The 288,358-nt window shown below is 47.1% G+C and overlaps 1 protein-coding gene, 1 long non-coding RNA gene and 3 other non-coding genes across 14 annotated transcripts; 1 reads left to right on the forward strand and 4 right to left on the reverse strand.

The window, feature by feature from the left end:
• Positions 1-46,587: 46,587 nt before the first annotated feature.
• Positions 46,588-61,894, reverse strand: LOC134927485 (uncharacterized). Of its 8 annotated transcripts, XR_010177655.1 has the most exons (10): positions 61,193-61,278; positions 60,763-60,845; positions 55,895-55,952; positions 55,428-55,467; positions 53,312-53,370; positions 52,178-52,204; positions 51,081-51,103; positions 49,530-49,585; positions 48,562-48,594; positions 46,588-47,726 (listed from the first exon to the last, which is right to left on the reverse strand). It is a non-coding gene; the product is annotated as an uncharacterized LOC134927485 (long non-coding RNA). The 8 variants fall into 8 exon arrangements; XR_010177654.1 differs by lacking the exons at positions 60,763-60,845; positions 61,193-61,278 and adding an exon at positions 61,662-61,894 and having other exon boundaries at positions 53,312-53,384; XR_010177653.1 differs by lacking the exons at positions 60,763-60,845; positions 61,193-61,278 and adding an exon at positions 61,662-61,893.
• Positions 48,096-48,241, reverse strand: LOC134932814 (small nucleolar RNA SNORA79). The gene has a single exon (XR_010179488.1). It is a non-coding gene; the product is annotated as a small nucleolar RNA SNORA79 (small nucleolar RNA).
• LOC134932818 (small nucleolar RNA SNORA79) lies at positions 51,711-51,856 on the reverse strand. Its single transcript, XR_010179493.1, has one exon. It is a non-coding gene; the product is annotated as a small nucleolar RNA SNORA79 (small nucleolar RNA).
• LOC134932811 (small nucleolar RNA SNORA79) lies at positions 54,643-54,788 on the reverse strand. The gene has a single exon (XR_010179487.1). It is a non-coding gene; the product is annotated as a small nucleolar RNA SNORA79 (small nucleolar RNA).
• Positions 61,381-159,573, forward strand: ZCCHC4 (zinc finger CCHC-type containing 4). 3 transcript variants are annotated; one of them, XM_063921967.1, is made up of 13 exons: positions 61,381-61,464; positions 69,934-70,052; positions 71,808-71,890; positions 84,598-84,873; positions 86,944-87,024; positions 120,887-120,959; positions 134,839-134,989; positions 136,296-136,393; positions 136,652-136,773; positions 137,189-137,264; positions 146,174-146,225; positions 159,043-159,187; positions 159,278-159,573. In XM_063921967.1, the coding sequence occupies exons 1-13, from the start codon at positions 61,416-61,418 to the stop codon at positions 159,396-159,398; spliced, it is 1,446 nt and encodes a 481-aa protein (XP_063778037.1). In that variant the 5' UTR covers positions 61,381-61,415; the 3' UTR covers positions 159,399-159,573. The 3 variants fall into 3 exon arrangements, with proteins under 3 accessions (XP_063778037.1, XP_063778029.1, XP_063778047.1); XM_063921959.1 differs by lacking the exon at positions 61,381-61,464 and adding an exon at positions 61,980-62,185; XM_063921977.1 differs by lacking the exons at positions 61,381-61,464; positions 69,934-70,052 and adding an exon at positions 61,997-62,185.
• Positions 159,574-288,358: the final 128,785 nt, after the last annotated feature.

Consider the following 288,358-nt stretch of genomic DNA (forward strand, 5'->3'; position numbering starts at 1 on the left):
TCTCATATCCCACCTACAGGCGGCCCTTTTCAGGTAATACAGATTGACTTTATACAACTACCCCCTTGTCGAAATTTGAAATATGTACTTGTTTGTATAGATGTATTCTCAAATTGGGTCAAAGCATTTCCTGCGGCCACAAATACCGCTATGTTTACTGCTAAGAAAATTGTGCAGGAATTTGTATGTAGATACGGTATCCCTAGAATAATTGAAAGTGATAGGGGTACCCATTTTACAGGTGATGTCTTTCAAGGAATGTGTAAGTTGATGGGAATTGATAGTAAGCTGCACACTCCGTATCGCCCCCAGGCGAGTGCGAAGGTGGAAAGAGTGAACAGCACTATTAAAAATAAACTGAGCAAAGTTATGGCAGAAACGGGATTGACATGGCCAGAAGCTTTACCCATTGTACTATACAGCATCAGAACCACTCCCAGGTCCCCTCTTAATCTGTCCCCCTTTGAAATCTTGTTTGGTCGACAACCGCATGTTATGATTAACCCTCAGGATGATTTGAAGTGTAACAATGAAGTGACTGTAAAATACCTGGTTAACATGAGTAAACAGCTAAGGAATCAAAATGATAATTTGAAGTTGGTAATTCCAGATTTGCCAGATAGTAATTGTCATGACATTGAACCTGGGGATTATGTAATGATACGGAATTTTCTACGCTCAGGTTGCCTTATTGACAGATGGGAAGGACCATACCAAGTCTTATTGACTAGCACTAGAGCATTGAAGGTTGCCGAGAGAGAGACTTGGGTTCATTCGTCCCATTGTAAGAAGGTTGCTGATCCAGAGAGGTCCCGTGATAAAGAACAGACGGTAGAGGAAGTTGTATCACTGGAGTGTCTGTTTCAGGAGGACTGAGGCGGCACCTGAGCATTGAAAATCATAAGATCAAAAGCAGTTGTCGATTCCCTGTTCCCTTTTATTGTTTTTCTCCACTTCCCATCCCCTCTCCCTCAATTATTTTTTTCCCCCTTCTCATTCTTCTCCGTTTCCTCCTATAAGATGGACTTGCCCCAAGAGACTGTGATCCGGATTTTCCTGTTGACCATGATGTTGACCAGAGCAGTCTGTTCCGGCGAGAGTACCATAGAGGTCGAGAGAGGTTCTGGAATGGGTTCTGATGACAAAGATGGAGGCATGGTTTTTCAAGAACAACTTAATCAACAAGTAAAGGCGAGTATCAGAAAACGATCCGATAGCATTGACAATAGAAGGAATTGTGAAGGATTGTTAGCTGAAGAAAACTGTATCTGTAGGCTCTGTGACAATGTAGTTGAGGATGGGTGCATCAAGAAATGCCTATCCAGTTTTAATATCCACATGGACCGGCATCCATTGAGTGACTATCACTCCTTAGTGGGTAATGTGTTAAATCAGACAGATTGTTGGGTATGCTCTCAAGGTCATAGCAAATCAGGATTAGTACCATTCCCTTTAACGGTAGGGGAGGTACTTGAGCTAAAGGGTGGGAGACCGGTGGACAGGAGGTTTAATATCTCCAGTCCTCCTAGTTTGAAGCTCCACCAATACCATGTGGATAGATCCCTAACATGTTTTAACATTTCCAATCCCCGAAAGCCGGGAAATTGGGAAGTGTCATGGAGTAACCAAACCATGACCTTTTCATATAGAGCAGATAGAATGCCTACAGATACAGAGCTTATAAGCCACATAGCCAGTAGAGAAAAATCTTTCCGATACAGGTATACCCTAGGAAATAGGATCATGAGAGTTGGAGAGGTATCACCAGGATACTGTGCACATATCATACAAACAGATACGTGTACTAGACAGATGGGAGAATTAGGGTTAGGAGATTTCACATGGAAGATGTGTAAAATGGTTATGTCCTACTCCGTCCCATATGTTCTCCCCGATGATGCATATTTCATATGCGGGAGGAAGGCGTATAAGTGGCTTGCCCCAAACTCTGAAGGATTGTGTTATATTGGAAAAGTACTGCCTGAAGTAATGACTGTATCACATACCAAAATGAAAGATATACACCGTGGTGCCCAAGCTCCTTATACTCACACTCATTACGAGCACGTAGTTAAAAGGCAACTGACAGAAAGGACAGAGCACCCGGCCTCTGATCTGATCCATGAATCCACCGGGATTCAGGTTCTACTTGCGTTAGATTTCACTCGCACCGCTAGAGGAGTGTTGAACTATAAGTATATCTCTGCGCTTGCTAATTTATTAGACAATATCACAGAAATGTATGATGACACTTTTAGGTATACCGGAAGGGAGCTTCAAGCTTATAAAACAGAACTGGTTCAGCATAGAATGGTTCTTAATTATCTCACAGCAGTGACAGGTGGATATTGTGTCACACTGGCAACGCAGTACGGCGTGAAATGCTGCACATATATTACGAATAGTACCGAGGATCCGGTCGAGGTCATAGACCAAAAGATGGACGATATTCTCCAATTAAAGTGGGAATTTCGCAGGAGACACAATCTCACCCTTGCTGCTGTGGGTAATGAGCTGACTGGTTGGGTGTCATGGTTGAACCCGCGAAATTGGTTCTCTGGTTTAGGAGAATGGGCTCAAGGAGTCATAATGGATGTAGGGAAGTTTCTCCTATGTATCTTGGGTGTTGTCATAACGATTGGCTTGATATTTAGATGCAGTCAGGCTTTAACGAAGTGCAAACGTAGTACCAGGGTAATGAGTCTAAGGAGTGAGGAAATCGTAATTCCAGTGGATTTGATTTATGACCCAACGGTAGAGACAATGATGTGATGAAAATGCGATTATACGGTCCGTTTCTTTCACCTGTTTCTCCGTTTTCTCCAAGGTAAAAAGACCCACTTGGACGAGGAATTTGATGATCCTGTATACAGACAACAGATGGATTAAAGAAGAAGTTTTGACAACCTTGTACACAGATAATTGATGAACTATGCCAAAGACCCCCAGTTTCCCTAGAAATTTTAAATTTACGCTAGCCCAACACTTTTGTAAGTCTATGGACATTGACAAAGCTTTTTGCTCGCACTTTTTGGCAAAAGCCCAAAGAAGACTGCATTCAACAGACACCAGACAAGACTTCAACCGACAAATGTTCATTAACCTGACATAGAATACCACTGCATTTACCATAATTGTTCTTTATCTTCATTTCTACAACCTTCAGGTAATGACACACATAGTCGATAGGGAATACAGGCACAGATATCAGCATTCACATATTCCCCCATTCATGTATCATCAACTAAAATGTGCTCCCCCATTTTGTTGCAACCAAAAGCCGAAAAGAGCTCGGTAAAGTTTGACAGCCCATCCACAGACCCGTACCACGGGATAAGAAGGAATTCAAATGTATACTTCGCAATACCTCGAAGCTTGATTTAAGACACGTACGGCACGATGATACATGACCCCCCAAACATGGATTCATACACACATGCTTCTGCTATCTCACTAGGTCATACCCTTTTCTCACCTTCTCCTCTCCTCCCCTACCCAACCATAGAAATATTTACATATGACATATATTTTTCTCTTTTTGAAATGTTTTAGGAAGTGGCAGTTATTGGTGACTGCCAAAGGGTGGACTGTCAAAGTCAGAAAAATATCATGATGCACACTACCATATTTGCACCTCATGCGTGTCCCCGCTGCGCGTGCCCACGCTCTCCCGTGCGTACGCATACCCGCTGGTGCGTGCACCCGCAGGCGCACGGTATGCGCATTTACGGTAGAGTTTGTGTGCGTCTAGCGGGCGACTCGATCGTTACATATTTTTACCATATAATGTATTTTGTAGATTATGGTCCCTTTGATAGAATCTGAAAGTTTAGTTAGTGTAGCATGTTCATAGACAAAGAGATCCCTCTTATACAGTGGTGTTTAGTATCCATCGGAAGAGTATTTAATTAGCAATATTCCGGTGTTGGTTTGAAGCGGATTAATCGCTCGTGCGAATAGTTATGGACATAAGAAGTTTATGTACTTTTACTATTATTTGCACTCACTTATCCATGCGGCGGAAAACCTAGTTTCCCACCCACCTGAGCAGTTGGAAATAGTCACAGCCCACCTGTATGAATCAACCTATGACCTTTTGTTATAGTGCAAAGACGAATTCCTGTGTCCAATGAACAATGAGATTGTAGGGACCATTGTATTGTATCGTGTGTGGTGCATAAATAGACAAGCCGATCTGATCCAGCTCACTCTCTTCAACGGTTCTCATCACTGATAATCGGGAGCTGGATATTCAGAAAGGCGCATGCGATTGTTCCCTTTGTGCGTAAGTTTTCTCCGCAATCATATTGTCTTTATTGTTATTGTGAGCCATATCTCTCTCTCTCTCTTCTCCCCTTTTCCCTCTCTTTTCCTCTTAAAGTGTTATTGTACTGTTATTGTATTTCATGTGTAGTTATCTGGTTAGTTAGTCTATGTTATATTGGTAGTGTATGACTTGTATTGTATTATTCTTTTGCAAATAGAACGTTCATATAAGGTGTTAGAACCTAAGATCGGTATCTGTGTATTTCTTATATTTCTAAGTATTCTCTGAGCGTCGGAGACGCTCGTACAGCTTTAAGTTAATAAGGTTACACTGTGTTACATTTACACCCTATCACTACACCAAGGTTTACTGCATAATACATTGTTTTATGGTATAGATATAAAGGTTTTACACTGTGAGCGTCAGCGCCGCTTGTGATCTCCTCGTGGTCCCGAGCGTCCGCTACGCTAATAGCGTATCATTACGTTAGTCAGCAGCCAATAGCGTGTCTGCCTGTGATCTCTTGGCCGTGAGCGAACGTGACGCTTGAGCGTCTCGACTACGGCTAAGCGATTGTTACGCAACGTGCGTACCCTTACGGTATTCCATACGTCAATAGCGTACTGTGTTCTGTGACCTCTTAAAGGGTTTTAAGTAAGATAAATATTTAGCTTTATCAACAATGATACTTAACCAAGTAACAAAACAGTACTAACCAAGAACTAAGCAGTACTGAACAAAGTAGCCACTGCAGGATCACAAAGCGCTGGGCGGGCGCCCAGCATTCTCTACGGACTACGAGAAAAGGATTTACCAGTAGGTAATTAAAATCCTATTTTCTCTTACGTCCTAGAGGATGCTGGGGTCCACATTAGTACCATGGGGATGGTACCAAAGCTCCCAGAACAGGAGGGAGAGCACGGAGGCTCCTGCAGAACTGATTGACCAAACTTCAGGTCCTCAGCGGCCAAAGTATCGAACTTGTAGAACTTTGCAAACGTGTTTGACCCAGACCAAGTAGCTGCTCGCCAAAGCTGTAAAGCCGAGACACCCCGGGCAGCCGCCAGGAAGACCCCACCTTACGAGTAGAGTGGACCTTAACAGACGTAGGACAAGGCAATCCTGCCGTAGAATATGCATGCTGTATAGTAAACCTGATCCAGCAAGAGATCGTCTGCTTAGAAGCAAGACAACCAAGTTTCTTGGGATCATACAGGACAAACAGAGTCTGATTTTCAGTGACGAGCAGTCCTCTTCACGTAGATTTTCAGAGCCCTTACAACATCCAAGGACTTTGATGAAATTGAGGAGTCAGTAGCAACTGGCACCACAATAGGTTAGTTGATATGAAATGCAGACACAAACTTCGGAAGGAACTGCTGATGTGTCCGGAGCTCAGCTCTATCTTCATGGAAGATCAAGTAGGGGCTCTTACAAGACAAAGCCCCCAACTCCAACACACATCTAGCAGAAGCTAAGGCCAACAAAGTGACAGCCTTCCACGTGAGAAACTTGACCTCAACCTCCGGTAGAGGCTCAAACCAATCTTATTGGAGGAACTGTAACACAACATTAAGATCCCAGGGTGCCGTAGGCGGCACAAAGGGAGGCTGGATGTGCAGAACCCCTTTCAGGAAAGTGTGAACCTCAGGGAGGGAAGCCAATTGTTTCTGGAAGAGAATAGATAGGGCTGAAATCTGGACCTTTACAGACCCCAACCTCAGGCCCATATCCACACCTGCTTGCAGGAAGAGGAGAAACCGTCCCAGTTGAAACTCCACTGTAGGAAACTTCTTGGACTCACACCAAGATACATATTTTTTCCAAATACGATGGTAATGTTTAGACGTTACTCCTTTCCTAGCCTGTATCAGTGTAGGAATAACCTTTTTCGGAATGCCCTTTCGAGCTGATATCTAGTGTTCAACTTCCATGCCGTCAAACGTAGCCGCGGTAAGTCTTGATAGGCGAACGGCCCCTGCTGCAGCAGGTCCTCTAGAAGCGGAAGAGGCCTCGGCTCTTCTAGCAGTAGATCCAGAAGATCCGCGTACCAAGCTCTTCTTGGCCAGTCCGGAGCAATGAGGATTGCCTGAACTCCTGTTCTCCTTATGAGTTTTAGAACTCTTGGAATGAGTGGAAGTGGAGGAAACACGAACACCAACTGAGTGACTAGGGCGTCCACCACCACTGCTTGCAGGTCCCTCGACCTGGAACAAGACCGCCGAAGCTTCTTGTTGAGACGAGAAGCCATCATGTCTATCTGACGTACACCCCAAAGATCTGTTACCTCAGTGAACACCTCCGGATGGAGTACCCACTCTCCTGGGTGGAGATCGTGTCTGCTGAGGAAGTCCGCTTCCCAGTTGTCAACTCCCGGAATGAAGATTGCTGACAGAGCCCACGTGTGTTTTTCTGCCCAGAGGATGATTCTTGTTACCCCTGACATTGCAGCTCTGCTCTTCGTTCCGCCCTATCTGTTTATGTAAGCCACCATCGTTACATTGTCTGACTGCACTGGAATGGCTCAATCTCGCAGAAGATGTGCCGCTTGGAGAAGACCGTTGTAGGCGGCTCTTAGTTCCAGAATGTTTATTGGAAGGCTGGTTTCCAGGCTTGACCACCTTCCGTGGAAGGTTCCCCCCCGAGTGACTGTTCCCCAGCCCCGGAGACTTGCATCAGTGTTTAGAAGGATCCAGTCCTGAATCCCGAACCGGCGGCCCTCCAGAAGGTGAGGTAATTGTAGCCACCAGAGGAGTGAAATCCTGGCTTTCGGCAACAGACTTATTCTCTGGTGCATGTGAAGATGAGATCTCGATCACTTGTCCAGGAGATCCAGTTGGAAGGGCCGAGCATGAAACCTTCCGTACTGTAGATCCACGTAAGAGGCCACCATCTTCCCCAGAAGGCGAATGCACTGATGAACCGAAACCCGGGCTGGCTTCAGGACATCCCGGACCACTGTTTGTACGACCAACGCTTTCTCCTCCGGAAGAAACACCCTCTGCACTTCCGTGTCGAGGATCACTCCCAGAAAAGACAACCTCCTGGTCGGCTCCAAATGTGATTTTGCAAGATTCAGGATCCAACCGTGTTTCCTGATCAGATGAGTCGTGAGAACAATGGACTGCAACAACCTCTCCGTGGACGATGCCTTTATCAGCAGATCGTCCAGATATGGGATTATGTTCACCTCCTGTCTGTGGAGAAGAACCATCATCTCTGCCATCACCTTAGTGAACACCCTCGGTGCTGTGGAGAGGCCGAATGGTAGTGCCTGGAATTGATAGTGACTGTTTAACAGTGCAAATCTGAGATAAGCCTGGTGAGGCGGCCAAATCGGAATGTGGAGGTACGCATCCTTGATATCCAGGGATACCAGAAACTCTCCCTCCTCCAGAAATGAAATCACTGCTCTGAGAGACTCCATTTTGAATTTGAACACCCCCAGGTAAGGTCAACGATTTCAAGTTCAAAATCGGTCTGACCAAACCATCCGGTTTCGGTACCACAAAAATGTTTGAATAATAACCCTTGTTTTGCATATGAGGTGGAACTGGGACAATGACCTGTGACTTTTCCAATTTTAGGATGGCTTCCTGTAGGATAGCCCTGTCTGTAAGCAAAGCTGGCAAGCCTGATTTGAAGAATCGGTGAGGTGGGAGTTCTTGAAACTTCAGTCTGTACCCCTGGGACATAATATGCTGAACCCAGGGATCCAGGCCGGACGACACCCAGGCGTGCTTGAAATGTCTGAGTCTCGCACCCACCAGCCCGTCCTCCAGGCTTTGAGGTCTACCGTCATGCTGAGGATTTTGAGGGACCAGAAGCAGGTCTCTGGTCCTGGGAGCTTGCGGGTGCAGGCTTTTTGGATTTTGCCTGACCACCTCTAAAGAAAGTGGTAGAAGGCTTGGGCTTTTTTGTCTTAGCGGTCCTAAAGGACTGCGGCACAACTGAAGAAAATGGTTTCTTCGTAGAAGGAGTAGCAGAGGGAAGGAAAGGTAACTTGCCCGCGGTTGCTGTGGAAATCCACGCATCCGACGCTTCCCCAAATAGAGCCTGACCTGTGTAGGGTATGTTCTCCACACGTCTCCTGGATTCCGCGTCTGCAGACCATTGGCGCAGCAGTATGCGAGCTGATACTGAATGGAAGATATCCGTGCAGTCAGCGTACCCAGGTTTTTCATGGATTCCACCATGAACCCCGCAGAATCCTGTATGTATGTTACGTAAAATCAATTCAATGTCACTTCTATCCATTGTATCCAAATCCACTAGTAATGTGCCTGACCACTTTACTATGGATTTGAGCGTAGTGTCAATCTTACGATCAGCCGGTTCTTTTAACGCGGTAGAACCAGGGACAGGTAAAACCACCTTTTTAGACAGTCTGGAGACAATTGGTGGGTTTTCCCAATCTTCCTCAGGGAAGGGAAAAGCAGCCAGAACTCTTTTTGGGATCTGGAATTTTTTCTCCAGGTTTTCTCAGGATTTTTCAAATAATAAGATTTTACTTACCGATAAATCTATTTCTCGTAGTCTGTAGTGGATGCTGGGGACTCCGTCAGGACCATGGGGAATAGCGGCTCCGCAGGAGACAGGGCACAAAAGTAAAAGCTTTAGGATCAGGTGGTGTGCACTGGCTCCTCCCCCTATGACCCCCCTCTAAGCCTCAGTTAGGATACTGTGCCCGGACGAGCGTACACAATAAGGAAGGATTTTGAATCCCGGGTAAGACTCATACCAGCCACACCAATCACACTGTACAACCTGTGATCTGAACCCAGTTAACAGCATGATAACAGCGGAGCCTCTGAAAAGATGGCTCACAACAATAATAACCCGATTTTTGTACCAATAACTATGTACAAGTATTGCAGACAATCCGCGCGCCCAGCATCCACTACGGACTACGAGAAATAGATTTATCGGTAAGTAAAATCTTATTTTCTCTAACGTCCTAGTGGATGCTGGGGACTCCGTCAGGACCATGGGGATTATACCAAAGCTCCCAAACGGGCGGGAGAGTGCGGATGACTCTGCAGCACCGAATGAGAGAACTCCAGGTCCTCTTTAGCCAGGGTATCAAATTTGTAGAATTTTACAAACGTGTTCTCCCCCCGACCACGTAGCTGCTCGGCAGAGTTGTAATGCCGAGACCCCTCGGGCAGCCGCCCAGGATGAGCCCACCTTCCTTGTGGAATGGGCATTTTCATATTTTGGCTGTGGCAGGCCTGCCACAGAATGTGCAAGCTGAATTGTACTACACATCCAACTAGCAATCGTCTGCTTAGAAGCAAGAGCACCCAGTTTGTTGGGTGCATACAGGATAACAGCAAGTCAGTTTTCCTGACTCCAGCCGTCCTGGAAACCGATATTTTCAGGGCCCTGACAACATCTAGCAACTTGGAGTCCTCCAAGTCCCTAGTAGCCGCAGGTACCACAATAAGCTGGTTCAGGTGAAACGCTGACACCACCTTAGGGAGAAACTGGGGACGAGTCCGCAGCTCTGCCCCGTCCGAATGGACAATCAGATATGGGCTTTTGTGAGACAAAGCCGCCAATTCTGACACTCGCCTGGCCGAGGCCAGGGCCAACATCATGGTCACTTTCCATGTGAGATATTTCAAATCCACAGATTTGAGCGGTTTAAACCAATGTGATTTGAGGAATCCCAGAACTACGTTGAGATCCCACAGTGCCACTGGAGGCACAAAAAGGGGTTGTATATGCAGTACTCCCTTGACAAACTTCTGGACTTCAGGAACTGAAGCCAATTCTTTCTGGAAGAAAATTGACAGGGCCGAAATTTGAACCTTAATGGACCCCAATCTGAGGCCCATAGACACTCCTGTTTGCAGGAAATGCAGGAATCGACCGAGTTGAAATTTCTTCGTGGAGCCTTCCTGGCCTCACACCACGCAACATATTTTCGCCACATGTGGTGATAATGTTGTGCGGTCACGTCCTTCCTGGCTTTGACCAGGTTAGGAATGACCTCTTCCGGAATGCCTTTTTCCCTTAGGATCCGGCGTTCAACCGCCATGCCGTCAAACGCAGCCGCGGTAAGTCTTGGAACAGACATGGTACGTGCTGAAGCAAGTCCCTTCTTAGCGGCAGAGGTCATGGGTCCTCTGTAAATATCTCTTGAAGTTCCGGGTACCAAGTCCTTCTTGGCCAATCCGGAGCCACGAGTATAGTTCTTACTCCTCTACGTCTTATAATTCTCAATACCTTGGGTATGAGAAGCAGAGGAGGGAACACATACACCGACTGGTACGCCCACGGTGTTACCAGAACGTCCACAGCTATTGCCTGAAAGTCTCTTGACCTGGCGCAATACCTGTCCAGTTTTTTGTTCAGGCGGGACGCCATCATGTACACCTTTGGTCTTTCCCAACGGTTCACAATCATGTGGAAAACTTCCCGATGAAGTCCCCACTCTCCCGGGTGGAGGTCGTGCCTGCTGAGGAAGTCTGCTTCCCAGTTGTCCACTCCCGGAATGAACACTGCTGACAGTGCTATCACATGATTTTCCGCCCAGCGAAGAATCCTTGCAGTTTTTGCCATTGCCCTCCTGCTTCTTGTGCCGCCCTGTCTGTTTACGTGGGCGACTGCCGTGATGTTGTCCCACTGGATCAATACCGGCTGACCTTGAAGCAGAGGTCTTGCTAAGCTTAGAGCATTATAAATTGCCCTTAGCTCCAGTATATTTATGTGGAGAAAAGTCTCCAGACTTAATCACACTCCCTGGAAATTTTTTCCCTGTGTGACTGCTCCCCAGCCTCTCAGGCTGGCATCCGTGGTCACCAGGACCCAGTCCTGAATGCCGAATCTGCTGCCCTCTAGTAGATGAGCACTCTGCAGCCACCACAGAAGAGACACCCTTGTCCTTGGAGACAGGATTATCCGCTGATGCATCTGAAGATGCGATCCGGACCATTCGTCCAGCAGATCCCACTGAAAAATTCTTGCGTGAAATCTGCCGAATGGAATCGCTTCGTAAGAAGCCACCATTTTTCCCAGGACTCTTGTGCATTGATGCACTGACACTTGGCCTGGTTTTAGGAGGTTTCTGACTAGCTCGGATAACTCCCTGGCTTTCTCCTCCGGGAGAAACACCTTTTTGTGGACTGTGTCCAGAATCATCCCTAGGAACAGCAGACGTGTCGTCGGAATCAGCTGCGATTTTGGAATATTTAGAATCCACCCGTGCTGTCGTAGAACTACTTGAGATAGTGCTACTCCGACCTCCAACTGTTCTCTGGACCTTGCCCTTATCAGGAGATCGTCCAAGTAAGGGATAATTAAGACGCCTTTTCTTTGAAGAAGAATCATCATTTCGGCCATTACCTTGGTAAAGACCCGGGGTGCCGTGGACAATCCAAACGGCAGCGTCTGAAACTGATAGTGACAGTTCTGTACCACGAACCTGAGGTACCCTTGGTGAGAAGGGCAAATTGGGACATGGAGGTAAGCATCCTTGATGTCCAGGGACACCATATAGTCCCCTTCCTGGTTCGCTATCACTGCTCTGAGTGACTCCATCTTGATTTGAACCTTTGTATGTAAGTGTTCAAAGATTTCAGATTTAGAATAGGTCTCACCGAGCCGTCTGGCTTCAGTACCACAAATAGTGTGGAATAAATAAGATTTTACTTACCGATAAATCTATTTCTCGTAGTCCGTAGTGGATGCTGGGACTCCGTCAGGAACATGGGGAATAGCGGCTCCGCAGGAGACAGGGCACAAAATTTAAAAGTTTGACCACTAGGTGGTGTGTACTGGCTCCTCCCCCTATGACCCTCCTCCAAGCCTCAGTTAGGATACTGTGCCCGGACGAGCGTACACAATAAGGGAGGATTTTTGAATCCCGGGTAAGACTTATACCAGTCACACCAATCACACCGTACAACTCGTGATTTGAAACCCAGTTAACAGTATGATAACAAAAGGAGCCTCTGAAGAGATGGCTCTCAACAATAACCCGTTTTAGTTAACCATAACTATGTACAAGTAATGCAGACAATCCGCACTTGGGATGGGCGCCCAGCATCCACTACGGACTACGAGAAATAGATTTACCGGTGAGTAAAATCTTATTTTCTCTGACGTCCTAAGTGGATGCTGGGGACTCCATAAGGACCATGGGGATTATACCAAAGCTCCCAAACGGACGGGAGAGTGCGGATGACTCTGCAGCACCGAATGAGCAAACTCCAGGTCCTCCTCAGCCAGGGTGTCAAACTTGTAGAATTTTGCAAAAGTATTTGACCCTGACCAAGTCGCTGCTCGGCAAAGTTGTAAAGCCGAGACCCCTCGGGCAGCCGCCCAAGATGAGCCCACCTTCCTTGTGGAATGGGCTTTCACAGATTTAGGATGCGGCAGTCCTGCCGCCGAATGTGCCAGCTGAATTGTGCTACAAATCCAGCGAGCAATCGTCTGCTTCGAAGCAGGAGCACCCATCTTGTTGGGTGCATACAGGATAAACAGCGAGTCAGTTTTCCTGACTCCAGCTGTCCTGGAAACATAAATTTTCAGGGCCCTGACCACGTCCAGTAACTTGGCATCCTCCAAGTCCCTGGTAGCCACAGGCACCACAATAGGTTGGTTCAAGTGAAACGCTGACACCACCTTTGGGAGACAATGAGGACGAGTCCTCAATTCTGCCCTATCCGTATGGAAAATCAGATAAGGGCTTTTACAGGATAAAGCCGCCAATTCTGATACCCGCCTGGCCGAAGCCAGGGCCAACAGCATGACCACTTTCCATGTGAGATATTTCAAATCTATGGTTTTTAGTGGTTCGAACCAATGTGATTTTAAGAACCCCAAAACCACATTGAGATCCCAAGGTGCCACTGGAGGCACAAAGGGGGGCTGAATATGCATCATGCCCTTTACAAAGGTCTGAACTTCCGGCAGTGAAGCCAGTTCTTTCTGGAAGAAAATTGACAGAGCCGAAATCTGTACTTTAATGGATCCTAATTTTAGGCCCATATTTACTCCTGCTTGCAGGAAATGCAGAAAACGACCCAATTGAAATTCCTCCGTCGGGGCCTTTTTGGCCTCACACCAGGCAACATATTTTCTCCAAATGCGGTGATAATGTTTTGCCGTGACATCCTTCCTGGCTTTGATCAGGGTAGGGATGACTTCCTCCGGAATACCCTTTTTCTTCAGGATCCGGTGTAAAACCGCCATGCCGTCAAACGCAGTCGCGGTAAGTCTTGGAATAGACAGGGCCCCTGCTGAAGCAGGTCCCGCCTTAGCGGCAGAGGCCATGGGTCCTCTGTGAGCATCTCTTGAAGTTCCGGATACCAAGCTCTTCTTGGCCAATCCGGAACCACGAGTATCGCCCTTACTCCGCTCCTTCGCACAATTCTCAGTACCTTTGGAATGAGAGGCAGAGGAGGGAAGACATAAACCGACTGGTACACCCACGGTGTCACTAGAGCGTCCACAGCTATCGCCTGAGGGTCCCTTGACCTGGCGCAATACCTTTCTAATTTTTTGTTTAGGCGGGACGCCATCATGTCCACCTTTGGTCGCTCCCAACGGTTTACAATCATTTGGAAAACTTCCGGATGAAGTCCCCATTCTCCCGGGTGAAGGTCGTGTCTGCTGAGGAAGTCTGCTTCCCAGTTGTCCACTCCCGGGATGAACACTGCTGTCAGTGCCAATACGTGATTTTCCGCCCATCAGAGAATCCTTGTGGCTTCTGCCATTGCGCTCCTGCTTCTTGTGCCGCCCTGTCTGTTTACATGGGCGACCGCCGTGATGTTGTCTGATTGTATCAGTACCGGTTGGTTTTGAAGCAGATGTCTCGCCTGGGTTAAGGCATTGTAAATGGCCCTTAACTCCAGGATATTTATGTGAAGATAAATTTCCTGATTTGACCAGAGTCCCTGGAAATTTTGTCCCTGTGCGACTGCCCCCCAGCCTCGAAGGCTGGCATCCGTGGTTACCAGGACCCAGTCCTGTATCCCGAATCTGCTGCCCTCTAGAAGATGAGCACTCTGCAGCCACCACAGTAACGACACCCTGGTCCTTGGTGACAGGGTTATCCGCCGATGCATCAGAAGATGCGATCCGGACCACTTGTCCAACAGGTCCCACTGGAAGGTTCTTGCGTGGAATCTGCCGAATGGAATTGCCTCGTATGAGGCTACCATCTTTCCCAGGACTTTCGTGCATTGATGCACTGACACCTGTCCTGGCTTTAGAAGGTTTCTTACCAGAGCTGACAACTCCTTGGCTTTTTCCTCCGGAAGAAACACTTTTTTCTGGTCTGTATCCAGAATCATCCCCAGGAACAGAAGACGCGTCGTGGGGACCAGCTGAGACTTTGGGATGTTGAGAATCCAACCATGCTGTTGTAGCACTTCCTGCGAGAGTGCTACCCCCATCAGCAACTGCTCCCTGGACCTCGCCTTTATCAGGAGATCGTCCAAGTACGGGATAACTGAAACTCCTTTCCTCCGCAGGAGAATCATCATCTCGGCCATTACCTTGGTAAAGACCCTCGGTGCCGTGGACAACCCAAACGGCAGCGTCTGGAACTGATAGTGACAGTCCTGTACCACAAACCTGAGGTACTCCTGGTGAGGGGGGTAAATGGGGACATGCAGGTAAGCATCCTTGATGTCCAGAGATACCATGTAATCCCCTTCCTCCAGGCTGGAGATAACCGCTCTGAGCGACTCCATCTTGAATTTGAACTTTTTGATATACTTGTTCAAGGATTTTAAATTTAGAATGGGTCTCACCGAACCGTCCGGTTTCGGTACCACAAACATTGTGGAATAATACCCCTTTCCTTGTTGAAGGAGAGGTACCTTGATTATCACTTGCTGGGAATACAGTTTGTGAATAGCCTGTAACACCGCCTCTCTGTCGTGGGGTGTTATTGGTAAGGCAGATTTTAGGAAACGGCGTGGGGGAATCGTCTCGAATTCCAGTCTGTACCCCTGAGATACTACCTGAAGGATCCAGGGATCCACCCGTGAACGAGCCCACTGTGTGCTGAAATTCTTGAGACGTGCCCCCACCGTACCTAGATCCGCCTTGGAAGCCCCAGCGTCATGCTGTGGACTTGGCGGAAGCGGGGGAGGACTTCTGGTCCTGGGAACTGGCTGTATGCTGCAGCTTTTTTTCCCTTACCCTTTCCTTTTGGCAGAAAAGAGGCGCCTCTTGCTCGCTTGCCCTTCTGGGGCCGAAAGGACTGTACTTGGTAATACGGTGCTTTCTTCTGCTGCGAGGTACCTTGGGGAAGAAATGTAGATTTTCCGGCAGTTGCCGTGGTAACGAGGTCTGCCAGACCTTCCCCAAATAACTCCACCCCTTTATAAGGCAAAATCTCCATGTGCCTTTTTGAGTCGGCATCCCCTGACCACTGCCGAGTCCATAATCCTCGTCTAGCGGAAATGGACATTGCACTTACTTTAGATGCCAGCCGGCAAATATCCCTCTGTGCATCACGCATGTATAAGAGTGCATCCTTTATATGCTCTAAAGTCAATAAAATATTGTCCCTATCTAGGGTTTCAATATTTTCAGTCAGGGAATCTGACCACGCAACCGCAGCACTACACATCCATGCTGAGGCTATGGCTGGTCTCAGTATAACACCAGTGTGTGTGTATATACCTTTTAGGATAGTCTCCTGCTTTCTATCAGCAGGCTCTTTTAGGGCGGCCGTATCCGGAGACGGTAGTGCCACCTTCTTTGACAAACGTGTGAGCGCTTTATCAACCCTAGGGGGTGTTTCCCAACGTGACCTATCCTCTGGCGGGAAAGGGTATGCAGCCATTAACCGTTTAGAAATAACAAATTTCTTATCGGGGGACACCCACGCTTCCTCACACACTTCGTTTAATTCCTCAGATGCAGGAAAAACAACAGGGAGTTTTTTCTCACCAAACATAATACCCTTTTTTGTGGTATTTGGGGTAATATCAGTAATGTTTAACACATTTTTCATTGCCTCAATCATGTAACGAGTGGCCCTATTTGAAATTACAGTCGTCTCATCATCGTCGACACTGGAGTCGGTATCCGTGTCGACGTATGTGTCTGCCATCTGAGGTAACGGGCGTTTTAGAGCCCCTGATGGCCTTTGAGACGCCTGGACAGGCACAAGCTGAGTTGCCGGCTGTCCCATGTCGTCAAGCCTTTTATGCAAGGAGTTGACACTTTCCCGTAATTCCTTCCATAAGTCCATCCACTCAGGTGTCGACCCCGCAGGGGGTGACATCACATTTACAGGCATTTGCTCCGCCTCCACATAGTTTTCCTCCTCATACATGTCGACACAGCCGTACCGACACACAGCACACACACAGGGAATGCTCTAACAGAGGACAGGACCCCACAAAGCCCTTTGGAGAGACAGAGGGAGAGTATGCCAGCACACACCAGAGCGCTATATACACTGGGGTGACACCTATATAGAGTGTTTTCCCCTATAGCTGCATATATAATTATAATTGCGCCTAAATTTTGTGCCCCCCTCTCTTTTTTACCCTTTTCTGTAGTGCAGGACTGCAGGGGAGAGCCAGGGAGCCTTCCTTCCAGCGGAGCTGTGAGGGAAATGGCGCCGGTGTGCTGAGGGAGTAAGCCCCGCCCCCTTTTCGGCTGACTTTTCTCCCGCTTTTTAAAAAAATCTGGCAGGGCCCCCCCCCCCCCAGCGCCCTGCACCCATCAGTGACCGGAGTGTGAGGTGTGCAATGAGGAGCAATGGCGCACAGCTGCAGTGCTGTGCGCTACCTTGGTGAAGACTGATGTCTTCTGCCGCCGATTTCAGGAACCTCTTCTTGCTTCTGGCTCTGTAAGGGGGACGGCGGCGCGGCTCCGGGAACGAGCACCAAGGTCGGGTCCTGCGTTCGATCCCTCTGGAGCTAATGGTGTCCAGTAGCCTAAGAAGCCCAAGCTGGCTGCAAGCAGGCAGGTTCGCTTCTTCTCCCCTTAGTCCCTCGTAGCAGTGAGTCTGTTGCCAGCAGATCTCACTGAAAATAAAAAACCTAACTATACTTTCTTTCTAGGTAACTCAGTAGAGTCACCTAGTTGTGTTTCCAGCTCGGCCGGGCACAGAGATCTAACTGAGGTCTGGAGGAGGGTCATAGGGGGAGGAGCCAGTGCACACCAGATAGTACTAGAACTTTCTTTTTAGCTGTGCCCAGCCTCCTCCGGAGCCGCTATTCCCCATGGTCCTTACGGAGTCCCCAGCATCCACTTAGGACGTCAGAGAAAATATACAATTGCAATGGGCACTGAAATAAACTACAGACTGTAGTGGCTCGTAGGAGTTTGCACTGTATAACATGGCCGTTGGGAGAGGTATACAGAGAGACTGGACCAAGTGTTCCCGGAGATCTGCAGCTTCTGCCTTGTAATTAAAATGAACACTGAGTGGGAGGAGGGTGAAGGAGAAGCAACTCAGACGGGAAGCCATAGTGGAATCACGCTCTGAGCTGGAGTAGAGCTGACGTTAACCTCCAGGGGCTACTGACCCCTAAAAACGCCCCAGGGTCAGTATTTTGATGTCCTGGTGGGGTCGTGGACGGATCAGCGCCCACATCAGTGCCTCCGATCAATCTCCGTGACCAGCAGAAATGCTGCAATGCCTTTTCTCCAAATGCAGCCAGTGGGTCCCCAGGGGGCCTGCTAGCTGAGCTCTGTGGTGCTCGCCATAATCCAGTTCACTTACTGGTGTTGCAGTGGAGAGCTGAAGGAGCATCAGCGCTGGTGTCTGTCGTTTACTCCAACTGTAAAAAAATTTTAAAAAAAATAAGAATTTACTTACCGATAATTCTATTTCTCGTAGTCCGTAGTGGATGCTGGGGACTCCGTAAGGACCATGGGGATAGCGGCTCCGCAGGAGACAGGGCACAAAAGTAAAAGCTTTAGGATCAGGTGGTGTGCACTGGCTCCTCCCCCTATGACCCTCCTCCAAGCCTCAGTTAGGATACTGTGCCCGGACGAGCGTACACAATAAGGAAGGATTTTGAATCCCGGGTAAGACTCATACCAGCCACACCAATCACACTGTACAACCTGTGATCTGAACCCAGTTAACAGCATGATAACAGCGGAGCCTCTGAAAAGATGGCTCACAACAATAATAACCCGATTTTTGTAACAATAACTATGTACAAGTATTGCAGACAATCCGCACTTGGGATGGGCGCCCAGCATCCACTACGGACTACGAGAAAATAAGATTTTACTTACCGATAAATCTATTTCTCGTAGTCCGTAGTGGATGCTGGGGACTCCGTCAGGACCATGGGGAATAGCGGCTCCGCAGGAGACAGGGCACAAAAGTAAGCTTTTAGGATCACATGGTGTGTACTGGCTCCTCCCCCTATGACCCTCCTCCAAGCCTCAGTTAGGTACTGTGCCCGGACGAGCGTACACAATAAGGAAGGATCTTGAATCCCGGGTAAGACTCATACCAGCCACACCAATCACACCGTACAACCTGTGATTTGAACCCAGTTAACAGTATGATAACAACGAAGGAGCCTCTGAAAAGATGGCCCACAACAATAACAACCCGATTTTTGTAACAATAATTATGTACAAGTAATGCAGACAATCCGCACTTGGGATGGGCGCCCAGCATCCACTACGGACTACGAGAAATAGATTTATCGGTAAGTAAAATCTTATTTTCTCTAACGTCCTAGTGGATGCTGGGGACTCCGTCAGGACCATGGGGATTATACCAAAGCTCCCAAACGGGCGGGAGAGTGCGGATGACTCTGCAGCACCGAATGAGAGAAACTCCAGGTCCTCCTCAGCCAGGGTATCAAATTTGTAGAATTTTACAAACGTGTTCCCCCCTGACCACGTAGCTGCTCGGCAAAGTTGTAAAGCCGAGACCCCTTGGGCAGCCGCCCAAGATGAGCCCACCTTCCTTGTGGAATGGGCATTTACAGATTTTGGCTGTGGCAGGCCTGCCACAGAATGTGCAAGCTGAATTGTACTACCAATCCAACGAGCAATAGTCTGCTTAGAAGCAGGAGCACCCAGCTTTTTGGGTGCATACAATATAAACAGCAAGTCAGACTTTCTGACTCCAGCCGTCCTGGAATTATATATATATATATATATATATATATATATATATTTTCAGGGCCCTGACAACGTCTAGCAACTTGGAGTCCTCCAAGTCCCTAGTAGCCGCAGGCACCACAATAGGTTGTTTCAGGTGAAACGCTGACACCACCTTAGGAAGAAACTGGGGACAAGTCCGCAGTTCTGCCCTGTCCGAATGGAAAATTAAATATAGGCTTTTGTAAGACAAAGCCGCCAATTCTGACAATCGCCTGGCCGAGGCCAGGGCCAACAGCATGGTCACTTTCCATGTGAGATATTTCAAATCCACAGATTTGAGCGGTTCAAACCAATGTGATTTGAGGAATCCCAACACTACGTTGAGATCCCACGGTGCCACTGGAGGCACAAAAGGGGCTGTATATGCAATACTCCCTTGACAAACGTCTGGACTTCAGGAACCGAAGCCAATTCTTTCTGGAAGAAAATCTACAGGGCCGAAACTTGAACCTTAATGGACCCCAATTTGAGGCTCATAGACACTCCTGTTTGCAGGAAATGCAGAAATCGACCTAGTTGAAATTTCTTCGTGGGGCCTTCCTGGCCTCACCCACGCAACATATTTTCACCACATGTGGTGATAACGTTGTGCGGTCACCTCCTTCCTGGCTTTGACCAGGGTAGGTATGACCTCTTCCGAAATGCCTTTTCCCTTAGGATCCGGCGTTCAACCGCCCTGCCGTCAAACGCAGTCGCGGTAAGTCTTGGAACAGACATGGTACTTGCTGAAGCAAGTCCCTTCTTAGCTCCCGAGGCCATTAGTCCTCTGTGAGCATCTCTTGAAGTTCCGGGTACCAAGTCCCTCTTGGCCCATCCGGAGCCACGAGTATAGTTCTTACTCCTCTACGTCTTATAATTCTCAATACCTTGGTTATGAGAAGCAGAGGAGGGAACACATACACCGACTGTTACACCCACGGTGTTTTCAGGACGTCCACAGCTATCGCCTGAAGGTCTCGTGACCTGGCGCAATACCTGTCCCGTTTTTTGTTCGGGCGGGACGCCATCATGTCCACCTTTGGTCTTTCCCAACGGTTCACAATCATGCGGAAAACTTCCCGATGAAGTTCCCACTCTCCCGGGTGGAGGTCGTGCCTGCTGAGGAAGTCTGCTTCCCAGTCGTCCACTCCCGGAATGAACACTGCTGACAGTGCTATCACATGATTTTCCGCCTAGCGAAAAATCCTTGCAGTTTTGCCACTGCCCTCCTGCTTCTTGTGCCGCCCTTTCTGTTTACGTGGGCGACTGCCGTGATGTTATCCCACTGGATCAATACCGGCTGACCTTGAAGCAGAGGTCTTGCTAAGCTTAGAGCATTATAAATTTGCTCTTAGCTCCAGTATATTTATGTGGAGAGAATTCTCCAGACTTGATCACACTCCCTGGAAATTTTTTCCCTGTGTGACTGCTCCCCAGCCTCTCAGGCTGGCCTCCGTGGTCACCAGCATCCAATCCTGAATGCCGAATCTGCGGCCCTCTAGAAGATGAGCACTCTGTAATCACCACAGGAGAGACACCCTTGTCCTTGGATATAGGGTTATCCGCTGATGCATCTGAAGATGCGATCCGGACCATTTGTCCAGCAGATCCCACTGAAGAGTTCTTGCGTGAAATCTGCCGAATGGAATCGCTTCGTAATAAGCCACCATTTTTACCAGGACTCTTGTGCAATGATGCACTGACACTTTTCCTGGTTTTAGGAGTATCCCGATTAGCTCGGATAACTCCCTGGCTTTCTCCTCTGGGAGAAACACCTTTTTCTGGACTGTGTCCAGAATCATCCCTAGGACCAGCAGACGTGTCGTCGGAACAACTGCGGTTTTGGAATATTTAGAATCCACCCGTGCTGTCGTAGAACTACTTGAGATAGTGCTACTCCGACCTCCAACTGTTCTCTGGACCTTGTTCTTATCAGGAGGTCGTCCATTTTCTTTGAAGACGAATCCTCATTTCGGTCATTACCTTGGTAAGGACCCGGGGTGCCTTGGACAATCCAACGGCATCGTCTGAAACTAATAGTGACAGTTCTGTACCACGAACCTGAGGTACCCTTGGTGAGAAAGGCAAATTTTGGGACATGGAGGTAAGCATCCCTGATGTCCCGGGACACCATATAGTCCCCTTCTTCCCGGTTCGCTATCACTGCTCTGAGTGACTGCATCTGGATTTGAACCTTTGTAAGTGTTCAAATATTTCAGATTTAGAATAGGTCTCACCTAGCCTTCTGGCTTCAGTACCACCATATAGTGTGGAATAATACCCCTTTCCTTGTTGTAGGAGGGGTAATTTTATTATCACCTGCTGGGAATACAGCTTGTGAATTGTTTTCAATACTGCCTCCCTGTCGGAGGGAGACATTGGTACAGCAGACTACAGGAACCTGCGAGGGGGAAACGTCTCGACATTCCAATCTGTACCCCTTGGATACTACTTGTAGGATCCAGGGGTCCTGTACTGTCCCAGCGTCATGCTGAGAACTTGGTAGAAGCGGTGGAGGGCTTCTGTTCCTGGGAATGAGCTGCCTGCTGCAGTCTTCTTCCCTTTCCTCTATCCCTGGGCAGATATGACTCTTATAGGGACGAAAGGACTGAGGCTGAAAAGACGGTGTCTTTTTCTGCAGAGATGTGACTTAGGGTAAAAAACGGTGGATTTTCCAGCAGTTGCCTTGGCCACCAGGTCCCATGGACCGACCCCAAATAATTCCTCCCCTTTATACGGCAATACATCTTTGTGCCGTTTGGAATCTGCATCACCTGACCACTGTCGTGTCCATAAACATCTTCTTGCAGATATGGACATCGCATTTACTCTTGATGCCAGAGTGCAAATATCCCTCTGCGCATCTCGCATATATAGAAATGCATCCTTTAAATGCTCTATAGTCAATAAAATACTGTCCCTGTCAAGGGTATCAATATTTTTAGTCAGGGAATCCGACCAAGCCACCTCAGCTCTGCACATCCAGGCTGAGGCAATCGCTGGTCGCAGTATAACACCAGCATGTGTGTGTATACTTTTTAGGATATTTTCCAGCCTCCTATCAGCTGGCTCCTTAAGTACGGTCCTATCTGTAGATGGTACCGCCACTTGTTCTGATAAGCATGTGAGCGCCTTATCCACCCTAAGGAGTGTTTCCCAACGCGCCCTAACTTCTGGCGGGAAAGGGTATACCGCCAATAATTTTCTATCGGGGGAAACCCACGCATCATCACACACTTCATTTAATTTATCTGATTCAGGAAAAACTACAGGTAGTTTTTTCACATCCCACATAATACCCTTTTTTGTGGTACTTGTAGTATCAGAAATATGTAACACCTCCTTCATTGCCCTTAACGTGTGGCCCTAAAGGAAAATACGTTTGTTTCTTCACCGTCGACACTGAAATCAGTGTCCGTGTCTGGGTCTGTGTCGACCGACTGAGGTAAATGGGCGTTTTACAGCCCCTGACGGTGTTTGAGACGCCTGGACAGGTACTAATTTGTTCGCCGGCCGCCTCATGTCGTCAACCGGCTTGCAGCGTGTTGACATTATCACGTAATTCCATAAATAAGCCATCCATTCCGGTGTCGACTCCCTAGAGAGTGACATCTCCATTACAGGCAATTTGCTCCGCCTCCTCACCAACATTTTCCTCATACATGTCGACACACACGTACCGACATACAGCACACACATAGGGAATGCTCTGATAGAGGACAGGACCCACTAGCCCTTTGGGGAGACAGAGGGAGAGTTTGCCAGCACACACCAAAACGCTATAATTATACAGGGACAACCTTTATATAAATGTTCCTCCCTTATAGCATTTTAATATATATTCATATCGCCAAATCAGTGCCCCCCCTCTCTGTTTTAACCCTGTTTCTGTAGTGCAGTGCAGGGGAGAGCATGGGAGCCTTCCCACCAGCATTTCTGTGAGGGAAAATGGCGCTGTGTGCTGAGGAGAATAGGCCCCGCCCCCTTTTCGGCGGGCTTCTTCTCCGGAGTCTGTGATATCTGGCAGGGGTTAAATACATCCATATAGCCTCAAGGGCTATATGTGATGTATTTTTCGCCATACAGGTATTATACATTGCTGCCCAGGGCGCCCCCCCCCCGCGCCCTGCACCCTCCGTGACCGCTGTGTGAAGTGTTCTGACAACAATGGCGCACAGCTGCAGTGCTGTGCGCTACCTGATGAAGACTGAAAGTCTTCTGCCGCCTGGTTCCGGACCTCTTCAATCTTCAGCATCTGCAAGGGTAGTCGGCGGCGCGGCTCCGGGACGAACCCCAGGGCGAGACCTGTGTTCCGACTCCCTCTGGAGCTAATGGTGTCCAGTAGCCTAAGAAGCCAATCCATCCTGCACGCAGGTGAGTTCACTTCTCTCCCCTAAGTCCCTCGATGCAGTGAGCCTGTTGCCAGCAGGACTCACTGAAAATAAAGAACCTAAAAACTTTTTCTAAGCAACTCTTTAAGAGAGCCACCTAGATTGCACCCTGCTCGGACGGGCACAAAAACCTAACTGAGGCTTGGAGGAGGGTCATAGGGGGAGGAGCCAGTACACACCATGTGATCCTAAAAGCTTACTTTTGTGCCCTGTCTCCTGCGGAGCCGCTATTCCCCATGGTCCTGACGGAGTCCCCAGCATCCACTAGGACGTTAGAGAAATAGAATTATCGGTAAGTAAATTCTTATTTTCTCTGACGTCCTAAGTGGATGCTGGGGACTCCGTAAGGACCATGGGGATTATACCAAAGCTCCCAATTGGGCGGGAGAGTGCGGATGACTCTGCAGCACCGAATGAGAGAACTCCAGGTCCTCCTCAGCCAGGGTATCAAATTTGTAGAATTTTGCAAACGTGTTTGCCCCTGACCAAGTAGCAGCTCGGCAAAGTTGTAAAGCCGAGACCCCTCGGGCAGCCGCCCAAGATGAGCCCACCTTCCTTGTGGAATGGGCATTTACATATTTTGGCTGTGGCAGGCCTGCCACAGAATGTGCAAGCTGAATTGTACTACACATCCAACTAGCAATCGTCTGCTTAGAAGCAAGAGCACCCAGTTTGTTGGGTGCATACAGGATAACCGCAAGTCAGTTTTCCTGACTCCAGCCGTCCTGGAAACCTATATTTTCAGGGCCCTGACAACATCTAGCAACTTGGAGACCTCCAAGTCCCTAGTAGCCGCAGGTACCACAATAAGCTGGTTCAGGTGAAACGCTGACACCACCTTAGGGAGAAACTGGGGACGAGTCCGCAGCTCTGCCCCGTCCGAATGGACAATCAGATATGGGCTTTTGTGAGACAAAGCCGCCAATTCTGACACTCGCCTGGCCGAGGCCAGGGCCAACAGCATGGTCACTTTCCATGTGAGATATTTCAAATCCACAGATTTGAGCGGTTTAAACCAATGTGATTTGAGGAATCCCAGAACTACGTTGAGATCCCACAGTGCCACTGGAGGCACAAAAGGGGGTTGTATATGCAGTACTCCCTTGACAAACTTCTGGACTTCAGGAACTGAAGCCAATTCTTTCTGGAAGAAAATCGACAGGGCCGAAATTTGAACCTTAATGGACCCCAATTTGAGGCCCATAGACACTCCTGTTTGTAGGAAATGCAGGAATCGACCGAGTTGAAATTCCTCCGTGGGGGCCTTCCTGGCCTCACACCATGCAACATATTTTCGCCAAATGCGGTGATAATGTTGTGCAGTCACCTCCTTCCTGGCTCTGACCAGGGTAGGGATGACCTCTTCCGGAATGCCTTTTTCCCTTAGGATCCGGCGTTCAACCGCCATGCCGTCAAACGCAGCCGCGGTAAGTCTTGGAACAGACATGATCCTTGCTGAAGCAAGTCCCTTCTTAGTATCTCTTAAAGTTCCGGGTACCAAGTCCTTCTTGGCCAATCCGGAGCCACGAGTATAGTTCTTACTCCTCTCCGTCTTATAATTCTCAGTACCTTGGGTATGAGAGGCAGAGGAGGGAACACATACACCGACTGGTACACCCACGGTGTTACCAGAGCGTCCCAGCTATTGCCTGAGGGTCTCTTGACCTGGCGCAATACCTGTCCAGTTTTTTGTTCAGACGGGACGCCATCATGTCCACCTTTGGTCTTTCCCAACGGTTCACAATCATGTGGAAGACTTCCAGATGAAGTCCCCACTCTCCCGGGTGGAGGTCGTGCCTGCTGAGGAAGTCTGCTTCCCAGTTGTCCACTCCCGGAATGAACACCGCTGACAGTGTTATCACATGATTTTTCGCCCAGCGAAGAATCCTTGCTGCCATTGCCCTCCTGCTTCTTGTGCCGCCCTGTCTGTTTACGTGGGCGACTGCCGTGGTGTTGTCCGACTGGATCAGCACCGGTTGACTTTGAAGCAGAGGTCTTCCTAGGCTCAGAGCATTGTAAATTGCCCTTAGCTCCAGTATATTTATGTGGAGAGAAGTCTCCAGACTTGACCACACTCCTTGGAAATTTCTTCCCTGTGTGACTGCTCCCCAGCCTCTCAGGCTGGCATCCGTGGTCACCAGGACCCAGTCCTGAATGCCGAATCTGCTGCCCTCTAGTAGATGAGCACTCTGCAGCCACCACAGAAGAGACACCCTTGTCCTTGGAGACAGGATTATCCGCTGATGCATCTGAAGATGCGATCCGGACCATTCGTCCAGCAGATCCCACTGAAAAATTCTTGCGTGAAATCTGCCGAATGGAATCGCTTCGTAAGAAGCCACCATTTTTCCCAGGACTCTTGTGCATTGATGCACTGACACTTGGCCTGGTTTTAGGAGGTTTCTGACTAGCTCGGATAACTCCCTGGCTTTCTCCTCCGGGAGAAACACCTTTTTGTGGACTGTGTCCAGAATCATCCCTAGGAACAGCAGACGTGTCGTCGGAATCAGCTGCGATTTTGGAATATTTAGAATCCACCCGTGCTGTCGTAGAACTACTTGAGATAGTGCTACTCCGACCTCCAACTGTTCTCTGGACCTTGCCCTTATCAGGAGATCGTCCAAGTAAGGGATAATTAAGACGCCTTTTCTTTGAAGAAGAATCATCATTTCGGCCATTACCTTGGTAAAGACCCGGGGTGCCGTGGACAATCCAAACGGCAGCGTCTGAAACTGATAGTGACAGTTCTGTACCACGAACCTGAGGTACCCTTGGTGAGAAGGGCAAATTGGGACATGGAGGTAAGCATCCTTGATGTCCAGGGACACCATATAGTCCCCTTCCTGGTTCGCTATCACTGCTCTGAGTGACTCCATCTTGATTTGAACCTTTGTATGTAAGTGTTCAAAGATTTCAGATTTAGAATAGGTCTCACCGAGCCGTCTGGCTTCAGTACCACAAATAGTGTGGAATAAATAAGATTTTACTTACCGATAAATCTATTTCTCGTAGTCCGTAGTGGATGCTGGGACTCCGTCAGGACCATGGGGAATAGCGGCTCCGCAGGAGACAGGGCACAAAATTTAAAAGTTTGACCACTAGGTGGTGTGTACTGGCTCCTCCCCCTATGACCCTCCTCCAAGCCTCAGTTAGGATACTGTGCCCGGACGAGCGTACACAATAAGGAAGGATTTTGAATCCCGGGTAAGACTCATACCAGCCACACCAATCACACCGTACAACTTGTGATCTGAACCCAGTTAACAGTATGACAAACGTAGGAGCCTCTGAACAGACGGCTCACAACAATAACAACCCGATTTTTTTGTAACAATAACTATGTACAAGTATTGCAGACAATCCGCACTTGGGATGGGCGCCCAGCATCCACTACGGACTACGAGAAATAGATTTATCGGTAAGTAAAATCTTATTTTCTCTGACGTCCTAGTGGATGCTGGGACTCCGTCAGGACCATGGGGATTATACCAAAGCTCCCAAACGGGCGGGAGAGTGCGGATGACTCTGCAGCACCGAATGAGAGAACTCCAGGTCCTCCTTAGCCAGGGTATCAAATTTGTAGAATTTTACAAACGTGTTCTCCCCTGACCACGTAGCTGCTCGGCAGAGTTGTAATGCCGAGACCCCTCGGGCAGCCGCCCAAGATGAGCCCACCTTCCTTGTGGAATGGGCCTTGACAGATTTAGGCTGTGGCAGGCCTGCCACAGAATGTGCAAGTTGAATTGTGCTACAAATCCAACGAGCAATCGTCTGCTTAGAAGCAGGAGCACCCAGCTTGTTGGGTGCATACAGTATAAACAGCGAGTCAGATTTTCTGACTCCAGCCGTCCTTGAAATATATATTTTCAATGCTCTGACAACGTCCAGCAACTTGGAATCCTCCAAATCGCTAGTAGCCGCAGGCACCACAATAGGCTGGTTCAGGTGAAACGCTGAAACCACCTTAGGCAGAAAGTGAGGACGCGTCCGCAGTTCTGCCCTGTCCGAATGGAAAATCAGATATGGGCTTTTATACGATAAAGCCGCCAATTCTGACACTCTCCTGGCTGAAGCCAGGGCCAGTAGCATGGTTACTTTCCATGTAAGATATTTCAAATCCACCGATTTGAGTGGCTCAAACCAATGGGATTTGAGAAAATCCAAAACTACATTAAGATCCCACGGTGCCACTGGGGGCACAACCGGGGGCTGTATATGTAGTACTCCTTTTACAAAAGTCTGGACTTCAGGAACTGAAGCCAATTCTTTCTGGAAGAAAATCGACAGGGCCGAAATTTGAACCTTAATGGACCCTAATTTGAGGCCCATAGAAAATCCTGTTTGCAGGAAATGTAGGAATCGACCCAGTTGAAATTCCTCCGTCGGGGCCTTCCTGGCCTCACACCACGCAACATATTTTCTCCAAATGCTGTGATAATGTTGTGCAGTCACCTCCTTCCTGGCTTTTACCAGGGTAGGGATGACCTCTTCCGGAATGCCTTTTTCCCTTAGGATTCGGCGTTCAACCGCCATGCCGTCAAACGCAGCCGCGGTAAGTCTTGGAATAGACACGGTCCCTGCTGAAGCAGGTCCCGTCTTAGAGGTAGAGGCCACGGATCTCCCGTGAGCATCTCCTGAAGTTCCGGGTACCAAGTTCTTCTTGGCCAATCCGGAGCCACGAGTATCGTTCTTACTCCCCTTTGCCGTATAATTCTCAGTACTTTTGGTATGAGAGGCAGAGGAGGAAACACATACACTGACTGGTACACCCATGGTGTTACCAGAGCGTCTACAGCTATTGCCTGAGGGTCTCTTGACCTGGCGCAATACCTGTCCAGTTTTTTGTTGAGGCGGGACGCCATCATGTCCACCATTGGTCTTTCCCAATGGACCACAATCATGTGGAAGACTTCTGGATGAAGTCCCCACTCTCCCGGGTGCAGATCGTGTCTGCTGAGGAAGTCTGCTTCCCAGTTGTCCACTCCCGGGATGAACACAGCTGACAGTGCTAACACATGATTTTCTGCCCAGCGGAGAATCCTTGCAGCTTCTGCCATTGTCCTCCTGCTTCTTGTGCCGCCCTGTCTGTTTACGTGGGCGACTGCCGTGATGTTGTCCGACTGAATCAACACCGGCTGACCCTGAAGCAGAGGTTTTGCCAGGCTTAGAGCATTGTAGATTGCTCTTAGCTCCAGTATATTTATGTGAAGAGACGTCTCCAGGCTTGACCACACGCCCTGGAAGTTTCTTCCCTGTGTGACCGCTCCCCAGCCTCTCAGGCTGGCATCCGTGGTCACTAGGACCCAGTTCTGTATGCCGAATCTGCGGCCCTCTAACAGATGAGCACTCTGCAACCACCATAGCAGAGACACTCTTGTCCTTGTGGACAATTTTATCCGCTGATGCATCTGCAGATGCGATCCGGACCATTTGTCCAGCAGATCCCGAAGCTACCATTTTTCCCAGGACTCTTGTGCATTGATGCACAGATACTTTTCCTGGTTTTAGGAGGTTCCTGACTAGATCGGATAACTCCCTGGCTTTCTCCTCCGGAAGAAATACCTTTTTCTGAACAGTGTCCAGAATCATCCCTAGGAACAACAGACGTGTCGTCGGGATCAGTTGGGATTTTGGAAAATTCAGAATATACCCGTGTTGTTGGAGCACTACTTGGGTTAGTGCTACTCCGACCTCCAGCTGTTCTCTGGATCTTGCCCTTATCAGGAGATCGTCCAAGTAAGGGATAATTAAGACGCCTTCTCTTCGAAGAAGGATCATCATTTCGGCCATTACCTTGGTAAAGACCCGGGGTGCCGTGGACAATCCAAACGGCAGCGTCTGAAACTGATAATGACAGTTTTGGACCACGAACCTGAGGTACCCTTGGTGTGAAGGACAAATTGGAACATGAAGGTAAGCATCCTTGATGTCCAAGGACACCATAAAATCCCCTTCTTCCAGATTCGCTATCATTGCTCTGAGTGACTCCATCTTGAACTTGAATTTTTGTATGTACAGGTTCAGAGATTTTAGATTTAGAATCGGTCTTACCGAGCCGTCCGGCTTCGGTACCACAAATAGCGTGGAGTAATACCCCTGTCCCTGTTGTAGGAGGGGTACCTTGACTATCACCTGCTGAGAATACAGCTTGTGAATGGCCTCCAATACCGTCGCCCTGTCGGAGGGAGACGTTGGCAAAGCAGACTTTAGGAAACGGCGAGGAGGGGACTTCTCGAATTCCAACCTGTAACCCTGAGATACTACCTGCAGGATCCAGGGGTCCACCTGCGAGTGAGCCCACTGTGCGCTGAAATGTTTGAGGCGACCCCCCCACCGCCCCTGAGTCTGCTTGTAAGGTCTCTCGTTTGGAATCCGCATCACCTGACCACTGGCGCGTCCATAAACTTCTTCTGGCAGATATGGACATCGCACTTACTCTTGATGCCAGAGTGCAAATATCTCTCTGTGCATCTCGCATATAAAGAAATGCATCCTTTAACTGCTCTATAGTCAGTAAAATACTGTCCCTATCCAGGGTATCAATATTTTCAGACAGTGACTCCGACCAAGCCACGCCAGCACTGCACATCCAGGCTGAGGCGATTGCTGGTCTCAGTATAACACCCGTATGTGTGTATATACTTTTTAATGTATTCTCCAGCCTCCTATCAGCTGGATCCTTGAGGGCGGCCGTATCAGGAGACGGTAACGCCACTTGCTTTGATAAGCGTGTGAGCGCCTTATCCACCCTAGGAGGTGTTTCCCAGCGCGCCCTAACCTCTGGCGGGAAAGGGTATAATGCCAATAACTTCTTTGAAATTAGCAGTTTTCTATCTGGGGTAACCCACGCTTCATCACACACTTCATTCAGTTCCTCTGATTCAGGAAAAACTATCGGTAGTTTTTTCACACCCCACATAATACCCCTTTTTGTGGTACTTGCAGTATCAGAGATATGCAAAGCCTCCTTCATTGCCGTGATCATATAACGTGTGGCCCTACTGGAAAATACGTTTGTTTCTTCACCGTCGACACTGGATTCAGTGTCAGTGTCTGGGTCTGTGTCGACCGACTGAGGTAAAGGGCGTTTTACAGCCCCTGACGGTGTCTGAGACGCCTGGACAGGTACTAACTGGTTTGCCGGCTGTCTCATGTCGTCAACCGACTTTTGTAGCGTGCTGACACTATCCCGTAATTCCATAAACAAAGCCATCCATTCTGGTGTCGACTCCCTAGGGGGTGACATCACCATTACAGGCAATTGCTCCGCCTCCACGCCAACATCGTCCTCATACATGTCGACACACACGTACCGACACACAGCAGACACACAGGGAATGCTCTGATAGAAGACAGGACCCCACTAGCCCTTTGGGGAGACAGAGGGAGAGTTTGCCAGCACACACCCAAGCGCTATAAATATATATAGGGACAACCTTAATAAGTGTGTTCCCTTTATAGCAGCTGAAATATTATAAATATCGCCAATAAGTGCCCCCCCTCTCTGTTTTTACCCTGTTTCTGTAGTGCAGTGCAGGGGAGAGTCCTGGGAGCCTTCCTCGCAGCGGAGCTGGGCAGGAAAATGGCGCTGTGTGCTGAGGAGAATAGGCCCCGCCCCCTTTTCGGCGGGCTTCTTCTCCCGGTTTTTTTGGAACCTGGCAGGGGTCAAATACATCCATATAGCCCCAGGGGCTATATGTGATATATTTTAGCCAGAATAGGTATATTACATTGCTGCCCAGGGCGCCCCCCCCAGCGCCCTGCACCCTCAGTGACCGTTGGTGTGAAGTGTGCGGAGAGCAATGGCGCACAGCTGCCGTGCTGTGCGCTACCTCATGAAGACTGAGACGTCTTCTGCCGCCGGTTTCTGGACCTCTTCTCTATTCGGCATCTGCAAGGGGGTCGGCGGCGCGGCTCCGGTGACCCATCCAGGCTGTACCTGTGATCGTCCCTCTGGAGCTAGTGTCCAGTAGCCTAAGAAGCAAATCCATCCTGCACGCAGGTGAGTTCACTTCTTCTCCCCTAAGTCCCTCGTTGCAGTGAGCCTGTTGCCAGCAGGACTCACTGAAAATAAAAAACCTAACAAACTTTTTCTAAGCAGCTCTTTAGGAGAGCCACCTAGATTGCACCCTGCTCGGACGGGCACAAAAACCTAACTGAGGCTTGGAGGACGGTCATAGGGGGAGGAGCCAGTACACACCACCTAGTGGTCAAACTTTAAAATTTTGTGCCCTGTCTTCTGCGGAGCCGCTATTCCCCATGGTCCTGACGGAGTCCCAGCATCCACTAGGACGTCAGAGAAATACCCCTTTCCTTGTTGTAGGAGGGGTACTTTGATTATCACCTGCTGGGAATACAGCTTGTGAATTGTTTCCAATACTGCCTCCCTGTCGGAGGGAGACGTTGGTAAAGCAGACTTCAGGAACCTGCGAGGGGGAGACGTCTCGAATTTCCAATCTGTACCCCTGGGATACTACTTGTAGGATCCAGGGGTCCACTTGCGAGTGAGCCCACTGTGCGCTGAAACTCTTGAGACGACCCCCCACCGCACCTGAGTCCGCTTGTACAGCCCCAGCGTCATGCTGAGGACTTGGCAGAAGCGGTGGAGGGCTTCTGTTCCTGGGAAGGGGCTGCCTGCTGCAGTCTTCTTCCCTTTCCTCTACCCCTGGGCAGATATGACTGGCCTTTTGCCCGCTTGCCCTTATGGGGACGAAAGGACTGAGGCTGAAAAGACGGTGTCTTTTTCTGCTGAGATGTGACTTGGGGTAAAAAAGGTGGATTTTCCAGCTGTTGCCGTGGCCACCAGGTCCGATGGACCGACCCCAAATAACTCCTCCCCTTTATACGGCAATACTTCCATGTGCCATTTGGAATCTGCATCACCTGACCACTGTCGTGTCCATAAACATCTTCTGGCAGACATGGACATCGCACTTACTCTTGATGCCAGAGTGCAAATATCCCTCTGTGCATCTCGCCTATATAGAAATGCATCCTTTAAATGCTCTATAGTCAATAAAATACTGTCCCTGTCAAGGGTATCAATATTTTCAGTCAGGGAATCCGACCAAGCCACCCCAGCGCTGCACATCCAGGCTGAGGCGATCGCTGGTCGCAGTATAACACCAGTATGTGTGTATATACTTTTTAGGATATTTTCCAGCCTCCTGTCAGCTGGCTCCTTGAGGGCGGCCGTATCTGGAGACGGTAACGCCACTTGTTTTGATAAGCGTGTGAGCGCCTTATCCACCCTAGGGGGTGTTTCCCAACGCGCCCTAACTTCTGGCGGGAAAGGGTATAACGCCAATAATTTTCTATCGGGGGAAACCCACGCATCATCACACACTTCATTTAATTTATCTGATTCAGGAAAAACTACAGGTAGTTTTTTCACACCCCACATAATACCCTTTTTTGTGGTACTTGTAGTATCAGAAATATGTAACACCTCCTTCATTGCCCTTAACATGTAACGTGTGGCCCTAATGGAAAATACGTTTGTTTCTTCACCGTCGACACTGGAGTCAGTGTCTGTGTCGACCGACTGAGGTAAATGGGCGTTTTAAAGCCTCTGACGGTGTTTGAGACGCCTGGACAGGTACTAATTGGTTTGCCGGCCGTCTCATGTCGTCAACCGACCTTGCAGCGTGTTGACATTATCACGTAATTCCCTAAATAAGCCATCCATTCCGGTGTCGACTCCCTAGAGAGTGACATCACCATTACAGGCAATTGCTCCGCCTCCTCACCAACATCGTCCTCATACATGTCGACACACACGTACCGACACACAGCACACACACAGGGAATGCTCTGATAGAGGACAGGACCCCACTAGCCCTTTGGGGAGACAGAGGGAGAGTTTGCCAGCACACACCAAAACGCTATAATTATACAGGGACAACCTTATATAAGTGTTTTCCCTTATAGCATCTTAATATATTATAATATCGCCACATAAAATGCCCCCCCTCTCTGTTTTAACCCTGTTTCTGTAGTGCAGTGCAGGGGAGAGCCTGGGAGCCTTCCTAGCAGCGGAGCTGTGTAGGAAAATGGCGCTGTGTGCTGAGGAGAATAGGCCCCGCCCCCTTTTCAGCGGGCTTCTTCTCCCGTTTTTCTGACAACCTGGCAGGGGTTAAATACATCCATATAGCCCCAGAGGCTATATGTGATGTATTTTTAGCCAGCATAGGTACTTTCATTGCTGCCCAGGGCGCCCCCCCCCAGCGCCCTGCACCCTCAGTGACCGTTGGTGTGAAGTGTGCTGAGAGCAATGGCGCACAGCTGCCGTGCTGTGCGCTACCTTAAGAAGACTGGGAAGTCTTCAGCCGCCGATTTCTGGACCTCTTCTCTCTTCAGCATCTGCAAGGGGGTCGGCGGCGCGGCTCCGGTGACCCATCCAGGCTGTACCTGTGATCGTCCCTCTGGAGCTAGTGTCCAGTAGCCTAAGAAGCCAATCCATCCTGCACGCAGGTGAGTTCACTTCTTCTCCCCTAAGTCCCTCGTTGCAGTGAGCCTGTTGCCAGCAGGACTCACTGAAAATAAAAAACCTAACAAAACTTTTACTCTAAGCAGCTCTTTAGGAGAGCCACCTAGATTGCACCCTTCTCGGCCGGGCACAAAAACCTAACTGAGGCTTGGAGGAGGGTCATAGGGGGAGGAGCCAGTGCACACCACCTGATCCTAAAGCTTTTACTTTTGTGCCCTGTCTCCTGCGGAGCCGCTATCCCCATGGTCCTTACGGAGTCCCCAGCATCCACTTAGGACGTCAGAGAAAATAGAAAAATAAAAAACTTGGAGCTGCTTAAAAATAGGATGTTTATACTTACCGGTAAATCCTTTTCTCCAAGTCCGTAGAGAATGCTGGGGACTCCAAAAGGACCATGGGGTATAGATGGGATCCGCAGGAGACATGGGCACTTTAAGACTTTAAATGTTTGTGTAACATAAGGAAGAACTAAAGCAAGTACTGCAGATAGAGTCCGCACTGGGACGGGTGCCCAGCATCCTCTACGGACTAGGAAAAAAGGATTTAACAGTAGGTATTAAAATCCTATTTTCTCTTACGTCCTAGAGGATGCTGGGGACTCCAAAAGGACCATGAGGTTTATACCAAAGCTCCAGACCGGGCGGGAGAGTGCGGACGACTCTGCAGCACCGATTGAGCAAACATGAGGTCCTCCTCAGCAAGGGTATCAAACTTGTAGAACTTAGCAAACGTGTTTGAACCCGACCAAGTAGCTGCTCGGCAAGTTGAAGCGCCGAGACTCCTCGGGCAGCTGCCCAGGATGAGCCCACCTTCCTGGTAGAATGGGCCTTGACCAACTTCGGTAATGGCAATCCCGCAGTAGAATGAGCATGTCGAATCGTATTACAGATCCAGCGTGCAATAGTCTGCTTGGAAGCAGGAGCCCCAAGTTAGATGGGAGCATATAGGACAAACTGAGCCTCTGACATAAATTTTCAAAGCCCTGACTACATCGAGAGACCTTGAAACAGCCAAGGCTTCCGTAGCCACAGGCACCACAATAGGTTGGTTTATGTGAAACGAAGAAACCACCTTTGGCAGAAATTGTTGACGAGTTCTCAACTCAGCTCTATCCTCATGGAAGATCAAATAGGGGCTCTTGTGAGACAAAGCCGCTAATTCAGACAACCGCCTCGTGGACGCCAAGGCCAAAAGCATGACCACTTTCCAAGTGAGAAATTTCAACTCAACCTTTCGCAAAAGGTTCAAACCAGTGTGACCTAAGAAATTGCAACACCACGTCAAAGTCCCATGGTGCCACAAACGGAGGTTGGATGCGCAGCACTCCTTTCACGAAAGTCTGAACCTCTGAAAGAAAATAGATAAGGCCGAAATCTACACTTTAGTGGAGCCTAATTTTAGGCCCGCATCCACCCCTGCTTGCAAAAAATGGAGGAAACGACCCAGCTGAAATTCTTCTTGGATTCGCACCAAGACACATACTTTCTCTAAATACGGTGATAATGCTTCGCCGTAACCTCCTTTCTAGCCTTAAGCACAGTGGGGATGACTTCCCCAGGAATACCCTTGCGAGCTAGGATTTGGCGTTCAACCTCGACGCCGTCAAACGCAACTGCGGTAAGTCCTGGAACAGCACGGCCCTTGCAGTAACAGGTGCTCTCTCAGAGGATGAGGCCAGGGATCTCCTATGAGTAATTCCTGAAGATCCGGATACCAGGCCCTCCGTGGCCAATCTGGAACAATAAGTATCGCTTGAACCCTTGTTCTTCTTAGGATTCTCATCACCTTTTGAATGAGCGGAAGTGGAGGGAACACATATATCGACTGAAACACACACGGAATTACCAGGGTGTCCACTGCACTGGCTTGAGGGTCCCTCAACCAATATCTCTGAAGCTTCTTGCTGAGGCGAGACGCCATCATGTCTATTTGAGGAATTTCCCAACGACTTGTCACTTCTGCAAAGACCTCTTGATGAAGACCCCACTCTCCTGGATGGAGATAGTGTTTGCTGAGGAAATCTGCTTCCCAGTTGTCCACACCCGGAAGGAAGACCGCTGACAGAGCGCTTACATGTTTTTCCGCCCAGCGGAGAACTTTTGTGGCCTCCGCCATCGCCGCTCTGCTCTTTGTTCCACCCTGGCGGTTTATGTGCGCCACTGCTGTTACGTTGTCCGACTGAATCAGGACAGGCAGACCGCGAAGGTGGTGTTCCGCTTGTAGAAGACCATTGTAGATGGCTCTTAATTCCAGAACGTTTATGTGCAGACAAGCTTCCGGGCTTGACCATTTTCCCTGGAATTTTTTTCCATGTGCGACTGCTCCCCAGCCCTGGAGGCTTGCATCCGTGGTCACCAGGACCCAATCCTGGACCCCGAACCTGCGTCCCTCTTGGAGGTGAGAACTGAAGCCACCACAGGAGAGATATTCTGGTCCTGGAAGATAGGCTTATTTTCCAGTGCATGTGCAGGTAAGACCCGGACCACTTGTCCAAACAGGTCCCACTGAAATACCCGGGCATGAAATCTGCCAAATGGAATGGCTTCGTAAGCTGCAACCATCTTTCCCAGCACCCGAGTGCATTGATGAATCGACACACTTGCCTGTTTCAGGATCTCCTTGACCATGGTCTGGATTTCCAGAGCTTTTTCTGCTGGGAGAAACACTCTCTGCAGTTCCGTGTTCAGAACCATGCCCAAGAAAGACAGCCGAGTTGTCGGAATCAACTGTGACTTTGGTAAATTTAGAATCCAACCATGTTGTTGCAGAACTGTCAGGGAGAGCGCAACGCTTCTCAGCAACTGCTCCTTTGATCTCGCTTATATTGGGAGATCGTCTAAGTATGAGATAATTGTGACACCTTGTTTGCGTAGGAGCACCATCATTTCCGCCATCACCTTGGTGAAAACCCTCGGAGCCGTGGAAAGACCAAACGGCAACATCTGAAATTGGTAATGACAATCCTGAACAGCAAACCTTAGGAAAGCTTGATGTGGAGGATATATTGGGACACGTAAGTAGGCATCTTTGATGTCGACTGATGCCATAAAACCCCCCCTTCCAGACTGGCAATCACTGCTCGAAGAGATTCTATCTTGAACTTGAAACTTTTCAAATATAGATTGAGGGATTTTAGGTTCAGGATCGGTCTGACCGAGCCATGCGGCTTTGGGATGACAAACAGGCTCGAATAAAACCCTTCTCCCCGTTGTGACGGGGGTACCGTGACAATGACACCCTGCTGACACAGCTTTTGGATGGCAGCGCACACTACTTCCCTTTCTGGCAGAAAAACTGGCAAGGCAGATTTGAAAAATCGGTGTGGGGGGGGGGGCATGTCTTGAAACTCCAGTTTGTACCCCTGGGACACTATTTCTAACACCCAAGGATCCAGGCCCGAGTGAAACCAGACCTGACTGAAGAGTTGGAGAAGTGCCCCCACCGGTACGCACTCCCGTAAGGGAGCCCCAGCGTCATGCGGTGGACTTGGCATTAGCAGGGGAGGACTCCTGCCCCTGGGAACCTGCCACAGCAGGTGACCTTTTCCCCTTCCTCTACCTTTAGAGGCAAGGAAGGACGACCCTCTTCCCTTTTTGTATTTATTGGGCCGAAAGGACTGCATCTGATAGTGAGGCGTCTTTTTCTGTTGTGCAACGACATAAGGAAGAAATGATGACTTACCCGCGGTAGCTATAGACACCAGATCAGCGAGGCCGTCACCAAACAAAACACCACCTTTATATGGGAGAGCCTCCATAGCCTTCTTAGAGTCGGCATCAGCATTCCATTGATGAATCCACAGTGCTCTCCTGGCCGAGACTGCCATGGAATTGGCCCTCATCCCAAGAGGCCAATATCCCTCGCCGCATCTTTTAGGTAAGCAGCAGCGTCCCTGATCTAACCGAGAGTCAAAAGAACGTTATCCCTATCCAGTGTATCCATGTCAGATGCCAAGTTATCTGGCCACATACCAATAGCGTTACTCACCCATGCCTACGCCACGGCAGGTCTGAGCAGCACACTCGTAGTGACAAATGGATTTTAAGGTAGTTTCATGTTTATGATCCGCAGGGTCCTTTAGGGCAGCTGTGTCCGGAGACGGCAGCGCCACCTTTTTGGACAGACGTGATAGAGCCTTGTCCACATTGGGAGATGACTTCCACTTTTCCCTATCGTCAGAGGGGAAAGGATATGCCATTAGAATTCTCTTGGGAATCTGCCACCTTTTGTCAGGAGATTTCAAAGCTTTTTCACAAAGAGCGTTCAGTTCATGAGAGGGGGGAAACGTCACCTCAGGTTTTTTACCCTTATACAAACATACCCTTGTATCAGGGAATAGTAGGTACTTCTGAAATATGTAAAACATCTTTAATTGCCACAATCATGTACTGAATACTCTTAACCAGTTTCGGATTTAAACTGGCCTCACTATAGTCGACACTGGAATCAGAGTCCATGTCGGTATCAGTATCCGCCATCTGGGCAAATTAATGATTTTGTGACCCTGAGGGGGTCTGGACCTGTGACAAGGCGTCCTCTATGGATTTTCTCCATGTTTGGGTCTGAGAATCAGATTTATCCAGCCTTTTAGTCAATAACGCCACATTTGCATTCAATGTACTCAACATATCCACTCAATCAGCAGTCGGTGGTGCCAACAGTCACTCCCAGCGCCTTACCCGCCCCCACCGTAACCTCCTCCGGGGAGGAGTACTCAGCCTCAGACATGTCGACACACGTACCAACACACTGGCTATAGTGGACAGACCCACGGAAAGTCTGTTAGAGAGGGAGTCTACCAGCTCACACCCCAGCGCCTATCCAGGTACTGAGACCCAAACCCCCCCCCCACCGTTACTTGTGCAGGAGTGTGGAGGTCTGGGCCAGCGTCTCTGTATCCTGTGAAGAGAAAATGGCGCTGGGCAGCTGTGAGGGCTAAGCCACGCCCCCTCACCGGCACCCTGTAGTCCCGCTCAATCTAGTGCCTAGGCACTGGCAATATATATTTTAGCCAGTTTTATTGTAAAAACTTCAGTAATAATGCTGCCCAGGGAAACCCCCCTGCACGTGCCGCCGTATGCGTGTGGGAGCATGGCGTGCTGCGCGGTACTTCAGTACTGAACTCTTCTTGCCTTCTTAATACTCACCCGGCTTCTATCTTCTGTCTCTGTGAGGGGGGGTGACGGCGTGGCTCCGTGAACGAGCAGCTAGGCGCACTAAGTGATCGGACCCTCTGGAGCTAATGGTGTTTAGTAGCCTAAGAAGCAGATCCTTTGAACTCACAGGAGTATGTCTGCCTCTCTCCCCTCAGGCCCACGCTGCAGGGAGCCTGTTGCCTGCAGTGCTCCCTGAACACCAAAACACCTAACAAAAAGTCTTTACAGAGAAACTCAGGCGAGCTCCCCTGTGAGTGTCCAGTCTCCAGCGGATCCCGTCTATACCCCATGGTCCTTTTGGAGGCCCCAGCATCCTCTAGGACTTAAGAGAAAACTGGCTGGGCCAGGTATAGGGGAGGAGGGACCGAATTATCCGAGGAGCTTAAAATAAGAATTTACTTACCGGTAATTCTATTTCTCGTAGTCCGTAGTGGATGCTGGGGACTCCGTAAAGACCACGGGGAACAGGCAGGCTCCGCAGGAGGCTGGGCACTTGAAAGAAAGATTAGGTACTATCTGGTGTGCACTGGCTCCTCCCCCCATGCCCCTCCTCCAGACCCCAGCCAAGGAAACTGTGCCCGGAAGAGCTGACATTACAAGGAAAGGATTTGGAACCCAGGGTAAGATTCATACCAATCACACCGTACAACTTGTGATAAACTTACCCAGTTAACAGTATGAACATAAACTGAGCCTCACTGAACAGATGGCCCATAACAAAAAACCCTGTATTACGCAATAACTATATACAGGTATTGCAGAAAGTCCGCACTAGGGACGGGCGCCCAGCATCCACTACGGACTACGAGAAATAGAATTACCGGTAAGTAAATTCTTATTTTCTCTAACGTCCTTCGTGGATGCTGGGGACTCCGTAAGGACCATGGGGATTATACCAAAGCTCCCAAACGGGCGGGAGAGTGCGGATGACTCTGCAGCACCGAATGAGCAAACGCAAGGTCCTCCTTAGCCAGGGTATCAAACTGGTAAAACTTAGCAAATGTGTTTGACCCTGACCAAGTAGCAGCTCGGCACAGCTGTAATGCCGAGACCCCTCGAGCGGCCGCCCAAGAAGAACCCACCTTCCTTGTGGAATGGGCTTTCACAGATTTTGGATGCGGCAGTCCTGCCGCCGAATGGGCCTGCTGGATCGTGTTACAGATCCAGCGAGCAATAGTCTGCTTTGAAGCCGGTGCACCCACCTTGTTGGGTGCATACAATATAAACAGCGAATCAGTTTTCCTGATTCCCGCTGTCCTGCAAACATAAATCTTCAAAGCGCGGACTACATCCAGTAACTTGGAAACTTCCAAGTCCCTAGTAGCCGCCGGCACCACAATCGGCTGGTTCAAATGAAATGATGACACCACCTTTGGCAAAAAATGCGGACGAGTCCGCAATTCTGCCCTGTCTACATGGAAAGTCAGATAGGGGCTTTTACATGATAAAGCCGCCAATTCTGACACACGCCTCGCCGAAGCCAAGGCCAACAACATGACCACTTTCCAAGTGAGATATTTGAGCTCCACTGTCTTCAGTGGCTCAAACCAGTGGGATTCCAAGAAGTCTAAGACTACCTTCAGATCCCATGGTGCCACAGGCGGCACAAAGGGGGGCTGAATGTGTAGCACACCCTTCACAAAAGTCTGAACTTCAGGCAGTGAAGCCAGTTCCTTCTGAAAGAAAATGGATAGAGCCGAAATCTGGACCTTTATGGAACCTAATTTCAGGCCCATAGTCACTCCTGACTGTAGGAAGTGCAGGAATCGCCCAAGCTGGAATTCCTCAGGTGGGGCCCTCCTGGCCTCGCACCAGGCAACATATTTTCTCCATATTCGGTGATAATGCTTTGCCGTCCCATCCTTCCTAGCCTTAATCAGCGTAGGAATTACTTCATCCGGAATGCCCTTTTCTGCTAGGATCCGGCGTTCAACCGCCATGCCGTCAAACGCAGCCGCGGTAAGTCTTGGAACAGGCAGGGCCCCTGCTGCAACAGGTCCTGTCTGAGAGGCAGAGGCCACGGGTCCTCTGAGAGCATTTCTTGCCGTTCCGGGTACCAAGACCTTCTTGGCCAATCCGGAACAATGGGTATTGGCCCTCATTCCGAGTTGTTCGCTCGGTAAAAATCTTCGCATCGCAGCGATTTTCCGCTTAATGCGCATGCGCAATGTCCGCACTGCGACTGCGCCAAGTAAATTTGCTATGCAGTTAGGATTTTTACTCACGGCTTTTTCATCGTTCTGGCGATCGTAATGTGATTGACAGGAAATGGGTGTTACTGGGCGGAAACAGGCCGTTTTATGGGCGTGTGGGGAAAAAACGCTACCGTTTCCGGAAAAAACGCAGGAGTGGCCGGAGAAACAGAGGAGTGTCTGGGCAAACGCTGGGTGTGTTTGTGACGTCAAACCAGGAACGACAAGCACTGAACTGATCGCAGATGCCGAGTAAGTCTGGAGCTACTCAGAAACTGCTACGAGGTGTGTAATCGCAATATTGCGAATACATCGTTCGCATTGTTAAGATGCTAAGATTCACTCCCAGTAGGCGGCGGCTTAGCATGAGCAAATCTGCTAAAATCCGCTTGCGAACGAACAACTCGGAATGAGGGCCCTTGTTCTCACTCCTCTTTTTCTTATGATTCTCAATACCTTGGGTATGAGAGGTAGAGGAGGAAACACGTAGACTGACTGTTCTTGTACCGCCCTGTCGGTTTACATGGGCGACAGCCGTGATGTTGTCCGACTGGATCAGCACTGGTTGGTCTCGGAGCAGAAGTTCCGCTTGCGTCAGGGCGTTGTATATCGCCCTTAATTCCAGGATATTGATGTGTAGACAAGATTCCCGACTTGACCACAGACCCTGGAAGTTTCTTCCCTGAGTGACTGCCCCCCACCCTCGGAGGCTTGCATCCGTGGTTACCAGGACCCAGTCCTGTATGCCGAACCTGCGACCCTCGAGTAGGCGAGAGGTTTGCAGCCACCACAGCAGAGACACCCTGGCCCTGGGGGACAGGGTGATCAGCCGCTGCATCTGAAGATGCGATCCGGACCACTTGTCCAGCAGATCCCACTGAAAGATTCTCGCATGGAACCTGCCAAAGGGAATTGCGTCGAATGACGCCACCATTTTCCCGAGTACACGCGTGCAGTGATGCACCGATACATGTTTTGGCTTCAAGAGGCCTCTGACCAGAGTCGTGACCTCCTGAGCCTTCTCCTCTGGGAGAAATACTCTCTTCTGGTCCGTGTCCAGAATCATGCCCAGGAAGGGCAGACGATTGGTAGGAATCAGCTGCAACTTCGGGATATTCAGGATCCAGCCGTGCTGTTGTAACACCTCCTGAGAGAGTTCTACGCTGCTCAACAACTGCTCCCTGGACCTCGCCTTTATAAGGAGATCATCCAAGTATGGGATAACTAACTCCTTGCTTTCGCAGGAGAACCATCATCTCCGTTATCACCTTGGTAAATACTCTCGGTGCAGTAGATAGGCCAAACGGCAACGTCTGGAACTGGTAATGGCAATTCTGTACCACAAACCTGAGGTACTGCTGGTGAGAAGGATAAATGGGGACATGCAAGTAAGCGTCCTTGATGTCCAGCGACACCATGAAATCCCCCTCTTCCAGGCTTGCAATGACCGCTCTGAGCGATTCCATTTTGAACTTGAATGTTCTCATGTACCTGTTCAGGGACTTTAAATTCAAAATGGGCCTGACCGAACCGTCCGGTTTCGGTACCACAAACAAGGTGGAATAGTACCCCTTCCCCTGCTGGAGCAGGGGGACTTCCACCACCACCTGCTGTAGAAATAGTTTGTGAATTGCTGCCACCACTACTTCCCTCTCCATGGGGGAAGTCGGCAAGGCGGATTTCAGGAAACGCTGAGGGGGCGTCTCTTCGAATTCCAGTTTGTATCCCTGTGACACAATTTGTATCGGCCAAGGATCCATCCGTGAATATACCTACCGGTGGCTGAAATGTCTGAGACGCGCCCCCACCACTCCTGGCTCCGCCCGCGAGCCCCAGCGTCATACGGCCGACTTAGAGGATGCCGGGGAGGACTTTGGCTCCTGAGAACTGGCTGCATGATGCAGCTTTTTTCCCTTACCTCTGGCAAGGAAAGATGCTCCTCTAACCTTTTTTCTCTTCTGGGAACGAAAGGACTGCATCTGATAATAAGGTGCTTTTTTAGGTTGAGGAAACATACGGCAAAAATTTTGACTTCCCATCCGTGGCGGTGGAGACCAGGTCCGAGAGCCCTTCTCCAAACAATTCCTCACCCTTATATGATAAAACTTCCATATGCTTTTTGGAATCAGCATCCCCTGTCCACTGCCTGGTCCATAAGCCTCTTCTGGCAGCAATGGACAGTGCGTTCACTCTAGAACTCAAAGAACAAATGTCCATCAGGGCATCCCGCATATACAGAACAGCATCCTTGATATGCCCCAGGGTCAGCAAGATAGTATCCCTTTCTAGGGTATCTAACTCGTCCGTCAGAGTATCCGCCCACGCTGCTACTGCGCTGCACATCCATGCCGACGCAATGGCTGGTCTCAGTAGAGTACCAGACAGTGTATACACAGACTTCAGGATTGCTTCCTGCCTCCTATCTGCAGGATCCTTTAGGGCGGCCGTATCCTGAGACGGCAGAGCTACCTTTTTAGATAGGTGCGTTAATGCTTTGTCTACCCTGGGAGGGGATTCCCAGCGTAACCTGTCCGTTAGCGAGAAAGGATACGCCATTAGTAATCTCTTGGGAATTACTACCTTCTTTTCAGGACATTCCCAGGCTCTCACACAATTCATTTAACTCATGTGACGGGGGAAAAGTCACTTCTTGTTTTTTCTCCCCAAACATATGAATCCTCTTGTCAGGGACAGGGATTTCTTCAGTAATATGCAATACCTCTTTCATTGCTATAATCACGTATCGGATGGCTTTAGAGATTTTTGGCTGTAATTTAGCCTCATCATCGTCGACACTGGAGTCAGACTCTGTGTCGCCTAAGTGAGACAATGGACGCTTATGAGACCCTGAGGGTCTCTGCCCTGTGGGATCAGGCAGTGGGTGAGCCCCCGACTGTCCCAAGGCCTCAGCTTTGTCCAACCTTTTGTGTAATGAATTCACATTATCATTTAACACCTTCCACATATCCATCCAATCCGGTGTTGACACCACATCCATATGCACCTGCTCCGCCTCTACATAACCTTCCTCATCAAACATGTCGACACCAACGTACCAACACACCGCACACACACAGGGGACGCTCTGACTGAGGACAGGGACCCCGCCAAGGCCCTTGGGAAGACAGAGGAAGAGTATGCCAGCACACACCACAGCGCTATTTTACCTAGGAATGACACCAACTCAGTGTGACCCCAGTAGCTGCTGATATATACTTTTCTGCGCCTAAATTTATGTGCCCCCCCCCCTCTCTTTTTGCCCCTGGAGTACCTGGATACTGCAGGGGAGAGCCCAGGGAGCTGCTTCCAGCGGAGCTGTGAAGTGGAAATGGCGCTGGTGTGCTGAGGAAGAAGGCCCCACCCCCTCAGCAGCGGGCTTCTGTCCCGCTCAGTTTCTGTGTAAAAATGGCGGGGGTATTCCCCATATACAGTCTAGGACTGTATATGTGGGTACTTTTGCCAAAAAAGGTATTAAATTGCTGCCCAGGGCACCCCCCAGCGCCCTACACTGACCGGAGTGTGTAGTGTGCTGCGGGAGCAATGGCGCACAGCTGCAGTGCTGTGCGCTACCTTAATGAAGGCTGACATCTTCATGCCGCCGCTTTCGACGTCTTCGGGTCTTCAGTGCTTCTGGCTCTGTGAGGGGGACGGCGGCGCGGCTCCGGACGACCAAGGACTGCTGCCTGTGTTCGATCCCTCTGGAGCTAATGGTGTCCAGTAGCCAAGAAGTGCAAGCTGGCTGCAAGCAGGTTTGCTTCTCTCCCCTCAGTCCCTCGTCGCAGTGAGTCTGTTGCCAGCAGAGCTCACTGAAAATAAAAAACCTAACAAATACTTTCTTTTTCCAGCAGGCTCAGGAGAGCCCACTGGGTGCCTCTGCTCTGCTCGGGCACATATTCTAACTGGGGTCTGGAGGAGCGGCATAGGGGGAGGAGCCAGTGCACACCAGATAGTACCTAATCTTTCTTTCAAGTGCCCAGCCTCCTGTGGAGCCCGCCTGTTCCCCGTGGTCCTTACAGAGTCCCCAGCATCCACAAAGGACGTTAGAGAAAAGCTTTAACTGTTTGGCACCTGGTCCCCTCCAACCACCTACAGCCCCAAGGTATTCCCTGTGGAACCACATGGACCTTGAAGTAGAAAGATGAGGGGGGAGTTCGTATTCAGCAGGCCACCTCCTCCCCATACCTGTGCTGGCAGGGAAAGGAGGTATGCCTGTCCATGCGGCTGTACATATGCTAGGTTACAGCAAAACCACCATCTTTACAACGGTGTTCTGAAAGATGGCACATGTGCAGAAGAGAGAAGTGTTGTTCAGCACCATCTTTCTGAATACATAGCCACACTGCTGTGTAGAATAGGGTAGGTATCAGGTGCATGGACATTGGCAAATACCCAGAATCATGTGCACCCATTATGCAACTGTCCTTGCTGTTCTTACACTAGTTCGGTGCACCTCACCAGTGCTTGACTGCAACATGAAATGTCTACCGGGAGAAGACATTGTGTAGGGGCCCATCCTTTAGGGGTGTGGTCAGCCACCAGAGGAATGGCCAATCATTATAGAAAACCCAGCCTGTCAAAGGATACTAAAGTGCATGGTCTGTGGACCATGTTCCTGCTTTACCAGGTAACTGACCCTGTAATATAACAGCAATGTAATTTGAGCAGACCATCTAAAACCTATGAGATGGGTCCATCCAGGATTTTTTATTGCACTGCACCTCATTTATCCCTGGCCTGTACCACCACCATTATTATGAGGGTGTAGTTATATGAAACCAGACATACTAGTGCTGCAAACAAAATGTTAGGATCTCAGCTGTAGCATCATGTTTGTAGCGCCTCAAGATAAGACAGGTCACATTAGATAGCAGTACTAAAACATCAGCTTCAACATACTGCTACCCCAAAAACCCCCACCAGTGACAGTTTGCTGATCAGTCATCTCATATTCGGTGTTACACTCACACAGATCAGTCTGAACAAAGGACACTTTGGAGGTGGTTCAATTGTTTATTGGATGCCCAGAATGGCATCTTCCCCATCACTTGGGGCAGTATGCAATTGTTTTATTGTACCAAGAAGTAACATGTTTTTGTGGCATAAACCAGCTAAATTGACTAAATCAGTTGAATGCAAATGGCGGGATTCAAATCTTGCATCTCCCCTCCCGCTTCAAATGTTACTGCTGATGCGCGAGATATCAGCATTTCAGCTCACCACCCCCTGGGTGGCGAGCTGAAATGCATGAAAAGTGACCCGTTTGGATGCCCAAATAGGACTTTTCACAATTGTGCCCATGACTTTAGTCAGGTTTAGCTGCTAAATCCGTCTTATGGACACGATAACAGGGGGCCAGAGAATATCGCCCCGCGGCCTCCCGTAACTTCATACGGGAGATTGGGGGTAATAAAAGATTTGAATCCCACCCAAAGTATCCCATTGGGTGTCCATGTGTACACAATATATGTGACAGATATTGGGCAGTGTGTACCCATGATCAAATGATCGTATATACCAGTCCATTCAAAAGTAGGCAGGTATATTTAAATAGTTTTTCAGGCTAGATATAAGGTGTCAATTGATAAGCGTCTATGTGTACCAAAATCTGAAGATAGTCCGTGGTCCAAGGGCAAACCCCACGTTCGACTCATCCCACCTGTTCCAAATGTGAGGCTTACCGCCTGCTTGCAGGGGAGCACTGGGGTTACACTTTGTAGATTTATATGTACATTGATCATTCAGACCAGAATAGAGCGCCATATGGACAACGCTACACTGAAGGAACCCATGCTAAAGTATGACTATAATGCTGTAACCAACACTTGCAATATGTAGGTCACATTTTAATAACTGTTTGCCTAGAGGTGCTTAGGCCATGTCAGATACCTGTAGGGGATTAACCATTTTCTGCACTGTGATGAACTTCTTGTATAGATTTAAATCAAGTAGTTTATTTTAGGTTTTGCTTAGAAGGAGCAAACTATATAATTTGTTTATAAACAATATAAGCTCAAGTAACCCTTTAACACTTCAACAAAGTCATTAACAGATACTTATTACACAACAGATGCCACAAAGCCTTTTATCTTCAGCAGGAGCTTCACACAACTGCATCGTCTTCAGGTCATTCAATGCCTTTAAAATAAATAAAAAATGTAATCTTTTCATCTAACCACACATTAATGACGTTTTGTATGTATGCTTCAAAGAGTTAAGTTGTAATGAGGTAGCTATCTATTGCCATATTAATACTTTGTTCTATACATCCTATCGCAAAACAGCTTTGATAATTCAATAGCTGGATACCACCCATCATGCAGATCACAGTGAGAACCTGGGGTAGATGCATGAACTGATATGGGGGAGCAGTGGTATCAGCATTGTGCGCTGATACAGCTTCTCCCCCCATGTATGACAGCAGCACTGTAAACAAGGTGGCAGGGGCAAGAGCCATTCCAGCACGATATGTTCCTGGTTAATACATTTCCCCTTTGTTCTATGAAGTTCTGTCTTGCCCCGCAAAATTCAAGAAGTGTGGAGAGGCAGCCAACCCACCATTACACACCCCTGAGTGAAAAAGGCAATTTTAATCTGCGACAACCTAAAATCCCATAGCCCATATCTTGGGACTGAGAGAGGAACAGTTGTCGCATGGCACAGCAATAAAGAGATCAGATGATGCTTGTGTATAAAAGGTGCAGAATTAAGATTAATAGGTTATCCTGAAGGACAACAAAGTTGGGCCTATAATTTTTAAACACCTAGGGGGCTCGTATGCAATATAGCTTGCAAAATTCCAAAGGGTCAATAATTTAAGAGGCAAGCTGGTTACCCTTCAAATTACCAATTTAAAAAAAAAAAAATGTCCAGACTTCCTGTAAACACGCAGGCTATTACATAAATTTTAGTGTTTAACCCAGTTAATTGCTCGGATACTGTGAACTGAAAAACCATGAACGTGTTGCATTACCTCACTCAGTCGGCTATGTGCAGTCCACTTTACCTAAGAAAATAAAAACACAATTAGCCTTTAGTACGACTACTATGCAAAATAAAAAAATTATTGGGGATTCAACAGAATCTCATGCACTAGTACAGGCCTGGCCAACCTGTGGCTCTCCAGCTGTTGTAAAACTACAAGTCCCATCATGCCTTGCCACAGTTTTGCTATTAGGGAATGCTAAAACTGTGGCAGGGCATGCTGGGATGTGTAGTTTCACTACATCTGGAGAGCCACAGGTTGGCCAGGCCTGCACTAGTACAACACGGGCTATCCCATAGAGGTGCCCCTTCCTTTGGGAGTGTGCAGCAGTTGGAACCTCCATATATGTATTGCTCAGAGCATGAAGTATAATCAGATTTCAGGTGAAACACGGACTATGCAAAACTCATCACAGAATACACATTTTCTAAACAATCTCTAGCATGATGCATGTTAAATCACTACAAAGCACGAAGTAACTCGAAATGCTCCAGATTTACCCGAGAACAGACTGGATCAGCCATAGGTAAGGTTACTCATTAGGTGGGTACACACTAGTCAATGTGCTCTATGAGCGACATCATCTAGTGTTTCCCCCTCCTGGGCCAGGCGGTCGGCAGCCAGGCATACACACTGAGCGATATGATGTTCATATCGCTCAGTGACATCACGCAGTGGCAGGGCCATGAAGGCAGCTCTTGAACGATAGTCCAGATTGAGCTGCCTGCACAGTCGATAGCGAGGGCAGGTAACGACCCATGCATCGCTGTTCAGTGGCATACACACTTGCCGAGAACATGAGACGTCACTCAGGAATGGAGAAAATAAGTAACACTCGTTTTCTCAACAAGTGTGTATGCACCGATAGACTTTAAGGTCACTTTAAGAATGAATTTAAGCCAGCACAGCTGTAACAGGCAGACTAGTATACTATGCAGAGTGATAGTAAATCTTACCTGACAGTGTGACAAGCACCGAGTGGACCCAGGATACTTGGTCCCAAAGCAGTCATCTAGAGGAAAATACCATTTAGCAAAATCATAGCAGACTATTTACATATACAAAAAAAACCTGCTCAGGGCATGGACATAATCATAGTAGTTTCAGGTGAAACACGGACTATGCAAACTCATCATTGCAGAATACCAACAAGTTTTCAAACATTGTACTCATAGGTATAAATAATTACCATCTTATAAGGAAAAACAAAATAAATAAAAAACCACACCACTTGGCAGACAATAGGATATCCTCACTCCATCGTGGGAGCTGAACTGCACTGCGAAACCAGTAACCACTGTGGGACTAGGAACAAAACTCCACGTTCTCAGAGTGGGATGCTGTCAGGATCCAGACACAAGGTGAGTATGATGGGTTGGGTTAAGCTGTGGTAGGGCGGGTTAGGTGTAAAATACGAAAGCTATCTGCATTCTCAGCGTTTGGATTCCATACATAACCCCTCAGAGCTACAGCACACTATATGTACACACCTACTGGCAGGATTAGCTGACTGGCTCCTCATTGAGTTGGCCCCTCTGACTGAAGGAGGGAGAGAGGCTAGCAAGGAGGAGCTAACGGACCAGGAAATGGCAACTTCCTGAAAGCTATTTGTTGTTTTACCAATACTGAAACAGTTGTGAAACTATTGTTTAGTGTGTATAAATAAAAGTGGAGAATCAAGAACCTAAATCATGGCCACCAGTGCATTCTGCAAAATACCTACTTTCTGGCTAAGTGAATTTGTAATGTTCTAGGTTGAAGGATAGCACATCAATTGACAGAACAGATTCTAGATATCCATAACAGATGTGGATATAATACACATCTAGTATGGCTGCATGTTTCTCCCATTATCGCCAGCTACCCCATCCCTCTAGGTTGTAAATTCTCACAAGAGCCCTCACTACTTTATATCTTGTGCCCCCATTTTACCCACTTGCGCCTACAGATGTATCCACTTACATATATAGTCTCCCTGCACATTAAACAACCCTTATAGTCATGCCATGGTGTGACTGTAGCGCCGAGCGCCTGTACGTGCAAATTATTCCATTAAACTACATCTTATTCAGAAAATGATGCGAATAGGACGCACAGTCATCTTATGCAGATTAAAATGATATGCGGCATGCCTATATTCTGTGTATGACCGCGGCTGTATCTGTATACAAAATGGTACGCTAGTGCTTTCATAGAACACTAACATACCTTTCATATGCAATTACAGCCGCATACACAGACTATAAGCATCATTTTTATAGCAATGCAAATAAGCATTTTCAGTAAAAGATGTCAGATGCTAACAAAGTTGTACAGGACCTGTCAGCTCACTCAGCCAGGCACCTCCTGCTACACAGTGTAGTGTATGGAGTAATCAGTTACTGGGCCACTACATTTGTTTGGCAATAAAAACATTGAGCATAAAAAAAGCCAGAAACCGGTTTATAGATATTTGTAGCTACTTGTGGCTTAAGCATGTTACCTTCAGTGATCGCATAAATTGTTACCTGTTTTTTTTTCTCGTCTGCATCTGGAGGGGAGAAGAGTACTGTTATAATCACATACTACCGCATTATGATGCCTCAAATGCATACTTTACTGAACTTGTAACACATGCAATATGGAACTGACCCCCACATGGAAACCTAGATCACAAGTACTTTGTGCCTGTAGTTCGCTACTGCGACATTGGGCTCGATTCGGAGAAGGCCCTAAACATGATATTTTAGGAGTGAAGCAATCATGGTCTGCACAAGTGTACGAGTCACACTATGCATGTGTTAAGTTACATTACAGTCTGTCGCAGCACGATTTACAGAGCATTTGCGGGAAGTAGAATGACGGCTCAAACTTAGACATGCCCCAACTGTTTTGGCTCCAGCATCTTTGTTTCTGTGCCTATTCTGGGTTACCACAGACTGTCCTGCATCCAATGCAGTGGTCCTCCTATGCAAACGATTGTATTTGTGTAGTCACCGGTAGGCCTCTCAATGGAGATACCAGTTGTTGCAAAACTTGCGTATCACAAATTCACAGTAGCTTAACTGAGTCAGGCCGATTATCCTCTGTTCATACAAAATTATGGACCGTTTTGTGTAAAAAAAAAACCTGGCCTAACATACAGATCAGAATCCAAATTCAGTATTCCCCCGCAAAATTCAGGAGGTGTGGAGAGGCAGCCAACCCACCATTACACACCCCTGAGTGAAAAAGGTAACTTTAATCTCCGACAACCTAAAATCCCATAGCCCATATCTCAGGGCTGAGAGAGGAACAGTTGTCACACACACACACACACACACACACACGTGATGAGATGGTGCCGGCATGGTAGAACATTGGTAGCACACACACTTAGATTACGTTTAAGCACAAACTAATGCCCTTATTTATCAATGAGTGATGAATTGCAACAGCCAGTCTACTCCTGTAACAACCTGCCCCAGCCTATAACATGGCAGTTAAGAGCAGATTGGCTGGTGCAATTTATCACTTATTGATAAATAAGGAAATAAGATATGTAATTTTCAGACATCTTGTGTATCATATCAGAGCTTACTGCTCTATTACTGTGCACTGCAAAGTCTTCAACACCCCGACTTACCTCTACATCCAGCTGCATTCAGTTCACCTTGCCCAATTAGAGAGAAAAAAGGAAGTCTTTATTTGGAGGTTAGAGGACCATTTATAAAAGATAAAATGCAAGGTATTGCTCAGAGCATAAAGTATAATCACAGATTTCAGGTGAAACACGGACTATGCAAAACTCATCACAGAATACACCCTTTTTTAATATACCCAACTCGGCAGCGCAATTACTAGGCCTGGTAGGATACAATTGGTCAGATGTATTAAGCCTGGAGAAGTGATAAAGCAGTGATAACTGCAAGATGATCATGCACCAGCCAATCAGCCCCAATATGTAAGTTGACAGTTCAGAGTCAACTGGCTGGTGCATTATCACTTCTCCAGGCTTAATACATCTGCCCCATTGTTACATCCCTATACCATATGTGGCTGCACAAATGTCCTGGGACTCATTAGCAGTTCCTGCTATCTGAAATAGTAACACTTCTCTAGAGAATGCACTGGTTTAACTAGATCAGTTTCACAAATCCATTCCTCATACCCTTAACAGCTCATGTTTTCAGGATTTCTTCAATCATACACAGGCAACTACTTTTCAGGGATAGTAATTATGGGTGTGGTCGACAGGTTCTCTAGGTCAACACGAGCGTTTTTTGGTGTTGTTTTCTTCGTAGTGTGACCGGAAACCCCAATTAGTGCACCGTGTCCCCTCGCATGGCGAGTGAAGCTTCGGGCAAAGTACCCCGCCACCGCTCGGCACAGATTACCGTTCCAATCATAGTCCACGTGGATCGTTAAGTATGAAAAGGTTAAGAAAAAAAAAGAAAAAATTGTGAAGATACCGCGTCAACCTAGATACCGGATCCCGTAATTATCCTCCCTGTATCAAACAGAAATCCTGAAAACCTATTTGGTTGTGTTAAAACTACTTGGAAAGTGGCTCCCATCTTAAGTCCCTTTCCACAACCATGACCTTTGGCAAGTGCGACTGTAAATTTAGGCCTAATAAACTCTGCAGCTGTTGGGAAACAAGTCCCAGCATGCTTTACTAGTGATCAATGGGAGGATATACTGGGACTTGCTTCCAAACAGCTAAGTAGTCACAGGTTGGACAGGCCTGATGTAGGGAAGTCATTAAAGCAAAACTCACCTGCAACTCTGAATCCATGAAGACAAGTCTGACACAGTGAACACAGGATATGTGGTCACCTAAAGAAAAAGACCTTTAGTCAATCATTAAAACATCCATATATGGTGTAAAAGCCTGCTCGGACATTACTATTTGTTAAAAAAAAAAAAAAAAAAAAAAGACTCCCTGAGGAAGACCTAGAAAGGTCGACACGCGTAGGAGATAACAGGACACCGTTTCAAACAGACTGCCTTAATCATATTCAACACAGCAGAGCTCTCTACTCCTGGACACATTTATCACCCACGGCGCTGAAGACTGCTGAGGAACAGGAACAGGTCACGTGACCGCGAGGTACAGGAAAGTGAAAGTGAAACCGGACGAAAAACTGCAAGACTGACAAGGAAGCAAGGTGACAGCGGAAGTTGGGAATCGAGCACAGAAGAACAAGGTAAGGGCTCTGTAAGTGGGGAGGTGCACTGCGGACAGTCCCGCTCCGGGTCTCGAAGTCAGTGACACTTTCCCCCCCCAGAGACACGACCGCACTCCTCGGATCTGGCCGGCGGCAGACGCCTGTCTACACGGGCGCCTTCCGCAGCCACAGACCGAGTCAGAGAGCGGAGAGTCCAGAGCCAATAATTACCTATCTCCTGCAACTCATCCCTCCCGCTTAGCCACCTGGGGTACCCCTTCATTTGCTAGCACCGTCAGAAGATCACCTCACCCCCCCTCCCTCTCAAGACAAGATCAAGCTGCTGCAACAGACTCTTTGACCGTGACCCCCATATATTACTGAACGAGCTCCTCTGGGACTGTGTTGTTTATGCCCCTCCACACATTGTGGTAGAAGTTTGAGCACAATTAAACGAGGTGGGACGCCACACTATTGTACTGGACTGCGGACCAAAATATACATAGATTTCTTATACATACATACATATATATATTAATATACACACACACTCTTTCATTAATGTATTAATTTTCTATTTTTTCACATCTTTTTCCATTTATTCTCTCTTTGTCATTTTGTTTTAGAATAAATACACTTATTCTTCATATATACAGTGTATACTTGTCATTTAGTATTACAACCATTACCACCACATATTCAGGCGCAATTGTGTACCCCTATGTTACACACACACACATATATACACTTAAGTACAATACCCTACAAACATTTTACTGACCTATTAATGTATATGGAAACAGATCATATGCCACAGAAAGTGGCTTGTTAGGTTGAACACCAATGAAAAACTGCATTACTGCCATAAAATAGCTTTGTTAAATAAATAGCTCTCTATCTGGGTAACAATCACCTACTCTCCAAAACCTATCCTAAAAAGTGTTGTCTTACCCCGCAAAGTTCAAGAGGTGTGGAGAGGCAGCCAACCCGCCATTACACACCCCTGAGTGAAAAAGGTCATTTTAATCTGCGACAACCTAAAATCCCATAGTCCATATCTCGGGGCTGTGAGAGGAACAGTTGTCGTATGGTACAGTGGTAAAGCCATCAGAGGATACAAATGTGTGTAGCATTTAGCATGGAGATAGAAAACGTAGGGCCAGATTCTAATGTTACACGCCCCTTATCTCCCGTCTAAAGTGACAGGATAGAGGGGCGAAATTCAAAATGTCCCTCGTTTTAGTCAGTATCGCGCTCAGTACAGTTGGGCTTTGACACGCAAAGCACCTTAACCTGATCAAACTAATAGGCGTGATTGTGAAAAAGACTCATTCGGTCGCCTGAACGGGTCTCTTTACACGCATTTCAACTCGCTACTTCTGTCCGGAGGTAGCAAGCTGAATTGATCTTGTCGCGCCCCGGTGGCAGTAACGTTAGAACACCACCGGCGAGCGTGATCACGGCCGGGAGGGGAGGAGAGCACATTTGAATTTGGCCCACTGAGATAAAATGTCAAGAGCTGATTGGTACTTTTCAAACCCAGCCTGTAAAATGTAAGGCAGAAGATGAATGGCTAATACTTTCTCACAATTACATTTCATTCCAAGCTTAAATAGTTTTTAAATGATGTCATTAAAGACCAACTCTGGTCTATCATTTTTATCTTATGTTTTAGCCAAGTTAATTGTTAGTGTGTACTACAAATCTATGGATGCCTTGAGTTACCTTTTCATTCAGCAGTCCGCTACATGGAATCCACTTTTAGCTAAAATGCAAACACAATGAACAAAGTTAACCATTACATCGAGATGCAATATACTCTTTCTGCAAAAGAAGGGGAGGAGGGATACATTACTACCTCACTTTTAAATGACCCCTCAACGTATTGCTCAGAGCATTAAGTATAATCACAGATTTCAGGTGAAACACGGACTATGCAAAACTCATCACAGAATACACATCACCTAACACCTCTAAATCTAAAATTTCGCAGCGAAAAATTAATTGGGGCATTGTGGTCCACTGACTGCAATCCCTGACATATGAGACACTGAAAGACTGAGTATTTACCCAAGAACTGACTGGGTCAGTCACAGGTAAGGTCACTCGCTGACTTCTGCAAGCATGCATTTCAGCCAGCACACCTGTCTTAGCCAGTCTAGTATACTACGCAAGGCGATAGCAAACCTTACCTGACATTCTGATGCATACACAGGGGGGACCCAGGATGCTTAGTCCTATAGACACCATCTAGAGGAAGAGACCATTTAGTCATTTCATAGCAGACAATTCATTTACATTTATATAAACACACAATTATAAAAAGCCTGCTCAGGGCATGAACATAATCATAGTAGTTTCAGGTGAAACACGGACTATGCAAACTCATCAGAGCAGACTACAGACACTGTACTTGATATACAGGTAGGAGATATTTACAAGAAAACAAAAGGAGGGGGGGCTAACAGGTTAACCTCACTTCACCCTGAGAACTAAACTGCACTGACCAATACCAGTAACCACTTATCTGCTGCATTAGAGTCCTCCAGTCACCCAGCTCACACCTTCACCCACAGCACAACTCACAGGTGCCAATAACTACATAAGATGCCAAGTAGCAGCTAACGCACCAGGAAAAGAGGATTTTGGTACTTACCGATAAATCCATTTCTCTGAATCCTCTAGGGGACACTGGAACATCAGATACATTAGGGGTGTGAAGCCTTGCAACCGGAGGTGTGGCACAATCTAAAATTAAAACAGTCTGCACAGCCAGCTCCTCCCCCTTCACGCCCCCTATCCCTCAGTTTGGAAAATTTGACGGAGAGACTAGGACATGAGACTATAAAACCAATGGCGAGGAGCCCACCGTACAGCAAGGTCAAACAGCAACCTATAAGTCTGTTAACAGAAAACCAATGCTGTTTGCACGAACAGTTCAACAAGAACCTGTAACAGCAGGTTGACAGCACCGAGGCGGGCGTCCAGTGTCCTAGAGGATTCAGAGAAATGGATTTATCGGTAAGTACCAAAATCCTCTTTTGTCTTTCATCCACTAGGGGACACTGGAACATCAGATACATTAGGGGACGTCCCAAAGTTACTCCCAAGGGTGGGAATGCTGTCAGTAACCTGTAAAACCAGACGTCCAAACTTCGAATCTCTGGACGCAATAGTATCAAACATGTAGAAGCTTGTGACCGTGTGTCTGAAGACCACGTTGCCGCTCTGTAATGTTCAGTAGTAACTGCACCTCTGGCTGTCACCAATGAGGTGCCCACTGATCTGGTGGTATGGGCACTAGCCTGAACCGGAAACCGTATACCACAGGATAATTACTGCATATGTAGACGCAGACAAACTGCTCCTTGTACTATCAAAGAGAACAACAATCGGTCCTATAGTCAGATGGACGACTCAAATTGCACGGATATCCGTAGAGCTCGTACAACCTCTAAAGACACTGTCCCATTGAAAAGATGGCATCACCATAGGCTGGCCTACGGAAAAACACCCAACAACCCATGGGAGAAAACTCTGTCCGTGTAAGGAGTACTACCCTATCGCCCTGGAAAAATAGAAAGTGGACACTGGTATCATAGTGTTCCCAATCAGAGACCCATGTGGTCCCGACGAAGGCAACAACAGGACTGTCCTGGAGAGATAATTCCTCCTGCCCTCTACTAAAAACTCAGAGGTCGTTGAATTGAAACATTCCCACCTCAAGGTTAGGCCCCACGGCGCCGTGGAGAGCCAGGAAAAGAGATATCCTCAGAACTTTCCTTAAAAAAGTCTGACCTCCTGTAACGATGCTAAGCGCTGTCGAAAAAGGATGGAGAGGTTAAAATCTTAAACACAGGCCACCCTGTAAACCGGACCGGAGAAACGTAAAAGTCTAGACAGAGGAAATCCCCTGGAATCCAACTCGTAGTCCTGACACCGGTCCATCTTCTGTAACAATGCAAGGTCGTGACCGGCTTTCGCTATCACTGTAGGAATAGACGCCTCAGTCTTCTCTCTGAAAGATAGTCTCCAGGGGTATTCCGTTAGAAGACCTCGCAAGATCGAGCACAAACTGCTGCGGAACCAGTGTGGTGGAATGATAAGTCGCCCACACGCCTTCCCGTTTGGCTGTTAATACCCTGGGTAGAAACTGAAATTATGGAATCTTTTAAACACTTCTGGAAGACCAAGGAAGTGTCATGCGTCCAGTTCGTGTCGAGAGGCCAGTAGGTCTACAGGAGGTAGCCCTCTCACCCTATTACCATCTCGATTCCTGGATGCATGTTCCGTCAACTGAGAGTCTGTGTCCCAGTGCTCCATTCCCGGAATGAACTATACTGAAAAGGACGATTTTGCGCATTCCTGCCCACAACAATATCCTTGTGGCTGCTTTTAATGCCCTCATGTTCCTTCTTGATGGTTTAGGTATGCTGTCGTTGTGACATTGTCCTACTGCATATTTAAGTGGTGACCCATCACTAGGTTTTCGGGTAAAAGAAGTTGTATTGTAACCGCACTCAGTTCGAGAATGTCTATGGGTAGACTACTTTCTCGTGACGTCTATCCGTTCTGAAACTGATGTTCCTCTAGGATGGCACTCCAGCCTTTGAAACTGGCATCCGTTGTGAGGATCCCCCAATTCTAAAAGCCGAATCTCTTCCCTGCTGCGAGATTCGTTAGTAACGACCACCAATATGAGGGAAGCTTATGAATGAAATCAACCACCTGTGATATCGAAAACCAACGCGAACCTGCTCCCTGAGCAATGAGGTTCACCTGGAAAGGCTGGTAGTGAAAACTGCCGTACTGCAGAGTCTCCAAAGATGGCAACATCTTCCCGAGAAATTGTACCCCCGAGGTCGAGAAACCGTCAGTGGTTGTAGTACCTGAGCTACTCGCCTCAGTATGTCCTGGATCTTGCTCTGTATTTGTACAGTCTCCAAGATGAAACCTGGAAATTGAACCCCTTGAATTGGCAGTAGGGTGGATCCCTGGAACTTCCAATCCACCCACATTTAGCGAGAAATCGAGAAGTCTGCTTCCTTGAGCAGCTGTTCCTGGAAGATGGCTTATATCAGCAGAGCATCCTGATCGTACCTCCAACGATCTCAAACTTGTGACCCTTATCACCCTGATTCCTGTCAAAATTTGTTAGGGCTGAGGATAGACCAAATGGCGAAGTCACAACTGGCAATGATCTCTGACCCGTACGAATCCTAAGTATGCTTGTCCAATGTGGGATAGGAAGGAATGCATCCTTTATGTCCAAAGACACTATGACTCCTCCAAACCCAGTCCTGCAATGAGCGTTTGGGTTGATTTCTCCGGAATAAGTAGGTCAGTATAAATTGGGTCAAAAAAACGTGAAAATGAATATCAGTGTGACCGTTATTGGTTACGACAAAACAGGATTCGAAGAGAACCCTTTTCCTCCCCGAGAGTAGGGATAATAATAATAGCGCAGCCCGCTGGATAACTTCTTGTGGACAGACACTGTATTAGTTTGGTCCCAGACAATCTTACTGTTGTCAATATCTATCCGCAATATAGGGAGACAAACCCTTTTGATACCAAATTGTCTTCTCAAGTCTCGAATCCGGTCTCTCTAGACCTTCCAATCCTTACCCCCCATAAGAGGTTCAAGGAGCGTTTCGTATAGACCTGTAATTGGCCATTGCGAATAGCCTCACCAGCCCGATTCGAGAACTAAACTAGTTGAATAATTTGTCAGAATAACTGCTACAGCCTATTGGTATATTTCTATGAAATCCGGTAGGCAGAATCTGATTTCAGTTGTCTGAAAATTATTGGGACAAAGAAGGCTTACCCTCCCATGGAAATTGCCTTCCAACTTGGTAACCTTAACCCTTTTACCGAAACAGCGATCTCTCAGTTCCGTTTGAGATGGTCTTGAAACTAAGGGTTATATTTTCTTGTCAATGTCAGCCTACACATGACCCCTGTTTTGCAGTGGGACTGTAATGAGTAAGAATGTCACGTTTGAAAACTAGGCCGAGGTGCGCTACCCACAATATGAGATCCTTTTCCCCTTCTGTGGAAACCAAAATTCTGTTGACACAGAAAACTAGAGAGACATAGCTGAGATCAGGATGTTAACCTCCCTAACAGCCTGGTAAGTACATGTGGTTAACCTTCGGATATGTTCCGCTAATCAAAGAAAAACTTATTTAGACAGATGGAAGCATGTACTGATCGCCTCTAGTTAGTTACGCCTCTAACGGTTCGCACATCGTTACGAGAGCCAGCACATCTTACCACTCGTACTCAAAGGCAGGAAAAGGGGTCTTATTGATGTCTTAGGACATCTTGTTACATATGTGCAGATGGAGGAAGTCTTAAGCATGAAAACCTCCCTGTTTAGGATGGGCTCACAGCCCCTACTCAATCAGTGCAATATATGTCAGGTTATTCTTTTCTTAACCTTGATGGATCACTGGCCCCCTGGTTATTTGCCCAGTCTCGTCATGCCCCCGAGGGCTGTCAACCGTAGTGCTTATTTATTGAAGCCTCCAAATTAATCTCTTGCGATTTATCTTAGAGAAAACATACATACCAACTCCACCCAACCTTCACCCCCTTAGCATAGGCGGAGAAGGGCCGTAGAAAGATTAGGAGCTCTGAAGAATATTCTCAACCAGTTAGACATCTTTCCGTCTAGTAAGAAATAATAAATACTCACTCAATTATTCCCCACCAGACCACCCACTGTTGATGAGTTGGGTGACATTGTCTGCAGCTCCCTCCCCCGCCAGACCTGTCAGCAGCGTCCGTTGGAGGCAGTATGTACCTATAATATATAATTTGAGATGCCAAAGGTAACTGGAGTTACCGTGCTGGTAAAAAATTATTGGTTTGTGCATTTGAGGGTGAAAATGCAGCCCCAGAGAATACTTGTAATGCATCTCATCTGTATAATAGGTAATGGAATAACGTAATATATATGACGGGAACAATTGTACACTGGATTCAGAGAGAAAAAATAAATAAAATTAAAATAATAATTTATTCTAAACAGCTTTGTTACAACCCCGCACACCTAACTGTGATTCAGTACTGAGGTCGGGGTTGATATCCAGAACGTTCCCCTTTTTTTCACAGGATCTTTGTAGTAGAGGTCCACTGAAAAAATATTGCATAAACATGCTTGATTAAAAACACCTGGAAAATCCTTTGCAGCAGAGACCTAACATAAAAACTACCAGCAGAGGGAGTAGTAAACTATTTTTATTTATTTTAAACCTATCTACTAGGTAAAAAAACCCTCCCTCAATTCTGACTGGCCGAAGAAAAATGGCTCCACTAAAGGGGGCGTTATAGGATTATGAGAAGCAATTTTAGGCGCCTCTGAATATATTACAGATGGCTGCCATTCAAAATATACAGTCACATCATGAAAAAACACAACCTTCTCTCTATATATATCCCCCATAATGTACAGCCCGACCGCCCCGCGCTCTGTAAAGTACCCCGCCAGCTCCCCTCAGCCCTCCGCTCCCAGTGCGGCCGGCGGGAGGGGCCGTCTTGCGGGCAGCTGCGCTCCACTAGCGGGCGGCGGGGAGTGCACACTAGAGCGGCTGGCGGGAGGGGCTGTGTTATGGGATCCCTAACGGGCGGCTGTTCTTCAATTAGCGGGCGGCTGAAGGCGATGTGCTAGCGCTCCCTCGAGCGGCCGGCGGAAGGGGCCGCGTTATGTACTATTTCTGGCGGGCGGGAAGTCCTTGGAGACCCCTAGGAGAAGGTAAGCTGCCTCTCCCTGATGTTGCCGCTGATCATGTCTGCGGACGGAGGGGGGCGGGCGATGCTGCACTTGTGAGGAAACAGCGTCTCACAGTACAGGTCTGCAGGGACTTCTGAGCTGCCTTTATTCCACGCCATCTCTATTATGCAGGGAGCCACAGCCATATAAGTTTAGATGTCCCTCTAGGGGCTACTCACTGTCTCTGTGCTCCGGATTTTCTGTGAAGAGAGCAGCAGATCCCTTTAGCTGGGATTTTAGTCTCCTTCCAGTGATTCCGGCACCCTCCATTTGTTAGGAGGGATTGGGCCTCTCAAATTAGGTTCTGCCTTAGAGAGAGAGTCCTGTATGCTGGAGCAGGAAGCAGAGAGAGAAGGCCGGAAAAGGAGGGGCGGATAAGGAGAGCAGGTGCCGAGGGGTGGAGCTGGCCAGCAGGAAGTACGGCAGTTCTTCTCAGCAACTAGATAGGATTAGGATCAAGGGATCATGTGACTGTCTCTCTCACCTGTGTATGGTCACCGCGGCAACCTCCCGGGGGTTGACCAATCACAGTGACCAATCAGCGAGCGGCTCCTGAGTCCTTAGCAGCCAGGCCACGTGGTTAGCAGCATGGAGGCGGCAGAGGAAGCAGCACATGTGCCCGGTTCTGACATGGCGGAGGGGATCCAGGTGCTGCTGGGAGATCAGAGCTGTGACGGTGCTGCCCCTCCTCACTGCCCGCACGGTGAGACTGGCAGCAGCCTGATTCTTTGTTCCCAGACTGTAGTATATCACACATAAAAGTGTAACCACACTTACTGTAGTATAAGCAGGAGTATACTTACATTATGTGTTCTGCACCCTTATCCTTATTATTGTTGTTGTTGTTATTTCATGTGTAAGGTTTATATTTTGTGAAAATCCAGACTGGTATACATAGAGACACTACTGCCTAAGGGGGATCAAACTATTAAGGGAGATCAATCATGGCAACTCAGGCACGTGAAAGCAGCCTTCACCCTCTCCAGCTGATGTGGAAACACAAATACGAGCACAATGAGGGTCATTCCGAGTTGCTCGCTAGCGCTGCGATCAGGTTAAATCTCGTCTAAACTGCGTATGCACCGCAGTGCACAGGCGCGTCGTTCGGGTACAAAGAGGATCGTTGCTGAGCGATGGATTTAACGAAGAATCCATTCACAGCCGATCGCAAGGTGATTGACAGGAAGAGGGCTGTTTGTGGCTGTCAACGGACCGTTTTCTGGGAGTGTTTGGAAAAACGCAGGCATGTCCAAGTATCTGCGGGGCGGGTGTCTGACGTCAATTCCGGGACCAAAAAGCCTGAAGTGATCGCAGCGGCTGAGTAAGTCCAGAGCTACTCAGAAACTGCAAAAAACATTTTTGTTCCGTCGGCTGCAAAAGCGTTTGCACACTTGCAAAGCGAAAATACACTCCCCCATAGGCGGCGACTATCTGATCACAGCGCTGCAAAAAGTTGCGAGCGAGCGATCAACTCGGAATGACCCCCAATGTTCTTATATACCCCTGCATATTTGGATTGTGCCTTGAAGTTGAGTACACTACAATATATCGGACGATGTTGCAATCTGCAATGAACTGCAACAACCATTGTCTAGGGCAGTGGTCTCCAACCTTAATTGGGGTGTGAGCTACTTTCAGAAAATAAAACCTCTGAAAGAACTATCCCCTCCCCCCAATGCGCGTGTGTTCCTGCGAAAGTGTGTGTGGCCTCACAAAAGTGGGTGTGCCCTCATAACTACAAGTAATGCCCCCCCGCGTAGTGCCAGATACCCAAACAATGCCCCCCCCACGTAGTGCCAGATACACAAATAATGCCCCTCCTGCGTATGGCCAGATACACAAACAATGCCCCCCTGCGTACTGCCAGATACACAAACAATGCCCCCCCAGCAGTGCCAGATACACAAACAAGGCCCCCCACCAGTGCCAGATACACAAACAATGCCCCCCACCAGTGCCAGATACACAAACAATGCCCCCCCCCACAGTGCCAAAATCGGTGCCCCCACCAGTGCCAGATACATTGCCTTCCCTGCAGTGCCAGATACATTGCCCCCCCGCAGTGCCAGATACAATGTCCCCACCAGTGTCAGATACAATGCCCCCCACACAGTGCTCACCTGCTGCTGCTCCTCCTGTATGAGGGACGGAAGGGGAGGAGAGCGCAGCGCGCGGCTCTCCTGTGACTTCCGGAGAGTGGCTGCGGTGAGGGTCTCCTGCGGCGGCGGGCATTTGAAATATGGCACCGGTAAGTAAGCCATTTAAAGCTTGCAGTCCGCCAGCTAATCTGGTGTTGCCGCTGCCGATCCGCGAGCTCTGATTGGCTGGCGTCCGGCTCCATATTAAAAATGAAGGGAGAAGGAGTGCCACTACCAGTGATTGGCCAAGCCCGTGCGCTCTGCGAGCTACCGAAAATGCTACGGTGAGCTACCAGTAGCTCGCAAGCAGCGGGTTGGCGATCACTGGTCTAGGGTGTACACTGAAATACACCCAATGTATTGTTTGGTGAATTGGGTGCTTGCATCGTCTCATCTGATGTGCTGCACTTCAGATAGGACAATGCCATAGATGCCGCAGTTTTGTGATGTGATGCCATCGCTGTGGCGTGTATCCAGCTTTATATGGGTACTGTCTATTAACACACATTCTTGTTAATATCATGTCTTGAATAACTTAATATGGCAATATACCCTCATCAGTGTAACAAACAGTTTTGTAATTCTTGTTTCTCTATCGTCCTAAGTGGATGCTGGGGTTCCTGAAAGGACCATGGGGAATAGCGGCTCCGCAGGAGACAGGGCACAAAAAAGTAAAGCTTTTACCAGATCAGGTGGTGTGCACTGGCTCCTCCCCCTATGACCCTCCTCCAGACTCCAGTTAGATTTTGTGCCCGAACGAGAAGGGTGCAATCTAGGTGGCTCTCCTAAAGAGCTGCTTAGAGAAAGTTTAGCTTAGGTTTTTTACTTTACAGTGAGTCCTGCTGGCAACAGGATCACTGCAACGAGGGACTTAGGGGAGAAGTAGTGAACTCACCTGCGTGCAGAGTGGATTTGCTGCTTGGCTACTGGACACTAGCTCCAGAGGGACGATCACAGGTACAGCCTGGATGGTCACCGGAGCCGCGCCGCCGGCCCCCTTGCAGACGCTGAAGAGAGAAGAGGTCCAAAATCGGCGGCTGAAGACTCCTGAGTCTTCATAAAGGTAGCGCACAGCACTGCAGCTGTGCGCCATTTTCCTCTCAGCACACTTCACACAACAGTCACTGAGGGTGCAGAGCGCTGGGGGGGGCGCTCTGAGAGGCAAATAAAAACCTTATTAGAGGCAAAAAATACCTCACATATAGCCCACAGAGGCTATATGGAGATATTTAACCCCTGCCTAACTTCAAAAATAGCGGGAGACGAGGCCGCCGAAAAAGGGGCGGGGCCTATCTCCTCAGCACACAGCGCCATTTTCTCTCACAGAAAAGCTGGAGAGAAGGCTCCCAGGCTCTCCCCTGCACTGCACTACAGAAACAGGGTTAAAACAGAGAGGGGGGGCACTGATTTTGGCGATATTGTATATATATAAAAGATGCTATAAGGGAGAAACACTTATATAAGGTTGTCCCTATATAATTATAGCGTTTTTGGTGTGTGCTGGCAGACTCTCCCTCTGTCTCCCCAAAGGGCTAGTGGGTCCTGTCCTCTGTCAGAGCATTCCCGGTGTGTGTGCTGTGTGTCGGTACGTGTGTGTCGACATGTATGAGGACGATGTTGGTGAGGAGGCGGAGAAATTGCCTGTAATGGTGATGTCACTCTCTAGGGAGTCGACACCGGAATGGATGGCTTATTTAGAGAATTACGTGAGAATGTCAACACGCTGCAAGGTCGGTTGACGACATGAGACGGCCGACAATCTATTAGGACCGGTCCAGGCGTCTCAGAAACACCGTCAGGGGTTTTAAAAAACGCCCATTTACCTCAGTCGGTCGACACAGACACAGACACGGACACTGAATACAGTGTCGACGGTGAATAAACAAACGTATTTCTCATTAGGGCCACACGTTAAGGGCAATGAAGGAGGTGTTACGTGTTTCTGATACTACAAGTACCACAAGAAAGGGTATTATGTGGGAGTGAAAAAACTACCTGTAGTTTTTCCTGAATCAGATAAAATAAAATGAAGTGTGTGATGATGCGTAGGGTTACCCCGATAGCAAATATTGGCGTTATACCCTTTCCCGCCAGAAATTAGGGTACGTTGGGAAACACCCCTTAGGGTGATAAGGCGCTCACACGCTTATCAAGTGGCGTTACCGTCTCCAGATACGGCCGCCCTCAAGGAGCCAGCTGATAGGAAGCTGGAAAAATATCCTAAAAAGTATATACACACATACGGTGGTTATACTGCGACCAGCGATCGCCATCAGCCTGGAGATGCAGTGCTGGGTTGGCTTGGTCGGATTCCCTGACTGAAAATATTTTATTCATGTAGAGCATTTAATAGGATGCATTCTATATATATGTATGTGAGATGCACAGAGGGATATTTGCTCTCTGGCATCAAGATAAGTGCGTTGTCCATATCTCCCAGAAGATGTCAGGGACACGACAGTGGTCAGGTGATACAGATCCCATACGGCAGATGGAAGTATTGCTGTATAAAGGGAAGGAGTTATTTGGGGGTCGGTCCATCGGACCTGGGGACCACAGCAACAGCTGGGAAATCCAACCTTTTTTACCCCAAGTTACATCTCAGCTAAAAAAGACACCGTCTTTTCAGCCTCAATCTTTCCTTTCCCATGAGGGCATGCAGGCAAAAGGCCAGTCATATCTGCCCAGACATAGAGGTAAGGGAAGTAGACTGCAGCAGGCAGCCCTTTCCCAGGAAAAGAAGCCCTCCACCGCGTCTGCCAAGTCCTCAGCATGACGCTGGGGCCGTGCAAGCGGACTCAAGGTGGGGGGGTAGTCTCAAGAGTCTCAGGGCGCAGTGGGATCACTCGCAAGTTGACCCCTAGATCGTACAAGTATTATCCCAGGGGTAAAGATTGGAGAGTCGAGACATCTTCTCCTCGCAGCTTCCTGAAGTCTGCTTTACCAACGGCTCCCTCCGACAGGGAGGCAGCATTGGAAACAATTCACAAGCTGTATATCCAGCAGGTGATAATCAAAGTACCCCTCCTACGACAAGGAAAAGGGTATTATTTTTCCACACTATATTGTGGTACTGAAGCCAGACGGCTTGGTGACACATAGTCTAAATCTAAAATGTTTTGAACACTTACATAAAAGGTTCAAATCGAGATAAAGTCACTCAGAGCAGTGATAGCGAACCGGAAAAAAGGGGACTATATGGTGTCCCTGGACATCAAGGATTACCTCCATGTCCAAAATTTGTCCTTCTCATCAAGGGTACCTCTGGTTCGTGGTACAGAACTGTCAATATCAGTTTCAGACGATGCCGTTTGAATTATCCACGGCACCCCGGGCCTTTTTACCAAGGTAATGGCCGAAAAGATGTTTCTTCAAAGAAAAAAGGCATCTAAATTATCCCTTACTTGCACGACCTAAAAAGGGCAAGTTCCAGAGAACAGTTGGAGGTCGGAAGAGCACTATCTAAAGTAGTTCTTCGACGGCACGACTGGATTCTAAATATTCCAAGAATCGCAGCTGTTTTCCGACGATACGTCTGCTGTTCCTAGGGATGATTCTGGACACGGTTCAGAAAAAGGTTTTTCTTCCCGAGGAAAAAGCCAAGGAGTTATCCGACCTGTCAGGAACCTCCTAAAACCAGGAAAGGTGTCTGTACATCAATGCACAAGAGTCCTGGGAAAAATGGTGGCTTTTTACGAAGCAATTCCATTCGGCAGATTCCATGCAAGAATTTTCCAAAGGGATCTGTTGGACAAATGGTCAGGGTCGCATCCTCAGATGCACCTGCGAATAACCCTGTCGCCAAGGACAAGGGTATATCTTCTGTGGTGGTTGCAAAAGGCTCATCTATTGGAGGGCCGCAGATTCGGCATACAGGATTTGATCCTGGTGACCACGGACGCCAGCCTGAGAGGTTGGGGAGCAGTCACACAAGGAAGAAACTTCCAGGGGGTATGGACGAACCTGGAAAAGTCTATTCACATAAACATTCTGGTACTAAGAGCAATCTAAAATGCTCTAAGCCAGGCGGAACCACTCCTGCAAGGAAAACCGGTGTTGATTCAGTCGGACAACATCACGGCGGTCGCCCATGTAAACAGACAGGGCGGCACAAGAAGCAGGAGTGCAATGGCAGAAGCTGCCAAGATTCTTCGCTGGGCGGAGAATCACGTAATAGCACTGTCAGCAGTGTTCTTCCCGGGCGTGGACAACTGGGAAGCAGACTTCCTCAGCAGACACGATATACACCCGGGAGAGGGGGGTCTTCATCCAGAAGTCTTCCACATGCTAATAAACTGTTGGGAAAGACCAATGGTAGACATGATGGCGTCTCGCCTCAACAAGAAACTGGACAAGTATTGCGCCAGGTCAAGAGATCCACAGGCAATAGCTGTGGACGCACTGGTAACACCTTGGGTGTACAAATCAGTATATGTGTTTCCTCCTCTGCCTCTCATACCAAAGGTATTGAAGATTATACGGTGAGGAGGAGTAAGAAATACTAGTGGCTCCGGATTGGCCAAGAAGGACTTGGTACCCGGAACTTCAAGAGTTGGTCACGGACGACCCGTGCCCTCTACTTCTGAGAAGGGACCTGCTACAACAGGGTCCCTGTCTCTTTCAAGACTTACCGCGGCTGCGTTTGACGGCATGGCGGTTGAACGCCAGATCCTAAAAGGGAAAGGCATTCCAGAAGAAGTCATTCCTACCTTGATTAAGGCAAGGAAGGAAGTCACCGCGAAACATTATCACCGCATTTGGCGAAAATATGTCGCGTGGTGCGAGGATCGGAGTGTTCCGACGGAGGAATTTCAACTGGGTCGTTTCCTACATTTCCTACAATCAGGATTGTCTAGGGGTCTCAAATTGAGATCTATTAAGGTTCAAATTTCGGCCCTGTCAATATTCTTCCAAAAAGAATTGGCCTCAGTTCCTGAGGTACAGACTTTTGTTAAAGGAGTACTGCATATACAGCCTCCTGTGGTGCCTCCGGTGGCACCGTGGGATCTAAATGTAGTTTTAGATTTCCTCAAATCCCATTGGTTTGAACCATTGAAAAAGGTGGATTTTAAATATCTCACATGGAAAGTGACTATGTTACTGGCCCTGGCTTCCGCCAGGAGAGTATCTGAATTGGCGGCTTTATCTTATAAAAGCCCTTATCTAATCTTCCATTCGGATAGGGCAGAACTGAGGACTCGTCCGCATTTTCTCCCTAAGGTGGTATCAGCGTTTCACCTGAACCAACCTATTGTGGTGCCTGCGGCCACTGGCGACTTGGAGGACTCCAAGTTGTTGGACGTTGTCAGAGCCTTAAAAATATACATTTCAAGGACGGCTGAAGTCAGAAAATCTGACTCGCTGTTGATACTATATGCACCCAACAAGTTGGGTGCCCCTGCTTCTAAGCAGACGATTGCTCGTTGGATTTGTAACACAATTCAACTTGCTCATTCTGTGGCAGGCCTGCCACAGCCTAAATCTGTTAAGGCCCATTCCACAAGGAAGGTGGGCTCATCTTGGGCGGCTGCCCGAGGGGTCTCGGCATTACAATTCTGCCGAGCAGCTACGTGGTCGGGGGAAAACACGTTTGTAAAATTCTACAAATTTGATACCCTGGCAAAAGAGGACTTGGAATTCTCTCATTCGGTGCTGCAGAGTCATCCGCACTCTCCCGCCCGTTTGGGAGCTTTGGTATAATCCCCATGGTCCTTTCAGGAACCCCAGCATCCACTTAGGACGATAGAGAAAATAAGAATTTACTTACCGATAATTCTATTTCTCGGAGTCCGTAGTGGATGCTGGGCGCCCATCCCAAGTGCGGATTATCTGCAATACTGTACATAGTTATTGTTAACAAATTCGGGTTATATTGTTAAGGAGCCATCTTTAAGAGGCTCTTTCTGTTATCATACTGTTAACTGGGTTTAGATCACAAGTTGTACGGTGTGATTGGTGTGGCTGGTATGAGTCTTACCCGGGATTCAAATTGCCTCCCTTATTGTGTACGCTCGTCCGGGCACAGTACCTAACTGGAGTCTGGAGGAGGGTCATAGGGGGAGGAGCCAGTGCACACCACCTGATCTGGTAAAAGCTTTACTTTTTTGTGCCCTGTCTCCTGCGGAGCCGCTATTCCCCATGGTCCTTTCAGGAACCCCAGCATCCACTACGGACTCCGAGAAATAGAATTATCGGTAAGTAAATTCTTATTTTTTCATGTTGCTACCTTGTTCCTACTTCTTACCACTTAGCACTGATATGTATGAGTGATAAGCACATTTTGATAATGCATTATTTCCACCTATTGCTACAGGCCCAACGTTATTATTTGTAAAGGCGTCTCAGGGTTCAGAACCGGGCAGAAGATTCTATGCGTGTTCAGCCTGTCGGGACAGAAAGGAATGTCATTTTTTTCAATGGGCTGACGAAAAGGTTAATATGTGTTATGCTCATTGTGCATGTCGTGTCTTTGTGCTTTATTTAAAGTGCTATAGAATTAGGGCCTGATTCAGGTTGGATTGCAAAGTAGAATAATTTGCAATCCATAAGATTGCATGCTGGGGGCCGCCCCTCACAGGGCAAAGCCACTGCTCCCCCCCCCCCCACCTCGATGAAGGAGAAATTAGGGTTGCATCCCGCTGGCACCGCCCCCGCAAAGCTCCGTCTCTGCCTATTAAACGGAGCATTGCCCGGCAAACGCCGCTGCCCGCTTGACAGGCGGGCCGCATTAAATGCGGGCGCTGCGCATGCACCCGCATCCTTTTCGTAACATTTGCATTTGGATCGCATTTTGTGACCCAACCTGAATCAGCCCCTTAGCGCAACAAAGACTGGACCTGTTTATCCTAAGGCTAGAAGGCCCTAATCTGGGCTACGTGCCTGATTCAGCTATGTACATTCATTCAATGTAAATGCACATCTCCAGTGTTTTAAGATTTGCGCAGAAGTTGCACTGCACATGTGTAGATCCAGGGCTGCAATGTTGCTCCCATGCCCCAGATGCCTCAGCATGATTGACATGTTGCTGGCGTTTGGAGGGCGGGGACAGTCAGCTTTCCAGAAAATGAAGGGGTGTCAGCCCTATTTTCTGGCCATGCTTAAGCCAGTGGCTACATCCTTGGGTGCAGTTTCACTGGATCAGCAGTGTGATTTCACTGGACACTCAGTAACCTGAGGGTTAGATGTCTGATGGTCACACAGATGATCCAGTGCTGTGTCTTGGGATGCAGCAGCGGATCAGAGAAGCCGGCAGTGAGTGTATTTTTACTTGCGATATTTCCTGTGGCATTTGCATCATTTTGAACATCTGCTGCTTACAAAGATCCAATCGCCTTTACATTAACGAGTATCAGAATCTTATCTAAGTGATTGCTGGAAATATGTATTGCTCAGTCCAGTAATCATCATTTATTATATATAATACTGTAGACTGAGCCCAACACATACAACACAGTAGGTTCTCCTAAAAATGTCAGGTTATTAACCGTGTGTCTTGACAAAAAGATTACACTGGCCTGTCCCCACAAAAGCACCTACAGATGGAGCCACGCTCATGTGATGCGGCTCCATCGCAAACGTGCACTCCCGTGTGACTAGGCGATTTGGTGCCTAGCCACGCTACAGGAGTGCTCAGAAGCTGCTATTGCAGTAAATGGGGTGCATGCACGTCTTACATGCACGTGCGTCCCAGACCCTGCGATCGGCGCGCCTAGGTGGACTGCATCTGTATGGTCACCCGAAAAGGATGACTTATAGTCTGTGTCCCCATATATACATGTCCTTATCTCCATATAATTATTGTTTGAAGAGCAGGAATTGAACTCCAGCTTGTGATCACTCCAACCATCAAAATAAAATTGCGCATGTGTCTGTGATTTCAGTATTTCCCCTGTGTGTCATCAGGGGCACAGTAAAATGCCAGTTCCAATGTTAATGGTTTCCAGCAGGTGCACTGGAGATGCTTCATCCGCACTTGTGTTCAGTGATGGGCAATAGGCAGTGCGCACAGAGCAGGGTTACGTTCTCTCTGGCTGCCATGGTGAGCGGTATTTGTTCAGTCCTGGAGGTATAGTAGCATATTGGCTTTTAGAGGGAATGTTATTCACCATACACATGACTGATTCAACCACAAAAGTGTTAGTTATAAAACAATTACCCCCCCCTTCTCTTCATACAAAATGTTGGCAGGTTTCACAAGTCCGACTTCTAGCAAGAGAAGAGTATAATCGCAGCTGTCAGCCCCCCATGACACACGACCAGTGCATGACAAGGTACCTTATTAAAGAAGATCTTTTGATGTATTTGTCTCTTGATATCCTTTAAAAAAATACCAAACTCATAATAGAGGTGTAGTTCTGACCGTCCCTAAGTTACTGTGGCTGAGATCACCCTAATTGGAATTATTGTGCACATCTATAGATTTATTTATTTTATTTTTACACAAACATTAATTGTGTTTCATGACTGTTTGCTACTGGATCACATTTCTGGAAAGCTGCTGGTCACGTTTTTTGTGGATTAAACTTCATAAGAGGCAAATTTAAACCTAAATAAGTGTTAATCTGCTTTAAAGATGCATTGCTCTGTTTCAGGAAATGGCTTTACGAGCTCAGTGAAAGGTCTAATTTCTGCAGCGGGGTACACTGGGTTCCACAGGGATAACATCGGGGTGTACAGTAGGATCTTGATCCGAGGCACCAACAGGCTAAAAGCTTTGACTGTTCCCAAGATGCTCAGCGCCGCCTGCTCTATAACCCTGCCTCCGTGCACAGGAGCTCAGTTTGTAAATTGGTGCCTGCAGTGCAAGACACTAACAGGCAGGGCTGCTCCAGCAGCTCTGAAAAGAGTTTTCTCTTACGTCCTAGAGGATGCTGGGGACTCCGTAAGGACCATGGGGTATAGACGGGATCCGCAGGAGACATGGGCACTCTAAGACTTTATAATGGGTGTGCACTGGCTCCTCCCTCTATGCCCCTCCTCCAGACCTCAGTTAGATCCTGTGCCCAGAGGAGACTGGATGCACTGCAGGGGAGCTCTACTGAGTTTCTCTGAAAAGACTTTTGTTAGTTTTTTTATTTTCAGGGAGCACTTCTGGCAACAGGCTCCCTGCATCGTGGGACTGAGGGGAGAGAAGCAGACCTACTTAACTGATAGGCTCTGCTTCTTAGGCTACTGGACACCATTAGCTCCAGAGGGTTGGAACACAGGTGTCGTCCTCGCTGTTCGTCTCGGAGCTGCGCCGCCGTCCTCGTCACAGAGCCGGAAGATAGAAGCCAGGTGAGTATAAGAAGAAAGAAGACTTCACAGGCGGCAGAAGACTTCAGATCTTCACTGAGGTAGCCATTGCTCCACACACACACATAAGGCACTGTAGGGGGGGCGCCCTGGGCAGCAATAATAACCTCAAGGGACACTAGCCAGCATAATAGATACTGCAGAGGCAGTATATTACAAAACCCCCGCCAGTATAAAGAATTTGAGCGGGGCCGAAGACCACCGTTGAGGGGGCGGATCTTGATCCTCCAGCACTAACCAGCGCCATTTTCTCCACAGCAAGCTGCAGAGAAGCTGCTCCCCCGGACTCTCCCCTGCTGAACACAAGTACAGAGGGCAAAAACGCGGGGGGGGGGGGCACATTTAATTGGCGCATTAAGTTTATTATATATCCATAAAAGCGCTGTACAGACTGGGACGTTGTTCCAGTGTCCAGTGGCGCGGGGTGTGTGCTGGCATACTCTCTCTCTGTCTCTCCATAGGGCCTTATTGGGGGGCTGTCCCCATATTTGTATATCCCAGTGTGTGTGGGGATGTCAGTACGTGTGTGTCGGCATGTCTGAAGCGGAAGGCTCGTCTAGGGAGGAGGCAGAGCAGATGATTGTGGTGTCTCCGTCGGCACCGCCGACACCTGATTGGTTGGATATGTGGAAAGTTTTAAATGCAAATATGACTTTATTACATAAAAGATTGGGCATAGCAGAGTCCAGGGAAAAAGCTGGGAGTCAATCCATGGCTTTGACTGTGTCACAAGGCCCTTCGGGGTCTCATAAACGTCCCCTTTCCCAGATAGCAGACACTGATACCGACACGGATTCTGACTCCAGTGTCGACTATGATGATGCGAGGTTATACCCAAGGGTGGCCAAGAGCATTCATTATATGATTATTGCAATAAAAGATGTTTTGCATATCACAGAGGACCCCTCTGTCCCTGACACGAGGGTCTGCATGTTTAAGGAAAAGAAACCTGAGGTAACGTTTCCCCCATCTCATGAGCTGAACGCCTTATTTGAAAAAGCTTTGGAAACTCCAGACAAGAAACTGCAGATTGCCAAGAGAATTATTATGGCGTATCCTTTCCCCTCACAGGACAAGTTATGGTGGGAATCCTCGCCCACGGTGGACAAAGCTTTAACGCGCTTGTCCAAATAGGTGGCGCTAACATCTCCGGACACGGGAGCCCTCAAGGATCCTGTTGATCGCAGACAGGAAACTACCTTAAAATCAATTTATACGCATACTGGTGCCTTGCTCAGACCGGCAGTAGCGTCGGCATGGGTGGGCAGCGCAATTGCTGCGTGGGCAGATAACTTGTCATCTGACATTGACACCTTAGATAAGGATAGCATTTTGTTGACCTTGGGTCACATTAAAGACGCAGCGTTATATATGAGAGAGGCTGCGAGAGACATTGGGCTGTTGGGTTCAAGAGCCAATGCCATGGCAATTTCTGCTAGACTGTCCCTGTGGACCCGCCAATGGACGGGTGATGCCGATTCAAAAAGACATATGGAAACTTTACCTTACAAGGGTGAGGTTTTATTTGGGGAGGGCCTCGCGGACCTGGTTTCCACGGTAAGTCTTCTTTTTTGCCTCATGTTCCCCCACAGCAAAAGAAAACACCTCAATATCAGATGCAGTCCTTTCGGTCGCATAAGTTCAGAAAGGGTCGGGGCTCTTCCTTCATCGCCAGACGTAAAGGTAGAGGGAAAAGAACGCCTGCTACGGCTAGTTCCCAGGAACAAAAGTCCTCCCCGGCCTCTACAAAATCCACCGCATGACGCTGGGGCTCCGCTGAGGGAGTCCGCACCGGTGGGGGCACGTCTTCGACTCTTCAGCCAGGTCTGGGTTCATTCGGATTTGGATCCTTGGGCGATCGAAATTGTATCCCAAGGCTACAAACTGGAGTTCGAAGAAGTGCCTCCTCGCCGATTTTTCAAATCGGCTTTGCCAGCTTCTCCCCCAGAGAGGGAAATAGTTTCAGCTGCCATTCAAAAGCTGTGTCAACAGCAAGTGATTATCAAAGTTCCCCTAATGCAACAGGGAAAAGGGTACTATTCAACCCTGTTTGTGGTCCCGAAGCCGGATGGCTCGGTCAGACCCATTCTGAATCTAAAATCCCTGAACCTGTATTTGAAAAGGTTCAAATTCAAGATGGAATCTCCGGGCAGTGATCTCCAGCCTGGAAGGGGGGGATTTTATGGTATCACTAGACATAAAGGATGCATACCTTCATGTCCCCATTTATCCCCCTCATCAGGCATACCTGAGATTCGCTGTACAGCATTGTCATTACCAGTTTCAGACGTTGCCGTTTCGACTTTCCACGGCCCCGAGGATTTTCACCAAGGTAATGGCGGAAATGATGGTGCTCCTGCGCAGGCAAGGAGTCACAATTATCCCATACTTGGACGATCTGATAAAAGCGAGATCGAGAGATCAATTACTGAAAAGCGTGTCGCTCTCCCTGAGAGTGCTGCAGCAACACGGCTGGACCCTAAATCTACCAAAGTCGCAGTTGATTCCAACAACTCGGCTATCATTTTTGGGTATGATTCTGGACACGGAAATGAAGAGGGTTTTTCTCCCAACGGAAAAACCCCAGGAACTCCAGAACATGGTCAGGGACCTGCTAAAACCAAAAAGAGTGTCATTTCATCAATGCACTCGAGTATTGGGAAAAATGGTGGCGGCCTACGAGGCCATCCCCTTCGGCAGGTTCCATGCGAGGACGTTTCAGTGGGACCTTCTGGACAAGTGGTCGGGGTCCCATCTACAAATACATCAGAAAATAAGCCTGTCCCCCAGGGCCAGGGTGCCTCTCCTGTGGTGGCTTCAGAGTGCTCGCCTCCTAGAGGGTCGCAGGTTCGGCATTCAAGACTGGGTTCTAGTGACCACGGACACGAGCTTCTGAGGATGGGGAGCAGTCACACAAGGAAGAAATTTTCAGGGACTGTGGTCAAGCCAGGAGGCTTGTCTACACATCAACGTGCTGGAATTAAGGGCCATATACAGCGGCCTACGACAAGCGGAGAATCTTCTTTGCGACCAACCTGTTGATTCAGTCAATGTCACAGCCGTGGTGCATGTAGGAACAGAGTGGCAATGGCGGAAGCCACCAGGATTCTTCGCTGGGCGGAAAATCACGTAAGCGCTCTGTCAGCAGTCTTCATTCCGGGAGTGGACAACTGGGAAGCAATTATCTGGGAGGCATTATCACCGTATCTGGAGGATATATATGTCTAGGTGTGAAGCCAAGCATGCTCCTACGGAAGATTTTCAGCTGGGTTGTTTTCTCCATTTTCTACAGACAGGAGTGGATATGGGCCTAAAGTTAGGCTCCATTAAGGTGCAGATTTCGGCCTTATCTATATTCTTTCATAAGGAATTGGCTTCTCTCCCAGAAGTCCAGACTTTTGTAAAGGGAGTGCTGCACATCCAACCTCCTTTTGTGCCCCCAGTGGCACCGTGGGACCTTAACGTGGTGTTACAGTTCCTTAAGTCACACTAGTTTGAACCTCTTCAAATGGTTGAATTAAAATTTCTCACTTGGAAAGTGGTCATGTTGTTGGCCTTGGCATCTGCGAGGCGGGTGTCCGAATTGGCGGACTTGTCTCACAAGAGCCCCTATCTGATTTTCCTTGTGGATCGAGCGGAGTTGAGAACTCATCCTCAATTTCTACCTAAGGTGGTTTTGTTGTTTCATATGAACCAACCTATTGTGGTGCCTGTGGCTACGGGTGACTTGGAGGATTCCGAGTCCCTTGATGTGGTCAGGGCATTGAAAATTTATGTAGCCAGAACGGCAAGGGTGAGGAAAACAGAGTCTCTGTTTGTCCTGTGTGCAGCTAACAAGGTTGGCACTCCTGCTTCTACGCAGACTATTGCTCGCTGGATCTGTAACACGATTCAGCAGGCTCATTCTACGGCTGGATTGCCGGTACCAAATTCGGTAAAGACCCATTCCTCTAGGAAGGTGGGCTCTTCTTGGGCGGCTGCCCGAGGGGTTTCGGCATTACAGCTTTGCCGGGCAGCTACTTGGTCGGGTTCAAACGCTTTTGCAAAATTCTACAAGTTTGATACCCTGGCTGATGAGGACCTCATGTTTGCTAAATCGGTGCTGCAGAGTCATCTGCACTCTCCCGCCCCGTCTTGAGCTTTGGTATAATCCCCATGGTCCTTACGGAGTCCCCAGCATCCTCTAGGACGTAAGAGAAAATAAGATTTTAAACCTACCGGTAAATCTTTTTCTCCTTGTCCGTAGAGGATGCTGGACGCCCGTCCCAGTGCGGACTATTTCTGCAAGGCTTGTATATAGTTGCTTACATAAGGGTTATGTTACAGTTGAGATCAGTCTCTGGCTGATGCTGTTTTGTTCATGCTGTTAACTGGTTTAGGTATGTATGGTGTGGACTGGTATGTATCTTGCCCTTAGATTAACAAAAATCCTTTCCTTGTACTGTCTGTCTCCTCTGGGCACAGCCCTAACTGAGGTCTGGAGGAGGGGCATAGAGGGAGGAGCCAGTGCACACCTATTCTAAAGTCTTAGAGTGCCCATGTCTCCTGCGGAACCCGTCTATACCCCATGGTCCTTACGGAGTCCCCAGCATCCTCTACGGACTAGGAGAAAAAGATTTACCGGTAGGTTTAAAATCTCATTTTTTTAAAGTGAAGATAGAAGACTTCAAGGGCTGCAGCAGAGGCACTCTCAGTGCTAGATGTCATCCTGACATCTCCTGCTGCAGCTCCATCACCTCCCCCGGCGGCGCTGTATACTCCCGCGCCCTGGTTGCCGAGTACTTACAGCGCAGTGCTCCGGTTTGGCAGGTCAGACACACACACCAATCTCTCCGGGATCACATGGCCGCATCTAGGGAGGAGGTAAGAGGGTCCCCCAGGCGGGACCCGCTGGAAATCACATTCCGGCGCGGCCATTAGGAGGTGAGCCGCGCGCGCTGGCGTGGACACTGTGTTGGTACAGGTACCCCACTAGACCAACAGAGCAGCGGCACAGGTCGGTTTCACTAAAAAACATCTTACTATGGCCCACAGTATCCAGTGGTGAAGTCCAGCAAGGGGATAAGGCTCTGACCTGTAGCCCCTCCTCTAGTCCCAGTGCGCCATTTAGAGTAAATGTTCCCGCCCTGGAGCTGCATCTCTCTCTCTCCCCCACTCCCTGTCAGCGTTTGGGCGCCATCTTCACATGCTGAGCTGATACTGCGACTGTATGGGCAAAGCCTCCTCTGTGCATTTTACAGGACACTTAAGTATTCTACATGTCTGTTGACAGTGTTAGTTAAGAAACAATGCATTACTTCAGGGTTATGTAGTACAAGTACCCTATGATATACATCCAGTCTTTACTGTGCATTGATATATCTATAAGTCTCTATAGCTTTACTTAGTATTGCTAGTACAGTGCATTTTTATTGTTTGTCATTTCTTCATTGTACATATGTGTTTGTGTGTGTGCGTGCATATAGCTGCTGTGTGATTTCTACTCCGTATATATCTCACTCAGATTGTTACCCCTGTATCTGTACCCTGAGGGTGGCTAAGTGCGTCAGGGTTATTGTTTGATATAGGTATTTCACAGGATATACTTAATGTGTATTTTTCTCTGTGATTTTCAGTCACTATATACCTCTTGAATCCTGTTTGTGCTATCACACTGCACAGGGGGTTCCTGGTCAGGTACTATACTGCTGATATTGTACTGTTTTGCCCATGGTTCACGCTGTCATATTATATCAGCTTCAAGGGGCGACTGTTCTGTGGCTGATCCCGCAATATACGGTGGTGACGCCGCAGACCATTAGAGGAAAACATAGCAGTGGAGGGTTCAGGTTCTGGGGGTTTTCTACCCCCTAGTCAGTCTGTAGCAACGGGGGTACATAATGACCCGCCTTGGTCTACTTTCTCTACTTTACTAAACACGCTGGTAACTAGACTTACACCCCCTATGGGACCTCACGTGTCTGTACAGCCACATCTTGTCCCTGCAGTTAATCCGCCTTGGGTAGATCTCCTATCCACTCAGTTACAGCAATGGAATCACTCTCTGAACAAACAGAAACCTACCCTTCGCCTGCCTAAGTCCAAGGGATCCTCTAAGCGGGCCATTACTTCCTCACAATCCACACACATTTCAGACACTTCGTCTGATGAAGATGGCGTGTATACTGTCCCCTCGGACACTGACCCAGATGCTTCTGATGGGGAATCTGTTTCACAGGTGGATGTTCCTTACCTATTAGAGGCTATCGGGCTGATTCTTCAAATTGATGATGACGGCATACGTCAGGAATCCTGGGAAAATCCAGGAAAGAAATTCACACCTCACAAAAAGATGCTATCCCCTCGCTGCGGAGTTAAGTAAAAATTGTGAAACACCACCGCCGGTGTATTCGCAAGTAGCTCGGCTGGTGGTGTCCTCTGCTCTGCCTGTAACTACCGTCACCTCTCTGAAGGATCCGACGGATAAGCTTGTGGAGGGTTGCTTGAAAGCTATTTATACACTTGTGGGAGCTGCGCATCGGCCCACTATTGTTGCTGCTTGGGCTGCAGACGCTATTGAAGCATGGGTTCAGGAGTTGGAAGCAGAGCTGCCGTCCAATTTTTCTGATAATGCTAGACAATGTCTTCTGTATATTGGCCCTCATTCCGAGTTGTTCGCTCGCTAGCTGCTTTTAGCAGCATTGCACACGCTAAGCCGCCGCCCTCTGGGAGTGTATCTTAGCATAGCAGAATTGCGAACAAAAGTTTAGCAGAATTGCGAATAGAAATTTCTTAGCAGTTTCTGAGTAGCTCCAGACTCACTCCTACATTGCGATCAGTTCAGTCAGTTTCGTTCCTGGTTTGACATCACAAACACACCCAGCGTTCGCCCAGACACTCCCCCGTTTCTTCAGACACTCCCGTGTTTTTCCCAGAAACGCCAGCATTTTTTCGCACACTTCCAGAAAACAGCCAGTTTCTGCCCAGAAACACCCACTTCCTGTCAATCACACTACGATCACCAGAACGATGAAAAAGCTTTGTTATGCTGTGAGTAAAATACCTAACTTTTGTGTAAAATAACTAAGCGCAGTAAGCGACTAATCGCAGTATAGCGAACAACTTGGAATGACCCCCATTGTCACAGCCTCTCATTACATTAAGGAGGCAGCTTCTGATGATGGTGTTCTGGCGGCCAAGGCTTCTACTACGTCCATTCTGGCTCGCCAGATTCTCTGGTTAAGGTCCTGGTCTGTGTTTCTGGACTCTAAGAAAACCCTGAAGGTGCTTCCTTTTAAGGGAAACAACCTTTTTGGTGAGGATCCCAACATGATTGTTGCTGACTTAGCTTCAGCTAAGACAGAGTGTCTACCTAGGACTGCTCCTTCGGTCCCGAAGGTTAAGAGTACTTCCGTTCGACCTCCAGGTAAACCAATGGGTCAGGCGTACCCGAAACAGGCTCGCACTTCCAAAACCACTAAGCCCAAACCTAAACGTGCCTGGGCTGCCCATCAGCCTACTCCAAATCAGACAAGCCTACTGCATGACGGGGCGGGCCTCCCCCTGGGGGATCCCAGGGTGGGAGGCCGACTTCTAGGGTTTACCCAGGTATGGTTGAAGACCACTTCCGACGCCTGGGTAAGGGAAGTCGTCACTCACGGATATGCCATATCCTTCAAGAATCGTCCCCCTCATCATTTTTGCCTGACAAACGTCCCTTCGGATCAGGTGAAGGCAAAAACTCTTCATTTGCTGGTACAGTCCCTCCTGGACACCAGAGTGTTAGTGCCGGTGCCTCTAGTCCCGAAACCGAATGGTTCCTCCCGGGCCCATTCTCATCCTTAAGTCCTTGAACAAATTTGTGAGGGTATCCAAGTTTCGTATGGAAACTCTTTGCTCTATTGTTCTGACTTTGGAGCCCGGGGACTATATGGTCTCCCTGGACATACAGGATGCTTACCTCCATATTCCTATTGCCATGTAGCATCAGCAATACCTGCGGTTTGCTATTGGGAACCTCCATTATCAATTTCAGGCCTTACCTTTTGGATTGACCACGGCTCCGCGAGTATTCACGAAGGTCATGGCGGTAATGACGGCCCTACTCCGCCATCAGGGTGTCAGGATCCTACCGTATCTGGACGACTTGCTGATCCTGGCGAATTCCCCAGAAATTCTCCTCCGTCATCTGGATCTGACGGTCCAGTTTCTGCAAGCCCACGGGTGGCTCATCAACTGGAAGAAATCTTCCCTGGTCCCTGCTCAGAGCATGGTGCACCTGGGGGCATTGTTGGACACTCACAACCAAAGGTTGTTTTTGTCTCAGGAGAAGGTCCTGAACCTTAAGGACAAAATTCAATGCTTCCTCTCTCGCCCGCGGGTGTCATTACACTCGGCGATGCAAGTACTAGGCCTCATGGTGTCGGCTTTTGACATGATAGAGTGTGCTCAATTTCACTCCCACCCCCTGCAGAAGCTGATTCTTGTCAAGTGGAACAGCCTGCCTCACCGGATCAGGGCTTACATGATATCCTTGTCTCCGGAGGTTCGTCTGTCACTGAGCTGGTGGCTACGGGACCATCAATTGAGAAGGGGTGGTACCTTCTGGATCTCCAACTGGGTCCTTCTGACGACGGATGCCAGTCTGCGGGGTTGGGGCGCGGTGTTGGAGCAACACTCTCTTCAGGGTCGGTGGACCATGGAGAAGTCTCTCCTTCCGATAAACATTCTGGAATTGCGGGCTGTGTTCAATGCTCTGAACCTGGCCCAGCATCTCACACAGAACAGGCCTGTTCAAGTACAGTCGGCCAACGCCACCACCGTGGCGTACATAAATCATCAAGGCGGCACTCAAAGCCGCATGGCAATGAAGGAAGTGTCAAGGATTCTTCAGTGGGCTGAACGCCATCTGCCACCCATATCGGCTGTGTTCATTCCGGGGGTCCTCAACTGGGAAGCGGACTTCCTCAGTCGTCAGGACGTACACGCCGGAGAGTGGAGCCTCCATCCAGAAGTATTTCAACTCCTAGTGGAGAAGTGGGGCCTACCAGATGTAGACCTGATGGCGTCTCGACACAATCACAAGGTTCCGGTCTTCGGAGCAAGGACAAGGGATCCTCAAGCAGCGATCGTGGACACACTGGCAATTCCATGGAACTTTCGGCTGTCATACGTGTTCCCTCCGGTGTCACTTCTGCCCAGGGTGATAAGGAAGTTCAAGCGAGAAGGAGGAATCCTACTTCTGATCGCTCCAGCGTGGCCCAGACGGCATTTGTTCTCCAGCCTACAGGGTCTCTTATTAGAGCGTCCGCTTCTGCTTCCGCAACGCCCAGACCTCCTCGTTCAGGGCCCTTGTGTATATCAGGATTTGTCCAAAGGATTTTATAAAGGCGGTCATTCAAACCATGTTGAAGGCCCGTAAGCCGGTTTTGGCCCGGATTTATCATAGGGTCTGGAATTCTTACTTTGCTTGGTGCTCATCTATCAATCATGACGCTTACAAGGTTAGTACGGCCAAACTTTTGGCCTTCCTACAACGGGGCCTGGACTTAGGCCTTCATTTGGCCTCCATCAAGGTTCATATTTCTGCCTTGTCGGTATAGTTTCAGAGAAAAATTGCGACTCTGCCTGATGTTCATACATTCACTCAGGGTGCGTTACGTATTCAACCTCCCTATGTCCCGCCTGTGGCTCTTTGGGATTTGTCGGTGGTTCTGGAGGCCTTGCAAGAGTCTCCATTTGAACCTCTTGAATCTATGTAACTTAAGTGGCTTACTCTTAAGGTCTTGTTTCTGCTGGTTTTTACCTCTGCTAGACGGGTTTCAGACTTGGGTGCCTTATCCTGTCTGTCATCCTTTCTGATTTTTCACCGTGACCGGGTGGTTCTTCGGACACACCCTGGTTATCTACCTAAGGTTGTGTCTTCTTTCCACCTTAACCAAGAGATTGTGGTTCCGGCCTTTATCTCTCCTGATTTGTCCTCCAAAGAGCGGTCTTTGGATGTGGTACAGGCTCTCCGTATCTATGTAATGAGGACAGCCTCCGTTAGGAAGTCTGATTCTCTTTTTGTACTTTTTGGTTTTCACAAACGTGGCTGGCCTGCGAATAAGCAGGCCTTGGCCAGATGGATTAGAATGGTGATTGCACAAGCTTATGTACAGCCTGGTCTTCCAGCTCCTGCTACCATCAAAGCCCATTCTCCATGGTTGGTTTCACCTTCTTGGGTGGCCCGCCGTGGTGCGACCCTTGAACAATTGTGCAAAGCGGCTACGTGGTCCTCAGTGAACACGTTCATAAGGTTCCATGCCTTCGATACTTCCACCTCCCAGGATGCTTCCTTTGGATGCCGGGTTCTTGTGCCCGCTACAGTGCGTCCCCTCCCATGAGGAACTGCTTTAGGACATCCCCGATGTTATCCCTGTGGAACCCAGTGTACCCTGCTGCAGAAAAGGAGATTTATGGTGAGAACTTACCCTTGTTAAATCTCTTTCTGCGAGGTACACTGGGTTCCACAGTGTGGCCACCCTGATGCGCTTAGCTTCTTTGGTTATGTGTGGCATTAGCCGCTGATACCTTCTCCTGTCATGAGAATGTGGTGTACGTGGCTACTAACGGTTGTTGTCTCTTTTACCTGCTACTGCATTGGACTGGTTAACAAAACTGGGCTCCTGTGCACAGAGGCGGGGTTGTAAAGGAGGCGGTGCTGAGCTTCTTGGGAGCAGTCAAAGCTTTTAGCCTGTTGGTGCTTCGGATCAAGATCCTACTCTACACCCCAATGTTATCCCTGTGGAACCTAGTGTACCTCGCAGAAAGAGATTTAACAAAGGTAAGTTCTTACCATAAATCTCCTTATTTCTTACTTACGCTACAGATAGAAGGGCGAGTTTAATATGTTCCTAATGTGTGTTCCAAACAACCTTTTTTGTGTGTGTGTGCTGCCTCTTATAGAGAGAATGTCAAATTTCCATGAAATATATAACGTTAAAGGACAACTCTGCCCAAAATTCCAACTTTTATCATTGATTGTCGTCAAATAGCTTATGCTAGAAAACCACATTCTGCTTACCAGGGCTCCAGCAGTTGCTTTGATTTGGTAGGTACCCCAGTAGAGTCAGCAATAAGGCAGACACCAATTGTCTGCCCTGAAACTTCCCATTTACATGGAGAATTCCGTAGGTCTGCTAAAGCCCATGTAAGAAGAATTACTTAATTAAGAGTGACCTGAATTCAACCCAAAGCCAAAGTAAAGTATTTTATTTGGTTCTTTAAATAAGACATTCTATCAATGCAAGAAAGCATAGCATGACCGTTATGGTCAGCACACAACCTGAGGACCATATGTGGCCCTTGAAGCAATCACCTTGGCTATCACTGCAGTAGAAGCTAGTGTAGTGACCTAAAGCTCTCTATGGCAGTCATGTTTTCCCTGTCACTAAATAACATTACAGACAGGTGCTGTAGCTGTTGGAGACCTGCATGCAGCTTTATCTCAGCTGGATTCCTATGGAAGGCTGTAAGTCACTAACATACTGTAGCTTCCTGGCTTGGGAAACAGCTCACAGGTCATGTGCTCATTTCACAGATTTTCTTTGCTGCAGTATTTCCCTTTATTATGAAAACTACACTCTCATTTCCTTATGAGGTGGCACATATGTGTTTTCTTTATTCAATATATTGTTTCCAATAATTTATCTTTATACAACAGGTTTCAAGAATTCACTGGTCTCCCATTGGCAAAAAGAAAGTTTTGCAAAAGCTGCCAGCAGCTGTTATTGCCAGGTGACTGGAGAACACACTCTGGTCACAGTCTGCTTGCTGATGTCTCCGCAGCTCAGTTGAAGAGTCCCAGTCAGCTGCTGCATCCACTGGAGAATAAAAAAAGTAACGCACAGTACCTGTTTACTGATAGAAGCTGCACTTTCCTCCTGGACACAATTATCAGACTAGGATACAGAAGGGTTTTGTGTGTCGGCACTCCCAGGTATGTTATAGGTTATTAAGTAGGGTGTCCACCTTCAGATAACTGTAATTAATAAGCTTGTACATGATATCCTCATAATTTAATTAAATGCCTTCTTTTAAGCTGGGTACACACCTATACAATTGTTGGCCCTATACAGTTGTTGGCCCGATCAACGGGCGTTGATTGTATAGGTGTGTATGCAGCACCGATGCAGGATTGTTAGCCGATAAACGACTTATAATGCTCCTGCAACAGTCCGGACCAGGAGGTTGCATCTTATGTGCTGCACATGCGACCTCCCGATTCTCATGGTGGAGCCGCTATCAAATCCCACCACTTTGCAGAGCAAATTTCTCGTATTTAAACCTCTAGCAATTCGCTCCTGGCCTCCACCTCTTGGGATTCCCTTCTAAAACCAGTTGAAGCTTACACTCTGGGGTCTCTGTGCCATTCTAGCAGGGGCAGATTCTCTTTATGGCTTTGTTTGAAGCTGGGGACCTGGTCCTGTGTAGACAACTCTAGCTCTGGAATACAAAATGTTAGGAAGAAAGCTTCACACTCTGCTGACCCAAGTGTCTGTCAGGGGTCTGGATGTTTGACCCCTGCTGTGTTATTCAGATTTCACCCTCTGATTATTGCCCCATACAGGATTCTAGGGTTATTACCCGCTGACTCTGAAGTTCTGTGGCTATAATGAAATACTAGCAAGGCAATTAACTTCCAACCGTTTGTCATCCACAGACATGTTTCTCAATACAAAATACAGTAATACATCAGGTCATGCGAATAATGAATTTTTTTAATCATGCCCAATCCGATATAAAATTGGGTGGGCACTACAGGGAGCGTTTTACCTGATCAGCCATGTACCCAGCTTTATGCTTCTCCCTTCTGTGTGTTTCAGCCATGTATTTGTATGATCAAGCATAGTTTTTATTTATTTTTTATCCTCATTGGCCGTGGACAATTCACAAGGGCAGAGCAGAGATTTCTCATAGCGCAGGGCAATGTCAATTATGTACTATACATGGCTGAAAAATATAGACAGAAGTTGCTGAGCAAGTCATCTGCAGTAAATTAAAGGTAGAAAGAACTTTTGCAAAGTGCCGATCGCACAAAATTCGGTAGGTAAGAAAAATACAAACCTAATATCAGAGAGGTTGTCATTGTATTTTCTGTGCCCTCCACAATGACAAATCAAAGGTTTTGCAAAGCATGCTCTATAGCGACCTTTCTTCTGGTAGCCTTTTCCAATACGTATTTTATTTTATGGGCAGTCTGTAGGTAAACAATTGTCATATAAGAAAATACACATCTTCCTGACTTTTCTAATACTTAGATATTCATTATTTACTCACAGGCAGCTGATTGGCTACACGGTGGGATTAGATCATTTAACCCCATGCTGACAGCCTGCAGCAGAGGAGCAACATAGAGCATGGTGGACTTATACAGTACAGTGTTCTCCTCTGGAATGTTTCCCAGTCGGGTAGCATTATCATGTAGTTCAGGGGAGGACAGAGTGAAGACTGGTGCCTACAGGGCAGACTGTCCCTATCCTAGGAGGTAAGCAGAAGGACATCCTGCTGGCTTCACACAGGGGAAGACTGTGTGTCTGCCGTGCTTGCCTTCAGTGTGAGGTGGGTCAAGATCAGGCACAGCAGAGAGGGGAAACCCTCAGGATCTTTTTTCTGGTGGGTGCGGCCCAATGCAGTGAGCATTTCTGTGCCTCACAGCTGCTTATGGTGCCCTCTGCTTGGTCAGCGTACTCTTGTATAGGTTAACCTGACCCTTGGTGCCTAATGCCGCAACTCCCTAGCTGTCAATCACGGGCATTGGTATGGATTGACAGCTGGGTGATTTGGGAAAAAGGTCCTGGGGAGAACACTGCAGTAATGTATAAACACCCCAGTTATTACATGTATAATATACAGCCTTGTAATACGCAGCCTCTCATTTGTATTGTCACATCTGCTTTACTTGCTTTTAGCATGTCAGTGTTCCTTGCGTTACCAGGACCCCTTTACAGTTGCATTTCATCTGGCAGTATTACATTGAGCAGTTTTCTCTGTGTACCTTTTACCGCAGGTTACATGAATGGGTCAGAATTCAGAGTTGCAAAGGCTCCAAGCCAAAAGTGAAAAGTCTCCTATTAGATATTGATTTCAGGTAAACATGACATTGATGTATCCTGCACAGTTGTGTGATTGTTGCAGTTTATGTATTCGATTACATTCAATTATTGCTTACAATGAAATAGTTATCTTATAGCCCAGGTTCAAACCGGTTTTTTTTTGGAAATCTAGGGGCTTATTTTGAGTTGGGGGCAAAGATTAATATGCAGGTAACTGCACCTTGGTAAAATCATGTTGCATTGCACATGGGGGAGATGTAACGTGCAAAAGCAGGCACCATTTACCCTGCATGCAGAAACAATAAATGCAGTGCAGCATGGTTTGTTCTAGATACAGAAGTTACTTGCTTTTTTGTACTTAATTATTTTTTGATCCCAATTCAGAAATCCGCACCACAATGACTCAGACAGAGGGGGGAATTCAGTTGTTTGAAAAGCCGGTTGGGTGTCTGTGTTTTCCTGTCTATTAGGTAAAAACAGACACCCAACTGACTTTTCAAACAACTGAATATCCCCCATAGTCCTCTTTTAATTTCGTATTTAAATATATTATTGTAAAACTGCAAATTATGGTACATACGCGTTAATGTCCCTCGCATCGCTGGTCGGCGGCAGCATATAGATTTGCCGGGAAAATGAGCAATGTTGCTCATTTTCACCCTTCCTGAGCGACGTTGCAAATTTTTTGGCAAGTGTGTATGCCGCCGTCGATCAGCGAAGGGCGGGTCATTAACGGCCCTCACTGTCAACCGTGCAGGCAGCTCAATTTGGACTGTTGTCCAGGAGCTGCCTGCACAGTGGTCATATCGTGATATGGTCATCATATCGCTTAGTGTGTACGCCCTGCCGCCGACCGCCCTGGCCCGGGAGGGGGAAACACTAGGCGACGTTGCTCATAGAGCACGTTGCCTAGTGTGTACCCACTTTTACAGTTATTAAGCTTTGTCCTTCTATATGACTTATTATCAAAAAATACAAAATGAAACTGAAAGAATCCACTACAGTGTGCGGCATACATAAGATGCTTGGCTAAACGTAATAGCCTCCAAGTTGCCGGAGGTACGGGACTTTGCGGCTTTAAAAAAAAACGGCCAGACGCGCACAAAGTTCCGGCAACTCGGAGGCTGAGGCCCATTGAGCGAGAACTAGACATAGGGTCATCTATAAACACAGGAGCAAATTGTCACTAAAGGCAAACTAATAAAAAATAATCGTTATGGTAGACTTACCGTTGATATCTCTGTTTCTCTGGTATCCATAAGGGAGGGGTTCATTTAATACGATGGAGCCAGTGCTCTTTAAATTTCTTCAACTGGGTGTGCTGTCTCCTCCCCTCTACGCCCCCTCCCACAGGCAGTTTAGAATAAAGTGCCCTCAGGAGAGGATGCACACTCTGGGAGTCCAAGAGGATTTTTCTTCAGTTTCTTTTGAACTAAATTATTTTGGGTATACTTACTGGGCAACAGTATACCTGCACCGTGGGAGTTGGGGGGAGGGGCGGTCACTGGCCTCTGTAAGGTGTCAGAGCCACTTCCCCGCTGCAGAACCACCGTCCTGAGAGGTTGTTAGTTCCGCGGGGCACTGCGCTTTTGGCGGTCGCAATCGCAGCACACCGCACACCCCTAACTAAGCCTGAAGGTGACATCAGTGGTGAGTACAAACCGGGGGCCCCGCTAGGGGCGTCCCTCGGTTCTTGGTTTGGCAAAACGCGGGAGCGGCATACGTGACCTTCTACGGTGGGACCCGCTATAGCCCCCCATGTACACTGGCAGCAGTAGTGCAAACTAGCAGTCTCCGTGATGTTTGCACATGGTAGGGAGACTTTGCCAGTAAAAATATTCTCTGTAGCTCTGGCGCCATTACAAGGGGCGGAGCTTCCTCTGAGCGGGACCAGCAGCACTTTGGCGCCTTCCTCTGCCCAGCGCTGCAGCAGCAAGGACACACAGCTCCTCCAGACACTCTGGGATACACAGGAAACTGGTACAGGGGTGTATTACAAGGGGGAGAGCCGCTATTGTGCACAATCTAATGTCCTGAATAGGCCAAGAAATTAGCTTTTTTACTGGGATAAAACTATATTCAGCGTGCAGATTTCCTAAGTCTGCAAGGCTGGGGTGTGCTGTCCTCCTCTCTCTCTAGGGGGTAAATTTACTAAGATGGGAGTTCTATTTAAGACGGGATGTTGCCCATAGCAACCAATCAGATTCTACTTCTCATTTATCTAGCACCTTCCAGACGATAATACCTGGAATCTGGTTGCCTTGGGCAACATCCCATCATAAATAGAACTCCCATCTTAGTAAATTTACCCCTAGGTCTTCATCTCACACACAGTAAGGGCAGGCTTGTTATTGTACTGGTCTGTGTGTATGTGTGTGAGTGTTGTTACTGTAATTATGGTCAAACACGCAGTATGCAACACCAGATTCTCCCCTTCTACCACTGGTTCCCTATCGCGTGACCAATGCAGTCAGTCTTCCCAAGTTAGTGTGGAGACTGGGGGGGAGAGTCGGGAGCCATCCTGGCTCGATGCCATAAAGACTATAAAGGCAGACATGTCATCCCAGCTCAATGCTAATAAACAGACGCCACAACAACTGCAACAGGCTGTTGCAGACCTGGCTGCTAAGGCTGATGAAAGACAGCCCCCCTCACTGGTTCAGGGCCTCTTAAGCGGGGGCTGCCTGCTCTACACTTAGAATCTGATGAGGATATTCAGGAGGAGGGGGAGGAATTAGAACCTGATATAGAAGATGCCACTTCAGCCCAGGGTATTGAGCCCCTCATTCTTGATATCAGGGATGTATTAAAAATCCCTTTGAAAAGAAGCTGCTGCTCCGCATTCGTTTTTCCCAGCGCAGAAGAAGCTTAACATGACTTTCTCTTACGTCCTAGAGGATGCTGGGGTCCACATTAGTACCATGGGGTATAGACGGGTCCCTTGGGAACCATGGGCACTTTAAGAGTTTAATAGTGTGGGCTGGCTCCTCCCTCTATGCCCCTCCTGCCAGACTCAGTTTAGAAAATGTGCCCGGTGGAGCCGGTCACAGCTAGGGGAGCTCTTAGAGCTTTTCTAGTTTTCTTATTTTTTTAAGAGCATGTTAGGTACAGGGAGGCTGCTGGCAACAGCCTCCCTGCTTCGTGGGACTTGGAGTAGGATCCAAACCTTGAGGTTAGAGGCCCCTATCTGCGCTGACAGGACACTGAGCTCCTGAGGGTGTCGATCGCAAGCCCCCGAGGCGACCGCTCGCTCCCGCAGCACTGCCGCCACCCCCTAACAGCCAGAAGATGTGGTGGTGAGCATGACGCCCGCGCCCCAGTAAGCGGGGCGCCAGCGGGAATGGCGGCACAAGGGTGGCTGGAGGGCTCAGAGGTACTGTTGTGCGGCGCTGTGAGGGGCGTCCTGGGCCAGCGCAATACCCTAACACTGGTCATCAGAGCTAATAGGGGCTAATCCCACTGTTAGCAACAAAAACACCTCAGGCCAGTATAAAATAACAGCAGCGGGAAGACATGCCATTACAGGGGGCGGGGCTTCTCCTCAGAGCGGATCCAGCACTCACCAGCAACATTTTCTCCCTGCAGATCACACACACAGATGCTGACAGGGAGCGCTGCCCTCCACTCCACTCCAGTTATCCTCTGCGGTACCAGGGTGTTATAGAAGGCGGGAGGAGAGTGTTATTCACTGTTTCTCTGACGTCCTAGTGGATGCTGGGAACTCCGTAAGGACCATGGGGAATAGCGGCTCCGCAGGAGACAGGGCACATCTAAAGAAAGCTTTAGGATCACCTGGTGTGCACTGGCTCCTCCCCCTATGACCCTCCTCCAAGCCGCAGTTAGATTTTCTGTGCCCGACGAGAAGGGTGCACACTAGGGGCTCTCCTGAGCTCTTTGTGAAAGTTTTAGTTTAGGTTTATTATTTTCAGTGAGACCTGCTGGCAACAGGCTCACTGCATCGAGGGACTAAGGGGAGAAGAAGCGAACTCACCTGCGTGCAGAGTGGATTGGGCTTCTTAGGCTACTGGACATTAGCTCCAGAGGGACGATCACAGGTTCAGCCTGGATGGGTCACCGGAGCCGCGCCGCCGGCCCCCTTACAGAGCCAGAAGAGCGAAGAGGTCCGGAAAAATCGGCGGCAGAAGACTTTCCTGTCTTCAGATAAAGGTAGGCGCACAGCACCGCAGCTGTGCGCCATTGCTCTCAGCACACTTCACACTCCGGTCACTGAGGGTGCAGGGCGCTGGGGGGGCAGCGCCCTGAGACGCAATAAATCGTTAGAAAACCTTTTATGGCTAAAATAAATGCATCACATATAACTCCTCGGCTATATGGATGCATTTAACCCCTGCCAAAACATACAAGAAAACGGATGATAGGCTCCGCCCCTTTCTCGGCGTCCTTATCTCCTCAGCACACTGGCGCCATTTTCCCTCACAGCTCAGTTGGAGGGAAGCTCCCTAGCTCTCCCCTGCAGTCACTACACTACAGAAAGGGGTTAAAAAAGAGAGGGGGACACAAATTAGGCGCAGTATAAACAATACAGCAGCTATAAAGGGAAAAACACTTATATAAGGTTATCCCTGTATATATATAGCGCTCTGGTGTGTGCTGGCAAACTCTCCCTCTGTCTCCCCAAAGGGCTAGTGGGGTCCTGTCCTCTATCAGAGCATTCCCTGTGTGTGTGCTGTGTGTCGGTACGTTTGTGTCGACATGTATGAGGAGAAAAATGATGAGGAGACGGAGTAGAGTGTCTGTAATAGTGTTGTCACCCCCTGGGGGGGTCGACACCTGAGTGGATGTACTGTGGAAATTGCGTGACAGTGTCAGCTTTGTATAAAAGACAGTGGTTGACATGAGACAGCCGGCTACTCAGCTTGTGCATGTCCAGACGTCTCATATAGGGGCTCTAAAGCGCCCGTTACCTCAGATACAGACGCCGACACGGATACTGACTCCTGTGTCGACGGTGAAGAGACAACCGTGATTTCCAAATAGGGCCACACATTGCATGATTGAGGCAATGAAAAAAGTTTACACTTTTCTGATAAGAATACCACCAAAAAAAAGGGGTATTATGTTGGGAGGAAAAACTTCCTGTAGTTTTCCTGAATCTGAGAAATAAAATGCGTGGGTTTCCCCCCGATAACAATTGATAATTTCTAAAAAGTTATTGGCAGTATACCTTTTCCCGCCAGAGGTTAGGGTGCGTTGGGAAACACCCCCTAGGGGGGATAAGGCGCTCACACGCTTGTAAGAACATGGGCTCTACCCTCTCTTGAGATGGCCGCCCTTAAGGATCCTGCTGATAGAAAGCAGGAGGGTATCCTAAAATGTATTTACACACATACTGGTGTTATACTGCGACCAGCAATCGCCTCAGCCTGGATGTGCAGTGCTGGGTTGGCGTGGTCGGATTCCCTGACTGGAAATATGATATCCTAGATAAGGACAGTATATTATTGCCTATAGAGCAATTAAAAGATGCATTTCTATATATGCATGATGCACAGCGGAATATTTGCCGACTGGCATCAAGTATAAGTGCATTGTCCAATTATACCAGTAAAGTGGTCAGGTGATGCGGATTCCAAACGGCATTTGGAAGTATTGCCTTAAAAGAGGGGATGTACCCCAGGTCGCCTCTCAAAATAAGACGCCGTATTATCAGGCGCAGGCCTGGTTGGCAAGCGGACAAAAGGGTTCCTCTTTTCTGCTCGTGACAGAGGGAGAGGAAAATGGCTGCAGAGATCAGCCAGTTCCAAGGAACAGAAACTCTTTTCCGCCTCTGCCAAGCCCTCAGTATGACGCTAGGGCTTTACAAGTTCAGGCACGGTGGGGTCCCGTTCTCAATGAATTTCAGTGCGCAGTGGGCTCACTCGCAAGTAGACCCCTGGATCCTTCAGGTAATATTTCAGGGGTGCAAATTGGAATTCGAGACGTATCCCCCTCGCCGTTTCCAAAGGTCTGTTTTACCGACGTCTCCCGCTGACAGGGAGGCAGTTTTGGAAACCATTCACAAGCTGTATTCCCAGCAGGTGATAATCAAGGTACCCCTCCTGCAACAGGGAACGGGGTATTATTCCACACTATTGTGGTACCGAAGCCAGACGGCTCGGTGAGACCGATTTTAAAATCTAAAATCTTTGAACACTTGCATACAGAGGTTCAAATTCAAAATTGAGTCACTCAGAGCAGTGATTGCAAACCTGGAAGAAGGGGACTACATGATGTCTCGGGACATCAAGGATGCTTACCTTCATGTCAAAATTTACCCTTCTCACCAAGGGTATTTCAGGTTATGGTACAGAACTGTCACTATCAGTTCGGACGCTGCCGTAGGGATGGTCCACGGCACCCCGGGTCTTTACTGAAGTAATGACCGTAATGATGATATTCCTTCGAAGGAAGGGAATTTTAGTTATCCGTTACTTGGACGATTCCCTGATAAGGGTAAGATCCAGGGAACAGTTGGAGATCGGTGTAGCACTATATCAGGTAGTGTTGCGGCAGCACGATTGGATTCTCAATATTCCAAAATCGCAGCTGGTTCCGACGACTTGTCTTCTGTTCCTAGGGATGATCCTGGACACAGTCCAGAAAGAAGGTGTTTCTCCCGGAGGAGAAAGCCAGGGAGTTATCCGACAGGAACCTCCTAAAACCGAACCAAGTCTCAGTGCATCAATGCACAAGGGTTCTGGGTAAAAATGGTGGCTTCCTACGAAGCAATCCCATTCGGCAGATTCCACGCAAGACTTTCCAGTGGAACCTACTGGACAAATGGTCCGGGTCGCATCTTCAGATGCTTCAGCGGATAACCCTGTCACCGGGGACAAGGGTATCCCTCCTGTGGTGGTTGCAGAGTGCTCATCTTCTAGAGGGCCGCAGATTCGGCATTCGGGACTGGGTCCTGGTGGCCAGGGATGCCAGCCTGCGAGGCTGGGGAGCAGTCACACAGGGAAGGAATTTCCAGGGCTTATGGTCAAGCCTGGAGACATCTCTTCATATAAACATTCTGGAACTAAGGGCCATTTACAATGCCCTAAGTCAAGCGAAACCCCTGCTTCAGGGTCAGGCGGTATTGATCCAATCGGACTACATCACGTCAGTCGCCCACGTAAACAGACAGGGCGGCACGGGAAGCAGGGGGGCAATGGCAGAAGCTGCAAGGATTCTTCGCTGGGCGGAAAATCATGTGATAGCACTGTCAGCAGTGTTCATTCCGGGAGTGGACAACTGGGAAGCAGACTTCCTCAGCAGACACGACCTTCACCCGGGAGAGTGGGGACTTCACCCAGAAGTCTTCCACCTGATTGTAAACCGTTGGGAAAAACCAAAGGTGGACATAATGGCGTCCCGTCTAAACAAAAAACTAGACAGATATTGCGCCAGGTCAGGGGACCCTCAGGCAATAGCGGTGGACGCTCTGGTAACACCGTGGGTGTACCAGTCAGTGTATGTGTTCCCTCCTCTGCCTCTCATACCAAAAGTACTGAGAATCATAAGAAGGAGAGGAGTAAGAACTATACTCGTGGTTCCGGATTGGCCAAGAAGGACTTGGTATCCGGAACTTCAAGAGATGCTCACGGACGAACCGTGGCCTCTACCTCTAAGAAAGGACCTGCTCCAGCAGGGGCCTTGTCTGTTCCAAGACTTACCGTGGCTGCGTTTGACGGCTTGGCGGTTGAACGCCGGATCCTGAAGGAAAAAGGCATTCCAGATGAAGTCATCCCTACCCTGGTCAAGGCCAGGAAGGACGTAACCGCAAAACATTATCACCGCATTTGGCGAAAATATGTTGCGTGGTGGGAGGCCAAGAAGGCCCCTACAGAGGAATTTCAACTGGGTCGTTTCCTCCATTTCCTGCAAACAGGACTGTCTATGGGCCTAAAATTAGGGTCCATTAAGGTTCAAATTTCGGCCCTGTCGATTTTCTTCCAAAAGGAACTGGCTTCAGTGCCTGAAGTTCAGACATTTGTAAAAGGGGTACTGCATATACAGCCTCCTTTTGTGCCTCCAGTGGCACCTTGGGATCTCAATGTTGTGTTGAGTTTCCTAAAGTCACATTGGTTTGAACCACTCACCACTGTGGACTTAAAATATCTCACATGGAAGGTGACGATGCTGTTAGCCCTGGCTTCAGCCAGGCGTGTGTCAGAATTGGCGGCTTTATCATATAAAAGCCCTTATTTAATATTTCATTCTGACAGGGCAGAATTGAGGACTTGTCCTCAATTTCTACCTAAGGTGGTTTCTGCATTTCACATGAAGCAACCTATTGTGGTACCTGCGGCTACTAAGGACTTGGAGGATTCCAAGTTGCTTGACGTGGTCAGGGCCCTGAAAATATATGTTTCCAGGACGGCTGGAGTCAGAAAATCTGACTCGCTGTTTATCCTGTATGCACCCAACAAACTGGGTGCTCCTGCTTCTAAGCAGACGATTGCTCGTTGGATTTGTAGTACAATTCAGCTTGCACATTCTGTGGCAGGCCTGCCACAGCCAAAAATCTTAAAATGCCCACTCCACAAGGAAGGTGGGCTCATCTTGGGCAGCTGCCCGAGGGGTCTCGGCTTTACAACTTTGCCGAGCAGTTACTTGGTCAGGAGCAAATACGTTTGTAAAATTCTACAAATTTGATACCCTGGCTGAGGAGGACCTGGAGTTCTCTCATTCGGTGCTGCAGAGTCATCCGCACTCTCCCGCCCGTTTGGGAGCTTTGGTATAATCCCCATGGTCCTTACGGAGTTCCCAGCATCCACTAGGACGTCAGAGAAAATAAGAATTTACTTACCGATAATTCTATTTCTCGTAGTCCGTAGTGGATGCTGGGCGCCCATCCCAAGTGCGGATTGTCTGCAATACTGGTACATAATTATTGTTACCAAAAAATTCGGGTTATTGTTGTAGTGAGCCATCTTTTATAGAGGCTTCTCTATTATCATGCTGTTAACTGGGTTCAGATCACAAGTTGTACAGTGTGATTGGTGTGGCTGGTATGAGTCTTACCCGGGATTCAAAATCCTTCCTTATTGTGTACGCTCGTCCGGGCACAGTATCCTAACTGAGGCTTGGAGGAGGGTCATAGGGGGAGGAGCCAGTGCACACCAGGTGATCCTAAAGCTTTCTTTAGATGTGCCCTGTCTCCTGCGGAGCCGCTATTCCCCATGGTCCTTACGGAGTTCCCAGCATCCACTACGGACTACGAGAAATAGAATTATCGGTAAGTAAATTCTTATTTTAATCTATTAAGGTTACTCAGTCAGCGCCAGGCATTTATTTATAATAACTGCCTACTGGGGCGCTGTGTGTGCTGGCTCCTTATACTCTGTGTCTCTCTGAAGGTACTTGGGGGAAACTGTGTCTGACATTTTCCTGTGTATGTGTATGTTATATATCTCACATTACCATGTCTAGGGATTCTGTATATTGTGCTGCAGAGTGTGTGTCCTCTCCAGAGGAGTCTGTTCTATGTACTCAGGAATGCAGTGTACTGTCTAAGCCTTCTGAATCCGAACCCCCATGGGTGGCTTCTCTTAAGGGAATGATATCCAAGATTTCATCTAGGATAACTCATAATGGGGGAAATGTACTAAGCCTGAGAAGTGATAAATTTCACAGTGATAAACTGCCAGCCAATCAGCTCCTAACTACCATGTCACTGGCTGTGTTTGAAAAATGACAGGAGCCGATTGGCTGGTACTTTATCACCGTGATATTTATCACTTTTCAAGGCTTAGTACATCTGGCCCAATTATTGAGACTGAAACACAGGTTTTGAAAAGATCTGTAGAGGTTTTGTCGTATTCTGCTCCCGCTACCTCTTTCAAGACCCTGATATATAGCCTAAGAAACGTGCTCTTGCCCAAATAATGCAAGTCCACACGGATACCGACTCTGATGGAGGAGACGGTGAGGGAGGTGAGGCATCCCTTGCTAAGGGGGTGCATCTCATGATTGAGGCTATTAGGGACATTTCTCTTACGTCCTAGAGGATGCTGGTGACTCCGTAAGGACCATGGGGATAGACGGGCTCCGCAGGAGACATGGGCACTAAAAAGAACTTTAGATATGGGTGTGCACTGGCTCCTTCCGCTATGCCCCTCCTCCAGACCTCCGTTTGATACTGTGCCCAGGGGAGACTGGGTGCATTACAGGGAGCTCTCCTGAGTTTCCTGAAAGAAAGTAATTTTGTTAGGTTTTTTATTTTCAGGGAGCTCTGCTGGCAACAGGCTCCCTGCATCGAGGGACTGAGGAGAGAGAAGCAAACCTACTTACCTGCTAGGCTCTGCTTCTTAGGCTACTGGACACCATTAGCTCCAGAGGGAGTCGGAACGCAGGTCTCTCCTAGCTGTTCATCCCGCAGCCGCGCCGCCGTCCTCCTCACAGAGCCGGAAGATAGAAGCCGGGTGAGTATGAGAAGAAAAGAAGACTTCAGAGGCGGCAGAAGACTTTGGATCTTCACTGAGGTAATGCGCAGCGGTAACGCTGCGCGCCATTGCTCCCGCACAACACACACACGGCAGGCACTGTAAGGGTGCAGGGCGGGCGCCCTGGGCAGCAATTAAACCTCTGATCTGGCAAAATCTGGGCATATATGGGCTCTGCATTATATATAAGAGATCCCCCGCCAGTTTTTGAAAATAATCGAGCGGGACCGAAGCCTGCCGCTGAGGGGGCAGAGCTTGATCCTCAGCACTCACCAGCGCCATTTTCTCCACAGCACACCGCTGAGAAGCTGGCTCCCCGGACTCTCCCCTGCTGAACACGGTGAGAGAGGGTTTAAAAGAGGGGGGGGGGGGCACATAATTTGGCGCTGTGTTTTATTTATATATATATATATATATATATATATAGAAGATAATAACAGGCGGCACTCACAGCTTGATGGACACTGACATCCTGACGACAATTTTGTAAATTGAAACGTTGATCTATCTTCACGGAGTCTGGCCGTTTATTTACCAGTGTCCATCAAGCTGTGAGTGCCGCCTGTTATTATCTTCTATTCATCTTCATTTGGCTGTGAGGGCACCGGGCGTGTTTCAAGTTAGTATTGGAGTGCCGGACATCGTGTGTGTATATATATATATATATATATATATATATATATATACATATACATATATATATACATATATATATATATTAAAAGCGCTATCTGGGTCATTTTTTCCCTCGGTCATTGGCGCTGGGTGTGTGCTGGCATACTCTCTCTCTCTGTCTCTCCAAAGGGCCTTGTGGGGGAACTGTCTCCAGATAGAGAATTCCCTGAGTGTGTGGTGGGTCGGTACGCGTGTGTCGGCATGTCTGAAGCGGAAGGCTCTTCTAGGGAGGAGGTGGAGCAAATGAGTGTGGTGTCTCCTTCGGCAACGCCGACACCTGACTGGTTGGATATGTGGAATGTTTTAAATGCAAATGTGAATTTATTGCACAAAAGATTGGACAAAGCTGAGTCCAGGGAGTGTACAGGGAGTCAAACCCTGCCTTTCACTATGTCGCAGGGATCTTCTGGGTCTCAAAAGCGCCCACTATCCCAAATAGTGGACACTGATACCGACACGGATTCTGACTCCAGTGTCGACTACGATGATGCAAAGTTGCAGCCAAAATTGGCTAAAAGTATTCATTATATGATCATTGCAATAAAAGAGGTGTTGCATATCACAGATGACCCCTCTGTCCCTGACACGAAGGTGCGCATGTATAAGGAAAAGAAACCTGAGGTAACCTTTCCCCCATCTCACGAGCTGAACTAATTATTTGGTAAGGCTTGGGAATCTACAGACAAAAAACTGCAGATTCCCAAAAGGATTCTTATGGCGTATCCGTTCACAACTAAGGACAGGTAATGGTGGGAATCCTCCCCGAGGGTGGATAAAGCATTGACTCGCTTATCCAAAAAGGTAGCGCTGCCATCTCAAAATACGGCAACCCTCAAGGATCCTGCTGATCGCAGGCGGGAGACTACCTTGAAGTCTATTTACACACATAGTGGTACCTTACTCAGACCGGCGATAGCGGCGGCTTGGGTTTGTAGCGCTGTAGCAGCGTGGACAGATACCTTATCTGCTGATATAGATACGCTGGATAAGGAAACCATTTTATTGACCCTGGGTCATATTAAAGATGCTGTCCTGTATATGAGAGATGCTCAGAGAGACATTGGCCTACTGGGTTCCAGGGCCGCTATGGCGATTTCGGCTAGATGAGCCCTATGGACCCGACAATGGACGGGCGATGCCGACTCGAAGAGGCATATGGAGGTTTTACCTTACAAGGGTGAGGAATTGTTTGGTGAAGGTCTCACAGACCTTGTTTCCACGGCTACGGCAGGTAAATCAGCTTTTTTGCCTTATGTTTCCTCACAGCCTAAGAAAACACCACATTATCAGATGCAGTCCTTTCGGTCGCAGAGACCCAAGAGAGTGCGGGGATCTTCCTTTCTTGCCAGAGGTAAGGGCAAGGGGAAAAAGCTGCCAACCACAGCTAGTTCCCAGGAGCAGAATTCCTCCCCAGCCTCTACAAAATCCACCGCATGACGCTGGGGCACGTCTTCGACTTTTCAGCCACGTCTGGGTTCACTCACAGGTGGATCCCTGGGCAATAGAAATTGTTTCCCAGGGTTACAAGCTGGAATTCGAAGAGGTGCCTCCTCGCCGGTTTTTCATATCGGCCCTACCGGATTCTCCCCCAGAGAGGGAGATAGTGTTAAAAGCAATTCAAAAATTGTGTCTTCAGCAAGTGGTAGTCAAAGTCCCCCTGCTGCAGAACGGGATGGGGTATTACTCAACCCTGTTTGTAGTCCCGAAACCGGACGGTTCGGTCAGGCCCATTTTTAATTTAAAATCCTTAAACCTATACTTAAAAAGGTTCAAGTTCAAGATGGAGTCGCTCAGAGCGGTCATCGCCAGCCTGGAAGGGGAAGATTATATGGTGTCCCTGGACATAAAGGATGCATACCTTCATGTCCCCATATATCCGGCTCATCAGGCGTTCATGAGGTTTGCTGTACAGGATTGTCATTACCAATTTCAGACGTTGCCGTTTGGGCTTTCCACGGCCCCGAGAATTTTCACAAAGGTGATGGCGGAAATGATGATGCTCCTGCGCAAGCAGGGTGTCACAATTATCCCGTACTTGGACGATCTCCTAATAAAAGCAAGATCGAGAGAACAGTTACTGAACAGCGTATCACTCTCCCTGAGGGTGTTGCAACAGCACGGCTGGATTCTCAATGTCCCGAAGTCACAGTTGGTTCCAACGACTCGTTTACCTTTCTTAGGCATGGTTCTGGCTACAGACCAGAAAAGGGTTTATCTTCTGACGGAAAAGGCCCAAGAACTCGTGTCTTTGGTCAAGGACCTATTGAAGCCAAAAAGGGTGTCGGTGCATCACTGCACTCGAGTTCTGGAAAAGATGGTGGCAACTTACGAGGCCATTCCATTCGGCAGGTTCCATGCGAGAACATTTCAATGGGACCTTCTGGACAAGTGGTCCGGGTCTCATCTACAGATTCATCAGATGATCACCCTGTCCCCCAAGGCCAGGGTATCTCTCCTGTGGTGGCTGCAGAGTGCTTACCTTCTGGAGGATCGCAGGTTCGGCATTCAGGACTGGGTTCTGGTAACCACGGACGCGAGCCTCCGAGGTTGGGGAGCAGTCACACAGGGTAGAAACTTCCAGGGTCTCTGGTCAAGCCAGGAGACTTGTCTTCACATCAACGTACTGGAGTTGAGGGCCATATACAACGGCCTTCGTCAAGCGGAGACTTCGCGACCTACCGGTTCTGATTCAGTCAGACAACATCACCACAGTGGCTCATGTAAACCGCCAAGGCGGAACAAAGAGCAGAGTGGCAGTGGCGGAAGTCACCAGGATTCTTCGCTGGGCGGAAAATCATGTAAGCGCTCTGACAACAGTCTTCATCCCGGGAGTGGACAACTGAGAAGCAGACTTCCTCAGCAGACACGATCTACATCCAGGAGAGTGGGGACTTCATCAGGAAGTCTTCGCAGAGATTGCAAGTCAGTGGGGACTGCCTCAGATAGACATGATGGCGTCACGCCTCAACAAAAAGCTACCGAGGTATTGCGCCAGGTCGAGGGACCCTCAGGCGGTAGCAGTGGACGCCCTGGTGACACCGTGGGTGTTCCAGTCGGTCTATGTGTTTCCTTCTCTTCCCCTCATCTCCAAGATATTGAGAATCATAAGACGAAGAGGAGTACAGACAATTCTCATTGTTCCAGATTGGCCTCGAAGGGCCTGGTATCCGGATCTGCAGGAAATGCTCACAGAAGATCCGTGGCCTCTTCCTCTCAGAGAGGACCTGTTACAACAGAGGCCCTGTCTGTTCCAAGACTTACCGCGGCTGCGTTTGACGGCATGGCGGTTGAACGCCGGATCCTAGCGGAAAAGGGCATTCCGGATGAGGTCATTCCTACTCTGATAAAGGCTAGGAAGGACGTGACAGCGAAACATTATCACCGTATTTGGAGGAAGTATGTCTCTTGGTGTGAGTCCAGGAATGCTCCTCCAGAAGAATTCCATCTGGGCCGTTTACTTCACTTCCTACAGACTGGAGTGAATTTGGGCCTAAAATTAGGCTCCATTAAGGTTCAGATTGCGGCCCTATCCATTTCTTTTTCATCCACTAGGGGTCACTGGAGTACTCTTGGGATATGGACGGCTTCCACAGGAAGTAGGCACTGAATAAATTAATTTTGGAACTATACCTCCCCTCCATATCCCTGAGTACCTCAGTGTTTTTTCTGTGCTCAACACAGTTCGTAGGCTTGTGGCTTTGCTGCCACAGAGGTCCACATTTCATTGGATTTTTTCTAAGTTTTTTCTTTTTTCAACGATTTACCACATCCCTTTCCCCCTTCCAATAGGCGTGGGTCCGGGATAAGTGAAGGCTGCTTTAGCAGCTGTGGGTGTCGGACCTCTCTAAAAAGAGCTCCCTCACTACCACCTGCAGGACTAAAACCTGCAGTAAAGGCTGGACGGAACTTACAGAGAAGCCCCGTCATAGCCCTCACCACAGGGTCCAGGTATGTTGAACGGGGCGGTCAGCTCACGCTGCCGCCCCACTGTGTGGGATACTGTGTGTGTGTGTGTGTGTGTGTGTGGCCCAGGCCCTCGATGCCGCTTCGGGCTCCCTCTCCACCATAGCCCGGCTCCGTGTATAGAGAACGGTATACGGAGCATGGGGGGAGACACAAATGAGAGTCAAAAGGCAGGTTTCTTAGCCTAGTGAGTAACTTTGCTGCCACAGTGATGTTCCCTGCACACAGAAATGTCAGGGTCACTGGATAAAATCTCATGATTCAACTCTTATTGATAAGGGAATACAGCAGCGCTGCATATGTATTACAAAAGGCTATGAAGTCTTTGTTAAAACAAGATTAACCATGTTTCCTGTTGTATTTCCAGAATTTCCTGTGTTACATCTCTCCTCCATTGAAGGCGCAGGGGTGTTAAGGGGAATTTGGGAGCAGGCATATGGCTGGCGTGCACTGCACTTGGCCAGATATATATTTATAGAGACACCTTAGTGCTATTTACTGAGTCGTGCAAGTTGTCTGTCTTTGTTTTTTTTTTTTTGTTTTTTTTCGTATTGTCTGTCTGCATGAGTAAGACACCAGCAATTACTAATAAGCAGTTTCGCTGCCATGTCTAAAACATGGATATACATAATTATTTATATCATAACTGTTTATAATGATATTATCCTAAAGACTGCAAATCTGAATCATGGTTGTGGCAGCCAAATACTGGCTTTGTTCATTGTTGTAAAGTAAGATATGTTATAACAATTGGTCAACACATGGTGCTTATAAAACAGTATCTGTGGAGCCGTGTGAGTTCAGGTCTCACCTGCAGCAGCTTTGGCTTAATTCACTTGGCCACACCACACTGGATACGCCCAATCTCATCTGATTTTGGAAGCTAAGCAGTGTTGGGCCTGATTAGCCACCTGGGAGTACAAGGTGCTGTAGGTATTTTTAATCTACAGCCACACCACACTGGATACGCCCAAACTCATCTGAGCTTGGAAGCTAAGCAGGGTTGCATACTGTTTTGCCATCTGGGGGAAACTGGTGATCCAACTAGATTGCATATTAATACATGCTAGTTTAAACTGTGAAAAATAGCTCAGTTTGGGCTTACACTATCAATATAAACCTACCATAGGTTTTACAGTCAGGATAGCTCTCCAGAGCGCGCTCCCGGCGCCGGCCACTAGAAGGGCACATTAACTAAGCTGTGGTCAAGCAGCAGTCATCTCAGGTTTTAAGCCTGTGCGAGGTCACATTTAGTTTCAGACTTGTAAAAATGTGTTATACCTGTGTATCAGGATATGTGTATAGGGGTATATATATATATATATATATATATATATATTTCTCTAACGTCCTAGTGGATGCTGGGGACTCCGAAAGGACCATGGGGAATAGCGGCTCCGCAGGAGACTGGGCACAAAAGTAAAAAGCTTTAGGACTACCTGGTGTGCACTGGCTTCTCCCCCTATGACCCTCCTCCAAGCCTCAGTTAAGATTTTGTGCCCGAACGAGAAGGGTGCAATCTAGGTGGCTCTCCTGAGCCGTTTAGAGTAAAAGTTTAAATAGGTTTTTTTATTTTCAGTGAGACCTGCTGGCAACAGGCTCACTGCATCGAGGGACTAAGGGGAGAAGAAGCTAACTCACCTGCGTGCAGAGTGGATTGGACGTCTTAGGCTACTGGACATTAGCTCCAGAGGGACGATCACAGGCCCAGCCATGGATGGGTCCCGGAGCCGCGCCGCCGTCCCCCTTACAGAGCCAGAAGACTGAAGAGGTCCGGAAAATCGGCGGCAGAAGACGTCCTGTCTTCACTAAGGTAGCGCACAGCACCGCAGCTGTGCGCCATTGCTCTCAGCACACTTCACACTCCGGTCACTGAGGGTGCTGGGGGGGGGGGGCGCCCTGAGACGCAATAAAAACACCTTTTTTGGCAAAAAATACATCACATATAGCTCCTGGGCTATATGGATGTATTTAACCCCTGCCTATTTTTACATAAAAAAGCGGGAGAAAGGCCGCCGAAAAAGGGGCGGAGCCTATCTCCTCAGCACACTGGCGCCATTTTTTCCTCACAGCTCCGTTGGAGGAAGGCTCCCTGACTCTCCCCTGCAGTCCTGCACTACAGAAACAGGGTAAAACAAGAGAGGGGGGGCACTAAATTGGCATATAAATATATACAGCAGCTATATTAGGGAAAAACACTTATATAAGGTTATCCCTGTATATATATAGCGCTCTGGTGTGTGCTGGCAAACTCTCCCTCTGTCTCCCCAAAGGGCTAGTGGGGTCCTGTCCTCTATCAGAGCATTCCCTGTGTGTGTGCTGTGTGTCGGTACGTTGTGTCGACATGTATGAGGAGGAAAATGGTGTGGAGGCGGAGCAATTGCCTGTGTTAGTGATGTCACCCCCTAGGGAGTCGACACCTGACTGGATGGTCTTATGGAAAGAATTACGTGATAGTGTCAGCACTTTACAAAAGACTGTTGACGACATGAGACAGCCGGCAAATCAGGTAATACCTGTACAGGCGTCTCAAACACCGTCAGGGGCTCTAAAGCGCCCGTTACCTCAGGTGGTCGACACAGACCCAGACACGGACACTGACTCCAGTGTCGACGGTGAGGAAACAAACGTATTTTCCAGTAGGGCCACACGTTACATGATCACGGCAATGAAGGAGGTTTTGAACATTTCTGATACTACAAGTACCACAAAAAAGGGTATTATGTGGGGTGTGAAAAAACTACCGGTAGTTTTTCCCGAATCAGATGAATTAAATGAGGTGTGTGATGAAGCGTGGGTTTCCCCCGATAAAAAAACTGCTAATTTCTAAAAAGTTATTGGCATTATACCCTTTCCCGCCAGAGGTTAGGGCGCGTTGGGAAACACCCCCTAGCGTAGATAAGGCGCTCACACGCTTATCAAAACAAGTGGCGTTACCGTCCCCAGATACGGCCGCCCTCAAGGAACCAGCTGATAGAAAGCTGGAAAATATCCTTAAAAGTATATACACACATACTGGTATTATACTGCGACCAGCAATCGCCTCAGCCTGGATGTGCAGTGCTGGGGTGGCTTGGTCGGATTCCCTGACTGAAAATATTGATACCCTAGACAGGGACAATATATTATTGATTATAGAGCATTTAAAGGATGCATTTCTATATATGCGAGATGCACAGAGGGATATTTGCACTCTGGCATCAAGAGTAAGTGCGATGTCCATTTCTGCCAGAAGAGGATTATGGACACGACAGTGGTCAGGTGATGCGGATTCCAAACGGCATATGGAAGTATTGCCGTATAAAGGGGAGGAGTTATTTGGGGTCGGTCTATCGGACCTGGTGGCCACGGCAACGGCTGGAAAATCCACCTTTTTACCCCAAGTCACCTCGCAGCAGAAAAAGATACCGTCTTTTCAGGCTCAGTCCTTTCGTCCCCATAAGGGCAAGCGGGCAAAAGGCCACTCATATCTGCCCCGGGGCAGAGGAAGGGGAAAAAGACTGCAGCAGACAGCCTCTTCCCACGAACAGAAGCCCTCCCCCGCTTCTGCCAAGTCCTCAGCATGACGCTGGGGCCTTACAAGCGGACTCAGGCACGGTGGGGGCCCGTCTCAAGAATTTCAGCGCGCAGTGGGCTCACTCGCAAGTGGACCCCTGGATCCTGCAGGTAGTATCTCAGGGGTACAAATTGGAATTCGAGAAGTCTCCCCCTCGCCGGTTCCTGAAGTCTGCTTTACCAACGTCTCCCCCCGACAGGGAGGCGGTATTGGAAGCCATTCACAAGCTGTATTCCCAGCAGGTGATAATCAAGGTACCCCTCCTACAACAGGGAAAGGGGTATTATTCCACGCTGTTTGTGGTACCGAAGCCGGACGGCTCGGTGAGACCCATTTTAAATCTGAAATCCTTGAACACTTACATAAAAAGGTTCAAGTTCAAGATGGAGTCACTCAGAGCAGTGATAGCGAACCTGGAAGAAGGGGACTATATGGTGTCTCTGGACATCAAGGATGCTTACCTCCATGTCCCAATTTGCCCTTCTCACCAAGGGTACCTCAGGTTTGTGGTACAGAACTGTCACTATCAGTTTCAGACGCTGCCGTTTGGATTGTCCACGGCACCCCGGGTCTTTACCAAGGTAATGGCCGAAATGATGATTCTTCTTCGAAGAAAAGGCGTCTTAATTATCCCTTACTTGGACGATCTCCTGATAAGGGCAAGGTCCAGAGAACAGTTAGAGGTCGGAGTAGCACTATCTCAAGTAGTACTACGACAGCACGGATGGATTCTAAATATTCCAAAATCGCAGCTGATTCCGACGACACGTCTGCTGTTCCTAGGGATGATTCTGGACACAGTACAGAAAAAGGTGTTTCTCCCGGAGGAGAAAGCCAAGGAGTTATCCGACCTAGTCAGGAACCTCCTAAGACCAGGCCAAGTGTCAGTACACCAATGCACAAGGGTCCTGGGAAAGATGGTGGCTTCTTACGAAGCGATTCCATTCGGCAGATTGCACGCAAGAACTTTTCAGTGGGATCTGCTGGACAAATGGTCCGGATCGCATCTTCAAATGCATCAGCGGATAACCCTGTCTCCAAGGACAAGGGTGTCTCTCCTGTGGTGGTTACAGAGTGCTCATCTCCTAGAGGGCCGCAGATTCGGCATTCAGGATTGGGTCCTGGTGACCACGGATGCCAGCCTGAGAGGCTGGGGAGCAGTCACACAGGGAAGAAATTTCCAAGGCTTGTGGTCAAGCATGGAAACGTCACTTCACATAAATATCCTGGAACTAAGGGCCATTTACAATGCCCTAAGTCAGGCAAGACCTCTGCTTCAGGGTCAGCCGGTGTTGATCCAGTCGGACAACATCACGGCAGTCGCCCACGTAAACAGACAGGGCGGCACAAGAAGCAGGAGGGCAATGATGGAAGTGGCAAGGATTCTTCGCTGGGCGGAGAATCATGTGATAGCACTGTCAGCAGTGTTCATTCCGGGAGTGGACAACTGGGAAGCAGACTTCCTCAGCAGACACGATCTTCACCCGGGGGAGAGGGGACTTCACCCAGAAGTCTTCCACATGATTGTGAACCGTTGGGAAAAACCAAAGGTGGACATGATGGCGTCCCGCCTCAACAAAAAACTGGACAGATATTGCGCCAGGTCAAGGGACCCTCAGGCAATAGCTGTGGACGCTTTGGTAACACCGTGGGTGTACCAGTCAGTGTATGTGTTCCCTCCTCTTCCTCTCATACCAAAAGTACTGAGAATCATAAGAAGGAGAGGAGTAAAGACTATACTCGTGGCTCCGGATTGGCCAAGAAGGACTTGGTACCCGGAAATTCAAGAGATGCTCACGGAAGACCCGTGGCCTCTACCTCTAAGAAAGGACTTGCTCCAGCAGGGACCATGTCTGTTCCAAGACTTACCGCGGCAGCGTTTGACGGCATGGCGGTTGAACGCCGGATCCTGAAGGAAAAAGGCATTCCGGATGAAGTCATCCCTACCCTGATCAAAGCCAGGAAGGATGTAACCGTACAACATTATCACCGTATTTGGCGTAAATATGTTGCGTGGTGCGAGGCCAGGAAGGCCCCTACAGAGGAATTTCAACTGGGTCGTTTCCTGCATTTCCTGCAAACAGGACTGTCTATGGGCCTCAAATTAGGGTCCATTAAGGTTCAAATTTCAGCCCTGTCAATATTCTTCCAAAAAGAACTGGCTTCTGTTCCTGAAGTTCAGACGTTTGTCAAGGGAGTACTGCATATACAGCCTCCTTTTGTGCCTCCAGTGGCACCTTGGGATCTCAATGTAGTTTTGGGATTCCTAAAATCACATTGGTTTGAACCACTCACCACTGTGGACTTAAAATATCTCACATGGAAAGTGGTAATGCTGTTAGCCCTGGCTTCAGCCAGGCGTGTCTCAGAATTGGCGGCTTTATCCTATAAAAGCCCTTACCTAATTTTTCATACGGACAGGGCAGAATTGAGGACTCGTCCTCAATTTCTCCCTAAGGTGGTTTCAGCTTTTCACTTGAACCAGCCTATTGTGGTGCCTGCGGCTACTAGGGACTTGGAGGATTCCAAGTTGCTGGACGTAGTCAGGGCCCTGAAAATGTATGTTTCCAGGACGGCTGGAGTCAGAAAATCTGATTCGCTGTTTATCCTGTATGCACCCAATAAGCTGGGTGCTCCTGCTTCTAAGCAGACGATTGCTCGTTGGATTTGTAGTACAATTCAGCTTGCACATTCTGTGGCAGGCCTGCCACAACCAAAATCTGTTAAAGCCCATTCCACACGGAAAGTGGGCTCATCTTGGGCGGCTGCCCGAGGGGTCTCGGCTTTACAACTTTGCAGAGCAGCTACTTGGTCAGGGGCAAACACGTTTGCTAAATTCTACAAATTTGATACCCTGGCTGAGGAGGACCTGGAGTTCTCTCATTCGGTGCTGCAGAGTCATCCGCACTCTCCCGCCCGTTTGGGAGCTTTGGTATAATCCCCATGGTCCTTTCGGAGTCCCCAGCATCCACTAGGACGTTAGAGAAAATAAGAATTTACTTACCGATAATTCTATTTCTCATAGTCCGTAGTGGATGCTGGGCGCCCATCCCAAGTGCGGTTTGTCTGCATTACTTGTACATAGTTATTGTTACAAAATCGGGTTATTGTTGTTGTGAGCCATCTTTTCAGAGGCTCCTTCTGTTATCATGCTGTTAACTGGGTTCAGATCACAAGTTGTACGGTGTGATTGGTGTGGCTGGTATGAGTCTTACCCGGGATTCAAAATCCTTCCTTATTGTGTACGCTCGTCCGGGCACAGTATCCTAACTGAGGCTTGGAGGAGGGTCATAGGGGGAGGAGCCAGTGCACACCAGGTAGTCCTAAAGCTTTTTACTTTTGTGCCCAGTCTCCTGCGGAGCCGCTATTCCCCATGGTCCTTTCGGAGTCCCCAGCATCCACTACGGACTATGAGAAATAGAATTATCGGTAAGTAAATTCTTATTTTATATATATATATATATATATATATATATATATATATGTATGTATGTGTGTATATATATATATATATATATTTATTAAAGTCTGAACATGTGTGATTATACATTGTTGTATGTGTGTGTGTGTGTGTGTATATATATATATATATATATATATATATATATATATATAATATGCTGACATTAAAAGTCTATTTTGCAGTAAGCAAGAATAATTGGTCAGCACTCAGTGCTTATTAACAGTATCTGTTGAGCACTGCAAACATGGCCACACCGCAGCAGCTTTGCTTATTGTTTTTACAGGTGGCTCTGTAGCCAAGTGGTTAGGCTTTCCGGCCACAGTGAACATTGTGTTTGCATGGACACTGGTTCAGATCCTGGTTTAACAGGTGTTTAAAAAAAAAAAAAAACCATGGTAGGACAACTTTTTCTTTTAATGTTACTTCCTGGTTCTTTCTCGGAAGTTGCTGCCCTACAACACTTAGACTCTGGAGGAGCGGGGTGTTGTTAGGAGTTTAATTTATTAATTGTTTTTGTACAGCATGACTCTACAGGAAGATTCACTATTGCTGGTAACCACATGCACGGTAATGCAGGTTTATACACACGTTACTTCCGTGGTGTACTTACTGGTTGGAGTACATGATCTCTTGCACTTACATGTGCAGCATAGTACTGCAATGGAAGCATGCTGGGCCCATAACCCAGAGGTAGGCAGATTGAAACTATCCTCTGCTATATGCATTTATGCATAATCAAACAAGCAGCTTCGCTGCAAAGTCGGTCACACAGTGTGTCGGACAAATACGAATCTGGGCCAGTGGCGCAATGTATAACGCATCTGACTATGCATAACAAGATTGTAGGTTCGTCTCCTACCTGGCTCGTTTAAGTTGCCGTGATCGTATAGTGGTTAGTACTCTGCGTAAAGACTGCACAGACAGTTTCAGTTACATTGTTGCGGTCGATTTGCCGCCAGCCCTCATAGCACCAGGCCAGTACGTCAGGTTCTCAGCGAAGGCTGAACAATTTCCAATCAGAGACAATTGCATTTATTGGGTGTTTTACTACATATCGGAGTATACCCTACACAGCAGTAGGGCTGTTGCTTCGCCCTGCTTTGGTAAGGGTTTGAGGTAACAAGGCTGTAGTGGCAGGGCATTCCAGTTCAGGTTTGCCCTAAATAAAGACCACCTTACACTTCTTGCTGCCTACAGCTTCTTTGGACGTTGGCAGTTGGTTCTTGCGTTTTCAGCTTCGCTAGTAGCGCATAACGTCCACTTTGGCTACGTTCCTAACAGGCGGAGTCGGATTCCAAACGAGATAGATCGCAGACCAAGTGGGGAGGAAAATCTGATTTCCTACCATTGTCTACGCGAATTCCTGAATGATTCCGTCTCAACGACTTCCTAGGTATGATTCTCAATACGGTAAATCAAAGAATTTACATACCCGAACAGAAAGTACAGGTCATTCGTCATCTGGTACAATTAGTGCTCAAGCCACGCACAGTCTCGGTTCACTTGTGCATTCGCCTATTAGACAATGGTGGCGGCTTTCGAAGCGCTTCAGTTCGGAGGACTTCACTCACGTCCTTTTCAATTGGATGTGTTCGCACAGTGGTCGGGCTCGCATCTGCAGATTTACTGCAGAAGTGAGGTTGTCTCCAAGGGCCAGAGAGTCTCTACTCTGGTGGCTCAAAGTACAGAATCTAACCGCAGGGAAACGGTTCGGTGCCTGGAATTGGATAATTCTCACGGCGGATGCAAGTCTCAGAGGTTGGGGAAAGTTCAAAATTATCAGCTCCAGGGTCTCTGGGCGGATCACGAAAGATTGCTGTCTATAAATGTCCTGGAACTCCGGGCAATTTACAATGCGCTACTATAAGCAGTGCACAGGCTGCAGGCTCAGGCTGTTCAGGTGCAGTCAGACAATGCGACAGCAGTCGCATACATCAACAAACAAGGAGGAACGAAAAACCGTATGGCAATGCGGGAGGTACAGATGTGTCCACGTGCATCTTTGCTGTGTCCCGTCATGTATGGCACGGTTTTGCATGCTATATACTCAGAGATTTAGTCATGTCTTGTGTTTTTTTCTTAATTTGCTGCCTTAATATGTTACTTTATACATATTCTTTTATGGCAAACAAAAATTTTAAAATTCATCCACTGACTTCTCATGAAAAACAGTTTAGCTGTGTTTTGCATGTTGTGCCAAATTTGTAAAAAAAAAAAAAAAAAGCAAAGATGTAAGCAGTCACATCTGTAGCTTGAATCCTCTATTGGGCCGAGTATCACCAAATGATATTGTCGGCAGTAGTCATTCCGGGAGTGGACAACTGGGAGGCGGATTATCTCAGCCGTCTGAATTTTCATCCAGGAGAATGGGCATTAAATCCAGAAGTATTTCACATGCTGGTCCAGAAGTGGAGTTACCCGCAGGTGGACCTGATGGCATCTCGCCACAATCATCAAACGCCCTAGGTCGTGTCCAGAACGAGAGATCCAAAGGCAGTGGCGGTGGATGCTCTCACAATCGCGTGGCCATACAGTCTCGCGTATCTATTTCCACCGTTTCCGCTGCTCCCTCTGTGGCTAAAACGGATCAAAGGAGAGTCCGTCACAGTTATACTAGTGGCGCCTCTTTGGCCTCGGAGAGCTTGGTTCTCGGATCTCCGCGGTCTACTCGCAGTCGGTCTTTGGCCGCTCCCACTACGTTCTGACCTGTTACAGCAGGGTCCGTTCCTTTTACCCGATTTAGCGCGGCCGCGTTTGACGGGGTGGCTGTTGAGACAGCCCTCTTAAGAAGAGAGGGCATTCCAGAATCGGGTATTCCAACCATGTTACGAGCTAGGAAGCCGGTTACGGCAGCTCATTATTACAGAATTTGGCGTGCCTAGGTTAGATAGAGGTCTGAGTTTATCCACACTAAAAGTGCGGATATCGGCGTTGTCCATTTATTTTCATAGTAGATTGGCCCTATTGCCGTCGGTTCACACCTTTTATGCAGGGTGTCCTCAGAGTTCAGCCTCCATTCACTCTACCTACTGCGCCATAAGACTTGAATCTGGTTTTTAGATTTCTTAGTTTTTTTATTATGAACCCTTACAACAAGTGGATATTAAATTTCTCACTTGGGAAAATAATGTTTCTTTTAGCCTTAGCGTCAGCAAGGCGTGTTTCAGATTGGGTGCTTTGTCGTGCAAACCACCGTATTTAGTGTTTCATGATGACAGAGCGGAATTCCGAGCGAATTCTGCTTTTCTACCAAAGGTAGTGTCATCTTTTCACATCAATCAACCAATAGTAGTTCCTATGTTAACAGGAGACTCTGGTAGGTTGGATGTGGTACGCGCATTACGCATTTATGTATCCCAAACGTCGACCGTTCGTAAGACGGATACGTTGTTTGCTCTCTATGATGCTGCCAAGATGGGTTGGCCAGCTTCTAGGCAGACCTTATCCAGTTGGATTAAAGTGACCATACGTCAGGCTTACCTTCATGCTAGGTTACAGCCGCCTACATCGATAACAGCTCATTCCACACGTGCTGTGGGAACATCATGGTCAGCGAGTCGTGGAGCTTCTACGACACAGCTTTGCCGGGCGGCTACATGGTCTTCGGTGCACACGTTTGTGCGCCTCTACAAGTTTGATACGTTTGCGGCATCAGCATCTAGCTTTGGCCGCCTAGTGTTACAGGTGCCAAACAGCTCTCCCGCCTGCGGGGGAAACTTTGGTACGTCCCAAGAGTACTCCAGTGACCCCTAGTGGATGAAAAAGAAAATAGGATTTTGGTACTTACCAGGTAAATCCTTTTCTTTGAATCCATAGGGGGCACTGGACGCCCACCCAGAGCAGTTTACCTGGTTTGGGGTAGGTTCAGTAGATCTTATGGTAACACACTTTCACCGACTGGTTCAGATTAACAAGTTATGGTGTCAACTGTTTAGTTGTCAGTAATGTTGGGTCAACTTTATTGTTGTCCGTTATGTTATATGTAATGCTCCATTGTCAACCTCTCTATCGCTCCTGTTCGGCTCAGTAAAAAACACTGAGGTACTCAGGGATATGGAGGGGAGGTATAGTTCCAAAATTAATTTATTCAGTGCCTACTTCCTGTGGAAGCCGTCCATATCCCAAGAGTACTCCAGTGCCCCCTATGGATTCAAAGAAAAGGATTTACCTGGTAAGTACCAAAATCCTATTTTTCTTTCAGAAGGAATTGGCTTCTCTTCTGGAAGTACAGACTTTTGTGAAGGGAGTGCTGCATATCCAGCCTCCTTTTGTGCCTCCAGTGGCACCCTGGGACCTTAAACGTGGTGTTACGTTTCCTTAAGTCTCACTGGTTTGAGCCTTAAAACGGTGGAATTTAAGTATCTCACTTGGAAAGTGGTCATGTTGTTGGCCTTGACATCGGCAAGGCGAGTGTCGGAATTGGCGGCTTTATCTCACAAAAGCCCCTATCTGGTTTTCCATGTGGATAGAGCAGCGTTGCGGACTCGTCCTCAATTTTTGCCCAAGGTGGTTTCGTCTTTTCATATGAACCAACCTATTGTGGTGCCTGTGGCTACGTGGGACTTGGAGGCCCGAGTCCCTTGATGTGGTCAGGGCATTGAAAATTTATGTAGCCAGAACGGCAAGGGTGAGGAAAACAGAGTCTCTGTTTGTCCTGTGTGCAGCTAACAAGGTTGGCACTCCTGCTTCTACGCAGACTATTGCTCGCTGGATCTGTAACACGATTCAGCAGGCTCATTCTACGGCTGGATTGCCGGTACCAAATTCGGTAAAGACCCATTCCTCTAGGAAGGTGGGCTCTTCTTGGGCGGCTGCCCGAGGGGTTTCGGCATTACAGCTTTGCCGAGCAGCGACTTGGTTGGGTTCAAACACCTTTGCAAAGTTCTACAGGTTTGATACCCTGGCTGATGAGGACCTCATGTTTGCTCAATCGGTGCTGCAGAGTCATCTGCACTCGCCCGCCCGTTTGGGAGCTTTGGTATAATCCCCATGGTCCTTACGGAGTCCCCAGCATCCTCTAGGACGTAAGAGAAAATAAGATTTTAAGCCTACCGGTAAATCTTTTTCTCCTAGTCCGTAGAGGATGCTGGGCGCCCATCCCAGTGCGGACTACATTCTGCAAGACTTGTATATAGTTATTGCTTACATAAGGGTTATGTTACAGTTTTGATCAGTCTCGGACTGATGCTGTTTTGTTTCATACTGTTGACTGGTTCGTATATCCAGGTTATACGGTGTGGATGGTGTGGGCTGGTATGAATCTTGCCCTTAGATTAACAAAAATCCTTCCTCGTACTGTCCGTCTCCTCTGGGCATAGTTTATCTAATAGAGGTCTGGAGGAGGGGCATAGAGGGAGGAGCCAGTGCACACCCATAGCTAAAGTTATTTTTAGTGCCCATGTCTCCTGCGGAGCACGTCTATCCCCATGGTCCTTACGGAGTCCCCAGCTTCCTCTACGGACAAGGAGAAAAAGATTTACCGCTAGGTTTAAAATCTTATTTTTACACATTACTGATAAGGTACCTGAGCACATCGTGTAGGTTAGCAATTTTATTTTGGAACCATACAGTCAATGCTGACTCTTGCACTCTCAAGGAAGCCACCCTTAGACCTTTGTCCATTCCTAACTGAAAGAATGCTAGGACTCTGGAAACTCTGAAAGACCTAGGATCAAATTTCCAGTCACTGCACCATTGAATATAGGCCTGCCATATTCGGTGATAAATGTTAGCTGAGGAAGGTTTCAATGCTCTGGACATTGTTTGAATTACCTGTTGTGAGACTCCTCTTGCTTTCAGGATGGAAGTCTCAAGAGCCACGCCGTCAAAGACAGTCAATCCAGGTGCTTGTGATAGCAAGGACCCTGAGACCATCGACAACCTCTGCAGATCTGTGTACCAATGTCTTCTGGGCCAAGCCGGAGCTATTACAGGGTATCACGGCGCCCCTTCCCTGTTTTGTCTTTCGTATCACCCTGGGTAACAGGGCGATTGGTGGAAACACATAGGCCAGACGAAAGTCCCATCTCACTGACTGGGCATCCACAAAAATTGCTTTGGGATCCATTGTTTTTGACCCATATGCGGGAACTTTGTCGTTCTGACGGGACGACATGGATCTTTCTCCAGTATCCCCCACTTGTCTACCAGAATTTGTAAGACCTCGGGGTGTAAAGACCTTTCATTTGCCTGAATGGCGTGTCAACTTAGAAAATCCGCTTTCCAGTTTAGGACTCCCAGAATGAACACTGCGGACAAGGCTGGATGATGAAGTTCTGCCCACTTTAACATGTGACTTACCTTCATTGCGTTTTAGCTGCGAGTTCCTCCCCAATGGTTGAGGCACGCTACTGCTGTTGCATTGTCCGAGCGGATTTGGACTGGTTTCCCCTGAAGGATGTCCTTTGCCTGAATAAGTGCCATATATATGGCCCGAAGTTCCAAAATATTTGACAGGCAACTCTCTTCCTTGGTCCACTGCCCCTGAAAGCTGGCATCCGTTGTCAGAATTTCCCAATCTGATACCCAAAAGGGTCTCCCTTTGTTCAGATGGGATGTCTTCAGCCACCAGGCTAATGACCTCCTTACTTCCAGAGGAAGGACCATAGTCTGCGTTTTTATTGTCTGATGAAAACAATTCCATTTGGCAAGGATCAGACGTTGCAGAGGCCTAGAGTGGAACTGCGCATACTCCACCATGTTGAATGTCGACACTATTAACCCTATCACACCCGTTGCTGCGTGAATGGATACCCTTTGACTGTGTAGCAGCTCCTGAATCCTTGACTGAATTTTGGATATTTTGTTCAGAGGTACATTTACTCTCTGAAGACTCGAATCCAATACAGCCCCCAAGTGAGCTAACCGTGTCTCTGCAAACAAGCTATTGTCTTCCACAGATGATACTGAAGCAATTCCTGAGATTGTGCCAGGATTAATAAGTCGTCGAGGTATGGAAAAATCCTTATCCCCCGCTAACAGAGATAAGATGCCATTACCACCATAATTTTGGTGAACACTGTGGGAGCTGCGGCCAGTCCAAATGGTAGGGTCTAAAGCTGAAAATGTTGCTGGAGGATAGCACACCTGAGATAGCGCTGATGGGACAGTGCAATAGGAACATGAAGGTAAGCATCCTGGATATCCAGGATACCATAAAATCCTCCGGCTCCATGGCCAAAATAATGGAACGTAAAGTCTCCATATGAAACCAAGGCACCCAAATGTACTTGTTCAGCACTTTGAGATTGAGTATGTGCCAGAACGACCCATTTGGCACTCTGGCCTAGAAACAGGTTGGAATAACAACCTTGTCCTCGTTGTACAGGAGGAACTGGAATTATCACTCCTGACTGAAGCAACTTCTGAACTGCCTCTTGCAAAGTCCTGTCCTCTGTTTCCACTGAAGATGTGCTGGTACAAAAAAAAAAAAACCTTTGAGGAGGGTGTTTCTTGAAAGCAAATGCATAACCATGAGATACCGCTTCTTGCACCCAGGCATCTGTTGTAGACTGCTGCCAGATCTGTGCAAACTGAAGAAGTTGGCCTCCCACCCTGGGTTACCCCAGGTGGAGGCCCGCACCATCAGCCTGATGGTTTATTTCTGATTTGGAAGCCAGCCATCTGGTAGCCCAATGCTTTTTTTAGTCTTACCAGACTTGTCAGATTGAGACTGTTTGCCATAACCCTTTCCTTGGTTCGCTTCTGACTCCAAAATACTGTTTAATTCTTTACCAAAAATCTCCAGTAAAAGGCAAAGACTCTAGAACCTTCTTAGATTCTGAGTCCGCTTTCCATGTACTTAGCCAAACAGCGCTGCTAGCCGCTACTGCTGAGGCTGATGCCTGAGAGACAATTGTACCTATATCCAAGGCTGCTTCTTCCATAAAAATAGCTGCCTGTTTGATATGGGATTTTTGCTCTCTAGATGCCTTTGAAAGGTCATCCTCCAATGCATCAGCCCAGGCTGCCACTGCTTTTGCCATCCAAGCCGAAGCCATGGCTGGTCTTATGATTGCCCCAGACAAGGATAAAATGGTTTTAAGAAAACCGTCTATTTTCCTATCCGTGATGTAGATTTTCGCACCAATAGGATGACATGCATATCTACTTTGGGAGCCAACTCCCTTTTTAAACAGTCCCCAGCCGGAAGAGGATAATGGGAATTCCATTTCATTGGAATTCTAAACTTCTTACTGGGTGTAACCCAAGCCTCTTGCATAACTTCCGTCAGCTGTTCTGACCCAGGAAACTCAGTCTAACTATTTTGGGATGTTTAAACACTGGTGCCTTAGATTTTGATAAAGGCTCTGCTGCCTCCTCGAAGGATAGCATGGCTTTCATAGCACTAATTAACTCCGGAATGTCCACTGAGCTGTGGCCTTCCTCCTCGTCTCTGTATGCAGATCCAGAGTGCGATGAGTCCTCATCCTTGTCTGCGTCCGGAGTCTTACCGGTACTCTGGGGCCGCGGGGCTGGCTTCCTTGGCGATGTGCGGGCAGCGGCGGAGGTGGGCTGCTGCGCCGGATCCGTGGGCAGCAGTAGCGGCAGTGAGGGGGTCCGCTCGGGACGCCGCTACAGCGGGTCGCTCTTGCTGAGCCGTTGCTAGGAGACATGGGGCAGTGAGCAATGTGGCTTTGCAAAAAGGTCTGCATTACTGCGCGACGCCATGTTGGGGACCAAGTTTTAAGCATAGTTCCTGTTTCTTCCAGCCAATCCAGGGGAAGCTCTCCCTATGAAAGGGGGCTGGTTTAGGACAGGGACGCCAGTGCTTCAAGTTACAACCCTGTTGTAGGTGCTTTAGCCTGTGCTCCCAGGATTCCTGCTATATTCTGGTTCCTCCTGATCCTGCTTGGTCGGTTCTCTGTTGCTGCTGCAGCCCTGCCGTTTCTAGCCTGCTACTGCCTGTGGAAACGCTCCTGGAAAACCCGGTCCAGGAAGACTCTTTGGGCACAGTCGGCCCGGGTCTTCTGCCTCGTCTTTCAAGCCTCACTCCACAGATCTCCTTCACCAGCCATGCCTTTGTACCACCGACCACAGCCTGCAGATTATTATCTTCAGCTTTGTTTTCCAAGCCACAGTCCTTGTCTCCAGCCACATCTTCAACCACCATCCACAGTTCCACAGTTCATCATTTACAGTCTCGTCTTTCAAACCACAGTCCACAGTTCTTCGCCTCCAGCCACGTCTTTAACCACTATCCTCAGTTCATTAATCACAACCTCGTCTTTCAAGCCACAACCCGCAGTTCTTTATCCGCAATTACGTTCCTTAACATCGTACTCCAGCCTCAGTTCTCTACCTCAGCCCTGTACATAATAAATACTTTCTGTTGACTCTCAAACCCCGCCTACGTTCTTCATTGCCCTGTGTCCCATGCGAAGGAACTATATCCAACCCCCTCATCTTGTTCATCCACAGCCTGCTACCTCCTCGGGCAAATCTCAGCTGCCGGATCCTCAAACTTTGATAGACGTGACAATCCTCTGACGAGTCTTCATCTGAAACGTGTAGACTGTGAAGATGTTGTTTCATGTCCTTTCAGACTGTTTCTGTTGAGAGTCTGCCGATTCCTGTACTGGATGTGATAACCCTCAGGTGGAATGTTGCATGCAAGGCTTAATAGGGTAACCTATCCATGGTATAGGAGCTGGCATTATCCGCTCAGCTGTACTGGGTAATGTCTGTGCAAAAGTAGCCCATGGTGGTTCAACCTGAACCTGTGCCTGCCTCGGATTATTCAAGAGGCTTTGATGAAAGCTAAAACAATTTGCACATAATCCATTTTGAACCAGGGGGGTTATTCCAAGTTGATCGCAGCAGGATTTTTGTTAGCAGTTGGGCAAAACCATGTGCACTGCAGGGGAGGCAGATATAACATGTGCAGAAAGAGTTAGATTTGGCTGGGTTATTTTATTTCTGTGCAGGGTAAATACTGGCTGCTTTATTTTACACTGCAAATTGGATTGCAGATTGAACACACCACACCCAGATTTAACTCTCTGCACATGTTAAATCTGCCTCCCCTGCAGTGCACATGGGGGGGTAATTCCAAGTTGATCGCAGCAGGATTTTTGATAGCAACTGGGCAAAACCATGTGCACTGCAGGGGAGGCAGATATAACATGTGCAGAGAGAGTTAGATTTGGGTGTGGTGTGTTCAATCTGCAATCTAATTTGCAGTGTAAAAATAAAGCAGCCAGTATTTACCCTGCACAGAAATAAAATAACCCACCCAAATCTAACTCTTTCTGCACATGTTATATCTGCCTCCCCTGCAGTGCACATGGTTTTGCCCAGTTGCTATCAAAAATCCTGCTGTGATCAACTTGGAATTACCCCCATGGTTTTGCCCAACTGCTAACAAAATTCCTGCTGCGATCAACTTTAAATTACCCCCCAGGTCCTGAGAGGTTAACCCAGCTTTGCAAGACAAACAGGACATGAGTTTTGATGCTGCTGTGGAGAGTGTATCCTCCTCACCTTTGCCTCTCTTAGACAAATTATTAGGGGGGAATTCTATTGTTTTTGCGTGCCTGATCTCCCATCTAAAGCGAAGGTAGATCGGGAGTTGCAATTGAAATGTTTTTATTTTTTATTGTGCTGCTTGTGCCCAAATAGATGGGGTTTAGCTGCCAACAGCGGCTTATCCCATCTGAAGTCCTGGCTAGGGCGCCCAAACACCCGTTTGGGCACCTAAACCACAAGCTTTACACACATTACTTCTCGCACCTTAGGAGGCTGCTAGAAGAGATATCACCACTGCGAATAACGGGCATCTAAACGAAGCAACAATTGAATTGCTCCTTTTGCGCTCCCCCCAGTGGTAGCTGCGAGGAACAACCAGTGATTCCCCCTCCCCCCTTAGAGCCTGTAGATGCTCCAGTAATAAAACTCAATCTATGGCTAGAAAAGGCACGATGCAATAACATAGTCCTCTTTTAATAGCTGTCGTTTGTAGTCTACATCCTGAGTAAAGCCCTAATTGCAATGTATGAGATTCTGCTATAAATATGGGCTCCCCTCTCTTTTCATCACTTGTGGCTAAAGTTTCATGAGCACTATTTAAATGGACTGTTGAGTAAAAATCCCTTTGACACAAGTCACGTGACCACTTAGAGCCAATTGGTGAATCCTGGCAGACCTCCAGGGTCTGATGTCACTGCCTTCCTCCATAGCGTATTGCATATGTTTTCGCCAATAAATGGTATATTGACACTCATTAGTTTTGGACGTTATCCAATTAAACCCGATAGCCGGAAAATATATATATTTCTCCTAAAAAAACGGGCTGTAATTGGGTAGCCCAATAATGACCATAGGTTAAAATCATGCTATCAGTCGTTTTTTTTGGTTGGGAAAATTATCTTGGCTAACAGGATCCCCCACTTTGGATTGATACCTGATCATAAGACTGAGGAGGCAGGCGTTTATAAGAGACTACAGCTGTAGCACATATTATTGTATGTTTATTTATATGTTCTTTGCTCCCATATATGCTGATTTATCTTTATAAAGAACATGATGCTCTGCATTGCATGTGATTTCCTGATTTTATTCAATTTGCGTTTATCATATTGGAACAATGTATCAATGACAGTAGTGGAAATAGTTTTAGTCAGGTACCGAAGTTGCCTATACTGTGTTTGGGTAACAGGTGCAAAACAGAAACAGGCATAAGTATAGCTGATTTATATATTTACAATGGGGAGCATGCATAGACATGTATAAATGTAATGAGTATTCTATGCAGGCCGGTAATATTGCAGTCGCTGTTTATTGTCAAACTGATGAATGATTTTGTTTTTCAGATATTCTCAGTTCTACAGCCAGGAGGAATTTTGTCATTACAACATGTTTAATCATCATTTCTTTGGTGGAGAGGTAAAAAATTTAGGTGTCTAAAAAGGTGTACTCTGTTTTGCCATATTACGCACCTCTCTCCTGCCTGCAGTCTTAGAGCAGGCACCTTACATGTCATTACTTATTGCGTCCCATATCAGCACACATTCTAGCATAGAAGAACTCTTTGATATAAGAACCATCATCTATATTATGTTCCAAGTGACTTCCGCACAATTTACCAGACTAAATATCTGACTTCACACTAAAGGGAAAAGCATTTATACTACTTCAACAATTTTAATATTTTGTTTACATTTCTACCATTTTCCACTTACAGTAATTATAATGCTGGGAATAATTTTTAATTGCATGGATGGTGTTTTTCTTAAAAAAAATAAATTTTTCATTTGCTTTATTAAATGTAGATGGAGAGAGTTAATCATAATAAAAAGGAAAAAAATATTTTAAAATAAATTTAGCTTCCTCTTGGCCACAACATGGCCACAACAATGTTTTTTGTTTTTTTTTCATTTTTATAAAACCAATGATCAAGGTCAGTCATTTTGATTATAGACATATTTACTGTAGTTCTTGGGTGCCCTACCACCGCAACAAGTGGTCCCAATACAAAGCTACTGAAGTTGGGGAAAGTAGACCAAATGAAAATATTAAGAAGGGATTCAATTAGCCGCAGTATTTTTTTCCGCAAAAAAACCCCAAAACCTGTCTTTCTCTGTCATCCGCTAGGGGACACTGAAACTTGTACAATTGTGGTGTGCAGAATGGAGTCAGGTAGTGGCACAATATATATAAATTAATTGAAGTGCACAGGTGGATCCTTCCCCTTCACGCCCCTCTCTCTCCAGTTTGAAAAATTGTTCTAAGGAGGAAGAAGCACATGAGGGAGCTCAGGCTCCTGTTAGGAATTTCTTTTATTTAAAAGCATACAGAAGTGCAATAACTTACTCCCACCCAATAAAGGGTGAGACCACGGTTTCTCGGTTACTCTGCTGGGTAACGGTGACCAAGATCCTGTCACAAAGGATCCGCTGATCACAGTTGGATGCGCAGTGAGTATTTCTTCCCCCCTTCTCCTGCAGCGTATTGGCTATTTAGTGACTATATTCCATGTATCGCCAGCATAGGTCCCACAAGCAGGGCCCGTCTCCTAGCCACCGGCGGCTAGCATGGCGTCTCCGGTCAGTTTAGACTGCCGGAAATGTGGAGAATCAGGCAGCAGCGGCGGCGCAGGTCCTTTTCAGACGGGGAACATTGCGCTGTGGGGGCCACGGAGGAGAGGCGCCGATCAGAATGGGAGGCAGGGGGAGCTGCTCTGAGGTAGGATGTAGCTTCTGCTACTTTTGTTCAAGCGCTTTCCCCCTGCATTACTGACAACGATGTGATATATATATTGAAGTGGTGGCCATTTTAAAAGTTATTCAGTGGCGCTCTGCAAGCGGGAGAGGCAGGGGGAGGGAACTGCTCCTCAGTTCTAATCATAGGTTTTGCCTATCTCTCAAGAGCTCTGCTGACAGGTCCAGCAAGAGAGGCATCAGAGAGGCAATCATTTCGTGCCTGAGGGAGACAGAAAAGACAAGCCTGAATCCTCCTGCAATTACAGCGGCGGTGTGGGGTTTGTAAATCAGACGCTGGTACATAGTGTTTTTATTTTTACAGATAGTCAGATCCAGCGCGCGTGTGGGCAGAGCCGGGGTGTGCGATGCATGCTTGGAACAGGACACACAGGCTGGGAGCAGTAGTTCCTCTAGTTCGTGGCAAAGTGCCTTGGCGAATTTGTCCAAGGAGATGAGGTGGTTGAATCTTGTGGGCAACATCAGGAATGGGCTGCGGGATTCTCTAAAACCATGGAAGAATTTTTGATAAGGCTTACCCCCCCCAACACAGGTAAAGAGACCTGTCCGAACGGCAGTCAAAAGACCCCTTCAAGTTGTACAGGAGGAGTCGGAGGAAGAAGAGGGCCCCTTGGTAGATGAGGAGGACAGGGAGTCGGGGGAGGAGATTGTAGATATTTCTCCATCAGAAGAGAATTCCGATATGAAGGGATTAGAATCCCTTTATTGATGCAGTGAAACAGGTCCTTGGCTTCAAAGAAGATGAAGTCAAGGAACCAGAAGAATTTGATTTGTTTGAGTCCTAAAAACCTCAGACAGCCGTATTTCCCATACCAAAGACACTGCAAGAACAAATGGGTCAGGCCTGGAAACATTTCCAATTGCCAAAGAAATTTACTACTAACTGTCCCTTACCGATAGGGGTTATGGCAAAATGGGAAAGCCCACCAGTGGTAGACGCTTCCCTAGGTAGATTGTCCAGGAAGACAATTTTACCTATTCCCAATGTTACTACATTGAAGGATGCCTCTGACCGTAAGTTGAACACAGCACTTAAGTCCATTTTTGCAGCAGCGGGAGCATCACATAGACCAGCGCTAGTGAGTGCCTGGGTGAGTAAGGCTATGGTGGCTTGGGCTGGTCAGATAGTCAGTACGGTTACCGAGGACGGTAACCAGTAAGAGATTTCCCGTTTAGCGGAACATATCTGCGAGTCAGCCTCTTATCTCTGTCAGACGGCAAAAGATGCAACTAGAATAGCCTTGCGTATTTCCGCGTCTGCAGTGTCGGCAAGGCGCATTTTATGGCTCAGAGAGTGCCAGGGGGATTCGGAATCCAAGAAGGTGGTAGAGGCCATACCTTTCGTTGGAGATGCCTTGTTCGGTCCAGAATTGGACAAATGGATCTCACAGGCTACAGCGGGAAAATCAACCTATTTGCCTACTCCATATCCTAAATCCACACCCATGACCAGACGAGGGTACTCAGGACCAACCTTCTCTTTGTTCAGGACTCAATCCTTTCGTTCCAGAGGTAGAGGTTATGGAGGACTATCCCGTGGTAATAGAGGCAGAGGACATTCCCAGCCAACCGGCTAAAAACAGGACCCTAAGCCTGCGGAAAAGTCTGTGGCATGACGGTCTCCCAGCTCACCTTGGATCTCCCAAGGTGGGCACATGGTTTACAGAGTTTCTGGAAGCTTGGTCCGAAACCACTCGAGATCTGGGTCAACAATATTATTTACCAGAGTTACAAGATAGCGTTCCACATGCGTCCTCACAGCCAATTCTTGAGTGCGGGTCTACCTCAGTGCCCTCGAAAGGCAAGGGCATTGACATCGGCTATCCAAAAATTAGTCTTATCAGAGGTCATAGTGGCACTGCCGGTACCACAAAGAGGATTGGGATTTTATTCCAATCTTTTTGTGGTACTCAAACCAGACGGGTCAGTCAGACCCATTCTAAACCTGAAGGTCCTAAACCAATTTCTTATATTTTCCCGCTACAAGATGGAATCGATACAGTCTGTCATAGCAGGGTTGGAGCAAGAGGAATTCATGATGTCGATGGACATAAAGGATGCGTATCTGCACGTATCCAGTCCGGAGCTATCAGGATTAGCCACGTTCTTTCCTTCTTTACCTTCTTTTTAATACTCATGGTAGTAGAGGAAACGGTGGGAATATGTATGTCAGATTGTAACGCCAAGGTAGTGACAGCGCATCCACCACTACTGCCCCGGATCCCTTGTCCTGGAAACGTAGTTTGGAAGTTGATGATTGTGTTAGGAGGCCATGAGGTTCACTTGAGGTAACTCCCACCTTCTTACAATCATGTTGAAGACCTGTGAGTGTAGGCCGCACTCTCCTGGATGCATGTCTTGACGGTTTAAATAATCCGCCTCCCAGTTGTCTACCTCGGGAATGAAGGTTGCCGACAGAATTATGTTGCGATTTTCTGCCCAGGATAGGATTCTTGTTGCTTCCTTTAAAGCCATTCGGCTCTTTGTTCCTCCCTGTCGGTATATATAAGCCGTTGCCAGAGCCGGCCCTAACCAATATGATGCCCTAGGCAAGGTTTTGGCTGGTGCCCCCTAGCACCACTGCTGGTTCCGCCTCTTACTTTGTACCCCCTATATTTTAAATAGGAACAGTTTGCACATTTGGCGCACAGCCCAAAAAGGGGTGTGTTTTTGCTGCCAAGGGGCATGGCCACGCAATAACCCAAGTTCCAATTACGCCACACAGTACTGCAACTTTATTCATATATGATCATGCAATAGTGTCCATAATTCATATTACATCCCACAGTAGTATCACTTTACCTTATAAACGTTACTCCTCACAGTAGAGACCCTTATTCACATTCCATCACACTGAATTGCTCCTTATTCACATTACACCACACCCTGTTGCTCTTTATTCACATTAGATGACACAGTAGTGCCCTTTCTATACGCAACGCCACATAGTAGAGCACCTTATACGCATATTGCCACACATTAGTAATGCATTTACACACATTCCACACAGTAATGCCCCTTACACATATGAGACACCTTATTATTGTCCTTATAAACATAATGGACCTTACACATTATGACAACCTTTATTAATGCCCTTTTACACATAATGTCCCTTACACATATGCCACACATTATTAATGCCCTTATACACATAATGACACACAGTGCCCCCTACACATTTGCTGCACATTATTAGTGCCCCTATACACATAATGACACACATACAGTAGTACCCTGTTACACATATGCCGCACATTATTAATTCCCTTATACACATAATGACACACATAGTGCCCCTTACACATATGTTGCATATTATTAATGCATTTTTACATGACACACAGAATGCACCTTACACATATTTCGAACACTACTGCACAACCAACCCACTCACATGCACACAGCACTCACACTGCCACTAACACTGTGACCTCTGCCTGGATACAGATGTGTCCTCATAAATATTGCCTCAATGCTAACGTCAGGCACACCTTTTTTTATGAAAATGCATCTTATTTGCATTGCTATGTGGCTGGGATGCACAAGCAGCTTCTGCTGATTAAAATGATATGCAGCATGCCTATATACTGTGGGAGACTGTGGCTGTATCTGCATATGAAATGCTACACACAGAATATAGGCATGCTGCATATCATTTTAATCAGCATAAGCTGCTGATGTCTCTAGGCATATCAAACGCCCTAGGCATTGCCAAATTTGCATATGCCTATGGCCGGCTCTGGCCGTTGCTGTGACATTGATTGAATTCTCACATGCTGACTTCTTACTAGACTCTCTGCTTGAAGGAGAGCATTGTAGATCACTCGAAGTTCTAGTAGGCCTCGCAGGAGTTGGTATTCCGATCTGATAAGTCTACTTGCGGAGAAACTTTGGAGGATGCCGCAGAGAGAGGATCTGTTATCGCAGGGTCCATTCCTGCATCCAGACCTGAACCATCTTCGTTTAACGGCTTGGCTCTTGAGACCAAAATTCTAAGGGGAAAAAGGTATTCCCAGTTCGGCGATTCCTACTATGATTGCAGCAAGAAAGCCGGTTATGGCGGTTCACTATCATCGTATTTGGAATATACATGGATTGGTACCAACCTAAGGGTTGGAACCCCAGACAGCTCCGTTTTATCAGATTATTGTGTTTTCTCCAGGATGATTTGGAAGGGGGTTTGAGATTGGGATCTTTGAAGGTGCAGATCTCGGCCCTTTCCATTTTCTTTCAGCAGCGTCTGGCTTCCTTGCAGGAAGTGCAGACATTCTTGCAGGGTGTGTTGAGGGTTCAACCACCTTTTCGACCTCACACGGCTCCGAATCTGGGTTTAGAAGATCTGACGCTTTTGAACTGTTGGAAAGAGCTGACCTTAAATATGTGTCTTGGAAGACTGTTATGTTGCTTATATTGGCTTCAGCAAGGAGGGTTTCAGAACTGGGAGCCTTATCTTGCAAAAGCCCCATTTTGTTTTTTTCACAAGGATAGAGCAGAACTTCGTACTAAGGCGGAGTTCCTGCCCAAGGTAGTTTAGAGTTTTCACATCAACCAACCTGTTGTGGTTCCGTCTTTTCGGCTGTCAGCTGGCGATGGCTCGCTGGATGTCGTAAGGGCTCTACAAGTGTATGTACGAGCAACTAACTCCGTTAGACGGTCGGATGTGTTGTTTGTCTTGTACAATGGGCCCAGAAGAGGTTGGCCGGCAACAAAGCAAACCTTGTCCAGATGGATGAGACTCGCTATTCGTCTGGCTTATGGAGCCAGTGGTAAGAGTGTCCCGTTTCGGGTTGGTGCTCATACCACCAGGTCAGTAGGGGCTTCCTGGGCATCTGCCAGGGGAGCCTCTACGAGTTAGTTTTGTAGAGCTGCTACGTGGTCTTCGGCCCATACATTTACTAGTTTTTACTAGTTTGACACGTTTGTGGCTAAAGATGCTACTTTTGGCCGTTTGGTTCTTCAAGCTTCGGACAGCACTCCCGGCCATGGGAGTATCTTTGGGACGTCCCCAACTGTGTAAGTTCCAGTGTCCCCTAGTGGATGACAGAGAAAAGAAGATTTTGGTACTTACCGATCGATTTCTCTGAACACTGGACGCCCACCGCGGTCCTGTGTGTGTTTTCTTGTTAAATTGCTTCAGTCTGGTTTGCTACCTGTTTAAGTTACGAATTCTTCTGTTACCGTGTTATTGGTTTACGCCATGGCGTGTTTGGTTCTTTCCTGTTTATCTTTTGCATGTTTCCTATTCTCTCCAGACAATTTTCCAAACTGGAGGGAGAGGGGTGTGATGGGGAGGAGCCAGCTGAGCACTTCAATTAATTTACATATATTGTGCCACCTGCGGACTCCGTTCTTCACACCCCAACTGTATAAGTTCCAGTGTCCCTGAGTGGATTCAGAGAAATCGATTTATCGGTAAGTACCTAAATCATCTTTTCTCTGTCATCCGCTAGGGGACATTGGAACTTATACACTGGGGACGTCCCAAAGATACTCCCATGAGCGGGAGTGCTGTCCGAAGCTTGAAGAACCAAACGGCCAAAAGTATAAGTTCCAGTGTCCCCGAGTGAATTCAGAGAAATCGATTTATCGGTATGTACCAAAATGTTCTTTTTTCACAAATTTTTGCCCAGTGTTCTTTTGGGCCAATACAGTTAATGCCTCTCATTTCTTTTGCAGCAAAATTAACCGTTTCCATGCAAAAAAACACAGGATCCAGCATAAGTTTCCGGATCCATGTGTTTTCGCAACCAAGAAAAAAATGGCACTTATTGCTGATTTTGTTTTTGCTACCTCCTGCAGGTGAAACAAAATTGGCGAAAGTGCTGGCTATCTGCATCAATTGAATTACCCCCCCGGGGATCAGTTGAACTCCCCCCTAAATATATAAAATACTGTTGGTATTTGGTCCTATTGCATTTGATGTGCCTAGTGTATGTTGCACCTGCCAAGCGCCATGATCTAGAGCAGTGGTTCTCAAACTCGGTCCTCAGAACCCCACACAGTGCTTGTTTTCCAGGTCACCCAGCAGGTGCTCTGTGTATCATCTACTGTCAAATTTTAAAAATCTACAGGTGATCTGCAAAACATGAACCGTGTAGGGTCCTGAGGACCGAGTTTGAGAATCTGTGATTTAGAGTAACTTAGGAAAAGGTGATGTTTTATATAATGCATTGTTGATGAATATCATTTTCACAAAATAGTGTAATTGTTTAATCCTATCAACCTAAATTCTCCTCTAATAGCTCACAGAAGGTAGCCCTCCGTTGCTGAACTTGCTGCTCTTTACTTGACATAAAGTCTGTAACCAGGATTTTGTTTTAGTTGCATAATTGTGACAGATATCGGTAAAAATCTGTTGTAGTCAATGTCCATTGACCACTGCAGATTTACCATCTGTCACCCGTAACAGATGCACGGGTAGATGTAAGATTAGTCATTATGGGGGAGTGCCGCTTCTCACCCATATTACTAATACCATGTAATACTATGGAGATGTGTGCTAAATGACTATGCACCCCTGTCATTATGTTTGCTGCTATCTACAAGATAGCAAGCCGATGTCCTAGCCCATGTAGTCAGTAGCACTGACCGTTCCGACACCTGCAGCTATCGCGGTCTGGGCTGCATAGGTGATCTTGCGAGGCTTCAAAAATCTCGCATATGTCCACCGGAGCCGACCGGGGTCACCAGAGGGGGAGTTAAACACCCCCACTGTGGCAACCGAGATGTTAATACATCTTGTCACTACTGCGAAGCAGGAAGCGAAATACTGTAATATTTCTCTAACGTCCTAGTGGATGCTGGGGACTCCGTCAGGACCATGGGGATTAGCGGCTCCGCAGGAGACAGGGCACAAAAATAAAGCTTTAGGATCAGGTGGTGTGCACTGGCTCCTCCCCCCATGACCCCCCTCCAAGCCTCAGTTAGGTTTTTGTGCCCGTCCGAGCAGGGTGCAATCTAGGTGGCTCTCCTAAAGAGCTGCTTAGAAAAAGTTTTTAGGTTTTTTATTTTCAGTGAGTCCTGCTGGCAACAGGCTCACTGCATCGAGGGACTTAGGGGAGAGAAGTGAACTCACCTGCGTGCAGGATGGATTGGCTTCTTAGGCTACTGGACACCATTAGCTCCAGAGGGAGTCGGAACACAGGTCTCACCCTGGGGTTCGTCCCGGAGCCGCGCCGCCGACCCCCCTTGCAGATGCCGAAGATGGAAGAGGTCCAGAAGCAGGCGGCAGAAGACTTTTCAGTCTTCCTGAGGTAGCGCACAGCACTGCAGCTGTGCGCCATTGTTGTCAGCACACTTCACACAGCGGTCACGGAGGGTGCAGGGCGCTGGGGGGGCGCCCTGGGCAGCAATGTATAATACCTTTTTATGGCTAAAAATACATCACATATAGCCCTTGAGGCTATATGGATGTATTTAACCCCTGCCAGATCTCACAAACTCCGGAGAAGAGCCCGCCGAAATAGGGGGCGGGGCTTATTCTCCTCAGCACACAGCGCCATTTTCCTGCTCAGCTCCGCTGTGAGGAAGGCTCCCAGGACTCTCCCCTGCACTGCACTACAGAAACAGGGTAAAACAGAGAGGGGGGGCACTTTTTTTGGCGATATTACTATATTTAAGCTGCTATAAGGATACAACACTTATATAGGGTTGTTCCCATATATATTATAGCGCTTGGGTGTGTGCTGGCAAACTCTCCCTCTGTCTCCCCAAAGGGCTAGTGGGGTCCTGTCTTCAATAGAGCATTCCCTGTGTGTCTGCTGTGTGTCGGTACGTGTGTGTCGACATGTATGAGGACGATGTTGGTGTGGAGGCAGAGTAATTGCCGGTAATGGTGATGTCACCCCCTAGGGAGTCGACACCGGAATGGATGGCTTTGTTTATGGAATTACGTGATAATGTCAGCACATTACAAAAATCAGTTGACGACATGAGACGGCCGTCAAACCAGTTAGTACCTGCCCAGGCGTCTCAGACACCGTCAGGGGCTGTAAAACGCCCTTTACCTCAGTCGGTCGATACAGACCCAGACACGGACACTGAATCTAGTGTCGACGGTGAAGAAACAAACGTATTTTCCAGTAGGGCCACACGTTATATGATCACGGCAATGAAGGAGGCTTTGCATATCTCTGATACTACAAGTACCACAAAAAGGGGTATTATGTGGGGGGTGAAAAAACTACCTGTAGTTTTTCCTGAATCAGAGGAATTGAATGATGTATGTGATGAAGCGTGGGTTAACCCAGATAGAAAAGGGCTAATTTCAAAAAAGTTATTGGCTTTATACCCTTTCCCGCCAGAGGTTAGGGCGCGCTGGGAAACACCCCCTAAGGTGGATAAGGCGCTCACACGCTTATCAAAACAAGTGGCGTTACCGTCTCCTGATACAGCCGCCCTCAAGGATCCAGCTGATAGGAGGCTGGAAACTACCCTAAAAAGTATATACACACATACTGGTGTTATACTGCGACCAGCCATCGCCTCAGCCTGGATGTGCAGTGCTGGGGTGATCTGGTCGGATTCCCTGACTGAAAATATTGATACCCTGGACAGGGACAGTATTTTACAGACTTTAGAGCAATTAAAGGATGCTTTTCTTTATATGCGAGATGCTCAGAGGGATATTTGCACTCTGGCATCGAGAGTAAGTGCGATGTCCATATCTGCCAGAAGAAGTTTATGGACACGACAGTGGTCAGGTGATGCGGATTCCAAACGGCATATGGAAGTATTGCCGTATAAAGGGGAGGAATTATTTGGCGTCGGTCTATCGGATTTGGTGGCCACGGCAACTGCCGGGAAATCCACCTTTTTACCTCAGACCCCCTCCCAACAGAAAAAGACACCGTCTTTTCAGCCGCAGTCCTTTCGGTCCTATAAGAAGCGGGCAAAAGGACAGTCATATCTGCCCCGAGGCAGAGGAAAGGGTAAGAGAGGGCAGCAAGCAGCTCCTTCCCAGGAACAGAAGCCCTCCGCGGGTTCTGCAAAGCCCTCAGCATGACGCTGGGGCTTTACAAGCGGACTCAGGAACGGTGGGGGGTCGACTCAAGAATTTCAGCGCGCAGTGGGCTTGCTCACAGGTGGACCCCTGGATCCTGCAGGTAGTATCTCAGGGTTACAGGTTGGAATTCGAGAAGTCTCCCCCTCGCCGGTTCCTAAAGTCTGCTTTGCCAACGTCTCCCTCAGACAGGGCGACGGTATTGGAAGCCATTCACAAGCTGTTTTCTCAGCAGGTGATAGTCAAGGTACCCCTCCTACAACAGGAAAAGGGGTATTACTCCACGCTATTTGTGGTACCGAAGCCGGACGGCTCGGTAAGACCTATTCTAAATCTGAAATCTTTGAACCTGTACATACAAAAATTCAAGTTCAAGATGGAATCACTCAGAGCAGTGATAGCGAATCTGGAAGAAGGGGACTTTATGGTGTCCCTGGACATAAAAGATGCTTACCTGCATGTCCCAATTTGCCCTTCACATCAAGGGTACCTCAGGTTCGTGGTGCAAAACTGTCATTATCAGTTTCAGACGCTGCCGTTTGGATTGTCCACGGCACCTCGGGTCTTTACCAAGGTAATGGCCGAAATGATGATTCTTCTGCGAAGAAGAGGCGTATTAATTATCCCTTACTTGGACGATCTCCTGATAAGGGCAAGGTCCAGAGAACAGCTGGAGGACGGAGTAGCACTAACCCAAGTAGTGCTGCAACAACACGGGTGGATTCTGAATTTTCCAAAATCTCAGTTGACCCCGACAACACGTCTGCTGTTCCTGGGAATGATTCTGGACACGGTTCAGAAAAAGGTGTTTCTTCCGGAGGAGAAAGCCAAGGAGTTATCCGAACTTGTCAGGAACCTCCTAAAACCAGGAAAAGTGTCTGTGCATCAATGCACAAGAGTCCTGGGAAAGATGGTGGCTTCTTACGAAGCAATCCCATTCGGCAGATTCCACGCACGAACTTTTCAGTGGGATCTGCTGGACAAATGGTCCGGATCGCATCTGCAGATGCATCAGCGGATAACCTTATCGCCACGGACAAGGGTGTCTCTTCTGTGGTGGTTGCAGAGTGCTCATCTGTTAGAAGGCCGCAGATTCGGCATACAGGACTGGGTCCTGGTGACCACGGATGCCAGTCTGAGAGGCTGGGGAGCGGTCACACAGGGAAGAAACTTCCAGGGAGTATGGTCAAGCCTGGAGATGTCTCTTCACATAAATATACTGGAGCTAAGAGCGATTTACAATGCTCAAAGCCTGGCAAAACCCCTGCTTCAGGGTCAGCCGGTGTTGATCCAGTCGGACAACATCACGGCAGTCGCCCACGTAAACAGACAGGGCGGCACAAGAAGCAGGAGAGCAATGGCAGAAGCTGCAAGGATTCTTCGCTGGGCGGAAGATCATGTGATAGCACTGTCAGCAGTATTCATTCCGGGAGTGGACAACTGGGAAGCAGACTTCCTCAGCAGACATGATCTACACCCGGGAGAGTGGGGACTTCATCCAGAAGTCTTCCACATGATTGTGAACCGTTGGGAAAAACCAAAGGTGGATATGATGGCGTCTCGCCTCAACAAAAAACTGGACAGGTATTGCGCCAGGTCAAGAGACCCTCAGGCAATAGCTGTGGACGCTCTGGTAACACCGTGGGTGTTCCAGTCAGTGTATGTGTTTCCTCCTCTGCCTCTCATACCCAAAGTACTGAGAATTATACGGCAAAGGGGAGTAAGAACGATACTCGTGGCTCCGGATTGGCCAAGAAGAACTTGGTACCCGGAACTTCAGGAGATGCTCACGGAAAATCCGTGGCCTCTACCTCTAAGACGGGACCTGATTCAACAGGGTCCGTGTCTATTTCAAGACTTACCGTGGCTGCGTTTGACGGCGTGGCGGTTGAACGCCGAATTCTAAGGGAAAAAGGCATTCCAGAAGAGGTCATTCCTACACTGGTTAAAGCCAGGAAGGAGGTGACTGCACAACATTATCACCGCATTTGGAGAAAATATGTTGCGTGGTGTGAGGCCAGGAAGGCCCCACGGAGGAATTTCAATTGGGTCGATTCCTACATTTCCTGCAAACAGGATTGTCTATGGGCCTCAAGTTGGGGTCCATTAAGGTTCAAATTTCGGCCCTGTCGATTTTCTTCCAGAAAGAATTGGCTTCAGTTCCTGAAGTCCAGACTTTTGTAAAAGGAGTACTACATATACAGCCCCCGGTTGTGGCCCCAGTGGCTCCGTGGGACCTTAATGTAGTTTTGGATTTTCTCAAATCCCATTGGTTTGAGCCACTCAAATCGGCGGATTTGAAATATCTTACATGGAAAGTAACCATGCTACTGGCCCTGGCTTCAGCCAGGAGAGTGTCAGAATTGGCGGCTTTATCGTATAAAAGCCCATATCTGATTTTCCATTCGGACAGGGCAGAACTGCGGACGCGTCCTCATTTTCTGCCTAAGGTGGTGTCAGCGTTTCACCTGAACCAGCCTATTGTGGTGCCTGCGGCTACTAGCGATTTGGAGGATTCCAAGTTGCTGGACGTTGTCAGGGCAGTGAAAATATATATTTCAAGGACGGCTGGAGTCAGAAAATCTGACTCGCTGTTTATACTGTATGCACCCAACAAGCTGGGTGCTCCTGCTTCTAAGCAAACGATTGCTCGTTGGATTTGTGGCACAATTCAACTTGCACATTCTGTGGCAGGCCTGCCACAGCCTAAATCTGTCAAGGCCCATTCCACAAGGAAGGTGGGCTCATCCTGGGCGGCTGCCCGAGGGGTCTCGGCATTACAACTCTGCCGAGCAGCTACGTGGTCGGGGGAGAACACGTTTGTAAAATTCTACAAATTTGATACCCTGGCTAAAGAGGACCTGGAGTTCTCTCATTCGGTGCTGCAGAGTTATCCGCACTCTCCCGCCCGTTTGGGAGCTTTGGTATAATCCCCATGGTCCTGACGGAGTCCCCAGCATCCACTAGGACGTTAGAGAAAATAAGATTTTACTTACCGATAAATCTATTTCTCGTAGTCCGTAGTGGATGCTGGGCGCCCATCCCAAGTGCGGATTGTCTGCAATACTTGTACATAGTTATTGTTACAAAAAAATCGGGTTGTTCTTGTTGTGAGCCGTCTGTTCAGAGGCTCCTACGTTGTCATACTGTTAACTGGGTTCAGATCACAAGTTGTACGGTGTGATTGGTGTGGCTGGTATAAGTCTTACCCGGGATTCAAAATCCTTCCTTATTGTGTACGCTCGTCCGGGCACAGTATCCTAACTGAGGCTTGGAGGGGGGTCATGGGGGGAGGAGCCAGTGCACACCACCTGATCCTAAAGCTTTATTTTTGTGCCCTGTCTCCTGCGGAGCCGCTAATCCCCATGGTCCTGACGGAGTCCCCAGCATCCACTACGGACTACGAGAAATAGATTTATCGGTAAGTAAAATCTTATTTTAGTACTTATCCGTTTTACTAGAAGTATCCCGTAATGAAGGAATAACTATTAATGACCGCTGACTTCACTTAGCTTAATAAGAATCCTGTGATGTGTTACAGGGGGCACAGGACACATGTAAGAGGTTCCTACAGGAAGATGGTGGTGAAGGGGTCCTCATGGTGACGGACCCTCCATTTGGAGGCTTAGTGGAACCACTGGCTTTCAGCTTTAATAAAATAAGTAAAATGTGGATGACCTCATCAAACATAGGTAAGGTATGCTTGGTACTAAATCCATATGTTTTGTTATTGTTTTCGTTTGGCCGTCATCCCTTTTTTTATACATGAAGTTAGGAACCACTGGTTTGAGCTCCTCTGCTCTAGGACAGTTGATCTATGGGTGTTCGTAGGTGCGATTTTGGAACCTTGGAACTTCCATCTGATTTACCCGTTTCCTCATTAGTGACATGGAAGATTAAAAACAGGATGATCAGCTGATGTCCATTTTGGCACCTGCCTCTAACACCAGCCCAACTAAGGGGGTAATTCAGATCTGATCGTAGATGTGCTAAATTTAGCACATCTACCATCATTTACTCAGACATGCGGGGGGACGCCCAGCACAGTTGTAGTCCACCCCGCATGTCTGGCACTGCGGCGATGCTTTTGCACCCGGCAAGTAGGTCCCTGCCTGGCAGGTGGCTTCCCTCCACGTCACCGGTCACAGCGGCTGCGTGTGACGTCATGCAGCCGCCACAGTCCGCCTCTGCAACAGTCCGGACAAACCTGCGTTGTCCGGACCACGCCCCGCCACCGGCGTTCTAATGCCGTTGGCACGCCCCCTCCCGCCCTGCGACTGCCTCTGCCTGTCAATCAGCCAGAGGCGATCGCAACCTAGAAATGTTGTTAGCATCTGTTAGCACTCCACAAAGGGATTCAGACTGCGATCGCGGTCGCTGCAGCGATCCAGTCTGAATTACCCCCTAAGTCATGGATACTTTCATCCCCAAGTATACCTTGGCTGACTTTAATGGTGTGGATATTGAAGCCAATGATCCTTAAAGCCTAAGGCTTCCCAGACGGCGTTATTCAGACCATGGTTTGGGAGACCCCTTAACATCCAGGTGTGAAAGGAAAAGGGTTTCAGACTTCTTCTTTTCATTTGGCTTGTTTATTTACTTACAGGAGGATCTGAATTGAGGGCTTGAGATTTAACTCCTTGAAAGTTCAGTTTTCTCTACTAATATTTTCTTTTCAGAAAAAACTGGCACAATCCTTACTGGGTATGACACGTGCATCCTCCATACATTGGGAGCCTTGGGATATCGGAGGGCCTTGCAGCATCTTCTTTTTGAAACCTTGAATTCAGTGTCCTTCTTTTGGTTTTAAAAAAGAACTAAAAATAACATAAATATGCAAATCAAATTTTTATTTTCATTTACTCAAAATGATAAATAATAATATAATTTTGGGCCTTTGGAGGTCAGGTTGGCCACCACATATGTCCATGTGAAAGTGTTTTTAGATTGGAGGGCAATACAAAAAAATAAAAAATAGGTTTGTTGTTTTTTTCCCAGGAAATTCTAAAATGCTGCCTGTGTTTTGGATCTTCCCCTACTTCTTTGAACCTCGTATTGTGCAGTGTTTTCCTGATTTCAGCATGTTGGATTATCAGGTAAGTGTTTGCGTTTCCAACTTTCGTCGCTTTTCCTACTATAATAACTGAAGATTTACACATATACATGATGCCATATTTCAGCGAATACTGTACACACTGAGACATTTCATAACATTTTAGTCTAATGAGATCTACAGCAGGACATAGGCTGCTTTTTAGAGTTATGTTGAAGTCACTAGAAATTTAACAGCTCACAATCTGAAATTGCAAATTGTGACAAAAAAGAAAATGTGAATCTTGTATATTATGTTTCAGGTGGATTATTTTAACCACACCATGTACAAGCATGGGAAAACTGGAAGGAAACAGTCGCCTGTCCGTATTTTCACCAGTATTTCCCCAGAAAATATTGTGCTTCCAGCAAGTGAAGGCTACAGGTACACTATGTGTTTCACAGACGTTATATTGGTAACTTATTGGATAAAGATTCTTAATGTTTTCATATCCAGACAGTTGTATTGTGTACATTTGCCTTTTTTTACCTTTTATAATTCTCTCTTTTTGGCTCTCAAAAAGAATTCTATCCAATAGCTAGGAAGTACTTTTTGCACGTTAAAGCCCATACCCATTTAGAGACTATTGCAGTATTGCCCCTTATATTGCTTGGCTGCACTGTTCCTGTCTCTCTGTGGCTCACTGTGTGGTCTGTTAACAGCTTCCAGCACCTAAGCTGAGGAAACTGCTCATCTATAACTTTATTGCTCCTATTGACTGCATCGATTATTCATTCACAGTTTTTGTTGTTAGTCTGTTACATTTTTATTTAGCATTTCATTTCTATTTCATTTTTAGGTACTGCTCCGTGTGTAAGAGATATGTGTCTTCTGAAAATAAGCACTGTGACGTCTGCAATGCATGTACTTCTAAGGTAATACAGTGTGTACATTACCATGTGTTGTCACATTATACAGTGTGTACATTACCATGTGGTGTCACATTATACAGTGTGTACATTACCATGTGGTGTCACATTATACAGTGTGTACATTATCATGTGGTGTCACATTATACAGTGTGTACATTACCATGTGGTGTCACATTATACAGTGTGTGCATTACCATGTGGTGTCACATTATACAGTGTGTACATGACCATGTGGTGTCACATTATACAGTGTACATTACCATGTGGTGTCACATTATACAGTGTGTACATGACCATGTGGTGTCACATTATACAGTGTGTACATGACCATGTGGTGTCACATTATACAGTGTACATTACCATGTGGTGTCACATTATACAGTGTACATTACCATGTGGTGTCACATTATACAGTGTGTACATGACCATGTGGTGTCACATTATACAGTGTACATTACCATGTGGTGTCACATTATACAGTGTGTACATTATCATGTGGTGTCGCATTATACAGTGTGTACATTATCATGTGGTGTCGCATTATACAGTGTGTACATGACCATGTGGTGTCACATTATACAGTGTACATTACCATGTGGTGTCACATTATACAGTGGGTACATTACCATGTGGTATCACATTATACAGTGTGTACATTACCATGTGGTGTCACATTAAACAGTGTGTACATTACCATGTGGTGTCACATTATACAGTGTGTACATTACCATGTGGTGTCACATTATACAGTGTACATTACCATGTGGTGTCACATTATACAGTGTGTACATTATCATGTGGTGTCACATTATACAGTGTGTACATTACCATGTGGTGTCACATTATACAGCGTGCACATTATCACGTGGTGTCACATTATGCAGCGTGTACATTATCACGTGGTGTCACATTATGCAGCGTGTACATTATCATGTGGTGTCACATTATACAGCGTGTACATTACCATGTGGTGTCACATTATACAGTGTGTACATGACCATGTGGTGTCACATTATACAGTGTACATGACCATGTGGTGTCACATTATACAGTGTGTACATGACCATGTGGTGTCACATTATACAGTGTGTACATTACCATGTGGTGTCACATTATACAGTGTGTACATTACCATGTGGTGTCACATTATACGGTGTCACATTATACAGTGTGGGCATTACCATGTGGTGTCACATTATACAGTGTGGGCATTACCATGTGGTGTCACATTATACAGTGTGGGCATTACCATGTGGTGTCACATTATACAGTGTGGGCATTACCATGTGGTGTCACATTATACAGTGTGGGCATTACCATGTGGTGTCACATTATACAGTGTGGGCATTACCATGTGGTGTCACATTATACAGTGTGGGCATTACCATGTGGTGTCACATTATACAGTGTGGGCATTACCATGTGGTGTCACATTATACAGTGTGGGCATTACCATGTGGTGTCACATTATACAGTGTGGGCATTACCATGTGGTGTCACATTATACAGTGTGGGCATTACCATGTGGTGTCACATTATACAGTGTGGGCATTACCATGTGGTGTCACATTATACAGTGTGGGCATTACCATGTGGTGTCACATTATACAGTGTGGGCATTACCATGTGGTGTCACATTATACAGTGGGCATTACCATGTGGTGTCACATTATACAGTGTGGGCATTACCATGTGGTGTCACATTATACATTGTGGGCATTACCATGTGGTGTCACATTATACATTGTGGGCATTACCATGTGGTGTCACATTATACAGTGTGGGCATTACCATGTGGTGTCACATTATACAGGAATTTGCATCATTGCGTTTGATGAGTTGGGCAGGAATCTAAAGGGTGTCGCTTTCCAGTGTATTCAGTCATTGCAACCCTACTTCCATTCGCTGCCATGCATCTATTTGTGTATCGAGGATGGGAACATTAATTTAGGTGGGGTTTAAAGAAAGGATAACTAAACATAGAAACTAGATGGCATACACAGTGGCTGTAGTGCTGGCAGTTCTAGAAGCCAGATTTACCACTTTATATCAATGTTAGTATACTTTCAACTACATGTGCAGTCAGAAACCTGTGCCACCATTTGGTTTTACTCCGGGCGCTGCAACTGTCATCATACGTTTCGGCACTTCACCAGCCTCATACATGGTGGAAGAGATCGAACAGAAACAGGCTTCCATTTCCTGTCCCCATGTGTGAGAATCACATGCAGCTATTGATGCACGCCATGACACTCCTACAAGTCAGCGTGGTTACGTGTTGCTATCTCCCAGTTCCTGCCCGAAACGCTGTTATTTCACGGAAAGACAATTTTGCCTCAATGCATGGGCTGTATGCAAAAACTCACTGTTTGCGTCCATGAAGAGAGATCCGTGCGACACAGAAGCATCCCCTAGATCAGTGTTTTTCAACCACTGTGCCGTGGCACACTAGTGTGCCCTGAGCAGTCTCCAGGTGTGCCGCCATAGAATCACAACCAGGCCCGTCAGTGTTTTGCTGCTACTGAGGCCCTGGAACGATCAATACTGGTGGGTTTAGTGGTTGCAGAGCCAGTTCTAATTTTGGGCCCAGGCAGTGTTGGGCTCTAATGGCTTTCTCAGATGTGGCTCAGGAGTTACCTATGGAGATGCTGCGACATGACATCCTAGGACACACAGCTGCACCATGCATCACCATTATATTTAAATGTGCCTTGGCAATATTTAAATCTTGTTCAGTGTGCCGCGAGTTGTAAAATGTTGAAAATGTCTGCCCTAGATGTTTTTTTTTTTTTTGTTTAAACGTTTTATTGAAATTTTCAGATAGGTACAGTGCCATGTGTCAAAAGTTTTTCAGAAAATTTTCGATTAGATATTGGCTTTGTTGATTCAAATAGGTACATAGACAGTAAAACTGGGTTAGACATAGACAGATACAAAGGGGGAGAAGCGAAGGGAGGAGAAGAGAGATGGGGGGGGGGCGTATTGAAAATACATGTGGAACATATATGCTATTATGATACATCTAGGGATTTTTGAAACAAAACAGAGGATAAGAAGCTCCCTCCCGTAGGAGGCCCAACTCCAGATATAAGGGGGGGGGTCATCAAAGGGGAAAGTAAAGCTGCGATTGGGTCAATGTCGCTACCTGGTTTTATCTATTAAAGCTTTAGCTCTAGACCATTCTTGCGATCCAAAGAATGTGGATATAGTCTTACTGGAGTCTTCATCCAATGAGGATATAAATTGGTCCCATCTAAGGTGGAATGAGGAGATTGGGGATGTAGGGTTCAGTAGTTGGGTTCGTATATCAAAGTATAGTAGAAGAAGAAGTCGGTTTTTGAGTTCTTGGATTGTCGGTGCAGATTTCTTGATCCAGTGTATGAATATTAGTTTCTTAGCTAATGTGAGGACAGTTACAATAAAGGGGATACAGCTAGCAGGTTGAGTGTTAAAGGACCAGTGATTAAAATCTAATAATAGGCAGGCTTCAGGTAGAGGGGTTAATGAGGATTGCAATATACCATTTAAATAACAAACAATTTTAGCCCAAAATCTTCGAACCTTGGAGCACTCCCAAACGCAATGGAATAGTTTGGCATTTGACATTGAGCATTTCATACATTTCCCCGAATCGGAAAGGACCATGTATTTTCTCTGAGCTGGGGAAACATATGCTCTATGCAGGAACCGGAAATGTGTTTCCTGTAAGTAGGCCGATTTTAGGTGTTTGGATTGTTTATTATAGTTGTAAAGTATGGACTCAGGGGTATGTATCCAATTTGGGATATCAACAGTCCATCTGGTAAGCATTTTCTGAGCATGTAATGAGGGGTTGATATTCGCTAAGGTTAATTGGGGGTAGAGATGTCGAATCTTATAGGTAACCGTGGGTCTCAGCTGCAGCACCTGTAGTATAACATGTGTCTCCTTGGGCAAAGGGTAGGTAATTGGGAGTGTCTGGACATAGTGCCTGACCTGTAAGTATAAGTAGAAGAGATTGTTTGGGATGGAATAGCGCCTTTGTAGGTCGTCGAAGGAGAGGACGAATCCTCCCGGGTCAAAGACTCTGTTCACAAGAGATAGCCCCTTTTGTCTCCAAACTTGGAAGGAGGGGTTGTGGAGTGATGGTGGAAAATCTGGATTCCCACACAAAGGAAGGTAGGGTGAGAATCTAAAGTCTCTACGTAACTTTTTATGTAAGAGTATCCAGTGAGTGTATGTGTCATGAAAAATGGGATGTGAATAAATCTGGGGTGGAATAGAACTAGATTTGAGGTGTAGTAATGCAGATGGGGAATAAGGATGAAATATAGCTTGATCTAACTTGGTATCAGTGAAAGAGGAGCTTTCCAGCAACCAGTCTCTGGCATACCTGAAAAATACCGCCATAGTATATGATTTAAAATCTGGGAGACCAAGGCCTCCATGAGATTTAGGAAGCATTAATTTTGAGAGAGCAATTCTAGAACGTTTGCCATTCCACAGGAAATTGGATATAGAGGCATTAACCATGATTATGTCTCTATGGAGTAACGCTAGGGGGAGCATCTGGATTGCGTAGAATAATTTTGGGAAGATTATTGATTTAACCGCGACCGCTCTGCCAAGAAGTGAGAGGGGGAGAGAAGTCCATGTTGACATTAACGTTGTAATTTTACTTACTAGAGGAGAAAAATTTGCTTTGTATAGGTCTTCGACTTTATTTGTGATATATATACCCAGGTATTTCAAGGGGGCTGTAGTAATTTTAAAATTGGAGAATATGGGGGCTGAGGGAAGATGCAGGGAATAGTCACCTATGGGAAGGATCTCTGATTTTTCAACATTAATCTTATATCCAGAGATCGCGCCAAAGTTATCAATAATAGACATAATTGCAGGGATTGAGGTCATGGGTTCAGAGACAAAAAGTAACATGTCATCTGCAAATAGTGACACTTTAAGTTCATAATTGGAGATGTTTATTCCTTTAAAAGCAGGTGATTCACGAAGCAGTATGGCTAAGGGCTCTATGGCTATTGCGAATAAGAGAGGGGATAGGGGGCAGCCCTGTCTCGTTCCTTTATGTAACTGAAAACGGTCCGAAAATTGGCCATTGCACATAATCTGGGAGAGAGGGTTAGTATAGAGCGTTTTGATATAGGTAAGGAAAGAGGAGGGAAAGCCAAATCTGTCCATAGTATGGAATAAATGGGGCCATAGGACAAGGTCGAAGGCCTTCTCAGCGTCTAAAGACATTATCACACCAGGGGGAGCTATACCCTTAGTGTTTTGGAGGTGGTGGATCGCCGAGATGACCTTCCTGACATTAAGGACTGAGTGTCTACCGGCTATAAATCCTGTTTGGTCGGGGTGGATGATCTCTGGTAAGACAGTTTTAAGTCTATCAGCCAGGACTTTTGCTAATATTTTGTAGTCAGAATTAAGGAGGGATATGGGTCTATATGAGCCCGGGAGAGTTAGATCACGATTTGGTTTGGGTAAGAGTTTGATATATGCTGCATTGAAGTATAGTGGTGCGGTGCCCGTGGTGAGTATATGATTGAATGTTAGCACAAGAGTGTTAAGAATGTCAGGAAGCATAGTCTTATAGAAGTCTCCTCCCAACCCATCAGGACCTGGAGCTTTATTATTCTGTAAGGATTTAATTATCTTGGATATTTCCTCCGGCGTGACAGGTGTCAAGAGCTTATCGCTCATCTCAACAGTAAGTTGAGGGACAGTGATACTGTGGCTGAGGGGAGAGGGAGGATTGGGAGGCGTGGGAGGGCCATCAGTTGCTGGAGGGGTGAGAGAGTATAGCTGGGAGTAAAATTCTTTCATATAAAGCGCAATCTGCTTGTTAGAGGAGGTGAGAGACCCATCTGGGTATCTAAGGGGGTGGACCGTCGTGGCAGATCTAGTTCCATTTAGAATGTTGGTGAGCAATTTGCCTGATTTATTTCCGAATCTGTGATATTTATAATTGATTCCATATAAATGTCTGTTACCTTGCTTATTAAGGTATTCATTAAAGTGTGTTTTTGCTGTAGAATATTTAAGTTTATTTGCTAAAGTGGGTTTCCGGCTGAAAGTGGTGTAGGCAGCGGTGAGATTTTGTTGTAGGCGGAGATAGGTGTCTGCATAGGCTTTGTTAAGTTTGGCAACATAGGATATTATATCGCCTCTAATGACCGCCTTGGCTGCTTGCCAAAATAGGGAAGGGTCTGAGGCAGCCAGAGACTGGTTGCTAGAGGCATAATTCTGCCAGCTAGCAGACAGCAGGGACTTAAAATTCGGGGATACCAAGAGGTGGGAGGGGAAGCGCCAGGAGATCTGTGAAGATTGCTCAACTGAGAGGTGTAATATAAACCTCTGTAAGGCATGGTCAGAAACAGAGATGGGTTCAATTTCCACGGAGGATACTCTTGCGAACAGTGTCTGAGATAGTAACATATAGTCAATTCTTGACAAGGTCTGGTGTGCAGCCGAGAGACACGTATATTCCTTGACGGTGGGGTTAAGTGCTCTCCAGATATCTACTAGGTTCAATTGGGAGGCTAAATGGGGTATCCCATATTTTGGCAATGTTAATGGGCGTTTGGGTGAGGAGGATCTGTCTAGATGAGTATCTGAGATTAGATTAAAATCACCACAAACTATTAGTGATTCATGGCTGTAGTTTGTAAGATCAGAAATGAGTTTTAAAATAAAATGCTTACTGTAAGCTGTAGGGGCATAAACATTACACAGTGTAAAAGATTTGGATAATAATGTAACTTGTGCAATAACAAAACGTCCCTCAGGGTCAGAAATAACTTTAACTATGTCTAGGGGGATTGTTCGTTTCACCAAGATCACAACACCTCTAGCTTTAGAGGTATAAGGTGAACAAGCCAACAATTTCCACCCCAACATTTGGAGCTTAACCATTTCAGAGTGCACAAGGTGAGCTTCCTGCAGAAAAATTAACTCAAGCTTCAGCTTATTGCAGTATACCAATATTTTTCTTCGCTTGGCTGGCGAATTGAACCCTCCTACATTAAGGGAGCCTACCTTAATTGATGCCATATTTGGGGCGATGAGAGATTCCATGCATCTATGTGATACCTTGTTATTGAGAATGAAGGGGAGAGAGAGGGGGAGGAAAGAACATCAGGGAGGAGGGGGAAACAAAAGACACAAAATATTGAAACAGGCATAACATAACATGACATGCGCAGCATGTCCAAAGAGGGTAGTAAATAGTAATAGGCCTTCCAGAAAATTACAAAAACTTGTAACCTAACTAGGTATAAGTAACGATCCAACATGACCCGGAGCATAGCTCCCATCCCCTCCGGCTGAGGGGGCAGATTTTTCTCCCTTGAGTGCAAAACTGAATCAAAGTCACTGAGGGGCAGCTGCAGGAGGAATGGAAAATCCTTCAGCTATAGGTCGGTATCTGGTTTGGCATAAGGTGAGTAAGTGGGTCTTAAGACTTAAAACTCAGGGAGTCCCTGCGTAGTAGGCAGTAAAATGGCACCTTAAATTTGGTCTGTGATATCAGCTTCTGTGGTTTTTCCCTTGTCACAGAGAAAGTCCGCAGCGTCATCCGGGGATAAAAAGTCATAATGTTTTTTGTTGTAAAAGATACGTAGTTTAGCTGGGTAGATCAACGCAAATTTCTGTTTATCTGCTATTAAGCGAGAGCAGATGGGGGAGAACGCTCTTCGTGCCTTGGTTAATTCCACAGAAAAATCTTGAAAGAGGCGTATGCTGAGGCCTTCCCATTTAATGACTGGCTGTTTTCTGGAGGCTTTCCAGATTTCTAATTTATGAATGTAGCTGAGGCATTTAAATATAGTGACTCTAGGTCGGGAATCATTAGGGCGAGGGGGAGGGCCAATTCTGTGAACCCGTTCTATAACCATATCTTTGCATAAGTCTTGGATCCCCAGGATTTGGGGGAGGGTTTGCTTTACAAATTGATCCAAAGATGGGCCCTTAAATGTTTCAGGGAGACCGACCACCCTGATATTATTGCGCCTAGAGCGATTTTCAATTTCCTCTAGGCGGTTTATAATAGCATAGTTTTCTTTCTCCAGCCTTTTAACATCCCCCTGGAAGTCTGCCAGGTTGTGAGCTATAGAGCCTATTCTGTTCTCTGCTGTGGAGACTCTCATGTTAAGTTGCTGTATTTGAGTGGAGATGTCACTTACCGCTTTTGAAAGTAGCGGTCCCACTGTGGAAGAAATTGCGTCCACTAGGTCTCCATATGAAAGCGGGAAATCGCGATGAAGGTGCTGTGTAGCGTTATCAGCGTCCTGACTGTCAGTGGCTTGTTTCTTTGAAACCGGAGAGGTAGCCAGCGTGTCCGTGCCCGGCGCCATGACAGGGTCAGGGCTCCTTTTCACCTGGCGCAGCGCTTGCTGCTGCGTACGCGGCGGCTGAGAGGAGGTGATGTATTTATCCATAGTTCTGTGTGCAGAAGCCCAGGGTACAGATTAGGGAGAATGGAGGCTATTTAAAGCCTTGTAATAGCAGCAAATCAGCCGGAGAAGGAGAGGAGCTGTGAGACACGCTGCTCACTCCATGCACCCGGAACCGGAAGTGGTCTGCCCTAGATGTTTAATAAAGCTAGAGAGGTGTGAATGTAAAATATGGGCCTGTGTCTTTAGTTTTTCATAAGGGGGTGTGTAGACCTAGAAGGTTAGCTGTGGCCCTGCCTCTGTGTAGGTAAGACATGTGCTGTCATAAAGATAGGTGCTGCCTTGCCCTCTTTTACAGGAGAGTTGATACCTGGCATCATGGCCTACACGTCACTACCTAGGTTGTATGTAAGAAAGAGATTTCCATCGTATATTTTTTTTATATTGTCCTATAATAACAGTTATGCTATTCCAAGAGAAGTCACTGAATCTGGACAGGTTCTCATTAATGTTTGTTTACAGGATGGTAGGGAATGGAAGCACTGTGACCTATGCAACAAATGCGTGAAGCCATGTAAGTACCAAACCATAATTCCCTCCCGTAAACTTACACCTGCTCTGATAAGTACACTATCGGCTGCCCTCCTGCAGCCTTCCAGTGATGTTGTCCTTGTATGTGTTACCCCAGCACACCAAGACTGAAGAGTACACATCACAGGCCCTTTCTGTAGGCGTTGCACTTCCACCCCCACAATCCAGCAGTTGTCACAGCGAATCCTCCCAGAAACATTGTTCCTTTACTAAATATACTGCTGACCTATTAATTCATGCGTTACGTGTTTCCCAGCTCTGTTGTCTTAACCTGCTAGCTGGCCTACCATCTCTAGCTAGCTCCACTCCAACCCTACTAATCTATCACTACTAATTCTGTGAATCATAGCACTGGCTACCTGTTTCCGACAGGACACAATTCTGAATACTGCCCTCATCTGTGCTGTGCTATATCTCTACAGCAGGGGTATTCGACAAGCAGTCATTCAACCGCTGTGGAACTAACATCCCAGCATGTCCTGCTACAGATGTACACATATGTACTCCTACATCTAACCTCAATACGCCATGAACCATGAGATACTGGCATGAATGTGCTGGCAGGTCCCATGCTACCCCGCTAGCGTCGGGAGTCTTTTTTTTTTTATAAAAACGTATCTCAGTCCCAACATGGTGCAGCTAGGGTGCACCAGGAGACTGTGCTGATTCATTTGATATGTGACACTTCTAAATTAGCAAATTCAGAGATTCGGTCGCACAAAGGGGGTATTTCAGATCTGATTGCAGCAGCAAATTTGTTAGCTAATGGGCAAAACCATGTGCACTGCAGGTGGGGCAGATATAACATGTGCAGAGAGAGTTAGATTTGGGTGGGTTATATTGTTTCTGTGCAGGGTAAATACTGTCTGCTTTATGTTTACACTGCAATTTAGATTGCAGATTGAACACACCACACCCAAATCTAACTCTCTCTGGACATGTTATGTCTGCCCCCCTGCAGTGCACATGGTTTCTCTAACGTCCTAGTGGATGCTGGGGACTCCGTAAGGACCATGGGGAATAGACGGGCTCCGCAGGAGACTGGGCACTCTTAAAGAAAGATTAGGTACTATATCTGGTGTGCACTGGCTCCTCCCTCTATGCCCCTCCTCCAGACCTCAGTTAGAATCTGTGCCCGGCCAGAGCTGGATGCACCTAGTGGGCTCTCCTGAGCCTGCTAGAAAAAGAAAGTATTTGTTAGGTTTTTTATTTTCAGTGAGCTCTGCTGGCAACAGACTCACTGCTACGAGGGACTGAGGGGAGAGAAGCCAACATACCTGCTTGCAGCTAGGTTGTGCTTCTTAGGCTACTGGACACCATTAGCTCCAGAGGGATCGAACACAGGCACCTGTCCTCGGTCGTCCGTTCCCGGAGCCGCGCCGCCGTCCCCCTTGCAGAGCCAGAAGCACTGAAGTCCAGGAGAAGACAGAAGACATCGAAATCGGCGGCATGAAGACTCCTGTCTTCACATAAGGTAGCGCACAGCACTGCAGCTGTGCGCCATTGCTCCCACTGCACACCACACACTCCGGTCACTGTAGGGTGCAGGGCGCTGGGGGGGGGGGGCGCCCTGGCCAGCAATATTAATACCTTTGGGCAAAAAATACACATAAATATAGTCCCAGACTGTATATGTGTAAAACCCCGCCATTTTTTCACACAGAATAGCGGGACAGAAGCCCGCCGCTGAGGGGGCGGAGCTTCTTCCTCAGCACTAACCAGCGCCATTTTATCTTCACAGCTCAGCTGGAAGCAGCTCCCCAGGCTCTCCCCTGCAGTATCCAGATACAACAAGGGCAAAAGAGAGGGGGGGGGCACATAAATTTAGGCGCAAAAAGGAACATTATTGTGTTTATATCAGCAGCTACTAGGTGAACACATCTGATAGTGTTATCACTGGGTATATAGCGCTGTGGTGTGTGCTGGCATACTCTCTCTCTGTCTCCCCAAAAGCCTTTGTGGGGTCCTGTCCTCAGTCAGAGCATTCCCTGTGTGTGTGCGGTGTGTCGGTACGTAAGTGTCGACATGTTTGATGAGGAAGGGTACGTGGAGGTGGAGCAAGTGCATATGGATGAGGTGTCGCCGACGACGGCGACGATACCTGACTGGATGGATATGTGGAAGGTGTTAAATAATTGACACAGATGTCGACACGGAGTCTGCCTCCAGGGTCGACTATGATAATGCAAAGTTACAGCCTGATTGGCACTAAAGTATTCAATATATGTTTATTGTAATAAGATGATTTGCATGTCACTGGTGACTCATCTGTCCCTGACACAAGGGTACACAGGTGTAAGGGGAAGAAAGCTGAGGTGAATTTCCCTCCTCTCATGAGGAAAAAGAGTGGGAATCTCCAGACAAAAGACTGCAGCTTCCCTCAAAGATTTCTCAGACAGTATCCTTTCCCCACTAGGGCCAGGATAAGATGGGAATCTTCCCCTAGGGTGTCACATAAGGCAGACCTGATGTTACAGCTATTCTCAGGGATCCTGCAGATAGCGTGCACATTCTGGTACACTACTCAGACCGACGATTGGGTCGGCATGGGGTTGTAGCACTGTGGCAGCGTGGAAGGTACCTTATCAGCAGAGATAGAGACCCTAGTATGTATGTAGATTTATATGGATATATGTATGGGGATATATATATATATATATATATATGTATATATTTACGATGCTGTCTTGAGAGATATGTATGTATGTATATATATATATATATATATATATATAACATGCCATAGAGACATGAGTATATTGGGTCCTAGTGTCAAAGCTATGTCGATCTCTGCTTGACGTGTCCGGTACAATATGCAGTGGACAGATGATGCCGACTTAAGAGGGATTGTGTGGAGAAGGGTTTGGTCTCCACGGCTATATCTGGGAATTCGGATATTTTGCCTTATATCCCTGCATGGCCTAGGAAAGCATGACATTATTAAATGCAGCTTTCGAATAAAGAAACAAGAAAGTCCGAGATGCGTCCTTTCTTGTCAGAGCCATGGGCAGAGAAAACAGAAGTTCTCCTCGGCCTCTACAAAAATCCACCGCAGGTCGCTGGGGCTCCACAGGCGGAGCTAGGCCCGGAGGGGGCACGCCTTAGGAAGTTCAGCCACAGGTAGGTTCGCTCCCTGTTAGATTCCTGGGCAATAGTTATTGTGTCTCAGGGATACAAGCTGGACTTTGAGAAATGCCCACTCACCGATGACCCTGCCGGCTTTCCCCCACGAGAGGAAAACAGTGTTAACTGCAATTCACAAATTGTATCTTCAACAGGTGGTGGTCAAGGTTCACCTCCTTCAACTAGGAGGGGGTTATTATTTGACCATGTGGTAGGCCCGAAACCAGATGGTTCGGTCAGGCCTATATTGAATTAAAATCCCTGAACATATACCTGAAAAGGTGCAAGTTCAAGATGGAATCGCTAAGAGCGGTCGTTGTAAGCTTGAAGGGTGACTCGGGACATATAGGATACATACCTTCAGGTCGCCATTTATCCACCTCATCAGGCGTACCTCAGAATTGCGGTACGGGATTGTCATTACCATTTTCTCTATCGTCCTAAGTGGATGCTGGGGTTCCTGAAAGGACCATGGGGAATAGCGGCTCCGCAGGAGACAGGGCACAAAAGTAAAGCTTTTACAGGTCAGGTGGTGTGTACTGGCTCCTCCCCCTATGACCCTCCTCCAGACTCCAGTTAGATTTTTGTGCCCGGCCGAGAAGGGTGCAATTCTAGGTGGCTCTCATAAAGAGCTGCTTAGAGAGTTTAGCTTAGGTTTTTTATTTTACAGTGATTCCTGCTGGCAACAGGATCACTGCAACGAGGGACAGAGGGGAGAAGAAGTGAACTCACCTGCGTGCAGGATGGATTGGCTTCTTGGCTACTGGACATGAAGCTCCAGAGGGACGATCACAGGTACAGCCTGGATGGTCACCGGAGCCACGCCGCCGGCCCCCTCACAGATGCTGAAGCAAGAAGAGGTCCAGAATCGGCGGCTGAAGACTCCTGCAGTCTTCTTAAGGTAGCGCACAGCACTGCAGCTGTGCGCCATTTTCCTCTCAGCACACTTCACACGGCAGTCACTGAGGGTGCAGGGCGCTGGGGGGGGGGGGCGCCCTGGGAGGCAAATGAAAACCTTTAAAAAGGCTAAAAATACCTCACATATAGCCCCAGAGGCTATATGGAGATATTTACCCCTGCCTAAATGTACTAAATAGCGGGAGACGAGCCCGCCGAAAAAGGGGCGGGGCCTATCTCCTCAGCACACGGCGCCATTTTCTGTCACAGCTCCGCTGGTCAGGAAGGCTCCCAGGTCTCTTCCCTGCACTGCACTACAGAAACAGGGTGTAACAGAGAGGGGGGGCAAAATAAATGGCAATATATTAATATAAAAGCAGCTATAAGGGAGCACTTAATCATAAGGCTATCCCTGTCATATATAGCGCTTTTTGGTGTGTGCTGGCAGACTCTCCCTCTGTCTCCCCAAAGGGCTAGTGGGTCCTGTCTTCGTATAGAGCATTCCCTGTGTGTCTGCTGTGTGTCGGTACGTGTGTGTCGACATGTATGAGGACGTTATTGGTGTGGAGGCGGAGCAATTGCCAAATATGAGGATGTCACCTCCTAGGGGGTCGACACCAGAATGGATGCCTTTATTTGTGGAATTACGGGATAGCGTCAACTCGCTTAAGCAGTCGTTTGCCGACATGAGGCGGCCGACACTCAATTAGTGCCTGTCCAGGCGCCTCAAACACCGTCAGGGGCTGTAAAACGCCCCTTGCCTCAGTCGGTCGACACAGACCCAGACACAGGCACTGATTCCGGTGGTGAAGGTGACGAATCAACCGTATTTTCCAGTAGGGCCACACGTTATATGATTTTGGCAATAAAGGAGATGTTACATTTAGCTGATACTACAGGTACCACTAAACAGGGTATTATGTGGGGTGTGAAAAAACTACCAGTAGTTTTTACCGAATCAGAAGAATTAAATGACGTGTGTGATGAAGCGTGGGGTGCCCCGATAAAAAACTGCTAATTTCAAAGAAGTTATTGGCTTTATACCCTTTCCCGCCAGAGGTTAGGGAGCGCTGGGAAACACCTCCTAGAGTGGACAAAGCGCTAACACGCTTATCAAAACAAGTGGCGTTACCCTCTCCTGAGACGGCCGCACTTAAAGATCCATCAGATAGGAGGATGGAAAATATCCAAAAAGGTATATACACACATGCAGGTGTTATACTACGACCAGCTATTGCGACTGCCTGGATGTGCAGTGCTGGGGTAGTTTGGTCAGAGTCCCTGATCGAAAATATTGATACCCTGGACAGGGACAATATTTTACTGTCGTTAGAACAAATAAAGGATGCATTTCTTTATATGCGTGATGCACAGAGAGATATCTGCACACTGGCATCACGGGTAAGTGCTATGTCCATTTCGGCCAGAAGAGCTTTATGGACACGACAGTGGACAGGCGATGCGTAGAGGAGTTATTTGGGGTCGGTCTATCGGATTTGGTGGCCACGGCTACGGCCGGGAAATCCACCTTTCTACCTCAAGTCACTCCCCAACAGAAAAAGGCACCGACCTTTCAACCGCAGCCCTTTCGTTCCTTTAAAAATAAGAGAGCAAAGGGCTATTCATATCTGCCACGAGGCAGAGGACGAGGGAAGAGACAGCAACAGGCAGCTCCTTCCCAGGAACAGAAGCCCTCCCCGGCTTCTACAAAAGCCTCAGCATGACGCTGGGGCTTCGCAAGCGGACTCGGGGGCGGTAGGCGGTCGTCTCAAGAATTACAGCGCGCAGTGGGCTCACTCGCAGGTAAATCCCTGGATCCTGCAGATAATATCTCAGGGGTACAGGTTGAAATTAGAGACAGAGCCACCTCGCCGTTTCCTGAAGTCTGCTTTACCAACGTCCCCCTCAGAAAGGGAGACGGTTTTGGAAGCCATTCACAAGCTGTATTCTCAGCAGGTGATAGTCAAGGTACCTCTTCTACAACAAGGGAAGGGGTATTATTCCACTCTTTTTGTGGTACCGAAGCCGGATGGCTTGGTAAGGCCTATTCTAAATCTGAAGTCCTTGAACCTGTACATAAAGAAGTTCAAGTTCAAGATGGAGTCACTCAGAGCAGTGATAGCGAACCTGGAAGAAGGGGACTTTATGGTATCCTTGGACATCAAGGATGCGTATCTCCACGTTCCAATTACCCCTCACACCAGGGGTACCTCAGGTTCGTTGTACAAAACTGTCACTATCAGTTTCAGACGCTGCCGTTTGGTTTGTCCACGGCACCTCGGGTCTTTACAAAGGTAATGGCCGAGATAATATTTCTTCTTCGAAGAAAAGGCGTATTAATTATCCCATACTTGGACGATCTCCTAATAAGGGCAAGGTCCAGAGAACAGCTAGAGATGGGTTTAGCACTATCTCAAGAGGTGCTAAAGCAGCACGGATGGATTCTGAATATTCCAAAATCCCAATTAATGCCGACAACTCGTCTGCTGTTCCTGGGGATGATTCTGGACACAGTTCAGAAAAAGGTTTTTCTTCCCGAAGAAAAAGCCAAGGAGTTATCTGACCTGGTCAGGAACCTCCTAAAACCAGGAAAGGTGTCTGTACATCAATGCACAAGAGTCCTGGGAAAAAATGGTAGCTTCTTACGAAGCAATCCCTTTCGGCAGATTCCATGCAAAGGGATCTGTTGGACAAATGGTCAGGGTCGCATCTTCAGATGCACCTGCGGATAACCCTGTCGCCGAGGACAAGGGTATCCCTTCTGTGGTGGTTGCAGGAGGCTCATCTATTGGAGGGCCGCAGATTCGGCATGCAGGATTGGATCCTGGTGACCACGGATGCCAGCCTGAGAGGCTGGGGAGCAGTCACACAGGGAAGAAATTTCCAGGGAGTGTGGTCGAGCCTGAAAAAGTCTCTTCACATAAGCATTCTGGAACTAAGAGCAATCTACAATGCTCTAAGCCAGGCGGAACCTCTGCTTCAAGGAAGACCGGTGTTGATCCAGTCGGACAACATCACGGCAGTCGCCCATGTAAACAGACAGGGCGGCACAAGAAGCAGGAGGGCAATGGCAGAAGCTGCCAGGATCCTTCGCTGGGCGGAGAATCACGTGATAGCACTGTCAGCAGTATTCATCCCGGGCGTGGACAACTGGGAAGCAGACTTCCTCAGCAGACACGACCTTCACCCGGGAGAGTGGGGACTTCATCCAGAAGTTTTCCACATGCTATTAAACCGTTGGGTAAAACCAATGGTGGACATGATGGCGTCTCGCCTCAACAAAACACTGGACAGGTATTGCGCCAGGTCAAGAGATCCGCAGGCAATAGCTGTGGACGCGCTGGTAACACCTTGGGTGTACCAGTCGGTATATGTGTTTCCTCCTCTGCCTCTCATACCAAAGGTATTGAGGATTATACGGCAAAGAGGAGTAAGACTAGTGGCTCCGGATTGGCCAAGAAGGACTTGGTACCCGGAACTTCAAGAGATGGTCACGGACGATCCGTGGCCTCTACTTCTGAGAAGGGACCTGCTTCAGCAGGGTCCTTGTCTTTTTCAAGACTTACCGCGGCTGCGTTTGACGGCATCGCGTTTGAATGCCAGATCCTAAAAGGAAAAGGCATTCCAGAAGAAGTCATTCCTACCTTGATAAAGGCAAGGAAGGAAGTCACCGCGAAGCATTATCGCCGTATTTGGCGAAAATATGTTGCGTGGTGCGAGCAGCGGAGTGCTCCGATGGAGGAATTTCAACTGGGTCGTTTTCCTACATTTCCTGCAATCAGGATTGTCTATGGGTCTCAAATTGGGATCTATTAAGGTTCAAATTTCGGCCCTATCAATATTCTTCCAAAAAGAATTGGCCTCAGTCCCTGAGGTCCAGATTTTTATCAAAGGAGTACTGCATATACAGCCTCCTGTGGTGCCTAAGGTGGCACCGTGGGATCTAAATGTAGTTTTAGATTTCCTCAAATCCAATTGGTTTGAACCACTAAAGAATGTGGATTTGAAATATCTCACATGGAAAGTGACTATGTTACTGGCCCTGGCTTCGGCCGGGAGAGTATCTGAACTGGCGGCTTTGTTTTATAAAAGCCCTTATTTAATTTTCCATTCGACATAGGGCAGAGCTGCGGACGCGTCCGCATTTTCTCCCTAAGGTGGTATCAGCGTTTCACCTGAACCAGCCTATTGTAGTGCCTGCGGCTACAGACGACTTGAAGGACTCCAAGTTGTTGGACGTTGTCAGAGCCTTAAAAATATACATTTAAAGGACGGCTGGAGTCAGAAAATCTGACTCGCTGTTTATACTGTATGCACCCAACAAGTTGGGTGCACCTGCTTCTAAGCAGTCGATTGCTCGTTGGATTTGTAACAAAATTCAACTTGTACATTCTGTGGCAGGCCTGCCACAGCCTAAATCTGTTAAGGCCCATTCCGCAAGGAAGGTGGGCTCATCTTGGGCGGCTGCCCGAGGGGTCTCGGCATTACAACTCTGCCGAGCAGCTACGTGGTCAGGGGAGAACACGTTTGTAAATTTTTACAAATTTGATACCCTGGCAAAGGAGGACCTGGAGTTCTCTCATTTGGTGCTGCAGAGTCATCCGCACTCTCCCGCCCGTTTGGGAGCTTTGGTATAATCCCCATGGTCCTTTCAGGAACCCCAGCATCCACTTAGGACGATAGAGAAAATAAGAATTTACTTACCGATAATTCTATTTCTCGGAGTCCGTAGTGGATGCTGGGCGCCCATCCCAAGTGCGGATTATCTGCAATACTTGTACATAGTTATTGTTAACTAATTCGGGTTATTGTTTAGGAAGCCATCTTTCAGAGGCTCCTCTGTTATCATACTGTTAACTGGGTTTAGATCACAAGTTGTACGGTGTGATTGGTGTGGCTGGTATGAGTCTTACCCGGGATTCAAAATCCTCCCTTATTGTGTACGCTCGTCCGGGCACAGTACCTAACTGGAGTCTGGAGGAGGGTCATAGGGGGAGGAGCCAGTACACACCACCTGACCTGTAAAAGCTTTACTTTTGTGCCCTGTCTCCTGCGGAGCCGCTATTCCCCATGGTCCTTTCAGGAACCCCAGCATCCACTACGGACTCCGAGAAATAGAATTATCGGTAAGTAAATTCTTATTTTCAGACGTTGCCATTAGGTCTCTCCACGGCCTGGAGAATATTCACCAAGGTAATGGCGAAAATGATGGTGCTCCTGCGGAAGCAAGGTGTCACTATTATCACGTATCTGGACGATCTCCTCATAAAAGCGAAATCAAGAGAGCAGTTGCTGAACAGCATATCACTTTCTCTGGAAGTGTGACTGCAACACGGCTGGATTATATATATATATATATATATATTCCAAAGTCGCGGTTGGTTCCTACAGCTCATCTGCCTCTCCTAGGCATGATCCTAGACACAGAGATCGTGACACTGGTCAGGAATCTATTAAAACCAAAACAGGCGTTAGTGCATCACTGCACTCGAGTCCTGGGAAGGATGGTGGCATCATAAGAGGCCATTCTCTTCGGAAGGTTCCATGCGAGGACCTTCCAGTGGGACTTACTGGACAAGTGGTCCGGATCACATCATCAGATGCATCGGTTAATCACCCTATCCCCCAGGGCCAGGGTGTCTCTCCTGTGGTGGCTGTAGAGTACTCACCTTCTCGAAGGTCGCTGATTCGGCATTCAGGACTGGGTCTTGGTGACCATGGATGCAAGCCTCCGAGGGTGGGGGGCAGTCACACAGGGAAGATATTTCCAAGGGCTGTAGTCAAGTCAGGAGACTTGTCTTCACATCAATATCCTGGATCTAAGGGCCATATACAACGCCCTCCGTCAAGCGGAGTCCCTGCTTCGTTACCAACCGGTTCTGATTCAGTCAGACAATATCACCGCAGTGACTCATGTAAACCGCCAAGGCGGCACAAGGAGCAGGGTGGCGATGGTAGAAGCCACCAGAATTCTTTGCTGGGCGGAGAATCACGTACGCGCACTGTCAGCAGTGTTCATTCCGGGAGTGGACAACTGGGAAGCAGACTTCCTCAGCAGGCACGACCTCCACCCGGGAGAGTGGGGACTTCATCAAGAAGTCTTCATGCAGATTGCAAGTTGGTGGGAACTGCCACAGGGGGACATGATGGCATCCGGCCTCAACAAAAAGCTGCAGAGATATTGCGCCAGGTCAAGAGACCCTCCGGAGATAGATGTGGTCGCGCTGGTGACACTGTGGGTGTTCCCGTCGGTCTATGTATTTCCTCCTTTTCCTCTCATACCCAAGGTGCTGAGAATTATACGGAAAAGTGGAGTGAGAACAATACTCTTTGTTCCGGATTGGCCAAGAAGGATTGGTATCCAGATCTGCAAGAGATGCTCACAGAGGACCCATGGCCTTTGCCTCTAAGACAGGACTTGTTGCAACAGGGGTCCTGTCTGTTCCAAGACTTACCGCGGCTGAGTTTGACGGCATGGCGGTTGAGCGCCGGATCCTAGCAGAAAAAGGCATTCCGGATGAGGTCATTCCTACGCTGATAACGGCTAGGAAGGACGTGACAGCAAAACATTATCACCGTATATGGCGAAAATATGTTGCTTGGTGTGAGGCCAGAAAGGCCCCTACAGAGGAATTCCAGCTGGGAAGATTCCTACACTTTTACAGTCAGGTGTGACTATGGGCCTAAAATTGGGGTCCATAAAGGTCCAAATTTCGGCCCTATCCATTTTCTTTCAAAAATAACTGGCGTCTTTACCGGAGGTTCAGACGTTAGTTAAGGGAGTGCTGGACATTCAGCCTCCTTTGGTGCCACCAGTGGCACCTTGGGATCTCAACGTGGTGTTGAATTTCCTAAAATCTCACTGGTTCGAACCACTTAAAACAGTGGAGCTGAAATATCTCTCTTGGAAAGTGGTCATGCTGTTGGCCATAGCTTGTGTCAGAATTGGCGGCTTTGTCATGTAAAAGTCCCTATCTGATTTTCCGTATGGACAGGGCAGAGTTGCGGACTCGTCCTCAATTTCTGCCTAAGGTGGTGTCATCTTTCCACCTAAACCAACCTATTGGGGTGTCTGCGGCTACTGGTGACTTGGAGGACTCCAAGTTGCTGGACGTAGTCCGGGTTTTGAAGATCTATGTGAGTAGAACGGCTGGAGTCAGGAAAACTGACTCGCTATTTATACTGTATGCACCCAACAACCTGGGTGCTCCTGCTTCAAAACAAACTTTTGCTCGCTGCATCTGTAACACAATTCAGCAGGCTCATTCTGCGGCAGGATTGCCGCAGCCAAAATCAGTAAAGGCCCATTCCACAGGGAAAGTGGGCTCTTCTTGGGTGGCTGCCCAAGGGGTCTCGGCATTACAGCTTTGCCGAGCAGCTACTTGGTCAGGGTCAAACACTTTTGCAAAGTTATACAAGTTCGATACCCTGGCTAAGGAGGACCTTGAGTTTGCTCACTCGGTGCTGCAGAGTCATCCGCACTCTCCCGCCCGTTTGGGAGCTTTGGTATAATCCCCATGGTCCTTACGGAGTCCCCAGCATCCACTAGGACGTTAGAGAAAATAAGAATTTACTCACCGGTAATTCTATTTCTCGTATTCCGTAGTGGAGCTGGGCGCCCGTCCCAAGTGCGGACTTTCTGCAATACGTGTATATAGTTATTGCTTTATAAAGGGTTATTGTTATGTGGCATACTTTTGAGTGATGCCTAGTTGTTGTTCACACTGTTAACTGGATAAGTGATCACAAGTTGTACGGTGTGATTGGTGTGGCTGGTATGAGTCTTACCCTGGATTCCCAAATCCTTTCCTTGTAATGTCAGCTCTTCCGGGCACACTTTCCTTAACTGAGGTCTGGAGGAGGGGCATAGAGGGAGGAGCCAGTGCACACCAGATATAGTACCTAATCTTTCTTTAAGAGTGCCCAGTCTCCTGCGGAGCCCGTCTATTCCCCATGGTCCTTACGGAGTCCCCAGCATCCACTACGGACTACGAGAAATGGAATTACCGGTGAGTAAATTCTTATTTTTGTCCATTAGCTAACAAATTTGCAGCTGCGATCAGATCTTAATTAAGCCCTCAGTTACACAAGTTTCATATATCAAATAAGTCTCCTGGTGCCTCCTAGTCACATTCCATTGCAACTAAGATGCATTTTCTGCAAAAAAAGAAGCCCAATGCAAGCAGAGTCTCACAGGACCTGGCATGTCAAAAGGGTTGTTTGACATAACTGCAGCAATAATGTATGAGGGCACATCTGTAGCATGCCATAATAGCAAAACTGTGGCAGGGCATGTTGGAATCTGTAGTTCCACAACATCTAGAGGGGTGCATGTGGATTACCCCTGCTCTACACCTTTCATCATTCACACTACAACCTATTCTCACCTTTTAAGACATCTACCATGCTGTACTTATCCTGCGGAAGGTGTTCCATCAGGTGTCAGACTGGCCGCACACTACTTGAACACCAGCAATATCGATCCAATGGCACAATTTCACCCAATATGCTGTCACAATGCAAGCCAGAATGTTCTCCTGGGTGTGTTGTAAGGAGACTGCAGTACACCTATGTGATTATATTCATGTTCCAATCACAGTAGAGATGCCCCAGAGTGATACGGATGTTCTGGCTGCTTGACCTGAGGTTGGCTAAGTCTTGTCAAAGTGATAGAATACATTCCTGCTGATCGTATGGAGCAAATGTCACAGCACATATCTTTTTTTGCATTTTTCTTTATCACCTGATTAAATTGGGGACTTATTTATCCTTCTTTGTAGCCTGGTCTCACTGCTCTTCCTGTGGCCACTGTGCCCTGAGGGATCACTCCTGTGGCAGTGTTGTGGACGGCTGTTTTCTGTGTGGAGGAAAAGGCCACAAGCGCAGTAACTGTCCTCGCCGTCATACGACTGGGAAACACAAGAAGTGAGTTATGACGAGGCCGCTTTGTGTGTCTAAACGCCTCAGTCGTATATATGTTATGTGAACCATCTTTCATTACATGGTCTTTTCCAGAATGAAAACTCTTCGTAAAACAAATGTAAGAGTAAACTTGAAGAAGAATATCCATGTTTCATCTGGTCACAAGAATAAGAAGAAAGGCAGGAAGAGTAAGAAAAACGTTCACCCCAGATAAGCAGAAAGGACTACTGAACATCACATTACTCAGGATGCATTATCTGTAGTGCAGGCTGGGGTTTGAATCCACGATTTGCAGTGATTGGATATATTTTTATATCCTGTCCGACATAGTGTATTCTGTCTTTTGAGTTGTCATTAATAAAAACTGTCTATGGACTTGGTTGGCATAACTTCTTTTGAATGTGATTTATTATGGAACAACTAAATATGCAGAACACCAGTAACTAAAAATGTTGCTGGGAGTAGAGTTCAAATAATAAATATATGAGAGAGAGAGATTTGCCGATCTCTGGATTCAACAGAAAGGGGTGTAAATCTGCACAAATGTACTAAGCAGTGATAAGCGTGGAGAAATGAGCCAGTGCTCTGTATAATTTGAAAGTATGCAAATTATAAATGTTACTGCAATGCTGATTGGTTGCCATGGTCAACTTCTCCACTGGCTCACTTCTCTGCTGTTTTCACTGCTTAGTACATATCCCCCTAAGTATGTCCTATATTGTCCAACATGGAGGCTTAATACTTAAGTGAAAATTTTATATAACACTAGGTTAGTGATGCTCCCAAGGTTTAGTATGGAATACTAGATGTGTTTAAATTTCGAAGAGGAGACAGACATGATGTAGTTAGGATCCCGATGCTGAGGACGCCGGTGGACAGAAGACCGGCGTCATAATCCTTACACCAAACAGAATCCCGACATCTGACATACCGAAACATAAGTATCGGGGAGGTTATGGTTAGGCTGAGGGAGAGGAGGGTTAGGGATAGGGTAAGGAGTAGGCTTACCTTCCTTACAAAGAACTGTCCAGATGCCGGTGCCGGGATCCCATACCACACCCCAACATACAACTCTTTTTCAGGCACACTTGAATAATTAGCTAGATAATATATTAAAAGTTAAGTTTCAAATATATTAATCCCAATAAAAGTGATATATGAATCATTAGCATAAAATCGTATTAAAACTCCATATTGGTCTAATTCAGATTGTCATAACATACATAGGGGTTAATTCAATTAGCTGTGGTAAATTACCTAATTGATCCCCTGGGTTTCTCCAATTGGCCTCGGAAGCTGGCACTGTTGGGGACTTTTTTTTTCCCCCTGCCCATATGCAGGAGAGAGAAAAAAAATCGCTGAGAACTGGCCAGTTTTTGTGGTCGCAGCCGCAAAAACACATTGATTCGAGAATTTATCCCGGATCTTGTGTGTTTTCACCCAAAAATGGGTAAATATAAAAAAAAAGAAGAAGCTGTAATTGAATTGCCCCATTAAAACCATCAGGAAAAGGGGAGAGGCCGCATGGGATGGGCTGGGGGAGGCTCTGTGTACTGATGCTGGAGGCAGATGCTACAGCACTTGTGGGATGTATCTGGATATACGCAGTCTGGCACGATCACCTGCATGTATCCAGGGGCACTTTAAGAGAGGAGGAGGCCCGGGTGCAGCCTCCTCCGTTCGGGCCCCCTCCTCTCTGCCAGCAGCGCTGAGAGTCTGAGCACTAGAGGGCTAGACTCTACTACGCATGCACAGATCTCCGGGAAAATGGCGCGGCAGCTATTTTCCCTGAGCTTTCTCTACTGCGCATGCGCAGAACTCCGTGAAAATGACCACTGGGCCATTTTCACAGAGTTTTAATACCGCCGTGGACGTCGCCGCGGGACTCCGGAGGGGTGAGTATTTAGAAAATGGGTGCAGCGTCTGCGATGGGACCCCCTCTGGACCCAGGGGCCCTGTCTGCACCGCACACAATGCACCCAATATAGAAACGCCAGTGCATGTATCGCATCACTGATGGACACTAGTCTGCAGCTGCCACAATCATGCTGAACCTCATGCTTTGTCTCTGGTGTCAGAACACTGTTGCTCACTGTTTTTCAGCACAGACTCTGCGTGACATAAGAGTTTGTAATGGGTTACAGATACAGTACATAGGGATAGATATATTAACCTGGAGAAGGCATAAGGAAGTGATAAATCAGTGATAAATGCAAGGTGATAAACCCACCAGTCAATCAGCTCCAATATGTAAAGTAACAGTTAGGAGCAGATTAGCTAGTGCGTTTATCACCTTGCATTTATCACTGGTTTATCACTTCCTTATGCCTTCTCCATGTTAATACATCTGCCCCATTGAGTGATGTTGCAGTTTCTTTCATTAGTATGGAACAATGGGGCAGAAGTATTAAGCCTGGATAAGTGATAAGGCAGTGATAAGTGGAAGGTGATAACGCACCAGCCAATCAGCTCCTGTCATTTTTTTAAGCCCGTAATGATTGGCTGGTGCGTTATCACCTTCCACTTATCACTACCCCAGGCTTAATACATCTGTCCCACGGTTCTGTATCTAATGTTTAAAAGTGGCAATGGGCTGTATTCTGCCTTGTAGTTCTATAAAATAATACCCCTTTCAGACTGCCTGAGGCGAGTCGCACCTGGGAGCTGACAAGGGTGCTTCCCGTGTAAGACCCACCTCAGGCCCAACGCCGCTGCTGTCCCCAACCTGGCATACTGCCAGGTTAGTGACGTCAGCGGTGACACAGCGGGGGGGGCGGCGCTTAGAGATCACATGATCTCCAAGCGCAGCCTGTCCACACAGAGTGAATGGGAAACGGGTCGCATCGACCCGGCTACCCGTTCACACAGCACAGCGAGCCGGGTTGATCATGTGTTCAACCCTGCTCGCTACCCAAGTTGGAAGCTTGACCCGGATTATTCCAACTGGGCCCTTTCAGACCGCACAACAACACGGGTTATACTCGCTCATTTGCAATAACCTGTGTTAAAAGCTGCCGGTCTAAATGGGGTATAAGCAGGCAGCAATGCTATGTGATCCTGATGATTTAACCTGAAAGCTACTTTTTGAAAGAATCCCACTATTTTGGTTGTCAGAGAAGTGGTGAAAACTGCTTCTCTGTGCAGTCACATGACCTACTGTATTCTACTCATTACCACATGCTGGCTGATATTCTGAGTAACACATATATGTATATTTCAGAAAAGCTTAGAAATAATAACCGTTATCAAGCTGTATTAAATATATGTTGATATTTGTTATTCTATATTAGTGGGGGAAATAAATTATGGGCAAAGGGAGCAAATTGCCGTTGCTGCAGTGTTTAACCAATAGCAACGGCAGTCTTAGTCGCCCCCTGTCCCCGGCCTACCGCATGCAGTGTTCACCGAAGCAAGATCCCTGCCCCTGTAAAGTGCGGCAGTGTCGGGTGGATTCGCCATGCAAATCCATATGGCACCTACTGTAATTTTATTCCCCACTATGTTTGATTTTTATTTTCTCTAACGTCCTAGTGGATGCTGGGGACTCCGTAAGGACCATGGGGAATAGACGGGCTCCGCAGGAGACATGGGCACTTTAAGAAAGAATTTAGATTCTGGTGTGCTCTGGCTCCTCCCTCTATGTCCCTCCAGACCTCAGTTTGAATCTGTGCCCGGACGAGCTGGGTGCTGTTCAGTGAGCTCTCCTGAGCTTGCTGTAAGAAAGTATTTTGTTAGGTTTTTTATTTTCAGGGAGCTCTGCTGGCAACAGACTCCCTGCATCGTGGGACAGAGGGGAGAGAAGCAGCTCTACTCTTTGAAGAGAAGCAGCCCTACTCTTTGAAGCTAGGTCCTGGTTCTGAGGCTACTGGACACCATTAGCTCCAGAGGGATCGTACACAGGATCTCACCCTCGTCGTCCGATCCCTGAGCCGCGCCGCCGTCCCCCTCGCAGAGCCGGAAGACAGAAGCCGGGTGAGTATGAGAAGCAAGAAGACTTCGAAATCGGCGGCAGAAGACTCCGTTCTTCACATGAGGTAACGCACAGCACTGCAGCTGTGCGCCATTGCTCCAAACACACCTCACATACTCCGGTCACTGTAAGGGGGGGGGGGGGGGGCGCGCCCTGGGCAGCTTATGGACCTCCGTTGGCAAAAGTACTCATATATACAGTTGGGCGCTGTATATATGTATGAACCCCCTGCCACAAAGAGATGTATTTTAGCGGGACAGAAGCCCGCCGTTGAGGGGGCGGGGCTTCTCCCTCAGCACTCACCAGCGCCATTTTCTCTCCACAGCTCCGCTGAGAAGAAGCTCCACAGGCTCTTCCCTGCAGTTCACGGTAGAAAAGGGTAAAAATAGAGGGGGGGGGCACATAATTAGGCGCTAAAAACACAATATACAGCAGCTACTAGGTTAACATTAAGTTACTGTGTTATTCCTGGGTTATATAGCGCTGGAGTGTGTGCTGGCATACTCTCTCTCTGTCTCACCAAAGGGCCTTGTGGGGGAACTGTCTTTAAAAAGGGCATTCCCTGTGTGTGTGGTGTCGGTATGCTTGTGTCGACATGTCTGATGAGGAAGGCTATGTGGAAGCAGAGCGGGAGCAAATGAATGTGGTGTCTCTGCCGATGGCACCGACACCTGATTGGATGGATATGTGGAAGGTTTTAAATGATAATGTTAATTCCTTACATAAAAGGTTAGAAAAAGCTGAAGCCTCAGGACAGTCAGGGTCCCAACCCATGCCTGATCCTATGTCGCAGAGGCCGACAGGGTCTCAGAAGCGCCCACTATCCCAAATTATTGACATGGATACTGACATGGATTCTGACTCCAGTGTCGATTACGATGATGCAAAGTTACAGCCAAGATTGGCTAAATCCATCCATTATATGATTAAAGCTATTAAGGATGTGTTGCACATCACAGAAGAAACCCCAGTCCCTGACAGGAGGGTTCATATGTATGGGGAAAAGAAGCCGCAGGTAACTTTTTCCCCCTCACACGAGCTCAATGAGTTATGTGAAAAGGCTTGGGAATCTCCAGATAAAAAACTGCAGATTTCCAAAAGGATTCTTATGGCGTATCCTTTCCCGCCAACGGACAGGTTACGCTGGGAATCCTCCCCTAGGGTGGACAAAGCTTTGACACGCTTATCCAAGAAGGTGGCCCTGCCGTCACAGGATACGGCTACCCTCAAAGATGCTGCGGATAGAAAACAGGAGGGTACCCTGAAGTCTATTTATACACATTCAGGTATCTTACTGAAGCCGGCAATCGCGTCGGCCTGGCTGTGTAGTGCTGTAGCAGCATAGACGGATACCTTATCTGAGGAACTTGATACCTTAGACAAGGATACTATATTAATGACCGTGGGGCATATTAAAGACGCTGTCCTTTATATGAGAGATGCTCAAAGAGACATTAGCCTACTAGGTTCTAGAATAAATGCTATGTCGATTTCTGCCAGAAGGGTCCTGTGGACTCGGCAATGGACAGGTGATGCCGACTCAAAAAGGCACATGGAGGTTTTACCTTACAAGGGTGAGGACTTGTTTGGGGAGGGTCTCTCGGACCTGGTCTCCACAGCTACGGCTGGAAAGTCAAATTTTTTGCCATATGTTTCCTCACATCCTAAGACAGCACCGTATTACCAAATGCAGTCCTTTCGATCACAGAAAAACAAGAGAGTCCGAGGTGCGTCCTTTCTTGGCAGGGGCAGAGGAAAGAAGCTGCACAACACAGCTAGTTCCCAGGAACAGCAGTCCTCCCCGGCTTCCACTAAATCCACCGAATGAGCAAACACAAGGTCCTCCTCAGCCAGGGTATCAAACTTGTAGAACTTTGCAAAAGTGTTTGAACCTGACCAAGTAGCAGCTCGGCAAAGCTGTAATGCCGAGACCCCTCGGGCAGCCGCCCAAGAAGAGCCCACCTTCCTTGTGGAGTTTGGGCTTTCACTGATTTTGGAAGCGGCAATCCAGCCGCAGAATGAGCCTGCTGAATCGTGTTACAGATCCAGCGAGCAATAGTTTGCTTTGAAGCGGGAGCACCCAGCTTGTTGGATGCATACAGGATAAACAGCGACTCAGTTTTCCTGACTCTAGCCGTACCTTCAAAGCCCTGACAACATCTAGTAACTCGGAATCCTCCAAGACACGAGTAGCCACAGGAACCACAATAGGTTGGTTCATATGAAAAGATGACACCACTTTTGGCAGAAATTGTGGACGGGTCCGAAATTCTGCCCTGTCTATATGGAAAAACCAGATAGGGGCTTTTATGTGACAAAGCCGCTAATTCTGACACACGCCTAGCTGAAGCTAAGGCTAATAGCATGACCACCTTCCACGTGAGAAATTTTAACTCCACGATTTTGAGTGGCTCAAACCAGTGTGACTTCAGGAAACTCAACACCACGTTAAGATCCCAAGGTGCCACTGGAGGCACAAAAGGAGGCTGAATATGCAGCACTCCCTTTACAAAGTCTGAACTTCAGGAAGAGAAGCCAGTTCTTTTTGAAAGAAAATGGATAGGGCCGAAATCTGGACCCTAATGGAACCCAATTTCAGGCCCAAAGTCACTCCCGACTGTAGGAAGTGAAGGAAAACGGCCCAGCTGGAATTCCTCCGTAGGGGCATTCCTGGCCTCACACCAAGCAACATATTTTCGCCATATACGGTGATAATCACATCCTTCCTAGCCTCTATCAGCGTAGGAATGACCTCATCCGGAATGCCTTTTTCTGCTAGGATCCGGCGTTCAACCGCCATGCCGTCAAACGCAGCCGCGGTAAGTCTTGGAACAGACAGGGCCCCTGTTGCACAAGTCCTGTCTTAGAGGCAGAGGCCACGGGTCCTCTGTGAGCATTTCTTGCAGATCTGGATACCAAGTCCTTCTTGGCCAATCCGGAACAAAGAGTATTGTTCTCACTCCACTTTTCCTTATGATTCTCAGCACCTTGGGTATGAGAGGAAGAGGAGGAAATACATAAACCGACTGGAACACCCACGGTGTCACTAGTGCGTCCACAGCTATCGCCTGAGGGTCTCTTGACCTGGTGCAATATCTCTGCAACTTTTTGTTGAGGCGGGATGCCATCATGTCCACCTGTGGCAGTTCCCACCGACTTGCAATCTGCATGAAGACTTCTTGATGAAGTCCCCACTCTCCCGGGTGGAGGTCGTGCCTACTGAGGAAGCCTGCTTCCCAGTTGTCCACTCCCGGAATGAACACTGCTGACAGTGAGCTTACGTGATTCTCCGCCCAGCAAAGAATTCTGGTGGCTTTTACCATCGCCACCCTGCTCCTTGTGCCGCCTTGGCGGTTTACATGAGCCACTGCGGTGATATTGTCTGACTGAATCAGAACCGGTTGGTCACGAAGCAGGGTCTCCGCTTGACTTAGGGCGTTGTATATGGCCCTTAGTTCCAGGATATTGATGTGAAGGCAAGTCTCCTGCCTTGACCACAGCCCTTGGATATTTCTTCCCTGTGTGACTGCCCCCCACCCTCGGAGGCTTGCATCCGTGGTCACCAGGACCCAGTCCTGAATGCCGAATCTGCGACCTTCGAGAAGGTGAGCACTCTGCAGCCACCACAGGAGAGACACCCTGGCCCTGGGGAATAGGGTGATTAATCTGAAGATGTGATCCGGACCACTTGTCCAGTAAGTCCCATTGGAAGGTCCTCGCATGGAACCTGCCGAAGGGAATGGCCTCGTATGATGCCACCCTCCTTCCCAGGACTCGAGTGCAGTGATGCACTGACACCTGTTTTGGTTTTAATAGATTCCTGACCAGTGTCACGAGCTCCTGAGCTCTCTCTATCGGGAGATGAACCCTTTTCTGGTCTGTGTCTAGGATCATGCCTAGGAGAGGCAGATGAGCTGTAGGAACCAACTGCGACTTTGGAATATATAGAATCCAGCCGTGTTGCCGTTACACTTCCAGAGAAAGTGATACGCTGTTCAGCAACTGCTCTCTTGATCTCGCTTTTATGAGGAGATCGTCCAAGTACGTGATAATAGTGACACCTTGCTTCCGCAGGAGCACCATCATTCCCGCCATTACCTTGGCGAATATTCTCAAGACCAAACGGCAACGTCTGAAATTGGTAATGACAATCCCGTACCACAATTCTGAGGTACGCCTGATGTGGATAAATGGGGACATGAAGGTATGCATCCTCTATGTCCCGAGTCATCCATAAATCTCCCCCTTTCAGGCTTGCAATGACCGCTCTTAGCGATTCCATCTTGAACTTGAACCTTTTCAGGTATATGTTCAGGGATTTTAAATTCAATATGGGTCTGACCGAACCGTCTGGTTTCGGGACTACAACATGGTCGAATAATAACCCCCTCCTTGTTGAAGGAGGGGAACCTTGACCACCACCTGTTGAAGATCCAATTTGTGAATTGCAGTCAACACTGTTTCCCTCTCGTGGGGGGAAGCCGGCAGGGCCGTCGGTGAGAGGGCATCTTCTCAAAGTCCAGCTCGTATCCCTGAGACACAATATCTATTGCCCAGGGATCTAACAGGGAGTGATCCCACTTGTGGCTGAACTTACGAAGGCGTGCCCCCACCGGGCCTAGCTCCGCCTGTGGAGCCCCAGCGACAGGCGGTGGATTTTTGTAGAGGCCGGGGAGGACTTCTGTTCCTGGGAACTAGCTGTGTTGTACAGCTTCTTTCCTCTGCCCCCGCCACTGGCAAGTAAGGACGCACCTCGGACTTTCTTGTTTCTTTATTCGAAAGGCTGCATTTGATAATGTTGTGCTTTCCTATGCTGTGCAGGAATATAAGGCAAAATATCAGAATTACCAGCTATAGCTGTGGAGACCAGGTCCGAGAACCCTTCTCCACACAATCCTCAGCCTTCCATATGCCTCTTAAGTCGGCATCATCTGTCCATTGCATATTCTACAGGACACGTCAAGCAGAAATCGACATAGCTTTGACTCTAGGCCCCAGGATACTCATGTCTCTTTGGGCATGTTTTATATATACATATCTCTTAAGACAGCATCTTTAATATATATATATATATATATATATATATATATATATACATATGTATATCTATATACATACTAGGGTCTCAATCTCTGCTGATAAGGTACCTGTCCACGCTGCCACAGCGCTATAAATCCATGCCGACACAATCGCCGGTCTGAGTAGTGTACCAGAATGTGCACGCTATCTGCAGGATCCCTGAGAATAACTGTTACGTCAGGGCTACCTTTTGGGCAAACGTGACACCCTAGGGGAAGATTCCCATCGTATCCTGGCCCTAGTGGGGAAAGGATACTGCCTGAGAATTCTTTGTGGGAAACTGCAGTCTCTTGTCTGGAGATTCCCGCTCTTTTTCCTCATGAGAGGAGGGAAATTTACCTCGGCTTTCTTCCCCTTAAACATGTGTACCCTTGTGTCATCGACAGATGAGTCATCAGTGATGTGCAAATCATCTTTTATTACAATAATCATATATTGAATACTTTTCTGCCATTTTGGCTGTAACTTTGCATTATCGTAGTCGACACTGGAGTCAAACTCTGTGTCGATATCAGTGTCTATTATTTTGGATAGTGAGCATTGAGAGAATCTGAAGGTCTCTGCGACATAGGGACAGACATGGGTAGATTTCCTGTCTGTTCTCTAATCTTTTGTGCAATAAATTCACCTTAGCACTTAATTACACATATCCAAACAGGTGTCTGCGTTGTCGACGGAGACACCCTCTCACACACATTTGCTCCATCTCCTCCTTAGGGGAACCTTTTACCTCAGACATGTCGACACACACGTACCGACACACCACACACTCAGGGAATGCTCATCTGAAGACAATTCCCCCATAAGGCCCTTTGGAGAGACAGAGAGAGAGTATGCCAGCACACACCCCAGCGCTATTAACCCAGGAATAACACAGTAACTTAATGTTAACCCAGTAGCTGCTGTTTATATTGATTTTTGTGCCTAATTATGTGCCCCCCCCCCCTCTCTTTTTACCCTCTTCTACCGTGTAACTGCAGGGGAGAGACTGGGGAGCTTCCTCTCAGCGGTGCTGTGGAGAAAAAACATGGCGCTGGTGAGTGCTGAGGAAGAAGCCCCGCCCCCTCGACGGCGGGCTTCTGTCCCGCTTTCATGTACAATTTTGGCGGGGGCTCATACATATATACAGTGCCCAACTGTATATTATGCAAACTTTTGCCAAAGAGGTCTCTAATTGCTGCCCCGGGCGCCCCTGCGCCCTGCACCCTACAGTGACCGGAGTATGTGGGTTTAGTGTGGGAGCAATGGTGCACAGCTGCAGTGCTGTGCGCTACCTCATATGAAGACTGGAGTCTTCTGCCGCCGATTTCGAAGTCTTCTTGCTTCTGTCACCGGCTTCTGTCTTCTGGCTCTTCGAGGGGGACGGCGGCACGGCTCCGGGATCGGACGACCAAGGGTGCGATCCTGTGTACGATCCCTCTGGAGCTAATGGTGTCCAGTAGCCTAAGAAGCAGGACCTATCTTCAGTGAGTAGGGCTGCTTCTTTCCCCTCAGTCCCACGTAGCAGAGAGCCTGTTGCCAGCAGATCTCTCTGAAAATAAAAAACCTAACAAAATACTTTCTTATAGCAAGCTCAGGAGAGCTCACTAAGTAGCACCCAGCTCGTCCGGGCACAGATTCTAACTGAGGTCTGGAGGAGGGACATAGAGGGAGGAGCCCGTCTATTCCCCATGGTCCTTACGGAGTCCCCAACATCCACTAGGACGTTAGAGAAAGGATTTGTTTTGAATTGCCTCCATTCATTTACTCATTCATTTTTAGCAGTATTTTGCAGCAGCAATTTTATGGTCCAAGGAACCTGTCCAGTCTGTAGTGATACAGTACTGTAACTGATTTCATGGACTGTGCTTTACATTTACACTCTCATTACTGTAGGTAAGGGACTAAAGGGAAGATGTATCAATGTTTGCAGAGAGATAAAGTACTAACCAATCAACTTCTCCCTAATATTTTTCAAATACAGCTTGTAAAATGACAGGATCTGATTGGTTGGTACTTTATCTCTCTCCCCTTTCTGTCCAATATTTTATACATCTCCCCCTAAAATTTTACAAAATATTAAGGCCCAAATGTATTAAGCTTTAACAAGAGATTAAGTGGAGACTGATAAAGAGTGATAAATGACCAGCCAATCAGCTTCCTAACTGCCATGTAACAGGCTGTGTTTGAAAAATGACAGTAGCTGATTGGCTGGTACTTTATCTCTCTTTATCCGTCTCCACTTTATCTCTTGTTAAAGCTTAATACATTTGGGCCAGTGTCACAAAATGCATCATTTCATCACTGTACACACACCGTTGTGTAATGAGATTTATATGCTCATCTCCATTTTTGGAGGTCGGCCAACAGGAGTGCTCTCAAAGGTTTGAATACTTTTTGTAGTTATGGAAACCCAACTTCAACATAGAACTAAGGACAAATAGTTGTATGCGATTACATTTTAGTTAAAAGTATGGGTTTCATAATACCTTTTAAAAAACAAAAAACAAAAAAAAACTGCCAAACATGATGTGTAGATTGGTCAACCCACAGATGAAACCAAAACTTGTTTCTTGATGCAAAATCTGGTGAGACTGCTGTAGATCAGTGTTGCAAAAAGGAAGGTTGATATGGAGCTAAGAAAAATCAATCCACTGTTTTATCGCAATTCGTGAAAATGGACCTACCCAGTTATTCGCAGAACTTTACAAGTGATAATTCTCCGTAACTTTTGGTGGAGGTTTCTTTTCACCATCTCTTGAGCAGGTTATTGCTGCTAATTGAATTCCCCCCTAAATGTCATGTTTGTATTCCGTACCACATTTCTCTAACGTCCTAAGTGGATGCTGGGACTCCGTAAGGACCATGGGGAATAGCGGCTCCGCAGGAGACTGGGCACAAAAGTAAAAGCTTGAACTAGCTGGTGTGCACTGGCTCCTCCCCCTATGACCCTCCTCCAAGCCTCAGTTAGATTTTTGTGCCCGAACGAGAAGGTTGCATGCTAGGTGGCTCTCCTGAGCTGCTTAGAGTAAAAGTTTATTTTAGGTTTTTTATTTTCAGTGAGTCCTGCTGGCAACAGGCTCACTGCATCGTGGGACTAAGGGGAGAAGAAACGAACTCACCTGCGTGCAGAGTGGATTGGGTTTCTTAGGCTACTGGACATTAGCTCCAGAGGGACGATCACAGGTTCAGCCTGGATGGGTCCCGGAGCCGCGCCGCCGGCCCCCTTACAGAGCCAGAAGAACGAAGAGGTCCGGTGAAATCGGCGGCAGAAGACGTTCCTGTCTTCAACTAAGGTAGCGCACAGCACTGCAGCTGTGCGCCATTGCTCTCAGCACACTTCACACTCCGGTCACTGAGGGTGCAGGGCGCTGGGGGGGAGCGCCCTGAGACGCAATAAAAACAGAAATACCTTAGGATGGCAAAAGAAATACATCACATATAGCTCCTGGGCTATATGGATGTATTTAACCCCTGCCAGTTTTCCAGAAAAAAGCGGGAGATAAGGCCGTCGTGAAGGGGCGGAGCCTATCTCCTCAGCACACAAGCGCCATTTTCCCTCACAGTTCCGCTGGAAGGACGGCTCCCTGACTCTCCCCTGCAGTCCCTACAGAATCAGGGTAAAAACGAGAGAGGGGGGGCACTATTGGCAGCTAAATTATAAACAGCAGCTATAAAAGGGAGTAACACTTATATAAGGTTATCCCTATATATATATATAGCGCTCTGGTGTGTGCTGGCAAACTCTCCCTCTGTCTCCCCAAAGGGCTAGTGGGGTCCTGTCCTCTATCAGAGCATTCCCTGTGTGTGTGCTGGGTGTCGGTACGATTGTGTCGACATGTATGAGGAGGAAAATGATGTGGAAGCAGAGCAATTGCCTGTATTAGTGATGTCACCCCCTAGGGAGTCGACACCTGACTGGATGGTTGTATTTAAAGAACTACGTGACAATGTCAGCACTTTACAAAAAACTGTTGACGACATGAGACAGCCGACAAATCAATTAGTGCCTGTCCAGGCGTCTCAGACACCGCCAGGGGCGATAAAACGCCCGTTACCTCAGTGGGTCGACCCAGACACGGATACTGAGTCCAGTGTCGACGGTGAGGAGACAAACGTAATGTCCAGTAGGGCCACACGTTACATGATCACGGCAATGAAGGAGGCATTGAACATTTCTGACACTACAAGTACCACAAAGAAGGGTATTATGTGGGGAGTGAAAAAACTACCAGTAGCTTTTCCTGAGTCAGATGAATTAAATGAGGTGTGTGATAAAGCGTGGGTTTCCCCCGATAAAAAAGTGCTAATTTCTAATAAATTATTGGCACTATACCCTTTCCCGCCAGAGGTTAGGGCGCGTTGGGAAACACCCCCTAAAGTAGATAAAGCGCTCACACGTTTATCTAAACAAGTAGCGTTACCGTCTCCTGATAAGGCCGCCCTCAAAGAACCAGCGGATAGAAGGCTGGAAAATATCCTGAAGGGTATATACACACATACTGGTGTTATACTGCGACCAGCAATCGCATCAGCCTGGATGTGCAGTGCTGGAGTGGCGTGGTCGGATTCCCTGACTGAAAATATTGATACCCTGGATAGGGACAGTATATTACTAACTATAGAGCATTTGAAGGATGCATTACTATATATGCGTGATGCACAGAGGGATATTTGCACCCTGGCATCAAGAGTGAGTGCTATGTCCATTTCTGCCAGAAGAGCGTTATGGACGCGACAGTGGTCAGGGGATGCGGATTCCAAACGACATATGGAAGTATTGCCGTTTAAAGGGGAGGAGTTATTTGGGGCTGGTCTATCGGACCTGGTGGCCACGGCAACGGCCGGAAAGTCCACCTTTTTACCCCAGGTCACCTCTCAGCAGAAAAAGACACCGTCTTTTGAAACTCAGTCCTTTCGTTCCCATAAGTACAGGCGGGCAAAAGGCCACTCATTTCTGCCCCGGGGCAGAGGAAGAGGAAAAAGACTGCACCAGGCAGCCTCTTCCCAGGAGCAGAAGCCCTCCTCTGCTTCTGCCAAGTCTTCAGCATGACGCTGGGGCTTTACAAGCGGACTCGGACACGGTGGGGGCCCGTCTCAAAAATTTCAACGCGCAGTGGGCTCACTCGCAAGTGGACCCCTGGATTCTGCAGGTAGTATCACAGGGGTACAAACTGGAATTCGAGACGTCTCCCCCTCGCCGGTTCCTGAAGTCTGCTCTACCAAAGTCTCCCTCCGACAGGGAGGCAGTTTTGGAAGCCATTCACAAGCTGTATTCCCAGCAGGTGATAATCAAGGTTACCTCTCCTACAACAGGGAAAGGGGTATTATTCCACGCTGTTTGTGGTACCGAAGCCTGACGGCTCGGTGAGACCAATTTTAAATCTAAAATCCTTGAACACTTACATAAAGAGGTTCAAATTCAAGATGGAGTCACTCAGAGCAGTGATAGCAAACCTGGAAGAAGGGGACTATGTGGTGTCTCTGGACATCAAAGATGCTTATCTCCACGTCCCAATCTACCCTTCTCACCAAGGGTACCTCAGGTTTGTAGTACAAAACTGTCATTATCAGTTTCAGACGCTGCCGTTTGGGTTGTCCACGGCACCTCGGGTCTTTACCAAGGTAATGGCCGAAATGATGATTCTTCTTCGAAGAAAAGGCGTTTTAATTATCCCTTACTTGGACGATCTCCTGATAAGGGCAAGGTCCAGGGAACAGTTAGAAGTCGGAGTAGCACTATCTCAGTTAGTGTTACGTCAGCACGGGTGGATCCTAAATATTCCAAAATCGCAGCTGATTCCAACGACACGTCTCCTGTTCCTAGGAATGATTCTGGACACAGTCCAGAAAAAGGTGTTTCTCCCAGAGGAGAAGGCCAGGGAGTTATCCGAGCTAGTCAGGAATCTCCTAAAACCAGGCCAGGTGTCAGTGCATCAGTGCACGAGGGTCCTGGGAAAAATGGTGGCTTCTTACGAAGCGATTCCATTTGGAAGATTCCATGCAAGAACGTTTCAGTGGGATCTTCTGGACAAATGGTCCGGATCGCATCTTCAGATGCATCAGCGGATAACCCTGTCGCCAAGGACAAGGGTGTCTCTTCTGTGGTGGCTGCAGAGTGCTCATCTACTAGAGGGCCGCAGATTCGGCATTCAGGATTGGATCCTGGTGACCACAGATGCCAGCCTGAGAGGCTGGGGAGCAGTCACACAGGGACAAAATTTCCAGGGCTTGTGGTCAAGCATGGAAACATCTCTTCATATAAACATTCTGGAACTAAGGGCCATTTACAATGTCCTAAGTCAAGCAAAACCCCTGCTTCAGGGTCAGGCGGTATTGATCCAATCGGACAACTTCACGTCAGTCGCCCACGTAAACAGACAGGGCGGCACGAGAAGCAGGAGGGCGATGGCAGAAGCTGCAAGGATTCTTCGCTGGGCGGAGAATCATGTGATAGCACTGTCAGCAGTGTTCATTCCGGGAGTGGACAACTGGGAAGCGGACTTCCTCAGCAGACACGACCTTCACCCGGGGGAGTGGGGACTTCATCCAGAAGTCTTCCAAGAGATGGTAAACCGTTGGGAAAAACCAAAGGTGGACATGATGGCGTCCCGTCTCAACAAAAAACTAGACAGATATTGCGCCAGGTCAAGGGACCCTCAGGCAATAGCGGTGGACGCTCTGGTAACACCATGGGTGTACCAGTCAGTGTATGTGTTCCCTCCTCTGCCTCTCATACCAAAAGTACTGAGAACCATAAAAAGGAGAGGAGTAAGAACTAAACTCGTGGTTCCGGATTGGCCAAGAAGGACTTGGTACCCGGAACTTCAAGAGATGCTCACGGAGGACCCGTGGCCTCTACCTCTAAGAAAGGACCTGTTCCAGCAGGGACCTTGTCTGTTCCAAGACTTACCGCGGCTGCGTTTGACGGCATGGCGGTTGAACGCCGGATCCTGAAGGAAAAAGGCATTCCAGAAGAAGTCATCCCTACCCTGATAAAGGCCAGGAAGGATGTAACCGCAAAACATTATCACCGCATTTGGCGAAAATATGTTGCGTGGTGTGAGGCCAAAGAGGCCCCTACAGAGGAATTTCAACTGGGTCGCTTCCTACATTTCCTGCAAACAGGACTGTCTATGGGCCTAAAATTAGGGTCCATTAAGGTTCAAATTTCGGCCCTGTCGATTTTCTTCCAAAAAGAACTGGCTTCAGTGCCTGAAGTCCAGACGTTTGTCAAAGGGGTACTGCATATACAGCCTCCTTTTGTGCCCCCGGTGGCACCTTGGGATCTCAATGTGGTTTTGGGGTTCCTAAAATCACATTGGTTTGAACCACTCACCACTGTGGAATTAAAATATCTCACATGGAAGGTGGTAATGCTGTTAGCCCTGGCTTCAGCCAGGCGTGTCTCAGAATTGGCGGCTTTATCTTATAAAAGCCCTTACCTGATTTTTCACACGGATAGGGCAGAATTGAGGACTCGTCCTCAATTTCTCCCAAAGGTGGTTTCAGCGTTTCACGTGAACCAGCCTATTGTGGTGCCTGCGGCTACTAGGGACTTGGAGGACTCCAAGTTACTGGACGTAGTCAGGGCCCTCAAAATATATATTTCCAGGACGGCTGGAGTCAGGACTCGCTGTTTATCCTGTATGCACCCAACAAGCTGGGTGCTCCTGCTTCTAAGCAGACGATTGCTCGTTGGATTTGTAGTACAATTCAGCTTGCGCATTCTGTGGCAGGCCTGCAACAGCCAAAATCTGTAAAAGCCCATTCCACAAGGAAGGTGGGCTCATCTTGGGCGGCTGCCCGAGGGGTCTCGGCTTTACAACTTTGCCGAGCAGCTACTTGGTCAGGGGCAAACACGTTTGCTAAATTCTACAAATTTGATACCCTGGCTGAGGAGGACCTGGAGTTCTCTCATTCGGTGCTGCAGAGTCATCCGCACTCTCCCGCCCGTTTGGGAGCTTTGGTATAATCCCCATGGTCCTTACGGAGTCCCAGCATCCACTTAGGACGTTAGAGAAAATAAGAATTTACTTACCGATAATTCTATTTCTCATAGTCCGTAGTGGATGCTGGGCGCCCATCCCAAGTGCGGATTGTCTGCAATACTTGTATATAGTTATTGTTACAAAATTCGGGTTATTATTGTTGTGAGCCATCTTTTCAGAGGCTCCTTCGTTTATCATACTGTTAACTGGGTTCAGATCACAGGTTGTACGGTGTGATTGGTGTGGCTGGTATGAGTCTTACCCGGGATTCAAGATCCTTCCTTATTATGTACGCTCGTCCGGGCACAGTATCCTAACTGAGGCTTGGAGGAGGGTCATAGGGGGAGGAGCCAGTGCACACCAGCTAGTTCAAGCTTTTACTTTTGTGCCCAGTCTCCTGCGGAGCCGCTATTCCCCATGGTCCTTACGGAGTCCCAGCATCCACTACGGACTATGAGAAATAGAATTATCGGTAAGTAAATTCTTATTATTGCATTCATGTATTCTGTAATGCATGCTTCAAAATGTAACAGTTTTTATTAAAAAAAAATCTTTGTTGCTTTTTTTTGCGTGCTTTTTCATCTGTCAAGTCTGATTATAGAAAGTGCTCTATTTATGCCAAATGTGCAGTGTTCTTATATGAAGTGTTTACAGAAGAGTTAAGAGTTTAAATATTTCCAGATCCTTTTTGAAGGACTCTTAAGAACAACCAGGAATTCCTCATCCACAGAGACCTCTCAGGGCCACTCAGTAGGCTTTGGCACATTCTACAGTTCTCTATCGAAACTACAGACATGTGACTGAACAGTGTTATATTTTGGTACTGAAGTGGCTTTAAGGAATTCTACTTTTCTCCTTCATCCACTAGGGGCCACTGGAGTGCAGATACAATGGGGAAATAGTAGGCAGTAACTGGGAGCTGGCACTTTAAATTTATAACCATGTGACTAGCTCCTCCCCTACTATGTTCCCCATCCAAGCCAGTCTTATTTTAGTGCCCGAGGGAGCTGGTCACTTTTGGGCTTTCTCTTGAAAATTTTTATTTATTTATTTTTATTCTTGCACACACAGCCTGGCAGCTCTGCCAGTCTGCACCGCGGGAGCTGCCGGCGGGGTCCCATCGCAGCTGCGTGCGGCTCGGGATGGGCCCCGGCTGAAGGAGACACTGAGCTCTCCGGAGCTGGCCGGACACCGCTGCGAGATTACGGCAGCGGTAAGTATCAGTGTCCGGACACCGCTGCGTGCGGCGCGTGTCGGGGCCACTCCATCAGGACAGCGGTGAGTACAAACTCTCCCCATCCACACTATAATCTTTACTACCTGGTTTTTTTCAGTGTACCATGTCTGATTGTTTGCTTGTGCAATAGCACATTTACTCCCTGAAACCAGAGCCCATGCCACAAAGCACACGTAGGATCAAGCTGGGTCCACAGACATTGAGGAGTTCAGTCTCCCAATAGCCTCCACAGTCACAGCTCTCCCTCTAATAGAGCACCCTAATGGATGTGGTGGAACGGGAGAATTACAGCGTAAATGTGCACCCACCAAATCTTCAGTAGTGTTGGTGTATTTATTTTGCTTTCTCTCCCCTTTTATTTACAGCGCCTTTTACTAGTTTAAACTTGGCGCTATTGAGGGGGGGCGGAGCTTCAGCCCGCTCTGCACAGCGCCCGCTCTGCAGCGGGCTCAGCGCTCCCCGGCCGTGGCATACGTTGCTGGCGGGGGATACAGGGCGCTCGCCGCTTTGTTCAAACTGAAGCGGGTTTGTTTGAATTAGGCGCCGAAACGAGGGGGCGGAGTTAACTCCCGCTATGTACAGCGAACGCTCCCCGGCCGCTGCACGCATTGCCGGAGGGGGATACAGGGGCACTCACGGCTCCGTTTAAACTGCACTCCCCGCTCCCCAGCCACTGCACGCTTTACTGGAGGGAGAGACAGAGGGCTCACCGATACGTTTAAAATTTGAGTTCGAGGGAGGGGGAGGAGCTTAATCCCGCTTTACTCAGCGGGCTCCCCAGCCGCGGCTCACATTGCTATGCAGGCATCACATAGTATAGATAGGAGCCTGCTCTATATCAGGAGCTGTGGCTCAGCTCATTAATGCTTCCAGTAGGCACAGTGTAATAGCAGTGCATATTAAGCATAGGAACCCTGGTTCATCCACTATGTATGTGTGTATATATATGTATATATATAGATATATAGATATCTCTAACGTCCCAGTGGATGCTGGGGACTCCGTAAGGACCATGGGGAATAGACGGGCTCCGCAGGAGACAAGGCACTTTAAGAAAGAATTTGGATACTGGTGTGCTCTGGCTCCTCCCTCTATGTCCCTCCTCCAGACCTCAGTTAGAATCTGTGCCCGGACGAGCTGGGTGCTACTTAGTGAGCTCTCCTGAGCTTGCTATAAGAAAGTATTTTGTTAGTTTTTTTTATTTTCAGAGAGATCTGCTGGCAACAGACTCTCTGCAGCGTGGGACTGAGGGGAGAGAAGCAGCCCTACTCACTGAAGATAGGTCCTGCTTCTTAGGCTACTGGACACCATTAGCTCCAGAGGGATCGTACACAGGATCTCACCCTTTGTCGTCCGATCCCGGAGCCGCGCCGCCGTCCCCCTCGCAGAGCCGGAAGACAGAAGCCGGTGACAGAAGCAAGAAGACTTCAAAATCGGCGGCAGAAGACTCCAGTCTTCAAACTGAGGTAGCGCACAGCACTGCAGCTGTGCGCCATTGCTCCCACATTAAACCCACATACTCCGGTCACTTTAGGGTGCAGGGAGGGGGGGGGGGGGGGGGTAGGCGCTCTGGGCAACAATTAGGAACCTCTTGGCAAAAAGTGAGCATATATACAGTTGGGCACTGTATATATGCATGAGCCCCCGCCATTATTTTACACAGAAACGCGGGACAGAAGCCCGCCGCTGAGGGGGCAGGGCTTCTTCCTCAGCACTCACCAGCGCCATTTTCTCTCCACAGCTCCGCTGAGAGGAAGCTCCCCAGGCTCTCCCCTGCAGAAACACGGTATAAGAGGGTAAAAAGAGAGGGGGGGCACATATATTAGGCGCAAAACCTTTATATACAGCAGCTACTGGGTTAACACTAAGTTACTGTGTGATTCCTGGGACACATAGCGCTGGGGTGTGTGCTGGCATACTCTCTCTCTGTCTCTCCAAAGGGCCTTGTGGGGGAACTGTCTTCAAAAAGAGCATTCCCTGTGTGTGTGTGGTGTGTCGGTACGCTTGTGTCGACATGTTTGACGAAGGCTATGTCGAAGCAGAGCGGGAGCAAATGAATGTGGGGTCGCTGCTGACGGCGCCGACACCTGATTGGATGGATATGTGGAAGGTTTTAAATGATAATGTTTATTCCTTGCATAAAAGGTTGGATAAAGTTGAAACCTTAGGACAGTCGGGGTCGCAGCCCATGCCTGATCCTATGTCGCAGAGGCCGTCAGGGTCTCAGAAGCGCCCACTATCCCAAATTGTTGACACAGATACCGACACGGAGTCTGACTCCAGTGTCGACTATGATGATGCAAAGTTACAGCCTAAATTGGCTAAAGCTATACGTTATATGATTATAGCAATGAAGCAGGTGTTGCACATCACAGAGGAAACCCCAGTCCCTGACAAGAGGGTTCATATGTATGGGGAAAAAAGGCAGGTGGTGACCTTTCCCCCTTCACATGAGCTAAATGAGTTATGTGAAAAGGCTTGGGAATCTCCAGATAAAAAAATGCAGATTTCTAAACGGATGCTCATGGCGTATCCTTTCCCACCAACGGACAGGTTACGCTGGGAATCCTCCCCTAGGGTGGACAAAGCTCTAACACGCTTATCCAAGAGGGTAGCCCTGCCGTCACAGGATACGGCCACCCTAAAAGATGCTGCGGATAGAAAGCAAGAGGGTACCCTGAAGTCCATTTACACACATTCAGGTACCTTACTAAGGCCGGCAATTGCGTCGGCCTAGGTGTGTAGTGCTGTAGCAGCATGGACGGATACCTTATCTGAGGATCTGGATACCTTAGACAAGGATACTATATTAATGACCCTGGGGCATATAAAAGACGCCGTCCTGTATATGAGAGATGCTCAAAGAGACATTAGCCTACTGGGCTGTAGAATAAATGCAATGTCGATTTCTGCCAGAAGGGTCCTGTGGACTCGGCAATGGACAGGCGATGCCGACTCAAAAAGGCACATGGAGGTTTTACCTTACAAGGGTGAGGAATTGTTTGGGGAGGGTCTCTCGGACCTGGTCTCCACAGCTACTGCTGGAAAGTAACATTTTTTGCCATATGTTCCCTCACAACCTAAGAAAGCACCGTATTACCAAATGCAGTCCTTTCGTTCACAAAAAGGCAAGAAAGTCCGAGGTGCGTCCTTTCTTGCCAGAGGCAAGGGTAGAGGAAAGAAGCTGCACAACACAGCTAGTTCCCAGGAACAGAAGTCCTCCCCGGCTTCTACTAAATCCACCGCATGACGCTGGGGCTCCCCTGCGGAGCTAGGCCCGGTGGGGGCGCGTCTCCGAAATTTTAGCCACAAGTGGGTTCACTACCAGGTGGATCCCTGGGTAATAGAGATTGTGTCTCAGGGATACAAGCTGGAATTCGAAGAGATGCCCCCTCACCGATACCTCAAATCGGCCCTGCCAGCTTCCCCATTAGAGAGGGAAATTGTGTTAGCTGCAATTCACAAATTGTATCTTCAGCAGGTGGTGGTCAAGGTTCCCCTCCTTCAACAAGGAAAGGGTTATTATTCGACAATGTTTGTGGTTCCGAAACCGGATGGTTCGGTCAGACCCATATTGAAATTAAAATCCCTGAACATATACCTGAAAAGGTTCAAGTTCAAGATGGAATCGCTCAGAGTGGTCATCGCAAGCCTGGAAGGGGGAGATTTTATGGTGTCTCTGGACATAAAGGATGCATACCTTCATGTCCCCATTTATCCACCTCATCAGGCGTACCTCAGATTTGTGGTACAGGATTGTCATTACCAATTCCAGACGTTGCCGTTTGGTCTCTCCACGGCACCGAGAATATTTACCAAGGTAATGGCGGAAATGATGGTGCTCCTGCGAAAGCAAGGGGTCACAATTATCCCATACTTGGACGATCTCCTCATAAAGGCGAGGTCCAGAGAGCAGTTGATGATCAGCGTAGCACGCTCTCGGGAAGTGTTACAACAGCACGGCTGGATTCTAAATATTCCAAAGTCGCAGCTGATTCCTACGAGACGTCTGCCCTTCCTGGGCATGATTCTGGACACAGACCAGAAGAAGGTTTATCTCCCGACGGAGAAGGCTCAGGAACTCATGACACTGGTCAGAGACCTCTTAAAACCAAAACAGGTGTCGGTGCATCACTGCACGCGAATCCTGGGAAAGACGGTGGCATCATACGAGGCCATTCCCTTCGGCAGGTTCCATGTGAGGACCTTTCAATGGGATCTATTGGACAAGTGGTCCGGATCACATCTACAGATGCATCGGCTGATCCCCTTATCCCCCAGGGCCAGGGTGTCTCTTCTGTGGTGGCTGCAGAGTGCTCACCTTCTCGAGGGCCGCAGATTCGGCATTCAGGACTGGTTCCTGGTGACCACGGATGCAAGCCTCCGAGGATGGGGGGCAGTCGCACAGGGAAGAAATTTCCAGGGTCTGTGGTCAAGTCAGGAGACTTGCCTTCACATCAATATCCTGGAACTAAGGGCCATATACAACGCCCTAAGTCAAGCGGAGACCCTGCTTCGCGACCAATCGGTGCTGATTCAGTCAGACAACATCACCGCAGTGGCTCATGTAAACCGCCAAGGCGGCACAAAAAGCAGGGTGGCGATGGCGGAAGCCACCAAAATTCTTCGTTGGCGGAGAATCACGTAAGAGCACTGTCAGCAGTGTTCATTCCGGGAGTGGACAACTGGGAAGCAGACTTCCTCAGCAGGCACGACCTCCACCCGGGAGAGTGGGGACTTCATCAAGAAGTCTTCGCGCAGATTGCAGGTCGGTGGGAACTGCCACAGGTGGACATGTTGGCATCCCGCCTCAACAAAAAGCTACAGAGAGCCTGTCAAGAGAGCCTCAGGCTATAGCTGTAGACGCACTAGTGACACCGTGGGTGTTCCAGTCGGTTTATGTATTTCCTCCTCTTCCTCTCATACCCAAGGTGCTGAGAATCATAAGAAAAAGAGGAGTGAAAACAATACTCATTGTTCCGGATTGGCCAAGAAGGACTTGGTATCCAGAGCTGCAAGAAATGCTCACAGAGGACCCATGGCCTCTGCCTCTAAGACAGGACCTGTTGCAACAGGGGCCCTGTCTGTTCCAAGACTTACCGCGGCTGCGTTTGACGGCATGGCGGTTGAACGCCGGATCCTAGCAGAAAAAGGCATTCCGGATGAGGTTATTCCTACACTGATAAAGGCTAGGAAGGACGTGACGGCTAAACATTATCACCGTATATGGCGAAAATATGTTGCTTGGTGTGAGGCCAGGAATGCCCCTACGGAGGAATTCCAGCTGGGCCGTTTCCTTCACTTCCTACAGTCGGGAGTAACTTTGGGCCTGAAATTGGGTTCCATTAAGGTCCAGATTTCGGCTCTATCCATTTTCTTTCAAAAAGAACTGGCTTCTCTTCCTGAAGTCCAGACGTTTGTAAAGGGAGTGCTGCATTTTCAGCCCCCTTTTGTGCCTCCAGTGGCACCTTGGGATCTTAACGTGGTGTTGAGTTTCCTGAAGTCACACTGGTTTGAGCCACTCAAAACCGTGGAGTTAAAATTTCTCACGTGGAAGGTGGTCATGCTATTAGCCTTGGCTTCAGCTAGGCGTGTGTCAGAATTGGCGGCTTTGTCACATAAAAGCCCCTATCTGGTTTTCCATATGGACAGGGCAGAATTGCGGACCCGTCCACAATTTCTGCCAAAAGTGGTGTCATCCTTTCATATGAACCAACCTATTGTGGTGCCTGTGGCTACTCGTGACTTGGAGGATTCCGAGTTACTAGATGTGGTCAGGGCTTTGAAGGTTTATGTAGCCAGAACGGCTAGAGTCAGGAAAACTGAGTCGCTGTTTATCCTGTATGCACCCAACAAGCTGGGTGCTCCTGCTTCAAAGCAAACTATTGCTCGCTGGATCTGTAACACGATTCAGCAGGCTCATTCTGCGGCTGGATTGCCGCTTCTAAAATCAGTAAAGGCCCACTCCACAAGGAAGGTGGGCTCTTCTTGGGCGGCTGCCCGAGGGGTCTCGGCATTACAGCTTTGCCAAGCGGCTACTTGGTCAGGTTCGAACACTTTTGCAAAGTTTTACAAGTTTGATATCCTGGCTGAGGAGGACCTTGTGTTTGCTCATTCGGTGCTGCAGAGTCATCCGCACTCTCCAGCCCGTTTGGGAGCTTTGGTATAATCCCCATGGTCCTTACAGAGTCCCCAGCATCCACTAGGACGTTAGAGAAAATAAGATTTCTCTGACGTCCTAAGTGGATGCTGGGACTCCGTAAGGACCATGGGGAATAGCGGCTCCGCAGGAGACTGGGCACAACTATAAAGAAAGCTTTAGACTACTGGTGTGCACTGGCTCCTCCCACTATGACCCTCCTCCAGACTTCAGTTAGAATCTTGTGCCCGGCTGAGCTGGATGCACACTAGGGGCTCTCCTGAGCTTATATTTTAGGTTTTTTATTTTACAGTGAGATCTGCTGGCAACAGACTCACTGCAGCGAGGGACTAAGGGGGAGAAGAAGCGAACCTACCTAACAGGTGGTAGTTTGGGCTTCTTAGGCTACTGGACACCATTAGCTCCAGAGGGATCGACCGCAGGACCCGACCTTGATGTTCGATCCCGGAGCCGCGCCGCCGGCCCCCTTACAGAGCCAGAAGCAAGAAGTGTTCCGGAAAATCGGCGGCAGAAGACTTCGGTCTTCACCAAGGTAGCGCACAGCACTGCAGCTGTGCGCCATTGCTCCTCATGTACACCTCACACTCCGGTCACTGATGGGTGCAGGGCGCTGGGGGGGGCGCCCTGAGGGCATTATATGACACCTTGGCTGGCAAATCTACAACATATATAGTCCTAGAGGCTGGATGGATATGTGGAAGGTTTTAAATGATAATGTTTATTCCTTGCATAAAAGGTTGGATAAAGTTGAAACCTTAGGACAGTCGGGGTCGCAGCCCATGCCTGATCCTATGTCGCAGAGGCCGTCAGGGTCTCAGAAGCGCCCACTATCCCAAATTGTTGACACAGATACCGACACGGAGTCTGACTCCAGTGTCGACTATGATGATGCAAAGTTACAGCCTAAATTGGCTAAAGCTATACGTTATATGATTATAGCAATGAAGCAGGTGTTGCACATCACAGAGGAAACCCCAGTCCCTGACAAGAGGGTTCATATGTATGGGGAAAAAAGGCAGGTGGTGACCTTTCCCCCTTCACATGAGCTAAATGAGTTATGTGAAAAGGCTTGGGAATCTCCAGATAAAAAACTGCAGATTTCTAAACGGATGCTCATGGCGTATCCTTTCCCGCCAACGGACAGGTTACGCTGGGAATCCTCCCCTAGGGTGGACAAAGCTCTAACACGCTTATCCAAGAGGGTAGCCCTGCCGTCACAGGATACGGCCACCCTAAAAGATGCTGCGGATAGAAAGCAAGAGGGTACCCTGAAGTCCATTTACACACATTCAGGTACCTTACTAAGGCCGGCAATTGCGTCGGCCTAGGTGTGTAGTGCTGTAGCAGCATGGACGGATACCTTATCTGAGGATCTGGATACCTTAGACAAGGATACTATATTAATGACCCTGGGGCATATAAAAGACGCCGTCCTGTATATGAGAGATGCTCAAAGAGACATTAGCCTACTGGGCTGTAGAATAAATGCAATGTCGATTTCTGCCAGAAGGGTCCTGTGGACTCAGCAATGGACAGGCGATGCCGACTCAAAAAGGCACATGGAGGTTTTACCTTACAAGGGTGAGGAATTGTTTGGGGAGGGTCTCTCGGACCTGGTCTCCACAGCTACTGCTGGAAAGTAACATTTTTTGCCATATGTTCCCTCACAACCTAAGAAAGCACCGTATTACCAAATGCAGTCCTTTCGTTCACAAAAAGGCAAGAAAGTCCGAGGTGCGTCCTTTCTTGCCAGAGGCAAGGGTAGAGGAAAGAAGCTGCACAACACAGCTAGTTCCCAGGAACAGAAGTCCTCCCCGGCTTCTACTAAATCCACCGCATGACGCTGGGGCTCCCCTGCGGAGCTAGGCCCGGTGGGGGCGCGTCTCCGAAATTTTAGCCACAAGTGGGTTCACTACCAGGTGGATCCCTGGGTAATAGAGATTGTGTCTCAGGGATACAAGCTGGAATTCGAAGAGATGCCCCCTCACCGATACCTCAAATCGGCCCTGCCAGCTTCCCCATTAGAGAGGGAAATTGTGTTAGCTGCAATTCACAAATTGTATCTTCAGCAGGTGGTGGTCAAGGTTCCCCTCCTTCAACAAGGAAAGGGTTATTATTCGACAATGTTTGTGGTTCCGAAACCGGATGGTTCGGTCAGACCCATATTGAAATTAAAATCCCTGAACATATACCTGAAAAGGTTCAAGTTCAAGATGGAATCGCTCAGAGTGGTCATCGCAAGCCTGGAAGGGGGAGATTTTATGGTGTCTCTGGACATAAAGGATGCATACCTTCATGTCCCCATTTATCCACCTCATCAGGCGTACCTCAGATTTGTGGTACAGGATTGTCATTACCAATTCCAGACGTTGCCGTTTGGTCTCTCCACGGCACCGAGAATATTTACCAAGGTAATGGCGGAAATGATGGTGCTCCTGCGAAAGCAAGGGGTCACAATTATCCCATACTTGGACGATCTCCTCATAAAGGCGAGGTCCAGAGAGCAGTTGATGATCAGCGTAGCACGCTCTCGGGAAGTGTTACAACAGCACGGCTGGATTCTAAATATTCCAAAGTCGCAGCTGATTCCTACGAGACGTCTGCCCTTCCTGGGCATGATTCTGGACACAGACCAGAAGAAGGTTTATCTCCCGACGGAGAAGGCTCAGGAACTCATGACACTGGTCAGAGACCTCTTAAAACCAAAACAGGTGTCGGTGCATCACTGCACGCGAATCCTGGGAAAGACGGTGGCATCATACGAGGCCATTCCCTTCGGCAGGTTCCATGTGAGGACCTTTCAATGGGATCTATTGGACAAGTGGTCCGGATCACATCTACAGATGCATCGGCTGATCCCCTTATCCCCCAGGGCCAGGGTGTCTCTTCTGTGGTGGCTGCAGAGTGCTCACCTTCTCGAGGGCCGCAGATTCGGCATTCAGGACTGGTTCCTGGTGACCACGGATGCAAGCCTCCGAGGATGGGGGGCAGTCGCACAGGGAAGAAATTTCCAGGGTCTGTGGTCAAGTCAGGAGACTTGCCTTCACATCAATATCCTGGAACTAAGGGCCATATACAACGCCCTAAGTCAAGCGGAGACCCTGCTTCGCGACCAATCGGTGCTGATTCAGTCAGACAACATCACCGCAGTGGCTCATGTAAACCGCCAAGGCGGCACAAAAAGCAGGGTGGCGATGGCGGAAGCCACCAGAATTCTTCGTTGGCGGAGAATCACGTAAGAGCACTGTCAGCAGTGTTCATTCCGGGAGTGGACAACTGGGAAGCAGACTTCCTCAGCAGGCACGACCTCCACCCGGGAGAGTGGGGACTTCATCAAGAAGTCTTCGCGCAGATTGCAGGTCGGTGGGAACTGCCACAGGTGGACATGATGGCATCCCGCCTCAACAAAAAGCTACAGAGGTATTGCGCCAGGTCAAGAGAGCCTCAGGCTATAGCTGTAGACGCACTAGTGACACCGTGGGTGTTCCAGTCGGTTTATGTATTTCCTCCTCTTCCTCTCATACCCAAGGTGCTGAGAATCATAAGAAAAAGAGGAGTGAAAACAATACTCATTGTTCCGGATTGGCCAAGAAGGACTTGGTATCCAGAGCTGCAAGAAATGCTCACAGAGGACCCATGGCCTCTGCCTCTAAGACAGGACCTGTTGCAACAGGGGCCCTGTCTGTTCCAAGACTTACCGCGGCTGCGTTTGACGGCATGGCGGTTGAACGCCGGATCCTAGCAGAAAAAGGCATTCCGGATTAGGTTATTCCTACACTGATAAAGGCTAGGAAGGACGTGACGGCTAAACATTATCACCGTATATGGCGAAAATATGTTGCTTGGTGTGAGGCCAGGAATGCCCCTACGGAGGAATTCCAGCTGGGCCGTTTCCTTCACTTCCTACAGTCGGGAGTAACTTTGGGCCTGAAATTGGGTTCCATTAAGGTCCAGATTTCGGCTCTATCCATTTTCTTTCAAAAAGAACTGGCTTCTCTTCCTGAAGTCCAGACGTTTGTAAAGGGAGTGCTGCATTTTCAGCCCCCTTTTGTGCCTCCAGTGGCACCTTGGGATCTTAACGTGGTGTTGAGTTTCCTGAAGTCACACTGGTTTGAGCCACTCAAAACCGTGGAGTTAAAATTTCTCACGTGGAAGGTGGTCATGCTATTAGCCTTGGCTTCAGCTAGGCGTGTGTCAGAATTGGCGGCTTTGTCACATAAAAGCCCCTATCTGGTTTTCCATATGGACAGGGCAGAATTGCGGACCCGTCCACAATTTCTGCCAAAAGTGGTGTCATCCTTTCATATGAACCAACCTATTGTGGTGCCTGTGGCTACTCGTGACTTGGAGGATTCCGAGTTACTAGATGTGGTCAGGGCTTTGAAGGTTTATGTAGCCAGAACGGCTAGAGTCAGGAAAACTGAGTCGCTGTTTATCCTGTATGCACCCAACAAGCTGGGTGCTCCTGCTTCAAAGCAAACTATTGCTCGCTGGATCTGTAACACGATTCAGCAGGCTCATTCTGCGGCTGGATTGCCGCTTCTAAAATCAGTAAAGGCCCACTCCACAAGGAAGGTGGGCTCTTCTTGGGCGGCTGCCCGAGGGGTCTCGGCATTACAGCTTTGCCAAGCGGCTACTTGGTCAGGTTCGAACACTTTTGCAAAGTTTTACAAGTTTGATATCCTGGCTGAGGAGGACCTTGTGTTTGCTCATTCGGTGCTGCAGAGTCATCCGCACTCTCCAGCCCGTTTGGGAGCTTTGGTATAATCCCCATGGTCCTTACAGAGTCCCCAGCATCCACTAGGACGTTAGAGAAAATAAGATTTCTCTGATGTCCTAAGTGGATGCTGGGACTCCGTAAGGACCATGGGGAATAGCGGCTCCGCAGGAGACTGGGCACAACTATAAAGAAAGCTTTAGACTACTGGTGTGCACTGGCTCCTCCCACTATGACCCTCCTCCAGACTTCAGTTAGAATCTTGTGCCCGGCTGAGCTGGATGCACACTAGGGGCTCTCCTGAGCTCCTAGAAAGAAAGTATATTTTAGGTTTTTTATTTTACAGTGAGATCTGCTGGCAACAGACTCACTGCAGCGAGGGACTAAGGGGAGAAGAAGCGAACCTACCTAACAGGTGGTAGTTTGGGCTTCTTAGGCTACTGGACACCATTAGCTCCAGAGGGATCGACCGCAGGACCCGACCTTGATGTTCGATCCCGGAGCCGCGCCGCCGGCCCCCTTACAGAGCCAGAAGCAAGAAGTGTTCCGGAAAATCGGCGGCAGAAGACTTCGGTCTTCACCAAGGTAGCGCACAGCACTGCAGCTGTGCGCCATTGCTCCTCATGTACACCTCACACTCCGGTCACTGATGGGTGCAGGGCGCTGGGGGGGGCGCCCTGAGGGCATTATATGACACCTTGGCTGGCAAATCTACAACATATATAGTCCTAGAGGCTGGATGGATATGTGGAAGGTTTTAAATGATAATGTTTATTCCTTGCATAAAAGGTTGGATAAAGTTGAAACCTTAGGACAGTCGGGGTCGCAGCCCATGCCTGATCCTATGTCGCAGAGGCCGTCAGGGTCTCAGAAGCGCCCACTATCCCAAATTGTTGACACAGATACCGACACGGAGTCTGACTCCAGTGTCGACTATGATGATGCAAAGTTACAGCCTAAATTGGCTAAAGCTATACGTTATATGATTATAGCAATGAAGCAGGTGTTGCACATCACAGAGGAAACCCCAGTCCCTGACAAGAGGGTTCATATGTATGGGGAAAAAAGGCAGGTGGTGACCTTTCCCCCTTCACATGAGCTAAATGAGTTATGTGAAAAGGCTTGGGAATCTCCAGATAAAAAACTGCAGATTTCTAAACGGATGCTCATGGCGTATCCTTTCCCGCCAACGGACAGGTTACGCTGGGAATCCTCCCCTAGGGTGGACAAAGCTCTAACACGCTTATCCAAGAGGGTAGCCCTGCCGTCACAGGATACGGCCACCCTAAAAGATGCTGCGGATAGAAAGCAAGAGGGTACCCTGAAGTCCATTTACACACATTCAGGTACCTTACTAAGGCCGGCAATTGCGTCGGCCTAGGTGTGTAGTGCTGTAGCAGCATGGACGGATACCTTATCTGAGGATCTGGATACCTTAGACAAGGATACTATATTAATGACCCTGGGGCATATAAAAGACGCCGTCCTGTATATGAGAGATGCTCAAAGAGACATTAGCCTACTGGGCTGTAGAATAAATGCAATGTCGATTTCTGCCAGAAGGGTCCTGTGGACTCGGCAATGGACAGGCGATGCCGACTCAAAAAGGCACATGGAGGTTTTACCTTACAAGGGTGAGGAATTGTTTGGGGAGGGTCTCTCGGACCTGGTCTCCACAGCTACTGCTGGAAAGTAACATTTTTTGCCATATGTTCCCTCACAACCTAAGAAAGCACCGTATTACCAAATGCAGTCCTTTCGTTCACAAAAAGGCAAGAAAGTCCGAGGTGCGTCCTTTCTTGCCAGAGGCAAGGGTAGAGGAAAGAAGCTGCACAACACAGCTAGTTCCCAGGAACAGAAGTCCTCCCCGGCTTCTACTAAATCCACCGCATGACGCTGGGGCTCCCCTGCGGAGCTAGGCCCGGTGGGGGCGCGTCTCCGAAATTTTAGCCACAAGTGGGTTCACTACCAGGTGGATCCCTGGGTAATAGAGATTGTGTCTCAGGGATACAAGCTGGAATTCGAAGAGATGCCCCCTCACCGATACCTCAAATCGGCCCTGCCAGCTTCCCCATTAGAGAGGGAAATTGTGTTAGCTGCAATTCACAAATTGTATCTTCAGCAGGTGGTGGTCAAGGTTCCCCTCCTTCAACAAGGAAAGGGTTATTATTCGACAATGTTTGTGGTTCCGAAACCGGATGGTTCGGTCAGACCCATATTGAAATTAAAATCCCTGAACATATACCTGAAAAGGTTCAAGTTCAAGATGGAATCGCTCAGAGTGGTCATCGCAAGCCTGGAAGGGGGAGATTTTATGGTGTCTCTGGACATAAAGGATGCATACCTTCATGTCCCCATTTATCCACCTCATCAGGCGTACCTCAGATTTGTGGTACAGGATTGTCATTACCAATTCCAGACGTTGCCGTTTGGTCTCTCCACGGCACCGAGAATATTTACCAAGGTAATGGCGGAAATGATGGTGCTCCTGCGAAAGCAAGGGGTCACAATTATCCCATACTTGGACGATCTCCTCATAAAGGCGAGGTCCAGAGAGCAGTTGATGATCAGCGTAGCACGCTCTCGGGAAGTGTTACAACAGCACGGCTGGATTCTAAATATTCCAAAGTCGCAGCTGATTCCTACGAGACGTCTGCCCTTCCTGGGCATGATTCTGGACACAGACCAGAAGAAGGTTTATCTCCCGACGGAGAAGGCTCAGGAACTCATGACACTGGTCAGAGACCTCTTAAAACCAAAACAGGTGTCGGTGCATCACTGCACGCGAATCCTGGGAAAGACGGTGGCATCATACGAGGCCATTCCCTTCGGCAGGTTCCATGTGAGGACCTTTCAATGGGATCTATTGGACAAGTGGTCCGGATCACATCTACAGATGCATCGGCTGATCCCCTTATCCCCCAGGGCCAGGGTGTCTCTTCTGTGGTGGCTGCAGAGTGCTCACCTTCTCGAGGGCCGCAGATTCGGCATTCAGGACTGGTTCCTGGTGACCACGGATGCAAGCCTCCGAGGATGGGGGGCAGTCGCACAGGGAAGAAATTTCCAGGGTCTGTGGTCAAGTCAGGAGACTTGCCTTCACATCAATATCCTGGAACTAAGGGCCATATACAACGCCCTAAGTCAAGCGGAGACCCTGCTTCGCGACCAATCGGTGCTGATTCAGTCAGACAACATCACCGCAGTGGCTCATGTAAACCGCCAAGGCGGCACAAGGAGCAGGGTGGCGATGGCGGAAGCCACCAGAATTCTTCGTTGGCGGAGAATCACGTAAGAGCACTGTCAGCAGTGTTCATTCCGGGAGTGGACAACTGGGAAGCAGACTTCCTCAGCAGGCACGACCTCCACCCGGGAGAGTGGGGACTTCATCAAGAAGTCTTCGCGCAGATTGCAGGTCGGTGGGAACTGCCACAGGTGGACATGATGGCATCCCGCCTCAACAAAAAGCTACAGAGGTATTGCGCCAGGTCAAGAGAGCCTCAGGCTATAGCTGTAGACGCACTAGTGACACCGTGGGTGTTCCAGTCGGTTTATGTATTTCCTCCTCTTCCTCTCATACCCAAGGTGCTGAGAATCATAAGAAAAAGAGGAGTGAAAACAATACTCATTGTTCCAGATTGGCCAAGAAGGACTTGGTATCCAGAGCTGCAAGAAATGCTCACAGAGGACCCATGGCCTCTGCCTCTAAGACAGGACCTGTTGCAACAGGGGCCCTGTCTGTTCCAAGACTTACCGCGGCTGCGTTTGACGGCATGGCGGTTGAACGCCGGATCCTAGCAGAAAAAGGCATTCCGGATGAGGTTATTCCTACACTGATAAAGGCTAGGAAGGACGTGACGGCTAAACATTATCACCGTATATGGCGAAAATATGTTGCTTGGTGTGAGGCCAGGAATGCCCCTACGGAGGAATTCCAGCTGGGCCGTTTCCTTCACTTCCTACAGTCGGGAGTAACTTTGGGCCTGAAATTGGGTTCCATTAAGGTCCAGATTTCGGCTCTATCCATTTTCTTTCAAAAAGAACTGGCTTCTCTTCCTGAAGTCCAGACGTTTGTAAAGGGAGTGCTGCATTTTCAGCCCCCTTTTGTGCCTCCAGTGGCACCTTGGGATCTTAACGTGGTGTTGAGTTTCCTGAAGTCACACTGGTTTGAGCCACTCAAAACCGTGGAGTTAAAATTTCTCACGTGGAAGGTGGTCATGCTATTAGCCTTGGCTTCAGCTAGGCGTGTGTCAGAATTGGCGGCTTTGTCACATAAAAGCCCCTATCTGGTTTTCCATATGGACAGGGCAGAATTGCGGACCCGTCCACAATTTCTGCCAAAAGTGGTGTCATCCTTTCATATGAACCAACCTATTGTGGTGCCTGTGGCTACTCGTGACTTGGAGGATTCCGAGTTACTAGATGTGGTCAGGGCTTTGAAGGTTTATGTAGCCAGAACGGCTAGAGTCAGGAAAACTGAGTCGCTGTTTATCCTGTATGCACCCAACAAGCTGGGTGCTCCTGCTTCAAAGCAAACTATTGCTCGCTGGATCTGTAACACGATTCAGCAGGCTCATTCTGCGGCTGGATTGCCGCTTCTAAAATCAGTAAAGGCCCACTCCACAAGGAAGGTGGGCTCTTCTTGGGCGGCTGCCCGAGGGGTCTCGGCATTACAGCTTTGCCAAGCGGCTACTTGGTCAGGTTCAAACACTTTTGCAAAGTTCTACAAGTTTGATACCCTGGCTGAGGAGGACCTTGTGTTTGCTCATTCGGTGCTGCAGAGTCATCCGCACTCTCCCGCCCGTTTGGGAGCTTTGGTATAATCCCCATGGTCCTTACGGAGTCCCCAGCATCCACTAGGACGTTAGAGAAAATAAGATTTTACTTACCGGTAAATCTATTTCTCGTAGTCCGTAGTGGATGCTGGGCGCCCGTCCCAAGTGCGGACTTCTTCTGCAATACTTGTATATAGTTATTGCTGCAATAAGGGCTATGTTATTGTTGCATCAGGGTTGCACTGATGCTCTGTTGTTGTTCATACTGTTGACTGGGTAAGTTTATCACAAGTAATACGGTGTGATTGGTGTGGCTGGTATGTATCTTGCCCTGGATTCCCAAAATCCTTTCCTTGTACTGTCAGCTCTTCCGGGCACAGTTTCTCTAACTGAGGTCTGGAGGAGGGACATAGAGGGAGGAGCCAGAGCACACCAGAATCTAAATTCTTTCTTAAAGTGCCCATGTCTCCTGCGGAGCCTGTCTATTCTCCATGGTCCTTACGGAGTCCCCAGCATCCACTACGGACTACGAGAAATAGATTTACCGGTAAGTAAAATCTTATTATATATGTATTTATATGTATATATGTGTGTATATTGTATGTATGTGTATGTACTGTTACAATATCATATATAGTGGATAGGTCTAAACACCTCCGCAATGTTTTATAATAACACATCCAAGTACAGACCTGGGTTCACATTTCCACATAGCTCCGCCTTGCCACATAACATTTTTCCTCTGCTTTTCTCGCAGGCTGGCCGCCATTTTGGGAAACCAGCGGAACCTCCGAGAAACATGTATTGCATCTTCCTAATTAGCAGTACAATACATACAGGGCGGGTGTTGCCTTCCCTTTATTATTCCTTTGTTTCATGGTAATAATACTGTTTGTAATTTGGGGAATGTGTGTGGCATCAGACAAATAGCCGCTGTGGCTGAGTACGCTAGTAGTGGGGACGTCTCATCACGGAGACCCGGGTTTGAAAACCAACTTTAAGGGTAGCTCCTATAGCCTAGTGGCTAAGACTCCTGAACCGCAGCGCAGCAACTACCGGTTCCAGTCTCTGCTGCTCCACAAAGTTGAGTTGAACCGTGTCTGTCATTGCACGTTATAGTGCAGACATTACTTAGGGCTGCACTTCCTTAACCCACCTTTCTCCTTTCGTTTGTATAACCTCAGAGAAATCCCTGTTAGGTGTGGATGGTGCGATGGAGCCATTTGCTCAGCCCTCCACGCAGATGCAGGACGCTCCTGTTTGAACAGCTCAGCTTATGCAGGTAATGTCACTGTTAACCAGAGACCTTGTACGTAATTTCTCCTCTCCAGGTTGCTGGAAGAAGCTTGCTAACCTCCATGTTACACGACTCTGCGGAGTGAGAGATGTCCAGGAAACTAATGTTTGTTTTACTAATGTTTGTTTTCCTATCCTTTCCCTGCAGACAGGAGGAAACGAGATCAGACCTCTCCAAGGGTATGCCCCGCGATGTATCGGTCCAACAAGCTGCCGTTTTCCTGGAGCAACCTTGCTGAGAGAGCTGTCTGAGAGAGCTATGCGGCAGCAGGGGTTCTACCTTGTCCGTAGCAGGTAGGTTGTGGAACAATTGTCCTCTAGGTTACGGGATGGTTTGCAGCACGATCAACTGATTCTTTGGGCGATTCGGATTCATATTCTTTTGAGGTCTCCAGGGACGTCTGTATACTCGGAGCCTGAATTTTCACTTAGGCTGTCTTACCCGATCTTTGGGGCTGCGACAGTGACAGGCGGATATTGACTCCTAATGGTCAGCAGGTTCACGGGAAGGATCTTCCTGCCTGGATTTCTCAGGCCATTGTGGGTAGGTCCACTTTGCTTTCCCCTACTGCTGCCCTGGGTCCAAGAGGGTCCTTTACCGGTCTTTCCTTTAGATCTTTCCATGCCCCTTCCAGGTTCGAGTCCATGACAGGGGCGGTATCTCCGTCACCAAGGGATCTCAAAGTAAGAGGCGGAGGCAGAGGTCCAGCATCCTCGGACCAGTCTGATTGTAGGTCCTCCAAGACCCTCCTACCACTTAGGAGATCCCAGGGTGGGCGCATGTCTGTGGTCTTTCTGGGTTAGTTTTCTCATCATGGTACATACTCGATTTTGGAGTCCAACCACCTCAGTGGTTCCTCACCACGGGTCTGCCAGTTTATGACGACAAGGGCGTCGTACTGCAGGCGGCGTTCCAGATGCTTCTGACCGCAAGGGTGCTGGTCCCTGTTTCCGCACATCATTGGAATCGGGGCATTTTTTCAGGCCTTGGTTTTCTTTTCCCGTACCGAAGCCAGATTGCTCGGCTAGGCCTATTCTGACCTTAGAATCCCTTCAGTCTGTGATTGCTAGTTTGATGAAAAAGGGGTTTTACACGTCCTTAGTCATCAGGGATGCCTGTTTACTGGTTTCCATTGGGCTTCTTCGTCTGGCTTTTCTCCGATTCGTAGTACAAGATACTCATTTCCACTGTGAGACCTTTCCATTCGGTCTCTCTTCAGCTCCCACCGTGTTCATGAAGGTCACAGGATGGCCTTGCTTCAGAGGCAGGGAGTGACATTTTTTCCCTAACGGGACAATCTACTGCTGGAAACCTACTCTTCAGATTAGGTTGCTTCTGAATATCCGGAGGATCCAGGATCTTCTGATTCGACACAAGTCCCTTTTGTGCGCCTCGTACTGTTTTTCTGTGTTTGGGATGGTTCTCAACTCGGTACGTCAAAAGATTTTTTCCTTCCTCAGGACCAGTTCCTCTCTCTCTCTTCAGTCAAGTTGCGGCGCTAAGAGAGGTTGCCTACATTCTTCTCTGAGCAGAGGACGACAATCTTCATTCCAGGTCAGGCACCCGGGTGAGTGGACAGTCCCCGGAGTTTTGTCAGCTGACTGCTGTTGGCGGTGAATTCAGATCGACATCATGGTGTTCTGACTGACTCTTCAACCTTTTACTACTCTCGGACGTGAGCTCTGGCGGCAGTAGCCGAGGATGCCCTCGCGGCTCCTTGGAGTTTCTGGTTAGTCTATCTTTCCTCCTTTTCTATTTCTACCTCCTTTTCTGCAACACATGAAGGGAGAATGCGCGCTAGTCCTCCCGGTGACTCCAGTTTGGCCGCGCATGACTTGAAGATCCACCCTGCACCTGTTGTCAGTAGAGAAGCCTTGGCTCCTACTTCTGCGGAACTGTCTACCTCAACAGGGTCCTTTTCCTTGTTCAATCTTACACAGGCTTAGTTTTAACGGCGTGGCTGTTCACGAAACCTCAGAAGTACGGAGTTCCCTAGTTCGGTTATACCTACTGGGCCCCGATTAGGAAGTCGGTTACCTCTTCTCGCTTTTGCCACTTTTGGAAACCTTGTGGCCTAGTGTGGATGACTAGAGTTTTTCCCTTTTGGTTTTTCATTTAGCCGCCTTCTTTGCTTTCTCCGGGTGGTTTGCTTGGCTGCGCTTTATTTGACTAGGTTGACCTGAATTTTAGGTCTCTGCTCTTTCGGTTTTATTCCAAAGGAAATTAGCCTGGCGGCCGTAAGTTCAGGCTCTCTTTCAGGGAGTACTCTACTGGCAACCCGCCTTGCGAATAAGGTTACGGCTGAGCTTCATACTCAGCGGTCGTTTCTTCCAGGGGTGATGTCCGCTTTTCATATAACTGACACTTGTGTTTTCGGCCCTCTTTGAATGTTGTCAGGGCTTGACGACTCTCTCTACAGAGGTCTTCGGTTATTTGAAAAATTGATTTCTTCTTTGTTCTATACGAAGCTCCCATCCTAAATGTCCGGGGTTCCAGCATAAGTTGGGCCGTTGGATACATCTGACCATCAGACAGTCTTATTTGGCGGTTGCTCGAGAGCCTCAGTTTTCCATTTCGGCACACTCCGCGCGCTCTGGGGGACCTTCGGGGGCGGCGCCCACGGGGCTTCCATGAGGGTTTTGTTGCAATGCCGCTTAGTCGGGACATCAAACGTTTATCACGTTTTACGGATTTCACATTTTTGCGGTCTCTGTGTCACAGGTGGCCGACCGGTTTTGCAGGATTCTCAGCGCTCTCCCTCCCGTTTTGGGAGCTCTGGGACGTCCCCATTGTATCTGCACTCCAGTGGCCCCTAGTGGATGAAGGAGAAATCAGGATTTTGGTACTTACCGATAAATCCCTTTCTCCGATTCCACAGGGGCCACTGGACGCCCACCCAGCGCTGTTTCCTCCTTCTACACTTATCGGGTTGCATGTCACTGTGTGACTGCGCGTATTGTTCAGGTTACCCTCTCACTATGTTTCCAGGTTTCCCTGGTGTTATCCTGTTTTAGTTGACTTAACGAACCTCCTCTACTTTGACGTTGGTCTTTTTCAGCTCTCCTCGGGCACAGTTTTAACTAGACTGGCTTGGTGGGGGAACGTAGTAGGGGAGGAGCTAGTCACATGGTTATAAATTTAAAGTACCAGCTCCCAGTTACTGCCTACTATCTCCCCATTGTATCTGCACTCCAGTGGCCCCTGTGGAATTGGAGAAAGGGATTTATCGGTAAGTACCAAAATCCTGATTACTGGACGCATTCTTTATACATTAAATGTGGGAATTCAATTATCGGCAATGTACAGCTGTGCATATCGCAGAAAGTTAGAGTACTACAACATTGCACATTTTCCTGCGACCTCTATGGGGTTTACATTATTGGATAATGGGGGCCAACCCCTCTCAGCCCTACATCATCCTCACTTGCAGTGCAGCAACAAGTAGTTTGGCAACTGCTCTTATCCAATTAGTAATGTCATCCAGGAGCATGAAAGTGAGGGGTTATTCTGAACAAGAAACACACTGGATGACATCATCAACAGGATTTAATATCTACATGGTGGTAGCAATTTCAGAAATCTCAGTTGCATACATTTGCAAAGGTATGGGAAGTCCCCAGGCCAACTACAAGGCGTGATACTCCACAAACCGGCAAGGGCCAGACACCCTAGGGCAGCACACCAGTGTGAGGTGAAAGTGAATATTAGGAAGCAGAGGCTATATATATATATATATATATATATTTCTATATATATTTCTCTAACGTCCTAGTGGATGCTGGGGACTCCGTAAGGACCATGGGGGAATAGACGGGCTCCGCAGGAGACGGGGCACTTTAAGAAAGAATTTGGATACTGGTGTGCTCTGGCTCCTCCCTCTATGTCCCTCCTCCAGACCTCAGCTTGAATCTGTGCCCGGACGAGCTGGGTGCTACTTAGTGAGCTCTCCTGAGCTTGCTAAAAAGAAAGTATTTTGTTAGGTTTTTTATTTTCAGAGAGATCTGCTGGCAACAGACTCTCTGCTACGTGGGACTGAGGGGAGAGAAGCAGCCATACTCACAGAAGATAGGTCCTGCTTCTTAGGCTACTGGACACCATTAGCTCCAGAGGGATCGTACACAGGATCGCACCCTTGGTCGTCCGATCCCGGAGCCGCGCCGCCGTCCCCCTCGCAGAGCCGGAAGACAGAAGCCGGTGACAGAAGCAAGAAGACTTCGAAATCGGCGGCAAAAGACTCCAGTCTTCATATGAGGTAGCGCACAGCACTGCAGCTGTGCGCCATTGCTCCCACACTAAACCCACACACTCCGGTCACTGTAGGGTGCAGGGTGCAGGGCGCAGGGGGGGGCGCCCTGGGCAGCAATTAGAGAACCTCTTGGCAAAAGTTTGCATAATATACAGTTGTGCACTGTATATATGTATGAGCCCCCGCCAAAATTGTACATGAAAGCGGGACAGAAGCCCGCCACCGAGGGGGCGGGGCTTCTTCCTCAGCACTCACCAGCGCCATGTTTTTTCTCCACAGCACCGCTGAGAGGAAGCTCCCCAGTCTCTCCCCTGCAGTTACACGGTAGAAGAGGGTAAAAAGAGAGGGGGGGCACATAATTAGGCGCAAAAATCAATATAAACAGCAGCTACTGGGTTAACTTTAAGTTACTGTGTTATTCCTGAGTTAATAGCGCTGGGGTGTGTGCTGGCATACTCTCTCTCTCCAAAGGGCCTTATGGGGGAATTGTCTTCAGATGAGCATTCCCTGAGTGTGTGGTGTGTCGGTACGTGTGTGTCGACATGTCTGAGGTAAAAGGCTCCCCTAAGGAGGAGATAGAGCAAATATGTGTGTGTGAGGGTGTCTCCGTCGACAACGCCGACACCTGTTTGGATATGTGTAATTAAGTGCTAAGGTGAATTTATTGCACAAAAGATTAGAAAACAGACAGGAAATCTACCCATGTCTGTCCCTATGTCGCAGAGACCTTCAGAGTCTCTCAATGCTCACTATCCAAAATAATAGACACTGATATCGACACAGAGTTTGACTCCAGTGTCGACTACGATAATGCAAAGTTACAGCCAAATGGCAGAAAAGTATGCAATATATGATTATTGTAATAAAAGATGATTTGCATATCACTGATGACTCATCTGTCCCTGACACAAGGGTACACATGTTTAAGGGGTAGAAAGCTGAGGTAAATTTCCCTCCTCTCATGATGAAAAAGAGCGGGAATCTCCAGACAAGAGACTGCAGTTTCCCACAAAGAATTCTCAGGCAGTTTCCTTTCCCCACTAGGGCCAGGATAGGATGGGAATCTTCCCCTAGGGTGTCACGTTTGCCCAAAAGGTAGCCCTGACGTAACAGCTATTCTCAGGGATCCTGCAGATAGCGTGCACATTCTGGTACACTACTCAGACCGGCGATTGTGTCGGCATGGGTTTATAGCGCTGTGGCAGCGTGGACAGGTACCTTATCAGCAGAGATTGAGACCCTAGTATGTAGATATATATATATGTATATATAGAGATATATATATATATTAAAGATGCTGTATTAAGTGATATATATATATATATATATATATATACAGAAAGTCCACACTCACTGCTCCAATTTGCAACCTGGGCGGTGCTCCATAAGAGATTCACAAGAAATCCAAAAATATATCCAAAAAGATACAGGCACTCACCACTTCCTTGATGATGAAAACTTTATTGGTGTGTCTCACATAGAGACAGTTAACAGCATGTCAGCAAAAGGTGTCGACGTTTCGGCTCCATCTGAGCCTTTTTCAAGACTAACAAGATTACAGCAGGTTCTCACCCAGCAGCCCATGACACACATCAAACCCTGGAGCACTTTTATAGCAGAGGCATATCACAAACCCCGCCCATCAATCATCCAACAGGAAGTAACAAAAACACTGGTATTCAAGTGTTTAACATGTTTAATCAAGGATATATGTACAGCCAATCGAATGTCCTATGACATCAAAGAGTTACACAACATGTGAACACAATCACAACTATTTAGAACCAAGGAAACAACCGATAGCGGCTAATAGCCGCGTTACCGGAAGTGCTGTGCGTTCCATTGCCAGTGGAACGCACACGTCTATCCGGCGGAAGTGGATTTAGCGGACGTGACGTGCGCTCCACTGTGTATGTGGCCGGAGGTATAGATGGCATAGGACGGCTGTACGTCGTCGCTAAGCAACCCGACTGACGCCAGTATATACGATCACATGACCGACCAAAACACATAAGTGAATATGGATTAGTATAGTCATACATAGTGTGTAATAAGGCGCGCAAGCACGGGAATAATTCATAGATGTATTAGACATAGGGCAGGGGCTCCATATAGTCCTGAGTGCGGAACAAGCATTAACCACATTAAACATCTTCTTAGTTTGATTCCAATAGATGACAAGTAATTGTTACATAATAATTCATATTTACTGTTGTCAAAACTTCATTCCTGAGATAAAAGCTTGTTAACCGCCTATCACTAACCAAAAGATCCACACATTCTCGCCTTTATAAGTATATATAGAATAATTCATAATGACTTATACAGCTTAGCTGAGAAATGTGTAATAGAAGTTTAAAACACATAATATGGATATAGATGGAACCCAGGACTTAATGGAGACCGTATTGGGTGTGTGATATTGCCTCTGCCACTAGGTGAACCAGAGTGATCACCAACACAAAAGACAGGAAAATCACAAACAAGACAACACACATAATTGTAAACATACATTATGAAAAATACCGATATTGTCTTGAACAAGTGTTCGCTAGACCTCATCCTCCTCGTTATTGAGGAGGTTGGGGTTGAATTGAAACAAGTGCGAGAGGATTTGGCTGTGTTTAATTCTACACATTTGTCTACATTGGTGGTGGACACTGCTGACAAGTGGCTTGATCGTTTGACTGAACAAGTAAACACTTACCAGCAGGACCTTATCACGTTTAAGCGGAAGAAATTGGTTACCGTAAATGCCGATTACACAAACAATCAGGTTTATAGATGGTTGAGGGGTGAACCCAAAGGTTATACTGGTCGGAGACCACGCTTACAAACTAGAAATAGATATCAAGGTCCCTTAGACAATTCTTCATCCCAATCAAACTCTGAGAGTGAGGTGACTGATAATAGACCCTCCTCTGGCGCTTTTTTAGGGAAGAGCGCCCGGACCAATACCATCCCAACAGAAACGTAGAACGAGGTTCCCCTCGAGGAGGGGTGGCTATAAGGCGAAGGGGACACCCAAGAAAATACCAATAGATACTGTCTTTAACCTGTCAGAACACACGCTCTCTCCTGTGGAAACAGAAGTATTAGCACTAGGTCTTTCGTTTGTGCCCACTGTTCCACACAATAAATTTGGTTGGGTTGTAGACCATTACAAATTCGGGAGAAAACTCAGATTGCGTGAGTTTTTCTCTAATAAATCTAATGAAATGACCCAAATTACTGGTTTAGCCAGACCGAGTGTCTTTGACCCTCAGTCAACCAATTCGAGTATACGAACATTTCTCCGTTTGACTAACAATGAGATGAGTACCGGGGTTGTACCACCACGGTACAGTAACCTTTCTCCCGCACAAAGGGTGCATTAAAGAGCTTGATTAATAATGAACAGATCGTGATTCGACAAGCCGATAAGGGCGGCGCCGTGGTGGTACAGGACTGGTGTAAATATAATGCTGAGATACTCAGACAATTAGCAGACCCCATGGTATATGTGAAGTGTAGAGGCAACCCAATGTTGCAGATTAAAAAATTGGTGGATATCACCATCAATCGGGCTTTGGCGTGTGGATGGTTGGACCAAAAAATAGCTGGCTATTTGACAGTGGATAGTCCAGTATGTCCAATCATCTACACGCTACCTAAAATACATAAGTCTATGATTGATACCCCGGGTCGCCCAATTATCTCGGCAATGGGCTCTGTCTTACAGCCATTGGCAATCTTTATTGATTCATTTCTCCAACCACTTGTATCCAAGATGCCAAGTTATATTAGGGATACGGCAGACCTGCTTGATAAGATTGATTCCATTGGCATTATACCTGAAGATGCCTGGTTAATAACTTTAGACATTCAGTCCTTATATACAGTCATACCGCATACAGAGGGCCTAGAGGCCATGCGTGAAGCTTTGATCACAGGTCCACACGATGGTCCACCGTCTGAATTTTTGTTGGAGCTTGCTAGCTTGGTATTAAACAAAAATAATTTTGCCTATGGCAAGGATTTCTTAATGCAGTGCAGTCCTATGCCATCTATACCTCCGGCCACATACACAGTGGAGCGCACGTCACGTCCGCTAAATCCACTTCCGCCGGATAGACGTGTGCGTTCCACTGGCAATGGAACGCACAGCACTTCCGGTAACGCAGCTATTAGCCGCTATCGGTTGTTTCCTTGGTTCTAAATAGTTGTGATTGTGTTCACATGTTGTGTAACTCTTTGATGTCATAGGACATTCGATTGGCTGTACATATATCCTTGATTAAACATGTTAAACACTTGAATACCAGTGTTTCTCTGACGTCCTAGTGGATGCTGGGGACTCCGAAAGGACCATGGGGAATAGCGGCTCCGCAGGAGACTGGGCACAAAAGTAAAAGCTTTAAGACTACCTGGTGTGCACTGGCTCCTCCCCCCATGACCCTCCTCCAAGCCTCAATTAGATTTTTGTGCCCGAACGAGAAGGGTGCAGTCTAGGTGGCTCTCCTGAGCTGCTTAGAAAAAAGTTTAGTTTTAGGTTTTTTATTTTCAGTGAGACCTGCTGGCAACAGGCTCACTGCATCGAGGGACTAAGGGGAGAAGAAGCGAACTCACCTGCGTGCAGAGTGGATTGGGCTTCTTAGGCTACTGGACATTAGCTCCAGAGGGACGATCACAGGCCCAGCCATGGATGGGTCCCAGAGCCGCGCCGCCGTCCCCCTTACAGAGCCAGAAGAGCAGAAGAGGTCCGGAAAAATCGGCGGCAGAAGACGTCCTGTCTTCAATAAGGTAGCGCACAGCACCGTAGCTGTGCGCCATTGCTCTCAGCACACTTCACACTCCGGTCACTGAGGGTGCAGGGCGCTGGGTGGGGGCGCCCTGAGACGCAATATAAACACCTTAGGGGGCAAAAAATGCATCACATATAGCTCCTGGGCTATATGGATGCATTTAACGCATGCCTGTTTTTCCATAAAAAAGCGGGAGAACGGCCGCCGAGAAGGGGGCGGAGCCTATCTTCTCAGCACACTGGCGCCATTTTTCCTCACAGCTCCGTTGGAGGGAAGCTCCCTGACTCTCCCCTGCAGTCCTGCACTACAGAAACAAGAGAGGGGGGGCACTAATTTGGCAGATAAATCTATACAGCAGCTATATAAGGGAAAAACACTTATATAAGGTTATCCCTGTATATATATAGCGCTCTGGTGTGTGCTGGCAAACTCTCCCTCTGTCTCCCCAAAGGGCTAGTGGGGTCCTGTCCTCTATCAGAGCATTCCCTGTGTGTGTGCTGTGTGTCGGTACGTTGTGTCGACATGTATGAGGAGGAAAATGGTATGGAGGCGGAGCAATTGCCTGTATTAGTGATGTCACCCCCTAGGGAGTCGACACCTGACTGGATGGTCTTATGGAAGGAATTACGTGATAGTGTCAGCACTTTACAAAAGACTGTTGACGACATGAGACAGCCGGCAAATCAGTTAATACCTGTACAGGCGTCTCAAACACCGTCAGGGGCTCTAAAGCGCCCGTTACCTCAGGTGGTCGACACAGACCCAGACACGGACACTGACTCCAGTGTCGACGGTGAGGAAACAAACGTATTTTCCAGTAGGGCCACACGTTACATGATCACGGCAATGAAGGAGGTTTTGAACATTTCTGATACTACAAGTACCACAAAAAAGGGTATTATGTGGGGTGTGAAAAAACTACCCGTAGTTTTTCCTGAATCAGATGAATTAAATGAGGTGTGTGATGAAGCGTGGGTTTCCCCCGATAAAAAACTGCTAATTTCTAAAAAATTATTGGCATTATACCCTTTCCCGCCAGAGGTTAGGGCGCGTTGGGAAACACCCCCTAGGGTAGATAAGGCGCTCACACGCTTATCAAAACAAGTGGCGTTACCGTCTCCTGATACGGCCGCCCTCAAGGAACCAGCTGATAGAAAGCTGGAAAATATTCTAAAAAGTATATACACACATACTGGTATTATACTGCGACCAGCAATCGCCTCAGCCTGGATGTGCAGTGCTGGGGTGGCTTGGTCGGATTCCCTGACTGAAAATATTGATACCCTGGACAGGGACAATATATTATTGACTATAGAGCATTTAAAGGATGCATTTCTATATATGAGAGATGCACAGAGGGATATTTGCACTCTGGCATCAAGAGTAAGTGCGCTGTCCATTTCTGCCAGAAGAGGGTTATGGACGCGACAGTGGTCAGGTGATGCGGATTCCAAACGGCATATGGAAGTATTGCTGTATAAAGGGGAGGAGTTATTTGGGGTCGGTCTATCGGACCTGGTGGCCACGGCAACGGCTGGGAAATCCACCTTTTTACCCCAGGTCACCTCTCAGCAGAAAAAGACACCGTCTTTTCAGGCTCAGTCCTTTCGTCCCCATAAGGGCAAGCGGGCAAAAGGCCACTCGTATCTGCCCCGGGGCAGAGGAAGGGGAAAAAGACTGCCTCTTCCCAGGCAGACAGCCTCTTCCCAGGAAGGGGAAAAAGACTGCCTCTTCCCAGGCAGACAGCCTCTTCCCAGGAACAGAAGCCCTCCCCCGCTTCTGCCAAGTCCTCAGCATGACGCTGGGGCCTTACAAGCGGACTCAGGCACGGTGGGGGCCCGTCTCAAGAATTTCAGCGCGCAGTGGGCTCACTCGCAAGTGGACCCCTGGATACTGCAGGTAGTATCTCAGGGGTACAAATTGGAATTCGAGACGTCTCCCCCTCGCCGGTTCCTGAAGTCTGCTTTACCAACGTCTCCCCCCGACAGGGAGGCGGTATTGGAAGCCATTCACAAGCTGTATTCCCAGCAGGTGATAATCAAGGTACCCCTCCTACAACAGGGAAAGGGGTATTATTCCACGCTGTTTGTGGTACCGAAGCCGGACGGCTCGGTGAGACCTATTTTAAATCTGAAATCCTTGAACACTTACATACAAAGGTTCAAATTCAAGATGGAATCACTCAGAGCAGTGATAGCGAACCTGGAAGAAGGGGACTATATGGTGTCTCTGGACATCAAGGATGCTTACCTCCATGTCCCAATTTGCCCTTCTCACCAAGGGTACCTCAGGTTTGTGGTACAGAACTGTCACTATCAGTTTCAGACGCTGCCGTTTGGATTGTCCACGGCACCCCGGGTCTTTACCAAGGTAATGGCCGAAATGATGATTCTTCTTCGAAGAAAAGGCGTCTTAATTATCCCTTACTTGGACGATCTCCTGATAAGGGCAAGGTCCAGAGAACAGTTAGAGGTCGGAGTAGCACTATCTCAAGTAGTACTACGACAGCACGGATGGATTCTAAATATTCCAAAATCGCAGCTGATTCCGACGACACGTCTGCTGTTCCTAGGGATGATTCTGGACACAGTACAGAAAAAGGTGTTTCTCCCGGAGGAGAAAGCCAGGGAGTTATCCGACCTAGTCAGGAACCTCCTAAAACCAGGCCAAGTGTCAGTGCATCAATGCACAAGGGTCCTGGGAAAAATGGTGGCTTCTTACGAAGCGATTCCATTCGGCAGATTCCACGCAAGAACTTTTCAGTGGGATCTGCTGGACAAATGGTCCGGATCGCATCTTCAAATGCATCAGCGGATAACCCTGTCTCCAAGGACAAGGGTGTCTCTCCTGTGGTGGTTGCAGAGTGCTCATCTTCTAGAGGGCCGCAGATTCGGCATTCAGGACTGGGTCCTGGTGACCACGGATGCCAGCCTGAGAGGCTGGGGAGCAGTCACACAGGGAAGAAATTTCCAGGGCTTGTGGTCAAGCATGGAAACGTCACTTCACATAAATATCCTGGAACTAAGGGCCATTTACAATGCCCTAAGTCAGGCAAGGCCTCTGCTTCAGGGTCAGCCGGTGCTGATCCAGTCGGACAACATCACGGCAGTCGCCCACCTAAACAGACAGGGCGGCACAAGAAGCAGGAGGGCAATGACGGAAGTTGCAAGGATTCTTCGCTGGGCGGAAAATCATGTGATAGCACTGTCAGCAGTGTTCATTCCGGGAGTGGACAACTGGGAAGCAGACTTCCTCCACCCGGGGGAGTGGGGACTTCACCCAGAAGTCTTCCACATGATTGTGAACCGTTGGGAAAAACCAAAGGTGGACATGATGGCGTCCCGCCTCAACAAAAAACTGGACAGATATTGCGCCAGGTCAAGGGACCCTCAGGCAATAGCTGTGGATGCTCTGGTAACACCGTGGGTGTACCAGTCAGTGTATGTGTTCCCTCCTCTGCCTCTCATACCCAAGGTACTGAGAATCATAAGAAGGAGAGGAGTAAGGACTATACTCGTGGCTCCGGATTGGCCAAGAAGGACTTGGTACCCGGAACTTCAAGAGATGCTCACGGAAGACCCGTGGCCTCTACCTCTAAGAAAGGACCTGCTCCAGCAGGGACCATGTCTGTTCCAAGACTTACAGCGGCTGCGTTTGACGGCATGGCGGTTGAACGCCGGATCCTGAAGGAAAAAGGCATTCCGGATGAAGTCATCCCTACCCTGATTAAAGCCAGGAAGGATGTAACTGTGCAACATTATCACCGTATTTGGCGTAAATATGTTGCGTGGTGTGAGGCCAGGAAGGCCCCTACAGAGGAATTTCAACTGGGTCGTTTCCTGCATTTCCTGCAAACAGGACTGTCTATGGGCCTAAAATTAGGGTCCATTAAGGTTCAAATTTCGGCCCTGTCAATATTCTTCCAAAAAGAACTAGCTTCAGTTCCTGAAGTTCAGACGTTTGTCAAGGGGGTACTGCATATACAGCCTCCTTTTGTGCCTCCAGTGGCACCTTGGGATCTCAATGTAGTTTTGGGGTTCCTAAAATCACATTGGTTTGAACCACTCACCACTGTGGACTTAAAATATCTCACATGGAAAGTGGTAATGCTGTTAGCCCTGGCCTCAGCCAGGCGTGTCTCAGAATTGGCGGCTTTATCCTATAAAAGCCCTTACCTAATTTTTCATACGGACAGGGCCTCAATTTCTCCCTAAGGTGGTTTCAGCATTTCACTTAAACCAGCCTATTGTGGTGCCTGCGGCTACTAGGGACTTGGAGGATTCCAAGTTGCTGGACGTAGTCAGGGCCCTGAAAATATATGTTTCCAGGACGGCTGGAGTCAGAAAATCTGACTCGCTGTTTATCCTGTATGCACCCAACAAGCTGGGTGCTCCTGCTTCTAAGCAGACTATTGCTCGTTGGATTTGTAGTACAATTCAGCTTGCACATTCTGTGGCAGGCCTGCCACAGCCAAAATCTGTAAAAGCCCATTCCACACGGAAAGTGGGCTCATCTTGGGCGGCTGCCCGAGGGGTCTCGGCTTTACAACTTTGCCGAGCAGCTACTTGGTCAGGGGCAAACACGTTTGCTAAATTCTACAAATTTGATACCCTGGCTGAGGAGGACCTGGAGTTCTCTCATTCGGTGCTGCAGAGTCATCCGCACTCTCCCGCCCGTTTGGGAGCTTTGGTATAATCCCCATGGTCCTTTCGGAGTCCCCAGCATCCACTAGGACGTCAGAGAAAATAAGAATTTACTTACCGATAATTCTATTTCTCATAGTCCGTAGTGGATGCTGGGAGCCCATCCCAAGTGCGGATTGTCTGCAATACTTGTACATAGTTATTGTTACAAAAAATCGGGTTATTATTGTTGTGAGCCATCTTTTTAGAGGCTCCTCTGTTATCATGCTGTTAACTGGGTTCAGATCACAAGTTGTACGGTGTGATTGGTGTGGCTGGTATGAGTCTTACCCGGGATTCAAAATCCTTCCTTATTGTGTACGCTCGTCCGGGCACAGTATCCTAACTGAGGCTTGGAGGAGGGTCATGGGGGGAGGAGCCAGTGCACACCAGGTAGTCTTAAAGCTTTTACTTTTGTGCCCAGTCTCCTGCGGAGCCGCTATTCCCCATGGTCCTTTCGGAGTCCCCAGCATCCACTACGGACTATGAGAAATAGAATTATCGGTAAGTAAATTCTTATTTTTTGTTACTTCCTGTTGGATGATTGATGGGCGGGGTTTGTGATATGCCTCTGCTATAAAAGTGTTCCAGGGTTTGATGTGTGTCATGGGCTTCTGGGTGAGAACCTGCTGTAATCTTGTTAGTCTTGAAAAAGGTTTAGATGGAGCCGAAACGTTGACACCTTTTGCTGACATGCTGTTAACTGTCTCTATGTGAGACACACCAATAAAGTTTTCATCATCAAGGAAGTGGTGAGTGCCTGTATCTATTTGGATATATATATATATAAAACATGCCAAAAGGGACATGAGTCTACTGGGTCCTAGAGTCAAAGCTATGTCGATTTCTGCTTGACGTGTCCTGTAGAATATGCAATGGACAGATGATGCCGACTTAAGAGGCATATGGAAGGCTGAGGATTGTGTGGAGAAGGGTTCTCGGACCTGGTCTCCACAGCTATAGCTGGTGATTCTGATATTTTGCCTTATATTCCTGCACAGCCTAGGAAAGCACGACATTATCAAATGCAGCCTTTCGAACAAAGAAACAAGAAAGTCTGAGGTGCGTCCTTTCTTGCCAGAGGCGGGGGCAGAGGAAAGAAGCTGCACAACACAGCTAGTTCCCAGGAACAGAAGTCCTCCCCGGCCTCTACAAAAATCCACCGCATGTCGCTGGGGCTCCACAGGCGGAGCTAGGCCCGGTGGGGGCACGCCTTCGTAAGTTCCGCCACAAGTGGGTTCACTCCCTGTTAGATCCCTGGGCAATAGATATTGTGTCTCGGATACAAGCTGGACTTTGAGAAGATGCCCCCTCACCGACGGCCCTGCCGGCTTCCCCCCACAGAGAGGGAAACAGTGTTAACTGCAATTCACAAATTGTATCTTCAACAGGTGGTGGTCAAGGTTTCCCTCCTTCAACAAGGAGGGGGTTATTATTCGACCATGTGGTAGTCCCGAAACCGGACGGTTCGGTCAGACCCATATTGAATTTAAAATCCCTGAACATATACCTGAAAAGGTTCAAGTTCAAGATGGTATCGCTAAGAGCGGTCATTGCAAGCCTGAAAGGGGGAGATTTCATGGTGACTCGGGACATAAAGGATGCATACCTTCATGTCCCCATTTATCCACCTCATCAGGCGTACCTCAGAATTGCGGTACGGGATTGTCATTACCAATTTCAGACGTTGCCGTTTGGTCTCTCCACGGCCCCGAGAATGTTCACCAAGGTAATGGCGGAAATGATGGTGCTCCTGCGGAAGCAAGGTGTCACTATTATCACGTACTTGGACGATCTCCTCATAAAAGCGAGATCAAGAGAGCAGTGGCTGAACAGCGTATCACTTTCTCTGGAAGTGTAACGGCAACACGGCTGGATTCTATATATTCCAAAGTCGCAGTTGGTTCCTACAGCTCATCTGCCTCTCCTAGGCATGATCCTAGACACAGACCAGAAAAGGGTTTATCTCCCGATAGAGCGAGCTCAGGAGCTCGTGACACTGGTCAGGAATCTATTAAAACCAAAACAGGTGTCAGTGCATCACTGCACTCGAGTCCTGGGAAGGATGGTGGCATCATACGAGGCCATTCCCTTCGGCAGGTTCAATGCGAGGACCTTCCAATGGGACTTACTGGACAAGTGGTCCGGATCACATCTTCAGATGCATCGGTTAATCACCCTATCCCCCAGGGCCAGGGTGTCTCTCCTGTGGTGGCTGCAGAGTGCTCACCTTCTCGAAGGTCGCAGATTCGGCATTCAGGACTGGGTCCTGGTGACCACGGATGCAGGCCTCCGAGGGTGGGTGGGCAGTCACATAGGGAAGGAAGTTCCAAGGGCTGTGGTCAAGTCAGGAGACTTGCCTTCACATCAACATCCTGGAACTAAGGGCCATATACAACGCCCTACGTCAAGCGGAGTCCCTGCTTCACGACCAACCGGTTCTGATTCAGTCAGACAATATCACCGCAGTGGCTCATGTAAACCGCCAAGCCGGCACAAGGAGCAGTGTGGCGATGGTAGAAGCCACCAGAATTCTTCGCTGGGCGGAGAATCACGTAAGAGCACTGTCAGCAGTGTTCATTCCGGGAGTGGACAACTGGGAAGCAGACTTCCTCAGCAGGCACGACCTCCACCCGGGAGAGTGGGGACTTCATCAAGAAGTCTTCACGCAGATTGCAAGGCGGTGGGAACTGCCACAGGTGGACATGATGGCATCCCGCCTCAACAAAAAGCTACAGAAATATTGCGCCAGGTCAAGAGACCCTCAGGCGATAGCTGTAGACGCACTAGTGACACCGTGGGTGTTCCAGTCGGTTTATGTATTTCCTCCTTTTCTCTAACGTCCTAGTGGATGCTGGGAACTCCGTAAGGACCATGGGGAATAGCGGGCTCCGAAGGAGGCTGGGCACTCTAGAAAGATCTTAGACTACCTGGTGTGCACTGGCTCCTCCCACTATGACCCTCCTCCAAGCCTCAGTTAGATTTCGTGCCCGGCCGAGGTTGGATGCACACTAGGGGCTCTCCTGAGCTCTTAGAAAGTTATAGTCTTAGAATTTGTTTTTTTTCAGTGAGACCTGCTGGCAACAGGCTCACTGCAGCGAGGGACTAAGGGGAGAAGAAGCGAACTCGCCTGCTTGCAGCCGGATTGGGCTTCTTAGGCTACTGGACACCATTAGCTCCAGAGGGATCGACCGCAGGCCCAGCCTTGATGTTCGGTCCCGGAGCCGCGCCGCCGTCCCCCTTACAGAGCCAGAAGCAGGAAGATGGTCCGGAAAATCGGCGGCATGAAGACATCCTGTCTTCACCAAGGTAGCGCACAGCACTGCAGCTGTGCGCCATTGCTCCTCATACACACTTCACACTCCGGTCACTGAGGGTGCAGGGCGCTGGGGGGAGGTGCCCTGAGGCAGCAATAAAAACACCTTGGCTGGCTAAAATACCTCAATATATAGCCCCTGGGGCTATATATGAGGTAAATACCCCTGCCAGAATCCCCAAAAAAGCGGGAGAATAGGCCGCGAAAAAGGGGCGGAGCCTATCTCCTCAGCACACTGGCGCCATTTTTCCCTCACAGCTCGGCTGGAAGGAAGCTCCCTGGCTCTTCCCTGCATTTCTACAGTACAGTAAGAGGGAAAAGAGAGGGGGGGGCACTAAATTGGCACTGTATACAGTATAAGCAGCTATTAGGGACATAACTCAGTTAGTCCCTGTATATATATAGCGCTCTGGTGTGTGCTGGCATACTCTTACTCTGTCCCCCCAAAGGGCTTTTGTGGGTCCTGTCCTCTATTTGAGCATTCCCTGTGTGTGTGGAGTGTGTCGGTACGGCTGTGTCGACATGTTTGAGGAGGATAATGATGTGGAGGGGGAGCAGATGCCTTTAGCAGAGATGTCACCCCCTGCGGGGCAGACACCTGAGTGGATGGTATTATGGCAAGAAATGAGTGCACGTATAGACTCCTTACATAAAAAATTTGACGACATGCCGACTGTGGGACAGCCGAGTCTTCAGCTCGTGCCTGTCCAAGGGCAGAGGCAGGGGAAAAAGGCTGCAGCAAACAGCAGGTTCCCAGGAACAAAAGTCCTCCCCCGCTTCCTCTTCCAAGTCCGCCGCATGACGGTGGGGCTTCACAAGCGGAGCCAGGTACGGTGGGGGCCCGCCTCTGGAATTTCAGCGATCAGTGGGTTCGCTCACAGGTGGATCCCTGGATCCTTCAAATAGTATCTCAGGGATACAGGCTGGAATTCGAGGCGATTCCACCCCGCCGTTTCCTAAAATCCGCCTTGCCGATTGCTCCCTCAGACAGGGAGGCAGTGCTAGCGGCAATTCACAAGCTGTATTCCCAGCAGGTGATAATCAAGGTACCCCTACTTCAACAAGGCCGGGGTTACTATTCCACACTATTTGTGGTACCGAAACCGGACGGTTCGGTGAGACCCATTCTAAATTTGAAGTCCTTGAACACATACATAAAAAAATTCAAGTTCAAGATGGAATCGCTCAGGGCAGTTATTGCAAGCCTGGACGAGGGGGATTACATGGTATCCCTGGACATCAAGGATGCTTACCTGCATGTCCCCATTTACAATTCTCACCAGGAGTACCTCAGATTTGTGGTACAGGATTGCCATTACCAATTCCAGACGCTGCCGTTTGGACTCTCCACGGCACCGAGGGTATTTACCAAGGTTATGGCGGAAATGATGATACTCCTTCGAAAAAAGGGAGTTTTAATTATCCCATACTTGGACGATCTCCTAATAAAGGCACGATCCAAGGAACAGTTGTTAGTGGGAGTAGCACTATCTCAGGAAGTGCTGAGCCAGCACGGTTGGATTCTGAATATCCCAAAGTCACAGCTGGTCCCCACGACACGTCTAATGTTCCTGGGAATGATTCTGGACACGGCCCAGAAAAAAGTGTTTCTCCCGGAGGAGAAAGCCAGGGAGTTGTCTTCTCTAGTCAGAGACCTCCTAAAACCAAAACAGGTATCGGTGCATCACTGCACGCGGGTCCTGGGAAAGATGGTAGCTTCTTACGAAGCAATTCCATTCGGCAGGTTCCATGCCAGAATCTTTCAGTGGAACCTGTTGGACAAGTGGTCCGGATCGCATCTTCAGATGCATCGTTTAATAACCCTGTCTCCACGAACCAGGGTGTCTCTTCTGTGGTGGCTGAACAGTGCTCATCTTCTGGAGGGCCGCAGATTCGGCATACAGGACTGGGTCCTGGTGACCACGGATGCCAGCCTACGAGGCTGGGGGGCAGTCACAAAGGGAAGAAATTTCCAGGGACTATGGTCCAGTCAGGAGACTGCCCTTCACATAAATATTCTGGAACTAAGGGCCATTTACAATGCCCTAAGTCAAGCAAAATCCCTGCTCCTACACCAGCCGGTGCTGATCCAGTCAGACAACATCACGGCAGTCGCCCATGTGAATCGACAGGGCGGCACAAGAAGCAGGACGGCGATGGCAGAAGCCACAAAAATTCTCCGATGGGCGGAGAATCATGTACTAGCACTGTCAGCAGTGTTCATCCCGGGAGTGGACAACTGGGAAGCAGACTTTCTCAGCAGGCACGACCTCCACCCGGGAGAGTGGGGACTTCATCCAGAAGTCTTCCAAATGATTGTAAATCAATGGGGTCGTCCACAGGTGGACATGATGGCGTCCCGCATAAACAAAAAACTAGAGAAGTATTGCGCCAGGTCAAGAGACCCTCAGGCGATAGCGGTGGACGCCCTAGTGACACCGTGGGTGTACCGGTCAGTGTATGTATTCCCTCCTCTACCTCTCATACCAAAGGTACTGAGAATAATAAGAAAGCGAGGAGTTAACACAATTCTCGTGGTTCCGGATTGGCCAAGAAGAGCGTGGTACCCGGAACTTCAAGAGATGATCTCAGAGGACCCTTGGTCCCTGCCGCTCAGACAGGACCTGCTACAGCAGGGCCCCTGTCTGTTCCAAGACTTACCGCGGCTGCGTTTGACGGCATGGCGGTTGAATGCCGGATCCTGAAGGAAAAGGGCATTCCGGAGGAAGTCATTCCTACGCTTATTAAAGCCAGGAAAGATGTTACGGCAAAACATTATCACCGCATATGGCGGAAATATGTTGCATGGTGCGAGGCCAAAAAGGCCCCAACAGAGGAATTTCAACTGGGTCGATTTCTGCATTTCCTGCAAGCAGGAGTGAATATGGGCCTAAAACTAGGCTCCATTAAAGTACAGATCTCGGCTCTGTCGATTTTCTTTCAAAAGGAACTAGCTTCAGTACCTGAAGTTCAGACATTTGTGAAAGGAGTGCTGCATATTCAGCCCCCATTTGTGCCTCCTGTGGCACCGTGGGATCTCAACGTGATGTTGAATTTCTTGAAATCACATTGGTTTGAGCCACTAAAAACCGTGGATCCGAAATATCTCACGTGGAAAGTGGTCATGTTATTGGCCCTGGCATCAGCCAGGCGAGTGTCAGAATTGGCGGCTTTATCATGTAAAAGCCCTTATCTGATTTTTCATATGGATAGGGCAGAATTGAGGACTCGTCCCCAGTTTCTCCCTAAGGTGGTGTCAGCGTTTCACCTGAACCAGCCTATTGTGGTGCCTGCGGCTACTAAGGATTTGGAGGACTCCAAGTTGCTAGACGTTGTCAGGGCCCTGAAAATATATGTTTCCAGGACGGCTGGAGTCAGAAAATCTGACTCGCTGTTTATCCTATATGCACCCAACAAGCTAGGTGCTCCTGCTTCTAAGCAGACTATTGCTCGTTGGATTTGTAGTACAATTCAGCTTGCACATACTGTGGCAGGCCTGCCACAGCCTAAATCTGTCAATGCCCATTCCACAAGGAAGGTGGGCTCATCTTGGGCGGCTGCCCGAGGGGTCTCGGCTTTACAACTTTGCCGAGCAGCTACTTGGTCAGGGGCAAACACGTTTGCAAAATTCTATAAATTTGATACCCTGGCTGAGGAGGACCTGGAGTTCTCTCATTCGGTGCTGCAGAGTCATCCGCACTCTCCCGCCCGTTTGGGAGCTTTGGTATAATCCCCATGGTCCTTACGGAGTTCCCAGCATCCACTAGGACGTTAGAGAAAATAAGAATTTACTCACCGGTAATTCTGTTTCTCGTAGTCCGTAGTGGATGCTGGGCGCCCATCCCAAGTGCGGTCTATCTGCAATACTTGTACATAGTTATTGTTAACAAAATCGGGTTATTGTTGAGCCATCTGTTGAGAGGCTCTATCGTTTCATACTGTTAACTGTGTTTCATATCACGAGTTGTTCGGTGTGATTGGTGTGGCTGGTATGAGTCTTACCCGGGATTCAAAATTCTTCCTTATTGTGTACGCTCGTCCGGGCACAGTACCTAACTGAGGCTTGGAGGAGGGTCATAGTGGGAGGAGCCAGTGCACACCAGGTAGTCTAAGATCTTTCTAGAGTGCCCAGCCTCCTTCGGAGCCCGCTATTCCCCATGGTCCTTACGGAGTTCCCAGCATCCACTACGGACTACGAGAAACAGAATTACCGGTGAGTAAATTCTTATTTTCCTCTCATACCAAAGGTGCTGAGAATCATAAGAAAAAGAAGAGTGAGAACAATACTCATTGTTCCGGATTGGCCAAGAACGACTTGGTATCCGGATCTGCAAGAAATGCTCACAGAGGACCCATGGCTTCTGCCTCTAAGACAGGACTTGTTGCAACAGGGGCCCGGTCTGTTCCAAGACTTACCGCGGCTGCGTTTGACGGCATGGCGGTTGAACGCCGGATCCTAGCAGAAAAAGGCATTCCGGATGAGGTTATTCCTACGCTGATAAAGGCTAGGAAGGACGTGATGGCTAAACATTATCACCGTAAATGGCGAAAATATGTTGCTTGGTGTGAGGCCAGGAATGCCCCTACGGAGGAATTCCAGCTGGGCCGTTTCCTTCACTTCCTACAGTCGGGAGTGACTTTGGGCCTGAAATTGGGTTCCATTAAGGTCCAGATTTCGGCTCTATCCATTTTCTTTCAAAAAGAACTGGCTTCTCTTCCTGAAGTCCAGACGTTTGTAAAGGGAGTGCTGCATATTCAGCCCCCTTTTGTGCCTCCAGTGGCACCTTGGGATCTTAACGTGGTGTTGAGTTTCCTGAAGTCACACTGGTAAGAGCCACTCAAAACCGTAGAGTTAAAATTTCTCACGTGGAAGGTTGTCATGCTATTAGCCTTGGCTTCAGCTAGGCGTGTGTCAGAATTGGCGGCTTTGTCACATAAAAATTTTCAACATCAAAGCAGCACTTTAGAAATATATGATAGAAAGTCAAACTTATCCGTTGTCGACCTCTGTCATTTAATGACCGTCAAAGACTCCTGCATCCAAGCACAGATCACCCCGTTGCCACTGCCATCCACACACCTCTCTGGGAACAAGTCCTATATACCATATGAACAAAGGTAATTCAATTACCCTAATTCACAACTGCCCATCTCACAGGTGCTCCGAACATGCCCCTCGTCAAGCCAGCGTGCGTTCCAGCACATTGCGCATGCGCCGACCCCGGCCAAACAAATCACTTCCTATACCAGCGTCTCCTAGTTGTAAACAAACCGCTCACCCGTCCTTCCTACGTGAGTCATCACCTACCTCACGTCCGGGGGCGGTGCTTGCTCCTGCTGCTCAATATTCAAATTAGCGGTTACCATGGTAACCCGTTGTAAGTGAACCACCGGTACAATCCCGTGGCTCACAAACAGGGGAACCATACCACCATCAGTGCCCAGCATATATCATCTCAGTTACAAATAACATTCATATTCCAGCAGGTCTTCAGGATGACATGGCATATTCATGTTGTTATTATCCACAGCTATCACTGTGTGCTTGCTCCAGGTACAATCCTGATGCTCACATCACAGCAAGCTATGCTACCACTGGTAGACGCTTATCATTGAAATACAACATGTAGACCGGGTCGGCACACCGTTCCGCTGTCAGCACCACTGGATAACGAGTAAAGCATATTTCATAGAGCCTCCTATGTATACCACAATGAATCAATCAAATGCTCCAAAGAACACTGTTTGTAAATGATGCTTCAAACATCAATATATTCCTATATCCCCGAATGTGTGTGGCGTGCATTGTGACAACAATTATTTAAAAAAAATTTTTTACCCAATGTAACAAATATCATACCATTCTATATAAAAACTTAATATACAAATATCCTAGGACTGACACATACAAAAGTATAATATGTTATTCCCTAGTTACTTAGTAATCCCTGTTTTAATCTAATTTTGAGCATGTGATGCATATGCAAACTGTCCGTATCATTACTAAGTAACTAGGGAATAACATATTATACTTTTGTATGTGTCAGTCCTAGGATATTTGTATATTAACAGTTTTTATATAGAATGGTATGATATTTGTTACATTGGGTAAAAAATTTTTTTAAAATAATTGTTGTCACAATGCACGCCACACACACTCGGGGATATAGGAATATATTGATGTTTGAAGCATCATTTACAAACAGTGTTCTTTGGAGCATTTGATTGATTCATTGTGGTATACATAGGAGGCTCTATGAAATATGCTTTACTCGTTATCCAGTGGTGCTGACAGCGGAACGGTGTGCCGACCCGGTCTACATGTTGTATTTCAATGATAAGCGTCTACCAGTGGTAGCATAGCTTGCTGTGATGTGAGCATCAGGATTGTACCTGGAGCAAGCACACAGTGATAGCTGTGGATAATAACAACATGAATATGCCATGTCATCCTGAAGACCTGCTGGAATATGAATGTTATTTGTAACTGAGATGATATATGCTGGGCACTGATGGTGGTATGGTTCCCCTGTTTGTGAGCCACGGGATTGTACCGGTGGTTCACTTACAACAGGTTACTATGGTAACCGCTAATTTGAATATTCAGCAGCAGGAGCAAGTACCGCCCCCGGACGTGAGGTAGGTGATGACTCACGTAGGAAGGACGGGTGAGCGATTTGTTTACAACTAGGAGACGCTGGTATAGGAAGTGATTTGTTTGGCCGGGGTCGGCGCATGCGCAATGTGCTGGAACGCACGCTGGCTTGACGAGGGGCATGTTCGGAGCACCTGTGAGATGGGCAGTTGTGAATTAGGGTAATTGAATTACCTTTGTTCATATGGTATATAGGACTTGTTCCCAGAGAGGTGTGTGTGGATGGCAGTGGCAACGGGGTGATCTGTGCTTGGATGCAGGAGTCTTTGACGGTCTTTAAATGACCGAGGTCGACAACGGATAAGTTTGACTTTCTATCATATATTTCTAAAGTGCTGCATTGATGTTGAAAATCTCTTGGATTGGAGAGAAGCGTTTTTGCATTTTTTGCTTAAGAATTTATGGATATATAAGCATTTTTCCTTCACCATTGCCATTTGATATGGTTTTTTTAAAAAGTGTCTTTTTTGGAAATAATAAACTTTCACATAATAATTAAGAAGTTTGAGTGCCCTTTGACTACAAAATTTAAATATCCTGTACCTGCGAAGGAACGGACTTAAGGGGGCACCATTTGAGAATTGCTGGAGAGTGTGCATTTGTTCAAAGTCTCTCTCTCTCTCTCTCTCTCTATATCTATATATATATATAGCCTCTGCTTCCTAATATTCACTTACACCTATAACTGGTGTGCTGCCCTAGGGTGTCTGGCCCTTGCCGGTTTGTGGGGTATCACGCCTTGTAGTTGGCCTGGGGGCTTCCCATACCTTTGCAAATGTATGCAACTGAGATTTCTGAAATTGCTACCACCATGTAGATATCAAATCCTGTTGATGATGTCATCCAGTGTGTTTCTTGTTCAGAATAACCCCTCACTTTCATGCTCCTGGATGACATTACTAATTGGATAAGAGCAGTTGCCAAACTACTTGTTGCTGCACTGCAAGTGAGGATGATGTAGGGCTGAGAGGGGTTTGGGATGTAGGGGTTTACATTATCCAATAATGTAAACCCCATAGAGGTCGCAGGAAAATGTGCAATGTTGTAGTACTCTAACTTTCTGCGATATGCACAGCTGTACATTACCGATAATTGAATTCCCACATTTAATGTAGAAAGAATGCGTCCAGTAATCAGGATTTTGGTACTTACCGATAAATACCTTTCTCCAATTCCACAGGGGCCACTGGAGTGCAGATACAATGGGGAAATAGTAGGCAGTAACTGGGAGCTGGTACTTTAAATTTATAACCATGTGACTAGCTCCTCCCCTACTACGTTCCCCCACCAAGCCAGTCTAGTTAAAACTGTGCCCGAGGAGAGCTGAAAAAGACCAACGTCAAAGTAGAGGAGGTTCGTTAAGTCAACTAAAACAGGATAACACCAGGGAAACCTGGAAACATAGTGAGAGGGTAACCTGAACAATACGCGCAGTCACACAGTGACATGCAACCCGATAAGTGTAGAAGGAGGAAACAGCGCTGGGTGGGCGTCCAGTGGCCCCTGTGGAATCGGAGAAAGGGATTTATTGGTTAGTACCAAAATCCTGATTTCTCCTTCATCCACTAGGGGCCACTGGAGTGCAGATACAATGGATATATAAGCATTTTTCCTTCACCATTGCCATTTGATATGGTTTTTTTAAAAAAGTGTCTTTTTTGGAAATAATAAACTGTCACATATTAATTAAGAAGTTTGAGTGCCCTTTGACTACAAAATATATATATATATATATATATATATATATATATATGAAGATACACATAAAAATGTGTAATTAAAAAAGTGCTTAGTAGAAAATTATATGAAAGTGACATACAGAGTGCTAAATTAAATGATACAGTGTACTACCCCAAAGCAGCCCAGCCCCACCAGTCCAGGGAGCACCACACCCCAAACTCATCCTCAGAACTAATAACAGCATATATTTGCTTAGTACTGCACATGGCCACATGACAATGGCACATACACAAATGAAACTAATTGGGAGCAAGCTTACCTGGAGGTAGCCCTATATTCTCCTGTGGCACTGCAGGAACCAGCATGCCCTCCTAATGCTGGTCCCATCCGTGCCTCTCAGAACAGCAACAAGAAGTAACTGCTCTCATCCAATTAGTAATGTCATCCAGGTGCATGAACAAGAAACAGTGGTGTCCCCCAGCACACTGGATGACATCAGCAACAGGATTTGATAACTACAAGGTGTAATGTTACTTTTTTTTCTCCCAACTCCGAATCAGCACAACTGCCTACATTTCTGGTGCTACTACCAGTGTGTTTCTACAAGAGAGCAGAAATACACACCATTAACTTTGGTTCTTGGCATTTAAATATCTTCTGACAAAATTTGCCTCACAAACTGCCATTAATATTACACACTAGTGCCCGGCAGGGCCCTGCTATTATGTACTATTATCATAGATATCAATCTTACATTTGCGCTATTGGTATCCGCACTGATCTATAGAAGAGTCAGGTGAGCAAACTGTGATCAGTAGTAACTAATGGCAGCTCCAGAGTTGGGGCTGCAGTGTAGTCCAAAACTAAAGTAGGGGAGTCACACCAACTGCCACACCAAACACGGCCAAACATCACTGGCTGGAACTCACTGGCAGTTGGTGTTGGTTTCCTATTTCAATTTTGGACTGTGCTGCAGCCCCACTTCTGGAGCCGCCATTAGTGTTACCGAACTATAGTAAAGCGATCATTTATCAGTGATGTCATCAAAACCACGTTGCATGTTCAGACCGCTATAAGTATCCAGTAACCTGTGCTCTTAAATTACCAGATTATTGACTCCCCTTAATCTGTGCCCAGTACTTACCTGGCTGGGCACTGAACCTTGGCCTACTTCCTAACCTATTATTATTATCCTTTATTTATATAGTGCCACAAGGGTTCCGCAGCGCCCAATGACAGAGTACATAAATAATCAAAACAGGAAAACAGCGATTTACAGTTGAAGACAATATAAGACAAGTACAAGGTATATAAACATACAGTAGCTACATCAGCAGATGACACTGAAATAAGTATCAGGGGGCAAAAAAACACGGGATGTGTTTCATTCGATGATTATTAAAGTAAGAAAAGGATAAGCACCTAAGCTACACTCTTCCATGTGTAGCAAACTCTGGCTTGTCTTTTGACCTACATTATTCCTGGTACATAATATACATAATAATTCTGCCTATACATAAGTTTAGCTAGATCCCTGTGTACCAGATGGAAACCATAGGCCACTAGTGTTAGTCATCAATGCTGCATCCGCCTCTAAATCAGGCCCATTATATGTGTATGGGAATGTAGTGCCGACAGTACAGGCACTGAAGGGGAAAACCTGTTATCACCATCTGCGATACTGAAGGGGAAAACCTGTTATCACCATCTGCAGATACTGAAGGGGAAAACCTGTTATCACCATCTGCAGATACTGAAGGGGAAAACCTGTTATCACCATCTGCAGATACTGAAGGGGAAAACCTGCTTGTCGCCATCTGCAGATACTGAAGGGGAAAACCTGCTTGTCGCCATCTGCAGATACTGAAGGGGAAAACCTGCTTATCACCATCTGCAGATAGAGATAGTCTCTGTAAAGCGCCGCGGACTATTTGTGCGCTATATAAATAACTGGAAATAAATAAATAGAGATATGTTTGTTTTGGGGTATTGTTTTTAAAGAGATAAGCATCTCTTCTCCAGTTTATATAAATATCCTCTGGAGAAACCCCATTAGATTCTATGAGGGAGGCAGTGTGTTCAGGAAACAGTGAAAAGTGACATCACGTGATTTTTCCATACTTTTCACTGCAATTAAATATGGAGAAAACATAAATATCACATTTTCCAGCTATTATGCCGGACAAATGAGATAACTGTTTCCTCAATCACTAATTTTATCAATTCTAGTGATACAACGTGCGTTTTTTTACAAGGTGTGATATAATAGTTAGAAGGAAAGGAAATGTTGAGTTGTGTGTTTCGGGTTCTCCTCCACCCAGTGGGATAGACACGTTTATACACACGTTTGTCTGGCAAATACTGGTTTACACAAAGTATTTTAGCTAGCAGATGATTAAAATGTAATCTAATGTTGTTTTATCATCTTATTTGGAATTTATAATTTGTTGTTACATATTACTAGAGCTTGGGTTTGAAACTACAATGTTGTTCTTTGCTATTCTCTATACTTGTTTTATTTAGTTTGGAACAAAGTTCTTGGGAAAGCGTCTAATGACATTGTATGAAGTCTGTGGCTGTGTGTTATTCATTTGCCTAGCTGTTAGACAAGTGTGTGCAGTAAAGTGTGATGAAGTTCACTTAGTTATGCATTGACACCTTAATGGGCAGTCCAGTTTTACAATGTATTTTCTGCACTGAAAATAACTTCTTAATTAAAGTCAACCCAAGATTACCCATTAGCCCCCAAACTATACTAAGCTGCTATAGGGACACTACAAAGCGCTATATCCAACGTTATATTAAATAACATCTCCTGCTATCACCAACAGTTGGATCTGTTTGAAACTTTTTTCAAGAACCCCTTCTAGGTCTCCTTTAAGTAATGTATTTGAAGTGAAACTGATTTGCCTCTGGGAAAACAAAGGTTACATATGAGGCAGTTGTAATGTGCTATTCACTATATAAGTGGTAAGGTTCTTATGTCAGGGCCATAAAGAGGAGCGTGTGACCGGTGCTGCCAATTAAGGAGCAAGGCCAAGAGGGCAACGTGGTCACTACCCTGGTGGTACCTGGCAGAACTGTTCTACCTTGCATGGTTTTAGGATAGGCACCTTGCAGCGAGGAAAGCGCCCTTCCTGTGCCACGTCTGCTCCCTGGCACTTGCTCTTTGGGGTGCCGGAACAGGGCATATAATACGATTCCTCCTATGGCACTGACTTGTAAACCCATTTTGTGCAATGTAAAATACTGTTTTTTAACCTGTTTTTTATATGAATGGACTTTGTTATGTTCTTTATAAGGGAAGATATATATATTTTAATTTAGAACTAATGCTTTTTTATGTGCCTCAGCTTCATTAGAATTGATTACATGTTAATTATCACTGATACAACAGATATTACAGATACCGGTAACAGGAAATACTGACAGTGCTGATACTGAAGATATGCAGGTAACATGATTAGAGAGACAGCAACCAAGAGAGCAAAGTCCAAAAGCAGGCCCAGGTCATGGTTTCCAAAAATCCACACGGTTAAGGTAAAGCTACAAGACTTCTCACAGTGCAAAAGGCCCTTTATAAAGTGTAATGCTCAGAAAAACTTGCTGGAGAGTGGTGAGAACAGACCAGTGACATGTGGTCAGGTGAGGCAGGGCCTCTTCTGTCATACTCCAGTATTGTCACAATCCGGGTAACTGGACGCCATTATTTACCTTTCAAGTGTCTCCTGAGGATGGCTCAGCGTTCCAGGGCCGGATCCCAGCTGCATTGCTGATGTCCTCACTTCACATCTCCTCCCTGTGATCCCGCAGCGCTGTATTAGCAGTGTCATAATCCTAACTTGCTAATTCCAAGAATGGCGTCTCCTGCCTTCTGCGGCCTCTGCCGCCATCACTGTGGTTCCTGTATGTATATATGCAAGAATGGCGTCTCCTGCCCTCCGTGGACTCCGCCGCCATTACTGACGTTTCACAAACTGACTTTCCCTCCAAATGCTAACATGGGCGCAGCCATGTTTTTTCAGTCACATACTATTGCTTCAACCTATCCGCTGTGCTGCTGGACTCTGCATAATCAGCCAGCCAATGCCTGCTTCCCAGCAGGTATAAATATTCTGTTCCTGGGCTGGAAAGATGTCAGTGCTTTGGTTGTCAAACCCCAGTGATACTAGGCTCTCCTCCTTGTGGTTGTTCTGCTATTTCTCCAGGTATAACCAACTCCAGTGTTCAGCTCCACTAGAGACCCGCACCTATCACCACCTTGCGGTGCAGCCTGACTCTGCAGTGTTCTACCATTGCGTCCTGCGACTGGCAGTTCTCAAACACCGGCTTCCAGCGGTGCTCTGTCTCCAGTTACCATCGGTGCTCCACCATCGATCTCCAGTTACCATCAGTGCTCCGCCATCGATCTCCAGTTACCATCGGTGCTCCGCCATCGATCTTCAATTACCATCGGTGTTCCACCATCGATCTCCAGCATCACCAGTGTCGCTTCATCTACTCTACTGCTACATTGGTGCACTTGCACTCTCTCACAGTTCACCCATGGTGCTCCTTTCATCAAACCATCACTCCATGTGGTGAGCTCCGTTGGACCTCCACCATCTGCTCCGGTTCCACCCGGCATACCCGGCAGTTACCTTGTGCTCACCCAGAACCAGTGTTCAACAGTACCTCCAGCTTCTAGTGTGACATCTGCTGGTCAGTTCCTATTCTCATTCCATTACTCAGCGGATGGGTGCTGGTTAAGGACTTACCACCTCTAGGTCTCTCAAGACTGTATTGTAATGTTACCGCACCCAAAAGGCATCCTAACCACTGCTGCATTCTAGGAACTGTTTACTTTGCTTGTTTGTTTTATCATATACCTGAGCACTGCTACTTTTTCGTCAACTGCCGATGTACAACTTGAACTGTGCTGAAATAAAACTCATTAACTTTTACTTTGTTGTCCTGGTCACGCCTTCGGGCATTGGTACTACAAGCTTCTCTGCATGTCAAAGAATCCCATATTCCCTCCCAGGTTCACGTACACCTCAGCCCCTACAATTGAGGCCTCCCCTGGTCAGCACCAGTCCTCAGTTGTGACAGGTATACTCCAGAGTTTTGACTATAAAAAATTAGAGATGAGCGGGTTCGGTTTCCCAGAAACCGAACCCCCCCGAACTTCACCCTTTTTACACGGGTCCGAGGCAGGTTCGAACCTTCCCGCCTTGCTCGGCTAACCCGAGCGCGCTCGAATGTCATCATCCCGCTGTCGGATTCTCGCGAGATTCGGATTCTATATAAGCAGCCACGCGTCGCCGCCATTTTCACTCGTGCATTGGAGATGATAGGGAGAGGACGTGGCTGTTGTCCTCTCCGTTTATTGTTGAACTTGATTGCTTTATTGCTTAATTGTGGGGAGGACTGGGGAGCAGCTGTTAGGAGGAGTACAGTGCAGAGTTTTGCTGATAAGTGACCACCAGTTTTTATCCGTTCTCTGCCTGAAAAAAACGCTCCATACCATATCTGTGCTCAGTGTGCTGCATAATATATCTGTGCTCACACTGCTTAATTGTGGGGACTGGGGAGCAGCTGTATTATATAGCAGGAGTACAGTGCAGAGTTTTGCTGACAGTGACCACCAGTATACGTTGTCTGCCTGAAAAACACTCCATATCTGTGCTCAGTGTGCTGCTTTATTGTGGGGACTGGGGACCACCAGTATAATTAATATTATATAGGAGGAGTACAGTGCAGAGTTTTGCTGACACAGTGACCACCAGTATACTATATATAGCAGTACGATACGGAAGGCCACTGCTGTGCCTACCTCTGTGTCGTCATTCATTAAGTATACTATCCCTCTACATTCTATACCTGTGGTGCATTTTAGTTTTGCAGTTTGCTGACATAGTGACCACCAGTATACTATATATAGCAGTACGGTAGGCCACTGCTGTACCTACCTCTGTGTCGTCATTCATTAAGTATACTATCCATCTACATTCTATACCTGTGGTGCATTTTAGTTTTGCAGTTTGCTGACACAGTGACCACCAGTATACTATATATAGCAGTACGGTAGGCCACTGCTGTACCTACCTCTGTGTCGTCATTCATTAAGTATACTATCCATCTACATTCTATACCTGTGGTGCATTTTAGTTTTGCAGTTTGCTGACACAGTGACCACCAGTATACTATATATAGCAGTACGGTAGGCCACTGCTGTACCTACCTCTGTGTCGTCATCCATTAAGTATACTATCCATCTACATTCTATACCTGTGGTGCATTTTAGTTTTGCAGTTTGCTGACACAGTGACCACCAGTATACTATATATAGCAGTACGGTAGGCCACTGCTGTACCTACCTCTGTGTCGTCATTCATTAAGTATACTATCCATCTACATTCTATACCTGTGGTGCATTTTAGTTTTGCAGTTTGCTGACACAGTGACCACCAGTATACTATATATAGCAGTACGGTAGGCCACTGCTGTACCTACCTCTGTGTCGTCATCCATTAAGTATACTATCCATCTACATTCTATACCTGTGGTGCATTTTAGTTTTGCAGTTTGCTGACACAGTGACCACCAGTATACTATATATAGCAGTACGGTAGGCCACTGCTGTACCTACCTCTGTGTCGTCATCCATTAAGTATACTATCCATCTACATTCTATACCTGTGGTGCATTTTAGTTTTGCAGTTTGCTGACACAGTGACCACCAGTATACTATATATAGCAGTACGGTAGGCCACTGCTGTACCTACCTCTGTGTCGTCATCCATTAAGTATACTATCCATCTACATTCTATACCTGTGGTGCATTTTAGTTTTGCAGTTTGCTGACACAGTGACCACCAGTATACTATATATAGCAGTACGGTAGGCCACTGCTGTACCTACCTCTGTGTCGTCATCCATTAAGTATACTATCCATCTACATTCTATACCTGTGATGCATTTTAGTTTTGCAGTTTGCGGACACAGTGACCACCAGTATACTATATATAGCAGTACGGTAGGCCACTGCTGTACCTACCTCTGTGTCGTCATCCATTAAGTATACTATCCATCTACATTCTATACCTGTGGTGCATTTTAGTTTTGCAGTTTGCTGACACAGTGACCACCAGTATACTATATATAGCAGTACGGTAGGCCACTGCTGTACCTACCTCTGTGTCGTCATTAAGTATACTATCCATCCATACCTGTGGTGCATTTCAGTTGTGCGCAGTAAATATAGTAGTAGGCCATTGCTATTGATACTGGCATATAATTCCACACATTAAAAAATGGAGAACAAAAATGTGGAGGTTAAAATAGGGAAAGATCAAGATCCACTTCCACCTCGTGCTGAAGCTGCTGCCACTAGTCATGGCCGAGACGATGAAATGCCATCAACGTCGTCTGCCAAGGCCGATGCCCAATGTCATAGTAGAGAGCATGTAAAATCCAAAAAAACAAAAGTTCAGTAAAATGACCCAAAAATCAAAATTAAAATCTTCTGAGGAGAAGCGTAAACTTGCCAATATGCCATTTACGACACGGAGTGGCAAGGAACGGCTGAGGCCCTGGCCTATGTTCATGGCTAGTGGTTCAGCTTCACATGAGGATGGAAGCACTCATTCTCTCGCTAGAAAAATGAAAAGACTTAAGCTGGCAAAAGCACAGCAAAGAACTGTGCGTTCTTCTAAATCACAAATCCCCAAGGAGAGTCCAATTGTGTCGGTTGCGATGCCTGACCTTCCCAACACTGGACGGGAAGAGTTTGCGCCTTCCACCATTTGCACGCCCCCTGCAAGTGCTGGAAGGAGCACCCGCAGTCCAGTTCCTGATAGTCAAATTGAAGATGTCACTGTTGAAGTACACCAGGATGAGGATATGGGTGTTGCTGGCGCTGGGGAGGAAATTGACAAGGAGGATTCTGATGGTGAGGTGGTTTGTTTAAGTCAGGCACCCGGGGAGACACCTGTTGTCCGTGGGACGAATATGACCATTGACATGCCTGGTCAAAATACAAAAAAAAATCACCTCTTCGGTGTGGAATTATTTCAACACAAATGCGGACAACAGGTGTCAAGCCGTGTGTTGCCTTTGTCAAGCTGTAATAAGTAGGGGTAAGGACGTTAACCACCTCGGAACATCCTCCCTTATACGTCACCTGCAGCGCATTCATCATAAGTCAGTGACAAGTTCAAAAACTTTGGGTGACAGCGGAAGCAGTCCACTGACCACTAAATCCCTTCCTCTTGTAACCAAGCTCCTGCAAACCACACCACCAACTCCCTCAGTGTTAATTTCCTCCTTACCCAGGAAAGCCAATAGTCCTGCAGGCCATGTCACTGTCAAGTTTGACGAGTCCTCTCCTGCCTGGGTTTCCTCCGATGCATCCTTGAGTGTAACGCCTACTGCTGCTGGCGCTGCTGTTGTTGCTGCTGGGAGTCGATCGTCATCCCAGAGGGGAAGTCGGAAGACCACTTGTACTACTTCCAGTAAGCAATTGACTGTCCAACAGTCCTTTGCGAGGAAGATGAAATATCACAGCAGTCATCCTGCTGCAAAGCAGATAACTCAGGCCTTGGCAAGCTGGGCGGTGAGAAACGTGGTTCCGGTATCCATCGTTAATTCAGAGGCAACTATAGACTTGATTGAGGTACTGTGTCCCCGGTACCAAATACCATCTAGGTTCCATTTCTCTAGGCAGGCGATACCGAAAATGTACACAGACCTCAGAAAAAGAGTCACCAGTGTCCTAAAAAATGCAGTTGTACCCAATGTCCACTTAACCACGGACATGTGGACAAGTGGAGCAGGGCAGACTCAGGACTATATGACTGTGACAGCCCACTGGGTAGATGTATTGCCTCCCGCAGCAAGAACAGCAGCGGCGGCACCAGTAGCAGCATCTCGCAAACGCCAACTCGTTCCTAGGCAGGCTACGCTTTGTATCACCGCTTTCCATAAGAGGCACACAGCTGACAACCTCTTACGGGAACTGAGGAAGATCATCGCAGAATGGCTTACCCCAATTGGACTCTCCTGGGGATTTGTGACATCGGACAACGCCAGCAATATTGTGCGTGCATTACATCTGGGCAAATTCCAGCACGTCCCATGTTTTGCACATACATTGAATTTGGTGGTGCAGAATTATTTAAAAAACGACAGGGGCGTGCAAGAGATGCTGTCGGTGGCCCGAAGAATTGCGGGCCACTTTTGGCATTCAGGCACCGCGTACAGAAGACTGGAGCACCACCAAACATTCCTGAACCTGCCCTGCCATCATCTGAAGCAAGAGGTGGTAACGAGGTGGAATTCAACCCTCTATATGCTTCAGAGGATGGAGGAGCAGCAAAAGGCCATTCAAGCCTATACATCTGCCCACGATATAGGCAAAGGAGGGGGAATGCACCTGACTCAAGCGCAGTGGAGAATGATTTCAATGTTGTGCAAGGTTCTGCAAACCTTTGAACTTGCCACACGTGAAGTCAGTTCAGACACTGCCAGCCTGAGTCAGGTCATTCCCCTCATCAGGCTTTTGCAGAAGAAGCTGGAGACATTGAAGGAGGAGCTAAAACAGAGCGATTCCGCTAGGCATGTGGGACTTGTGGATGGAGCCCTCAATTCGCTTAACCATGATTCACGGGTGGTCAATCTGTTGAAATCAGAGCACTACATTTTGGCCACCGTGCTCGATCCTAGATTTAAAACCTACGTTGTATCTCTCTTTCCGGCAGACACAAGTCTGCAGAGGTTCAAAGACCTGCTGGTGAGAAAATTGTCAAGTCAAGCAGAACGTGACCCGTCAACATCTCCTCCTTCACATTCTCCCGCAACTGGGGGTGCGAGGAAAAGGCTAAGAATTCCGAGCCCACCCGCTGGCGGTGATGCAGGGCAGTCTGGAGCAAGTGCTGACATCTGGTCTGGACTGAAGGACCTGCCAACGATTACTGACATGTCGTCTACTGTCACTGCATATGATTCTCTCACCATGGAAAGAATGTTGGAGGATTATATGAGTGACCGCATCCAAGTAGGCACGTCAGACAGTCCGTACGTATACTGGCAGGAAAAAGAGGCAATTTGGAGGCCCTTGCACAAACTGGCTTTATTCTACCTAAGTTGCCCTCCCTCCAGTGTGTACTCCGAAAGAGTGTTTAGTGCAGCCGCTCACCTTGTCAGCAATCGGCGTACGAGGTTACTTCCAGAAAATGTGGAGAAGATGATGTTCATCAAAATGAATTATAATCAATTCCTCCGTGGAGACATTCACCAGCAGCAATTGCCTCCAGAAAGTACACGGGGACCTGAGATGGTGGATTCCAGTGGGGACGAATTAATAATCTGTGAGGAGGGGGATGTACACAGTGAAAGGGGTGAGGAATCGGAGGATGATGATGAGGTGGACATCTTGCCTCTGTAGAGCCAGTTTGTGCAAGGAGAGATTGATTGCTTCTTTTTTTGGTGGGGGCCCAAACCAACCAGTCATTTCAGTCACAGTCGTGTGGCAGACCTTGTCGCTGAAATGATGGGTTCGTTAAAGTGTGCATGTCCTGTTTATACAACATAAGGGTGGGTGGGAGGGCCCAAGGACAATTCCATCTTGCACCTCTTTTTTCTTTCATTTTTCTTTGCATCATGTGCTGTTTGGGGACAATTTTTTTGAAGTGCCATCCTGCCTGACACTGCAGTGCCACTCCTAGATGGGCCAGGTGTTTGTGTCGGCCACTTGTGTCGCTTAGCTTAGCCATCCAGCGACCTTGGTGCGCCTCTTTTTTTCTTTGCATCATGTGCTGTTTGGGGACAATTTTTTGGAAGTGCCATCCTGCCTGACACTGCAGTGCCACTCCTAGATGGGCCAGGTGTTTGTGTCGGCCACTTGTGTCGCTTAGCTTAGTCACACAGCGACCTTGGTGCGCCTCTTTTTTTCTTTGCATCATGTGCTGTTTGGGGACAATTTTTTGGAAGTGCCATCCTGCCTGACACTGCAGTGCCACTCCTAGATGGGCCAGGTGTTTGTGTCGGCCACTTGTGTCGCTTAGCTTAGCCATCCAGCGACCTCGGTGCAAATTGTAGGACTAAAAATAATATTGTGAGGTGTGAGGTGTTCAGAATAGACTGGAAATTAGTGGAAATTATGGTAATTGAGGTTAATAATACTATGGGATCAAAATGACCCCCAAATTCTATGATTTAAGCTGTTTTTTAGGTTTTTTTTTAAAAAACACCCGAATCCAAAACACACCCGAATCCGACAAAAAAATTTCGGTGAGGTTTTGCCAAAACGCGTCCGAATCCAAAACATGGCCGCGGAACCGAATCCAAAACCAAAACACAAAACCCGAAAAATGTCCGGTGCACATCACTATAAAAAATACAAAGATATTATAAATATCTTCTTTGTAATATTCTAATCATTTTTATAGTCAAAACTCTGGAGTATACTGGAGTACGACAGGAGAGGCTCTGCCCCACAGGAATTCCACACACCTGCACCCACTCCACTGTAATTACACATATTAATAATGGGTTGTGTTTTCTTTTACATCTGTCAGTGGGGAGAAGTGAAGGGCACTGAGATGGGACCAGGCAGCACGGAGCAGCAGTGGGCAGGTCCTCCAGACGGGAATGCGACGTGCAGTGCGTGACCTATGAGTCACCATAGGTCACGGGCCGGCTCTCGCGGGAGTGCAGCATTGCTCGAGCTGGTTATCGCCGGCGACGGCGGCACACCTGGCAACTGCTCGTGGCACACAAAACTGCTCCAGGCGTGACCGTGGGACCCGGAAGCAGCCGCTGGAGACACCACTGCCGCCAGAAGCAGGTAACTCACGTCTAGACCACCAGCAGTGTCCACGTGATGATTGTCAACATGCTAAGCCTGCTAACATGATGTTGACATGTCAACTTCATGAATGTCATCCTTATGTACCTCATATACCACATCCCGCTAGATGGCTGAATGTCCAATACAGGGAATACAGCAAGGCTGTCTTTAAACCGGTTGTAATGAAAATAAAAGGTCAGCATCACTGGGCACTGTTTTAATTAGGAACAAATCCTGATAAAGGGAGCATATTTGCATATGGATAAGAAGCAAAAAGCAGTTATCTTTAAAAGTACAGGATGGGTGAGGTAGTCCAGCCTGGTGCTGATTAACTGGATAAATGGTTCAGTAGGAACAGCGCCAGTGGTGTCTCCAAAAGTGGGGCTGCAGTGCAGTCCCAAGTTCAAATAGGGAAGCCACACCAACTGCCAGTGAGTCCCGGCCAGCAATTTGTGGAGTTCCAGTTGGTGTGGCTCCTTTTTGAATTTTGAACTGTGCTGCAGTCCCCCTCTGGAGCCACCACTGGATGACGCTATACGAATGGTGTAATGGTTAGCATTACTGCCTCACTGCCTGATGTCATGGGTTCAATTCCCACCACTGCTCTAACTGTGTGGAGTTTGTATATTCTCTCTGTACTTGTGTGGGTTTCCAATGGGTACACGTTTCCACCCACAGTCCAAAAATATGCTGGTACTGTAGGTTAATTGGCTCCCAACAAAAATCCTGCCATCAAAATGCTTTGATTGCATGACACTTAAACCTATTGTAACCAATGCATGTGAAAAATAGCAAAATATTATATTCAAAAATATTTTTTGTTCAAAACATCAAAATAAAATGTACACTAAAAACTAATAGATTTTTCTATGAACCAGGAAATAATGCCAAAATGAGTCCAGGATTGATTTTTAGTAGGTGACCGCTTTACTCACCTGTATGGGGAGATCTAGGCCATCGCCCTGTCAGTGATTCACATCCCTTTCTCTCCCCACTAGCCATATAAACTCCAACTAGATGCTTCTTTGCAGTTTTTTAGTCACATTGATATTTAGGTGTGTGTTTACATAATGGAGCTTTAATTGACTTTAAAAACTATGAAAGAAAACTCGACTAATAATGTCATTAAAGTAATTGCATTTTGTTTGTATGATCGCTGTGTGCTAGGTTAGCTTAGCTACTAGCTGATGCCCCTACTCCCCACATGGACAAATCAGTACCGGCTTCTTGCTAGATATGTCCCCCAGTTCTAATTTCTTTCTATTTGTTACTGTACATGGGTCTTCAACCTGTGGCATTCCAGCTGCTTATGGAACTACACACCCTAGCATGCCCTGCCTTAGTTTTACTATTAAGGCATGTTAAAACTGAGGCAAGGCATGCTGGGATGTGTAGTTTTACAACAGCTTGAGGGCCACAGGTTGAAGAACCATGCTGTACACCAGTCAGGGGTTAAAGTGGAGTTCATCCACCTGTAATGGTAGGGGGAACTAGTTCCCCCTCCTCCCAGGGCCGGCGTCAGGGGCGGTCAAAGGGGATACTTGCACCAGGCCCCAAGGATACACAGCTTTGTGCCTGGAAGGGGTGTAAGCCATCTTTTCCAAATAAGGCAGCAAGCTGTAAGCGATGTGGGTGCGGTCTCAGAGTGACAGGAGCAACTCACACACACTGACTGTGTGGTACAAGTGTGCATCCACTCTTCCGAGTCCAGCTCTCTTGCAGGCATTTACGGGACATGGCAGAAGCTACGCTGCCAGGACTCCTGTGCTCTGCGCCGGCCTCTTCTGGTGGGGTGTGAGCGCCGTCTGGTACCTGCTACGCAGTGTGAGAATTTGTATACTGGGGAGCGTAGCGCAGGTGTGCGTTGGTGAGGGGATACAGGGCTTTGGGATCGGGTGGGGAAGTTGTGAATGCAGCATGGAGTAATTCAGAGAGACAGACTTTGGGGTGTGGGAGGAAGGAGAGAGGGAGACAGACTGTGGTGTGTGTGTCGGGGAGGAAGCAGAGATATACATATTTATATATGTGTATAAATAAATATTTGTTTAATAAGTTTCTTATATAGCGCAGCAAATTTAGAATTCAGTATATATATGTGCCCTGACGAAAATGCTGCTGCATTGAAATGTTGGCTGAAAGTGGCTGTCGTTGTGTGTTTTATTCCTGAGTGCTGCTGTTGAAACTTGTTTATTTATACTGTGTATACAGTATATAAAATCTAAGGAGGCTCCAGAGATATCACTGTACCGGGTCCCAATATTTCTATTGCCAGCCCTGGTTGCAATTACCTCTTTATCTGTTCCTACATCCCTACTTCCTCTCTAACTGTCCCTACGGCCCTACTGCCTCTCTATCTGTCCCCACGTCCCTGCTGCCTCTCTATTAGTCCCTAGGTCTCTGCTGCCTCTCTATCTGTCCCGATGTCCCTGCTGCCTCTCTCTGTCCCTACGTCCCTGCCGTCTCTCTATCTGTCCCTACGTCCCTGCTGCCTTTCTCTCTCTGTTTCTATGCCTCTGCGTCCTCTTCCAGTCCCTACATCCCTGCTGCCTATATCTGTCCCTATGTCTTTGCGGCACTCTCTCTCTCTCTCTGTCCCTTCTGCCAGTCATTCTGCCTCTGTGTTCCAGCTGCCACTCTTTCTGTCTCTATGTTCCTGTTGCCTCTATTTGTTCCTACATCCCTGCTGCCTCTCACTTTGTCCCAACTGTATCTCACCAAATCCCTGCTGACCCTCTATCTGTCTCTATGTCCCTGCTGTCTCTCTATCTGTCCCTACGTTCCTGCTGCCTCTCTGTTTCTATGCCCCTGCTGCCTCTTCCTGTCCCTACGTCCCTTCTGCCTCTCTCTGTTTCTATGCCCCTGCTGCCTCTTTCTGCCCTGCTACCTAACTATGGGGGTAATTCCAAGTTGATCGCAGCAGGAATTTTGTTAGCAGTTGGGCAAAACCATGTGCACTGCAGGGGTGGCAGATTTAACATGTGCAGAGAGAGTTAGATTTGGGTGTGGTGTGTTCAATCTGCAATCTAATTTGCAGTGTAAAAATAAAGCAGCCAGTATTTACCCTGCACAGAAACAAAATAACCCACCCAAATCTAACTCTTTCTGCACATGTTATATCTGCCTCCCCTGCAGTGCACATGGTTTTGCCCAACTGCTAACAAAATTCCTGCTGCGATCAACTTGGAATTACCCCCTATGTCTCTATGACTTTGCCGGCACTCTCTCTCTGTGTCCCTGCCGCCACTCTCTCTGTCTCTATGTCTTTGCTGCCATTCTCTCTCTGGAAATCTGAGTTGGGAGGCCCCTTAAAAATGTTGCTATGGGACCCACAAAGTTCTAATCACGCCCCTGCCTCTATATAAACATGGTGCTGATTTAGAGGTGGACGCTAATGGCACCTCTGCAGAATTATGCAAAAGCTACATGAGGTGTATTAAGTAAAAAGTAACCCAGGATTCTGTGATGCGCTGCTGCATCTGAAGGGGCAGCACGGGATCATCTGCGTGCACATAGGACATCTAGTAACCCTGAGGTGACTCAGGATGTTGTGGGACCAGATCTGCACATGTGCAGTGCGGTGCGTGCTCATGTGCAGATCATTAAACATCAGAGTTTTATGTAAATCTCAGAATCAGGCTCTATATCTTTAACCAAATATCTCCCCCTATTAGCTAATAACACTGTTCTGTAACATGACTTTTTTCTTTTATCTTTGGCCTAATCTGAGCCATGCCAGTTCAGGAACTCCAACGGCACATCATGTCCTACCGGCATTACAACATGGAGGTGCGAGAGAAAACATGAGATTTGGGCACTACCATAAGTGCCCGATATGTGCTCAGCTGGGCAAGGGAGAGATGTGGCAAATCTTCTAAAGAGTTTGTTGTCCATAGCAACCAATGAGCTTCTAGCTATCATTTATCAAATATATTCTTTAAAATGATAGCTAGAACCTGGTTGGTTGCTATGGGCATTGTATGGTGGTCACTGGGATACTCCTTGTTTTGAATATCTCTCACTGGAATGGTAGACGGAGACATTGTGATTTATTTTTTCTTCTACACCGCAAGGAAAAATGTGAGACCAGTGGGTGTTTAACAATGGATGAGACCCCAGTCAGAATGATCTATTTTATAGTGATTTTTTACCAAGTCGGTGCTAATCTTTGGAATCCCAGCTGTTGGATTAAGTAGTAATAATCATTTAATGTGTCTACTTGTCACCCTGGTGTGCTGACTCTGCCTACCAGTACAATGCCTCACCTACTGGTGTGATCACCCACTGTGACACAATCTTTCTGCTGAGGCCACGACATGAGGCCACTTTTCATATTTTTCTAGGGCCACTTTAAATTCCCAATCCACCCTTGACTGGCATAGGAGAAACGTGAATGATAAATCAAAGTAAATGTACCAGGAGGGTATTGACAAGCCATTAGAAAGTTATCGGAAGATGGAAACCCTTTTTAACATTATCTGATACTGTGAATTCCTTACCGTTTCCAAGACAAAGACATTGTCAATTATTAGGTTAACTTGATAATTAAGTGAAAGGGAGACATGATATTTTCCGGGAGATGTATCAAGCCGCGGATAGAGAGAAAGTTGGGTATTTTCCCAAAGTAAATTATGCTTCTAACTACAGGTATAGTTATATGCACTGTGCTGGATAAGTGACAGAAGATGATTGGGTGCCTTGGACATTTCCACTTTCTCTCCAAGGCTTGATACCATGAGTGCTGTATTGTATATAAAATATATGTCTAGCTGCTATAGAGCAGGTCAGGAGCACCAGCAGGACAGTAGAGTAACAGTCATATCAGTAATAATTTGCGGAGCCTGTGAAATTATCATACAATAAAGAACGGAGACTCAGTCAATTAATACATAAAACATATTTTCTCTAACGTCCTAGTGGATGCTGGGAACTCCGTAAGGACCATGGGGAATAGCGGGCTCCGAAGGAGGCTGGGCACTCTAGAAAGATCTTAGACTACCTGGTGTGCACTGGCTCCTCCCACTATGACCCTCCTCCAAGCCTCAGTTAGATTTCGTGCCCGGCCGAGGTTGGATGCACACTAGGGGCTCTCCTGAGCTCTTAGAAAGTTATAGTCTTAGAATTTGTTATTTTCAGTGAGACCTGCTGGCAACAGGCTCACTGCAGCGAGGGACTAAGGGGAGAAGAAGCGAACTCGCCTGCTTGCAGCCGGATTGGGCTTCTTAGGCTACTGGACACCATTAGCTCCAGAGGGATCGACCGCAGGCCCAGCCTTGATGTTCGGTCCCGGAGCCGCGCCGCCGTCCCCCTTACAGAGCCAGAAGCAAGAAGATGGTCCGGAAAATCGGCGGCATGAAGACTCTGTCTTCACCAAGGTAGCGCACAGCACTGCAGCTGTGCGCCATTGCTCCTCTCACACACTTCACACTCCGGTCACTGAGGGTGCAGGGCGCTGGGGGGGGCGCCCTGAGGCAGCAATAAAAACACCTTGGCTGGCTAAAATACCTCAATATATGGCCCCTGGGGCTATATATGAGGTAAATACCCCTGCCAGAATTCCATAAAAAACGGGAGAATAGGCCGCGAAAAAGGGGCGGAGCCTATCTCCTCAGCACACTGGCGCCATTTTTCCCTCACAGCTCGGCTGGAGGGAAGCTCCCTGGCTCTTCCCTGCAATTCTACAGTACAGTAAGAGGGAAAAGAGAGGGGGGGCATTAAAATTGGCACTGTATACAGTATATTATATAAAAGCTATTAGGGACATAACTCAGTTAGTCCCTGTATATATATAGCGCTCTGGTGTGTGCTGGCATACTCTTACTCTGTCCCCCCAAAGGGCTTTTGTGGGTCCTGTCCTCGTTTAGAGCATTCCCTGTGTGTCTGCGGTGTGTCGGTACGGCTGTGTCGACATGTTGAATGAGGAGGCTTATATGGTGACAGAACAGAGGCCAATATATGTGATGTCGCCCCCTGTGGGGCCGACACCAGAGTGGATGGATAGGTGAAAGGTATTAACCGACAGTGTCAACTCCTTACATAAAAGGGTGGATGACGTAACAGCTGTGGGACAGCCGGCTTCGCAGCCCGCGCCTGCCCAGGCGTCTCAAAGGCCATCAGGGGCTCAAAAACGCCCGCTCTCTCAGATGGCAGACACAGATGTCGACACGGAGTCTGACTCCAGTGTCGACAAGGTGGAGACATATACACAATCCACTAGGAACATCCGTGACGTGATCCCGGCAATAAAAAATGTGTTATACATTTCTGACTTTAACCCAAGCACCTCTAAAAATGGGTTTTAGGTTTGGGGAGAAAAAACAGGCAGTGTTTTGTTCCCCCATCAGATGAATAAATGAAGTGTGTGAAAGCGTGGGTTCCCCCGTTAAGAAACTGGTAATTTATAAAAAGTTACTGATGGCTTACCCTTTCCCGCCAGGTGGATAAGTTACGCTGGGAGATATCCCCTAGGGTGGATAAGGCGCTCACACGTTTGTCAAAAAAGGTGGCACTGCCGTCTTAGGATACGGCCACTTTAATAGGTACCTGTTGATAAAAAACAGGAGGCTATCCTGAAGTCTGTATTTACACACTCAGGTACTAGACTGAGACCTGCAGATAGTGCTGCTGCAGCGTGGTCGGTGGCCCTGTCAAACAGGGATACTAGTTGGCAAACATAAAAACATATTAAAGACGTCGTCTTATATATGGGGGATGCACAGAGGGATATTTTGCCGGCTGGCATCCAAAATAAATGTAATGTCCATTCTGTCAGGAGGGTATTAGAGACCTGTCACTGGACAGGTGATGCTGACTTAAAAAGCGCATAGAGAGCCTTATAAGGGTGAGGAATTATTTGGGGATGGTCTCTGGGACCTCGTATCCACAGCAACTGCTGGGAAGAAATAATTTTACCTCAGGTTTCCTCACAGACAAAGGTACAGTCCTTTCGGCTTCAGAAAAGCAAGCGGGTCAAATGGCGCTTCCTTTCTGTACAGAGACAAGGGTAGAAGGAAAAAAGCTGCACCAGTCAGCCTGTTCCCAGAATCAAGATTCTTCCCCCGCCTCCTGTGAGGCCACACCATGACGCGGGTGCTCCACAGGTGTAGCCAGGTACGGTGGGGGGCCGTCTCAAAAATTTCAGCAATTAGTGGGCTCGCTCACAGGTGGATCCCTGTTTCTTTCAAGTAGTATTTCAGGGGTACAAGCTGGAATTCGAGATGTCTCCCCCCAGCCGTTTCCTAAAATATGCCTTGCTGACAACTCCCTCAGGCAGGGAGGCTGTGCTAGAGGCAATTAATAAGCGGTATTCCCAGCAGGTAATACTCAAGGTGCCCCTACTTCAACAAGGACGGGGTTACTATTCCACACGGGTTGGGTACCGAAACCGCATGGTTCGGTGTGACCCATTTTATATTTAAAATCCTTGAACACAAAAATTCAAGTTCAAGATGGAATCGCTCAGGGCGGATATTCCAAGCCTGGACGAGGGGGATTACATGGTATCCTGGGACATCAAGGATGCTTACCTGCATGTCCCCATTTACCATCCTCGCCAGGAGTACCTCAGATTTGTGGTACAGGATTACCATTACCAAGTCCAGACACTGCCGTTTGGACTGTACATGGCACCGAGGGTGTTTTATCAAGGTAATGGCCGAAATGTTGATACTCCTTCAAAAAAAGGGAGTTGTAATTATCCCGTACTTGGACAATCTCGTTATAAGGGCGAGGTCCAAGGAGCAGTTGGTAGTCGGGGTAGCACTATTTTGGAAAGTGCTACAACAGCATGGTTGGATTCTAAACAGTCCAAAGTCACAGCTGGTTCCTATGACACGTCTACTGTTCCTGGGGATGGTTCTGGACATAAACCAGAAATAGTGTTTCTCCCGGAGGAGAAAGCCAAGGAGTTGTCATCTCTAGTCAGAGACCTCCTGAAGCCAAAATAGGTAGCGGTGCATCATTGCACGCGAGTCCGGGGAAAAATGGTAGCTTCCTACGAAGCAATCCCATTAGGCAGGTTCCATACAAGAACTTTTCAGAGGGACCTGTTGGACAAGTGGTCCGGATCGCATCTTCCGATGCATAGGCTGATAACCCTGTCTCCAAGGACCAGGGTATCTCTACTGTGGTGGCTGCAGAGTGCCCATCTTCAAGAGGGCCGCAGGTTCGGCATACAGGACTAGGTCCTAGTGACCATGGATTCCAGCCTTTGAGGCTGGGAGGCAGTCACACAGGGAAGAAATTTCCAGGGACTTTGGTCAAGTCAGGTTATTTCCCTACACATAAATATTCTGGACCTGAGGGCCATTTACAATGCCCTGAGGCCGGCAAGGCCTCTGCTTCAAAACCAGCCGGTACTGATCCAATCAGACAACATCACGGCAGTCGCCCATGTAAACCAACAGGGCGGCACAAGAAGCAGGATGGCGATGGCAGAAGCCACAAGGATTCTCCGATAGGCGGAAAATCATGTGTTAGCACTGTCAGCAGTGTTCATTCCCGGAGTGGACAACTGGGAAGCAGATCTTCTCAACAGACACGACCTCCACCCGGGAGAATGGGGACTTCCTCCAGAAGTCTTCCAATAGGATTGTACACCATTGGGAAAGGCCACAGGTGGACATGATGGCGTCCCGCCTCAACAAAAAGCTATAAAAGATATTGCACCGGGTCAAGGGACCCTCAGGCGATAGCTATGGACGCTCTGGTAACACCGTGGGTGTACCAGTCGGTTTATGTGTTCTCCCCTCTGCCTCTCATACCAAAGGTACTGAGAATAATAAGAAGGCGAGGAGTAAGAACGATACTCGTGGATGGCCAAGAAGAGCTTGGTACCCAGAACTTCAAGAATTTATATCAGAGGACCCATGGCCTCTGCCACTCAGACAGGACTTGCGGCAGCAGGGGCCCTGTCTGTTCCAAGACTTACCGCGGCTGCGTTTGTCGGCATGGCGGTTGAACGCCGGATCCTGAAGGAAAAGGGCATTCCGGAGGAAGTCATTCCTACTCTTACTAAAGCCAGGAAAGAGGTTACAGCAACTCATTATCACCGCATATGGCGAAAATATGTTGCATGGTGTGAGGCCGAAAGGGCCCCAACAGAGGAATTTCAACTAGGTCGATTTCTGCATTTCCTGCAAGCAGGAGTGACTATGGGCCTTAAATTGGGTTCCATTAAGGTACAGATCTCGGCTCTGTCGATTTTCTTTCAAAAAGAACTAGCTTCAGTACCTGAAGTTCAGACATTTATAAAAGGAGTGCTGCAGAGTCAGCCCCCGTTTGTGCCTCCTGTGGCACCTTGGGATCTCAACGTGGTGTTGAGTTTCTTAAAAATCACATTGGTTTGAACCACTAAAAACCGTGGATCTGAAATATCTCACGTGGAAGGTGGTTATGTTATTGGCCTTGGCTTCTGCCAGGCGAGTATCAAAGTTGGCGGCTTTGTCTTGTAAAAGCCCTTATTTGATTTTCCATATGGATAGGGCAGAATTGAGGACTCGTCCCCAGTTTCTCCCAAAGGTGGTGTCAGCGTTTCACCTGAACCAGCCTATTGTGGTGCCTAGGCTACTAGGGACTTGGAGGACTCCAAGTTGCTAGACGTTGTCAGGGCACTGAAAATATATGTTTCCAGAACGGCTAGAGTCAGAAAATCTGACTCGCTGTTTATCCTATATGCACCTAACAAGCTGGGTGCTCCTGCTTCTAAGCAGACTATTGCTCGTTGGATTTGTAGTACAATTCAGCTTGCACATACTGTGGCAGGCCTGCCACAGCCAAAATCTGTCAATGCCCATTCCACAAGGAAGGTGGGCTCATCTTGGGCGGCTGCCTGAGAGGTCTCGGCTTTACAACTTTGCCGAGCAGCTACTTGGTCAGGGGCAAACACGTTTGCAAAATTCTACAAATTTGATACCCTGGCTGAGGAGGACCTGGAGTTCTCTCATTCAGTGCTGCAGAGTCATCCGCACTCTCCCGCCCGTTTGGGAGCTTTGGTATAATCCCCATGGTCCTTACGGAGTTCCCAGCATCCACTAGGACGTTAGAGAAAATAAGAATTTACTCACCGGTAATTCTATTTCTCGTAGTCCGTAGTGGATGCTGGGCGCCCATCCCAAGTGCGGTTTATCTGCAATACTTGTACATAGTTATTGTTAACTAAATCGGGTTATTGTTGAGCCATCTGTTGAGAGGCTCTATTGTTTCATACTGTTAACTGTGTTTCATATCACGAGTTGTACGGTGTGATTGGTGTGGCTGGTATGAGTCTTACCCGGGATTCAAAATCCTTCCTTATTGTGTACGCTCGTCCGGGCACAGTACCTAACTGAGGCTTGGAGGAGGGTCATAGTGGGAGGAGCCAGTGCACACCAGGTAGTCTAAGATCTTTCTAGAGTGCCCAGCCTCCTTCGGAGCCCGCTATTCCCCATGGTCCTTACGGAGTTCCCAGCATCCACTACGGACTACGAGAAATAGAATTACCGGTGAGTAAATTCTTATTTTTAGTTTATGCTAAAATATAAAAAAATTATTATGAAGAATATTTAACAAATAATATTTGCGAGACATCTCAGAAAACAGTCGGTTTTGGAGGCTGCCCACAAATATTAAACATCCCCTGAATGTATGTATTGGGGACTGCAATAGATATTAAAGATATCTGCTGCATTCCTCCTATTGTGATTGCAAAGAAGCCACCAAAAGTTTCTGCGGCAGTTGGTAAACTGCGAAACTCACCAAGCTCCAGAATGTGAAGCATTTCTGAGCTTGGCCCGGCAGCTACTACCATTTCTGAATGGCGTTTGTATCCTGTGGGCTACATTATGCAATTCTTCCCAGGAGAAGGATCCTTGGGATCCCTCTGCATTACTGTCTGCTCTCACATACGCAGTCTGACGAATACACATGTGAACTAGCGCAGCCGGGGTCTAAACCAAGAATTAAAGTGATCGCATTAGCTATTATTTTACTTCTTATATATTGCAGGGTCAGGCATGAGATTGATACTCATTATGGCATAAAAGCTACACCCCTGGACTCACAAAGAGTAATCCTTCAGCACTCAGGAGAGGAAAAACCCCCTTGGGGGGAAACCTCTGGGGAACCATGGCCTCAGGATTGCCCTTCCCTCCGGACATTAAAAGGTGTACAAATAGTGGGATCAGTATAATATCCCAGCACACGGGATCCTATTGGTCATAATACCGACGACGGGATCGCAGATCAAAAAAGGCAGACAGGGGTGAGTAAGCAGTGTTTTTCCCTCTCCCCACCCGCTTAACCCTCCCTGTCTGCAGCCTAAAACTGACATCCCCTTTGTGCCTAACTCTAACCCTCCCGCGGAGGTGCCTAATCCTAACCTCTGTCCCCACTGCCTAACCCACCCTACCCACAGCCTAACCCTAACCTCTCTCCACCCGCAGCCTAAATCTAACCCCACTGGGAGCTATTGCTAATGGTAGGGGTAGAATAAGGAGATTTATGGTAAGAACTTACCCTTGTTAAATCTCTTTCTGCGAGGTACACTGGATTCCACAGGGACTAACATCAGGGTGTAGAGTAGGATCTTGATCCGGGGCACCAACAGGCTAAAAGCTTTGACTGTTCCCAAGATGCTCAGCGCCGCCTCCTCTATAACCCAGCCTCGTGCACAGGAGCTCAGTTTTGTTAACCAATCCAATGCAGTAGCAGATAAAAGAGTCAACAACAGTTAGTAGCCACAGACACCAGATTCTCATGACACGAGAAGGTATCAGCGGCTAATACCATACCAACCCAAAGAAGCTAAGTGTGTCAGAGTGTGCGCCCTGTGGTCCAGTGTACCTCGCAGAAAGAGATTTAACAAGGGTAAGTTCTTACCATAAATCTCCTTTTCTGCAGCGGGGTACACTGGTATTCCACAGGGAATAACATCAGGGATGTCCTAAAGCAGTTCCTTATGGGAGGGGATGCACTGCAGCGGGCACAAGAACCCGGTGTCCAAAGGAAGCATCCTGGGAGGCGGAAGTATTGAAGGCATATAACCTTATGAACGTGTTCACTGAGGACCGCGTAGCCGCCTTGCACAATTGTTCAAGGGTTGCATCACGGCGGGCCGCCCAAGAAGGTCCAACAGACCGAGTAGAATGGGCTTTGATGGTAGCAGGAGCTGGAAGGCCAGCCTGTACATAAGCTTATGCAATCACCAATCTAATCCATCTGGCCAAGGTCTGCTTATTAGCAGGCCAGTCACGTTTGTGAAAACCAAACAGTAGAAAGAGAGAATCAGACTTCCTAACGGAGTTGGTCCTCTTCACATAGATACGGAGAGCCCGTACCACATCCAAAGACCGCTCTTTGGAGGATAAATCTGGAGAGACAAAGGCCGGAACCACAATCTCCTGGTTAAGATGGAAAGAAGACACCACCTTAGATAGATAACCAGGGCGTGTTCGAAGAACCGCCCGGTCACGGTGAAAAATCAGATAAGGGAACCTACATGACAAGGCACCCAAATCTGATACCCATCTAGCAGAGGCAATAGCCAGCAGAAACAAGACCTTGAGGGAAAACCACTTAAGGTCCGCAGATTCAAGAGGTTCAAACGGAGACTCTTGCAAAGTCTCCAGAACCACTGACAAATCCCAAGGAGCCACAGGTGGGACATAGGGAGGTTGAATCCATAAAACACCCTGAGTGAATGTATGAACATCAGGCAGAGTCACAATTTTTCTCTGAAACCATACCAACAAGGCAGAAATATGAACCTTGAGGGAGGCCATACGAAGGCCCAAGTCCAGGCCCTGATGTAGGAAGGCTAAAAGTTTAGCCGTACTAAACTTGTAAACGTCATTATTTGTTGGATGTGCACCAAGCAAAGTAAGAATTCCAGACCCTATAGTAAAGCCGAGCAGAAGCCGGTTTACGGGCCTTCAACGTAGTTTGAAGGACCGCCTCAGAAAATCCTTTGGCCCTAAGTACGGAAGCTGCAAGAGCCACGCCGTCAAAGCCAGTCGGGCCAAATCCTGGTAAACACAAGGGCCCTGAACAAGGAGGTCTGGTCGTTGCAGAAGCAGAAGAGGACGCTCTAGCAAGAGACCCTGTAGGTCTGAGAACCAATGCCGCCTGGGCCTCCCACAGAGCTATTAGAAGAAGGATTCCTCCTTCTTGCTTGAACTTCCTCACTACTCTGGGCAGGAGTGACACTGGAGGGAACACGTACGGCAGCCAAAAGTTCCATGAAATTGCAAGTGCATCCACGAACGCCGCTTGAGGATCCCTTGTTCTTGCTCCGAAGACCGGAACTTTGTGATTGTGTCGATGCACCATCAGGTCTACATCTGGTAGGCCCCACTTGTCCACTAGGAGTTGAAATACTTCTGGATGAAGGCTCCACTCTCCGGCGTGTATGTCCTGATGACTGAGGAAGTCTGCTTCCCAGTTGAGTACCCCCGGAATGAACACTGCCGAAATGGCTGGTAGATGGCGTTCCGCCCATTGAAGTATCTTTGACACTTCCATCATTGCCATGCGACATCGAGTGCCGCCTTGATGATTTATGTACGCCACCATTGTGGCATTGTCTGACTGTACACGCCTGTTCAGTACCAGATGCCGGGCCAGTTTCAGAGCATTGAACACTGCCCGCAATTCTAGAATGTTTATCGGGAGGAGAGACTCCTCCCTGGTCCACCGAACCTGAAGAGAGTATTGCTCCAACAGCGCACCCCACAGACTGGCATCCATTGTTAGAAGAACCCAGTTGGAAATCCAGAAGGGAGGACCCCTGCTCAATCGTTGCTCCTGAAGCCACCAAGTCAGTGACAGACTGACCTCCGGAGACAAGGAGATCATTTGAGACCTGATCCGGTGAGGCAGGCCATCCCACTTGGCAAGAATCAGTTTCTGAAGAGGGCGGGACTGAAATTGAGCATACTCCACCATGTTGAAAGCCGACACCATGAGGTCTAGTACTTGCATCGCCTAGTGGCCTAGTGTATCGACACACGCGGGCGAGAAAGGAAGCAACGTATCTTTTCCCGAAGCTTCAAGACTTTCTCCTGTGACAAAAACAACCTCTTGTTGTGTGTGTCCAACAACGCTACCAGATGCACCATGCTCTGGGCAGGGACCAGTGATGATTTCTTTCAGTTGATGAGCCACCCGTGGGCTTGCAGAAACTGGACCGTCAGATCCAAATGACTGAGGAGAACTTCCTGGGAATTGGCCAGGATCAGCAGACCGTCCAGATACGTCAGGATCCGGATTCCCCAACGGCGGAGTGAAGCCGTCATAACTGCCATGACCTTGGTGAAAATTCACGGAGCCGTGGTCAGACCAAAAGGTAAGGCCTGAAATTGGTAATGGAGATTGCCAACAGCAAACCGCAGGTATTGCTGATGTGACATGGCAATAGGGATATGCAGGTAAGCATCCTGTATATCCAGGGATACTATATAGTCCCCTATTTCCAAAGCCAGGACAATAGAGCGAAGGGTCTCCATACGAAACTTAGAGACCCTCACAAACTTGTTCAAAGATTTGAGGTTGAGATTGGGCCGAGAGGAACCATTCGGTTTGGGAACTAGGAACAGCATTGAATAGTACCCCCTGCCCCTCTGAGCCAGAGGCACCGGCACTACCACTCCGGTGTCCAGGAGGGATTGTACCACTAAAAGGAGAGTTGTTGCCTTCACCTGATCCGAAGGGATGTCCGTCAGGCAACAGCGAGGAGGGGTACGTATCTTGAAGGATATAGCGTATCCGTGAGTGACAACTTCCTATACCCAAGAATCTGAAGTGGTCTTCAACCATACTTGGGTGAACTGTAGTAGTCGCGCCCCCCACCCTGGGATCCCCCAGAGGGAGGCCCGTCCCATCATGCTGCAGGCTTGTCAGATTTGGAAGCCGGCTGACGGGCAGCCCAGGCACATTTAGGCTTGGGCTAGGTGGTTTTGGAAGTGCGAGACTGTTTCGGGTACGCCTGACCCTTTGTTTTACCCGGAGGGCGAAAGGAATGAAAGGAAGTACTCTTAGCCTCCGGGGCCGAAGGAGTAGTACTAGGTAGACATGCAGTCTTAACAGACGCCAAGTCAGTGACAATCTTGTTGAGATCCTCACCAAAGAGGATGTTTCCTTTAAACAGTAGCACCTCCAGGGTTTTCTTAGAGTCCAAGTCTACCAACCAGGACCGCAACCAGAGAATACGGTGAGCCAAAATGGATGTCACAGCAGCCTTGGACGCCAGAACACCCGCATCTGAAGCTGCTTCTTTAATGTAATGAAATGTCGTGACAATATAAGAGAGACATTGTCTGGCATGTTCAGAAAAATTGGACGGAAACTCAGCATCTATTTCTTGAGCCCACGCCTCAATAGCTTCTATGACCCAAGTCGCCGCAATGGTGGGCCTATGCGCAGCCCCTGCAAGGATATAGATAGCTTTTAAGCAGCCCTCCACCCTCTTATCCGTCGGTTCCTTGAGAGAAGTGACGGTAGTGACAGGCAGAGCAGATGACACCACCAGCCGAGCGATTTGCAAATCCACCGGCGGTGGTGTTTCCCAATTTTTACACAATTCTGCCACAAGGGGATAGCGGGATAGCATCTTCTTGTGTGTGGTGAATTTCTTTTCTGGGTTCTCCCAGGATTCCTGACGTATGTCAACCAAGTGGTCAGAATGAGGTAAAACCAATTTAGTAACCTTCTGACGTTTTAACCTGTCCGATTTCCTAGATGTAGTAGCAGGCTCAGGATCATCATCAATCTGAAGAATGAGCCTGATAGCTTCTAATAGATCAGGAACATCCACCCATGAAACAGATTCCCCATCAGAAACGTCATGATCAGAGTCTGTGGGGTACACGCCATCTTCATCGGAAGAGGTATCCGATACATGCGTGGATTGAGAGGAAGTAACAGCCCGTTTAGAGGACTTCTTAGGTTTAGTCTTAGGCGGGCGAGGGTCAGGAACACGTTTATCCAAAGAGTTATTCAAGTGCTGTAACTGAGTGGACAGAGCATCTGTCCATGGCGGATTAACCGCAGGGAGCATATAAGGCTGAAAAGGCACAGGAGGTCCCATAGGGGGCGCAAGTCTAGTTACCAGTGTAGTTGGTAAATTAGAAAAGGCAGCCCAAGGCGGGCCCTGATGTGCCCCCGTTGTTACAAACTGACTGGAGGGTACAGAACCCCCAAAACCTGAACCCTCCGCAGCCATGTTATCCTCAAATGCATCTGGGACATCATAACTGCGCATGGCGGAATCAACCCCAGACCCATCGCCCCCTGTAGCTGACATGATATGAAAGCGTAAACTACGGGCAACACAGTACAATATCAGCAAATATAATACCTAACACAAACCCCCCGTGCAGTCTGACAGCACAAACAGGATTTCTGAGGTAAAATGTGACTGAAAAACACAGAGAAAAATACAAAATACATATATCCTGTGAAATACCTATATTATCTAATAACCCGGATGCACAGAGCCCCCTCAGGTTACAGAATATAGGGATAGCAGTAGGAGTGAGATACACGGAGTAGAGATCACCAGCAGCTATACACACACACACACACACACACACACACACACACACACACACACACACACACACACACACACACACACACACACTCACACACGTACAATGCAGGAATTATGACAAACAATAAAACTGCACTGGACTAGCAATACTATTACTGAGTAAAGCTATGTATATAAACAGATATATCAATGCACAGTAAAAACTGGATGAATATCACAGGGTACTTGTACTAAATAACCCTGAAGTATGCACTTGTTCTTAACTAACACTGTCTAAACGACCTGTAGAATACTTAAGTGTCCTGTAAATGGTAGCAAAAAAAGGGGGGTTTGGGGAAGGCCGCACTGGAAAAAACTGAACAATATATAGAAACCTCAGAATTAACTGACACTCTTGGGATATTCTTTCCCTTAATTGGTCAATTGTATACCTACACCAAATTGGTATTATTGGTAACAAAGATTTTGACGGTCAGTGGTGCTCCCAAGGGTATGGAAACACGTAACACAAAAAAGACTACAGAGAAGACAAGATAACCCTGGTAGGGAGCACTCTTATCTGAGGTAACACAATAATTTTTAGTATTAATGAAACAATCATAAAATTACAAATTTTATTAGATATGCCTTAAAAATTGAAATCTACAAAAACCTGTGTGAGTTCACTAGTAAATATGTGATCATATGCGAAAATATGTTGGAAGATATATGTATTCTTATCTAAATGACCTCAGTCAGAAAAATTAAATACGTTAAGGTCCGTCTGCGTAATGATTCCCTTAATACTAATGTTTTGGGAAATAAAGATATATTTAAAAATTAAATGGTGTGACCATCATCTTATCAATTGTATAGCCCATATACAGGTTTCTCAGGGCAATTAGTTTGAATCATAGGTTAGTGACCTATGATTCAAACTAATTGCCCTGAGAAACCTGTATATGGGCTATACAATTGATAAGATGATGGTCACACCATTTAATTTTTAAATATATCTTTATTTCCCAAAACATTAGTATTAAGGGAATCATGACGCAGACGGACCTTAACGTATTTAATTTTTCTGACTGAGGTCATTTAGATAAGAATACATATATCTTCCAACATATTTTCGCATATGATCACATATTTACTAGTGAACTCACACAGGTTTTTGTAGATTTCAATTTTTAAGGCATATATAATAAAATTTGTAATTTTATGATTGTTTCATTAATACTAAAAATTATTGTGTTACCTCAGATAAGAGTGCTCCCTATCAGGGTTATCTTGTCTTCTCTGTAGTCTTTTTTGTGTTACGTGTCCTGTAAATGCACAGCGCTGATGATGCAGGTGGCTTTACAAAGGAGGCATCCATCAGCAATTCCAGAATCAGCGCAGCTGTGTGTAATGGCGCCCAAACGCTGACAGGGAGTGAGGGAGACAGAGAGATGCAGCTCCAGGGCGGGAACATTTACTCTAAATGCTGGGGCTGGGGGATGGGCTACAGGCCAGAGCCTTATCCCCTTGCTGGACTTCACCACCTGGTGCTGCGGGCCTTAATAAAATGGATTATAGCCTAATCCGACCTGTGCCCTTGCCCTGGTGGTCTAGTGGGGTCCCTGTACTGCCACAGTGGTCACACCAGCACGCACGGCCCGCCTCCTAATGGCTGCGGTAGATCACGACTTAAGCGGGACCCTCTTACCTCCTCCCTGAGTGCGACCATGTGATCCCGGAGAACTTCGGTTAGTGTGTGTGCCCTGGGTGAAGAATTGGAGCCTCAGCTGTAAGTACCCAGCAACCAGGGACGCAGTAGTATACAGCGCTGTTGGGGGAGGTGATGGAGCTGCAGCAGGAGATATCAGAATGATATCTAGCACTAGAGTGCCTCTGCTGCAGCCCTTGAAGTCTTCTATCTTCTTTAAAATAGCTCTTCTTAAGGCTGCTGGAGCAGCCCTGCCTGTTAGCTGCCTGTACTGCAGGCACCAACTTACAAACTGAGCTCATGTGCACGGAGGTGGGGATATAGGGGGTTATCTGAGTTGATCGCAGCAGGAAATTTTTTAGCTGTTGGGCAAAACCATGTGCACTGCAGGAGAGGCAGATATAACATGTGCAGAGAGAGATAGATTTGGGTGTGGTGAGTTAAATCTGCAATCTAAATTGCAGTGTAAAAATAAAGCAGCCAGTATTTACCCTGCACAGAAACAAAATAACCCACCCAAATCTAACTCTCTCTGCAAATGTTATATCTTCCCCCCCCTGCAGTGCACATTGTTTTGCCCAACTGCTAAAAAATTTCCTGCTGCAATCAACTTGGAATTACCCCCATAGAGGAGGCGGCGCTGAGCATCTTGGGAGCAGTCAAAACTTTTAGCCTTTTGGTGCCTCGGATCAAGATCCTACTCTACACCCCAATGTTATTCCCTGTGGAATGTTCCCTGCTGCAGAAACTCACCTATACCTGTCACCCTTCCTGTTTATGCATACCTCCCAACTTGTGGCTGTAAGAAAGCGGGACTTTCGTGCGGCGGCCTGAAAAGGGGGTGTGACCTCACCCACTGTGGGCGTGGCCTCGCAAGTGGGCGTGGCCTTGCCAAACAGCCCATTTTCTGCCTTTTGGGGGCGTGCCCAGCGCTCCCCGAGCAGCTGGGCAGCCCCCGCTCCCCTCCTAGCTCTGAATAGATGCCGTGCGCGTGCGCACAGCATGTATTCAGTGATCACCGGCTGCTTTGCAGAGAAGCGGGTGATCAAAGCCTCCCCCAACTGCCCCCCCACCCGCGGGACACTGCTGCCCGCGGGTGGGACAGCGGGACAGGGTCAGAATAGCGGGACTGTCCCGCTGAAAGCGGGACAGTTGGGAGGTATGGTTTATGGAGTAATGTCAAAAAGTTGAGTATGTGAGGAAGCAAACAAGACGTGTAAAATAGTATATTTTTTCAACATTCACATCATCTTTTTCTTTACACAGAGCAGCATATACTGATAAATCTGTAGGACAATGTACAATACACATCTTTGTGGATCGTAGCATATATCTATAGGACATCAACATGGGCATTATAATGGAACACCATAATGGCGAATGATAGGTCTAGAGATAAAAAGCTCAAAGTTCAGATTTAGGAGGTGCAGTAAGGCAGGGTCGGACTGGCCCACAGGGAACGGGGGAAACCACCGGTGGGCCCTCCTCCACCTCTAGGGATCAGGTTCCAGACTCTATCCAAGTGCACTTAAATTATGCATTATACTTATGTTACATTATACTTCACATGGTTTATTTACATTTACCAAGGGGCACAGAACATGTACACTGTAATGGTTAGCCAAACCTCTGTGGTGGTTGGCCACTCTCCCACTGGAGCCTGGCCACACCATTAAGTATGGGCCCCTACAACATCATCCCCCCGGTGGGCCCTTCATGCCCCAGTCCGACACTGCAGTAAGGTCTGTGAGCCTAATTCAGATTTGACCGCTGGGCTGCGTTTTTTGCTGCCCTGCGATCAGATAGTCGCCGCCTACAGGGGGAGTGTATTTTCGCTGTGCAAGTGTACGATCGCATGTGTAGCAGAGCTGCACAAACTGATTTTGTGCAGTCTCTGTGCAGCCCAGGACTTACTCTTCCAGGGCGATTGAATCCTGTTGATTGAGGCCAGAGCTGACGTCAGACACCCTCCCTGAAAACGCTTGAGCCCGCCTGCATTTATCCGGACACTCCCTGAAAACGGTCAGCTGCCACCCACAAATGGCCTCTTCCTGTCAATCTCCGTGCGAACGCCTGTGTGAATGGATCCTTCGCACCATCCCGTCGCTGATCGGCGAAGCCCATTGTAGCTGTCCGACACGCTGGAGCATTACTATGCATAGGCATGCGCAGTTCAGATGTGATCGCCCGCTGTGCGAAAGCACACAGCAGCGATCAGATCAGATCTGAATTAGGCCCTATATCAAGGTTACAGATACATGTTAGTTTTCTTTTGTGTTATAATTATGTGAAATAGCAGTTCTCTTAGAATAACCTTGGTAAAACACTTTTATAGAAAGAGAAGCTTCTACTCTTTGAAAATAGACAATTTGTGTTCCTATAGGGCAGGGGTGGGGAACGCCCGTATAAGGCCTGCAAATCCAATTGATCCGGCCAGGCTCACCTAACCGAGGGAGATGTTGGGCGCCCGCTGAGATTGTGTTACCAGCAGGCACCGGCTCCTTCCCCTCAGTGGCAGCCGAAAGACGGAGCTCACTCCTGAGCTCCGGCACTGACAGTGTGCGGCTGTGCGCTATGAGAGAGACGTCATGACATCTCTCCCATAGTTCCGAGGAGCGGACTGCCAGGCGGTGTGCAGCGGTCCGGAAGTAGGAACGGGGCTGGTGAGTATTGTGTTTTTTTTTTTTTAATGTGTGTGTGTAAGCGGCGCTACTAGAGGGGGCATATCTAATGGGGCATAACAAGTGACTGGGGGCATATCTAATGGGGCATAACACGTGACTGGGGGCATATCAAGTGACTGGGAGCATATCTAATGGGGCATAACAATTGACTGGGGGCATATCTAATGGGGCATAATAACTGACTGGGGGGCATAGCTAATGGGGCATAACAACTGATTGGGGGCGTATGTACTAGGATATAACAACTGACTAGGGCATGTCTACTGGGGCATAACAACTGACCTTGGGTATATCTACTGGGGCATATGTACTGGGGCATAACAACTGACTGGGGGCATATGTACTGGGGCACATGTACTGGGGGCATAACTACTGGGGCATATCTACTGGGAGCATAACTACTGACTGGGGGCATAGTTACTGGAGGCAGGCTAATTTTTAAGTTGATAATTTTTGTATGGTCCCCGAAGGATTTTTATAAATATCCAAATGGCCCTTGGTAGAAAAAAGGTTCCCCACCCCTGCTATAGGGGCTGCTTCAGTAAGGCTTAGCACTGGTTTTGCCTATTATATTGACCATAAATAATTTGAATTGGTCCTAGACCTAGACCACCAACCCAGGACACCACTACAAGTGCCTAGAGACAACACAGTTTGGGAACCACTGAGGAAATAAATGTTTGTATGAAGCTCATTTTGCAATAATCCTTCTGCTGTTCCAGGACTTTGGCGCTGATTTCTTTTTTGGTCCAGTCATGTGCCGCGGCTCTCAGGACTCTGCAGGCCAGTCATTGGTCAAGTCCTAGGAAGCAGGTCAGATTCTGTACCGCAGATCACATGCAGCACTGTGTCATCACTTTTTCTTTATTGATACTGGTTTTTAAGTGAAAATAGATTAAATTAAAACTGTATGATATTATCTCCACTGTAGTTGTTTAGAATGTAATTAACATTTGTTTACGGGTCTCATAGCACTTGTATTTGTCTATTTCGCACAGAAACAAAGTCTGTGTCACTGGAACCCTTACCACAGCTCAGAGTTATCACATACCTCCTGAGGTGCCAGCAGAGCCGGCCTTAGGCATAGGCAAACTAGGCAAATGCCTAGGGCATTTGGTATGCTTAGGGGCACCAGCAGCTTCTGCTGATTAAAATGATATGCAGCATGCCTATATTCTGTGTGTGACTGCGGCGGTATCTACATACAAATGCTACGTTGCAGTGTATTCCTGCAAATCACTGTAATGTAGCATTTCGTATGCAGATACAGCCGCAGTCACACACAGAAAATAGGCATGCTGCATATCATTTTAATCAGCAGAAGCTACTTGTGCATCCTAGCTGCATAGTAATGCAAATAAGATGCATTTTCATAAACAAAAGGCGCCCGACGTTAGTAGAGCTGCCTGCTGACTCATGCCATGCATCTTCTGCAGAACTAGCGGCGATGCTAGGGGGCACCAGCCATAATCTTGCCTAGGGCATCATATTGGTTAGGGCCGGCTCTGGGTGCCAGTAATCCTTGTGGGGTGGTATTAGTGTGCTGGCTGTTGGGATCCTGGTGCCGGAATCCCGACACCCGGCATACCCACAATTTTTCTCCCTATTGGGGGTCCACAACCCCCCTGGAGGGAGAATAAATAGAGTGGCGAGCATAGCGCACCACCGTGCCCACAGCGTGGTGAGCGCCGCGAGCCCGCAAGGGGCTCATTTGCGCTCGCCCAGCTGTCAGTACGCCGGCTGTCGGGATTTATTTTTTTCTTATTTTTTGGTCAGATAATTATTCTTTTTTGTAAATTATTTCAACATCTAACTGGAACTTTTTTTGTTATTTTCCCCTTAGCTCACTTTAAATTTTTTATAAAGGAGAAAATTTTCTGAATGCAATTACAGAGCAAGACCATTTTCCTTACTATGTAAGCTGCAGAACTAGGTGTCCTGTTAGTTGCTTTTCTTTGTACCCTTGTATGCCTTACTGCCATGTTTTACTTATCGCACAGTGTAATCTATGTAGTGCGCCCAACATGGCTGCCTCACCTGGTACTCTCTTAGGATAAACAATACATGGTTCTGAACTCTCCAAATATTTTTGTCTCCCCAAATATGTGTAATTTCTTCACCTTTTGAGAGTATTTATTAATAAAATAAAGACAACTTCAATCAAAATATATTTAAAAAAATAAATATCTATTTTTATTTTAAGTAAAATGCTGCCTGTTTTTTCTTCTTCTTCTCCTTCTTCTTCTTCTTCTTCTTCTTCTTCTTCTTTTTCTTCTTCGTCTTCTTATTATTACTATTATTTGTAATTATTATTATTATTTACTCTGCTAAGATTGGTCCAGTAATCTTACAAACTTGTCCTATAAGAGCAACAAGATGACGTAAGCCTCATGACTCATGAAGAGTCATCCTTCAGCACTCAGGAGAGGAAAAACCTCCTTGTGGAGGAAACCTCTGGGGACCCATGGCTGAAGGACTGCCCGCCCCTCTAGGCATTAAGAGACTATGCAGAGTTTGCCCAGACCACCCGCCCAGACATAAAGGTCCCGCTGGCACCTGTAGTGCACCTGTAAAGAAAATATTAAAATAAAAACACCACACCATCTTTAAAAAAAAGTTTATTAGTCAGGGTCTTCACCTTCCGGCGTCTTCACCTGGGGGGAGGCGCCGCCTCCCCAGGGCTTCTGGCGTCTTCACTTGGGAGGCGGCGGCCTTTAAGCTCTTTTTCATGGCCGCCGCCTTCCCAGGGCTTCCGGCGTCTTTACCTGGGGGGTGGCGGCCCGTAAGCTCTTTTGCATAGCCGACGCCTATTCAGGACTTCCGGCGTCTTCTGTCTTCAGGAGTTTTTCTCTGCTCCTCCTCCGCCGTTGGACTGACGCCACTACCTCACACTGACTTATATAAGTCAGCAGGAGGGGGCGGGGTGCTGACTCAGCGAGCCGTGATTGGCTCGCGGCGGCCATCTTAAATTTAAAAAATGATGCTGAGGCGCCATTTTTGAAATTGGTACCTTTCCACTGCCAAACTGTGCAGAATGACAGGCAGGGATCTCAAATCCCTGCCTGCTGCTAATACTCTCACCGCCACCTGCACCTCCGTCGCCTCCTGCTGCCTGCATCTCTGCCACCACCGACGCCCGCACTTCCGCTGCGCCCACATAGTCATGACAGCGGATCCAGTGATGGATCCGCTGGCCAGTCACTGTGGTCTCACTGACAGGGGCATGCTTTCATGGGTTGAAAGCACGCCCCTGTATGAAAACGACACCTCTAATGGTGCCGCTTTTCCATATACTGTATTTCCAATGGGCTTTTAATGCCCATGGCTAGGTCCTGCCTGCGCCCGCCCCTCGCTCCCCCACTTTTCCCCATTCACAACGGGACGCACCACGATCGGTGCCTCCCAAACACATTTAAACAGGGATAATGATTAGGAAAATATAAAGCAGATGCTTATGACACAGAATATGTGTCATAAGTATCTTCTTCATATTATTTTAATCATTAATGACAGGGGAGGCACCGCTTCCCCTGCCTCCCCTGACTGCACGTCCCTGCATTTACCTCAGATGTAACCATGACCAGCATGGCTACATCTGTATATAGTATTGGATAAAAACAAAAGTAATGATTAAAGCACAATATAATTCTCTGCACATTAATAAAAATGGATCAGCCTGCAATACTGGCATACTGGGATTTAGGCAGGCAGAGAGAGAGAGAGAGAGAGAGAGAGAGAGAGAGAGAGAGAGAGAGTAAAGCATTTAATTTGCAACATTATAGGCTCACCAAATAACTCATAGGAGATGTTATAGGTGCGGCTGCACATAAAAGATTTACCTGTAATTAGGAACATTATAGGCCCATCTAGACAGTGCGCTTCAAATTTCTCCAATTGCCCAGTTGCAGGCACATGTGGTTGTTAAATAATGGTGCTGTCCCATTAGGTGTGATATTTTGTTTTAATCCAATACTATGCTATCCCCAAGGTCATAAAGTATATATTATAATAGTCATGCTAAAAGTCTGCCGAACTAAGCTGCCCCAATATTTGTCTAGTCACTAACCTTCTGCCAATGTGCTATGCCATCCCAGGCCTCTGAAGGCATATGTGAGAGACAGCAACAGCACAGTGCTGATAGAGGCAGTTGCCACTATGACATCAGCATGACCTCACACACCCCACCAGACCAACCAAACATGGTTATTTCTGGTTTGAGGCCCCTGTTATCTTTTACTTGACTGACCTAAGGGAAGTGTGATTCATTGTTAAACAATCATTGTATCACAATATTGGAATGGTATTATTAATGAAATGCCCTCAGATCTGTATGTAATTAGTGATGAGCGGATTCGGTTTTACTCGGTTTTACTCGGTTCTCAAAACGGCATCTTATTGGCTATCCAAAACACGTGACATCCGTGAGCCAATAAGATGCCGTTTTGAGAACCGAGTAAAACCGAATCCGCTCATCACTAGTATGTATGTATGTATATATATATATATATATATATATATATATATATATATAAAACTATACTGAGGGCGCTAGTGGTGTTTGTTAACAACCAAATGATAATAATGTGTAAGACAGCTGTATAGTACCAGTAATCTAAAAGTCTTTATAAAACACAAACTCCTTTAAATAAATAAAATTTATTTTATAGAACCACACATAAGAGCAGTTAAGCACAGATTAGCAGCAGATTTTACATTGATGTATTGATAGATTCAACATGAACAGGACAAATAGCTTTTGTCAGATATTCATTCAGATGGTGATAAATGAAAAACAAAATGACACAGAACCCAACGCGTTTCGTCCCAAAGGACTTCTTCAGGGGCAAGTATTAATATTTATAGGAAAATATGATATACAGGAGTATGTCGCAAGAACTGCCGGTTTGAAATAGTCTGAAAACAGATCGGTTTTCCATGTGGGAAATTACTACAGAATTAATTAAAATCGGATAAAAATCTTCAATTTATGAAGGTCCCTAACAGGAACTTTATATATGGTTACCTACGATTATATTGGACCAATGAAGCATATGAACAAAGGGAACACTATGGAACAATGGGTGATAAATTGGATTCACTGAACCAGCACCATAAATAATAGCAGCCTGGTGTGAGTCTGTCAGAGTTCCAATATTGGGGGAGGGGGGCAGCAATTCTCTTTCTGGCACAGGGCACCAAAAAGTCTAAAAGGCTCTGATTGCCAATGCCTTCCCCAGCTGGTCTCAACTCTTTTATTTTATTGTAATATTGTTCCCTTGTCAATCCAGTGTAATCCAAACATTGGCACTCACACGTAGGAACTTGTCTGCACGTAATGACTTGTAAGGTGATAGCTCCATACACAAGCTTGGACTGGCCCACAGGGGTACAGGGGAAACCACCGGTGGGCCCCACTGCCTGGGGGCCCACCTCCTGCTCTAAGGATCAGGTTCCAGACTGTGCACTTAAATTATACATTATACATATGTTACCTTATACTGGACTATGATGTATTTTCTACAGTGCATTGCTGTTATTAATCTGTTATTAATCTGGTACATTATCATGCATGCAGCAGCTGAATTTACTGTATATATTTATGAAGGGGCCAAGACGTAATGATTAGTGAAACCAATGAGGTGCAGACTGGCCACACCCCCTCTGCAGACTGGCCACACCCCTAACATGGGCCCCTACCACTGCATTCCCCCCCTCCCCCCGGTGGGCCCTGCATGCCCCAGTCCGACACTGCTACCTATACTTGCCAAAGGTCAACTGCTGTGTAGACTAAGAGGAAAAGATGAAAAAACATTGGGGGTGATTCTGAGTTGTTCGCTCGCTAGCTGCTGTTAGCAGCATTGCACACGCTAGGCCGCCGCCCTCTGGGAGTGTATCTTAGTTTAGCAGAATTGCGAACGAAAGATTAGCAGAATTGCGAATAGAAATTTCTTAGCAGTTTCTGAGTAGCTTGAGACTTGCGACACTGCGATCAGTTTAGTCAGTTTCGTTCCTGGTTTGACGTCACACACACGCCCAGCGTTCGCCCAGCCACTCCCCCGTTTCTCCAGACACTCCCGCGTTTTTCTCTGACACGCCTGCGTTTTTCCGCACACTCCCAGAAAACGGTCAGTTTCCGCCCAGAAACACCCACTTCCTGTCAATCACACTACGATCAGCAGAACTATGAAAAAAATCCTAACATTTAGGGGTCAATCCAATTAGGTACAAGTTGCAATTTCTGTGATGTTTCAGCATCGGCAACGGCACTTAAACTCGCACTCCTTGTGGCCAGAGAGGGCTGCGGCACTTTTGAGCAAGTTTAGGCTGCCGGAAAGTGCGGCTGTTGTAATACAAACTCGCACCTAATTAAATTGACCCCTTAGTTGTTAAGTGTGACAAAATAGTAAAATACTATGGTGTAATTGTGAGCCTGATTCAGTTGTGGTTGTTGCAATCTTTTGCCGTTCGCAATTGCATCACTTTCCACCCTGAGTGAGTCTGAGCAATCGTAGTCTGAACAAGTCTCCTAGACACTGGGGGCTCTCCAGCATCAACACAGGTCGCAATGGGTAATTTATGCATGTTCACAGAAAGGTGTTTGAACAGAAATGACACACCTGTGTACAGATAGCCAGCCCCATTACCACCCCAAATGCCGATTTCCTGTCAGTCACTTTGTAAAGGGATCATCTATGTGAGTTAATATATCTGCCCCCAGTTCATTGATAAAAAGGCCAACCAGTTCACTATCTCCAGAGGAGCAGCTCTTCCAGTTTTGACATTAGGGGAAATGAAGAGAGAAAAATAGGCTCCCCACTACTACTGTGGGCATTATGTGTATAAGTGGCACTACTACTATGTATAAGAGGCATTACTACTGTTGAAATTATACATATAAGGGGCACTACTGTGGACATAATGTGTATAAGCAGTACTACTACTGCGGGCATTATTTGTAAGGGGCACTACTACTGTGGCACTACAACTGTGGACATTATATGTATAGAGGCACTACTACTGTGGGCATTATGTGTATATAAGGGGGGCACTATTACTGTGGGGATTATGCATATAAGGGGCTCTACTACTGTGGACGTTACGCATATAAGCAGCACTACTACTACTGTGGGCATTATGTGTATAAGTGGCAGTACTACTGTGCACACCATGTGTATAAGGGGCATTACTACTGTTGATATTATACATACAAGGGGCACTACTGTGGGCATAATGTGTATAAGCAGCACTACTGTGGGCATTATTTGTAAGGGGTATGTGTATAATGGGCACTACTGTGTAGCATAACGTGACTGGGGGTGCTACTGTGTGATGTAATGTGAATAAGAGACCCTACTGTGGCACACTATGAATCAGGGGCACTATGTGCAGTGTAATGTAAATAAGATTGTGATTTTGTGTGACGTAATTTGAATTTGGAGTACTATTTTGTGGTGATGCCCCTTCTTTGTGAAACCACACTGCTTTTTTTCAGCCAGCTGGCTGTCACTTTATGGGAGGGCTTAAATTTCTAATTTGCAGGGGGCGCCAATCACCTTAGCACCGCCCCTGCCCCCACACCATCTATATGTCCCATACTGAGCTGCCCCTTCAGAATAACACACACAGTTACATAAGTATGGTAACTTACCTCCTGCATGTTATCCTCCAGTCCTTACTGCCTCTGCGACCCCTCCCGTTGTCTTCAACTGCAGATCTCTTTGCCGGTCCCCCGACACTCTGCAAATCTCTTTGCCAGAATTTTGCCAGATGATGATCTAAACAACCATAATTTCTTGGTCAGACATACTATGTGTATAATTTTATTACTACATTTTGTTATGTACTTTCAATTTTATTAATTTGCAATTTATCTATTTTATTTACTTTTTCATCCAAAACCAAGATCCTGTCTCATAGATACCCAAGTTATCTGCTCCAGGTTTTATCTTCCCTAAGTGTATAGGGGCACCACTGCTGTGCATATTATATGTAAGGGGCACTACTAATATGGACATTATGTGTATAAGGGGCACTACTGTGGCCATTATGTATAAGGGGCACTATTATGGGCATTGTGCATACGGCATTAAGTATAAAGGGCACTACTGTGTGGCATTAGGAGTACAAGGGCCACTACTACTGTGGACATTATGTGTATAGGGGCACTACTACTCTGGGCATTATGTTTATAGGGGCACTACTACTGTGGGCATTATGTGTATAGGGGCACTACTACTGTGGGGATTATGTATATAAGGGGCACTATTATCATGGACATTATGCGTATATGCGGCAATACTACTGAGGGCATTATGTGCATAAGTGGCACAACTACTAAGCGCATAATGTATATAAGGGGCATTACTACTGTTGACATTATGCATATAAGTGGCACTACTGTGGGCATAATGTGTATAAGCAGCACTACTACTGTGGGCATTATGTGTATAATGGGCACTACTGTGTAGCATAATCTGACTACTGGGTGCTACTGTGTGATGTACTGTGAATAGGGGATACTACTATGCGGCGTACTATGTATCAGGGGCACTATGTGCGGTGTAATGTGAATAAGATTGTGCTTTTGTGTGGTGTACTTTTAATTGGGAGTTCTATTGTGTGGCCATGCCCCTTCTTTGTGAGGCCACACCCCCTTTTCAGGCTGCTTGCTGTCACTTCACAAAGTATGAGAGGGCTCAAATTTATAGTTTGCAAGGGGGTAGTGAACACCCTAGCACAGCCGCTGCCCCCACACCATACTGAGCTGCCTCCATCTGCCTGTGTCCTATACTAATCTGCCTCCACCTGCCTGTTTTGTATTGTCTGCTCTCCCACACCATAGTCTCAGTTTTGTACTGTGCTCCCAATACCCCCCACCACACACACATTTACATAAGTATGGTAACTTACCTCCTGCATGTTATCCTCCAGTCCTTGCTGCCACTGCGACCCCTGCTATCGTCTTCAACTGACACTCTGCAAATCTCTTTGCCAGAACATTGCCAGATGATGATCTTCTAAAAAACACAAAAGACTATCCATAAGCATAGTATTAGTTTAAGTACAATAAAATGCCCATGAGTCAACCACTTTCCCAATTTTCCTTAAACCAAACAACATACTTTCAAATTTATCAATTTGTCATTTATCTATTTTATTTACTTTTTCATCCCAAAGCAAGATCCTGCCACATAGAGACTTATCTGCATCCACTGCCCTCTTTATTTCTGTAACACTACATTTGTATTCTTAAATATATCATTCCTACTTGCGCTTCTCCTACTGTGTGCTTATACCTATATTCCCTGTTCTGTCTATCTTGTCTTGCCTTTCAGCTGACTATACTGCATTCTGTCTTCCTTACCCCTCTCCATCATACCCTGTTATGTAGGACTCACCTGTCTTCCTGCATGGTAACTGGAAACTTCTGCAGCTGTAGATAGAATGTTACAGGAAGAAGCATTGTGATGTCACAGGCTAGTGATGTCACAGGCTAGGTGTGATGTCACAGTAACCAGCAGCAAAGCTACTAAGTTACAGCTTTCCTACATATACATTTTATAGATCAATTATAACTGGATTTACATGAAATGAATTTCTAGTTTAAAAAAAAACTAGACTAGTGTAGAAAATGAACTATACGGCAATGTTGTGCAGAGTGCCTCAATATATAGGTAAAGGGAAAACAGAAGTGAAAGGCATTTCTAGAATAAATCACTACTAATATTTTATAAGGAAATAAAGCTCTTAATCTAGCAGGCAGAATGAATCATGTTTTATTATATGAGTATATATATATATATATATATATATATATATACACAATCATAAATACCACCCAACTGTCCTGCTTTGGACAAGACAGACCCATTTTTCTGGGAGTGTCCCGCTGTCCCAACCGCAGGCCACAGTGTCCCACAGTGGGCGGTTGGGACAGAGCCGGATTAAGAGGGGGGTCCCGGGGATAAGTACCCCGGGCCCCCTTTTTTTAAAGGGCCCCCCTTCGCCGCCGCAGAGCGGAACAGAGATCCGATCTGCGGTATTGCGCTGCACTCCCGGGAGCTCAGCGATTGCTGTCCCTGGCGGCTCTGGCTCCCAGCTCCACTGACTGTCCGCTATCCGGATGGGCTGTGTGGTATGATTGGCATATATGCAACTTCCGCCAACCACGTCTGGGTTCCCGAGCACTTCCGGTGGCTGGAACCAGTGCTGTGGGGTTGTAAGTTTCCCCCTGTGATCGGTGGTGCACACGGCGGATGTGGTGACGTGAGTTGCACCAGACGGTGTGCACATCCGGGGGCCGGAAACCAGCGCTGTGAGGCTATTATATTCTCCGCGTGTTCGGCGGTGCACAGGGTGGAAGTAGAGACGTCACTTCTGGTGAAGTGGGCTATACGAGATTGATTTAATGAATACTTAAAGGGAAACACACAGTTGCCGGATGCGGAAGTCCATAAATGGTATGTGTTGTATTTAGTATGCTAATGTTTTACAGATGTTTGGAGTCTCATCATGATTGCAATAGGTATATAGGTATATATACTCTGTGTGTTGGCATTTGCACTTTAGACAGCCCTGGAGGAAGGTGGCGAATACCACCGAAACGGTATCGTCGGCTGTAACATGTGGGCGCATGTAACCCTAAAAAAGTGATGGATTGGGTGACTATTACTATACCCACTTTTGCTGTCTGAAAAATTATGGATTTATAGATTGTTCTGCTGAGACATGGTTATTACATGAATTAAATACTGTTTGCATATTAATTTGATTGGTGTGCTGGCTACCCGTGCATCATAACAGTTGGGTTTTGGAGAGCATGGATTACATTATATATATATATATATATATATATAGCAAACAGTTACAGCCGGCACTCCAAAAGCATCAGTCCATTACCTGCTCCGGTGCCCTCCCTCAGTCAGCATGACTGCAAATAGACAGGAATCACGGCGGCACTCAGGAGACTGTTATACTTGCAGTAAGTTTTATTGCCAAATGTGCATCCAACACATGTTTCGGGACACAGCCCGTCGTCAGGGATGAAAGTGCAATAGTGCAAAATGTGCTTAAATACATACAAGGACATACACCCAATCAGCAAAATCATGACAATTAATAAATAAAGCTCACCTGTGTGTCCACTGTTGAATCCAAACTCCCCTGCTCCTTGCCGTGCACGTGTGCCGGCGGATAACGTCATCAGCCGCCGCCCCTTCTTGACCTATCCTGTCTCATCCAAAAAGACGCATACAGAGGGTCATGATCATCAGACGGCTACCGACGCGCTCCCTTGCCTCTGACACTGGCCGTATGAGCCAGGTGATGTCATCAACAGCGGCCCACACATAGAGCAACATGCCCGTCACCATAGTAACTGTAAACAACAAATGTAGCTTATAAAAAACGTAACTCTAGCTACACAGACATTAAAAAAAAGTGAAAAGTTAAAAATTAAAAACAGCAGCACTTAGACATGGACTAAAAATATATCCCCAATGGTATTATATTAAACTAGTTAATATCTAATTATTCTATTGCACATAATCAGGTAATCTCTATAATTCACATACTAAGATAGAATAAACCAGATCATAATAAAAACCCATCAACAAGAATAATAAGTACCTTCAAATAAACATTACAGGAAGCTGTGTAATCCCAAAACCTCATTTAGCCCCCTAGGTGCCAAAGTATCCAACCTATAAATCCATCTACTTTCCAGCTGGAGAAGTTTTTTGCCCCTATTGCCCCCCCTATTAGAAGCGGGTACCTGATCTATTATTTTGCAGCGGATACTAGCTATACTATGTGATGCCTGGATGCAGTGTCGGGCTACAGGTTGTTCACTTCTGCCCGTTTCCAGTGCTGCACGTATAGCTGATCTATGATTAGCCATCCTCTCCCTAAACTGACATTCTGTCTTGCCCATGTAGTATAAACCACATGGGCAAGACAGAACGTAAATGACAAACTTAGATGTACAAGTAAGTGGAAAGTTGATGGTAAACTTCTTCCCTGATCTGGGGTGGCTAATGGTGTTACCTACTAAAAGAGATCTACATGTTACACACCCTATACATCGATAACAACCCGCCTTTCTGATCATGAAATGGGGTGGGGGTTTTGTTTTCATCATCTCTGTGACATCCAGTTTAACCAGTCGATCCTTTAAATTCTTACCCCTAGTATAAGCAGGCATTAGCCGTGTATTGTATAGGGAGGGAAGATCTTTATCAGAACTGATGATGGGCCACAATTTCTTGACCTCTTTTTTAGTTACATCACTAGAATCGGAAAACCTGTTAACCCATGGTATTTTCTTAACTCGCACTACAGTCGGATCTTTAGGCTTAAGCAAGTTCTCTCTAGGAATCCTATTCACTTTTTGTTTGATGTTACTCAGCATGTGTCTGTCATAACCTCTATCCGCAAATTTCATGACCATGCTATCTAGAGCTTGATCAACCATGGCAGGATCACTTGTAATGCGCTTGGCTCTAAGCATCTGTGAGTATGGTAAGCCATGGCGCAATGGGAGTGGATGAAAACTATCATTCTTAAGGAGCATATTTCTATCCGTGGATTTACAATAGAGTGATGTGACCAATTGATTGTTCCTCAGTTCTATATTTACATCAAGGAACTGTATACAGGAGGGGCTGATCTTATATGTAAATTTTACCACACTATCAGATGCATTATGATTATCCAACAGGGTAACCAAAGATGTCTGTTCACCCTTCCACAGGATCAGCAGATCATCTATGTATCTAAGATACAGGATGATACACTTATTCTGTGGATGCTGTAGTAACAATGGTTTCTCAATCCAACACATAAACGCATTAGCGTACGATGGGGCCACATTGGACCCCATCGCACACCCCTGCTTCTGCAGGTAGAACCTCCCATTAAAGAAAAAATAATTCCTAGTGAGCACTAGTGTCAATAAATCAATGAAAAACTCAATAGGTGGACCTTGATAAACCGCATTATCACTCAATAGTTCTCTTACAGCCTGAATGCCCAGATGATGAGGGATACACGTATATAAGCTAGTTACGTCTGCACTGCAAAGAGATGTATCTGCAGGGAGAGGATGGCTAATCATAGATCAGCTATACGTGCAGCACTGGAAACGGGCAGAAGTGAACAACCTGTAGCCCGACACTGCATCCAGGCATCACATAGTATAGCTAGTATCCGCTGCAAAATAATAGATCAGGTACCCGCTTCTAATAGGGGGGGCAATAGGGGCAAAAAACTTCTCCAGCTGGAAAGTAGATGGATTTATAGGTTGGATACTTTGGCACCTAGGGGGCTAAATGAGGTTTTGGGATTACACAGCTTCCTGTAATGTTTATTTGAAGGTACTTATTATTCTTGTTGATGGGTTTTTATTATGATCTGGTTTATTCTATCTTAGTATGTGAATTATAGAGATTACCTGATTATGTGCAATAGAATAATTAGATATTAACTAGTTTAATATAATACCATTGGGGATATATTTTTAGTCCATGTCTAAGTGCTGCTGTTTTTAATTTTTAACTTTTCACTTTTTTTTAATGTCTGTGTAGCTAGAGTTACGTTTTTTATAAGCTACATTTGTTGTTTACAGTTACTATGGTGACGGGCATGTTGCTCTATGTGTGGGCCGCTGTTGATGACATCACCTGGCTCATACGGCCAGTGTCAGAGGCAAGGGAGCGCGTCGGTAGCCGTCTGATGATCATGACCCTCTGTATGCGTCTTTTTGGATGAGACAGGATAGGTCAAGAAGGGGCGGCGGCTGATGACGTTATCCGCCGGCACACGTGCACGGTAAGGAGCAGGGGAGTTTGGATTCAACAGTGGACACACAGGTGAGCGTTATTTATTCATTGTCATGATTTTGCTGATTGGGTGTATGTCCTTGTATGTATTTAAGCACATTTTGCACTATTGCACTTTCATCCCTGACGACGGGCTGTGTCCCGAAACATGTGTTGGATGCACATTTGGCAATAAAACTTACTGCAAGTATAACAGTCTCCTGAGTGCCGCCGTGATTCCTGTCTATATATATATATATATATATATATATTATTATTTTTGACCTTGTTTTAAGTACCCCGGGCCCCCCGAAGCCTTAATCGGCTGCTCTGCCGTACAGCAGTGGTGATTAGACGCTGTTCACATGCACTGTGCAACATGCCCCATTATCTGCAATGCTGCCTGTTGCCACAGTATTGCACTCCCTGATCTGCACATGTGTATATCTAAAAACATCAGAGATGTATGTACACACCGGGTTTACTTTTTGGGCAAAGCAGTAATTTAATCCTTTAAATCTCTTTTAGGGTGAACTGCGTTGACAAAAGACTTAAAAAATACAAGAAGGCATTCAGGATGGTATAATGGTTAGCATTACTGCCTCACAGCACTGAGGTCATAGGTTTGATTCCCACCATGGCTCTAACTGTGTGGAGTTTGTATATTACATAGTTACATAGTTAGTGAGGTTGAAAAGAGGAAAAATGCCCATCAATTTCAACCTGTATTTTGTGATAAGCTGTTCATATTATAATGCACCTGCTGAAGTAATGGTTTAGTACCAATTGACAACAATGATTTTTACCACTCTCAGATTAATGTCATTATGTTAAATGCTATAACCCTGGATACTTTTTCCAGTCAGAAATCTGTCCAATTGGTTTTTAAATGTGGAGTTCCTTATCGTGAAGAACCATTTTCTACGCTGTGTACGGAATTTTCTCTCCTCTAGCCTCAGCGAGTGTCCACATGTCCTATACAGAGTTCTTTTAATAAACAAATCCCCTGCTAACTCCTTGCAATGACCCTTTACATATTTGAAGATATTAATAATGGCCCTCATTCCGAGTCGTTCGCTCGGTATATTTCATCGCATCGCAGTGAAATTCCGCTTAGTACGCATGCGCAATATTCGCACTGCGACTGCGCCAAGTAATTTAACAATGAAGATAGTATTTTTACTCACGGCTTTTTCTTCGCTCCGGCGATCGTAATGTGATTGACAGGAAATGGGTGTTACTGGGCGGAAACACGGCGTTTCAGGGGCGTGTGGTTAAAAACGCTACCGTTTCCGGAAAAAACGCAGGAGTGGCCGGAGAAACGGAGGAGTGTCTGGGTGAACGCTGGGTGTGTTTATGACGTCAAACCAGGAACGACAAGCACTGAACTGATCGCAGATGCCGAGTAAGTCTGAAGCTACTCAGAAACTGCTAAGTAGTTTGTAATCGCAATATTGCGAATACATCGGTCGCAATTTTAAGAAGCTAAGATTCACTCCCAGTAGGCGGCGGCTTAGCGTGTGTAACTCTGCTAAAATCGCCTTGCGAGCGATCAACTCGGAATGAGGGCCAATGTCTCCTCTTAGTTGCCTCTTTTCTAGTGAATACATATTTAACCTAGTAAGCCTTTCCTCGTATTCCAGTGTCTCTAACCCTTTAATCAATTTAATAGCTCGCCTTTGAACTCTTTCTAGTTCCCCGATATCTTTTTTATAATATGTTGCCCAAAATTGAACACAATATTCCAGGTGCGGGCGTACCAATGGTTTGTGCATGCGAGCACTTTACTTGCCTTTTTTGCAGCATTTTGACATTGCTTACTGTTATATATTCTCCCCGTACTTGCGTGGGTTTCCTCCGAGTACTCCAGCTTCCTCCCACAATCCAAAAATATACTTAATAGGTTAATTGGATCACAACAAAATAATAATAATAATAATAATTATAAAAAAAATGAACCCTAGCGTGAATGTGTGTGCATGTACAGTACATGGGGTAGGGAATATAGATTGTAAGCTCCACTGGGACAGGGACTGATGTGAATGGCCAAGTATTCTCTGTAAAGTGCTGCAGAATATGTGTGCGTTATATAAATAACTGGTAATAAATAAATAAATAAATAAAACAAGAAATCACCTTAAGCACTGCTGTTTCATAAATCATCCCCAGATATGCGGGCACAGATAGTTATAATTGGTAGTATCAGAAAAGGCTACAGCTATAAATGGGATTAAAGGGGTTTTGTACAATGCTCCTTAATCTATTCTCACAGAGAGGGAGGGGGGTGAAACCATCCTGCAGCCTGAGTCAGAGGGTTGTAAGTAGTGATGAGCGGGTTCGGATCCTCGGAATCCGAACACCCCCGAACTTCACCCATTTTACACGGTTCCGAGGCATACTCGGATCCTCCGGCCTTGCTCGGTTAACCCGAGCGCGCCCGAACGTCATCATCCCGCGGTCGGATTCTCGCAAGATTCTGATTCTATATAAAGCCGCGCGTCGCTGCCATTTTTCACTCGTGCATTGGAGATGATCGTGAGAGGACATGGTGTTTGTGTCGGCCACTTGGGTCGCTTAGCTTAGCCATCCATCGACCTTGGTGCACCTCTTTTTTTCTTTGCATCATGTGCTGTTCGGGGACTATTTTTTGAAGTGCCCCTGGCAACCGTTATCATAGTAACCAGTATTATTGTATCATGAACCTGGATACACAAAGGCCATGCATGGTAAAGCATATAGTAAGATATAGCGCCGGGCCGTCAGATGCCTTTAGCAAGAGGCTCCACAGTTAGGAGAGTGTTCTATGTCATACAACCTGTACCGGGGGGCAGCCCGCCGTGTGCACTCAGCGGGGCGCCCGCAACGCTCCTTCCTTTAACGTACGTTTTGCCTGGTGGCTTGTTCACAAAGGGGGAACAGCTCTCATCGGTGTCAGTCCGACTTCCTTTTAAACCATTATCCCCCTCAGTTTTGGAGGCGAATGAGACACATTGCGTATTGTCCTGGCAGTCTGTATTTCCATAGACTAGCATTAGTAATGGTCTCTCAACACGCATATAATGCATTAGCACATGCGTGGCAGCAGAACCACGAAATTTGCTGCACAGTCTTGCCTTCTATATTTCTCTAATTTAAGAGCGGATTGCTATCCTTTATCAGTTCATCCTAGTTTTTCAACACCAGAGCAGGTAGAGTGTCAGTAACTCTCTCATTGGCTGCGCTGACCGTAGTGTCATCAACCAAAAGCAGAAGCGAATGAGACACTCTCTGTGGATGCTCTGGCACTGTCTGTGACTCTAGAGACTGGCACGAGTAAGTGTCTCTCACCACGTATATAATGCTATAGCACATACGAGGCAGCAGAACCACGAAACACACCCTAAGGTCTTGACTTACTGTTATTTGAGTCTCATTCATATATTGATTCTTCTTTATAGAAAGGGCTAAGGCCCGCTGGAGTTTGTAAATCACCTGTACCTTTTAATCTGTTACATGTTGTATTGTATGTATTGTGTCTATATTTCGCCTTTTTAGATTAAGAGAGAATTATCTCCAAGTAATTTTAATCTTTGATCTTTAATAAAAGTTAAGTCTTATCATATTTTTCTTTTTTGATCCTATATTGTTGCACAAGTATTATTACACTTTTGAGTGCCCCACTCTAGGAGAGTTCTTGTCTACCTTTCTTTGGTATATTTTTGTGTAATAGTTTAACCTAACTCTCAGGGAGCACCCCCCGTGTCTCAAACAAATATAAAAGCACAGATGTGCATGTTATATAAAATAGGGGTATAAATGTCACTTATACAGTGATTGTCCTTTGATCTCTACTCCTTCTGTTCTGGGTTCATTTTTTGGTCTGTGCGGACAACACTTTTCTCTCTATATTTATTATATTGTCCTAATTCAGATAAGTACATAAAGTCTGATTATGACTGGGGCACTAAAGAGGCAGGCGATGGGTTGTCGACTGAGATGCCCACCAGCTGCGGCTGTAACCCACTACGCTGTGCAAACAGTCACACCATCAGACTTTGAGTAACCCCATAGGGTCAAACCACTTGCCCTCTGTGGAGAGAATGAGAAAAAGTCCAGCACTCCACTCTTCCAATTACTGTACTTGCCCTGGTGCCCTCCGAGATGTCCAAGCATCAGTAATTACACAATATGGAACATCACTACTCATGGTCACACGTAGAATAGATAACTGAAAGGCGGCCTCTGTCCTTTATGTAGCCCACAGGAGATAGAAGGTTTTATGGGGAGAAGCAGACGGCTGATTATTTCATCCTGCTCCAGTTATCAGGGCCGGCAACAGGGGGCGGTCAAAGGGGACACCTGTACCGGGCCTCAAGGATACGACACTTATTGCCCGGTAGGGATGTGAGCCGTCTTGCCCAAATAGAGCAGCGAGCTGTAGGCTGTGTGGGCGCAGCCTCAGAGTGACAGGAGCCTCTCACACATGCTAACTGTGCGGCACAAGTGTGTACCTGCCCTTCCAGGTCCAGCTCTGTTGCAGGCAGTTACGGGACATGGTAGCAGCTCCCCTGGCCAGGATTCATGTGCTCTGCGCTGGCCTCTTCTGGTGGGGTGTGAGGGCCGCATGGTACCTGCTGTGTGGTGTTTGGGTCTGGATACTGGGAAGTGCAGCGCAGGTTATTCTCTTCCCAGAGTAAGAGTGGATTGGTAAGGGGATACAGGGCTTTGGGATGGGGTGGGGGAGCTAGGAATGTAGCATGGAGTCATTTGGGAGAGACAGACTGTGGGTTGTGTGGGAGGAAGGAGAGAGGGAGGCACAGACTGTGCTGCGTGGGAGAGCAAGGAGAGATATACATATTTATATATTTGTATAGATATATATATATATACATATATATATATACACAGTTGCAAAAAAAAGTATGTGAAATCTTTGGAATTTCCTGGATTTGTGCATAAAAATTGGTCATAAAATGTGTTCTGTTCTTCATCTAAGTCACAACAATAGACAAATACAGTCTGCTGAAACTAATACCACACAAACAATTATATGTTCTCATGTTTTTATTGAACACACCATGTAAACATTCACAGTGCAGGGTGGACAAAGTATGCGAACCCTTGGATTTAATAACTGGTTGACCCTCCTTTTGCAGCACCTGAACATTCCACAGCACCTGAAAAAGAGCACCTGAACATTCCACAGCACTACTGGCAAAATATTCTGTGGACAGATGAAACCAAAGTTGAGTTGTTTGGAAGGAACACACAACACTATGTGTGGAGAAAAAAAGGCACAGCACACCAACATCAAAACCTCATCCCAACTGTGAAGTATGGTGGAGGGGGCATCATGGTTTAGGGCTGCTTTGCTGCCTTAGGGCCTGTACAGATTGCTATCATCAACGGAAAATGAATTCCCAAGTTTATCAAGACATTTTGCAGGAGACCTTAAGGCCATCCGTCCACCAATTGAAGCTCAACAGAAGATGGGTGATGCAACAGGACAACGACCCGAAGCACAGAAGTAGTAGATCAACAACAGCGATTCACACCAGGCAACCCAAGTATATTGCTGAACTGAAAAGAGGAATGATCCAAAATTCCCCCTGACCGTTGTGCAGGTCTGATATGCAACTATAGGAAACGTTTAGTTGCGGTTATTGCTGCAAAAGGAGGGTCAACCAGTTATTAAATCCAAGGGTTCGCATACTTTGTCCACCCTGCACTGTGAATGTTTACATGGTGTGTTCAATAAAAACATGAGAACATATAATTGTTTGTGTGGTATTAGTTTCAGCAGACTGTATTTGTCTATTGTTGTGACTTAGATGAAGAACAGAACACATTTTATGACCAATTTTTATGCACAAATCCAGGAAATTCCAAAGATTTCACATACTTTTTTTTGCAACTGTGTATATATATATATATATATATATATGTGTGTATATATATATATATATATATATATATATCATATGAATGATCTGAGGGGGCCCCAGAGAAATCAATGTACCGGGCCCCAAAATGAACAGTAATTCCAACAGAAAAGCCCCCTTATCACTTACATTAATTGATGATGCAGGTGATGTTAGTGTTATTGATGAGCTGGAGCCACCTACCCCTTCCTCAGGTGCATGTGGCTCCATGGTCCTCCTCCATCTACAGCCCACCCCTCCTGGTACTCACACATGCTGTGTCTATTGGATAGCATTCATCCCCCTCCTCAGGTCCCAGTGGCTTCCTTTCCTAGCACAGCGTATGTGATGTCATGCTGTCACTGCTGCTGAAGTGAAGAAGAGCCATGAAGAGGAGCAGGCTCTGCATCTTGGAGACAAGATGAGAGGGGACTGGAGGGACAGTAGAGGTGTGGAAGTTGCTGTAGGGATACAGGGCATGGAGCTGTTGGAGGAACACAGGCGGTGAGCTGCTTGAGTGACAGAGGCAGAGATGTGTATAAAATACACTACTGTGAGCATTATGTGTAAGGGGAACTACTACTGTGGGAATTGTGTATAAGGGGCACTACTGTGGGCATGGTATAAAGGGGCACTACTGTGTGGCAAAATGTGTATATAGGGTACCATTGTATTGTGCAACAGAATAAAGGGCACTACTGAGTGACGTAACCATAATAAGGGGCATTACATGCAGTGTAATGTGAATACGATTGTACGTAAATTGAATTGGGGGTACTATTGTGTGACCACTCTGCTTCTTTGTGAGATCGAGGTCCCTCTATAAATTATGGAAATTTATAGTTTGCAGGGGTGGGGGGTAGGTGACGGGGTAAATGAGTTCCACCACCTCTCCGTGACCACTTAAAGCCCTGGATACAGTAATATAATCTGTGATACCATGGGAATTTAAAATCCTATAATCATTCTCCTACATCTCAGGGGTGATCTCACAATATATATTTTTAAACAATAACATTTCCTGAATGATATGAATATTGTATATAAAGAATAACTAGGTCTGATATAGATAACAGAATACTTATGTATACTCAATGTTTAAACGAAAGACCACAAATTGGTTATCTATATATCTGAGCACATTCCATACAAAGAAAGATATTCTAGAATGGCTGAGATTTCTTATGGATTCTGAAAGATCTCTTTCTGATGTATGAATATTAGCTTCCTTTTCTTTGGTAATGTGAATACTGTACTCATTGAAAGTCATTTTCTATAGAAGGTCATCATGACTACAGATATAAACATCAATCACAGATCTTATTCTATCTTATAATGCTTTTAGGGGCGAATTAGATGTTTTTTAAGTGCCAGCCACTAGGTGGCACCCAACGGCAGCAATTCAATTGTTCTGCTATTCGGGTGGGATCACTGCGTGTGCAGACATTTCTGCTCGCTGCCTCTTGAGGTGGCAGCGAGATTATGTGCTTCCTAGCCCTGATTCTTGTAGCTTGTAGATAAGTCTCATGTGTGGTACAGTATCGAACGCTTTGGCAAAATCTAAAAAGATTACATCCACGTCTTTACCCTGATCTAGGTTTGCGCTTACTGTTTCATAAAAGCCAAGTAAGTTGGTTTGACAGGATCTGTCCTTCATAAACCCATGTTGATTCCTTTTAATGACCTTATTGGTTTCAAGGAACTTCTGAATACTATCTCTTAGAATACCTTCCAATACTTTCCCCACTATAGATGTAAGACTAACTGGTCTATAATTACCTGGTTCATCTTTACTTCCCTTTTTGAATATAGGCACTACTTCCGCTCTACGCCAGTCTTTGGGAACCATACCTGATATAACTGAATCCTTAAAGATCAAAGATAGCGGTTTTGCCAGTTCAGAGTGAAGCTCCATTAGAACCCTTGGATGAATACCATCGGGCCCTGGTGATTTATTAATCTTTAAATGTTTTAATCGGTCACAGACTACTTCCTCGCCTAAATAAGTACCTATCAGTGTGATATTCTCATTATTGAGATTGTGCGTTAGTCCCTGAATTGGGTCCTCACGAGTGAATACTGTTGAAAAAAACTCATTTAGTGTGTCCGCTATGTCATTATAATTTTTGTTTAAGACTCCCAACTTGTCTTTTAAAGGGCCTATACTCTCCTTCTTTAATCTCTTGCTATTAATGTATTTAAAGAATTTTTTGGGATTCGCTTTGCTTTCCTTTGCTACTAGTTTTTCAGTTTCTACTTTAGCCGCTCTTATTTCCTTTTTGAAAATTTTGTTACATTCCTTATAGTGCTGAAATGACTCTGCTTCCCCGTCAGATTTGTATTTTTTAAATGCTCGCCTTTTCTTGCCCATAAATTCCTTAATCTTTTTGTTAAGCCACATCGGTTTATGATTTTTATTCCTTTTTTTGCTACTCATAGGAATACATTTGAGTGTATTTTTAGCTAGCAGGAATTTTAGTACCTCCCATTTCTCCGTAGTATTTTTTCCTAAAAACAAACCTTCCCATTCAATATCCCTGAAAAATACCCTCATCTTTTCAAAATTTGCTTTGCTAAAGTTTAAAGTCCTAGTTGAGCCAGTATAGGGCTGTTTATAGAAACTGATATTGAATGTGACCATATTGTGGTCGCTGTTTCCTATGGGTTCCCCTACTATAATACCTGATACCAAATCCCCATTGTTTGTTAATACCAGGTCTAAGATTGCATTGTACCTAGTTGGTTCCTCAATTAGTTGGACTAAGTAGTTATCATTAAGTGTGTTTAAAAACATATTGCCCCTAGCAGTATCACATGAATCGTTTTTCCAGTTTATCTCTGGATAGTTAAAATCTCCCATCACTACTATGTCTCCTACTCCTGCTGCTCTTTCAATTTGCTTTAGTAACAATTCCTCATCAGATGCGTTGATACCAGGCGGCCTATAGCATACACCCAATACTAACTTTTTTATTCCTTTTTCCCCGCATGCAATTTCTACCCATAATGTCTCGACAGTGTCTACAGTCCCCTCCTGAATATCTTCCCATATATTAGGTTTTAAAAACGGCTTTACGTAAAGACACACCCCTCCACCCTTTTTATTTAGTCTGTCTCTCCTAAACAGTGTATAGCCCTCTAGATTGACTGTAAAATCATGAGATTCATCCCACCAAGTTTCAGTAATGCCTATAATATCATACTGTTTGCTTGCTGCAAGTATTTCTAGTTCACCCCTTTTACCAGTAATGCTTCTGGCGTTTACATACATACAACTAAGATAAGTATTTTCCCTTGCGTTAGGGACATCTTTCACCTTATGTAGCAAGGATGACCTGTAATCGTCATTGGTTAGTGCTTTGGTAAAATCCCTTTTAGTACCCATGTTAGTAACCTTACCGCCTGCTCTTACCCTCCCCCCAACTTCTCCCCCATTTCGTTTACTACCGCCATCCCCACTATTCTCACTGCATGACCCGTAGTTTCTAGCTAAACCCTCCCCCCAGGCTCCTAGTTTAAAATCTCCTCCAACCTTCTAACCATCCTTCCCCCCAGCACCGCTGCCCCCTCCTCAGTCAGGTGCAATCCGTCACGACAAAAGAGATGGCGCCTGACTGAGAAGTCCGCCCAGTGTTCCAGGAACACAAACCCCTCTTTCCTGCACCAATCCCTAAGCCACACATTTACCTCCCTAATCTCCCTCTGCCTCCCTGGACAAGCGCGTGGCACGGGTAATAATTACGAGAATAAAAATTGTACTGTAGATGGATAGATTGACAAATAGTGGTGATCAAATGCAGACAATTTTATGTATCACCTCAGTAGGCTGATCATGTGACTGGCGAGCATCATAGCATTTGTGATGTCACTGTGGATTTACAATGCTTGCTCTAGAACTGTCAGTTATCAGCTGTATCTGCAGATATGACATACAGATGTGTTCACTGACATCTAGCCTCCCGGCACGTTTAATAGCCGTGGCATGACTCGGTATCACCGAGCGAATTTACGTGCAACTTTGTCATTAAAATGCATCTTATTCACAAACTGATGCGAATAGGATGCACAAGCAGCTTATGCTAATTAAAATGATATGCGGTATGCCTAGATTCTGTGTGTAATGTACCATTTTGTATGCAGATACAGCTGCAGACGCACAGAGAATATAGGCATGCAGCATATCATTTTTAATCAGAGTCTGCTTGTGCATCCTCTTCACATAGTGATGCGAATAAGACTCATTATCGGCAAAAAAAGACGCCTGCTGCTAATGGAGTTGCATAAGACCTGTCAGCTCACGTCAAGTATCTCCCACTGCGTGGCGTATTGAGGCAAGATGTATGAAGACACACTGTTTATGGTAAGCCTAATTTAACGTAAATATGATAAGAATATAAGGATAGATAGATTGATTTATATGTAGCTTTGTAAATAGTAGGCTGATTATGTGACTGACTAACATAATAGAAAGCCTTTGTGATGTCACTCAGCTTGACATACTAAAATGGTCAGTAATTAGCCATACTGTATCTGCAGATATAACACATCACGGTATGGTTACCTTATCTGCAGATATAACACATCACGGTATGGTTACCTTATTAAAACTGAATTGTTATTTGAATATAAAATTAGATTGATAAATAGATAGAAGTATAGATTAAATATTGATATGGGAGATTGATAGCAGTGATCAAACACAGGTAAGTTGAAGGTTATCACTTCAGTAGGCTGATCATTTGGCTAGCTAACATCAAGTGTTCCCTGAAAACTCACCTCTTAAGGCAAACTTATCAAATTCCGTAACCACCCACATAACCTTCAGAAACTTCCCCATCCAATTACATCCCCACTATACAGTCCTCACTTATGTTTTCATTCTCCACTTTCCCATCCTCCTGACCCCAGGCCAACATTGCTGTGTGACCATATCATACAGCCCAACAAGAACATTTTCAATCTGAAGGACCATTATACAATAGACAGCGCCTATACTTCTGTATCAACGCCTATTTCCCTAAAGATTGTAAGTTTGCGAGCAGGGCCGTCCTACTTTTACCTTGATGTATGTCTGTTATTACCCTGTTTTGTGTTATCACTGTTGTTTCCAATTGTAAAGCGCAACGGAATATGCTGCCCTATATTAGAAACTGTCAATAAATAAATAATAAATAGCCTTTGTGATATCACTCAGGTTTGGTATGTTACTGCTTGTTATACAACTGTCAGTCATTAGTTATTTCTGATATCACTGTATAATATACTTATTTATACTAATTGTTATTTGAAAATCATATTAGATGGATAAATAGATAGACACACAGACAGACTGAAAAACAGATCCTTAACCAGGCTTGCAGGTTTATTAGGCACAGCGGTTACAGCAGTACACACAGTAGAAGCAGTGGTAGCTATATCAGCAGTAAAATAATGTATATGGCCTAACCTCTCAGGAGCTAAGTTCTGCACATCTGGGCAGCACCATGAATACTCACTCAGTAATTGTTCGAGCCTAAGTGATCAGAATAAGTCACGATAACATATACTGACAGCCTAAAACTAATAAAAAATACTACATTGCGTAATAATCAGTGAGTATGAGGCCAGTGACATTGATACACGGCCATCTGGCGTGAATGCAATGATTACACAACTATAGAGGAGCATTATTCCCATGAAGAGGCAACCTTGGACTCATAGTTAGTACATCTTCAGAAGATATAGATAAGATTAAAAAGTGATTGAAGACACACACAGATCTGGGTGTCGTATATGTAGAGGAATCTGGAATTACACCATTTTGAATAAGCAACCGAAACTAAGACATCACTTAGATAATAGCACGTGGGCACAAATTTTAATCTTTATGAAACAATCTTTATTTTTCAAATGCACTTTATGTATGTTAAGTCTTCGTGATTTTAACCTCTATTTTTCACTGTGTTTTATTAGATATCAATGTGAGTAAAAATCACAATATTTTATTAAAAAGGAATTAAAAGTTACGTTTCATTTAGCAAGTTTCTTCAGTGCGCCCGAGATACAGTTCTTTCTCTCTTTTCTCTATTTACAGCACCATGAATATTAACACAGTGATGTGTGTTAGGTTGCACCTGCACAGTGACATCATCCCACCAGAGTCACTGAACTAAGAAGGAGAAAGGAGATAGTGCTGAAGTGCACTCCTCTCCAACAGGCTGATCATGTGACTGGCACAGACATTGTTTGGTATAAAGTAATAAGTTATTAGCGGTACCGTATCTACAGAAAATTATATATCACGGTATGCTTAGCTTATTAAACTTAAATGTTGTTCGAAAATAATACTAAATGGAATAATATATTGAAAAGAAGAGTACTTGGTCTGCAACAATGTATAGGTACAGGAGGCGGTACATATCAAAGTAACATCGATATGAATGCCAGGACCCAAGGTTTCCCATCAGAACATCGTCCAGAGCATCATACTGTCTCCACCGGTTTGTCTTAGTTCCATAGTGCAGTTTCCCAAACTCCACCATAACAGTCCAGGTTTTAAGGATATCAATGCTTGATTCATATGGTTAAATCAAATTGACTGAGGTATTAATTAAGTCACCTGTGCTCAAGCATGGATATCCTTAAAACCTGAACTGTAATTTGGAAACTCTGCCATAGTGTCTCCTGGTGCCGTCTCTCTCCAGATAAATGATGCACACGCACCCGGCCAACAACATGATGTAAAAGAAAACATGCTTCATTAGACCTAACCACCTTCTTCCAGTACTCCATGGTCCAGTTCTGACATTAACTTGCCCATAGTAGGCACTTTTGGTGGTGGACAGGGGGCAGTATGGACAATACAACAGAGAGCAGTCCTCAAGCGCTGCTAGATTTTCACAGAAATATCTTGGTAACAAGATCCTGTATGTTTCAATATAAATGGAGAATAATATAGGGAAATGTGTCCTAGGTGAGTGTTAAGGTGCATACACACTGGGTGTTTTTCCCCCCTGCCCAGGGATGTCAGTGGGGGTGAGCGGCTTTCCATAGCAGGACGCTATGGAAAGCCGTTCACCCCGCCGCTCATCTGCTGGTAAAAGAAAACAACAATGTGACATAAACATAGAGAAGGGAACATAATGGATGCTTGAATACATGGATCGAGTGCAAAAATTAACAGACTAAGCAAGTGTCGAGTTGATCAAGATAGTCGTTTGGGGAAAGAAACTGTTCCTGTGTCTAGCAGTTCTCACGAGCCGCAGGCTGTACCCTCTTCCAGATGGCAGCCGCCGGAACAGGTCATGAGCGGGGTGGGAGTGGTCATCGATGATCCTTTCCGTCCGTTTCCTTTTAAATTGTGTTTATTGAACAAAAGAAAAGTAACACACATGTAATAATACAACATGGGGCATTAAAGGCGGACAGTCAAAACACCTGTCCGTACATTACAGTGATATGTTTAGTTGTAGAATACTATGAAGCAAATTAATAAATTCCCAAATGGTCAGGAAGTACAGTATAACAATACGTAACAGCTACATAACAGCATGGCAATGTGTGAAGGTGGGACGGTGGATATCTAATGGCGAGAGCCCCATTTAAAGAAATTCAGAACGGTGGCGACCCATCAGTAAGAGTTGCCATATTATACCAAGTTGTTAATCTAACCACCTTACGGATATTCTCTTTGGTATCAACAGGTAATGTGAGTAAAAAAGGAAGCCAAATCGCAAAAAACATAGCAGCACGGGATTCAACATCTAAAGAACATTCAGTCCAATCCATTTGGAATAGAAATAATAACCGGGGCAGCATAAGAGAAATGGGAATATGATCTTTTTGTATCCACTGAGATAATATTGTTTTCTTCGCCGCAGCTGTGATGCGAGCCAGAAGTAGTCGTGTACCCTTGGTCATTGCAGGGGTTTGGGGTTCTATATAATTCCAAAAGACCCATGCCATTGTTAATGTAAATGGAATACCCAAATTAGTCTTAATGTATATCTGTATTAGATCCCAGAATGATTGTATAACTGGGCAAGACCATAAACAATGTATAATATCAGCATCAGGGGACCTACATTTGAAACAAAGAGAGTCGTCTGCTGCCCCTGTAAGGAACCATAGCCGAGGAGTATAATAAGCTCTATGTAAAATTTTTAAATGCATCTCCGCATATGAGGAAGATACCAACTGTTTATTAAGCAAATTAGACCATTTAATAATAGTGTGTATATCCACTCCCGTGAAGACGTCTTTCCATTTAGCCATGCCCGTGGTGAGTTTAGTACAGTCAATCTTTCGTCTGATATAAGTGTATATTAAAGATGTAGAGTGAGGGGAGTCTAGACGTCGTCGTACTATTCCATCAAGCGGAAAAGTGAGATCAATGGGCTGTAGATGGGCTATAACGGACGCTGCAAAACTACGCATTTGAAAATATGCAAAGAAAGGAAAATTTAAAGTCGGGTATCTATCTCGTAATTGGGACAAAGAGAATACCGCTGAGCAGTCATCATTTAAGAATTGAAATAGTGACCGGAGACCCCGGAGGTGCCAACTGTGTATAACCTCACCTGCTTCCCCTCCCTGAAAAGCCGGATTCCCTAATAAAGGCTGGAACAGGGAATGTGTCAGAGTGAGTTTAGAACGTTTTCTAATTTGATGCCATGCCTTGTAAGGAGCATATAGTAATGGAATTGACTTTATATCCTGTAATATGGAGGAATTCGGGAAATGTAATATCTGTAGCAAATCATGACTAGGAAACAAAGCCTGTTCTAGTGCCTTGTTAACAAAATTGTCCCCATTACCTATCCAATCTAAGGCACATCTATAATTAGCCGCCAAAGAGTAATCTTCCAGGCAGGGGAGATTGACTCCCCCAAATGAGGGTGGTTGTTTTAATTTAAACAATGCAATACGAGGGCGTTTATTCACCCATATAAATTTAGTAATGGCTTTATTTATTGTATGTATATCCTTTTTTGTTAACAAGAATGGGAGCATCTGTATTGGGTAAAGCAAACGCGGGAAAGACACCATTTTATACAAATGGCACCTACCCAAGTATGAGATCGGCAGGTGTTGCCATCTCGTAAAGTCCTCAATCACCTTATTAATGTAGTAAGAAAAGTTTAAAGAATACAATTCCGAGGGACTAGATGATACACGTATACCAAGATACATTATACAATCATGCGCCCATTTAAACGGAAACGCATCATCCCAGCCCCCTCTCACATCTCCACCCAATGCCAGTGCCTCCGTCTTATCAAAATTAATCAAAAATCCTGATATTAAATTGAAATTCTGTAAAGTGGTCAATAGTGAGGGAAAGGACGTTATAGGATCGCTAAAGTATAGTAAAAGATCATCCGCAAAAGCGGATACTTTTATGGTATGAGAGCCCACTTCAATACCCTTCCAGGACACATCATCTATGAATGTGCGTATGAGCGGATCCAAAGCCAGATTAAATAAGAAGGGGGAGAGGGGGCAACCCTGTCTCGTCCCCCTATGTAACTGAAATGATTTAGTGTTTAATCCATTAATCATGATAAACGCCTGCGGTGAGGCATATAGAGTTTTAAAGACGTTAATAAACTCTGCACCAAAGTGTTGGGCCTGTAGGACTCGCAGTATATGAGACCAGGAGACGCGGACAAATGCTTTATCGGCATCACAACTGACTATAAGGGCTTTTCGACACTCTGATTGCTTTGAGCTATGTATCGCTGCCAACAAAGTACGTGTATTATGTACTGAAGTTCTGTTTCGAACAAACCCATTTTGAGCAGGATGTAAAATTTGCTGCAGAATGGTCTGAAGTCGAGACGCTAACAATTTAGTAAATAACTTTAAGTCCTGGTTCAGTAAGGATATCGGCCTATAGAATTGAACATAGTTAGGGTCTTTTCCCGGTTTCGGAAAGACCACTATTCTAGCTTCATCAAAACCGGTCGGAGCTGAATTTCCTTGCAATAATGAATTAAAAAGAGCTAGCATGTATGGTATCAAGTGGGGAGCAAGCATTCGGTAGTACTCTGCCCCAAACCCGTCCGGGCCAGGGGATTTCCCTTTTTTCAACAATTTAATTAAAGATAATAATTCCGATTCCTGGACCGGTGCTGTTAGCGATGCTCTCTCTTCCTCCGTTAGTACTGGGAGTCCTGCTTTTTCCAGAAATCTCAGACCGTCTATTGGATGATCAGGAGGAGACTGATACAAAGTTTGATAATATCGTAAGAATTCCTCTGAGATAGCAGGAGTATCCATAACAGTAGAGTTAGGATCAATATACAACTGAGTGATACGTGAAGGAGCAGAGTATGACCGAACTAAATTTGCCAATAACCGGCCCGATTTATTGCCAGTTCTAAAAAACCTGTTCCTATGAATATCATGAGAGAAACTCGCTCGCTTGGTACATAGGGCATCATATTGCTGTTTAGCTGCAAGGTAGGCCTGGCGATTTTCATGTGAGTAGTGTGAAATAAGTATATCATAAGTTTTAGTTAAATTCTGACTAAGATCATGTAATTGATTGTTAAGTGCCTTGCGTCTCCTGGAAACATACTCCATACTCTGACCCCGTATTACTGGCTTCGAGGCGGACCAAAATAGATTTATGTCTTCAACATGTTCTATATTATCAGTCTTATAATTTAGGAATGACTGTTCAAGGTGCAGGCGAAAGTCTGAAGAGTTTTACATGTAGGCTGGAAACCTCCAGTTGTAAGAGTGTGGTATAGGAGTGTCCAATCTTATAGTGAACCATACCGGAGCATGGTCAGAAAGGAGAATAGGATCTATCTGGGAGTGCACTACCTGTTGCAGAAGAGTATCCGAGATTAGCCAATAGTCTAGTCTAGACGAGGAGTGATGGGGATGCGAGTAATACGTATACTCACGAGAATCAGGATGTTGGCACCTCCAGGGATCGCATAATCTCATCGAATTGGTCAGTAAGGAAAGCGATGGGGTGGCGACCGAACCATGGGCGTTGGCGGAGGTGGTTCTGTCTAATCCTGTCAATTGAACACAGTTAAAATCCCCACCCAAAATAATTGCGCCCTCTGCCCAGTCTTGTAACTTTGCATAAATATCCGTGAAAAATTGGGCATTAGTGCCCGTGGGAGCATAAATGTTAGCTATTGTGTAGGGCAAATCATGTATAGTCAATTTCAAAAACAGATACCTTCCCTCCGGGTCTATTAAGCAGTCACTAATATTGTAAACAAGAAATTTGCTAAAAATAATCATGACCCCTCTTTGTTTAGATGTGCAAGATGCCGTTTTAAAGTCTCCTATCCAAGAATCCCTTACCACATTAGGGTCAGAGATTTTCCAGTGTGTTTCTTGCAATAAAACTATATCTGGTCGTAAACGTTTCAGGTGGGTCAGAATTTTCTTTTTCTTTATAAGGGAATTTAAGCCCTCCACATTCCAAGTTACTAATTTAAGAGCAGTTTTAATCTTTTTAGGGGGATTACCAATTGCTGTCATTTAACCGATGCCAACCCTATGCCAAGTCATAAAATTAACAACTCTCTTTAGTGAACCCTTACCCGTCCCAGTGAGCGGGCAAGGGGAGAATGAGTACCAGTCCAACAGGGGGAAATATAAACATATCACATTTAGTAGGAATATACCATGTGTGTTAACCTCAATCAGAATTCCAACAATTATCATAAACCGTTTTAACATTATATGAACCCAGGAGTCGCATCCCAGCATAACATTGCAGGACATAATCATACCAGAGTAGCAAAAGGGATTTCGAACCAGAAGGCCATCTAATACTAGAGCATTTTAAAAGCTGAGTTTAGATGACAAAAAAAAAGAAGAAATGAGATCGGTGATATATAGAAAAAGAATGAGAATAAGAAAAAGAGGGCAAGTGAGCCAAAGAAGAAAAAAATAAAACTGAAGAAAAGATTTACTACATGAAGTTTCATCCTAAAAAAATACCAACAAATGCTATGAAACATTACATCATATTTAGGCACTAAACAACCTGAAATATACTGAGTACATTTTGAATCAAATATGGTCATCTGTAACCTGAATGTTCAAGAAATTGAAGATGACATCGCAATGTAACTCTGTAGTGTCAATCCGCATCGTCCATCCTGGACGAGCGGGAAGAAGCCAAAGAGTCCATAAAGTTTTTTGCAGCTTGCGGAGTGTCAAAGAAGTAGGATTTTCCAGAGTATGAGACCCTCAACTTGGCAGGATACAGTAGTGCAAATCGAAGCTCCATCTCAAACATGCATTTGCATATCGGGGAAAACTCTCGTCGCTTTGCAGCCACCATATATGAAAAGTCTTGAAAAAGTAGGATCTTGTATTCCTGGTATTTGAGAGTGGAACATTTTCTATAGGCATCAAGCAGACGAACTTTATCAGCGTAATTTAGAAACTTCATGATAACCGGTCTGGGCCTATCTTTAGTAGACTGTCGATCAGGACCAATACGGTGAACACGTTCAATCAGCATTGATTCGGAGTCCGATACACATCCTAATTCTCTCGGCAGCCATTGAGAAACCAGATTCATCAGTTCGTAAGGTTTCACCGTTTCCGGCAGCCCTATAAGGCGTACATTACTTCTTCTGTTTCTGTTCTCTAAATCTTCAAGTTTCTCTTGCATGGATGTCACTATTTTATCTTGTTCAGAAAGCGCCGTTTTAGCTGTTGTTAGATCATTCTCAAGGTCCGAGATTCTTTGCTCCGCCTCCGATAAACGTTGGTCATGATGATTCAACTGGGTAAGGGCGGAATCTATTGAATCTTTCAAAGGGGCTAATTTTTAATCCAAGAGAGAAGCCAATATGTCTGATCTCATGCGTTGTAAAGGATTTGGCGGAATCCTTTGTTGTAGTAAGTGATGAGCATCTCAATGGACTATTATTAGGACCAGATACCGGTGACTGTCTGCAGGAATGTTGTTACGACCCCGACCTTTATTTGCTTGTGAACCGCGGGGATTTCTGGGAGTTTTAGCCATGTACTTATCCATTATGAGGAGCGTATGGCATAAAAAGGGCAGTAGGATATGACAAGGTATAAGAGATGTATATAAATGTGTATGAAAATAAATGAACTGCAATATAATTTCACACCAGCTGGGGGAGCTCCAATTCCATAAATTAAGGCTTGTCAGCAGATTTTATAGCCTCACAGAGAGTCTGACCTGTGGCACAGTCGGAAGGGGCCTCAGGACATCCACTGTTGATAAGTCAGGTGACCAATAATGACAATCACTCAGCAGTAATGGTCACTTATATGTAGCAATTAATATTTCAGAAGGGGGGGACAAATAATAAGAAAACCAGGAATATATAAAAAAATAAAATAAAAATAATAATAATAAAAATAAATAAAAAATAAAATAATAATTATAAATACAAGAATATATGTAGCAAAAGGGTATGGATTATGTGGAGGCAGAGTACCTTTCTGCCCTCTTCAGCTCACCCCCACCACAGATCTGGTCAGGCAGCAGAAATCAGAAGGAGGATATACAGCAGAGCTTCCCTGGTCATGTCAATAATAAGTGAGTCACGGTTGCTGGTGGCAAGGGGAATTGCAGGCTTTTTTATTTTTCCCTCACTCAAGATGGCCGCCGGGAGATGTGTAGCCCGAGGAAGTGACCAGAGGGACCCAATAATTGAGCTCCGTGTAAGAGGGGTGAGTATGTGAGGTATGCAGGAGGGGGCCAGGACCCGAACCGCCGGGTATCACACTCCTGGGAGGCAGAAGAGGTAGCGCTGTAGCCGCGGTCACGAGCGGGGTGGGAGGCTCCGCTCCGTTGCCTTGGAGACCCGCGGCTGGCGCCCAGTGCACTCGAGGTCCCAGCTGTGGGGAGAGAGGTGGGCTGCTACCCGCAAGGATGTTCTAAGCGTCCCCCGGCTCCGCAACCCACTTCCTCCAGTCCTGTCAGCAGTAGAGGGGTAATAGAGGTCGTGGAAGAACTTGGTGGGCTATGTGGTATATTTAATTCACTATTCCAAGGACGCCGTGTAGGAGCAGCTCCAAGGCACGTCCTTCTCCCTAGCCCGCCAAGCCATGCCCCCTTCCGTCCGTTTCCTAACCCTAGCACGGTAGATATCCTCGATTGCCGGGAGATTTGTCCCTATGATTTTTTCCGCTGCCCTTACTATTCGTTGTAGTCTATTCCTGTCGGGAGTTGAGGCCGAGCCAAACCACACTATTATTGAGGTGCAGAGAACAGATTGAATGATTGCAGAGTAGAAGAGGATCAGAAGTTCCTGCGGTGGATTGAGCTTCCTTAGTTGGCGTAGGAAGTACAGTCTTTGTTGGGCTATTCCCGCCTCAGATCCTTGACGACCATTTGAGGATGGTAATTGTACCATCTGAGAAGAAGGAACAACAGGGAGAAAAAGAAACCTTTATGTGAACGCATTTCATTCAGTTGTGGTGAGTCCGGAGTTTCCTTATGCAGCAGTGAAAGATTGATGCATGCTACTGGATAACCTTGTTCCCTTGTTATTCTCCATTTATATTGAAATATACAGGATGTCGTTACCAAGCTATTTCCATGAAAATCTAGCAGTGCTTCAGGACCGCTCTCTGTTGTATTGTGTATATATGCTGGTCAAGACTTGGTGCTCCTGTGAGTGTGGACTGAGCTGCAGCTAGAGGGCGCAAGTTACTCCATGCAATATTTGTTGTATAGGGGGCAGTTTGGGCAGGATGACCAGTATACGGCTACGCAGCCCTATATATGGATAACCAGTCGAGGATACTGATCTGTAATAGCTATAAATATACATTCATATATATTTAGCACCTTATTCCTGACTCTGAGTGCTGTCTACTCACTCTGTATTACACTGAGGGCCTGATTCAGAGGTGGACGCTGCTGCGTCTGCACTTGCATCTGTTGGCAGGAGTGATAATATGCAAATGCTAGTTTCAGTGTTCCTCTGCTTGATGGAATACAGGTTGAGTATCCCATATCCAAATATTCCGAAATATGGAATATTCTGAAATACGGACTTTTTTAAGTGAGACTGAGATAGTGAAACCTTTGTTTTTTGATGGCTCAATGTACACAAACTTTGTTTAATACTCAAAGTTATTAAAAATATTGTATTAAATGACCTTCAGGCTGTGTGTATAAGGTGTATATGAAACATAAATGAATTATGTGTATGTACACACACTTTGTTTAATGCACAAAGTTATAAAAAATATTGGCTAAAATGACCTTCAGGCTGTGTGTATAAGGTGTATATGTAACATAAGTGTATTCTATGCTTAGATTTAGGTCCCATCGCCATGATATCTCATTATGGTATGCAATTATTCCAAAATACGGAAAAATCACATATCCAAAATTCCTCTGGTCCCAAGCATTTTGGATAAGGGATACTCTGTATTGCTTTTAATAGATTTGGAACTTTTTAATATATACAATTTTGTGTCACTATCGGGTATAAATGATAAATTTGTAAGTAATGCTATATCAACATTAATATCATTCTCAACATATCAACATCTATACATATAAATGTGAAAGCCCTCACTCACTCACTCACTCACTCACTCACTCACTCATCACTAATTCTCTTACTTCCCGATATGTTAGGTATTCTTCAGGTGGGAAATAGGAAAACTATGTAATTAGAATTTTAACAAACCTCCCCTAAGGAGATTAAAAGGGGGTTGACATAATGACGTCATTACTGATGCATGGCTTGCGTTGCGTTAACGATAACGCCCAAACAGACAATCAGATCAAAATTTGGATTGCATCTCCAGTGTTTAGAATTTAATAAAGTACAAAAATGGTCCTGTCACTTTTTACCGTATCTGCTACGGGTGCTCCTCAGGTAATGCCAAGAACCATGGATTAATATTTACTTACATCTGCATAGATTTACCAAATTTTTGAACAATTATTTATATTTACATTAGTGAATATCAGAAATTGCTGTGCGAAGAACGGGTAGAACAGCTACAGTAGTATGTGATAATCATAAGTATAGTCATCCCCTTATGTCTATCAAAGCGCAATTTTGAATAAAATTAGCTTGAATACTATTATTTATTACCAGTTATTTATATAGCGCACACATATTCTGCAGCGCTTTACAGAGAATATTTGTCCATTCACATCAGTCCCTGCCCCAGTGGAACTTACAATCTATATTACC

The sequence above is a fragment of the Pseudophryne corroboree genome, chromosome 1 (assembly GCF_028390025.1).
Source record: "Pseudophryne corroboree isolate aPseCor3 chromosome 1, aPseCor3.hap2, whole genome shotgun sequence".
Classification (NCBI taxonomy): Eukaryota; Metazoa; Chordata; class Amphibia; order Anura; family Myobatrachidae; genus Pseudophryne; species Pseudophryne corroboree.

Excerpts from the sequence above, each read along its gene's own strand:
- ZCCHC4 (XM_063921959.1), top strand. The coding sequence starts at position 62,071 with ATGGAGGCGGCAGAGGAAGCAGCACATGTGCCCGGTTCTGACATGGCG. Across the intron at positions 71,891-84,597 it reads CACGACCAGTGCATGACAAG|GTTTCAAGAATTCACTGGTC; the intron begins GTACCTTATTAA and ends TTTATACAACAG. Across the intron at positions 120,960-134,838 it reads ATCATTTCTTTGGTGGAGAG|GGGGCACAGGACACATGTAA; the intron begins GTAAAAAATTTA and ends GATGTGTTACAG.